Below are 270,201 nucleotides of genomic sequence, written 5' to 3'. Positions count from 1 at the left end.
AAGCGAAACCCAGCTCATCCCATGACAAAACGATGGCCGGCTCTGCTGCTGCTGACGGGATAAATTACTGGGTCTCAGAAAAAGGTCTGCCCCTTTCCCTGCTTTGGTTATAAAAGCATTCTCTGGGGAGGTATGGATGGCTCCTCATTTCTTTTGGCTCTGCTCAGGCCACAGCTGTAGCAACATTGTTTTGTGAGTGGAATGGTATTATTTTTTGTCATAACTTTCATATGCTAGGGCCTCTTCAGCTGATTTTTTTTTGGTGTTTTGTATATATATATATATATATATATATATATATGCATATGTATTCTCTCCTGCTCTGAGAAGCCTCTTCCCCATCTCCAGGCCTCTCCAGCAGCCCTCCTTTCGAGAGGTACATTTGTGCTGTGGGTCTCCTGCGCGTGACTTTGCAAATGCCTTATGCTTTCTTCCTGGGGCTGACAGCCCTTCCCACCACTGCCAAATGGCAGCAGAAAGAAGCAGGCTGTCAGCCCAGGTTGGAGGCTTTCTTTTCTGCTGTGATCCCCACAGGTCTTTTTTCTTATAAACATAACTAGTGTGAGGCCAAGGAAGAGATTGTGTTAAGTCTTTCAAATAAACTTTTTGGACTTTATGTGCTGCTTGGCTTCTGCCAAGAGCAGCTTTCCTCATCACAGCAGAGGACAGATGTCCCACTGGCCTTTTTGCCATGCTGCTTTACCGGGTCTGGTTTTTTTTTTTCTCCATGAGCACTGCTATCAACCCTCCTGTAACCATGCCAGCCTTGAGCCCAGGGCTGAACAAGGAGAGATTTATAGAACCATAGAACCATAGAATGGTTTGAGTTGGAGGGATCTTGAAGACCATTTTGTTCCAACCCCCTGCCATGGGCAGGGACACCTTCCACTAGACCAGGTTGGTCCAAGATCCATCCAGCCTGGCCTTGCACAGTGCCAGGGATGGGGCATCCACAACTCCTCTGGGCAACTTATTCCAGGGGCTCACCACCCACAACAATAAAGAATTTCTCCCTAATATCTGATCTAACACCTTTCAATTTATTAAACAGAGGGTAAGCTTTTGATTTTCTCAGCTGATGCCCTTGGTGCAAACCATAATGCATAGCCCAGAGCTGTAGAATGTGCTGCTGGACAAAGCCTTCCCCATCAGTAGCTGGGGTACCTGCCCTGCTTTTTGACACGAGAGGAGGGCAGGGCTGGGAGAGGCTTCGAGCAGCTGGGGCCAGGGTGCAGCTGCCACTAGATGTCAGCCATTCCTTGCTGCAAGGCAGAAGACCTTCGAATGCAAGAAAAATCCTTGAAAAACCAAATTTCTGCTTTTCCATGGCACTCTGCTTATCATCCTTTACCAAGTACTTGAGTGAGAGTGCCTCTGAGCTGCTTAGGAAGAAAACACTTCATCCATTAAAACATTTACTGTCAGGCTGTTTCTCTGCATAGTAATATTTTAAAATTTAATATTGTAGAAGCCAAAGCAGTCTGCTGAATGATTTGCATCTATTTTGCAGGATGGATGTTTTTCCCTTTCTTGGAGTAAGCTCAGGAAATGAAAGAACCAGACAGGAAACTAGCTAAATGCTGATGGAAATATAAGATGAAGATATTTTTATTGCCAGTGTATTGACAAGCCATGGGAAATTGTTTGGGGTTTTTGTTTTGTTTTGGCTATGTTTAATGCTTTAAACTTTTGGTTTTAAAATGGACAATATTTAGGTAAAGTATCCATTTTCTGAGCCCTCCAAGTGGATCTAATTAACAAGCACTTTCCCTTCTGGATGGAAACACAACATCAAAATCAAAGTTACAAATTACAGTAAGCTTGCCAGTGCAATATTTGTCTTTGGCATTTAACCTGTTTTCTCTGGTGTTATACCTAACATATGGCACACAGGGCGTCCCTGCTCCCCGAAAAAACCGGGAAAAGAAAACAACAGTTTCTCGGTGATGCCTTAGCTTGTGAGTCCTCATTTGCTGCTGCTCCCCTCTAAGCCACCTCTGTGCTCTCCCAGCCCTGTGGTGACTGTTTGGTAGGCTGTTCCCAGAGCATAAAACAAAACATCTGGTTGCTAACAACACAAAGCTGTTACAACAGCTGGAGTCTGCCAGGATGTGCAGGACCTCTTGTCAGAAATTATTTCCCAGCTGCAGGAAATAGTGATATGGGATCTATTGCACCAGCTCAGCATCAGCTGAGAGCTGGCTGACCTGCACCCATGCTCTCACCCATTCCTCTTGGTGCGGTGCAGCAGGATGGCACAGCCCTGCTCCAGCCGGGACCATGCTCTGTCTCATTTCTCTTGCAGCCAGCACTGGCTTTGCAAGCACTCAGAGCTGCTTTGCTCTCTACATAAGCTACGCCAGTGTCTGGCAGTCCAGTTAAGCCATCCTAGGTTGAGAAAGAAGCAAACTCCTGGCCTATATTACGAGCCAATTAGTCCAAGCGTGCTGAAAAGGGCACTATGGAGCCCTTATCAGCAACACAGCTGCTGCGGGGCTGTGTACTGGGGCATTTATCTGTAGGAGAGCAGTTCACATCTGGACTCAGTCATCCCAGCTAAAGAATTAGGGAGTCACCAACAGCCCCACTGAAGGCTTTGCTGTTTTACTTGAGGCTGGGGAAGCTGGAAGGGCTCAGGCAGTTGTTACATTGCTTTCTCCTGTTCCTACAACCTCGCAGGTAGACACACCTCTGGCCTGATGGGGAAGATGGTGCAAGAGGGCTTGGGAAGCAGCTCCTGAGGATGATGCCTGCATCATACCACAAGTAGTTGTACTGGCAAAGTGAAGGAGAAACTGAAATGTGGCACCATTGTGGGAATGAGTGGATGAGGATGCAGGAGGTGGGGTGGAAACCACCACTGAAGCCAGGGACTTGGTGATACCATGGTTTCACATTACTGGAGCTTAGGCTGCTCCTGATTGCTGGCGGCACAACACTGGCCTCCTTCTCTACCAACTCCCTAACATCTGCTTTCTTAAAAGACATCTTAAAAAAAAAAATAGACAAAGCCAACCAAGTAAAAAAACCCAAGCATAAATACCAAAACAACCACAAAAAGTCCTCATAAATGTTATTTTTTGTAAGCATTGCATACAATGCTCAAAAAGAATAACATTTATGATGCAATGCTCAAGAGGCAAATGCTCAAGAGGCAAACCTGAGTGGATTTGTCATCTCCGTGGCTTGGGGGGAACTTGCTCACCATTCAGAGCCACTGCAGCAATCCACTGTCACTTCATAGGTGATGCTCTGAGGGATCTGTGTGAAGGCAAGCACCCATGACAGAGAACTCGAGCAGCCAACGTCCTCTTGAACGCCACACCTGAGGTGTTCAGGTGGTTTGAACAACAGGGAGATCCTGCTCCTTCCCCCAGAAGCTCTTTGATGTTTGCTACAGTTAACAGTAGCTTTATTAAAGACTCATTAGGATAAGTTTGAGAGATCACATTAATCACCAGCCTGAGAACATTACAATGATGAGCTGCCAAAGGCATGAGCAAATCACTCATAATTACCAGTTTTAGATGCTGCTCTTCAAAACTTGATTAGCTACAGATACACAGGTGATAGTTGCTACTCTTTTTTATAGCACGCCCTCACTATTATCCACTCTAGTCTGATTTAGGTTCTTATTAGAATAACATTCTGCCAATTAAATAATCTCACACACAGATTGTTTCATGATGGAAACAATTAAGTGGGTTTAAGTAATTAATATTGCATACTGTTCTGTCAGTGTGAAAAGAAACTGGTGAGGGATGCACACAAAAGGCAACTCCTTGCTATCCCCATCCATCACAACTGTGGACAGAAATGACAAACAGGAAAGAAAAGTAGAGCATTAATAAGCCTAAATTTTTAGAAAAACATGTAGACATTCAATTTAATCTTTCCTCTGAAGGGTTGAAATCCCTGAAATCACCTATAGGAATGAACTCATTTCAAGCAGGTTGCTAAGATTAGGATTTTTCCCTTCCATACACTGAACAGACTGGTGGTAATGCTGCCCTCCTCCACCATACACTCTGGATCTGAGCTCTCCTGCTTCGGATGTAGGCATTCCATAACACCTGGAAGAAAAGGAGCCTTACAGGAGGTGCTGCCCTTCTCTGGAGCCACATCACAGCAATGCTAGAGCAGCAGCAGGCCGTGTTTCTGCCTTGCCTTCCAGTTGGGCTTTGGGGACATGCTTCCACAACACCAAAGCTCCAGCTGCAGCCCCAGTCAGTGCCCAGGACCTGCCGGCCGTCCTTGAAGGGGTTTCTGTCCACCCCATGAGCAGAAACATACTTTCACTATTGCCCAACCATGTCGTGTTCTCAGTTATTAGATCCAAACCATGCTGGATTAACCCATTCAAAGCATCCTCTCACCATAGCATGAGCATTTCAGTCCTTCTTCCTTCAGGGCAAAAAAGCACTTCCAACAATGCTGAAGCCTATTTAAGAAACAAACTCACCAAAAATGTGAAGGCTGCCAGGAATTCTTTCGTTATCCACAGAGGTTAAAGTTTTATTTTGATATAAAAATTAAATAGCAAAGTTGTTTCGGTTTTTTTACAGTGATAAATTAGAAATTTACAGTACATACATTGAAGTAGATATATTTTCTGTACACCCCAAAATAATCAGTGTCTATTTCCTTAAAATTCAGAGAAAGGAGCTAAGTTGTCTGTTCAATGTAAGAGCTAAGCTTGTACCTCTCTGGCAGACGCTTGTGAACGCTGCAGTGCCAAGAGCACAGGCTGAGGGGGGAGATGGGAGCAGGGGCTGTGCAGTGGAAGGAAACGCCTGCAACGTCTGTGCTTGTATAACCACAGCAACTGCACTTCCGAGACAGGATTAGTCACACCCCTTATGGCTTTAAGCTCCTAACAATGCTGAAATGAGAGAACTTGGGAGCTGCTGATACCCGCTCTGCTTGGCAAGTGCCAGGTTTTAGGCTGTCTGCTGCATCCTCCCACTTGCACAGCCCTGACATGGAGCCAGGTAAAGGCATGGGGGTGAATACATCAATGGAATGGTCTGATTGATGCAACCACTAATTTCACTTTGGGGCAGTACACCGTTCCCCTATCTGCTGGGGAAAGATGTGTCCTCAGGAACAGCAGCTGGTGCCTCCCCCCAGCCCACCTCTTTCCCACAGCATTTGAATCCCTCACATGCTTTAATGGAATATCCCTCCAGGTCACTCCTAGGCCCACACAGTGCCATCCTCATCCAGCTCACTGTGTCTCACATCACCAGGAGCATCCCTCTGTCAACAGTTCACAGTGTCACAGGCAGAGATGCAAGGATTTCATAAAAAGGCACTATTTAACATTCACTTCTGTGTACATAGCAAGGTTAAAAATGCCATTTATTGAATCAGTCTACTCAAACATGTGTCTTATTGTCCAGGAGAGTATCCAAAGCCTTTCAGACTGAAGCACACCTTGAGTGAACACGACACCTTGGCACGGCCAAAGAGTAGGTTACAAAAAAGGGTCATACTGCATCCTTGCTCCGTGGAAGCCAGCATCCAGCTGCTGACTTTACATTCCTCACTGTGCCAGCAGAAAGACTGCATGATGGAGAAGCTCCACCATCTGAAGATCTCACACTTGCAAAACTCATCATCCACAAAGGAATAACCAGATCCAAACACAACACTAACAGCGAGAGACTTTATGGAGAGGGTGAAAAGGCCCAGCTGGAATGTGGTGTTGGCCAAGACAGTGCTTGTGTGTCTTGAACAGAATGTGTCAAGTTGTCACTTGTTCTGCTGGAGAAGGGAGCCCAACCGCAAAGACTGCCATTAGGGTTTGTTTGGGGTCTGGATTTTGTTTGTAAAAGGAAAAAAAAGTTCTCCAGCACATGTTTCGACACTGACATTGAAACAATACATGCTTCTGGGATGGATTAGCGCTCACTTCCAGAGCTGGAGTGAACTGTGGTTTGGGAAGCACATGGGCACCTGTGTGGAAAGCAAGTACTTTAATAAAGCAGCATCTGTTCTCAGCTGCCCTGGAAGATCATGGGAGCTGGGGCACCAGGGGGATGCTTTGCAGCTGATCAGGTTCCACACAAACAAAGGAAGCAAAAGCTTGGGGCACATAGATAAAATCAAATGTGTTTCAAAGGGATAGAGCATCATAACAGTGTTCTCTAAGTGCTTCTAGGACATTTGTATTTGCATCACCTTTCTCACAAGCCCCTGACACTACATTCAGCTCCCCACAGGCCGATGCCTCCTCATATAAAATAATAAGAAATGTAATGGTTTCTTTCAAACATTATTCACCAAGAAGTTGGATTTCTTGTGTCCCTTTACAAAAACTGGAAAGGTCTTTGTTGCTCCTGAGGACTGAATGCCTGCTCACGTTCTGTGTGTAAATATACATTAAAAACTGTCTCCATAGCTGTCAGTGAGCAATTGAAGCATCGTTGTGAGGCAGTCAGCTGTACTGCAATGTCATGGGCTGAGAATGTTCTTTTAATTGCAACTGACACACATAATTATTCAACTGATCTGTGTGAACACGAGGTTGCCAAGGAATTTAACATTTTGCTTCTCCCCAGACTGGCGTCTACAGAGGAGATACCATCACACTGAATGAAATACATTAAGACTTAATTGCTTCATGCAATGAGTCTCCAGAGTCAAGTACATTTGCTTGGAGAAACATGGCATTGTCTGAATGTACCTTCAAGTAATTTTTCTCTTTTCTGAAGGAAGGATCACTATAGAATTAAGACTTTTTTTAAAGCTAATAAATGCAGCAGAATAAAGTGGTCTGCTAGAAATAGCAGGAGCACCTGAAGGTGCAGGAATGGAGGAAATGGATAACGATAATAGATGCAGAAGACCATACACAGTATCTCACCTTGAGCTGATTCCTCTACTTCTGAGAACAGCCTTGAGTAAAACTTTTAGATTTTATAAATACTGATAGAACCATAGAATAACTGAGGTGGTTCAAATAACGCGGAGGTTCAAATTCCCACAAGGCAGAATCAACTCTCCATTCAGACCAGGTTATAAATGGCAAAAAGAATGAGTCAAAATCATTATTAGGCTATTAGATGACTTAAAAGTCATCCTCACTAATACCTCACTAAATCTTACTCATCACGGGTAAGACCTGGAAAGCCCATTTACTATTTGTTTCAGGACATGATCCCTGACTGAATTGTGCAGTGTATTGGAACACCAGAATTCCTCAGGGCATAAAGACAGAATCCTCAGCAAGCACTTTGTTCTCAATGCTGAACTCACAAAGAAGACATCTGACTGAGGTCCTGCTCCATCTTCTGGTAACTTGGTAACTGGACCCTAATTAAGCCCAGAATTTGGCCCTGGACTGCCTGTCCTCCATCAGCTGTAAGGTGATGAAAGGAAAACATCATCTCACAGCTATGGGCTACAGCACCTCCATTTCTAAAGAGTTCAAGACTTAAAAAAGGAAGATAACATGTTTGGCTATTTCACAGCTTTTAAAGCCTCCCTGGGCTCTCCTATTTTGGGCAGCATGGTTTATGGCTATTGTATCTGCAGCATGATCCTTTTGCCGTTTATTCTTTAAGGCTTTTTTCTTTCCCTCCCATCCCCAGACAGGTTGTGCAACCATCCCCTACTCTATTCCCAACATTTACACAGCAATGTTTGCACATGATCAGTCCTTCACAGGAGAGCAGTCAGAGCAGTGGGATACTGTCCTTTTCTTATACCACAGTCTCGTTCCCTTTCCCGGGTTTCACCCAACCGTCCGCTCTCTTCTCCCGTTTCACTTTCCCTGAGTTCACCAGTCTGTTGGAGCACTTCTGCCACGTGTGCAGAGTTTTGGCTGACCAGATCCACATACCTGATGTAATACCCACCAGAAGGGACATGAAAATTTTGAGCATCTCCACTGCCATATTGGAATCATCTGCCGAATAGCGGAAAATGGCCCAGTTGGAGATTTCATAGAAATAACAGGCAATGACACATGTTGCTGGGACGGTGTACAACACTGAAAAGACCCCAATTTTGACCATCAGTCTTTCCAGTTTGTCAGTTTTAGTTCCATCTTTCTGGAGATTAGACCTGATTTTAAATAAGGCCACGAGTCCCGCTGCAATGAATAAAGTCCCGATGACCAGGTAGGTAAAAAGCGGAGCCACAACAAAGCCTGTCAGCGCATCCAGGTTCTGGTTCCCAACATAGCAGAGGCCGGTGAGCTCGTCTGCATCTACAAGTCTCATAATCAAAATGACAATGGTCTTCACTGCCGGGATGGCCCAGGCTGCGATGTGGAAGTAGGAGCTGTGCATCTCGATTGCTTCGTGGCCCCACTTGAGTCCCGCAGCCAGAAACCACGTCAGTGTCAGAATAACCCACCAGATGGAGCTAGCCATCCCGAAAAAGTACATCAGCAAGAAAATTATCGCACATCCTGTGTTCTTAAGACCTTCTTGGATAAGAACAGGTTCTGCTGCCTCTTCAAAATCACAGGATATCCTTTCCCGGCCCACAGTTAGCCTCACAATATAAGCAATGCTATAAATATTGTAGCACATGCTCAAAAATATGATTGGCCGCTCTGGGTAGGAAAATCTGGATGAATCAATCAGGAAGGTCAGGACTGTGAAGGCAGTCGAGATGAAGCAAAGACTGGCCCATATGGCCATCCAGATATCTGTGAATTCCTTGGCTGACCTGCTGTACAGACCAGCGTCGTAGCCGCACTTCAGGACGCAGCTCAAGCTTCTCTTCACCCAAATGTACTGATCTGAGTTAGATCCCATGCCGTGGCACTCTTCTCCAGGCTGCAAGGAGGTCTTGCTGTGAAGGGGAACCTCTTCGTCTCCTGGGCCCTCCATGCACATGTGGTTGTGATCATTCTGGGGTGGGAATTTGCTGCAGTTTAGGGCGTCTGGCCAGAAAAACCCAAATTCTTTTAAAACAGGTTCACATCTTCTTTTGACAGAGAGGCACATGCCTCCGCAGGGACCGATGGGGATGTTAATCTTCTCTGTGCACATCGGCACATAAACTGAACACAGGAAGAACTGGAAGAGAGAAACAGAAATCACAAGTGTGTTGAGGGAAAATGAAACAGGTTGCAATATAAAAAGTTTACTTTTTTTTCCTTTTTAGCAGTGATATTTGGTCCCTTGCCTTAAAAAAAAAGCCAGGAAGCAGCGTAAAACAAATAAACCAAGCACAATAAAAACAAAAGAGAGAAAAAACCCAACAATATTGTCTTTTTTCAGTTCAAATGTGATCCAATGCCAAAGTCTGAAAATTTTACTCCCTAGATTAGCTCCATGTAAACCTGGCCCATCAGCTCCAATGAAGCAAGAGGGATTTAGCCAGATTTAAACCTCGAGGGTACAATTTAAGAAAGCAGAAAACCAAATTAAAGGGGTTTAAACAAATACATATATTTGTTCTGACCGTTGCCTGGATATTTCAGCTAAGAAACAAATAGGAGGAAAAAAGCATTTATTGAAATACTATGGTTCACGATCCTGGCAGAAAAATGTTTTTTATTTTACAATAAGTTCACGTATGCATTTACGACAGCAATAAAATATTGTAGTTTTCTCGTCTTTTGAATAATAGTAATTCGGCGACGCGACACCGTGAGAGGAATTGCGTGCTGACACGGGAACTCTGCCCCGAGAAACAAGCTGGGTTTTGTTTGAGGAAATCCATGCCCGTGGGGAGGACAGGGATCCTGCCATTCGCCTGGGAAAGAAACTTTGGCGGTGGAGCTGCCGGCGGGGTCCCGAGCTGCCCCAGCTCCCCGCGGCCAGCCCCGCTCGTTCCGCACGGAGTCGGGCGCGGCACCTGGGGCACGGCCGGGACGGAGGGCAGCGGCCGGGAGAGCTCCGGGAGCCGCCGCAGCCTCCGCCAGCGGCCGGGAGGGGAGCACCGCGCTGCGGCGGGCGCTCCTCGCCGCGGGCAGCCGGGACACCGCCGGGACACCGCCGGGACACCGCACCTCCGCCCAACGTGAGCCGCGTTCCCTTCCCAGCCAGCCAGGAGCGACACAGCGAAGCGGCGCGACTTTCGGGCGGGGTTAGCACTGATCAGAGCAGGAGGGGATGAGATTGGGGTGCTGCGGGACAGCAGCCGGCCCGGGGACCGCGCGGCCCCGCCGTGTGTCGTCCCCACCTCGCCCACGCACCCAGGTCCCCGCGGAGCCCCGACGCACCTGGAGCTGGCTGGAGCAGCCGTACTGGATGAGCGGGGTGAAGGTGGTGAGCTGCAGCTCCGCGTCCGCCTGCAGCTCGTGCCCCACCAGGTTGGGCATCTTGGTGACATTGTAGCCCAGGTTCTGGCACATGGCGATGCGGATGGCGTCGCAGCGCCGCTCCTCCTCGTCGCCGAAGCCCCGCGCCCCGCCGAGCAGCCCGGCCAGCAGCACGGCCAGCAGCCGGGCGCGGCCGGCCGCCCCCCCGCCATGGCCCCCCGCCATGGCCCGCAGCGGCCCCGGCCCCGGCCGCGCCGTGCCGCACGGGCCGGCTCCAACGGGGCGGGCCGGGGGCGGCTCCGCTATTAAACAGCCGCGCCGAGAAACGGCCCAGGGGAGGGACGCGCCTCACGGCCCGGCCCTCACGGCGCCGCCGCCCCCGCCGCGGGAGCCCGCCCCGCGCAGCGCCCTCAGCGCCTCCGTGCAGAGCCGGACAGGGCAGGGCATGGTGCTACCTGCGCCTCAGCCCGGCACCCGGGAGTTCCCGTCCGCTCCCGGGGGAGCCCCGACCTCACCCCAAGCCCGAGGAGCACACTTCCACAGGCTCCATCTCACCGCTCCGCGGAGGGTCCCTTGTCCTTGGTGACCCACTACCTGCATTCCCCTCAGAAACCCCCGGGGATACCCGGCCGTGTCTCGTCTCCCCACAGCAGGTCCCCCCTCCTGTCCCGTGTGGCCAGTGCCCCTGGGAGGCATCGTCACTATCCCCTGAGTTCCCACCGTGAGTGTAGGTCCCAGGGGCTCCCCAAGTTCGGCTCTGTAGGGATAGGGGAGACTGAGCCCCGTGCAGATGTGCTTGGGCTCATCGTGCCGCAATCATCCCCTCATTTCTGGCCTTTTTCCAGCCCTAAGTGCTCAGCTCTTCCACTGTGTAGTTAAAGATATCCGGGGTGGCTTTCTAAGCTGCTGTTTTGTCTTCTCAATGGGTTAAACTGCACCACTAGGTCACATCTGGGCTGTAGCATTGTTTGTTTTTTCATTGGGGCCATGAAACCTGTAAGGCACTGCTAGGTACCTCCTGGCATTTGTATAAATCCCTGTAAAATAAGTAAGTGTGGATAAAACATTTGTGAATTTGGGAGGAAAGGGCTGGATGATTAAGCAGACCTTTAATATGTCAGCAGGAGTAGGGATTAAGAGTAGAGAAACAAGACTCACACTTAAATTCCCTTGATATTATTTACACCTGTAATAAAATCTAGTTGAGCTGGTTGTGCCTTTAGCAAAAATATGTCATCTATTAATGAATTCTTTGTAAAGCACTTTGAAAATATTTGTAAAGCCCTGGTTAAGCAACCTCCTCCCGTGTACACGCAGCAGGTGGCATGTGCATGTGCTCCTGAGGGTGTCTGTCACAGGCAGCCAGGCCTGAGAGCCCCTCGGGGCCTTTTCAGCTCCCCATCATTCCCCAGCTCCACTGGTCAACAAGACTGCGACTAATGGCACAAGCCACCCCTCAGCTATTGCTCCTTATCAAGAACAGCACTGTAAATCACAGCAAAACCCGAGCTATGAAGTGCTCTGTGCTTGCTCACTGCAGGTTTCCCCTCTGAGGCTCCGTCCCCAATGGGGTTTTTTTTACCTCAGAGAGGGGGGAAAGTGTGTGTGAGCTGTCCTGGGACACTGCAGGGACTGATGGGCATTAAAGTGCTTTCCTCTAGCAAGATGGTGCTTTAACTGAGGTTTTGTGAGCGTAGGTATTTACAGAGCTCTCATTGCTGTAACACTCTACATCTAGCTTGAATAAACAGTGTCTCTAAACTCACAAAATCCTTGTGAGGCAGACAAGTAATATTATCTTAACTTTTCAAACACAGAGGCAGACAGTGCTCCTGTCCCAAGGTCAGTCAAGGAGCCTGCAATGGAGTCAGCAACCCAACCATATCATACAAAGCCCATATTTACCTGCAGGCATTGGTGTCTGCACCCAGCAGTGCTCAGCTGCTAATCTGGGTGGGTGATAATGCTGTGAACGCACACGGTGTGCTGCACATGTCCACCAGGCTGTTCCGAGCGCTGCCAAGTTTACTTTCCCTAGCACACAAGCGCAGGGAATGGGTGATGGGTGCTCCCCATGCAGTCAAACACGTCAAAGTAAGAGGCAGGCTTCCATGGGAGAAGGTTTTGGTTGGAGGTTTTTTTTTTTTTTTTCAAAATTATATATGAAAGAAGGCTAGAGGGAGAATCATAGTGACCTCAAAAACTATGCCTCTTTGTCTGAGTATATGAAACCCCTTTTCATCTGCTATCTCCTGCTGCAGTTAGGTGCTGAAGCAGAGTTCACTCCTGCTAGAATAAGGCCTTTACCTAATTCCCATGAAATAAACCACCTACTGCATATTCAGAAATTATAAAGCAAAACCCTTGGCCCACGAACCTAGTCCTTGGACTAAGTAAAACTACGGTGGACACAAGTAACTTTGTAGAAGAAGAACTTCTCACCCCAAAAAAACCTCCTTCCACTATTGCCTCTTGTTTGAGAATTCAAAATAAATATTAGAAAGTGCTACACTGCTGTGCTTGCTTTGGAAAGTCTTTTAGATAATGGGAATTAGTTTTGAAAACAAGAGTGCTATGAGAAGCAGTGGCTAATCATATGAGAGGCTGGAGTTGGAAAAAATGGTAATTAACCTGCTTTGAACCTTATGCATATAACAGTGATTCAATGTCACCATGATAAGCATGTAGATATCATTATTTTTAAACAGATCAGAATAGGAAAACTTCTGGATAGAGCTAGTGGATTTATAGATTCTTGGATTACTGGGCAGTGTGAGACACTGGCTTGAATCTGGCACAGAAAAAGCTGGATTCCTTCCTCAGTTATTGATTGCCTGACTTGCAGCATATTTTTTTATAAATTTGATTTTGAGAGTTCTTTAGTTAAAGGATCAGCAGGCTCCCTTACAATTATTATTTTTTGTCACTGCCAATAATTACATTTGGTTTCTAGTCTGAGTTATCTCCAGCTTCCAGCCACTGACTTTTGTTCTACCTTTACTGGACAGGTTGAGAAGTCATTATTGAGACTAACTCTGTAGGTTATGTCGGGCTGTGATTAAGTTACCTTTTGTCCTTTTTTAGTAACTAAAATAGATTTAATTTCCTGAGTTTCTTATTGTAAGGTGTTTTTCCCAATTCTTTAATCATACTTTTGATTTTAAAGGAGCAACATTTTACCCTGCTGTTTAAATACCACTTTCAGCCCAAACCATCCTTTACAGTATAAATAGATATGTCTGAATTAGTAGTTGAAACACCCTTGGTCCCTTTAGAGTCAGCTAAAGTCAGGATAGACAGACACTTGCAGAAGGCAGCTTACATAATGGGAATGACATTATACAAAATCCTACTTATTATTGTCTTGGTTTTAGTACTTCCCCGCTACATTTGTATGTATATTTTTTTGCATATTTATTAAAGCCATGGGTGAATTTTTACACTATGAAAATAAATAATGCTTACCATGACCTCTGAGCCTTCCACTGATTTGTAGGGCATCAAGGAAGATTCATAACTCTTCCCTGAACATTTTAAATGCATCAATATTTGCCTGAACTCTAGTGGTAGAACATTCAGTTCTCAGCTCAGCTTTCCCACTGGAGGGATACTCATGTCAAAAGCTCAGTCCTACAAGATGACCTGGCTTACTCCTCCAAGGACATGATCTCTTCCCCTGCATTGCATGGAGAGCCAGGACCAAGGCCTTGCAGGCAGATTGGAGAAAGCTTGGGTGTCTGTTTGGTTTTCTAAAAAAAAAAAATGTGGATACCACATTAGGATGGGATTATTTTAACCAAACATAGATGTCAGCTTTTTAGTCAGATGAATTTCATTCTAGAAATGCCTCTCTCTCTCAGTTGACTGTAAAAGGAATGCAGCTCAGAGGTGAAAGCTCTCAAAGAGATATCTAGTGCTGCATGAGAACAGCCCCTGCCTCCCAGCCAGTCTCCTGGGAACTGATGACAGAGAATACTGATATTACCTTCCAGAAAGTTATTCTAAAGATCTTGTATACGTGTCAAATAAACATATAAGAATTTTAAAATGTATAGCTTCTAGAGCAGTTTTGGGATACTGAAATTTTAAGAATGACCTAATTACTATGAGTTATGTCTATGATATTATTAGTTATCTCTATGACATGAGATATCTATTTTTTCAATATACAACAAAGATGACTATTGAACCTGGCTGTTACCTGTTTTGTTTACTGACAATTCCACAACTTCTATCAAGTAACATAATTCTACCATTAATGATCTTTTAGTCTCAATTTACATAAAACAATATTGTCTTTGAACATCTGTCCATTTTTTTTTTGTTTTGCATATTTTATCACATACTTGTCATTCCTTTTGGATTTATATTCATTCAAATCAGTGTTTCCTTCATACTCTTTGACATTTATGCTTTTATTAAACTTAATTAGTTTTATAATGTTAAAATATTATTAAAGAATTAAAAGAAGAATTTCCATCTGAATTCCAGCTGCATTTTTTTAGTCAGGACCTTCTTTCTCAAAATCCATCTAAATCAATCACCTACTTTATTCAATGATGTCTTTGCAAGCACCTAGCAATAATTTTTAAATAGTTTCCTAACTGCCATTCACAAGCTCAAAATAAGTTTTCTCCCTTACTTCTGTACTTCATGAGGCTGACTCTTTTAAAGCAGGAAATACATATATTCCCCTCTTTGCACTTATCCATTATCATCATCATTTCAATTGTCCAGTAACAATTGATATTGTTACTGGTATCATCATGATACTTCCAGTGAACATGGCTCTATCAGAAAACATGGCTATCTGAGGAGAAACCCCAGTGCAGCCAGTTGAAGATGTATTTATGCATATGTGTATATATATAGATATGCAAATATATTTTCACATACAAATATCTGGGGATTTATATATAAAGCATTCATAGAAACATTACAGAAACATTAAAGGTGGAGAAGATCATTAAGTGCAAGCATTAACCCAGCACTGCCAAGCCAAAACCACCACTAAACCACGTCCTTAAGTGTCACATTTACATGTTTCTTGAACACTTCCAGGAATGGTGATTCCATCACTTCCTTGAGCAGCCTGTTCCAGTACTTGATCACCTCTTCTGTAAAGCAATTTTTCCTGATATCTAATCTAAACCTCCCCTGGTGCAACTTGAGGCCATTTGCTCTTGTTCTGTAGTTCACTGGGAGAAGAGACTGCCCCCCACGTGGCTTCAGGTAATTGTGGAGAGCAGATATAATGCAGGTGACACCGGTGCACAAGGCGGTGAACATGGGGGCACTCGTATTCAATGATGTGGAACCAGCCAACACTGATCTCAGTGGGGCAGGACTTGTCTCAGACTTTAAAATAAAATGTGTATTGTGTGCATATTTACCTGCCATAGCGCACTGCAGAATCCTTCTGGGCCTGACCCAGTGGGATTTGGCTCCTGATAGTCTCAGGACACTCTGTTTAAGTTTTTACCCTTGGTGTCTCCATGTGAGCCAGTTCTCTGTGCAGAGGGAGACCCAGACAATATCAGCAGTGTGTCTAGAGCACAAGTCTCCTGACAGGCTGGGAATCTCTGCTTTCATGCAGTTATGACTGTAAGTTCTTTAAAGCACTTTGGTGAAGCTAAGCTGTGACACAGATCCCATATCTAGATTCAGCTGTGTAATTCCTTGCATGCCAATTTGGGTCAATTGTTGCTCCATGACCCTTAAAAGTCAATATTTGGCTTGCACAGAGACCTCAGAATTTGGTTTTATAGCACTGTAAACAGGAAATTTCAGTGCTACTAAATATGCATAATTTTGAGAAATCCTTTGCCTTTAGATAGCATCAAAACATTCAACAATACAAGAAGATTTCTCAGATGATGGGTGGGGTTAGAAATCCAGGTGGCACAGAGGTATCACACACAATGTTCCATGGGAAACAGGAAAAAAAAAGCTGTCCATAAATCTCATAGGATGAAAGATGCCTGTATAAAGGCCACTTAGGTCACTTCATCTATGTGTTAGTATTCTTTTTTTCTTTTTTCCCACACAAGTATTTCTCTTTCTAACTTTAAGAATAACTTCAATTAAAAAAAAAATTAAACAGTTTTCCAAAAGCCTATTTCCTCATATAATTCAAACTGATATACTTCTCTAACCAGATTAGCAGAACAGGCAAGGAGCTGTGAGGCAAAGTCACTCTCAGGATCTAGTGAGGCAGAAACATTTTCACAATGAGTTTTTCATAGTTTATCCACATTTATAAAATTTTGTGCTAAAATACATAACCCACCCAAAAAACCCTGCCCTCTTCCCTTGCCTGATTTTGACAAACTTCTCAGGAAAGCTCTGCTGCAGAGATACAGCATGACCAGTTTCAAGGACATCTCTTCCCTTTAGGAAAATCAGTAGACTTTTTGCCATGGTGAAGGCAAAAATCAGCTTGAACTTTGGAATTAGTGTTTTTGTCTCTCAGAATGACTTTCAGTTTAAACTACTGCTCACCATTACTTCTATAATGCTCAGAAACTCACATTTTGGCTTGAAAATGTTGACGTTATCCATATTGACCTCAGTCCAAATGATTATTTTTTTTCTGGAAATTGATGAACAGTTTTCTTAGAAAATTTTCCAGAGATCTCTTTTTTAAAATGCTCAGATAAGTCCAAAACATCTTGGGTTTGTAGCTTCAGATTTGGCATGTGCAGGGTACAATCCTGAAGGAGGGATGCACTTTTTGTAGTGTTGGAAGAAATTTCATTTCACAATAGCAAAGTAGCCTGAAAACTTTGGAAATAATAGACTGATTGCTCATGTAGTGTGGTAGATTTAGCCGTGGTAGAAAATGACAGGCTGAGTTCTCCCTCCCTGAGAGGTCATGAGTCTTGCTTTATAAATAAGGCTTAGTTTCCTTTTTGCAGAGTCATCTTTCCCACTAAACCTTTCTGCATCCTGTTTTGCTTTAATTCTATGGCAGCATCAGAGGTTATTTCCTGTGTGTTTGCTGTCCATAAGCAACATTGTACTTGGCTTTTGGTGTCATTTTGCACATTCTGTGAAGCAAATTTCACTGGACCTGACTTAAGAAGGACCCTTTCTGCTTTAAGTGAGACTTTTAGATAACTTACTTCTCTTAACTCACCCAGGTTGCACTCAGCCCTGGTCTTCACATCCAGCTGTGACCAACATCACAAAAACATGCTTATGAACACAGGGGGACAGATTTTTTTAAAATCATCCTATAGTGCTTTCTCCTCAAATGTATTAACCAAAAAGTAAACAAAAAAATTTCAAATATTTAAATTAGTTTACTTATTACCAAATAAGTAAATATCAAGCTTTTGAGCATGGATATTAATGAATTAATCCATTATATTTTTTTGTCTTTGGAAATTATATCAGGCTGAGATATAAATCCCTCAAAATCAAAGCTGAGATGGTAGGTTTACTGTTATACTTCAGCTGGTTTGCACTGCTCCAGTGATACCATGACGAGCTGGTTTAATCAATCTGTTATTGCAGGCTGAAAGCTGTTCTGTGTCATTGGAGCAGCACAGAGCTGTCAGGCGTGTGATGAATCTGGCCACAAATCTTAAAAGGTACTATTTTTCCCCATTAAAAAGGCTATGTGAGCTGATATGCTGTGTTTAGTTACATAACAGCGAGTATTGACTTGCAGGGCACGGCTGGGGAAAAAACCCTTCTTTGTATTGTGTTAGGCAGGCAGTGGGGTCATTCTCCTGGGAAAGAAACTCGACATCTGCCAAGAGGTGAAGTTTGCTGAGTGCATGTTGCTTTTGAGGTGCCTGTGAATGCACAAAGGGGGAGCTGGACACAGGAGGGAAAGCTGTCCCGGTGAGGATACGGGCTGCTGGCAGCGCTCTCTGGAGCCCGTCACGCACCGGTAACGTTCCTGCAAGTTATACACACCACTGCCTCCAGGTCCTTATGGAATCATAGAGAACTTTAAAATAAGCAACCGTACTTGAGTCTTCCAGTTCTAGCTGGACTGCCCAGTTTACAGTGGCACCATTCTTCGCTTTGTGGGCCATTTAAAACACAGTTACTGAGTGCTAATTATTTCCACATTCCTGTCTCCGCTACAATTCTTTTATTTTTTTTCTAACTTTCAAAAAACTTTTAATTTATTTTGCTTTTTTTTCTCTTTAAATGATTACAGAATGCATTCAGCTTGAGAGCTGTGTAATTATTTCATTTAAGGAGATGAGTTTTTGTTAATATATTTATACACCCATCATGCACATAATTGCAAAAGATATCTACTTTATTCTACTTTCTCTTCCAGGACAGATTCTTCCCCTTTCTCACAGAGACAGACCTGCTCTTCCACTAACCATTTGTATGTGACATTCATAGGTTTTCTTTTTCTTTACCCATTCCTATGCCCTTAAAGCAGTGCTGCATTCACAAGAAGACAAACATATAAATGTCATACCAGACAGTGAGAAGGACTGGTTAGGCAAGTCTTTGGCAAACAGGTTTCCTAATTTCTATCCAAGCTGGCAAATTAATCATACGGATTACTGATACACAAACCAATGGACTTTCAAATTAGTCTGAGCATAAATAATGCCATCCTGTCTTGTGCAGAAGGCTTTGCTGCCATTCCACATTTGCCTTATGTTCCTTGCATGCATACAGGTGCTTACACGGAGTGCAACCTACCTTACACTTTGTGCCTATGTTCTCTTCTTCTGACTCCCTGGCAGGGCAGGGTAGGTTCAGATAGTAATTGTTAGAAAACTAACAAAATAAAATAAATAGTGCTGTGATGACAAGGAGGGGTGGTGTGACCACGAAAGGAAACAGATCAGCTTAGTTTGGCTTCAACCGTGACGGAACCGCACCCTTATTCTTTTATGCTGTGCTGATCATGGTGGTATTTTTGCACTGTACTGAGGTTTTGTTATCAATGGAACTAGTGCTGAATTTTATTTTTATTATTACTGGATCTGGAATTTGAGTATGTACTGATCTTTCATTCTTGGCCAGAGTAATTTCTATTTGGAGGCTGACAATTCATCTCTTTCCCCACAGACTCATACATTAACTTAGAAAATAATGAGAGTTTATGTGAATTCTGTTTTTCTCAGGCATTTTTATTCCTGGGAGAGACTTCCATGGGCCAAATTACCATGAAAACTATATTACCATGATATTTCAATTCCTTACAGCAAAAGTTCATATCTTTTAGTACTGTTGACACTGTACATACATCCTTGGGGAATTATGACAAATATAAAAAGAAAACTCCTAAAAATGTGTATAAAAAACACAAGAAAGCTGCCATCTAACCTAAATATTCTCCAAGTAAAACTAGAACAAATTATTTCTCAAATATGAAAGCTTTAGGCCACTACTGGGCATGGTGCTGTATTGAGAGGCAAGGTTATTATTCAATTTTTGACATAAAACCACTTCAGATATATGAAGAAGTTTGTTGCAAAGGACATCAACACACAAACAAACCCCTTTGCTCTAATCATATAGGGCAAAGCAGTGAAGAACCAGGTGCCAAATTTAGACAAAAGCCACTCTTGCAGTGCAGCTGGTTCCTGAGGCTGGGCTGGAGTGACCCCTCCATGTTTTAATCCTGGAGGAAAGGCTCGCAAAGGCTCTCTCTGCCACCATACCAAGATGACTGCAGTGGAAGGGAACCACTGCTGAGGCCAGTGACCCTCTCTGTCCTGCCCCAAACTTGCCTCTCCTTCCTGTGCACCTGCTCTAGGGATGTAATTTTAATACGTTTTGAGGGTGCTAGGTTTGTCTCCATTGAATACCATGTGGGCAAGACAGACAGAAGGTAATTGAGAGTCCAGTTCAGATCTAAGGTGGCTGCACTGGAGATGCTTCACTCTCCCTTGACTACCAAAGGAGCTCAGGATGTGTATCCAATTCCTTAGCTCTTTCAGGCAGCTGGGAGAAGGGAGGAGGAACTAACATAAGCTCAAATTAAATAGGGGAATGAGGATTAAGGAAGAATTTATACAAGAACTCTTGGGCAACAGTGCATGACTGTAGGATAAATATTCTTCAGCCTGACTAAAGGATCATTTTAACATCTTTATTATAAGACTCACACATAAAATGTTAAAACATGCCCCTCCAGGCTTTGAATGATGAAAGGATGAACTGGGTCCTAAGAACATGATTTCCGTAAGTAAATAGCCAGCATTTCCAGAGATCATTTGTTAAGTAGACACAAGGGAAAAGAAGATTTCAAAAATCCCTTTTTCAACTTTTTCCTTCTGGAAAGTTGTATTGGTAAGAGATGGATTTACTTTCTTCAGCTAAACCAAATTAGATGTAGAATGTTAAATGACATTTGTTTTGTGACAATGAGCTTCTTGTGAGCCTGTAAACTCATAGATCTCTTTTTTTGGATCATCAGTAATTATAACTCCTTCATACACTGGTAAAAGCTGTATACTCTTTTAAACTGGGCTATGCAGCTAACTTAAAATTTCACTCCATCATCTGAAAATATGCCTTTCTGTTCTATTTTTACATTTTTCTCCCTAAGCAGAGGTGGATGCAGTTCAGGGGGTGTGGGAGTGCCAGGAGGAGGTACGATTTCTTGCATGCATTATGATTTCCCATGTGAAGTTTGCTTCAATTCTTCTATGAGAGAACTTGCTTGAACTATATCATTTGGGTTAATCCTTTTTTTGGCACTGTGACAGAATTTGGACATTTGTGGACATCAGGTCATTAACCACCCTTACTACCTTCCTTTTAGGGGCAGCATGCTCTCCCAGCCAAGGCTGTATCGATTCCCTCCTGGGCTTTTGACTGAAGAGATCTGTATAAAACATTAACATTTCATTTCTTGTCCAAAAAAAGAGCCAAGTAAATTCTTCTATTTTCTATAAATAGGATAAAGAAGGAAGGTGCTTTTCTGGTGTGGGAGGGGAATGTAAAATGATGCCATGTCTGACCAGTTACCTCATCTCTATGCACAGGCATATGCACATGCACACTGAGCTCTAGCCAATGCTGTGAGCTTTCTGCTCTCTATCTTCAGAGTGCTAAAAACCACTATAAAAATATCAAGAGAAGACTTCCAAGAGTGACATATATCAGGCTGCAAAATCACTTCTCCCAGGGAGTAATGAAAGCCCTATCATTGATGTTATGAACAATAGTAATTATTAACACACATATGTGCACAAATCTGGACATTAAAGGTTCTGCAAGACATGCCTTCATGATGTCACTGCCACGCAGAAGCATGGATGGAGTTTTGGGCCTAGGGCCAGAGAGCAAACCTCTTCTTAGTAAAGAATTTACAGTCAAGTTCATCTCTTCTAGCCGGGTACACAGATACTATATAACCCCCACAGCATTTGCTTACAATAAGAAAAAACACTGGAAAATACTGTCTGGAAGACAATATAGGTAAGGCCAAAGAAATTACCTATTATTTTACAAGGTGATTTTTTTCAAAGACAAAAAGTTAGGTGTTCAATCTGCACTGAAATCGAATGAAACGTGAACATCTAACTCCACAGGGTTTTTGAAATACTGACCCCAAGGTGTTAGGTCTTTCTCCTGGCCATGCCAGGGTTAGCATGCTGCAAGTCTCTGCAGGAGATGTCTGTGAATGAGGTCAGAGCTCAACCACAAAACAGTGACAAAATCATCTGGTGCACACAGAGCTATTCTCAGTGATGAGTATTTAACTTCATTATTTCTGTGTTTATTGCATTTTTCCCCCTTGTGTTGTTTCTGCTTTATCTGCAGTTTTTATTTTGATTTGTATTTTATTATAATTTACTTCGCTAGTTCTCAGTCTATTTACAGAGAACAAAAGAATGTAAAACAGTAGAATAATAGTGTTTATTTTCACAAGTTTGGACTGATCAAATAACTCATAAGTCCCAAAGTGGAACCATGCTTGAGGTAGGTTAGGTCATCTCAAGTGTGGGGAAACAAACAGAAATATCCTATTCTTTGCTATTGTTTGTTGTATTTATGCCACTTGAGAATTTTAACAATACCACATATATAAAACATTTGTTCTTGCTTTCTGCATTATTCAGAGTTTTCTCAAGGCTCTTTGGTGTTTTTTTTTCCTGTGATGTTGCTACGCTTTAGTGACTTTCTCAACTATTTGAGCAGAAAAGTTAGAAATGGCTTCTAGGAACGAGCCAGAGGTGCTGAAAAGAAGGTTTTGTCCTTTGAATGCTTCTATGTTTAAAAAATGTTGAGAGTTTTAACTAGTTTGCTTCAACTTATTCCCTCGATTCTTGTTCATATGCACTGACAAACCTTGGTCTAGCAGAGAGAAACCAACCAACCAAGAGTCTGATGTTGCAGTCCCATCAAATCTGCAATTGTTTTTTACACTGCTTTGATTTTTGACAGGAGGTCCAAATGTGGATGTCTAAAGCTACATCTGCCCACCTAAACACAATACTTCAAAATCTCATAGTACTAATCAATAGTACTCTAACAGGAACATCATGGGTGTGCTGTTTCTTTGATTTGCAATTTAAAGCACTTTCAAGACAACTGGCAGCAAAGTTGGAAAATAAAGACAAAGGGAGCGGCTTGCCTCAAAGAGCCTCCTCTGAGCCACTCACTCTGCTCACAGCTTTGGATATCCACAGTCCTGCTGAAGGACAATGCAGTTCATTAACCCAGGATAACATAAAATCACTGCCTATTTAAAAATATAAACCTGAAAAATGAAGTAGTTCAGCAGCTGCTGCTTAGGCTGTTGAATTCTACTGCTGTGACATCCAAGTGCTGGCAGCATGAGTGATCGGAGTCCTGAGGCTATTTCAGCATGAGCATTTGACAACTACATAGCTGAAATTTACTGTTCATTATTCTTCTGGAAAAAAAAATCAGGCTTAAATGGAAAGTCTTTTCAAAAGTGCTGAGTTCTTAGAAGCTATCATTAATTTTCGAAGGAGCTGTTGGGTGCTCAATTGCTTTAGAATAATTACATTTCTGTCTGTGGCCTCAGCAGCCCAACTTGATGGACAGAGAGTTTTATTACAGAAGCTTTAACCACACTAGAAACTCCAAAAGAAAAAAAAAAGACACCTTCTGAGTATTTTCTTACGGTCATGACTGAAAAATGCTTGTGTTGGAAGAATAAATAAAATCTTAATAATGGCCTCAAAAAAGTTGGGAATGGCAAACAAAAGGTTTTGTTTGAGGATGTCATCATTCACTCCTGTCTCCTTTTTCTCTCCTATTTTCTGAAAGATCCTTGGCATTGACACTGCTGAAGAACAGCCCACCACTCACTGCTGCTCCTGCAGGCAAATGACAATGACTGGCTAGTATGTGTCCTACTTAGGGCCAGACCTCTCTGTAACATATTGATCTCAGATATCATTCAAAAGGCCCCCAAAAATGTGCCAGAGACTGGAATCAGCTATCAGGCGTCACAGAGAATAGAGGTGCAGAGCTCTACTTCAGTTCTTGGAGCTCTTTAGGAGTAGAGACCCATCTGATGTTGCCCCTGAGCTCCCGGTGGTGTGCAGCAGCCCGGAATCCCAGCTCCTCCCACCCTTCCCACTCATGCTCTTGGAAAGGTGATTATCACCTGCATGTTTGAAGGCTGCTGCCCCCACCTGGCAGGCAGAAATGAAGGACGTCGAAGCTATGTGGGACAGGTCTTTCCTGACTGCCCAATTTGGTGAAGAACAAGGTAAGAGGATGGGAGAGAAAGGGCATGAACTCCAGACACAGCACTCTGACTGTGGAGCACAGGCAGCCATACCTTTTGATAGCACCAGAAAAGATTTAGGTCTGTTTGGGTGGTGTAAAGCTGTGTTGTAGTGGTTCCAGTCAAACAAAGGTAGGGGACTAGACAAGGGAGTTTCAAGCACAGGAGCATGCTGAGGTACCAGGATGATGCAGGACTGATTTTTGCATTTTTTCCAGAGCTATAGAAAGCACTCTCCTGGAGAGCAGGAGAGCAGAGAAGCAGCAGCAGGGTCACAGTTTCTGTTTTGGGCTGCTCTTGGGATGATGTGTCCACGTGCACTGCCTCTCATTCCTTCTGTAGTGAAAGCAGTGGCTTAATTTAGCCTTTAATGACCAATTCTGTCACCTGATTTAGAAAGGAGAAATCACTGTCTCCAGGAACAGCAACACCATAGGCTAAATACAGTGGAAGTACAATTCAACTGATGCCAGTAGCATGAATATGGCTCAGTGTGTCATCTCTTGGTTTGGCCCACAGAGTCAGTGTGGTGAATGTTATGATTTTGTTTTCTTAGTTTAATCCTCAGTACCTCTGTAAGAAAGACTGCAACATTTAGATCTGGAAAAATAAAATCTGTATTTGTATAAACATGGGGATATTATTGTGTATATTAAAGTGTTCACAGGGTATTATCCCACAGTCCATCCCATATTTAGCTTGGACATTACTACATCTTGGAAAATGGGAAAACTTCCAGATAATTCCTTTACCTTGAAATATCAGCAAACATAAGGGTATTTTGAGCTTATCCCCTGCTAAAAAATGAACAAGTAGCATTCATGGTTGCAAGCCAGAAGAGAATCTCTCTTCAAGTAATGCAACATGGGTCAAGTTAAAAGCATAAATAGTTTCAGACACAAGGGTGAAAAGTAGTTCTTAAAGGGCCCTTTTTTTCTTGGAAGAAGGTAAATGCATTCAGTTAATGGCCATTCACTCCCATTCAATACTAGCCATTTCATGTATTAGTGATGTACGTTACAAGCTTGTGGCTTGTTTCTAAAGAAATATAATAATATAATATATTGTACCCACCATTTCTCCTGGATTTTGAGAAGAAATGGAGATTGGAGCAATATCTCCATGTTTCCATGCAGTTTACTGAGGGAAGTAGATATCTGCATGTACATATTGTCACCACTGACCTGAGGAGAAGAATGAATTTTATCCCTAGCTTTTTTAGCAGCAGAATACTTTTCAGTCTGGATTTCATAAACTTATGATGAGGGCATGAGACAATTGCACAGATGGCAGGAGAACAAGCTGAGGGATAATAACAATGAGAGTGAAAGAATGGGAAAAGCAGGAAAATAAGCGAGTGAAAAAAACCCCTACTGGTAGAAAGAGCAGTTCTTATCAGACAAGAGAAGTTTCTTCCAGAACTGAAATGCAAGCACTGAGAACAGCATGAGTAGCAGAGAAAAGTTGGATCCCTTGTCCCAAGGGAGAAAACAAACAGCAAAAAAATCCCAAAGCACACAAGCTGGAAAGCAACAAGAGGGAATGGAGAGGGCAAAGCATAACATTTCTTCCAAATTAAAATGTTTCCAGATTGTTCTGATATTTAAAAATATTTAGAAAGAAGATTTACCAGATCCCAATGCATTTGGAAGGCAGAGCCTTCTGAAATGTCATGTCCCCTGGTTGGCTTTCTCCATAATTTTATTTTTTTCTGCCTGATTTTGTTCTAATTAGTTAAATGCTCTGCCTTGGATTCCTGGCTAGGCCACTTTCTAACACTGATAACTGCTCAGTGTGAAGGCAAAAGAAAAATCTTCATACCTCCAGTTACTCCTTCACACCTCCAGTTACTCTCATGGGATGAGATATGTAATTTATTTGTAGATACCAGACCTAGCAGATGCTGACGATAGCAGCAGAGAATGTTCCAAACTGTGAGCCCCACTAAAACCTGGAAAGGAAGGGGTTACTTTCCTTCATTCAGCAATTGCTACCCAAGCCATCTGCCTCCCTAATATAATCAGTTATCATCTGCATGGGTAAACTAAAGGATTGCAGCTCTGTCCATCAGTTAAGGTACCTTCCTAAAGGGTGAGTCAGGCCAGGGACTTGTGCTGAAAGCTGCACTTTGTTAACAAGGGCAGCAGGAGCAGAGTCTTAGTGCAGTGAGATACTGCCACACCTCCCTTCTGTGACACAAGGCGTGGAGCCCAGGACATCATTGCTGTCCTAGTCTAATGAAGCTCAGATTTTTGTCAGCCTACACACATTGGTGTATTTGACTCTGCTACACCAACAAGGACCGGGGTCCAAGCTGAGCAATCTCAAATCCCCCACCATTCAGGTTGCTCAGCATTTAGCTCTCTCCCTGGCTTTGGTTTTGGTACTACTCTGAGTAGGTCTCTCCAAGGCACCTGTATATTACAAGGCAAGCTCTGAACCGTGCGTGCCACTTCACTTGGCTTTATGCCACAGGATTCACCACCAGGGTTTGTTTAAGCAACATTATGGACACACCCTGCTATTCCCAGTATAGCAAAAATGAGCATTCCTGAAAACCCTAGGTACTTATGGGGCAAAAGTAAAGGTCTTCAATGTTTTATTTTAATTCATGAGATTCCATCCTTTTCTGAGACTCTTTTGTTCCTATTCCAATCAAGGGTAGGTTTCCCAGGACAGAGTAGCCTGGGGTGGCATCCAGTGCCAATTGGGCCATCAGCAGTATTCCCATGTAGCTTCACCCCCAGGGCTTCTTCTCAGAGTATTGCAACCCCATGGAAAAGAGCCCAGAGCAAGGTCAGGACTGTGCTGCTTTCTTTGTCAGTGCATCATCAGAGTCTTCCTCAGCTGACCCAACAGGAGACGTGCAAAAGCCTGCAGTTCTGTGCAGGCAATTCTTCAGCCTAATCAGGGGCACTGCACAAATAAACAAAGTATCTTGCTGGATCTTTCTCTGCCAGTTTTGCTTAACTTGAGCTTGGCAAGTGGTCCCAAAATTAGGACTGTCTGCACAAATGTGTGTCAGAGGTGAAATAATCAACTTGTGCAATTACTATTGTATGTGCCATAGTTCTCTGCCTACAAACACAAGGCAGCAAGCAAAACTTAAGCCCAGAATATTATGAAAGCCAAAACATGCAAGCAAAGAGAGCCAGAATCCATAGTTAGGCAATAATTGCCTTTTCTGGCCACAAGCAGTGTTTCACAGAGTACTACAAAAACTGCAAGCAGGCTCTAGATCCAAGCCAAAGTCCAGGCAGCACTGCAGCAGGTTATATTGCCAAGGCTGCTTCCCTGCGAGGCTCAGCACACAGCAATGTTCAATCCCTGAGGCTGCCACACAGCCACAGCGGCAGGGGAGCTGTACCCCAGCACTAAAGCTGAATTTTCAAAAAAGTCATCTCTAGGGCCTTCTACTAGATTTTAAATACAAACTGTCATAGACAGAGTTCTACCTGAAGAGGGTTGGTTGGTCAGATACACTGACTGAAATAACATAGTTGAACTATTTAGGCCAAAGATCTCCTACTGCAGATTTTTTGTGAGTCTGCAAACAGTCTCTCAGTGCCCCCAAGTTCTGTGAACCATCCAACCTATCCATCTCTGGGCTGCTAAAATTTAAATGCAAGTATGTTCTTGCACCCACAGCAAGCTCCTTTGGAAGAGCAGTAAAAGAGTTTGCAAAATCAGTGGCAAATTGGTTCTATCTTTTTGTGAGTGGTACAGGATGGTCTCAAGTCTGGTCAGCGAGGTGAACTCTTCAACAATTCTGTTTGGAGCCAGGCTGTAAGAGGACGGAATTTTCCTGCTGTGGATCTGTTCTAAGTCTGCATTTCACTGCAGGTTACTTTGCTGTTCTTCCTATGGACTTCAGGATGTATGTTCCACCTAGGGAAACAATCTCTTCTTAATTCAACCTCAGCACAGGACATACAGAGTGTACTTGCTTCAGCAGGACAGAGTGTTTGTGAACTGTCAGTTAACAGAGACACAAATAAAATCCTCAGGTCCTGATACACACTGCCCCTTTAGTCCCTAAATTAGCAAAATTTCAAGCTGGATCCAGATGCTAGTTTTGCAATTGAGCTGTAACTGTGTCATCAGTCATTGCCACCATGGTTTTGTAAAAACTCCACCATGTCCAAAGGTGATTAGGGGATTGAGACATCATTTCTGTGAGGAAAGGCTGAGGGACCTGGGGCTCTTTCACCTGAGAAAACTGAGAGGGGATCTCACCAATGTCTGTCAGTCTCTGAAGGAAGGGTGTCAAGAGGATGGAGCCAGGCTCTTCTTGGTGATGCCAAGCAAGAGGACATGAGGCAATGGGCAGAAACTGATTCATAGGAAGTTCCACCTCAACATGAAGAAGAACTTCTTTACTGTGTAGGTCACCAAGCAATGGAAAAGGCTGCCCAGAGAGGTTGTGGAGTCTCCCTCACTTTTTATAAAGCTGCCTGTAAACAATCCTGAGTGATGTGCTTCAGGGGATGCTGCTTAAGGAGGGAGCTTGGACGAGATGATCTCCAGTGTCCCTTTAAACCTCAGTTAATCATCTCCCTGGCTGGTCATCCTGCTCACTGCTGTGGCACTGGGAGCCACTCCCTATGCTTGTCCACTGCGGGAGTGACAGGACACGGGGGACATGCGGGACGCTGTGTGTGTGTGAGAATGTGTGCATATTTTTACTTTTCTGGTATCACTGTGCTCAAAATTAAAGCAGTTTTTTTAGAAGACTTTGCACTTAATACACAGTTCTGCACATGGACTCACGCACAGGCCAATCTACTTCCCAGCAAGTTTACAAAACTCTCCAGGCAGCCTGCAAACACTCTAACCACAGCAGACAGACTCCTAAGCGTGTGAGGAGGCCACACCAATTGAGACAGGAAACAGCGTTTGACATTATCCAGGGCTCAGGAGGAGCGGGGTGACACGAAAACCAGAGAGAGCAGGGCTGCACGGGTGGAGCGGGCTGAAGGAGATGTCGCTGCCGTCACAGGCGGCGAGCAAATGCGACATGACCTTTAATTCTGAGCGCTCAGACTCCTCGCCCTGCACCGGAACCTCCTCTCGGCACCACGACGAGAACCAGCCCAGCCGTGCGAGCGGCTCTCGCCGCAGACATCCCAAAATCCGCACGGCTGCGATTCTGACCCCACCGAGTACAGAACCACAGCTTCGTGCAGGCACACAAGTGCCCGTACTGCCACGGGGGTGTGACAGGACACGGCACGCACACAGGACACACGAAGGGGACACATTCGGGACGGGCGCGGGACACACAGGCGGGACGCCCAAAGGGCAAGGGGGACACACACGAAGGACACACACGGAGGACACAAACACACACACACACACACACAGAGGGACAGAGACACATGGGACACACAAGAGGGACACACACGGGTGACACACACACAGGACACACACGGTGACACAAACACACACACACAGACACACGCGCGCGCACACATAGTGACATACACACACGGTGACACACACAGACACACACACACACGGTGACTGACACACACACAGACACACACACACACGGTGACTGACACACACACAGACACACACACACGGTGACACACACACACAGACACACACACACACGGTGACTGACACACACACAGACACACACACACGGTGACACACAGATACACACAAACACACACTCACACGGGACACACACGGTGACACACACGCACACACAGAGACACACACGACACACACGGTGACACACACACACACACAAACACACACACACACACACACACACACACCGGTGACACACGGTGACACACACGCACACACAGACACACACACGGTGACACACACACACTCGGGACACACAGACGCCCTCAGCGTCTCCTCGCGTCGCCGGCCCCCCCCGTCCCCCGCCCCGCGGCTCGCGCCACCCCCGGCCCCGGCCGCTGCCCGGATTGGCTGCGGGCCTCACGCGAGCGGCGCGCGCGCGGGGCGGGGGGCGTGGGAAGAGCGGCTGTGCCCGCGAGTAACCCCGGCGCGCGCAGCGCCCCGCGCGACCTCTTCCCCCGGCACCGGCGGTGACGCGGCGGCCGCGCGCGCCCCGCGCCCCCCTCCCGTCCCCTCCCCTCCGCGCGCGCGCTGCAAAGATGGCGGCGCTGAGCAAGTCCATCCCCCACAGCTGCTACGAGATCGGGCACACCTGGCACCCCAAGTGCTCCTGGGCCGTGCTGCACGTCACCCAGAGCGCCCTGGCAGAGTCCCTCCGCATCTACGGCACCCTCTACCTGGTGGGTGTGTGCGTGTGTGTGTGCGGCAGCCCGGCCTAAGGGGGGGCCTGGCCTCGGACGACAAGGGCAGGAGGGGTATCAGAGACTGGGGAGCCTGGCCTTGGTTTTGGGTGGATACCAGGGCGCAGTGGGGAGCCTGGCCTGGAGTGGAAGTGGGCTATAAAGGACGTGGTGGGAGCCTGGCCTGAGCGGAGGGGGAAGGGTATAGGGGTGTTTTTGGGGAGGGCACAAGCGGTGCCATGGCGAGGGGAGTGTGGCTTGGGGTGGGGGGGGGGAAGGACATAAGGCCTAGTGAGGAAGGGAAGCTCGTCTGGGGTGAGGGGAGAGGGTTATGGTCGGAGGCAAAGGGTAGGAGACACGTCAAGGGGCAGCCTGACCCTGGAGTGAAGGGAAAGAATGGCAAATAGTATGGTTTGGTGTGGAGTCTGGTGCTGGGGAGGAGAGGGATGGTGGTGGGGCCGTCTGGTGTAAGGAGGAGAAGGATTGTGTGGTGGGGAGAACCTGGTGTTTGAGGGGGGAAAGGCATGGCAGGGAGAATATGTTGAATCCTGGCCAAGTAGGGCAGAGACAAAACAGAGGGGTGGTGGCATCTGGAGGCATAACATACTGTGAGAGGATTGCTGCTGGTGGGTAGAGGGGCATGGCACATGCCTGAACGTTGTATTCTTGTCATCTTCCAATACCTGTGATACCTGAATGAAAAGCCTTAGTGTTTGCCTGGGAGGCTAGCATTGTGTCTCTGGCAGCAGCAAGTGTAATGCACGTGTCTTGGTGACACCTTCCTAATCAGTGCTTTAAGATCAAGGAGATTCCATTGCATAATGAAGCAAGACTAAAAAAATTTATGAGGGCTAAAGGAGTCTGAGTATTCAGAGAGTATCCTACAGGTGAGGTATCTTAGTGAGAGTGTGCAATTAGGCTTGGTTATATCACCTCAGCTGGCACATTTCCAGCAAATTAGGGTGTAGATAGAAGAGCTGGGATGTGTTTGCATCACCTGTGTAAACATACCCTGGAAGCCAGTGTTAGCTGGAGTTGCTGCAGGTGAGTGTGTCTGTCCCCACCTCTCTGCTTCTCCCGTACTGGTACCGGGCAATGAGCAGTGAGCTGCCCACCGAGCTGCCCCCAGGCTGGATGGACAGAAAGAAGCACAAGTCATTGAGTCTGCACCAGTGCTGGTGCAACAAAATTATTGAGCTATGTAATACAGAGAAGGAAAGGGGTGGGACTGCAGCATCCTGACATACTTTGGTTAAGCTCCCATTGAAGGGTTTATGAGTGAAAATTGTGATGACATCCATTTATATGATAAAACAGTAACTGCTAAAACTGGTAGCAGCGTGACCCTAAGGAGTTGTCGTTTCTGACAGTGAACATTTTCACTCTGAACTGCCACAGACAGGAGTGGCAGCTGTTGGTGGGAGCATACAGTGAGTTGTATCATTAAACTAATACAGAGAACATTCTCTCTTCTCCTCTTCCTTTAACCAGTGCTCTTTTCTTTGGATCTGTTTCCTATCTAGTTTGCTCTGTAGGAGCATAAATACTTGTACCAGCAGAGCATGGTTCTGAAGTGAGCCATGAGAGGTGTAGTGGTGATCTGTCAGGTCTGGTTGAGTATAAAGCAGCTTAAACAGTTCTGTAATTAAATCGAAAATCCCCAACAGCCAAACCTGGTCAAGAGATTTCCTGCTCATAGCTCTGTTATGGGTCACTCAGTTGTGCAGTCACGGGTTAGGGGGAAAGCTCCCACTTTTTATGTCTTTGAAAAGAAAAACAAACCTAAAAATGCAAAATGTTTTCCTGACCTGTTTTGCATTGTGACCCCATAAACAGTTACATTTTGTCACAAACCCAAAGTGAAGTGAGAACCTTCTCAACCAGTCTCCTGCTATATTGTAATACCTCTGCCTCACTTTTTGCACTGTCTTCTTTGCAGTTCAGTTTAGTTTCTCTTAGGTTTTTGTTGATACTGTTTAATTTGAGATGCCAGAGTAATCTAAAGCTGAATTGCTCTCAGATCCTGGCACTTGCCAGTCTCTGCTCCCAGACACATCACTGTACTTTTTCTTTGTGTGGTTCTGGACCTCGTCTCTCCATGAGCTAACCCACAAGAGGTTACTTACCCTGCTTTTAGCTGGGGTCATTTTCAGATGCAGTAATGAATTGAATAGGATTATTGAGCAGGATTTGATGAGCAGCAGAACCAGTGTAAGGTAAAGAGGAAAAGGGTGCAATGTGGGCTGCAGAGGAGGAAGCAGAAGCTTTGCAAGCTAAGTAGCCTGGCAGGGAAAGAACAGTCTTGAATTAAGACAGTCATCACAGAAGTCATTCTTTGCTGGAGTTACAGCTGTGCTTGAAAACCTTTTAATTGTAAATGAAATACCACAGGTGTACAGCAGAAATGTTCAGGTTCACATAAGAGGATGGACTTAAGTTATTTTGTATTCATAGTTCTGTCAGTGTATGTTCATAATGTTTCTGGTAGTACTTAGTCCTGGTCCCTTGTAGAGCTCAGCAACAAAAAATGCACTTCATTTTTCTATGTCAAGCCTGTAAAATGGCTTCTGATTGTTCCTCCTGTTGCTACAAGCTAATAACTAAGGAAAGGAGATGAAAGAGTTTCCTTTCCCAAAAGCTTGTGTAGAAATGAATGAGAATGAATAGATGAGAATAAATAACCAGAGATTGTTCCCTGAGAGAACATGGTTAGGGACAGTTACAATCCAGAGTCCAAACTCATAACAGCTTCACCCCGCATCTCTCAAAGGCTTTGTTTCTCTTTGGTCTGTGGGAGACTGATGGAGCTGAATTAAGTGCTGTTAGTAAGTGAAATATTGGCTGTCAGTAAGTGACTGTATAGAGTCTTTGCTTTTAAGTAGTGCTGTTCTCTTTGTTTAGTTGTTGTTTGTTTTTTTTCCTACTCTTTTTAGTAATTGTGCCCGAGTATTTTTTTAGTTAGGAAAAAATATAGCCTTGAGACACCATACTTGCACTGTCTTTATTTTTGCTCCAGTACAAATGGATTGCTTTAGTGAAAATGGGCTTCACATCTAAATTGAATTGTCTCTCCCCATATGAAGTGGCTGGCAGGAATGCCTGTTTTGTAATTAAAGCTGCCTGTGTTTGCACAAACTGAGTGTCTCCATATGCAAGTCTTATGAGGCTAACTAAAAAAAAAAAAAGTTGCTTAGCATCTGTACCTGCAGAAGAATCCCTAAACAGTCTTTCATAAACCTTGTAATTACACCTTTTGAGAACTATTTGCCTTGATATCTTGAGGCGTCAATGAAAAAGTCCTTCCTCTGAATTTGCTGTATTTTCTTTCATCTGTACTTTGTTTTTACATTAATGAAAGCTAAGCGAAATGGGAAAGTGTCATCTTGTATTTTCAAAGCTGGAGAAGTCAGATTTCTAGAAATTCACAGCAGTGAGGACAAAAAAATGATTTAACAGGGAAATTGCATGAAGCTGGGGAAAGGCTGGAATACTGACTTTGAGTTGTCTCAGCTTCCATTTCCCAAGATTCTGTTGATTTCACAAGGGTAAAGTGCTGTTCATCACATGCATTAGAACAAAGTCCTCTGTTCCTGTACGTTTTAGGCATTTGTTTGCTGATAGTGCACAGTAGATAAATGTGCTCAGTTATTTGTATGAAGTCTTTGTAGTGCATCAGAGATAAGCTCATCAGGTAACATTATTTTCACCTAATCTGAATAAGGTAAAAATTGTTGGTTTGCTACTTTGCAGTAGCAATTGTAGAACTCATTCTTCTAACCTTTTGCCTATGGGGTGGCAAGAGTCAGTCATGCCATTTACCTTTCCTTTCTCTTAGTCTGATTGTGTGTTCTCCACCTAATTTCAGACAGGCTCCCTCCCTCACTTTCCAACCTGACTTCTGTCCTGCCCTTTTCCCTTTCAAACGCAGGTAACCCTAACCCTTCCCTCCCCAGCTACTTCTCCTGCCCTTCCTTCCCAGCACCGCCCCCTTGCTCCCCTGCATCTGCTGCCCTTCCTTGCTGCTGCTAAAGGGCACAGCCTGAGCCTTGGCCCGAGCTGACTCTTGGCTTACCCTGGCTCTGACTGCAGACGCCTCTCCCGCACAGATCTGCTGGCATGGAGCAGAGGAGCAGCAGGCCTGGGGCACTGTGGCTGCCAGCGGGGCTGTCTCACATGTGTTCTGCACCGAGGGCTGCTTCAGCCAGCCCTTCACAACAGATGTAACCAGTCTGCTGCCCCAGTACAGATTTTAATGATCCTCAGCACTTGACCTATTTTATTGTTTTTTTTTCTTTCTTAATTTCTTCTCATGCTCATTTTCTTACTTTTGATTCTCATTTTGGTTTCACTTCTAGTACTTCTTAATACTTGTGCCGTATCTGCTTCTTCCTGTGCCTAGAATAATCTTCAGGTTTTTAGATGTCAATTGCTTCTTTCTCTTTCTGTATCAGAAGGGATTTTTTTTCTACTTAGGATTCCAGTGCTGTTGTCTTCCTGAGCCCTGTTTGACCCATCAGTAACTGTATTCTGTGTCTTCATCTCCATTCTTTATTCTGTAACCTCTCTAGGAATAGGATAGCATTGGATATCATACTGTCAGAGACACAAATGCTATCAGCAATTGTATAAAGTGCTTTTTCTTCCTCTGCAATGTCAGTGGGAGGGACATTGGTACGAGTACAGCATGGGCCAGGGAGCTGCAGTGCAGGCAGCGTGTGGCAGCTGGCAGGTCACTTCACAGGTAAATCCCTGTTTGGCTGGAGACAATAACTGCAAGAACAACTCTTACTGTGCTAATGAATTATTCTGAAAATGTTATAGGTGGGACAGAATCACCAGGCGCAGATCAAGCTGCAGTGTGAGTCTCACATCACTTTCCTGGCTGTGTGCACATTGCTGTGGGATTGGGCCAGAGGTTGTTCCCAAGGATGGATGGTGCGCATTGGCTGTGCTGCTGCATATTTGCTTTTCACACAGCTTCCCTTGGGAGAGCTGTTTGAACTGGTCCTGAGCAAAGGTGGGGAGCCAGCTAACACTAAAGGGGATCCTCTCTTATCTGCCAGCATAGATAGAGTAGTCATTTATCATCTTTGTGAGGGGTGCAGGAAGGCTGCACTGCCAGACTGTATTCTAAAATACTCTGGAATTGCTGGGTATATTAAAATGTGATTTCTCCTTGTTTGTGCTGCAAACCATTGTGTATTTAAAAGCAGGATGGGGAGACTAGGGAGGATGATAGTGTTACTGTGGAACGTGCTTCTGGATGCCAGCTTGGATCTCTGGGTTAGACTCTCAGTAATCTTTCTTCTGTCCAACCCAGTACCTAGAGATGCTGTGATGGTGGTATGTGATTGCCTTCTTTTGGATATCTGTTCATCTTAGTACTGTGCAGTGCCCTGTGTCTCTGCTATGTTATGAATGACATGTAGGTCACTGTCTTCTTGCCTTTGGATTCTTCTGGAAGGTGGGTTAAATATGACTAAAATTAGCCTAGATGTTACTAAAGTAAGAATCTGTGACTTTTTCATTCCAGGCTGTTCAGGTGGCTTTCAGACCACACTATAAAATTCTTTCATAAATTGAAAATAAACAAAAGGAATCTTTTGCTCAGATATCCTGAGAATTTTAAAAAATCATACAATGAATTCAGGTGAACTGAAACACTTATGCTCAAAGATGGAAGGGGTAACCAGGGACCTGCATCACGGTAATGTTGGAAATCAGGGAAAGCCTCAGCCTTGACTGACTGAGCAAAGATCTTGGTAGAGACACTACAAATACTCAGAACTAGCAGGGACTGTGTATCAAGGAATAAATCTGTTCTCTTAAGTTGGTACAGCTTTACAGTAGAGTGCAAGAATTTCAGGGTAGGGGGACAATCCTTGAAAATTATGCTGACTTAGACATTTTAAAGGGAATGAAATACAGTCTCCAACTCATTTCAGTAGAAGGAAAACAAATAGTAAAGATAAGTTGTCATGGAGTGAGAGTGATTTCAGGCTTGAAGGTAATTTAGATGTCATTAAAGAGTATGTGAGTACTGTTTTTAGTTGGTTGGGTGATATGGAAAATTTAAAAAAATCCAAATCAAAACAACTCAAACCACTGATGGTGATCCTCATATAGCATCTCACATGAAACAGGGCAACTCAGAGAGCAGGAGGCACATTGTTCTTCCTCAGAGTATTGCAGGAACTGAGTTATGAAATTAAACAATGTGGGAGCCAGGTTTTGTAATCTGTGAAATCAGGAAGGGATGAGCTAACTAAAGGAAAAACAAATCTGAGTGTTTCAGAGGACACATGAGAAAGAAGTTGCTTATTTGAACAAGTGTCTTTCAAAACCCAAGTGGTACCTGAGGGCATTTTGAGATTCAGTTACTCCAAAGCACTTAATAATAGTTTTTATAAAACAAAGGAGTAATGTTGTTGTAAAATTTGTAAAAAGTTGCAAATGGTTCTGAAAGAACATATAAATAATTGAATATGATTTTGAAGGAAATCTGACATGCATTTGTAGCTCTGCCCACCATTTGAGTAATCTGAAGTATCTTCTTAACTGTTTTAAATACTGGAGATTGCTTTTATCATGTGACTTACTTCATAATTTTTTCCTTGGGTTTTTAATGACTTGCAGCATATGGATTATATAAACCATGTGCATGGTTGTATTGGTAATCTTCAAATTTGCATTTTAAAGGTGCCTCAACATGTCAGATAGTTGTACTTATAAATGCTATTGACCTCTGCTTTCCTAAGGATTTGGCTGTCTGCATATTTCTATAGGGTTTTCAAAATTCTTTCTTTTTTTCTTTAATAAAAGTTTGTTATGGTGCGGTTGATTTCAGCTGGATGTAGTGAAGGAATGAGAGATGGTAGTGCTTGTTTCCATTTTCCATCAGTCAGTGTAGTATGTGTTGTCTGATTCCACCAAACTTTGATGGAGGGGTAGTCCTTGAAGTCATGCACTCTGTACAAGCTTAGGACATGGTTAGGGAGGGAGGTGGAGGAGGGAGAGACAGAAATGTTGTACACAGAATTGGCAGAAAGCCTGTGGTGGTTTTAGCCTGCTGTGTAACCTGTCCAGCTGTACATTGGTCAGCCAATTAATCGCATTAATTAAGTCAGACTATCGTCTCTGTGCAGTGCCTCTTGTGGAATGCATAGTTCAGGGACACAGGTGAGGATTAAGGATGCTGGAGGTGAAGCTGAGGTTATTGTGGTTGGATGATGAATGCTTGTAGGCGTTACATGACACATTGTGAAAATAATCAGGCTTGGCTGGTGCCTCAAATCATGCTTGGGTTTGTCTCATGTTCCTTTTCTGCTGGAACACCAATAGCCTAGCTCTAATCTTGCAGTAGACTGTGCAGCTGTGGTTTAGGGATGGTGTTGGAATTGTGTATATTCTTTCCATGGTTAGGACACAATAAATAAATTCTGGGCTTTTTTTAGGTCTGTGGGGCTTAGCATTTGCATATAAAGACTAAATTAAAAAAAGAAAAAGTACTTGAGTAATGATATTCCACAAACTGAGGTATCATGAAACTGGTGGACTGAATTCTTATAATTACATTTTTTATGTTGGAGAGTCAAAATGCATTTGTGTGAATTCTACAGTTAATGCTAGAAAATATTTTTCCTATCTGTTTCTTTATTAATACTGACCATTTTTTTTTTCAATGCATCTTTGTGGAGATTATTATTTTGCCAAGAAAGTACCCACTGGACATCCTGATGCCCTCTCCTTCCGTTCTTTCTGCTATTGGCATCCACTGCTAAGCCTTGACCAGTGCATTTATTGTAAGAATTTGGTTTTCATCACCAGCTGACTTGGGTGAAGTGTATCCCAGTGGGAGCCATGAACTGCTGCATTCTGACATCAGATTTCATAACCTTTCTGCACTTTAATAATACTTTTCTGAAATATGTGGCACTGATAGGGACAGCAAAATGGTATCCTGAAATATCTGGTATTTTTCCACGTAATCACATCACTGGCAGTAGAAGAGTAGAAAAACTCTATATAGACTGCTCCTGCCTGCTTTCAGCCCTACACAATATTTAGCTTCATTGGTGTCTATAAAGCAATTAGAAAATTTAAGCCTTTATAAACTTTTTTTTTTGTGTGTGTCCACGAAGCTCTATTGCTCTCACACATATTTCTCTTTCAATTAGTGTGAGCAATTTTCTTTGGAATGGTTTGTGTGTTATTGTTTCTGATTCTTTTCTGTTTTTCATTTGGGAGTAGCACAGTGAAGGGAAGGAGACCAGAAACTTATATTAATATCTAAAACTTCCTGGAGACATTACAGAAATAAATTTTTTAATTTGATTTGACATTAATTTGTAAGATACCAATCTTTCTGTGTTGCACTTCTTACACTTTGGTCTGAGGGAGCAAGACTTCATGCTTTGGTGTAAAGGCTGTGTTCTTAAAACAAAAAAATTGTTATTTTGTTCCAATGTTCATGTCCTTCCTACAGTATGCTAGAAATAGCTGAGTGGGTAGCAACTAGTTATCTGGCATTTAGGCTATGTTAAGACTTTGCTTCAGCAGGAAAATTATCTAGATTGCATCATTGCCTAATCCATTATGCTCAAAGCAGTCTTGATACTTGATTAAGTAATGTGTAAATGTGTTTTCAGAGGTCTGTTCATGCATGGATTTCTTCTTAAACCTTAGTTCAAGCTTCATTTTGGAAATAAGATTTCGGCAGAACTTTCCCATGGTTAGTTTTAGTGGAATCTTCAGCCCATCTCTGATTCTAAAATATCTACTTGCTATTCAGTGGACAGTGTTTGGGAAGAATATCTCCCTCTCACAACCAAGCCTTTGAGATGTGCTGGCAGTATGGATTTGACAGGATGTCTTTCTTCTCATCAGCACTAGCAACATTGACCAAAAACTCCATCCAGTTTTGAGACTCCTGGGGAGATCAGTGCAGCTAAAGATAATTGTTGTATTGCATTAGAGATCAATCTTGCAGATAATAACCCTAGTAGAATGAAAAATTGTGTCATGGTGCACGCAAAGTATACTTTCATGGAGTCATAAGAGCATGTAGCTGAAGGGACCTTGGGGGGCCCTGAGGTTGCTTGAGGACTTTTCTAGTTAAGTTTCAAGGTCTCCAGGGGTGGAGAGTCCACAATAATTTTCAGCAATCTCCTCCAAAATTCAGCCACCCTCAAATGAAAACTTTTTTTCTTTAGGTCTAACCAGAGTTTCCCATACTTGAGCTTGTCTGGTGCCTCTTGTCTAGCCCTGGGCGCCTCTGAGACAAGCCTGGTTTGCTACATCTTCCTGTTAGCTAATTGCAGAATTTCTGTAGACAAAAAAAAGTATGAAGGCCTTTAGTGTTTGAGTCACTAAATAAGTTATTCTTTATAATACCTGGGACATACATTAAACTGAGCAAAAAGAATGTTTATTCTTTAGATTGAGCCTGTTTTCTGCTATAGGTGGTTTTTTAGGTAATATACCAATTCTGTGAAATATGTCAGGAATGTGTTGTTCTCCCAGCAGATCATGAACATTTCTTGAAGACTTGCAGTTATTTAATTGAAGTAGAAAACCTTTAAAAATACATCACCACTTCACAGGCACTGTGTAAGACATGTGTTTGGATTACTTTAGTGATATTCTGACCATAATTATGTGATTGTCCAATTGTCTCAAAGATAGAACTCTGTAGATATATCAACATCTTAAAAGTTTTGATACCTGGCAGACAGTGTTTCTGACAATTATAGCCAATGTTAACAAGGTAATAAAATTCCTCCCATACTTCCCATTTCATATTGCTTGATGTATTTCCTGGTATAAATATTGTAACGGCTGGAACAAGTTCAAAGCAAATCTTTGTGGTATTGTCCATAAAGTTTAATAGGCTTTGTTTTACTACTGAAGTGGGTATGCCTCATTTTCTGTTTTTCTATTTCTTTACCATGTGCAAAAAGTGCCTAACTGAATTAAAGTCTGTCCTCCATTTTTTTTCTTCCCTTCTCTCTCAGGTTGCAGCTATTCTCAGGAAACGAAAGCTTGACTATTATTTATACAAACTGCTACCTGAGATCTTGCAGTCAACTTCCTTTCTGACAGCAAATGGGACCTTGTATATTGCTTGCTTTTGCATTCTAAGGTTGGTATACTATCCTAGAAATGAAATGTAATAAAGCTATTTTTGTGCAACTTCTCAATTTGTATAATAATTTTTGTCTTTTTCTAATTGACTTGTTTGTAGTGCTTTGAAATAAGAAAAGCTACAACAATCACCTTGATTTCTGATTTTACCATTTGAATATGAAACTTTGCTTTTTAAAAATTACTTTCTTCTCATTTTTATAATCTTCTAAATGAGTAAACAAGTAAAGGTATCCACTTTGCTTCTTTTTCTCTGTTTTACAGATTCAAAATACATTGTTGCAGGAAATTCAGATAATTTTTAGAGGGGAGTTAAAAAGGCCTAATCTGTCTTTTGTAGAAATAATTGATGTAATTTGATATTGGTTTCTATTTTCCTCATGCAGAGGCTGTAGTAACTTTTAATTATACTGAACTTTATCCAGTTATCCAAGTTTGTACTTTTCCTTATGATCATAAGTGAAGGAAATCCCAAGCCTCTGGGATTCTGTAAGATACAGACTTGCTCTGAAAAATGAGCATAAAAGGCATCTCTGTATTCTGTTTCCAGCATATATTTCAAGTAACTATCAGGATAGTTAATAATTAAAAGTTGCTTTTTATTAATATGATTATGCATTTATTGTAAGAGATGTTACACACAGACATGTAAATCCTACAGGAGCTATGAATGTTTGAAAGTTAACTCACAGCATACTCACCAGCCCCTTGAAAAGATAAACCCCTTATGCCATACTTCTAAGTCTGTTTAGAGGCCTCTCAACTTTCCCTCAAAGGTGGAGGAGAAGGCAGAGAAGAAGAGGAGCTGGCTGAGGAGCCATGGAATGCTTTTCGAGTAAATAATTCTCAAAGGTCAAAGTGAATCTATAAGTAATGAGCTCTAAAGAATATGATGTTTTCTAGCAGTCTAGGTTGTATTAATATCCATTCATCTTTATTCCTCTAAACTACAGAGTGCTGTTCCTTATTCTGCCATGTATTTGCCTGTCAATCTGCAGTGCTTCATTTCAATGCTGTAGTAAAATGTTACTCTGCTGCGATGGTTTTAAGTTGTATGGTTTTCAGCAGTTCCTCTTACAGAGGGTATTAGCCATCTAACAGATCCATGCCCGTGCCTGTGCTGGTCAGAGAGATTGGTGTCTTGCTCTGGCATGGCATCGCCTTCACCTATGTGGGCATAGCAGTTCAAGCTGTTCTGACCTCCAGAACAGCATGGCCAGATGCAGACTGGGTAGTGGAAGTGCTGCCTAGCCCACCTGCCCTCCAAGTCTCCTTGAAGCATTGTTTGGGTTGTCCTAGGTCAGAACCATGTAAAGGACAATTCCAATGATTGTCACATTGGAACCAACCACAGTAACCAACCAGCATCTTGGGAGGTGTACGTGCTTTTTCTCTTGCAAAGGGATGCCCCTGAGGAGCAAACAGCTGCAGCAGAATCCTTGCTGGCAGTCTCTGCACACTGCCCACCACCTGCAATTGCAGGACTTGCAACTAAAAAGTTGATGGCTAGTGTGCTGATTGAAACTGGTGAACTGAAATCACTAGTAGAGGCAAACAAGTATTTAAGGCAGCCATGCTAATGGTGCCTGTTGAAGTACATGAATGTCGCAGCTTTTCTGTCCAAAGTGAAATTCAGAGCCTCAGCAATTAAGTGATTAGGATATGTAAGAGCTATTAAATGGCATTTCAGAAAACAATGGATAACATGATTGTTATCCTTGTTATGTATCAGAGAAGAAATACTTTCCAAACTTGTATCCTTTCAAGAATGAGTGCATACCTGGTGATGATCTATGTGGTGCATTTTCCATGTATTCCCAGGTGCCTGTGACAAGAATGCTTGCTAGGACTCTTCAAGAAGAAAGGTTGTCTGTCTTCCAGGAATTAGTAAATGATTAGCAAGTAGTTAATATATGTGAAACAAAATAAGGCATAAATTATTGGTTTCCATTGTAGAATCAGTTGCCAATGAAGTTCCTGTTATGTCCTTTGTTTTGGAATACCTAAGGAATCTGGAAGAGGGGCTGAATACTAGTATGAGAGATTGCATGAGATTATTTAGGGTACAGAAATCTAAAACTGAGTCTCATCCATTTCAGAAAAATCTTGATTAAAATCACTTATAAAATTTGATAGAGAAAAGTGCAAAGTAAAAAAGCAGCTCTGTCCTTACTCAGGAACAGGCTTTAAACCAGCTGCTATTTATCAGGAAGGTGTTTGAAGATCATTATGGGTTGGTTCTTTGAACAAGTCACTTCAGCACTTGAATATGGTCAAGGAGCTGTGTGAGTGGTGTTTGGAGAAAAAATGAGACTGCACTGGGAAGCTGAATGAGTACATGACACCTTTACAAACTGAGCTCTGCATACCTTTTTAAGAGTTTCTTCTAAGATCATAATGTTGAAAAGTCATTCACTTGAAATGTACTTAATATCTTGTATTTAATATACTTGTCTTGCAGCTTGAGTCATATAAGCTTGCTTCTCTCGCCTGCTCTCTTGGGTGGTTGATGGAGGATGGAAATGTGAGACTTCAGTCCTTTATTTTTAACCAATTTGGTCTTTTTTAATGTTTATGTTTTCTTAATGTTTTGATTGAGGTTGTATTATTCTTTGAACTTATTGCTGTACTTCCTTCAGTAGCCCCTGAGAGCAAGAGTCATGGTATGTGATTATCTAGGCCAGAAACATTTGAAACCATCAAAGAAGTACCAGCACCTCTATTTCTGCTAACTGGCCTGAGTATTTCTGGAATTGATATGCAACCATGAAAAGGGATTGTTTGAGGCTGTGAAGATCTAGGTGCTCTCCATCTGCTTCTAGATAGTGATGAGAGATTGGATGTGATAGATTTGTACTATAGGATATATGCTGCAGTTTTTCTATCTGTTTTTGCGTGAAAGGTATATTCTAGCAGTAGCAGTAACTCAGAAGCAGCATTGTCCAGCAAACCCCATGCAGTGGATGGCTCTTGCCCTCCTGGAGTTCTAGACCAAAGCAATGGAGTAAGGGTTTATAGCTGGACATTTTAACTCATGTTAACTCATGTAGTTTCTTCCTTTCTGCTAGGAAAAACTACCAAAATTGAAATGGATGAAAATTCCCAAGGATGTAAACTTTAGGCAAGAATGCGGAATTAAAATTATTCCAGGCATTGTTTAATACTCTTAGAATTTCACAGGTGGGTAAAATGTCAAAAATACCTAAATCCAATGTCAGCAATAACTTAGGCAGTGGGTAGATGTTCTTGTTTTAGGAAGAGATTGCCAAGCTAACTTGACTGACTTTCTTTTAGCTCCTATTTTTTTTTGTGTGATGAATTAGGGTCTGTGTACAGGCTGCTCTGTTGGCAGAGCAGTGAGGGTGATGATCTCTGCGAAGGATGTGTGACAGTCCAGCTGGGGGTTGTAATCTCTTCCACTGGTGAGATCCAGCAGACTGCATCTGTCTGAGCTTCAGATGGAAGTGCTGGGTTCCTGTGTTGACAGGCATTGCATCTGTTAAATGAAAGGTGTGATTTTTAGGTTTATGGTTCAATTACATGTAAAACCTCCCAAAGACATGGTTCTGTTAGTCTATCAACTACAGTAATTAACTTTGTCCATATACAACTTGTAGATTGAGGAATTAGTGCATGACCTGAAAGAACTCCTCATTCTTACTCCAATTTCTATCCACAGAACATGTGAAAATAAACATGCAAGTAATAACAAAACCTAATTTCATTTACTTCGGGAGAAGTTTAAATGTTTCAGTTAGTGACTGTACATTTTTATTTCCACTGGACTTTTATTATGTAAAATGTGTTACTGTTGTTTCCAAAATCTTGTCAAACCAAACATGCAAGCATTTGTAAAAGGATTCTAAACCATGCCAAAGGAACAAATTACGGTTTCTTTCCCACAGAAAAGGCATTTGTTCTGTTATTTAACAGGTGTGTCTGGTAAGATGTGTTCATACTTATTAAGATGCTTAAAATGACTTCCTTGAAACTTCATACAGTAATTACTTTCTGAGAGAGTCCTAATAATGAACTTTAGCTCCTGCAGCATTTGGCATTGTCATCCTGAGAAATTATCCTTTTGCAGCCGTGGGAATGAGCAGTGTGTGTAATTGCCATTACATCACTTGCTGCTGATACACTGGCTCTCTTTTCACTTAGGAACGTAAGCTGGCATTGCTCGCTGGTAATGTTATTTTTGCAGAAGTATGAGATGAGGCTGCTCATGCCTTTGACGGCAAGACTGAAAGTGAGCTAATCAGATGGTGTTGATTAATTATCTTGGTTCTCTCTTCTGTCTTGTCAATGTGAAATTTTGCCTAAGAAGGTGTCCTCTTCTACTGTGTGTTTGCCATTTTGTTTATTTTGTTTGCTGTGTTTTTAGAAGGGTAGGCTCCATTGTAATGCTTTGTTTTCTCACTGGTAGTACTTGTCAGCTGAGCAGCATTGGTATAATGGAAGTATATTTATTATCATGGTACCAAATGTCACAACTCTGACTCGTTTGCCTATGATTGGCCTGAATAAGTTTGAAGTTGCAGGTCTCCTCAGCAGAACAAGCATGGTGGGTGACATTGTGTCAGGCCTGCAGTTTGGCTTTCTTCCTTTATAATGACCAATTTATAGAAAGATTTTCTTAGATATTGCCATTTGTGTAATGAATTTTTTTTTTTAAATTCTTATTGTTGAAGGAATTTTGGTAGTTCAAATTGTGTGAACTCCAAAAGAAATCCAGATCTATCTGCCAAAAATGAGAGCTTAGCCAGCTTAATAGGACTGGGAATTCACTGTTGCTTCCACTTGTAATGTAGAGACTGATTCCTTGGCTTACTGTAAATGTGTACTTTCCTGTTTTTAGCATCAGTGGATTGTCTGTTTAGAGTGTGGCATGTATTATAATTATTTGATTTGATTTCTGTCTCACCTGTCTGCATCACTTGTTCCACAAGGCAGATCTTCCTGAACATCCTACTTGTATTTGGACAAGTAGCAAAGAGATGAATGGCTATAAGGTCTTTTAGAAGATTTTTTTGTAATTAGTATCTGCAACTTTTCAAAAATATGTGTTGGAAGACACTGATTTCCTGGAAGAAAAGTAGCCACTTAAATGAAATGAATACATTAATGAAGTGTTTCAGGTATTTATGAAGCACTTTGGCAAATCTTCTGAGAATTCTCAAATTGTAAAAATTTAATTATTAGTATTTATTATTAAGTACAGATTAATGTAAGAGGACAAAGTTAATAAATCATTCATAATTTTGTAATACAGATGAAATACAGTGTGATGCATGAATATTCCATTTGCATGTAATATGTGTCTAAATTGCTTTTTCAGGAAGATACTTGGAAAATTCTACTTTTGGTCTCCTGGCTTTGGTGCAGCTTTACCTGCTTCTTACATGGCTATTCTCATTGAAAGGAAAAGCAGGTAGGATTTGCGTTTATGGATTTTCAGCTTAATATAGTAATACTTCTTGTTTTGGTCGTTTGATGATTTACATTTGACAGTTCAGTGGGCTTATTTCAGAGTGCTGGAAATACAGTTCATCTGAAATAGTGTCTTTTTTCAACCTAAAATTTAAATCTAGAAAGCTACAGTGAAAAAACACTTTATGAACATTCAGTTTCCTGTTTGTGGTTTGTTTTGTTTAATGTGCAATTGCATTGCTCAGAATTGCCTGATTAAAGCTTGGTTACTTAGGGCTCCCTAATGAAACTTTTGTTCTTGTTTGTTTTTTAAAATATAATTTGAGCAATGCTTGTAATTAGTCACAAAGAAGGAAAATGCTGATGACTCGAGTTAACAACTTGACATTGGTTAAGATGGAGGAATTACAGGACGTTGTGGAGAAAATTGTGGGTGAATTGAAATAATTCAGATTGGATGAAATGTAGTGGTACAGAAAGCAAACCCTTTCGCTTAAGGCAAGGTGCTGAAGTTCATCTGTCAGAGGTAAGTTCATGATGAAAACATTAAGAGGGGGAAGAAAACTCTAAGTAATCCAAGGATAGCCCAAAGCTGCCATTTGTGATGTGCCCAGGAAGGTGGCAGATGAAACCCTGTCTTGTAAGGTTTTATTGTTGGAAATTCAATTTATGTCAGTAGCTTGTATAAATAGTGTCAGTTACAATACTTTCTTAATTTACTGTGGAGTGAGATGCTTTAGGCATCTGGTTAGTAAGTTTAAGGAAGAGAAGGTAAAAGAAGGGTAAAGGATTACTCTTTTAAAAAAGATAGTGAAGGAGGTAGTACACGTGGTGTGAATGCATTTTAGATTGCTGTGGATGTCTGAAACTTCCTTAAGCGCTCATTTAAAAATAATGGCAAATATGTATCATTATGTTGTTGACTCACTGTCAGGCCTCGTTCCTGAACTTCAGCTGTGGAGTAAGCAAAGCCTATGCCAAGTTTTCTGTATGTCAAAGTTCTATCCTTTTAAAAAAATGCATTAGAGCCATTGTTTTTGAAGATTTAGGACATGTAAGAGTTTCTGGAAGTCTGGGAGCACTTCTAAATAATTTTGTTTAATGTAATTATAGAGAAAATAATCGTAATTAAGTTACCAAATAATCATAATCAAGTTACCAAATAAGTTAATTATCTTTTTCATGTCCTCTCTGACTGATTTTCATCTTGCAGTAATTACTGTTAAGAGATTGGATACATTTTAGTAGAACTTTATCTAGTTACTTAGACTCCAGCACTGCTGTTGGCATCAGAGTATCATTTTGGGGTGAGAGCAAATGTATTTTCTCCCTTTTATCAGAGGTTACACGGGCTTAACTTTTCTTACAGACTTGTTACAATGTGAGGCTTTTCTGTGCCTGACTTGTAATATTTCTAGGTAACATTAAAGAGGAAGAAATCAGGCTGGTTGTCAGTCTGTGACCTTGTATTTCAAAATATTTGTGAGTGGAGAGTTGAATCTGCTTATGAGGCCAAACCTGTACAAGGTTTTCAAATAATAGCAGAACAACTATGAGAAAGTTGCAAAGCTATGCTCTTTAAGAGTAACAGAAAGAGTAGGCAAGCAAATTTTATATTAAATGGGTTTTTCTAGACTTGTTTGTGGCAATGTATGGAAGCTGTGACATGTGAACAGGATTCTATTTAGTATCTGAAATTTGAAAGAAATAGAAGTTGAAATAGATGTATGTGGAAATGACAAAAGTGTATTGGTACAGCATGTGTGCAATGAATGATGCTAGAATATTTAATTTCTGTAGGGTTATTCCCCTTTCTGTCAGAATCCATGATGTGTGACCTAAGATATTTTGTCTAAAAATTCACATTGTGTTGGATCAGATAAAGGAAAGAAGGAAATCTTGGTATTGCAGTATAACACATATATGAAAATGTGGAGTCATTGTTCGTAACGAAAGGAATTGTTAAAGGACATCAAGAGGTATTTGAAAGTTAGGATTTTTTTTAAAATACAAAGTTGTTTGGTATGTTCTCAGATGGCAACTATGTATAATGTGCAAAATGCTGCTGCTGACAGTGAAATATGACTTTCTGATTTCACATCTGTTTGCCTGTTAGCTTCTGTTACAGGCAAAATCAAATTTTAATAGACTCACAGTCCCTTAGGAAACTGACGTTTCACATGGAGACTCAGGGGCATTTTCAGTTATCTGCTGAACAGCTTCGAACAAATTGTAGTGAAAAATCAGGGAAGTGGGAAAAAGTCCTGATTTGAGTTTATAAACCTATCTCTAGCCCTTCAAATCGCTACTAGCAGCTGGCAGCAACATTGAACTTAATCACTTAATCTCTTCCCAAGTGGATACCCTATTTTAAGTACCTCACTGGCATTTGCTTGTGCAGTGTCCTTGTCAGTCCTGAACTTGGGAACAGCAGGCTTATAAATCAGATTTTCTTCCAAGTGTTGCTGTTCATGTGTGCCAGCCTTGTAGTATGTAATTCAGATGGGAGAATGGGAAAAAGAGATTGATAGCTTGGCTAGGCACATTATAATCCTGAGGAGGAACATGGTTTCTAATGTGTGACAGAATTAGTTTGATTGTAGATTTTATCTATGTTATATCTAATTACAGATTTTCAGGACACTGGCAATGAGGGGGGGAGGTGACATTGCAATAGAAGCTTCAAACAGACCCAGGAAATGCTCTGCACTATATTCTGCTCCTGCAGGTCTATAAAGATATAAATGGCACATTAATATGTCCATGTGTGTTCTATGTGATGACCATAAAATGTAGTTGTCCTGTCTATGAAAACTAGTTTATCAGGATCTGTGGAAAGGGCCAAGGAATAAAAACACTTCTTAACTTTTTTTTGTATATGTATCCATAAATGTTCTGTGAGATTATTGAAAGAGAACTGGTCACATTATTATGATTAAGTAATGTTGTGATAAAAATTATTTCTTAGATAAGAGTTGGATTTGGATACATAAACATGGAGATTATGAATCTGCACATTGCAAGCACATATTCTATGCCTTTCGTCCTTTACTCCACTAGGAGGAACTCAGAATTTTCCACTTTTTCTAGTGCTCTCAAGCTTTGTGTATTGCCTTCTAGGGTTAGGAGGAAGCATTTTTACTGGCTCTAATTTGTTTTAATTGTCAATATTTTAGTAATTCTTTATGTTTATATTGTCATAATAGCTATGGATATATAATAATAAGCAAGCAAGCTTCTGATAGGTGCAGTTGCATGATTATACTTAAAAGAATATAATGTTCTTTGCAGATTCACCTGTTTTACATCTTCTATTAAAGAAAAGTCTGCAATTGTTTCATCATAGAATTCAGTTCTGTAGTATTAGACATTAAGGCTGTGTTAATGTTTCCTCAAAAATAGAGATGATTCAGTTCCTTTAATTTCATTGAGTTTACTTAGGAAATTATTGCATTCATTTTATTAACTTTTGTATGGAGTTGTTTAACCATACAATCCTTGTTGGCTCCTACAGGAGGTGTTTCCAACTGGTGATCTGAAGCAATTTTATTTATGATTTTTAAAAAAGAATATTTTGCTGATGTCTTTTGGCTTCTGTTTGTAATTCCAAGTTACAGTCTCCTGTCATTTCTTTCAACATCTATTAAATGATATCGCCAGGAATTGAACGTACAGGAAGGAGGAGATGCGTGGCTTGGAGTGAAAGACATGGCACTGCCTCGTTCTAGAAGTACTGAGACTGTTAGAAAGCAAGGAAGTAACTGAATATACTTGTTAAAATTGTTGTGAATCAAGCTGTTGAAATGTGATTTGAGACTTGGCTGAAGCCAGCCTGTTACTGGAAATCTAATTAGATCAGTTGTACCTTGCTGACTTCTAAAGAAGTACCAGAGCTTGGTGGAGAGCCTGTGCTTAAGTCCTCTGTGACTACTTTCTAGGAAAAAATGGTGTTCTCTAAGTGTTTTGTAAATGTGCTGACATTTCAAAACCATTTAAAGTTGTGTTTTGCTAGTAACTAAATGGCAAACTTCATTTTATTGGACCCTTGCTCAAGAAGTCATGTATTAATGAATTTCAAGAACTATAAAGCTTTAAGAGGGGACACAATTCCAGTTTTAATTAAATTAATAGTCTTGTTGCCTGGCTGTTTGGGATTTTTTTCTCCCTGCCTTTTGTAGCTAATTAAACTAGAGAAAGTTTAAATACAGCCACCTAAAGTTTCTGTGGCATGTGTGAAGGGACACTTGTGGGGCTGCCCCTGCTCCTCCCTTAGGCTGCGTCAGTGTTTACATACTGGCTGTTAACATTATAGCGGCGCCTGTCTCGTCGCTGCAGTTACGACTCTGTCACTGATGGTATTATAAAACTTGAGATTTAGGGCTTTTATAATTTGGTTGTAAAATCGTGCTCTGGGCAAGTATTTGTAATATGTTTTTAGTTGAAAACTTTGGGTGTTTTTCATAAAAAAAAATCAGTGTGCTGGACTCTTAGAAAAATATTTAAAGTACATGCATTTAAAAAGTAAAGCAGTGCAGCAGTGTGTGTTATAAAAGAGATCTGTATATAAACACATATATTTAGTATTCCTGGAAAGAAAGCATTACTATGTATTGCTTGGAAAAGTGACAGAAACATTTGTGTGAGAACAATGTGGAATTTTTATACTGTATGTTTGTTCTGATGAAACATTCAGTTCTGTTAAGAGTATTTGCTTGCCATAACTGCCATTAGTCTAAACACATTATAAAGGAGGAATATCACAGCATTGTAATCGTTAAAAGTATACACTGTAAAGAAATACATGAATTTTATAACTTTGTAACATTCAAATACAAATTTGTTGATGTATATTTTTTATAGTAGTATAGTATATTTAGACTTGAGGTGGTAATTTCCTTTCTCAAAAATGTTTTGTGGTTATTCAGTTTGGTATATTTTAGGGAAACAGATAAATCATCATTTTGGTGGGGTGAGTAATCAAAACAAGTGAACAAACTTTTAACACAGCAAGTGTTTTTGCAAGCTTTAGTTGTACTTGGTACAGGTAAGAAATTGAGAAAGCAAGCCATGTTGAGGAGTGATTTTTTCCATATTCTTTGTATTTAGTGAAAAAACTCTGGAGTTTGGATCACTGACATGACTATTTTGTGGTGTAATCTGATAAGGAGACCTAGCAGGGAAACAAATTTTTTGGAATTGTACTCCTCTACAGTGATTATTGGTGTGGAATATGGAGCCAGGCTGTAGAAGTTACTGGGAAAGGTTTCTGTTTCTAAACCAAAATATGTTAAATTTCCTTGTACTTCAGCAACTGCCTTGGTGAAAGCCAGTGTTTGAGGATTTATGTTTTTATAGTAACAATGCATAAATGTTTGAACATGTTTTGCTGCATGTTTGGAGGACTGCTACTGTGCTGTAGTTCTAGAACCATCTCATAAAATGTTTTGGATTGGAAGGGACCTAAAAGCTTGTCTAGTTCCAACACCCCTGCCATGGACAGGGACACTTCCACAAAAACAGATTGCTTGAAGTTATCAGAAGAAAGGAAAACTGATCATTCAAGGCTGGGAGTGCAGAAGTCAATCTGAAAGATGCTGTGATGGAGACAACATTGTGAATGGCAGGTAGCTCAGGATAGGCTGCTCTTGGGATATTTTTCATGGAAAAACCTGTGATACGCTAGTATTTTAATCTAGAAGAATTGGTGCTCTCTCTAAGGTACACATACCCCTGGCAGTCATAACTTTGTTGATATATTCAGAGAGTTTTCTGTTTGTCTTACTATTATTGAATCATGTATTAATTTTAGAAACAGTTTCTGGCATTTTTTAAACTGTTCAGTTAGATCAATACTAACAAAGCGAGTTTTTAAGAACCGTCTTTTCTAAGCGCAGGAGCAGGCAATTGCAGCATGTTGTAAGTCCAGCAAGTGGGCCAGAAGAGCAGTTTGGCTGAACATTGAACTCCTCGTGGAGCTCAAGAGTAAAGGGAAACTGTGTGATCTCTGGAAGTGAGATCAGGCATCATAGAAGGAGTACAGAGTTGTAGTTTGCATATGCAGGGAGAAGATTTGAAAGGCCAAAAACTCAATTAGAGCTGAACAGTTTCAGTACTGTATCTGACAACAGGGAAGGGCTTTTTAAAGTGCATTAATAGCAAGGAAAAGTCTAACAAAAACACATTGATACTTGTTGAAGGTGATTGCCTGACTAATAGAGATGTAGAAGGAGCAGAGACTGTTTTTTGCTTCCATCTTTGATAACATTGATAGGCTGCTCAGCTCTTTGATTTGGAGGATCATGTATATCAGTACAATCCATTTGCAGACACTGAAATTGTAAGGAACCAGCTGTATCAGCTGGATGTTCACAAGTCCATGGGGCCTGATGGGATTCATGCCAGAGTTCTAAAGGAGCTATTGGCTGTTGCAACAGGATCTCTCTCAGTGTTGCTCTATGTACAGGAAGGGTCTGAGGGAAGACCCAATAAGCTATAGATCTGTTGGTCTAACCTCAGTTTCTGGAAACATTCTGAAGATTATTCTGGGTAATATTGAAAGGCATGTAAAGGAACATCATGATCACCAGGCACAGTTAATGTGAGTTCACAAACTGCAAGTCCTGTTTAACGTATTTGATGTCCTTCTGTGACCAGGTCACCCATCTAGTGGATGAGGGAAAGGCTGTAATTTAAATTGTAGCCATATTGTGAGGCTGTCCTCTGTGGGTCATAGAAAGATGTTTTGTTACTGGCATGGTATAAACTGTCTGCTCCATTTGTAGAATAGTAAAATTTGCAGAGTAAAATTTGCTTCATTTATATGAACTGCGGAAACCACTTGGTTTTCTGTGTGAGAAAGATCTTCTCTCCTGTATGATGTCCTTAATTATTCCTACAGTAAGTCTGTTCTTCATTCCTGCCCTTTATTCTTTGTGATTCTGTGTAGGCACATAAGATATGTGTATAATCCTTATACCTCTGGGTAAAAGAAGTGGTTGCACTCATCACTTGGACTTTCCTAACTATCTGAATTGTGTGTTTCTATTTCATACTGGTCATTTCTTTCCCACCAGCTGCATGATGCACCATTCTGTGTCTCATTACTGTCTAGGTAATTGTCTTAAACTAGCTTTCATCCACTTGAGATAGCAAAAGTTTGGCAAGGCAAATTCTTTACTTGTGAGCAGAGTGAGAAGATTTATTGGGAATCAGTGACTACAGTTCCATACATGTGTAGTCAGTCAGTCCAGATTATAAACGATCCAGGACTTTACTGTTTCTGTATGAGTATTCTGCAACCAAGTTTAACATTTAGGCTGCAGCATTTGGATGCTGTAAAAATTTGGTTCAGCTTTCTTGTGTGGTAACTGAAGTCTTGCACAAGATGAAGAGCAGCAGAGCAGCTACAGCTTTATAGTTGACAATTCATTTTCAAGGATAACACAGGCAGACAGGGAAGAATACTGGAAGATCCCATGTGAAATATAGACCTGTGATTCTGGAGACACTACAGAATGCATTGCAGCATCTGGATGAGTCTGTAGAGACTGAGTTTATTTTCTCTCTGTGTTGTTAGAGTCCGGGCTGAGGTGGATCACGCAGGACTCTTTGGTTGCAATTGCTCAGTGGCCTCTACATCTCTTGAGTTTCAGAGGGATTTACCAGAATAGGTTCAGCACCAGCCATGTGGCTGCTTCATGAGTGTAAAGACATCTTGGGCAGCACCCATTAAGCTCTGGCTTACTCTGTCAGTGCACATGGGGCCAGCCTGGGTGAACAAAGGGCAGTGTGAAGGTCAAGCAGCAAGCTCTGATAGATCCCAGGTGGCTGTGCAGATGCCTTCCTGTGTTTCTGCATGGCTCCATGAGTAACTGAGACTTCATTATAGTTAAAGTTTGATTTTTAAAAATGATTTCAAGAACCGCTTTTGGCAAATCTGTTCCTGAAATGTTCACTTTGTAGGCTGAAAACTTAAATAAAAATGATTTAGTCATCTGCATAGCAGTATAATTTTGTATTCTTTGTTTTTCATCACTGACCATAAAAAACCACACCAAAATTTGTAAAACTTACAGTCCTGTTGAAATGCTGACAGATAAAATGTTAAAATTCAGACTGCTGCTGAATGTTGGACTATTCTGTGAGTCTGACTTAAATTCAAATGGCACAAACAGTGGATTAATTACTCTGTCCTGTCAGCTCAGCACTAGCATCCAGGACACACTCATTTGGACTTCCTTGGCTTAAGCAAACACTTAATACATCTTCTGTGTCTGAATGCTTGTGTGTAACATGGAGCTCCCAGAGGGGGAATAATAAATACTCTGCTAGTATAGAACAAACTTACTGCTGCTTAGGTGAGCTGGCTTGAGTGCTGACATTTACCTGGCAAGATAATATCCATGCCTAGCATGCCTCTAGTGCAGTGGTTGGAAGTCTTGGAGGGAAATTTTCGGTGCTGTGTTCCTCAGGTCTGCTTGTAGGCTATTGTTTTTAGATACTATAGATGAGAGCAGCTTAAGTATTTGTTTCCATGCAAACCACTCCTAAAAACCCTCTGTAAAAGAACTGACTTTCTGGACCCTCATTGTTCCCAAGGAACTAAGGTTGTTGTCAGCTCCTGCAGCAGGAAAAGTGTGAAGGTAAAGACTTAGAATGATAATGAATTGCTAATAGTAATCACACAAAGCTTTTCTGTGGCAAAGATTACAGCACTATTCTTAGGTCAAACATCTTACTTCCCCTTCCTGGCCTCCCCCCTCCACATCCTGGGACAGAAAATGGCATGTTTTTATTTCCTTTGTTAAGGAAATAAAATGCCATGTGTTGTAGTGTTTCTTGTAATCTAATGACCTCTATTCCAGATTGAATCTTTTTTGATAAAGTGAGTGTATGCCATTAAAACCTTCTCCTATAGACAGTCTGTCTAAGAAGCAGGACCAAACAGTGTCCATGGTATTAAAGGCAAGCCTGGTATTAAGCAGGTTTCATGAATTTGGGCCAGTATCTGTTATTGCAATCCAGACTGCTCCAGCTTTGGTGAAAGACTGAAACAATATGGACTGTCAGGTAGTACAGCATAATTTGGTCTACATGAAGGAATTTATATGGGCTCCATCTTGCTGCTTCAGTGATATGTTTTTCCTTTTAAGCTCTTCGGTGTCTGTTATTCATTCCTTCTGAGCAACGGACTGAGGAACTAGCAAAAATGTTCCAATATCAACTTTTGGCAGTTGGGATGCTTGAGCTTAATGCCAGAAAATAGTAGGTTCAAACTGGACTTGGCAATGGTTTATTTCTCTCTTTGGTGGGTGAAATACCTCATTAACGTCTGTCTGTAGTATCTGGCACAGTTCATCATCCACTATTGATGTCCTGCCAGACACTGGCTTCTCAGTCAATAGGGATGTGTTGAAATGACACTCAGTCACACTTTGTGTGGTTTGCTTGCCTTTCTAGAGAAGGTTCACATTGATTTCTGATGTTGCTATTCCTTGGGACCCCTTGTGGGACCCCCATTATGGACATAGGCACATTCTTAATAGGCACATTCTTCATCTGTCTTCTGAGTGATTAAATTAATAGTTCCTAACTGGATTTAAAGCCTGTTTTTAAAATTACTTAATAGGCTGCCATTAGAGGGTCTAAAGGGAGGGAAGAAAGCAAGTGTCACTGTATGTTGACAAGCCTAACTCCATACACTACTTCCCTTGGAAGTGCTAGTCTGCTGTTGCTGAATACAAGGGCATTTACAAGTTAGTCACACCATGTGAAAAGTTTCAATAGTTACTTGTTGGAGTTAGGTTGATTTGTCAAATGAAATAGCTTTTTTTTTTCTTTACAAATTGTTTCAGGTGCTTTGTAAACAGTATTATCCTATCAGAAATGTAACATTAAAACATTATGACTCTAAAGAGAAAATTAGTTCTAAACATGTAAACACTACAATAGCTATTAGTGTAACAGACTTGAAAAACAATATCAGGCTGCTGAAATCTTTTGAAATAGATGAAATAACAGATGATTTGAGTAGCTTATCAAAAAACTTGTGTTGTGGACTGGACTGTCTCAAACTGGGCACAGAATATATAAATTGGAAAGGGAAGGCCACCCATTCCAAGGGGCTTCTTTGGAAGTCTCTGGAGCTGCTTCTTGCTGAGCTGCTCTGAGCTTGTTTTGGGATATGCAGGTGGGGTGTGGTTGAAGGGCTCTTAACTTGAGAAGGGCTAGAGGGTAGAGGTTGAGAAGAATAGGTCAAATACTGGATAAATTTTAGCTGGTATTGGGACAGCCCCAAGTTGTCAACTGAAGGAGTGTCCTTATATGACAAATTTTTCCTCCTTCCTGCCTTCTCACTCTCAAAATACGCTGAATATATGTCCAAAGCCAATGAATACTGGACATATTTTCAACTCTGAATTTTTTCCATGCCCTGTCCTGCTCTTCCTAATTTTTATTAACTGTTCTGTCCATAGTGTCCTATTTTACTTGGGAGTGGTATTGACTGCCAACAGAATACATTAAACAATGGCCTGCTGCTGCTGAGAGTCTCCAAAGCAGTTTTGTTCAAAAGTGTTTGCTTTTGCGCCCTATGCTCATACCTTCCAGACAGAGTGGCCAAACAGCCCATGCCCAGAAAGAACTGAGTGTTTTCTTTGTGATTGACTGAGCTGATTAAAAACAGTTCAATGTTACTATCAACAGTCCAAAGAAATTGTTATTTGGGGCCTTAACACGAGGTAGACCTTCTGTACCAAGAATGTGAATAATTTAAAAAATCCCAAAATCCTTCGTTTCTTTTCTTGAGGTTTGATTAATTTGTTTTCCTTCTGTTATCTCCCAGTCAGTCATTCTATAATACTAATAAGCTTTTTGGAATGTTGTGAGGTTAAATCACACTTTAATTAAGAGGCTTTTTCCCCTCTGTAGGTCAGCGTTTGTTTTTGCTCTGTAGATACCATAGAGAAACTCAGAGAGAAGGAAGAGGGAGGGAATAGCGAAAGAAAATCTGTATAAAATAGAGCATAAAGGAGTTTAAAAAAATTGAACTATAGATGTTATCTTGTGTTGCACTTTCTGGAAACTCTGTAAGAATTATTGGTACTAATTTAACTGGAATGTATTGCTGTAGATATATTTTATTTTTGGCTTCTCTCCCATTCCAGTTTTCTCATACCCTTTCTTTGGCATATGTTCAAATCATAGAACATGTTGAGTTTATTTTATTTCCTTTTAAGAACAACGAATTCTGAGTATTTGCATAAAAGCATTTTGCTTAACATGTAATGTGCTCCAAGCAAGAATTACTGATTTACAGTTTTGAGCAATTTCAATTTCTTCAGCTTGAAAAGTTCCATTTCCTACTTCAAACAACCCAAAATATTGAAGGAAATTCCTTTAAAAAAAGTGGGTCATGACTTCTTTAACAGTATATTTTTGAGATGAAGTTCTGAACAATATTTTTGTGGTAAAGACTTACCTGCTGGTCTTTACTAGGCTAAAAAGTTACCATGTTCTTTTTTGAAAACTCACTGCTTAGGTCTGTTTTCACAAATTTCAGCATTATTTTGAAAGCTTGTCTGTTCCTGCTGATTTGAAGTGAACTTTTGCACCAGGACTTTGCTGCTGACCTCCAGCTGTCAGTAGGAAATTGGTGGGTGTGAGAGATTAACGATACCCTAAACATAATCTGTAGTGCTTGTGTTATTACAGGGATGCAATCACAACTCCACATCTATGCTGGGTTTGCTTGTGGTGTCAAGCTGCTGTAAAGCAGAGAAAACCCTACCTCTTACCTCTTCATTTGAACTTCTTTCATTTCAGGGAAACCTGTGATTTGTGTATTTGACTTAATTCTGCAGGTTATAAAGTGGTGTTTTACAGCGGGGGGGAAGGGATTGAAGCTGATGGGAGGAATTCTTGCTGTTCTTGCAGACCGTGAGTCCTGTCTGGGGAGCCATTACAAACTATTGTGTTAGCTTCTTAGTTTATGTTCAGAAATTAAAACCAAAGTTAACTCTTTTTGAATCTTTATTTTTCATTCTTTTTTCTTTTAAATTGAAAGAGGACAAATGTTCCCAAGTTTTGCCATTTATTTATTTATATATATATGTAATTATAATATATATATTTTTATATGATATATGCATATATATGTAAATATTTATCACTAAAAATTACTGCTTTGCAGTAAAAAGTGAGTACAGCAAAGGTTTTATGCTCTTTGCCTTTGTTTAATATTCCATTCCATATTTGCTTTTGAATCCAGAGATTCTTATAAAAGTAGTTTTGTTTGTGATTTCTTAGACTTGTAAAAATAATAAAAAAATAGTTAAAATACAGTGGTGTCAGAATATTCAGCAGCAGATTCAGTGAACAGTGACATACATGTAAAATTGAGACTTGATTTTCTAGGAAACGAATATGATGAATTTATGGAAAAAATGGTGAAAAAAGTAGAGTTTAGATTTTGTTGTATAGGCCACAAGGAGAGGTGAGTTTGACTCTAGTACCTGCTTCTTCTTGTGCCAGGTCTTCTTGGTTTGTCCACACGAAGAGTTTTTGGAAAAGCAGATATCAGGAGTTTAAAGTTTTGGTCTGGGGATGAGGTTAGAAAGCTTTATAGCAAAGCTAAAACTGCTCTTCTCTTAGCAGTGAGTTGGATATTTTTATTTTCTGGGTGTTTGCCCCACCAACTGTTTAAATTTATTGTGTATGTGGAGAAACATAATCCATCAATTAGATGTTTAATCAGAGAACCTGCTCTCTTAATTGCATGCATGAAGATTTTTAACATATTGCAATATCCATCCTCAGGCTTCTATCCCCCTGTGCTGCTGCTGCTGTGTGTTGGGCTGTGGGAGCTGCCCCAGGGATGGGGCCTGGGTGTACCTGCCCTGCTGTGCCCCTTGCCCTGGGGGGGGAATTTGGGGGCTCCCTCCTATAGCTCACACCTAGGGCTGCTCTCACTGAAGGAGGTGCCTGTTCAGTCAATTTGTGTTCGTTCTGTACACAGCGGTATTCATCTTGCTGTAGTTATTTCCTGTTATTTCTGACTTGCTAACTTATTTCCCCTTTAGTTTTGAGCAAGACAAAAAAAAAAGCAATCATAAGAACCACAATACTGGTAAAAAAGAACAGTTATAGTAGTTGAAATAAATTTCATTAATTGCAGTGAATGTTAGATTTCAGGATGTCCGCTCAGAAAGGTTTGTGGTTAAACTGAAACAAGGCAATAGAGAAAACAATTCTTTAAACTTCCTATCACCAAAACCAGTTTTTCATGAGGAAATTCTAGGAACAGGAGTGCTGCTATTAGACACAAAAGATGGGCTGGGCAAGGCAAAATGCATGAAAGAAAGAAATATTCAGGAGGAAGAATAAATATTGAGAAAAATTTAGCTTAAAAATGACAGGTCCTTCCTCTCTTCTGTGGCTTTTTAGAGAAAGAGAAGGTGTTTGCTTTCTGTTGGAAATTTTCTTTGAGGGGTTCTGTGGTTGCAATAATTAATTTATGGTGAAATTTCCATGAGTGTAAGTACTTTCTAAGGATTCATCCCACCTTCAGACAAGGTTGGTTGATTGGTTTTTTTTGTGTGTGCGGACGGTGCTGTTGTGTTTTGTTTGGTTTTTATTTTTTTGAACTTAGCAACAACTCTGTATTTAAGGGAAACCATAAATACATTGAAGGAAAACCATAAATGAGGGAGAACTGGCAATGAGTTTTGTAGGAAAAAGCAATCTTGGTTGTATTTAAAGATTGGTATTTTGTATGATTTACTAGTATATGAAGCAAAAGCTTATGCTGCTTGTGAAAATAGAGTTATATTTTGAGTTTTATTGCCCATCAAGCTGAGCAAGAAAACATTCTTCAGCAAAGTGTTCCACAAACAATGTGTTGGCATGCAGATTTGGACAGTTGCTGCTTCTATTGGCACAAATAGAATTTTTTACTCACATGTAAGGGAAGTTGCACTTTGGCCTCAATCAAATAAGTTTTCCAGAGTTTACAGCACTTACAAGAAGATTTAAATACCTTGTTCACCAGCAAATACAAAGTCTGAGAGCAGCACCCAATGATTTCTTTGACTTGAAAATACTTTTGGTTAAACAAAAGATAGGAGAACTTTAATCTGGTTTATATTTCCTATATTTTCATTTCAAGTCCTGAAGGTAAATTTTGAAAAACTGGGACAGTTTTAGCAAATAGCTCTAAGTATGATTAAAAACTTAATGAACAGCGTGGAAAAACTGAAGGAGTTCAGTTCTTGTTTAAGAAATGGTATTGAGGGGGACCTGGTTGGAGGGGGTAGTGTTAGAGGGGAGGTCAAGATGTAACTGTTTTCAGAGACCAGACTGATTCTTGTTTTAGGGTGCAAATTGTAAAGATAAGTACCCATAAAATAATGTATCAATGATTGTGGTGATTGGAAATACTTAAAAGACAAATTTGATCTTTTTAAGTAAATGGCTAATTCATCAAATAAGAGTTTGTGTTTTGTATTCATTAGGAAAACAGATTGTTTATCACTGTAATCTCTTCTGATTTTATAATCTGTGAAAAAAATTATTGATGATACTTTGAAGTTGCTTTCCACCTTTTTCTGTAGAATAATGGAGTTGATCAGGTAAGTCTTGGGAATTCAGCTAGTGCAGCTTCCTGCTTGGAGCAGGGCTGGCTTGCCTGGGGATTTGTGTGGTCAGCTGTGCAAACCTCTGAGTCCCTGTTCCAGTGCTCTCCTGTCTTCCTTGCATCAGGTGGGAGTGTGCAGCCCTGCTGCTGGTCCTCCATGCCTGCTGATCAGTGCCTGCTTGTACTGGGGACCATGACCAGGCACGGGGTCTGGTGCAGCGAGTGCCAAGTAAATGGGATTAATCATTTCCCTTGACCTCCTACCTAAACTTCTGGTAATACAGCCCAGTACACTGCTAGGTTTCCTTGTTATTTTTATCCTGTAGCTTTTTGGGGTTGTTAGCAGTTATTTTAGACTCTTTCCTCTGGGCAGTGCAATAACAAAAATATGTGGTTCTCTGTTGAGGTTTATAGGCCATAGTTTAAGAGCTATTGCTGTTATAATTTGGTCTGAATGTTCCCAAGTTGTCCAAAAAGCAAATTTTATCGAGTTAAACTTTTCTTTGAGGAAGGTATAAATGAACAAGAGAATTATCTTCTAGAAGCCTGTGGTCTTTTGTAATTTAACCATTAAATGTGGAATCTGCAAGATTGGAATTATTCAGCTGTAGATAATGTGACCTGTGTTGATAACTAAACTCTGAAATTTTGCCTACTCAGTTCTCTATCAAGCATGTTAGAAAATTCATTTAAAAGTGTGAATTGAGAAGAAAAAAGGAGGAAAATCAAAGTACTTTTCACCAAAGTGAAAAGTAGACTAAACACTACTTCTCTTGGAGAGTTGAATTTAAGAGCAAATAAAACATTACTTTCATGCAAACCTCCATTTTCAGGTGAAGGAGACCAGTATTGTTAACACTTTTTCAGCAAAGTATTTTTTGGTTCTTTAATTTAGTACAAGAAACTGGTAGGATGGACCTTGGTCTACTGCTCATGAATTTAGGGTTACCCCTAGCACATGTTTTTCCTTCCTGAGTTAAAGATCACAGATGTCATTAGAAACAGAGCTGAGTATAGGAGAGACTGTCAATTGGAGAGATGACTGGGAGTCAGTGGGAAGCCACAATGAAGATATTTATGGAACAGGCTTTGGAGAAAATGGCCTAAGACAGAACCCATGGAGGAAGAGCAGGCAGTAGGGATTTGTGTGTGTCTGGTCGGGCTTTCCCGTAGTGCCCTTGCCAGACTGACACTGTTGTAGCCACCTGCTGGAGTTGGTGTTGCCAGGATTAGCATTCAGCCCTGGTTCATGGACTTTAGCAGTGACATGTAAGCTGTTTATTTGGATCTTTAAACCTCCCCAAAGCATGTGGTTAGACATGGCTGACTAATTATTTTTATTGTTTAATATTTTCCTGCTCTCCTAATACCATTTCCCAATTGTATTCTCCCCCTATTTACCAGCTGCAGTTTTAGTACAGTCCTTGGGTTGTACCAGTGACCCTTTTACTTGGCCTACCTCCATCTTTCTGTCCTGTTTTCTGTCAGCTGTCATTGCTACAAAATAGTGCAACATTTTCTGAGCTTCCAACTGCTTTTTAATAGCAGAGTTCAGGTTTGGGTTAGGCTTGTTGGATCACATTTGCACAGGGCCAGGAAGAATGCCCTTTCCCCCTCCCCTTTCTTTCCCTCTTCCATGGAAACATGGGGCTATTTACTTTTAAAACAGACACAGAATTAATTTGGAGAAAGAAAACTCTTTCTGCTTGGAGTTGCCTGGGCCTCACAGCCAGGCTTGTTGCAGGCAATTGGAGATGACGTCATCCAGCAACTTGCTGTGTTTTCAGTTCCAGAAATGACTTCCTTGCACAAATTTATTGTCTGCGCATTTCGTCTCCTCCCAGCCACCTACTTCTCACATTGACCTTGCTGCAGCTGCACTGCAGCTTCTGAGTTCTTTCCTTCCTCTTCTCCAGCCCCTTTTCCTTTCTTTGTCTTTGTGGTTGGTGAGTTGTGTTTTACCCCCAAAAGGACTACAATAGAAACTAAAACTCATTTAGTTCTTAGTTTGTTAGTGTTTTAAAAAAGACTAAATAAATTTCAGTGGGAGGCTAAAAAGCCCTGCCTGCATGACAGAGAGATTGCAGGGGAGAATCCACTAAGTTAGTTATGTGCACATAACAATCATCATCCTGCTTCGTGCCCACCGTAGAATCCACAACTGTGAATATACAGAATGTACTCTGAAAGCTGTGTCTGTCACTCAGAGGCTGGTTGAGTCTTCTCACAGATGTGTTACTGCAGGTTGTTTTTGATGTTCTGGCATTTTTCAGAATAGTCAAAGTGGATTGAGTTACCAGGTTAGCTCTTACAGGTAGATTTATCTCTGGGTTTCTAAATGGCTGAGTGTTTGGATGTTTATCATAAATTTTTAATGCTATTACAGGGGTAAAGAGAAAATCTAAGAAATAGGAAATATCCAGTATATTTTCTTGAGAACAAATTAAAATAAGATTTACGGTACACAGAAGTGTGTATTATCTGACAGTTCGCTACTCAGGAGGGTTGGGGCACCAATATTGCTTTATCACTTGAGCTAGTGAACTGAAAGACTAGGTGAATGTTTGCAGACCAGCCTGAGAGTTGAATTTATCTATTGCATCAGGTGAATTTTTACCCCTTCCTGTTCAGATATGTCATACAGTATTTTGATGCTTTATTGCAAGTTATAGAGGCTATTTTGCTTAAATACTCATTGTATTCCCTACCTTTTGTCTTTTTTTTTTTTCTTGTATGCCTCATCTCCATCAAATCTTTATATTCAGGCTTTTTTTCCTTAGGCTTTCATGCTAGAATCTTGTTTCTAGTATCTGGTACAGGGAGGTACTGGGTAGAGAAGGTATACGGAGAGCAGATTTGTAATTCTGCTTTTTTTAAAAAAAAAAACTACCATGAAACAAACTGATTTTGCTAGTTAAAGTTTTGAACTTACTCCAAATTTGAATCTTCTCTGTGAGTAGAGAGCAATTTGTGGAAGTCAGTTGTGTTACTGCTTTCCGCAACTTCAGTGTGATGTGGGAGCAGTACAACTTTTAAGTGGAATGTACCTTCCCTGTAGCTTAGATGGCTGCTGTGAAAAACCTTGATCTGGATGTGGAGTTTGACAAAGCTATGGAGATATAAACATGGGGGTTAGGAAATACTGAGTAAACTTTTTGGATGAATCAAGCTTGGGAAGTGTGCAATACAGATTTATTTCCTGCTATCTGTGCTTTTGTTCACTTCTTCAACTGAACTGATAGCAAGATATGTTCTGTTAACACATATCTCTCTTAATCACTGTATGAATGCTTAGAAATTTAAAATGTCATGACAATGGAACATACAAGTCTGGGTTAAACCTTCAGTTATATATTACCTTCTGTAGTAGCAATATTATAAAAAAATAAAATCCTAAATGACATGAAGACAAATATTGAGTCAGGTTATGAACAATCCCACATACTACAAGGCTGGTGGTAAACTCAAGAAGATAAGAACACCAGTCCAGTAGCAATACTGAAACTGTGTATTCCAGACTTTGCCCACAGTTTCTAATGAAATCTTTGCAGAAGAGGAGGAATAATTCAAGGCAAAGCATACCTCCAATGGTAATGTCTTCCACTTTCTCAAGTGTGATGGTTGCTTGTGAGTGGTGTATAGGAAATATTTTTAATTTCATCTGGACCCTACAGTGCAGTCGGTTGCTGGAGTAGCTCACATCTATGTAGTCAAGTTCAATTTTCATCTTGTGCTGCAATAGAATCAACAAAAATGTGAGCTTGAGCCCACGTTTATACTTTTCCTAAAGAACAGTGTGAGCTGTATGCTGACACAGATTAAAACATAGGAGTGGAAAAAAAAGTAGATAAAGGTTAGAAGAGAAGATGGTGGTCACTGTTCCAGGGGACTGTTGGCACTGTGACTTTGAAGTGGCTTGAGCCAAGATTTGTGCATCAGTTTCAGTAGAAAACATTTCCTGATATTGTAGGCAGAAGGGCTAAGGTGCCTGGAGTTGCATAGCACCAATTACAAAACAGAAGTTAACACACAAGCATTTTGCTGCAAATTTACATTTTAACTTAGGCTTAGGTCATTGTTTGCATGCTTATGTTACTGGCTCATGTGTAGGCTTAAGTTGTGATAAGTGCTGTCTGTAATTCAAGGTGCCTTGCTCCTTCTGACAGCTTCAGGACTCATGAGGAGCAGCCAGTTGCTATATATAACTTGGTTCCTGTAATTCCTAACTGCTTTGGATACTGTGCTATCAAGATGCTATTTTTATGTTTGCACTTATTTTTCTATAAGGTGGCAATGATTAATCCTCCATCAATAACCTGTTTTTAAAATCCTCTTTTTTAATAAAATATTCTTAATGATTAAAGTGTTATTCTTCAGTCTAAAAAAGTATTTGTTTCATCCACTTATTTTATCTTTTCTGTTTATAGGAGAGGTCTTCTCACAATATACATGGCTAATCAAGTAAGTAGTCCTTTATTTAAATGAAGAATAAAAACATGTAAGATCCACAGGAAATGTCTTGTTTAAAGTTAGTAGATGCTGAGATTCATTGCATTTTTTAAATTGTTGCAGGATTTTTCTGTAAGAATTATGCATAATTAGATAAACTCCCTTAAAAGCAAATTGCAATCAGAGGTCTTTCAGAAGTAGCTGTAAAGCAGAGGCTGAAATGTGGTTCATTGTATTATGCTCAGTTTTGTGTATTGTAGCCCCAAGAAAATGGTAATTTTATATTTCTCTTCCATGATAGAATGGCATCTGGTACTTAAATGATCATTATTTTGCAGATGAGAAATCCAGCCACCATATACTTCAGTTTTGCCATTACTAATTTTGTAACTTGTGTCAGTTGTGCTTGCAAACATTTTTAACACATGATTGTATCAATTTAAATCTTGAGTCATATTTGTTTTACTCTCCAAATAAATAGCATTTATCTAAATGATGCTTTGTGCATTAACTTTTTCCAAATATAAAATGCTTCTGTTACTTGATCGTACTCCTTTAGGAAAGGTCTTACTTTGCCAGAGGAATTACGTGAAGTTTTTGTACAGTTTGAGTTGCATAAATAGTCACAGAAACACAGAAAAAAAAGAAAATGAGAATTGTGTTCAGACTACTGAGTTTGCTGTGGCCTCAGTAGAGCTGTGCATGAGTTGAACTCTGATGGTGATGGTAAGATTAATGACTAAAAGGGGTGAGACAAAGGCAATGTATCATAGTACAGATTAGGGTGATAAAATTAATAGGTTCTCTTCTGTCCTTGTACAAGGACATTGCCATTGTTGATGACTTGTAATTCTGAGTATTTTGTGGGGGCAGAGCTTTTTTAAGGAGCTGATATCATGACATGTGTAAGCAGGTAAATATCCTGGAAAGTTCCTTTTTGCATTTACCAAACCCTTTATATAGTTCTCTCTCAAATTCTGGTACTTAACAATTTCTTTTAGGCAGAAATTGTTTCTTGGGTTGTTCTGTATTCATAGATTCTGTCTTTACAGACAGACTAATGAGGGGAACTTACAGACTTCAGAAGAGAAAAAATTAATTTTGCTTTTCACTTTTATTATTATTGTTGAAGTACCATTGTAAATTTTATAGCTTCCTGATTTGTATGACTCATATTCTGTCCTTTAGGATTCCTTTTCTTTATGAAGTTTTTTAACTTAATTTAAAAAGGTGACAAATTCTCCTTTTGAAATTCATTTACTTAGCTGTTCAGAGTCCCAGCAGTGCATGGGAACAAGGTTTAACTCCTGCAATGAAATCTTAACTGTGGAAGTTTTCCTTGTATTCAGAAGGGCAGTGTGTAGAAACTCCTCATTCAGGGCGCAGAGGTTATAAGGATGGTGGTATTTAGTTGAACATACTATCACTCCTTTGAAATAGACTTTCCAAGAGAAGGGAGCAATAGGTGTGCTTAAATAGCAGCACCTCTGAGTATCCAGATTCTGAGGAAGCTGTCATTTTGTTCATGGCTCTAAGGATGAAGGACCACACAGGTCACCTGCAATTGGAGAGAGCTGTAAGGGAAAAGTCAAGCTATGGAGTTACATTTTATGGATACCATTTGGCATGGATATTCTCTTCAGCACAAGGACTTATTTTAGTCACAAATCTTTGGTGAAGCCAGAGCTGTCAGGGTTTGCTCTGTAAACTCGTGATCGTGTGGCACCTTGTTAGCAAGCCCTGTAATCACAGTAAATGTTTCCCTGTTTGTGTTGCTTATCTTTGGCCTAGAACTTTATATGCTTTTATAAGATTCTCTTATAAAGTCCTAAGCCTTTAAAAGATTTATGTCTGTTAGCTTTAGATTGCAGCATGTCCCATTTTGAAAGCTGTCACATTTTAATCATTAGTGATGGCAGATAGATTGTGAAATTAGCCTGCATTTCTTGCATTCTGTAAAACTCGTGTCAGGACCTGTTAAGATGTTAAGGGAACTAAATGTATACCTTTGTTTTGTTTCATGTTTTGCTATACTGGGTTTTGCAGCCTGAGCAATAATAACTAAAGCTTTTTTTTGTGATTCTTCATGTGTGCCTTTGCCCAGGTAGGCAGGAGGTAGCTGTAATTACTGTTGGTTATTATAAGTGATTATCATGACTGTTGCTGCACTGACTTTTTATAGCCAGATTAGGGCTTTTAAATCAGAAAATTTAAGTCCTGTTGTCCAGTTGGCAGTATGTGATAATTTGTCTTCGGAGATGAATTTACGTAGTGGAAAGGTGTGTTAAATCTTTATGCATGGTTGCTGTTTTTCATTTCAGTGAATTATATTCAGTAGAACATGAAAGGTAGTGGGGTCTTAGGACTCTTGTTCTAAATGTGACATTTTTATTGTTTTTTTTAATCTGGAGCTACTAGAAACTTGTGAATGGAAACATGTGAATGAGTGTCCTGGTTCATTTTAAATAAGTCAGTGATTGTAGATTTATGTGAATCTGAACTCCCTAGCTGCATTTCCTTGCTGCTTACATGTTAACATGACAGATTAAAAATAAGATGCTTCAGCTATATATGCTCTATGGAAAAATAGAATAAAAGTGTTTTTGTCAGACTAGCTTGCTGCTAAATTGAAGCTATATAAGAATGTACTGTAGGATTTGGATTTTCTTTTTTGGTTTTTTTTGTTTTTTTTTTTTTTTTTTGAGATAGGAATTAGAAATAACCATGGGACTGAAGCATTTGTAGCTTTAATTTTAATGTGCAGAATCTAAAATCAACTTCTTAACTTCTCACTGGAAGTCATTTGGAGTTTTTAGAACTAAATTAGTACACCTAAGTCCTAACATTGCTTAACATGTGCATTTGAGACCTAAAGTTTCTGTAATAGCCCAGAACAGAGTAGTGGCAATCAGTGCTGTGAACTCACAGAGCCATGGAGCTTTCAAATTCTATTTTGGATTGCATGTATTAAGATCCCAAAATTTCTAGGATCATAAGAGATGCATTGATAGTGAACATATAAGATGATCCTTCATGGATAATTTGAGATCAAAGGGAACCCCAAGATTCCAGCAAAAGGTGGAAAGTGAAATGTAATCTTTCAGTTATTTTTATCTGGAACAGTAGATGATATTAATGACTGTCCATGAAGACGACCTATAGCTCTTATGTTTCCAGACACTTGGGGCATACTTTGTTGTGAACAGCTCAACAGTTGAGTTATTGCTTTTACATTGAAGAAACTGTGTCTTTGGGTTAGGGTTTGGCTTTTCTGGTGTTGAAAACAAAACAAACAAAGACTGCCTTCAAAATGCAGGATAGCAAGAGACTAATCTGAACTAGGACTGACTTGATATCAAGCTTCTTTGAGAAACAAAACTTGAGAAAAATTGCTGTTGTCATTGATATGCTACACCAGAGAGGAGGCAGTTATCCTAGCATGTGCTGAGCTGCCTGCTATGTTTGAAATTCACACTGTGCATCACTACATCAAAGTCTTTTTTCTTTCTCTGCTAGGACTTCTGGTGTATGATGGGCTGCTTACAGAACTGGAAATGTTAATAAGAGGCTCTTGAGGGTCACGGATTAAATGATATAAAGCTTTAGCACAAGGTGAAGCAGCAGGATGCAAGAGACAGAGTGGTGCTGTTGAGGGCTGTTTCTGAACAGCGATGGGAGGAAGAAGTGTAGGGGCATGTCCCAGCCATAGAGAAAACATTAAAAACATTACTGAGTGGAAAGCTGTGAAGTGTAAAAGTAAGATAAGAAAGGAAGTAGAGAAGCACAATTTACAAGTAAAACCCAAAAATTTATTGAGGCAAGAGACATGGAGATGGACTGACATTATGGAAGTTGGTGTATGGAGGTGTTAGAGGTAAAACAAGTGGAAAAAATGAGAAAATGTAGAGTTTATTCTAGTTAAAGCAGAGAGCAGGTGATAAAAAAATGATGAGTTTGCCATGAAAGGATTGGATTAATTAATTAATTAATTAAGAAAATTTTAAGAAGAGACCAGAAAGAGAGAGACAGAGAGTGTCTCTGGTGTCCTGGAAATGGAAGAGAGAAATTGTCAGCAATTGCATCTAGACAGAGTTTATAGAGAAATCAGAGGATGCTGAATCTAATTTATTCCTGTGCTGATGTTGAGTCATCAGTGCATCTGCTATTTATGAAATACTGTGCTCAGATCGTCATACACAGAGGAAGAGATGCTATTTAGACAAGTATGGAATGAGTTGATCAGTAGCATTCCAGTGGGTAATGCTCTGCTTCTGTATATGATAAAGTAACACAGCTGAGCAGAGTTTTTTTCTGTTTTAAAGTAGTCCAAGCAGTTTCACAGCTGACTTGTTTTTCAATTGCATAAAATGGCTAAATCTGGGTTCATTTTGGCTGTATCATTGTTTATTCCAACTAGTCAAGTGTGAAGGTTGCATGTAAGTTGCGCTCTTAAAGCTTGAACTATTTGGTCTAGGAGTGTGCAAAAATGCTGGAACACTGACTCAAAAATAAATCCCTCAGGATGTAATGGAGAAATGAGTATCCATTGCTCTTCAGTCAGCTTTAATTCCAGATATTCCTATGGTTTTTTTACAGGGTGGAAGTAATAGTGATTCAAAATATCACAAAATTTTCATGCTGTGTAATACTTTAGAAAACCTCAACACTATTAGCCTAATTTTATCTATCTGGCACACACAGAGAGCCAAGTAGGTACCAAGCTTGACAGAGATATGGCACAATATAGGACATGGTTCAAATGTTTGAGGCCAAGAGCCCTCCAATGTAACTTTTCATATGCAATACATTTGTAATTGTTTCATGCCTTTTGAGAGTGATAGGTGGATGGATGAAAGAAAGAGGAATGAGCCTTGCTGTAGCAAGAGAATAAACAACAACAGCCACTTTTAATCTGTGATTTTGCTGATCCTGTAGTTTTAACTTTTTGCTAAAGGCAAACTGGTGGTATTGTAAAGGAAGGTACTTGCATGCAAGAAATGCTCTAACAACTGAGCATTCCAAAGTGATTTTTCTTACCAGCTTATCAAATGCTTTCTGCATTTGATATGCTTTTACAGAATTGCTGATGTATCTGAGTTGTTACAGATGTCTCAAGAAATACCTTGTGCCAGTTACAATTAAATGAGGGAGGATACTATGAATAATGTAGGTTGAAGGGTGTTTTTTGTTTTGTGGAGTTTTTACAGTAATGTGCAATCATTTGTCATTAATATAACTTGCAACTCAGAGAAATTATCACCCAGTGCTGCTACATGCTATAAAACATTGTGTACCAATTCAAAAATATCCTTTAAAATGAAGAAAAAAACATTGTCACTTCTTTGTTTATAATTCTGTGAAGTAACAGGTATTTCACACATCTTATTTGTTTCAGCAAAGCGTTATATTTGGCTACACAGTTTATTCATCATAGCACAGGCAAATGTTTTCTGTTTGAACTTACTGAACTGACATTTCATAAACAGGACTAGCTGCCACCTTTTCTTCTCCATTGGTAAGTTTCATCTTAGTCAAAACATGGAGGGAATCCAAAATGACAAAGGACAGGTGGATTTAAATTTTCCAAATGCACGTTTTAAATGTTTTGAACCTCTTAGTTGTAGTAAAATGAATTTGACCTGCTTTGTCTTTTTAGATAATTAAAATTTTGTTGTGTGCTTTCATGTAATCCTTAGTACTAACATTGTACAAGGTCTGCCAGGATGCAAGACTTCAGCTATTCTTTTAGCATCTTACCCAGACTGAAATTAATGTTTTTTAAAAATTTTTCTAACATTTCAGAAGTAATCTCTGTAACTGAAAGTGCATCAAGTAAATGCTTGAGACACTTGTCTTCCAGGATCGTTTTGTCACTGTTTTCTGTACCCCTCTTCTGGGGCGACAGTGGCTTTGATTAGCTCAGCAGCTGTCAGGAAACATGTATTTATTGTCTGATGATGTCCAGATTCCCTGTTCATTCCTTGTATTGTCACCTTTTAAGCTGATAGTGTGCTAGTTAAGGTAAAACCATTGCTTAGTTCCTTCTTTCATACAAAAAAGCCTTAAGTACTGAGCTACTTTTGTTTTGTTAGAATAGTAAGTGCTATTATAAGTTACTGTTGGAATAGCAGAAGTACTTTGATATTTGGTTTAGATTGGATACTAGGAAAAGTTTCTTCACCAAAAGGGTTGTCAAGCACTAGAACAGGCTGCCCAGGAACGTGGTGGAGTCACCAAGCCTGGAGGGATTTAAAAGGTGTGTAAATGGCACTTGGGGACATGCTTTACTGGGGGACTTGGCAATGCTGGGTTAATGGTCAGAGCTGATAATCTTAAGGCTCTTCGAAGCCTAAACAATTCTGTGATTCTGTGAAAATTGGAAAGCTCAGAGGGAAAGGTTTTCCTTTTTGGAAACTGTTAAACCGAAGCTCAGGATTTTAAAGCCATGTGTAGGGCAAAGCCCCCTTTTGGGACATTGTTCTCAAGCATGTCCTGATTCTTGTAGGGAAGCATCCACCACTGAGTCATTGCTGCCTGGGTGAGGGAAGAGCAAAAAGGACATAATTTAGTCCTGGCTGGAAAGAAGTGTGAAGTTCTCACTTGTGGCAGAATTTCTGCTTTTGCATGGACAAACTCTCTCAGATGATGTCTTGCCATTTGCTGTAGTTGGTAATTTTTGTAGTTCTGTCACAAGTTAAGCCTTTAATTTTAGTGCCAACAAGAAACCAGCTCTTGTCAGGTATCAATTTAGACATTGAAATCAACTCAGTAGTGTTTTCCCTGGGGCTATAGTTCTAATATAACACATTTCAAGTTTGAAGCTCAACAGAGTCCTGGATCCCTGCTTCTAATAGCAGCATTTTTACAACTGTTCTGGCCCACATTGTAGCATGGGATTTTGTCCCATGCTTCTTCTTCTGTCAGGTCATGTGATGTTCCTTGGGAAATCCTGCCTCCTGTTGTGGTATGGCTTTTTTCTCCTATTTTGTCATCTGGGTTTAGGAGGAGAGAATCTTCAGTGGCTTCTGCTTCATTACTGCCTGGATCTTAGTGGAAAAGTAAGGTAGAAAACAAAGAGCTCACATCTTTCCCATTTCATAGAAGGCACGCTCAGATGGAGCTCATGCAGTGTTTGTTTGTTAAACATGGCCTTCACCTTTGTGCTGCCTCATAGTTTAAAGCCAGGTGGGGTCAGCCCCGTGTTCTTAGAGTGGCACTTGGGATATGGCTGGTGTCACAGCATGGACAGTCACGCATCACGGATGCACTTGGTGACAGTGGCAGTAATCTGGCTTATGAAACCCAGGAACAAGAACCAAGATCAATGGATTTTTATCCTTTAAGGTCAAATCTTATAAAAGAAAGCTAATAATGTTAGTTTACACTCGAAGACAGTGTGCTGGAATGAGAAATAGGATTTGTTTTTTTCATGTCATTTCAGTAGGCAAACCGTAATGCTCTATAAATGGTAACAAAATATAGCCTTCTTGGACACTTGATGGCACTTACACTATGAAGTTCTCTTTCAGAAACATCTCAAAGGAAGAAAATAAAGCCTAATGAAGCAGGATTTACAGAGTCAAAGAGCTGCATAACTAGAATATACTGGTCACTCATTCCAGTCTCTTTTTCCTTTGACAGGTTAAATTGAGAGTTGAGAACAAACTTTTATTAATTTTAAGTTCTTACTTATTTGGTAATGGTTCTTATTTGCTGTATATCTAGCTATGTAGAGGCATGTGTCTGCAGGAACAAAAACTATCCAGCCAAGAAATGATTAAAACGATGCCAGTTTTGGATAAGAATCTAGAAAAGAAAGCTTGATTTTTCTTCCAGAAGACTTGCAACTGTTCTTTAACTTTGAGACAAAAGCAGAGAAGTATAACATTCTCTCAGCATCCTTGAGGTACAGAATAGTTCAAGAAGAATTGCCAGTTGTATACTGGGGTGGTAAAGGCAATATAGATGTAGTAGAAGCAAAAAGCCAAACTTTGAATTAAGATGGCAATAAAGTTAATATAGACTACTTGAAATGTACAGATTTCTGAGAAGTTTGGAGGAATATGGACATTATTCCCAAGAAATGGATGCTTTTTGTTTCTTGACATTAATGTTCAAATTTATTTCATAGGCACTTAAACAGAAGAAAAATTTTACCCTGTCATGGAATGATTGAGTTTATTGTGGTGAATATGCAGGGAAGTGTATTGTAAGATCAACATTTCCAAACTCCTTGCTTAGAAATTAAATGCAGATGTTTTCAAATAATCAAAGACTTGGACATGCTTTATTCTAGTCGACAAATACTCAAGACACTTTCCAAAAATTTTATTCTGGAATTCAGAATTAGATGCCATAAATGGGTAAGCTATATACTTTACACATATCATGTTCTGTGGGATATGCAGCTTGGCAACTGAAACAGGCACTATTGAAATAAATTGCTACTTTTAAATATAAACATTACATAGAATTCATATGAGAAGGGAAATAAGCTGAAGTCTTACTTTCCTTTGAATAGTGCATAATGTAGTCTAATTTGATTAACAGAATGCTTCACATAATTAAATTATGGGTAATCATGGCACTCAGTGAGGATTTCAATAGGTTGAAACTTAAGGTCATTGTCACTGCCCCCACCCTAAATCTAAAAAAGGCAGGTTTTAAAATTAGGAGTCATGTGAACTTAAACATTGCTGATGTCTTCACTTTTAAGTAATACTGTAATAAAGTTAGATCCTAGCAGCTGGCATTCTTGTGGATTGACATGGCTAATTGGCTTTGGCATCTTAGCCTCAGGAAACCTCATCCATCAATTCAGAGCAGGACTTTTGGCGAGAGTCAGAGAAAACATTCAATACTTTTTCTCTTGCTTTCTGTGCAAAGCTGCTTTGCATTTCGAGCTTTCCTGTGTGTCTCATTAGAAACTCAGTGTAATACTTATCATTATGCTCCTTTAACATGATCTTCTTTAAGGAATAGCTAACCATTTGACTTTCTAGAATTGGCAAAAATGTCAATATTACAATTTAGTTTCGAGACTTACCTCTCAGCCACAGCTGATTGCTTATGCAGAATTTCCTGTAAGAAATATACCAGCTAAAGAAAAGTAGTTGACTTTTACGGTTAACTCCTTGCTAGTCAGTGGTGGAATTGAAAATAATAGGCAGCTTCAGATTCTGAAGAGCTCCAGACACCCATCTGTAGTACGTGTAGCCTTTCTGATTATAAGAATTGCTGTGGGCAGTGATTTGATAGGGGAGAAAAATGGGCCAAGAGAGAATTTAACACTTCCCAACAGGGCAAATTCAAGTTTCAAGATGGTTGAGGATTTTCCTAGTGAGAGGGAAAGAGTTTTGAGAGGTTTTCTGGTAAAAGCTTGCGAAGGCAAGAATCTCCTGTTTTTTCTATTTCATGACAGTATTAGCAGTCTTCCCTTCTCTCAGATCTTCACGTTGTCAGGCAGCCCTCTTATCTTCCTCGAGCCTTTGAAAAACACAGGCATTATCCTCCTTTTTTCAGCTTCAGTCCCTGTTACCTGGCAGTTTCTGCTGCCCTCTCGTGCTTCTAAGTTTGTGAGGTTTGGGAAGAAGGACAAATGGCCCTGCTCTGCGGGAAGTGAGGTGAAGATGCAATCAGGGGACTGAAAAAGTTGGGACCTTAAGCAAAAGGAATGTTTTTTTTTATTCTGTATGTAGTGAGGTGTAGATACAAAACTTTTTTGGAAGGGAGGGATTTTTTCCATTTCCAGCGGTATTTCCCATTTGCATCTCCATCTGCTTCAGAGCAATGCTCAGGATGCAGGTGCAGCTGCAGGAGAGCATGGCCTGAGTGTTCAGTGAAGCAGGTGAAATCCAGATGCAGGTTTGTCACTCCTGTGCTACCACAAACCCTGGAGTCCTCTGCTAAAGCTTGAAAATAAAAATAGTCCATTGGAGTGAGGCATGGCAAGAGTGTGCTTGAGGCAGAAGATTATTAATGTCTCTATTTTGTCCAGTGGTGAGCTCAGGCATGAGGAGTAGAGGAAAAGTTCTTGAGCTGGGTTCTCTGCAAGCTGCTGATGGGGAACAGTTCTGGGGAGCAGTTGTAAGGACCTTGTGTCAGATACTAGATTGACCAAGAACAAACTAAACTTTGTTTGGCTCCCTCTTGTTGGAGCACGAAGGAAATGGGGTAAAGGTGGTTTTGTGTAGTCAAAGATACAGAAGTCAGTGGAGCAGCATAACTGCTAACAGAGTGCATTGGATGACTCTGTAAACATCCACTTAGTCTAATTTAGAAAAAAAATGTAATGTATGGAATTGTGGAATCTTTATTTTTTGGGGTTTTGGCAGTCCTACTTAAAATGGTTGAGTTATTGTGTTGATGGTAGTTGTTGACAAGCTGCTTCTTTAGGGCTTCTCGAATGGTTCAGGTATTACGAAAACTAGTCATGGAGTACAGATTTAATTTTGTAGAAGAAGAAATCCTCAATTCTATTTTCAAAATATGCAGAAGGAAGGTGTTTCTAAGAGGACAAAAGTTTGCAAAGTTTAAGTTTATTCTGCGGGTTTTTTATTTGATTTTTTTTAAACAGTGTTAATCTTACCATAGAGCTGGCCAGTGGAATGAGCAGACATTCTTTCTGATTAACTGCATATTACATTTAATTATTATTTTCTGTGCTCCATATGTTTCAGTTGAAATTAAATCCTTCATGTTTTAATTGCCTATATCCATTTATAGTATATTAGTGCCAGTTCTAGTCTGATACTGTTCCTGACATCATTTATAGGATGGTAATTAAACAGAGCAGCAGTTTCAGCCAGAAATCATTCTGCTCCTTTTGAAACGCTAAGCTGTCAAAATAAAAGTCAGTTGTGCATTTGCATTCCTTAAATAGACTTCCACAGAAAGTTTTGGAGCAAAACCAGTTTGGTCTAAAAGTTATAATCATTATAACCAAAAATTATAACTTTTTTCCCTTACAAAAATGAGTTGTTTTCAAAAATATTGCAGTTAGTTTCTCAGTTTTAATGGTTTCTGTCATGCACAACAAAAACTATACCTTTGCACATACAGTCTAAAATAATGTTCTCTTTTTCATTTCTACATGTTGAAATATTTTCTCTGTTGAAAAATATTTCTCATGCTATGTATAAAATGGTTTTAAAAGTCTTTTTCTGAAAGAGTAAATGTTTTTGATTATGTTTATAGTAGATAGAATGGATGTGCTGGTGTATGGCAAATGTTAACACGTGGCTGCTGAAGTTCTTTGCATGATGCTGGTACAGGATACGTAGATTTTTAAACAGTGCTGAGACTAAGTTTTTTAATTGTCTAAACAGTCAGTGGTTTGGCATTCAGGGGGAGGTGGTTCATTTGAAATCTTGTCTCTGTGATATGCTCCTTATGCCTCTAATAAGGTTAGAAAAGCGGAGGAGGACAGCTTCTAGCACAGCTTGTAAATGTCAGTCTGGATGGAAGACAGGTCAGCTTGAAAACTATAGTGGTGTTGGAAAATGAAAGGAAAAATCTATCCTTGAAGCTGAGCTCTAACGAAGAAACATTGGTAAAGAAAATGTAGAGTTTCTTAGTATAGCAGAAGGAAGTAATTCCAAAGTACCAATCTACATCTGTTGAACGTGAGGAAAGAATAAGATTTATTTTCTCTACATATAAATCTGACTGTTTTTTCTAAGGCAGACTTTTGTTTTGGTTTGAGTCCTGTTCATGTGTGAAACTTGCTTAGTGTCCTGTCTTTAAGACTGTTCTGTCTTTGGAAGACAAACTGACTTTTGTAGTATTTTTAAAGGAAAATCCAGCAATGAGTGCGACGTTAGAATCTTTTCTGAATCTGCTGCTCTCTCTTTTCTACCCTTTCCACACAATGGATCAGTAAATTAGACCATTATTGTAACTTCCATAGTCACTAGTTCATCAGTTACTGTATCTTACTCCAGTATTCTGCTGAATGGAGTGATTTCTGAGGAACTGCATCATTTGAGATTGATCTTGTGTGGTCACTTCCATGTGAGCTATTAATGTTTTTGTAATGTGAGCTGTGATTCTTTAAGGAGTTTCTTTCTGGTTCAGTAACTCCTCTCTCTCTGCTCAGATGCAATGGGGTGCCTCAATAGCTGCTCCTCTCCTCAGATCTCGAGAACTGCAGGAGATTTTTGCAGACTTGATTGAAATAAGTCTGGAAATGGAAATTCCCTGTTCAGTGTTTCTCGGGAGAAGAATGATCTGAAGTGGGAATCGGAAAGAGAGTCTCAATGCCATATACTTAAGAACATAAGTTTCTCAACTTTAATACCTGGCTTATGTTGACAGAACATTCAATAAACTGGCACATATGCCAGTGTTTCACATGTTTCTGAATTTTGTAAAGTATACCTACCATAGTTTGGGGTAGAAAACGTAGACATAGTTTTCAGTAAGTGTGTTAGATTTAAAATTCATAGAAAGTAACTTCTTAAAAGTGTCCTGAATTTGCTTAACACTCCTCCAAAATGAAACTTAATAATCCTCACATTTGAATACCTTGAAGCGTAAATGATTGTACTATTTTCCAATTGTAAATTTCTTAATCTTGAAAAGTTGTTTTTGTTTATGTAAAATCATCTGTGTCAGCAACCTTGAATAAAGTAACTGTTGGCTTCACTCTTACACAAATGTGCTGGTACAGTTTCTGAGACAAAATTCTATTTGGAACATTTAACTCAATAATTTGATGTGTTTTGCAGATCACTATGTTGAATAAAAGATCTTTAAATATCAGTCATATTACAAAAATTTTCAAAGAGTGGATTGTACAGTTGGATGGGAAATACACACTTATATGTGTAAGCTCATGCTTACACTAGCTACTTATAAATATTTCATAAGCAATTGTTTTTGTTTTGAATATTTGAAAATTTTGAATTCTTCAGATGCTTGTATAGGAATTATTTTGTTTAAGAAGTATAAAAACCTTCCCTGCTTCCTGGCACACACACATGGATCATGCATCCATGAAGGTACTGTCTTTGTCTCTCCATTTTTCTCTTTGTTTTTTATTAACCAGGAGGAACTTTACAAATTATGGTCCTTGTCCTATGTAAAAATATAAGGCTGGTTTTGGTCATAACAGTTCTTTTAACACACTGCAATTCTCTGCTGTTCAAGAAATGATTTTTTTGAATAACCCTTTTACTTTACATTTAAACCCTGATGTTAATCATGTCTCTTACTTATTCCTGGCCTAATTAAGACTGCTGGGAGCTGAACCATGTTCCTGAGCACATTAAGCTGTTCAAACCGGCCCCTTGAGTCCTGAGCCAGGGCTCTGGCACACAATATCAACCATTTTGTGTCGAAGTGGATACACTGAACTTGAATATCGGCGTTGTTTGCTAATGCTTGCAAATCACAGTAAGTCAGTGGCCTTAGGCAAAGCAAGATGTATTGGGAATTCACTGATATAAATAACTTTGCTGGTCTTTGCCATGGTCATAAATAATGAAGCTCTTGGATCCCTCCCTCCTCTCCCCAAAAGAAAGTCTGTATAGGTTTTCTACTGGGTTTCCTGATTTGTTGCTTGTTTGGCATTTACGAATCTGAGTGAACCAGAAGTTGAAGACGTTTCTGCTTTGACAAATTTTAGAGTAAGGCCTCTCATTGATTTGTTAGGAAAGCTTTGCTAATGAACAAAAATATGTAATTTTTCTCTCAGAATTCTGTCTTCTCTGCAAAGTAGCCTGCGTATTGTGCATGTAGAGACTCACAGAATGTGTGTCATCCTGGAAGGATTATATTTGGAACTTTACTGAATGGAGTTACTGCAATCTGTACTTTGAGCAGTAGTTCAAAGTGAAGTCACATTGATTTGTGTTAAATAGTACTCATTCATGTGAGTGGGGGTGGAAGGAAGCTGCACTCACAGGTCAGGGGTGTGGAAAACCTTAAACCTATGCAGTGAATTGAAAATAGAAAAGCTGGTATAAGCAGTGGTAGAAGACTCAGCTACAGGAATTTTACCACTAGGTTAAGAGGAAGGGCCAGCATAACAGTCTGTCGATGATCATTATTACCTTCAGCAAAAGTAGGTGATTGATTACTTGAGACTTACTGAAAGCATAGGATCAAACAAACTATTAGGCAATAAAATGAAAATTAGTTGGTGTTTTGCAATATCCTAAGAAACAAAACCTGTAGTTGGTATTCATGTTTGTATTTTTAACATATGTTTTCAGTTCATGGGTCATCTTGTATGCAAAATCAACAGATGAATGAACACATTACTATCAGCTGGAGCAGACCCACAAGGATCAGAGTCCAACCCTTCAGTGAATGGCCCATACAGAGATTGAACCCACAGCCCTGATGTTACTAAATTAGGGGTGTGTTCTGACCAGCTGAGTACATCTGGGTCTCATGCTATGGGCATTTCCAAATTAAGTCATAAGACCAAGCATATATTTTTTTGGCTATAGTACAGATGTGATTCTTCTCACTTTTTCAACCTGCCAAATCTTCTGCACAGACTTCAATGCACTGTACTGAAGTATTTGCAAATGTAATAATTCTCCTCTGGTCTGTGGTCACTTTTGTACTGTTGCTTACTATTATAGCAGTGTTCAAATAATTACTTTCGATTTGGACTTGTAATTTCAAATGCAGAGAATTAATTAATCTCTTACTTCACTGATTGCTTACATGTTGCTCAAATAAGAGAAGTCAGATAAAACATGATATCTCCCTAATTAGAGGTCCTTTTTTGTTAATGAAAGCAAGTTTGCAGAGTATATTTGCATTACCTATAAAAGTCATTAAACTTTTATGTTTACAGGTCTCTTGAACAGGTGATTTGGAGAAAAAATACTTGGCAGGTGTAGTAATAGTGTTAATACTGAATTTTGAGGGCACAAAGAAACGTGATCAGAAGCTCCTAGAATATTTTTAAATAATCACCCAATATGTGTTAGATTAATAAAATAATGAGAGGAAGTTCATCTCACTAAAACATGTTAACTCTGACAGTTTCTGTCACATTTTCTTTTCTCATGAAGCATTTTTAGCCTGGCTATTGAAAATAGATTGATGAATGTTTAGATCATGACACATGATCATCCTTGAGATCAATGTTCAAGTCCTAAATAGCAACTTAATTACTTACAACCAGATGCAACCTGGTGTAAATATATTCTGAGATGACAGACAATGCTGTAAGTGGTGAGGCTACAAGGAGTGAAGGTGGGCTGTTGTTCTGTTCAAATTGTCACTGAGCAAAGTTGGTAGTTGACTCCTTTTGGTGCTGGATTGGCAAGCAGTGGCATAGGTGACAGAAAAACAAAAACAAGCAGAACCAGATTCCTATAAACTTTCCAATGTATTATGTAATGGTTAAAGAAGAAAATGGATGCTAAGACTAAGGGAAAAGTACACTTTATGCTTGTCTCAAAAATGTGGGGCTTTTATTTAAAAGAACAGAATTTAGGAATTTTTAGTATGGATAGATTTTCTTTTTATAAAGCAATCTAGAGAGTTCAAAGACTCGTAAGATGTGTCATCAGGTGAAAACTGGAAAAATAGATTGGCCAGAAAAAGGAGAGTAATTAACCCCTTGGTAAGAGAATGCCAAGATTGCTTGGTTAAAGAATTGATAAAATATTCCTGTTGTGCAGGTAGAAAACAAATACAGAGAAATTGTGTATATTTTTATGATGTTTATATTTTTAGGATGAACTTAGAAGAAGGTGAACTTAGAACAGAATTTTTTATTTTTAAAATTTCTTAATATTGATAATTTTCAGGCATCCATGTTCACCAACTCCATTTTTAGTTCTTTAAATTCAGCCGCAGCATTTCAGATTGGCACTGCAAAAGTGGGGATCGTCCAAACAGGGCCAAACACTCGGTAATGGGGAAGAGCACCTATTGACATTGTCATAAGCGCTCTGGGAAAGAGGAAACTGAGAAGACAAGTTTTTGCTATTTATAGCTTGTCCAAGATTGTAAAAGTGAAAGCTGGTTCTAAAGCCTTGTAGCACTGTGCCAATGATGAAGTGGCAGTAATGCGGTGCATGTGGGGAGCAAACTCCTCTTTTATATGTATATGTATATTCCATATATGGAATATGATTCTTCACTCAGACAGGAAGTGAAAAATATGAGGAAAATGTCAGTTCCACATTTTGTAGCTATTAAACGCCCCCATTTCCCCTACTCCCTTCCATTTAATATTTTGGATGACTGGGAAAGGAGTAGAGGATAAAACTGAAAAATCATTATCATGCCACTATGTAAATCATGGGTGTGCTGACAGGTTTACTGCTGTCTGTAGTTCTGGTCCTCTTTAAAGTGTAATAGAAGTAGAGAAAGTACCTTGTGGAAAAATAAAGATGCAAAGGTGTTGAAGAACATGTGTAAGTGGAGGAGCTAAGTTCAGTAAACTTAGCCCTGGGGGAGAATGAGTAGGAGACAAGAAATGTAAAATAGTGTTTGTATGGAGAGGGGGAATGGTGATGAATTATTTACTTGTAATATGGGAATGAAGGGATGCCAAAGAAAACTGTTAGCAGTTCAAAACAAACTGATGCACACAGATGCGAAGCTACACGAGACAATTAGAAAGCCAAAAGCTTTCTTGTGGGCTGCAGGAGAAATTGTGGGAAAACTAATTCATTAGGGCAATCACATGTGGCAATCCTGTATGTTGTTTTGGCAGCTGTGCCCTGGAATTTCCTTCACTGTATGGCAGGGAAGGTATTTTTCAGGCACTTTTTGCTGGTGGTTTTTCAAACCAGGAATTGTGCTAGCTATGCTGTGGATCTCTTTGTGTACCTGTGCTGTGGGATCTAATGCAGATATTTCTCCTTTGGCCTGTGGAGTGGGAATTCAAAGGCTTTGTACACCTACATCTGGTGAGGCAAGTCTTGCACCTCCTCAGGCCAGTTCAGTTCCAACAGCAGGAAGGCATTTTGGCATCTGTGTAAAGCTGGGGAACGATTTCCACAGTTAGTGGGGTGACCTGCTGGACCTCTAGGAGTCCTATTCAGAGCTTCCTGAAGCACATCCCTCCCCTTCCCATTGCCTCTTGGTGTTTAGGCTCTTAACTGTGTATTTATTTTTCATTCTCCTAGCTGTCCATGGAATAATTTATTGAGCGTACATAAGCAGGATTTTCTTTCTAGGCCTAATTCTTAATTCTTCTTACCTTATGTAAAAAAATTCAGGCAAAACAGGTGCTAATGAAAATGCAGGGAAGGCTCATGGCGTTTTGCACTTCAGAGTGTTAGTGGTGGAATCCCTGGACAAACAGCGTGTGTTGTTAGCCCCTGGTTACTCAGACATGGTGTGTGCTTGGGTGGATGTATCTTACTAAATGCTCTGTTAGTGTATACAGATGGGGAGAGAGCTCTTTTCAGCTGAGCTTGTGTCCCTGACACATGTGGGAGTCTCTATTCCAATGGACGGACGGGGGGGAGCTTTTAGCTGCGTGGTTAGGAAGACTGCTGTAACACTGATTCCATAGTTTTGCTTGACCTTGTCAGATAATGCAGATCTCTTCCCCTTCCCTCCTCGCTACTTTAAAAGCACTTGCACTCTTTAATTGTCATAGAAAATATGGGCAGAAGCGATATTTTTCAAAAAGAAACACAAAAGAAATACTGGATGGTTTTAGAGAACTGTGTATATGAGTTCTGCCTGTAGCTGTTCATTCTCTGTTAGCTAGGAGAAACAAACTCCTAGAGGAGTGGTGAGGTATTTCTTTCTTCAAGCTGGAAGGATGGAAAGACATTGACTTTGTGACTCAAGAAGGAGGAGATAGCTTCTTTTACAGTCTTCTTTTGAGTCTTGGCAATTTCCTCAGGTTATTTTTCAGTGGGAAGATAAATATGCTGTATATAGGATCTTTGATGTAAATATCTGAATGTGTGGAACATTAAATAATCATAATAATGTGTATTTCCTAAATAATTTTAACAGGAAATGGAATCATTTGGCAATTAGGGCTGCTGTATCTTTTGAAGGGTTACATGCTAATTTTAGCTGAAGACTTTTAAGTAAAATAGATTACATTAACCTTTCCCTTAAGTAACAGTTATGTCGCAGAAAGACATATCTGATTCTTTGAGAATATTAGAAATTTCCTGGTTTTGATTGAGAATGGTCAAAATGTTAGGCTTTATAAAATTCTTTGTAGAAAAACTTAGAAATAAGGGAACTCTTGCGATTTTGATGGGCTTCAGCATCTTTTCCATATGGATTCAATTCACATTTTTATCGGAATGTGGAAGTCATTACTCTGACATCTGAAACTGAGGTAGCAATAAAAGAAATTATCACAAACAAGACAGCAGACACAAATGATTTTGTGTATATCACTGGGTGGCCCTTTTGAAACTTTCCCAAAGTTAATTGGTTCCAGATATTTGAGAATTAAAATTGTATTGTGACAAATTTATTTCTGGTCATATTTAACTTGAGTCTTCTTGGTAAGGAGGCTTGAACAAACAGAAGAGTTGTCAACCCACTCATGTCTGACTCCGGTTTTTGTTGTAGTAGCTTTAATCCCAGTGATTTGGTTTAATAAAGACCACTGAGAAAACAAACACTGGTGGTGACTGCACTGCTCTTGTAAATTATTTATCGTATCTCTAAGGTTTTACTGTGGCGTAAGTGCTGCTGTGTTAGCTTAAATTGTTCACAAATATGTCATGTTGGATTAAATGCCTGTGTAGAGTTTCTGTGTGCCTGGGAGCAATGCTTCCTGCTGTCTGGGGTGGGATTGGGGGTGTGTGTGTGCAGCTGGGGGCACACAGACCTGCCCTTACTCTTGTAGTGAGTGAGTGACCAGAGCAGGCTGAACACAAAACCTGGGGCTTCATGCTCTGCTTCCAGTAGAGCAGATGCTGCCTTACACAGGGCAGTCTGTCTGAGTGCTTTGTGGTTGTAGACATTCTGTGAGCTCCTGGGTATGTCAGTGGGGGATTGTTTTGCTGCTCACCTCAAGTTCCATGTGTTGGGAGCCCAGGGGCTTTGCCTGAGGGAAGCAGGAGCCCAGGATAGGGTGTGCAGCGCCTCAGATTGTTCTGCTTTTGATTTAGTATGATGTATTTTCTGCAGAAAATACATCATATTTTCAAATATTGGCAAATAGAAGACAAATGTGGCTAAGTGGCATCTTAAGTGTGTATTACATGTTGTCATATATATGTCATGTGTCTTCCTGTACTGTAGTGTGCTCTGCTGCTGTAGTTATTCAGAATATTGATTGAATATTCATATGCAGATATTGCATAACAGAAGCTTTATTTTTTTCCATTTTAAAGCTAAACTTGGGCATAAAAAGCATTACAAAACCAAAATTACCTTAATATTTACAGTTCCTGTCTTATCAATATGTACCTCAAATGTTTTTTTGTTCCTATAGGAAACAAACCTTTTTTCAAATTTCTTAAACTTCTATTACTGGACTGAAGTGTTAATCTTAAAAGACTTTTAACAGTTAGGGTTTGAAATTGCTAAAGCTGTTTCTGACAAGTAATGGGAGTCTTGCAGTAGTAAAGTCAAAAGTGGAAATTGCTAAGTTAATTAAGTTTCTCTTAATGAAAGGATCAAATTTGTAGCTCAGTATGCCAAGTTCTTGGAAGATAGCCTTTTTCTTCTCAGAGATTGTCAGCTATCAGCTGTGACACACTGGTAACAAGATACACATTCAAACTCCCACATTTTATATGTACATTTATGTGTATGTATATTCACACCTGGTGAAAGAGAAGAGAAAGCCTTTGTCCTTTTGTACGTTTTCCAGAATTAGCAGTAAGTAAAAACGTTAAAAGGAAATGTTTGATTTGTGTAGGCATGGGTTTAATTAATACAAGTCTATGTTCTGTAAGTGTTGTGTTAGTAAAATTTATGAAAGAGCACTAAACTGCATTAGGGTAATTTATGGCCCAAATAAATGTCAGTTGCTAAGGTAAACTAGTATAGAAACAGTGTAACTAGGATAAAAAAAAGTGAAAAACTAGAGTAAATTGCTAACATTGTAAGAACAGTGATACAATTCTTTCTTTATGTTCACCCAAGCAAGTATAAGTTCATTTACAATATATTTATTAACAGTCTCAAGCTAATAAAACAACTCTTACAGAGCAATTTTGGGCATTTTCCAGCTCTCTGTATTGTGCAGCAACAAGTTAGGCCAGTGCTTTTTTTTCATATTAAGGAAAAAAAGAAGGAATCTGTACTCCTGGCTCCTTTATAAGGTTGTTAAATGTGCCATTTGGCATTTCAGAGCACTGCTTTGCATTGTGCTCAATTAGTGCAGACGAGGCAATCGCAGCACCAGTTTCAGAAATGTGCCTAATTACTACAAACCACTGAGGGATCCATTCATTCTGCCTTTCTGGCTCTGTGGGTGCCAGCCACAGAGACTCCAGCAATTTCTGAAGCCTAATCCCAAGTCACTTCTCCATGTTTCTGTGGCACTTGCATTTTGGAAGCTGTAATGGGGTCTGGCTGTTTATGACCATGTGTTGCTCTGCAACTCTATCTGTAGTATATTCTGGAAATGAGACCTTGGTTTATAGGAAAGGATTGAGAATGGCCCTTTAGCCCTTTCTACATACACATGCATACATACTTCCCCCCTAAAAAAGGATGTGCCTTTTTATATTTTATTTTAAATTATTCTTCCACAGAGAGTCTTTAACAGAGTCTTTATTAGTTATGAAGGCTCAATTATATGGATCAATTTTTGGAATATGATTTCCTTGTAGCCTGTGCTAGTCATTATGATTTACTGGCTAGTTTGATGACAGCCCTCTTCCTGCTTGATGACAAACCTTTCACATTAGCCTTTTTTGGACACTTCTGTTTGGTAACTTATTTTTGAACAGCTACTGGGCATTTACATCCAGACTTAAGACAGATGAGTGTTGGCTAATTGCTTTGGTAAGACATGTGTTTGGAAAAACAAATCCACCCTCACTGCTTTAGTTGAAGCTGTTTTACTTGTAGGCTTTTCTAAAGTGGTAATTCATCCTTCTCTTTTTCTACTGAGTGAAGGAGTTGGCTGCTGTCGGAAAGTGTTTCTGTATAGATACTTGTGTGAGCATGAAGCGTGGAACAGAGATGTCTTGGAGGAGCATCTTACTGTTGACAGTTCATGCTGACAGTTTTTCTGGTGTTTTGATTATGCAAGTTCTTTAAGGGCCAATGAAGCCCATCCATTTTAGCATCAGGTTTTTTTTTCCCCTGTATATTCTGTCAGTGAAGAGGTGAGACCTTAAACATCTGATAGATGAGAGGGAAAAACTTGTAGTGAAGACCTGACCTGACATATGGTACTTAAACCTATCATGGTGCTAGCTACTCTGTTTGCAAAACAGAGGCATCCTTTTTTCAGCCATATTCTGAAAACCTTCTGAAGAGTGAGTCCAACTGAAAGCTTCTGATTTATGTTCTTGTTTGACATTTTTGCACTTATCAGGAATAATTTACTCATTTGATGGGGAGCACTGTGTGTTTTAGGCTCACTTGATTGTCTGCTGTGGTTTCTAAATTGTTTTCAGTGTTGCTATATTCCTTAGACAATTCCTTGTTCTGTAATGGTCTACTTGTTGTAATTTATGTACTTTTTCCTTAAGAAGTATGAGCTATTATTTGGCTGTGCTGATGTACAGAGTGGTTAAATAAACCTGTCTGTGCAATCCAGTGCAGTTTATGGAACAGACCCACTACATGTATTTGGTACCATTGAATCTTGCCAGGAATAACTGTACATTTTGTTCCCTGTCAAAGATCTTCTTTCTTGTTGTTTTGAACTTGGTTAAAGTGCTGTAAATCTTAAACTCTCTATAATTTTGTTGAGTTCATTGCATGTTTTAAATTAAGAGAACAGGTAAATGTAGTGTGAATAAACTGGTCTGGTGAAGAGATTCTGTTTGTCTGTCCCTGAGGGTGGAAGCAAGACTCTGAGCTATATTTGAATTGAACTTTAGGCCATCTCCTCATTACCTTCCCAATGGTGTGATACATCCTTACATCACTTGGACTTAGGCCCTGCTGCAATTTCTGATTTAGTAAATCTAGCAGTAGATGTACTAATAGTGTCTCCTGGGATCTGAATCAGTAGCCTTTAGCTGTGCAGTCACTGTCTTTTCCTTGGGAAACTTGCTCATTCCCAATAAGAGATTATAGATGTCTTGTAGATTAGCAGCTGATCAGTTTCATAACTAACTATTGGTGTGTCCAAAACTTCCATAAGGTACAGGTTCCTCCAGTGGCTTTTCTCTTACTGTCCTTACCTGCAGTCTCTAAGTACTTCACAATCTCTTAAAATTTATTCTCATGAGTGAACTCTGAGTGATAAATATAGTAACCATTTTTTGCAGGAGAAGTAGAATCATAGAATTATTTATTTGGATTGTGTTCAAAAACTATTCAGTAACTTGGTGTGATTCAGTGTTAGAAAACTTAGGCATTTGTCCTTGACTACTTCCAAATTTCTTTGGTTAAGTTTTTTATCACATTGGAATTGTAATTGTTCTGTATGTTCTCAAGGCAGTGTATGGAAATAACTAAGTGAATATTCTTTATGACTTTTGGGAGGTAAATGAAAAGTATTACTCCTCTTTTGGATGAGGAATTGGTAGTACCATCAGGAGCAGATTTTTAGGATCTCTTGTTTGAGAGTCTCCCACCCTCGGGAAAGAAGACCATGCTACTTGTTTACAAAGGAATCCTTTGTGTTTCAGTTGTCCTGCTTGATGTCAGATAAGAAAAACAAAAGCTAGAATCTGGCCCTCCTTTCTGCACTCTACTTGTTTTACCAGTAATCTTGTTGTGTTTCCTTGTGATTTGCCTCCCAAGTTTTAGAGAAAGAGGAGAGGGGTTTTACAGACCTGGCACTGATTGCCATGTAGCTTCATTTCCTTCTTTTACCACTGTCTATAGCAACCATTTGAATTTTGATGAGAGTCATATATCCCCTGAGATAACCCACACATGAAAATAGAAATCAAGTCCCATATTTCTTGAGTTAGAGTAGGCTACACTATTTTCCCGATACAAAACCATTATTGTTAGGTTGACAAAATTAGTTGGCAGCAATTACCAAATTATTATACACCAGGCAAGAATATTCCATCGTATTGAAGTCAATTCACTGCAATAATTTTGGTGCCTGCAGTGTTCTCGAGTAGTTCTGACTGAAAGCCTCTCTGGATCTAAGGTGTGTCAGGATATGGAGGTCGTAGCCAACTTCATTTCAGGTGGCTTGAGTCCGAGTCTGGCTCATGCCTTGATTTTTAAGGGCATTTTACTAGTTCAGCTTGCTAGAGGTGCTTTCTTCTGCTTTGACATTTGCTGCTTGTGCTCTGGTCATGTGGCTGGGCTGGATGCAGTAATTCATCCACTGCAGGGTCAGGGCAGCTGCCTTCCCTTTGTGGAAAACAGTCAAGAGCAAGAAGGAGAAGTATCCATCTGGGATGACAGAGAAACAGAAGGGAAGTGTTTTAGACTTATGGGTAAATCCTTCAGATTTGTAGGTTTAGAATTCTTTAGCTACAAAATTAGAGGTGGTGAGTTCTCATGCATTTTGTTCGAGCAGATTTGACAGATTTTACTACTTTTCGCTGTTGTACATGTGCGTAATGCAGCAGGGCTTGTGGAGTACAGCTGCACCATGGCTTCTGTCAACAGCCTGAATGTTGAAAGTAGACATGGCTCTTCTGATGGTGTATGTGAAGGAGAAGTGTGGCTTCCTCCTGAGATTAGTCTTGTGATAAAAGTTTCCTGCTTTTCTTAAAAAGAGAAAATAGCATGCATGCATGCTTTGCTATGGGCTTTGCACTGCTTGGCAGAGAGGAGTGATTCTTAGATGCTGGAGGGACTCTTTTCCTGTCAATTTTGAGGAAAAATGCTTGGGAATAAGAATTCTTGCTTATTTAGTTTGTCTGAAATGGCTTCACTTGCAAACTCTTGAGTGTTGTGCAGCCCATAAGTGAGGGTTTCTATTAGTTACTCATGGCCAAAATAAGAACAACTTTCTTGGGAACAGGAAGCATTTGACCAGTGTTTCCGCCAGTTCTCAAAATACTGTTCCAAGCAATTAGCTCTCCTAAAACTTTTAGCTCTCTTAAAAAGAAAAAAAGTTGATTAAAAAATGATTCAGAGCACTACGTTACTAATGGTAGTTAATTGATAGCACTAATTAACTAATGGTAATTAATTACCATTCCCTATATGGTATATGGCTTTTTGAATTTTCTTGCTGGTTATTTTATATTAAGTGATTTCAATCATAATCAGTTTGTGATTTAGTTAAGTGTTTTATAGATAAGAGCATATGATAAATCACAGTTTTTTATTAGGTCATCACCAGAACAGACATATTCTTCCTCAAAAGCCATTTAGCTTTTCTCTACCATCAGTTAAACTTTTTTATAAGCTGCCCCAAAAATGAAGTAGTGTTAACCTGTGTTTCTAATTAGTTCTGAAAGACTGTGTGACATATATGTGTTTAAACAACAAGTTTGGAAAGTGAGTTAAGTGTCCCATGCAAAGTCGATGTAATCTGTTGTACTGTTTACACCATGGTCATGATTAATCACTAATTTAAAAATGTTTTTTGGATTGTATTCATATTAGTTTAGCACGCAACACTGTGAGTAAATCACAATACATGGAAACAAACCAAATGAGACAAAGAAATTTCTGTTCCATTTGCAAATACAGGGAACTACTACTTAAAATTGCTACCAGTGGGAAATGTAAAAGGTGAGGTAATCCCCTAAAGAAAAAGGGCACTGGTTGTGAAACACATTAAATGTAAATCTTGTAAAACTTGTAGGGAATGTACTGAAGTACTGAATTGAACCCACTCAGAGTTCATGCTAACAAGAAATTCTGGTCAATGAAGGCAGATAAAGGAATTGTAACTGACTGTTTAAATTAGTCTGGAATTCCAGAACATGTGCTTGGATAATATGAAATAAAGCTGTGTAAATATGCAGCTCTCATTAATTTCCTGGTCATAGTGAATGTCTGTTACAAGATCTAAGGCTGGAATAGCTTGCTGGTGTTTAAATATCTGCCATTTTTCAGGGGTTAGAATGAAAAAGAGATATCAAGGACCTTTTGATTTTGCTCTCTGTTGTCCCAATAACACACTAAGGAGCTATAGGTGGACCATGAAAGCTCACCTCAGTCTTATTTAACTTGTGTGGGAGAAGAATTTGGATTCAGTTACTTAAAATAGCTTGGGAATGAATTCTACAGGAACATCCTGGTGCCTGTTGTGTTGTCACACACCCTGTCTTCTCTTCCGTTGTGTTTCTTTCACCAGTGCTTTTAAGATGAGGAGGGTGTGGTGCTACTAACTCACAGCAAAAAATCAAAATGGATGGACGGGCAAAGATGTAGAAATAAGTGTAGGATGATCAACAAGGCCAAGTGTAAGATGCTGTACTTGGGTTGGGGCAAGCCCAAGCTCAAATACAGGTTGAGCAGAGAATGGATTGAGAGCAACCCTGGAGAGAAGAACTTGGGGCTGTTGGTGGATGAGAAGCTCAACATGACCTGGCAATGTGCACTCACAGCCTCATCCTTGGCTACATCCAAAGCAGTGTGGGCAGCAGGGTGAGGGAGGGAATTGTGCCCTCTGCTTGGCTCTCATGAGACTCTACCTGGAGTGCTGTGTCCAGCTATGGGGTCCCCAACATAAAAAGGACTTGGACCTGTTTGAGCATGTCTACAAAGATGATGAGAGGGCTGGAGCACCTCTCTTATGAAGGCAGACTGGGAGAGTCGTGATTGTTCAGCCTGGAGAAGATTCCAGGGAGACTTCACTGCACCCTTTCGGTACTTGAAGCGGACTTAAGAAAAGGATGGGGACAAACATTTAGAAGTGTCTGTGGTGATGGGATGGAGGTCAATGGTTTTAAACTGAAAGAGGGCATGTTTAGATGATATGCAAGAAAGAAATTCTTTGCTGTGAGGGTGATGAGGCACTGGAACAGTTTGTCCCAAGATGTGGCTGCCCTATTCTATGGAAGTGTTTAAGACCAGGTTGAATGGGGCTTTGAGCAACCTGGTCCAGTGGAGGGAGTCCCTGCCCATGGCAAGGGAGTTGGACTAGATGGTCTTTAGAGGTCCTGCCCAACCCAAACCATTCAATAATTCTGTACAGTGTTGGAGTTCATTGCAGCTCGGGATTCAGGGCAGTGTTGCCCTGAATTATCCTGAAAACTTGATGACTACTTTCTGCATGTTGTTCCTTCAGCAGCCTTTGGCCAGGCAGCAGCAAAGTTCTCCATGGATCAGTTTCAAGTGGGATAGAAGGAGATGGTGCGTTATGAGTGCTCCTTCTCACTGTTTTGGAGCTGAAAATCTGAAGATTGTGCTGCCCCTAAATCCGGGGTGATCACTGACTGTACAAGCAAATGTGCTTGTATATTGCTGGTCTGGCCAGACTGGTGTATCGGCCACTGTCTTTTCTGCTCTGGCAGCATTACTAATCAAAACCAGGTTTGACAGTTGTCATGTGCTTTCTGCAGCCTGGCTTGCAGCTGTTTGCTGTCCTTCTGCTGTGTGATTGGAAAAAAGGAAAGTTTTATTTGGCTTCACTGATCATTTCTCAGATGCAGAAACCTCTGCTCTATGATGATGGTGGGGCAGGCTGCTTGGACCTCCTTTCTCTGGCATTTCTGTCAAGGCAGGGGAGATTAAATGGCCTATTTCTTCAGTTTCCCATGCTGGCTGCTGGCCTGGTTTGTGGGTAATTCAGTTCATGAGCATTATACTGCTGGATTTTTTTTTTTCCTGGCTTCCTGATACTTCGTTAATTGCAATGTTGAACTCTTTCAATCCTTTGTGCAGAGAAAACTAGAAAAAGGTGAAAGTCAGTTACAGGCTGGGACCAGGAATCCCAATGTAAATACCAAGCATTTTTTGTGAGGGGGCTGGGAGGAAGGAAAGGAAAAGAAACAGGTAGAAGAGAAGTCAGGAGAAAAAAAGCAATTATCATGATCTAGGCAAATGTTACAAACACCACAACTGCAAACTACTAGCTTCAGATTAAGATAAATACATACAAATGTTTTTTATTTCATCCTCTTAGCAGCACATATCATGTGATTATTTCCATGCTTGGTTCGTTTGTTGAGCGTGTGTTCTGCAGTTTTAAATTATAAAGCACTTGAGGGACAGGCTGAGGTTCCTGAGCAGGCTGCAGCAGGGAGGAAGATCAGGATAGTTTAGTTAGTTAGGTAGAGGGTAGAGATAAATTGGTTCATAAGGTAGTTTATTAACCCTGAAAGTGCACATTCAGGTCAGTGAGCAAATGGAATTTGTAAATGGAATAGAAGTTACACTGAACTGTGTTCAAATTTGAACCTATGTTTACGTGATAAATCTGCAAATGCTCTCAGGAACAAGCAAGACAAAAAAAGTTACTCTGCTGTTAGTCTTGTTAGTTTTAATACTGATTTATTTATGCTGTATTAGTGATGTGTTTTGCATGTCTCCCTCCAAACCTCTAGTTAGGGAAGCAGCACATGTTTATTATTTAGGAAAGAAGAACATTTCCAATAGTACTTATAAGATACATGGCCAGATGTGTGCTTTGTTTGCACAAGTGTTGAGTAAGTAACCAGAGGAGAGGGATATCAGGTATTATGAGATGCAAAGATGGGTGTTTGGTGCAACAAATTCTGAAAGCTGAATTTGGGAAACAAATTAGAAATTAGAGATGTTTTGGAAAATGGGTACAAGGCTTTCATAAACTCTGTAAAATATGCTTTATCATGAGGTTTAGTCTTTGGAGAGTTCCCAGTTAAGTTACTTCTATTGAAAGTAAGGGTAGGATATTATTTGATCTATTAATGGGTGACTGGAAAGAGCTTGTGTCTCACTGATGCCAAATATAGGCTGATCTGTGCATTGTACAAATAAGGTTCCAGTAGTTTAGTAACGAAGGCAGAGACATTCAGAGTCATTCAACAATTCAACAAAGTAAAAGATGGAGGCATATGGAGTTCACATCTGTACAATGGAGTTAATTGAACTTTTAATGGTTTTTCAGAGAGTGGGAATTTGCATACCTGTCTTTTTAAAAGCTTCAGTTCAGCTTCAGTATTGTATTTTAACATATTTATAAAATATTTTAAATCTCTAAAGTATGTAGAATGGCAATGCATTTTATTTTGGTACTGTGGTAATTTCATTAAAAGTTGTAACAATAATTAAGCTCCTCGGTTAAGTCTGTCATCTTAAGTAAGGTTTAAATGCAGACAGTTGCTTTACATTTGACTTTTTGTGGACAGAATTCAGGAAAAAAAATCAAAAACTTCTGTGTTTTCCTAGTAATTATTGCTTCTAAATCTCACCAGATCTTTTTTATCTAGCACTCCTCCTTGTTTTCAAAAGTTGTGTGATGGTTAGCTAATAAGGGCTTTAACAATAGTTCATGTATAATCAAGTTGAAAGATTGTTATTAATGATTTTGGATGGACTGTCAAAACCCTTTCTTCATGTAATTTGCTTTTCACAAAGAAGTAGAAATTTTACAGGCTAGAGCTGTCAGCTAGCTATTGTATCCAAGATCAGCAAACCTAATAGGAGAGAAAAAATGTCTTTTGTAGTATTCCATCCTTTTTTATTCTTATAAACAATTTGCATAATTTTAATTTTAATTCAAGTAGTGTTTTTTTTTCCTATTTTTTTTTTGGTTTTTTAATGTACATATAGAAGAAATGCCAAAATTTGTCTGATGATTAAAAAGTGTGCATTTCTAAATTCATTAACTTGTGTGATCAATCTCTTCACTGCTTGCATTTCCAGTTTTAGCTTCCGTAAAACAGTAACTATTCTGGTGAGGTATTATGTGAGACCATTTTATTTTTGAGCATACCTAGAAAATTCAAGACATCTGGAATCTAATGCGGTGTTTCTGTTTTTCGTACCATTTCTATCAATAATGCACAATTATCTTCCACTTTAGTTCTGGTTCATACAAGTGATTTCTCTGTTTTTTTTTTTAACCCATTTGCAATGAATTTGATCAGAAGCAACTGCTCTGTTGGAGTGGGAACAGTTGGTCATCTTTGTCAGGAGATGACCTTAGAGCCTGCACGGCGTTGCAGAGCGTAGCGTACCTCAGGCTGCCGTTTCACCTCAGTGTATTGTAACACACTGCGTGTTCTTTGTAATGAGCAGCAATTTTAGGATTCAGTAACAATCCTCTTGGCAACACATTTATTTCACACTGAGATCACTAAAACCATGTGTTGACAGTTTGCTTTCTTAGGAACCTCTGACTCCCATGGCTGAGTAGAAGGCTTATTCACAGTGAATTGAATGCAAATAAATCTCAAGTTTTTACAGCTTTCTAAAATATCCGGTTAAATTGTAATAGTCAGTGAAAAACAATTAAAAATTAGCTAAATTCATAGTCAGCAGTTTCTTTGAGGATAGTATAGTTTCTTAAATGGACAGTTATGCCTAGTTTGATTTGTGACAGAGCTATAATTTGCTTACTTTTAGCAGATTTAATACAGTGAAATAAACTTGCCATTTCAATATACTTTGCATCTTTTAACACATTACTTAAAAGTAAATCCTTTCAACTCAAATGTCTTTAATAGATTTAGTCAGTGTTAAAACAAGTTGTGTGCAAATACTTTGCAGCATGAATATTGACTATTATTATACTGGTAACTTCGGTAGATTTTGAAATTACATACCAAGGATATGTCAGGCAAGATGTGTTCAATAAACTGGATTTTTAGTCAAAGTAGATTTGGTGTCCTGTAGGGATCCTTTTACTCTCAGCAAGATATTATTATAAATAGAAAATACATGAAGTGTGCAAGAATATTGTTGTTTTTATATTGCTGTTGTGGTTCTTCATGCAGCTTTTTTTTCCTCTGTACTTTATGGAGCATTAAGTATGATGAAGTTTGTCTCTAACATTAAAAAAAAAATAATGTCCATGTATATTTTGACTTTCTCCACCCTTATGCTTATTCTTTCGTGTCCAACATGTGCAGCTCAAATGCCAGCAGGATGTTCTGTGTTTTTGAATTTCCTTGTGTCTTGGCTTGTCACAGCTAGAAACTGCAGGATAGCCTTCCACTTGGCTGGCACAAAGCATTTCCACCACTTAGAGAGAATTTGAGGAATTGGGCTGTGTTCCTTTGGAGAGCAGAAGGAATTTACAGATCATCTGTAAATTGCATTTTTTTTGTGGGCTTGTCACTTAAAATGTTGTTTTGAAATGCTGAAACATGTTGATCAGAGAGGTCGTGAGACCTCCAATCTCTGAGATGCTGAAAATGGGCTTAGACAAGCTGGTTCAAGGGAACTTGAGCAGGATCAGAGAGAATCATGGAGTTGTTAAGGTTGAAAAAAGCCTTTAAGGTCATAGAGTCCATCCATTGACCCAGCACTGCCAAGTCCACCACTAAACCATGTTCCCAAATGCTTTTAAATACCTCCAGGGATGGTGACTCAAATGCTTCCCATGGCGGCCTGTGTTCAAGTGCTTTACAACCCTTTCCAGGAAGAAACTTTTCCCAATATCCCATCTAAACCTCTTCCCCAGTGTAACTTGAGGCCATTTCTTCTTGTCCTGTCACTTGTTACCTGGGAGAAGAGACTGACCCTCACCTGGTTTCAACCATCTTTCAGGCAGTTGCAGAGAGGGATAAGGTCCTCTCTGAGCTTCTTTTCCCCAGACTAAACATCCCCAGCTCCTTCAGCTGCTCCTCATAAGACTTGTGTTCCAGACCCTTTCCCAGGGCTGCTACACTTCCTTGGACATGGTCCAGTATGATTGTTTGTTTCTGCATTTGCAGGGCAGAAGGGAAAAGATAGAAATTGAAGACAGTGTGGAAGCTTTAAAGAATCAGAAGTGTTACAGATAAATTTACATTTTAATACTGGCAAAATTTTGCTAACTGATTACTTTTATCATTAGTCTTTGTGACATTATAGCACTGTGAAGGTGCTAAAATATTCTGAATGGTTGCATCATGCTCTTCTACCTTGTAAGACATTGCTTTACTGAATCTCCACATGTTCATAGCTAGTTTGCTTTGTCAAAAGAATGCAGACCTGAACTATTTGCTGCTAGTGTCCACCTTCACCTTAAAGCTTACACCAACAGTAGGCTTGGGCTGATTACTGTTCTGAAATGAACTTCTTTAAGGCCCCTCTTGGATTTTGCACACTGAAACGCCCAATAGCGCTTTCTGCAGCCTTGTCATTGCCAGTCAAAGGCTACAGGTGGCCTCATCCCCACTGCGCAGTTTGTGTGGGAAGCTGTGTTTGTAGGGCTAATCTTCTTAGCCAAAGGTGGCCTACTGGAAGGCATCTGTGATGTTGCATTTGCTATTGCTGTGATTTTTCCTTGTTTCTGAATGGTTTTGAGATCTGGCATTAACAAGGTGAGTACAAGTGTACTAAGACAGATCTCTTACTAGTAGATGTAAACAGAAAGTCACATACACCAGTGGTTTTCAAAAAAACCAAAAGCAGCTTAGCTGTATTGACAGAATGCTCAGTTTGGTTGAAACATCCCTTAAAATATTGGTGAAAGAAGCCAATTTCATGAAATACAAAAGGCTGTGTGAGGTTCACTTCATCTCTCAGAGAAGAAAGGTTTGAGAAGCAGAATCACAGTGGAGCACTGCCCTGCATCCTTGTGGGTGTAAATGAAGTAATAGATTTTGCAACCCAATGTTCTGGAGTGTATACATTCATTTACAGGTATGTGTGGAATACATAAAGTAATTAAAATATCTTTTATTACGTTATTTTCTGCAGAAAATTATGTAGGAAGGAGTAAACCTCACTTAATCTGTCTCTTGGAAGACTGAGGAATTAATCTCAAGAGAGGTCTTTGATACCATATTTATTGAGACACAGCTGTCTTAAGGTAGCGTTAGTGGGAACCCAGCAAGTTGTGTGAGCATGGCAACACTGAGATGCTTTTTTACAAATCACTGTTTGGGAAGATGATCAGCTACTACAAACTGCTTTTATTTATAAACTTTCTAAATGTGGTTGTTGTTGTTGTTTTTTTTTTTTCCCCGAACAAACTGCTAACTACCCCTTAAAACAGATCCTTAAATGTCAGGGTATTTTTTTAATTAGAACCAGATATTGAAACCATGGTTTTTTGCAGTTGAAATTGAAACCACCTTCACTGTTTGCTATGGAAACAAGTTTTTAAAACAAATCTGTTCATGTGTATGCTGTTGTGCCAATCCATGAATTTATTTAACTTGCAGATTTTTTTCATGCTTTTTTCCAACCAGCTTGTACAAAGATAGGTGGTACAGAACCTATTATAGGTTCTATACCTATTAAGCCAGTAACCTATATCTGTATCAGAGGTATGTTTTAATTGTCTCACTGGATTAAGGAAAGGAGGGGCAATGAACACAGAAAGGTATTCAACCTAATTAAAGACAGGAGATTTCCCCAAATTTGTATTCCCTGCCATTTGCTCATTACAATGTTGTGTTTTATAATCTCACCATTACTGAGAGTTAAGAGGGACTTTTAGGAATAGCACTGCATCTTATTATTTTTTCATACTCATTGGTCAGTTTAAATGTATATAATTAAACAGCAATTTTGAAATTAAGTTTCATGAGTCATGAAATACCATATGGTTGTTTTTTCCACAGTACCCCACTTGTACTTTACAGCTTCTGGAGGACAATTGTCTGAGGCTGAGCATCTCTGACCTGCTCAAAGAGTTTTCTGGAACAGCTGGGATGTTGCCTGAGGGATCATGTACTGTTACCTAGGCTGAGACCAAAACGCTCAATATGTCTCACCTTCCCTAAACTGTGCAGGTTGTTCTAAAGGAATTACTGGAGCAATTCAATTGTAAAATAGGTGCTAGCAGAAAAAAAAAAATAGGTAGCAGAAAATATAAAAAATGTTATAACAAGTTGAAACAAACTGTCATAAGCTGTTTTTTAATGACTAATTTGTCCGTGTGTTTGTTGATGCAGGCCACAGAAACATTGTTCCGAATGGCAGTAGCAAGAGGAGCTATCACACCTTTAAGACATGGAGAAGTAAGGCTGAATATATCTATTTTTTTGTTTCTTATTTATGTGTGATGTAATGCTTTATTAATATAGTGTTTTATAAATTCCTGGAAGTCATACTGTCTTTAGGTAAGTGGAGAGAGCTGGACTACATATAACTTGTAGACCTACATTCCAGTATTGTTTTAATGGAGAACAGGAACATAAATACTGCCCAGTCAGAAATGAAGTATTTTTGAAAGAATGCTCTATGCTTCTCTTTGCTTCAATCATTACTTAGCCATATGATAGAAGTGACTCAAGAGAGCCTTTCAGCTGCTTTGCCAAGTGTTGGGTTCCAGTTTTTCACTGAATTTTCTCTCTTAAAGATGGTCAAAACTAGAGAAATTCACAGAAGGTCAATATTTGTTACTGGATAGCTGTGGAGGGGTTACTTCATCCTTTGTTCCTTTTGAGAAATAGTAACTTCATGTAATATACAAAGTGTTAACGCATCAATTATTCCAGAGAGGATAAATGTTTTTGAATTTTATGTTGGTCATACACACTTCTGTTTGTGGTGAACTTTTTTTTTCCTTCTTTGTACAGTTTTATATCTGGTAAACATGCTTTTGAACATTGATGATTGAATATCTCCAATATGAGTTGGTGCCATTTATACTTAAGTTGAATTTAATTTAAAAAATGAAATACTTCAGTCAGTCATGTCACTGGAAGTGAAGGATGGTCTGGGCATTGCCACAGCTGGATGCTAGAGTGTGTGGGGGTTTTCAGTGTAAGAAATCTCAGTGTCTTTTCATGGTAATATTGTTTTGATCAAATCCTACTAAGTTTGCAAAAAGTTCTTATCAGAGAGACAGTGTTCAGTCTGGAGTCTTGACCTACACTGACCCTGGAGTCCCAGCTGTGCTGTAAAATGTTCCTTATGCTGATGAGGTTGCCTTAGTCTCTTTTTTGTGACAAAATAATGTATCTCTGATTAGTGTCTGAAGATGTACCTGAGATATCATGTCCTGCCACTGTCTGGAGTTTTAGCTTTTCTGAATATATGGGTCCTCTCTGAATTTTGTGTATTGCTATTTTCTACAGAAGAATGTAATGCCATTTCCAGAAGTGCTAGTTACCTAATGTGTGCATCCTTTCCAAATGCCCTGATTAGGTTTGTTTTTTTTTCCAGTGAGGGGTTCTTAATTTTCTATGTTTTAAAGACCAGGTTGCCCAAAAGATTAATGTAGTTACCCAGTCAGTGATGTGAATTATAGAAAAAGAAAATTATTGGTTTTCTTAAAGAGTAACTAATTGTACTGTTTGCAATCCAAAATACTGGGACAACTACAGATGTAATGATGTCTGTTGTGAATAATATTAGTGATTTCTGAATCTGATACATCTTCTGTTGAGCCAGTTTAGCTCACTGATAAGGTAGAAAAAATGAAAATTTTTTCTTCAGGTATTCCTTCTCATTTTTTTATCCATAAAACCACCTCAAAGGCTAGAGAGAAGCAGAGGAGAAGCAGTAACATAAGTGGTAAGAAGATGTTACCATGGTTAGCAAGAAAAGAAGTGTAAGAAAGTCAGCTTCGTGTTGGTGTATGGTGTCCTGTGACTTTTTCTGAGGTATTCCTGGGGCCTCAGTGGCAATGCAGCTAAGACTAAGCTAGATAATTTATAGATAAAACATGTAATAATGGTCCAGAATTGACTTTTTGTGTAAGAAGGCAGTGGGAAAAACAAGAAAATACCTTTTTTCTCTCTTGTATTTTACTGGACTTTATGCAGCAGAAAATGTTTTCTCTCAAGAGAGATATTTTCATTGAATTCCATTGTAATTATAATTCACTTGGTCTGAAAATGAGAAATTACATTATTCAAATGAAGCTAATTTTTCCAGAAGAAACATGTAATTATCAAGTCATACTAAAATTTTTTTTGCTCTTCCAAGAAGTTGCTGGTTGTTTGCACACATTAGTAGAAAGGAAGCCAGAAAAAAAGTTGAACTAAAGTTGACTGTATTCCGTTTGAGAAGTGTGAATTTGGCAGTGAAAAACAAAACAGAGAAACTTTTTAAATGGAAATTTCAAAATACGGAGGCAGCAATCCAAATGTGCAAAAGTGCTGTTCAACTTTCACATGAGCACTTAAAAATGTAACACCATTTAAAATTTGAGAGAGGGTAAAACTGTTCACTGCTAGAAAGCAAAAGTCATACCTGTTTGTTTTAAATTAATAAAAAAATGGCATTATTCTTTCTGTACCACTGAACAGATTATTGTGCAAACGTTTCTTCTACAGGCAGCACAGTATGCGTTTAAAGCTGTGCATTATGATCCAGTTGTCATCACCAGGTGGATTTATAAGTTGGCAGTCCCTTTTATTTCTCCTTTCAATATTTCCTCATTCATTTGGCCGTATCAGGTCTTTTTGCATATAGAATTTTTATGTTTTTAATTTATTTTCCTTGAAGAAATTAAAAAATGAGGATGTATAGGTTTGGTCTTTCTACTTTTGCATGTGGTTTATAAAATCACTGTTAAGAGTTTGTATAATTATGCTGCCAAAACTAATTATCAAAATTGGGTGCATAGTGCCAAAAATTATTTAACTATGGAATATTAATCATAGAGGTTCCTGAAGAATCTTCTCAGCAGTTATTTTGCTCCTGGGTGGGTTTAAATGTAGTAGCATCTGTGGGAGGGAATCAAACCCAGAAGTAATTCATTCTCAGGATTTAGTATGTTATTGTCTGTGTTAATTAGATATTCCTATCAGTTATTTTGTTGGGGTGGTGCACGAGGCAGACCTCTATTCATTTCTATTACCACTTCTAGCTGATGTCTAAATGATCCAAAAATTGTGGGAGCAGATGTGATCACACCAAATCCCATGGCTGTGCTTCTCTCTGGGAATCTTAATGTGCATTTCATTAATGACACAAGGCTGAGAGCCGTGCGTTTGGGGAGCCCTGACCTGGCACCACCTAGAGAGCCTCTCCAGCTCTCTCTTCTGCTCTGGTCCTCATGCAAGAGGCTCAGGTCTGCTGCCATCAGTTCCTCTCAGTGTTCAGTCTCCTGCAGACAGGCCTGCTGTCTCTGTGGAGCTGGCTGATAGGGCAGCAGTGATGGGGTTGAGGAAACGAGCAGCAAATGAGTGACAAGAGGAATACAAGGAGGCTCCTGCTTCAGAGGTGACTTTTTCTGCTTTCCAGTGCTGCGTTCCTGAAGCCTCTACTGCTGTGTGCCGAGTCCCCAAGGGAAAGCTGTAAGGAGGAGTAAGGGTTGGCAGCAATGGGCTGTGAGGAGTTACTGAGTGCATGGCAGCAGGATGGAATACATTTGGCACAAGCTGAGATCAGTTTGGTGACTACACACAGAGAGAACTTCCAGAATTTTACTGGAAATGACCAATTTTATTCACGTTGTGCCAATGATACACCAGAACCAGTGTCATGTAGGCTGTGGATATCTTGTGGAGGTGCTGAACAGGAAGGAGAGATCTGGTGAGGACAATGAGCTCACAGGACATTGATGGTCTCAGGCCCTGTAGATGAGGGAAATGGATCCACACAGAGAAGGAGCAGGGGGATAAACTGAGAGGGTGGAAGGCTTAATGGAAAAAATGCATGAAATACATAGGCTAACAGCCAACAGGTCTAATGGTAGAGTTATGATTCCCAGAGAGCCAGAACTGATACCAGACATGCATGACCTTTGTGGCTGTTAGCATAAAAATGTAAGCTTTTCTAGCCTAAAATGGCTTACTGCTTTACAGTGCAATACATGCAACTGTTTGCATTGCTGTGGCAGTACATACCCGTGCTTGAAAGTGGACTTTGTTGGAAGAAGACAAGTTTTTGTTTAAAGCAGTTTTAAGCGATTTCACCATTCTGTGTGTTTTCTGTAAATTCAGTAATGTGAATTGCAAAGTTTTATGAATTTAGCCCAGATATGTGTAAAATGTAATTTCTGTGGATTTGTGTTCGTAGTTAATAACAGTGATGTGGTTGTGATACAACACTTAACTAAACATTGAACAAGTGGATCAGCAAGGGTCTTTAAAATGTGATTTCTTTAATATTTGTACAAATGAATCCATAACAGTGGGAACAGCAATATGAAGCACTCCTTCGTGCAGCACTGCTTTTTGTTCCACAGATGTACTGAAAGAACCTTGGACAGGAGGGTACATCGTTGAAGTGACATCACTGCCGGCTCAGGTTTTCCTTGCCCTCTTTCTTCACAGCCCACTGTGCCATAACAGAGTGCACTGTAGTCTCCTGGAAACTTGCCTGTGGATTATAGTCATATAGACATGAACCTTTTGTATTATTAACAGAGTCTGTGATGGCTTTTTTCATGAGGAGGAATGTCTTGATTTTGCCAATGGAGTGATTCAAAAGAGATATTAGGACACCTGTCATCGTATTTAGTTGTGTAATGTGAAGATGACATGGAACTAAGTATTCATTAAATTATAATCTCCTCCACATGAAGGATTGTTAGTCTCTTGAATTTTATCCTCTGGGGTTTTTCCTGTCCTGGTTAAGGGTTGTTGGCATACAGAAAACATGTGTGTTTTTTCAATTTAATAGATTGCAAAATGGTGTAAATTTAATTAAACTAAATTGTATTTCTGAATGTTGTGTAAGATCCAAAGTGCCAGTAGGTTTCAGTATTAATTTCTCATATAAAATTACCGCCTTATATTTGAAAGGTATTTGCAAAACTGAAATGAAGGGTTTGGTTGCAGGCAGGTCTGAGTGCCTGTTCATCTAAAGCCCCTTCTCTCTGTCCTAAGAAAATAATGTTTAATTTTTAGCTTTTTCAAAGGAAATGTGTTCAAAAAATTTCAAAATTAAAGTTATCCTATAAGAATGTTCTGAACCATCACTTAACAGCTCAAATTATTGGCATGCATAGTTATAGCTTTCTCATTAGTGAAATCTATTTCGGAAGTAGTATAGAGCCTGTCTTTTATAACTTCTTGTAAAGAAGAAGAAATGGATAAAATGTATCCACAAGAATAGAACTATTTTATAGTCCTTTGGCTTAAGGTTTTGGTTTGGGGCATGTGTGTCAGAAGTATTTTAAAATAGTACTGGGATCTGGAAAATTCTTCTGGCAGGTCACAATGGGTAGCAGTTCAAAGGTAATTTAATTGCCAAAGACTGGCATACCTTATCTATGTTATCTGGAAGTAAGTCAAAAGTAAATAATTCTTCTGATTAAATGCAGTGAAAACTAAAGCTTGATTGGAGAGAGAGAGAGAGAGAGGCTGAGAATGCAGTTGAACCCTGGGGAGGGAAACCAGCAGATTGCCTTTGAGGTGTTCCAGTGCACAGTGTTCCAGTGCTGTTTCTGCCATGTGTTCAGTTGTGTGAAGGTATTATGTGTCTAGCTTGCCCAGGGTTATCCATTTTAAGTGGTCTATGGGTTTTTAATTAATTTTTAGTCATGATGAGGAAGGAAAACCATAGTTGAATATGAAGAACTTTTTCTGCTCTTTTAAAATACCATTTGCCCAGAGATAATCTGTTACTTACTAAAAATCATCTCGAGCCTTGACAGAGTATTGATCTGCTCTAAGTAATTTTGAAGTCTTGTGATAGCATTAGTTTTTTAGGGAATATGAAAAATTAATGCACTGTAGGAATCATGGCTGGTGTAAATTTAAGGTAGAAATATCTGTAAATAAGAGAGTTGTTACATTTCAGTGGTTATATTTCAGAATATGGAGAGGTACCACTGAAGAAAGGCAACACACAAGTTTGAAAACTGTGACAACTTGAATTTCAAAACAGAAGTGAAATAATATCTATGTAACTCATGCTTTGTAGTTTTCTTTTAAGTGTATGGAAAATATAGTCTGTCTGTTTTTCATGGAGTGGAACAATAGAATTTAATTCTTCAAGCATTTAGCATATCATGCTGGGCATTATTATTATTGTAATTTTCTTTAGTTCAAACTCATGGTATGTATTTATCTTAGAATAGTCTTAAGTTCCCTTAATGAAGTGAAACACAAGGCTGAAAAGTAAATTAAAGTATGCCCAGAGGTATTTGCCAGGTGTGTTCACCAAGAAAGTATTGTCAGGGAGTAAAGTAAGAAGGGAATTAGGTATTTTAAAGAATTCTCTTTTTTTTTCCTTCCTTAGTACTTAGCCTGTGTATTTCAGATTTCTTACTGTCTTGCATCAGCAAAGCAGCTAGTGCATGGTAAAAGTAGACAATAAAAAAATTATGGCAACAAAGCTAAATGTAAGGAAATGTATTTAGCTCCCAATCTAGTTTTTTTTAGTCTTCTATGTCATGGCCTTGGAATGAAGCTGTCATTTTGCTTTATACTTAAAACCTGTCCCCAAAATTGCCCCCTGCAACTCCATTGTTCTGCAAGAGAAAAGAACATGTGCAGGGAGATTTTTACTCCTATACACGAGGAAAGGCAGAGTAGATGCTACGGGAGTTTGGTGCTTGAATAATGCTTCTTTCTCACTTTGGTGGTGTCCATACTGCTGTATGTTAATTCGTTCATAGAGTTGAAGAAATAGACAGCTGTAAGAAGATACTTAACCTGACAAAACTAAGAATTTGTTCACATTCCCTTAGTAACACTCAATGCTGAGTGTTACTAAAGCATACATGTAACTAATCCTTAGTTTTTGTGCAAATTGTTGGAAGAATTAGCCAGTGTCTGAATGTCCACCATTTTCAGTAACACTTTGCAGTGTGAATATATGCATGTCAACTAAATTACTGCTGTATGTATAGTCACAGAATATAGAATGGTTTGGGTTGGAAGGGACCTTGAGGAACATCTAATTCCATCTCCCCCCCATCATGGACAGGGATGCCTTTCACTGACCAGCTTGCTCAAAGCCCCATCCAGCCTGGCCTTGAACAGTTCCAGGGATGGGGCATCCACAGCTTCTCTGGGCAGCCTGTGCCAGTGCTCACCACCCTCACAGTAAAGAATTTCTTTCTAACATCTTATCCAAATGTTCTCTCAGTTTGAAGCCACTCCCCCTTATCCTATCACTACAGTGCCTGGTGAAGAAACCCCTCTTGGCTTCCCTATAGGCCCCCTTCAGATGCAGGATGGTTGCCATGAAGTCTCCATGCAACATTTGCTTCTCCAGCCACTTTGAAGGATGAGTGTCTTAATTTTAGTGTAAATGTTACTTACATTCAATGATTTTCAGCTAATTAAATATAACATTCCTTTTGTAAAACAGTGTTCTTATTCAATTCGAGTTATTTTATGCTTCTTGTCCATGTGTTATACTTAGTAAAGTATTGTTGAAACAAGAAATAATAGTCATATTTGGTAACTTTTAATTGTCCTGTGTGTTAACAGATTGAATAAATCAAAATGCAGTTAGAAATGTCTTTTTTTGGGTTTCTGAAAAAAAGATTAATGTGCTTATAGTCAGTGAGAAAGCTTTTTCCATTCCATACCCACCTAAACAATAGCGCTGTGATTCTGCATGCTACTCTGTGCTTAAAGACCTGAATTTTCAAACATTTTCCTGTAGGTATAAAACTAGAATAATCCTACTTTTATTAGGCATATGTGTGATTAATATTATATAAAAGATAAAATTTAAATACATTTCTCTTAAGCTGTAGAAAAATCAAATTACAATACCTAGGGTAAGCAGTTCCTGCTTATAAAGGCTAAGGGTTTTATTGTTCTTTACAAAATTTGAAGATGTGGGAAAATACTGTTGATAGGGAATTTGTCTGCTAGGATTGGGAACCCAAACCAGGGTGTAGTTTTTCAATAGTGTGACATTATTTGGTGGCAGGGGGAAGAGACTCTGGATCATTTCCATCACATGACAGGTTGTGATCCTTACTGGGTGAGCACAGCTGGCTTTTTTGGACTCTGTAGTATTGGTCCTACACTCTAGTGATCTGAAATGATTTCTAATTTAAAAATCTTAGGTGTTCTTCCTTCTTTTAAAAAACTTCTATGCATTTGCTCTGTGAGACCATCCCTGTTCCTAAATAACAGCATGAGAGCAGGAGAATCATCTAGCCTGAGATATTTAGATACCTTTATGGTTGTTAAGGAAGTTATTGTTATGGGCAAGATCAAATACTGTTGCTTGCTGTTCAGGAGTCGATACTCAAGAATCAGGAATAGTGGATATTAATGGAAATTAACACTGCTAGATTTTTGTAGTAATAGTCTGCACTGTTTCATTGTAATAACCTATTTTAATATTTTTACAATATTTAATCACTTAGGAAAGATTATATTGTCTTTCTTGACTGATATCTCAGTGCAAGGTGATTGTGATGGGTGAAAATCTGGTCTGCCAGCAGCAGGAATGATTGAGTGTATGAACTGCTGGAACAATTCTCCCACTCTGAATCATGAGACCAATCTGTTCCTGGCAGCTACAATTTTATGGAAACTAATTCTTGGTTGATGGAATCAGGTGAAAAATGTATGGTTCTGATTAGCAAAGAGTCTGTAGAGTTTCGTGGTCATGGAGAACGTTCCTCAGGCCATGTGCATGTGTTCAGATGTGTGTGACTATACATATTATTTATGTTACATATTTATCTTCCTATATTAAAAATTATGGGCAGTTTTGTTTTTTAAATATACTGTTTTAAAAATATTTGTATTATAATTGATAAAATTATAATTATTACATATATTTTTATTATGGTAGAGTCAATATTTAGTTTTATTGTTCTTAAGTTTCAGAAACTCAAGCTTTTAAACCCAACAATCCTCAAAATAATATTTAGTAGAACTAGGTAGCAAAAACTCAAATATGAACCTTTTTTGAAGTACAGTGTTTTCTCTAGGAAATATGTATTATACAAGTGACTGCTTGGATAAAATAATGACCTTTCATTTATAAGTATCCTGCAGAGCTGCAAAAAGTAAACTGGTATCTGCAGTCTGACTAATGGACTGCTCACCACATCACCACATGCAATTAAGCATAAGTGATTTTTCTGCTCAAGACAGCCTCAAGACTGATTTAGCAATGAAACTTAATTACTTCTAGCCCTTAGAGAAAATGGCTCAACAAGGTTGAGGTTGTTGGCAGGGCAGTGTGGGAAAGCTATTGCTGCAATTCCCTTCCCCACTTCTGATTTTCTGTTTGCAGTACTTAAAGCACAGTTAACCTTCAGTTAAGCAAATATTCCCACAAAACCAGTGCATTTTTATTTCTTTCTTTGTTACAAGGCTAAAGAAAAAGATAATGAAATATTGCAGTATTTTAAAAGCAAGGATTCTGATCAAATCCCACTGCTTCAGACTATGGGTGAAGTTATTCTCTGCTAATGGAAATGAAAACTTAAACATTAGTTCTCAAATGCTTAAGTGTTAGTTAACCATTCTAGCCAGAGAAATCTTAAGCTAAAAGATAAAGGTAAATGCATTTGTGCTTCTTGGCAATTCAATATGTTATAAGTAAATTGTTCCTTTATTTTGTACTTAGGTTACAGGACAAAATGCTGAAGGAAATGAACATTACCAAAAAAATGAATCATATTAATAAACTACTTTATACTCAAAATTACTTCATTTGAGTTTTTAGGAATGTGTTATTTTTCAAGGAAACAGGAACTTTAATTTTGTGACTCCAAGGAATACATCTGGAATAACAATTCAGAGGGACATATGGCATCAATTGCCTTATATTTTCCTATATGGGGGTTCTGATTGAAGTAAGAGGGAAAAGTGCTCATTAATTATGTGGGATTAAAAATGCAAATGCTATGCTGTTTTGGATTTATGTGCCCTATTAAAGAACTGTGAGTATGGAAAAGATGTGGAAACTGAGCAAGGAAAATTTACTTTTCTGGTAGTCAGCTGTGGCAATAACTTGCTTTATTTCTGTAGTGTATTTTTCACCTTAACTCCCTTGACTCCCTTACTCTTATCTCTTCATGTAGAGAAATTTCTCATTCACCTCTAATATTGTAATTTACAAAAATATGCAATATTGCAGTTGTAAATTGTTTGATAAATTTCCTCCTTAGTAATGCTCCAGGTCTTTTTCCTGTTAACAGCTATGGACATATTTATCAATGGAAATATTCATGGTAACAAAACAAACACATGCTAAAATATTTGCAGGAGTGTGCAGCATGAGACACTAATTCCCAAGGGCATGTTTAGCACATGCTCTAGTGCTTTACTCAGTGGGAAGTGAATTTAAGAGTGTGTATAGGTCCCCTTGATTTTAACAGTATTTAACCAAACAAGTGACTTAAGCTTTTTGCTAGGCAGGAAATAATAATTTAAGCATGTACTTGAAGGGTTCTTTTTTTTAAATTTTACTTTTTTTATCTTAGGTCAGAGCATTGAAAGAGTCATTGGAATCAGCACTATTTTAGCCTTATATTTAGAATCTCTGGAATAGTTACCAACCTTGGCTTATATTTATTATATTGTGTTATATATATATATATACCTTTTTTTTTTTTTTTAAATTTGAGCTTCTCAGGCTAACATTTTCTGAGGTAATGAGGATGGTGCTTCCCATCTGCACCATCGGTTTTCCTCCTTTCATGAAGGAGGAACAAGATCTTTCACAAAATCCATCACTTGACAAAGTAATGAGAGATGGACCAGAGACCTGAATTACAGTTGCACCTGCAATGTCTATCAGGAACTCCATGAACTCAGTAAAGGACACTTGCCTTGGACAGTTAACTACCTGAATAAACTTGGGAAGAGGCTGGGAAAAAGTAGAGTATTGACACCTCCTTGAGAGGCTTGGTGTAAGTAAGTGACTGACTGGGAGTCCTACAACACATGTGAAAAGTAAGCTTTTGGTCTCTTCATTATATAGCCAAAATGCCACTCCTTATTTTGCAATAGGTCATGCAATAGATGTACTTAATTCCTATAATAAACTAATTAATGAGTTACCTGCAGTGAAAGATGGTGGTCTCCTGCAGTTTTAGGTTCTGGTGGAGATGGATCCAGTAGCTTGGCAGCCTCTGTTCTTTTCAACCATCCAGTGATGTGAGGTGATGCTGGCTGCCCTGGAAACTTCATGCTAAAAATTTAGGACTAATAATATTGTTGGGATATAGGATAAATCATACTCTTTGTCTACCTCTTGAATTCTACTAAAGTTTGTAAGCTAAGTTTCACTCCTAATTAGAAGAAAATCTTTTGTTGCATTAACGGTAACAGCCTTGCTGCCTCTTTTTGTTCATGGCTGAAGTGTTTCTAGCAAAGGGAGAGATGCATTGTATTCTTTACAGAGCTCCTTTCTGGAGGGTGCTTTGACTGCCTTTCATGTTGAATTTTAAATCTCTGTTATTTGTTTGGAAGAAGAGTTCAACACTTATGTATAGTTTACTTCTCTGAATTTGCTCTGAGCTGTCATTTTGTGGTCTGTGCAGGATGGAACTGAACAGAGGCAGATGTGGAAATATTTCTTTTCAGTAAGATTATTTTGTACACAATGTACTCCTCTCTGTGGCGTTCAGTACAGCTCATCAGACTTCATGTAAATTTAGGACAAAAATGTAGACAAATAAATTTCCCTGTGTCATCTGCATGTCCTTGAACTCAGTTTCACTTTGGGATGACTGTGTGAAGAGACCATGAGTGGGTACAATTTTCCAGTCATAAGGAAAGTGCTTGGAATTCCTGACATTTGGAAGTGTTCACATATGTTTGATAAAATATGAGGTTTACTTAAAAAAAAAAAAAAAGAGCTTTTAAGTTGCTGGAACTCAGAACTTCTATGTAATCAGATCTGATCCTGGAGCTGTTTATCAGACTTAAAGAAAGTGCCCTTCACTTCACTTGAATGCTAGTGGTGATGTTTAAAGGAAAGATTGACTAATATATCTTTCCATGTTCTTGGCCACCAAACATCCTTAAGTTCATTCTCTTGTTTCATCTTGAATGACAGAGAGCCATTTAAAAATAACAGCTGGTGACCAATGTGGTCTGGTAGAGGTGGTGGGTATCAAGAAGTAATTCCTGTGTGAGATGTCTTATTTTCCAAAGCATGTTCTTCCAGCAGTGAACTGTACTTGTGAAACTGACTTAAATGAGTATTTTTTGCACTCCCAATATAAATTATTTCAGTTCCAGTGTATGCAGTTTCTACAAACAGCATTTGGCATCGAGATGCACAAAATATTTTTATTATTTTAATGTATCATTAATATGGGAAATACTGTTCTAGATAGTGGAACTTTGTGTACAAAGGACAGAAATAAAGGTATTTGATTCTGTTGACTAATAAATATTTTGATGTATATTAAAATATCAGTACATGATTTTAAAGCTATTAAAGTGCTGCTCAACAATGGACATGGTGACAAATAGCTGGCTATGAAAAGGTTCCTGCCTTGGTCCCTTATCTCAATGCATTTTTATGCCAAAAAATTGACAATTTGAGGTTACATTACTAATTCTGGAGTGAAAAGTGACACCTGTTTAGCATTTCAAATGCTGTACTTATGTCTGAAGCAAACAGACAGAATTTGGAAGTTCTCTCTTTGCATCTTCACGCTTCCCCATTTTTGTTTTCTCCAGTATTTAACGGTTGGTTTTTTGAAGGTGCTATCCAGACAGTCTTTTCTAATAGTAAGTAGAAAGAGCCTTTCTAGAGCAGATTTTCAGCTTTATCCCTGGAGTGAGAGCTGTGGCAGAAAAATGTGGTTAGAGGGTATCAGTGTTGCTGGAGTGGCACTGGGAGAACTGGGCCAGCCTGTTGAAGGGGGACCCTTTGGACTGGTGTCACCATCTGATCAGAAGACTGTGGGAAAGGTTGTCTGTGAGTTACAACATAATTTCTGTGCTGCCTGCTATTAAGATGTCTTCAGTCCCACAGCTCTGAATGTGAAAGGTTCCCTAAGAAGGGATTTTAGGAGAGCTAAACTTAGACAAAGCTGCTTTTATTGCTGAAATACCTCATTCAGTCATTTTCCCAGTATAGATGAGAGTTCAGATTTGTCTCCATTAATTCCCTCAGGGTATCTTAAAGAATTTTATGCAAGATCTCTAAAAAAGAAAGAATAGTGTTTCTGTTCTTATCTGACATTATATTAAACATTTGAAAATATACACATTAAACATTTGAGGATAGAGTAATGAACCAGAGTTGCTTCAATTTTTCTTTGACCCATTCCTGTATTGTGGGCAGATTATAGTATCAAAATACTGTAGTAAATCACTTAATAATTAAATTCTTTGTTGGTATCTCAGGAGTTTGAAATTCCTTCGGGTTTTCCCACCACCACCTTTGAAGATAAGGCCTGATTTGTCATGTGTTACATGATTCTAAAGTAGTTTCTGCTCAGGTGACCTAGCAAGCAGATAAAAGTGGTGCTGTACTTGGAGGAGAGAAAATACTTTCTAATTTAACCATTTTTTCTTTAATGTCTATAGATTTAGCAGAGTTCTACCCTTTCAGAATATACAAGCCTGTTTATCCAGTTGTGTAAGGCTGTCTTATAATGAATCAAAACCTTTCAGGTGTGAACATTTGTTCTTTAATTGGAAGCAAAAAGTCTTTGCTAAAGATTCAGTACTTATTATAGGTAAGACCTGAGAAACCTCCTAATTTAAATATCAAAGCTTTCCGATGAAAAACACATTTTCAAGAGAACCAGAAGTTAACAGAATTGAATTCTCAAATATTTCTTTTTTATTTTTGAGTTGTTGAATTTTTCTGTTGTTTAATTTTCTGTCTTAGATTTGTTTCTCCTCAAAAGCATAGAGACCTTGGGTTAGACTTATAAAGGCTTCTTACATTAAATCTGCTAGTGTTAAGCCCTCATTCAATTCTAATGTGATGTGTATGTGTTGTGAATTGAATTTTTTGTTTTACGAAGCTGAATGGTAATAAGGGTCTGTGATTTTCCTCCCAACAATATTTTTGTGTGTGCTTCTCCCTTATATGTAATGAGCACTGTATTGGTTAGTGTTTGAAGATGCATTTCATTGCCTCAGTAGTGAAGTAGGTGTTCTAGGAATAGTATGAAACACTGCCAGAAGTTCTGGATGCAATCTGAGAATTGCTTTGATGTTGTGATATTTGTACAGGGGTACCAAGCTTAGGAACCCTTGCAAGGCTCCATTTAGTTTCTTGGTTTTGCAGTTTAAAGTAAAACTCTTGAACACAAAGGCAGCAACAGAAACCCTCTAATATATTTTTTGGTTTTTAGTTTTTGTTGTTTTTTGTTGGGTTTTTTTTTTTTGTTTTACAAAAGGTAGCTTGTAATTAGGGTTGAAAAGGACTCTTAATGGTGTACTAATTTATTCCTCTTCCTTGTCCTGACAGGTTTAATTATTCCTAAGTATCAGTGAATAGACTGATGACTAGCCCAAAATTGACCAGTTCCATTGATGATTGGGCAGTGATAAAATTCTTTCTTCCATTTTGTTTCATCTTTTTTTGTGAGTTGTACTAGTGAATTATTCTTCCTCAGGTAACCTGTGTTTTACTTAATTGCAGATAAGCCAATAAGACATTTCCTTTACTTCTTATGAGTGTTTTTTTAATTTCCCAATCATCATCCTGGCTGCAGTTTAAAGGGTTTAAATCAGCTTTACTGGCTACAATATTTTCTCATAAAGTTAGATTAGAACTTTCTTTCCAACACATTTTTAAAAATTGAAGTAAAATTCCCTCCCTCGCATAATATTTTTTCTTTCCTGGGTTCCTGGCATTTTTTCTAAACTTAAAATAACTCAACATGCTGAACTTTTCCATATTGTCTCCATCAATGTCTCCACTGTTATTTCCTTGTTCCCCTTTGCTTCAGGAAACACATTTTTCATGTCACTCACTGGCAAGGGAGTAGCTGATTTATACAAAGACCAAACCGCCTACCAAAATAATCCTCTTTTATAATTTCCAAAAAAATTACAAATTTTTCTCCTTTTCTGCCTACCTGTCAACCTTTTTTAATGTAGTGTTATATTATGTTTTGTATAGTATAAGAGCTATCCTGTTGTTATCCCACTACTGAGTGATTCATCTCATCTGATAGGTGACTCCTGGTTGTGCTCTGCTTGGGTTGGTTATTTCTCAAGGAATGAGGAAAGATGCAGATGATCAATTTCACTTTTTCCAGTGGATGAATAGCATAATCCTACAACAGCATTTGATTTATGGCAAGTGATAAGGAGGTGGGGTGCAGAAAAGTGAGAAGGGCATAGTCCTAGCTAAAAGAATGCCAGGAAACCTACTTCTGTGTGAGTGGGTAGAGGAAGAAAACTTACATAATGGGAGAACAAAACAGATTACTATGTGAATCAGAATAATTGATGTATTTTACTGAGTCTTCATGAACTAGTCTCATGATCAACAGACTTTTGTCCAAGCTCTGTTATCCTTGTAACAGAAGCAACTGATTTGCACAAGACCAGAGCAGCATCAGTGAGTGCAGCAAATGCAGTAAGCTGTGCAAGAGGACAGCCTTGGGTGTCTTCTGAACTCACCTGGTGCTCCAGACTCCCACTTGAAACAGTCTATACTTGAAAGCTTTGCTATTACTACAGCTGAAATGGAACATTAGTGTTTGTTCTGAAAATAGCACTTTGCTCAAAGAGGTGATGCTCTGATATTCAGAAAAAAAATCCAGAAACCTGATAGAACATATGGGTGCACACCAAGAATGATGGGAGAAAACACCTCAAAGACACAAACTCATGAACTGAAATAATAAGCATGCTATATTCCCCTTGGCTGACATCTCAAATATCTTTGTTGTGGTAAAGACTAGGTGTTGTTCAGGCCCTGGTCACTGCAGAAATTGGATGCAGTCATCAGAAAAGTGGAGTAGAATCACAGAATAATTAAGGTTGGAAAAGACCCCTAAGATTAACTATAACCTAGCGCTGCCAGGTCCACCACTAAACTTATGTCCCAAGTGCCACTTTCACTCATCTTTTAAATCTTCCTAGGGGAGATGGCTCCACCATTTCTCTGAGCAGCCTCTTCCAAGGCTTGGCAAACCTTCACATGAATATCTTTTTTTCGTAATAGCTAAAACAAACCGCCCTTGGCTACAGCTTCAGGCTTTCCCCCCTTGTTCTATTGCTTGTTCTGTGGGAAAGGAGTCCAGCCCAGCTGGGAAGGAAGTTGTTTTTTAATCCTTCCTCCAGAAAGTTTTAAATCTGGAAAGGCTGCTGCTTTTACTTAATGCCTGTTCTCTGTGTGAATCCCTTTGTGCATCTATAGACAGTATCATTTCAAGAAAGATAATATACCCAATTTTATGCTTCAATTTTAAATACGTTGAGGGTTTTTTTCCAACCCAGTATTTCTTTTGTTCTAAATGGAGGCTGAAATTGAGAGTAAGTAGATAATCTAAAGTGTCAAAAACATTAATACCTTCAGTTATTATGTGATAGCATAATTTTGATTGCATGAATGAAGTACCTGAAAATTGTTACTTGGAAGATGTTGCTTAAAAAATACTAATGTGAGCACAGTAGTTAATTTTTTTTTACCAGAACTATTATATTTATTTTCTGACTTCCAACCAAATATCAATAGCATAAGTAATCTCTTAACTATTAATCTATTAAATATTGTCCACATTAACACTTTATCTAAATTGGTGTTGCATTTCTACAAGGGTTTTTTTTTCTGTAATTTGATAGCTGAAACTATTGGTTCCTGTTTTACACTGGTATGTACTTGCTTGAGTTTGTGTAACCTGATCTATTTGTCTGAATTTTGGCTGTTCTGGGGCATGTGCTGCCTGCTTGACTCCACTCTGCTTTTGTCTCCCTAGTTTTCACTTCTTTAATGATTCCCTGCAGTCTGTGAACATTAAGGTTCATGTGAGGTCAACCATACCTTGTAGATAGTGATAATAGTGCAAATAATGACAAATATGAGGGGGTTACATGGTATTTCCTGTATTTAATTTAGAGGCTAGGGATTTGTGAGCAGCTAGCAAGAATGTTGCATGAAGTTTGGTTTATCTTTAGGTTCAGATTTGAATCTCTGAGTATGCTCCTGTTCCCAACCCCCTTTTGTATTTTGCTTTAAAAAAAATCCTGTAAATTGAGCATGTTTAGGGATCTTCTGTCTCTGAGTTTGTCTTTTTTCATGTTTTGTATGTATTGTATTTCTTTACTTTTAGGGCTTTTGTAAAGCTGTTTCTATTTAACCACCGCCTGAACCAGGGTAGCATGAAAAGGAAACTGGCCCCGCTATGGAATAATTTTAGTCCCTGATGACAGTGAGAGTGCATGGAGGGAACACTAAATATTTTCTTGCAGGTTCCAAAAAGAAGAGATGGCTCTAGGCTACAAATGCCTTTTGCAAAGTAGGAAGTGATGTGTACATGTGAGTGATTTGAAAGCTCAAAAAATTTCTCTCTCTACCAGCTGATGCTAAAAAGTAGTTTAATATTACTGGTAACAGTGCCAGAAGAGCTAGCAAGGCAGGCAAGTTATTAAAAAAATATCGACAGCAACAACAAAACTCCCTTTTTTCAGCTTTTTAATAAGTCTGTTCTAAATTGTAAGATTATAGGCTTCTGCTTATACTCTGAATGAACAGCTGTTGGAATATAAGGAGCTGGTGGGATCTAAGGAGCTCTTGGTTTCCCCCAGAGAGCCCTTTTTCCATGCAGAGGTGATTGCAGGGGGCTGTGGTGCTGGGTACTGCTGGGCTGTTGATGTTGCTATTAAGAAAAAAAAAATAAAATTAAATCCTTTTGTTTCTGCCTTGGGTTCAGAGAAACTACTAAAATCTCTGAAATCCCTGGAAATTGTGATATAACAGTTTACTCAAAGATTTCAGGAGTATTTGTGAAAGCATTCCCTTAAATATGGAATAATGAAATTTGATGAGATAACCTTATATGTCATTTTCTTTTACCTCAGTTGTCTCTGTTATTAAATTAGCAGAAAGAAGGCTTTGTTTCAGGATACTTTCACTAAGGTATGTTGAAGTCTTCTTTTGGTTGATTGATTTGTTCTTATGTGCTTTATTGGGAAAAAAGGCACATCTAAATGTGATGGATACCCTGATATTATGGACTCTGTCATTTTTCAGAGTAGGATGTGCACTTAAGCTGTTTTACAGGAAAGTCTTTTGAGACTGTTGAGGAAACAGGCCAGAAACATAATTATGCCAAAGCTGCTGACTTTTAAAAAAGAATTTCCAGTGATAATAGGATTTAAACTAAATACAGTTTAATTTCAATTCCATTGCTGCAATTTGCAGGAAGGAAATTTTGAGTTTACATTTTTCTGGGTTTGAATTTTTTAACCCCTTGTGTTAACCATAGTTGTGGCACTTTGTTTAGCTCTTCTTTTCAGCATTAAAGACATAAAAATGATGAAGTTGTAGTTGGAAAGAGAAGATTCTAGTGTTGTTGTATTGCATTTGGATGTTCTTGTTGCTCAGTTATGCTTTTGAGTACAACTAAGCATTTTTTGGTGCAATAGGGAACTGGCCCCACAATTTGTTCTTAGTCCTGTTTTTCTGTAAAAACTTGTCTGGGAGTGGCTGAGAGATGAAAAGATGTTTTCAACTGGTCATCCCTGAACTCAAGGGTGTTTGGTTTGTTTGATTTACATTATAATCATCCATTGTCTTCGAAGTTTAAATAGTATTTTTTTGTTGTTTTGAATGCCATTTTATTTCATTAGCTGGGAGTTCATTTACTCACAACTTGGAATACTGTGTTTCTCAGTGATAACCTGGGAAACTTGAATGAGTTTATTGGAGCAAATATTTCATGACCACCTATGGGTACATTTCACCTTTTGCTGTACTGCTTTCAGAGTACTTGTTCTATAATCAAAAAGCCTTTAATTTTGGGATCTTAACCAAATCATCTGGTCTTCTGCACCATTTGTGGTGCATCTACAGGAGCAGAAGACAGAGAATTAAATTGTTTCCTGAAAGAGTGATGTGTGGAGCCCTGTAATCTTCACTAGCTGAAGCTCGCCCGTGTGCTTCAGAGCAATACTTAATAATGAGACAGTTCAGAAGGGCAGCAGGTGTGTTCTGGAGAGCAGGAGGGAATCACCTGAGCTCTTTGCTCTTGTATTTGAAGATATTCCTGTTGAGTCTTTTACACAGTTCATTGAACTGAGTGAACTCATGATGTACTTTCCTTCACTTTTTCTTTTATCACAAAAATCTTTCTAGAATTCTTGCACTTGTTCTTCATCCTTTTACTGTTAAGCAAATAAGACGCTTCTTTCAAATGTACTTGTGTTGTGGCTCCCTGGTGAAGCCAAGGAGGCTTGACATAGTGACATTTTGGACTAATTTGGGGCTAAGAATTATTTGAGTGTACTATTTGAGGGGAAAAAATAATCTCATAACACTTTGAAAATGTGATGTTTTTGAAGATTCAAATCTAAAGCACTAATTTTACAGGAAAAAATATAATTGATGTTGTATTTTGGAGGAGTAATCAACTGCATTAAATGCAGATATTTCATTAATAAAATTGTTTAAATAATATTCTCTTTTCTCCTGTAGGTAAAAATCATACGTATAATAAGCCTTTACATTTAAAAAAATAATTTAAATAAGTTACCTTGTTTTTCCATAAACAAAAATTCATTAATTTTTTTCAAGTTATTAATACAGTAAGACATTTTTCATATATAAGTTTTTCTCATGGGATAATTGTTTTGTGCTGCCCTGAAATTTGGAACTTGCATATTAGAAAAGAGTTGAACTCACACATGCTGCATTGTACTATGTGCTTTGCATAGACCTGGTACTTTTACTCAATGTTAGCTGTGTTTCTGCAGCAAAATCAAATGTGAAACAGTTAAAAAAAGCCACAGTTAGCAGCAGTTCAAACTTTGGTTTAGACATCTTGTTTGTGGTATTGTCTCTAACACTATTTTTAGCCATTAGTTAATGTATTTTATATTTGAAAAAGTGATGATACAGTGCTCCATGGCTCTGAGGTAGAGAATGGAAAAGATATGAGTGAGAGAAAGTGTTGCAAGAAAGATCAGACTTCTCCCTCAGCTTTAGCTGCTGAAAGGTTTTGTCCTTTCAGCTTGTAACTTACACTCAGGAGTGCTTGCTGAGTAGGGAGAGTCTAGATGAAGGACAGCTCAAAGTAAATCCATAGTCCCTTGGCAAACAGGAGACAATGTGTGTTCCCAGTCATGTAGTATTTGACATTAATTGCCTAAAATAATGAACAACTTGAAATTATTGCGTAGCTTCCTAAAATGTGCCCAGGAATTTGAAACAACTGGGCGTGGAGACACTGCAGCAGTGTCAAGAGCCCAGTAAATTTAGCTGTGTGTTCAGTTACAAATGCAGCTAATCTCCCTATTGTGGCCTTTTCAGATTCCCTGTAATTTTCAGGGCACAACACCATAGTCTTAGGCATGGGTCCTGTCTGCACCTACCTCAGTGGATTGCACAGCTGTTTTCTAGAACTGTATTTTCATTAATTTTCACAGTAATGATTAATACTGCTAAATGAAAATAATCTTTGCAGATGGATTGGTTTAGATCTTGATAACCAGCTCTTTGCTAATTACATGCTTTTCAAGGGTTTTTTAACTCCCTTTATGAAGCTGACTTCTTTCTTTGAGGTGTTTTGTGCCCAGTTGTGACACTATTTGAATGTGTCCTCATTTATATTTTATAAAAGTTAATAAAAATCACATTATTACCAACTACCACAGTACATTTGAAGTTGTCCAAGAGCAGACTCAGGAGATTTGGTATACCAGGTAACCCGCATTATCTGCCCTTTTGCTTTTCTTTTCTATCCCCTTTTCTTACTGGTCTGATACCACTGTGTGGATGCAGTTTGCCATTGGGAATTTTATCCACCATGGTGGATGCTGTGAAAGAGGTAATTTGTGGGTCTGGGACAGTCTTTGTGGTACCCTCCTTCTCCAGCCCCTAGCAGGAGAAGCTGTGTGCAGGCAGCCATCCTCCCTTCCCAGAGGACAGGAAAGGGTGAGAGGTGGTGTGGGTGCAGAGCAGAATATGGCAGGGGTGTAATAGAAATGAAATTGTGACCATTTTAGTTGTTTTGTTGTATACCAGTTATAAAATGTTGTATTCTGGTTTTGGATCAGAAACAGAGTAGTACCTCTAGGCATGAATTAACATTCACACCAACTTTTAAATATCTAAGAGAATATTTAAACAATGACCAAAGGGCATAATCTTATGTTAACCTTGTTTCAATTTGCTTATGTGGTTTTGATCTTATTTTTTTCTGTGTTGTGGTGGTAGAAACAATAGCAGAAGGAATAAAAATTAATCTGCCTTCTCAGTAGCATTCTCTGCTGGTGCCAAGACATTTTCCTGAACCTGTAGGTGTTGTGTGGAGAAGTGGGTGACAAATCTTCTACCACTAAAGTGATGATTGGTAAAACAAACAAGACAAAATTTAAACTGTTTGGAGAAAGAGAAGCATAATATAATCTATACTGTTGATCTTAAGGTGTAATGAAGTTCTGTAATGGAGGAAGAATGAGTGTTTGCTATTGGTGTGTGGGCCTTTGCTGTGTAATCTTTAAAATTAAGTATTTTAAGTAAAACTCCATTATTTTTCCACTGATTTCTGCATTAGTTTTCAGCTTCTATATCTAAGGTCTTAGACTATTATAGCTTGATAAGAAGATGGGGAAAGGCACTGTGAGTCAAGCTAGAACAGTTTATAATAGTGCTTCATGAGCTTCTGCACAGCACCTCCTCTTTCCACTCAGTCTCCATGTCGGAGGTGGTTGAAGGACCACCAGAGGGGCTCTTCAAAATGAGCTGTCTCTGAAGCACAGCCATCATCAGCAGCCTGAGCCCCTTCCCTGGCTTACTGCGGTGATGTGGATGCTGAGGGAGAAGGAACCTCCAGCAGTGGGATGGAGTAGACATTTGTGGCAAGAACTCAAGTCCTTCTTTTCACATGCCTCTAGGGTATCTGTACTTTCTCAGGAAAATTCACTGGAAGGTAATTCCATGGGCAGCATGAGCTCCTGCATTCAACAGATAACACAATCAGTGCTTTCACCCCCTTCCAGTCAGGTCTGATTCTCTTTCCTTACATGCTCACATAAATGTTACTTTTCAAGAGCCCTTGTTCCCCTGAAGAGCTGACTGTGTCTTATGATGACAGCCAGTGTCAGCTGTACATTGTGGAGGCTCCTATCAGGGGAAATGTGAGAGGCATTTTAGCTTATCAATTTAGCTGTTCCCCCTCCTCATGTTCTCAAGGGGGCTCTTACTTGCAAAGCAATGCATGCAGTTCAGAATGCTAGTGAAAACTCTGCCAAAATTGGGGAGAGATACAGGAATGTTAAATGACATACAAGGTATCAGGATTTATGCACAGGCATAAATAATTATCATCAATTTTAATATTTTTCCTCAGTTAGTAAACATAAAAATATTGCTGTATTTGTATATATAGAAATAGCATCTGTGTCTGCTAGTTATACAGCATTTTTAAGAAAAGAAATGCACAGTTTCTGAGCACATTCTTTAATGTGTATTTCTCCTGGCTGCTCCATTGGTTTCCTCAGCCTCTTCTTTGCATGGCCCACAGTCTCAACCAGCAGAACAGAGGGGGCAGCTCTGGGCGTGGGCATATGGGGCAGGAAGCTCTTGAGCCCAAAAGATAACTATTTGTCTGTTGTCAACTTACAATGAATCTGAGCATGCCAGATTTTTAGTAATTTTAAAATTTGTCCACCTAACTGACTTTAATTATCAAATGCATATGTAATAGTTAAATGCTTGCAATAGTGGGAAAACTCTGCTTTTATATCCGAATTATTAAAACAGGTAATTTATTTCTACCTCTTTCACCCTGTCCCTTTACTAGCTTTTAATGCATATCAGAAATTCATCACATTCTGCTACTTTTCAGAAATTTCACCAGTATGAGTCATTACTGGATCCAGTGGCTTTCATGGTGCTGCCTTGCAAAGTGTTGTTCTTATACTATGCATGCACGTGCTTCACAGCAACAAAATTATTTCAATACCTCTAAGCTTTTAAAAATTAATAACTTGCAGTTCCTTTTTGGATACTAAGGTAATATCAAACCTTGTAATTCTTCAGTGATTGTGAGCTCTGGAAGAAGAAGAGACAGATAAGCAGAAATTCTCATGGTGGAGATGAAATCTTGGATGATTGTAACATGAGCTAAGCAGTTATGTTCAGAAGCCTAATACAAGACATGTGCATGGACTACTAAGAAAATTTATTGGGTTTTTAGTATTTACTACATTTGTAAAGCTCTTGTAGGATAAGTAACCAGATTTAAATTTCAGCTTACATATGGATTTAATACTTAGAGATGTTAGTGTTTTTGTAGTTTTCATTTGTGGTGTTGTATTTCAAGTATATCACTAATTCTGCCTTTTCAATATAATTTGAACAATTCACAATTAAATCACGTTTATTTCTCAAAATTATAATGGAGGGAGGTTCAAATCGTGCTGGTTGAATTGACTATGTTGTTAGTATCAGGCTATGATTTGATCTGGGTGTGGTTTAAGCTGTCTGGCCCTGCCCCTATTCAGTCTTTGAGAGCAGAAAATAGTTGCTTTCAGGTGGATCACATCTAAGATTTGTTCTTCTGTGCATCTCTGTGCCAGAAGAAGACACGTGGAATAATCATCACAAATAGGTGCTGGAGGAGGAGTGATCACTACATAAGTTCATTTGCCTGAAAGTACTTTGTAGTTTCACCTCAAGCTGTGTGTGTGGCCCAGCAATGGGCAAACCTGCACAGAGCATGTGTAGCCATCATGAGGAACATGTCAGGTTGTAGAAGGATCATAGTGACCCAGTCCCAGATTTTTAAATGTGGATTTGAGGTGTAGATTTTTAAATTGAGCTCAGTACACTCCAGTGGTATAACACACAACTTTTGTTTGTGTTGGTGATAACACTACGGTGTCATTTGGCAACTTCTTTTTTGGTGCTTCAGTCTCTCAAGCCTTGTGCATTCTTGAAGGCAGTGGACTTTCCTGAGAAGCTTCCAGAAAGGATATTTGGTGGCTCTGTCAATGTATGTTGTAGCTCTGTTTGCTATGGCTAGTAGAATATGAAAAATGGGGGAAGAAACTTGACGAGTGTTTTTTTTAGAAAATAAATGAAGAATGCTGAAATGCTCAGTTATAGATATGCATGTGTATATATATATATATACACACACACACAGAATTTGTGAACTAGAAAATCAGAGGTTTAGCTTTTTTTTAATTCATTGCTGTTCTTCTGGGACTGGCAGGTGCTCCTGGTCTTGGCTCAGTTACTGTCTGCATTTGCCAATTGTAATCTTTTAATCGTGATCCAACAACAGTGCTTTAACAAGAATCTATATAATCTCTTGTTTAATAACACATACTCATGTTTCTTTTGATCTTATCAGCCCAGAGATTGCTTCAGACTTGCTGGCAGAAAAGAAATCAGGAACCTCTGACAGCTGAGTGTTGTAGGTGTAGTTGAACTGGCCCTGTGCCCAATAAGTATCTGACAAATTGTTTTCTGCATTTTTATAAAGCCTATCAATTTTAAAGCAGCAGTAATTTTGCTTCAAAAGTTATTTAATTTCAGCTAGGAAGATAATCATTAGGCAGATGACCATGGGTATTTTTGCTGTTACTTTTGAGAGCTCGTGCAGTTCTCCCCAGCTGTGCTGCATTTCAATTAGAGGTGGAGATAAGGTCTTACAAAGATTTCCATTTGACAGGATCAGCTAGTGGAAGAAGATAAAGGATTGCATCCTTTGAAATTACCAGGGTGATGTGGCTCCATTTCAGGATTTCCAATTGGCATATGTCTTTTGAGATTACTAGAAGTTTGAGCTTGGTGAAGGACAGCCACCATTTTCCTTAAGTACTTATGTTTTCATACAAAACCAAATAACCCTTTTTCATTGTAAAATATCTTTGTTTTAAAAACTTCATTAATGACATTTCTGTTCAGGAACTGTGTGACTTCTTTAATAAGCACTGGCAACTCTGAGAATGGAATAGCTCACTTTTGCTGGAAGTCAAGTGTTAGTTATGTGCCAGTTTATGAAGCTGCCTTAGGTCTTCTGTGAGCTGGTGGTAGCACTATGCAGTGTTGAACTGTAGCTCCAACACTCTGGATGCTTCTACCACTAATAGGACTGATCTGCCCATTTACCTCCTCCTGTCTTCATTCAATAGATTTTGAGTAGCTTCAGTGCTTTTCTTTTTAGTTACTAGGTCTGTGTTCCTTTATCACAGACTTCAGTCCTAGTCTTTATTCTGACTGTAGCAGAGCAGCCTCCAATCAGAGACCTTTTGTACCCCAGGAAATCTGACTATAATGGAAATGATTAAAGAAAGTGCACATAACCTCAGGACTGAGTAAGGTGCGGGAAAAGCCTGAATACACAAGACTCGAGTAGTTTTGATAGTTTTAGCAGTGTTATTTTTTCCTTTCTTTGGGCCAAGATTTTTATCTGGCTGTGAGGGAAGGTCATTTGTGAGCTACTTCTACTGGTGTTACTGGGTCTACTGCTGTGACCAGGGCAAGTGGTAACCACTTTGACCCAGAGCTTTTTGTTTTGTGCTCAGTGCTGGGTACTGCCAGATGTCACTTCCTTTTGCTGACTGTGTGATGGCTGAACTTTCTTGGAAAAAAATAAATACTGGCTTTGCCAGCCAACAGAGATCTGGAAAAAAGTACCTTTTCAGTTTTGTCAGCAAATTTCCTTTTATTTATTATTTTTTATTAAGGTTTATCATACTACAGTGAAGGATAATGTAATCAATTAAATTAAAGTACTCACATACCAAATATGCTAACCTGTCCTGGAGCACAAGGATTTTTCCTTGTAACCTACAGGCATCTCTTCATAGATGTTAAAATCTTTAGAGCATATCATTCTCATTAGCAACATGCAGGTTTTCTGCTGGTATCTGTTTCTTCAGCTGGAAAGTTTCAAAATCTGTATTTTGCCAAGTACATTGTGTTGGTCTTCTGTTGTAAATCAAAAAGTAATGGACTCTGCAAGGAAAATCCCAAGTGAGACTTCCTGCTCACTGGAATAGCAGTCTTTTTCACTTAATATTTAGAATTCTATTTCTGTAGCCTTTAGTATTTTTTCTTTTTTAAAAAATATTGTTATTTTAAAAACTAAAATAGGTACTGCACATTGTACTGAAGATATTACAAAAATTCTAGAATGTTAAAAAAGGCTTATTTTGAAAGTAGCTTAGATTTGGGGCACAGTGACAATTTTTCTTCTGCTTCTGCCTTATTTGTGCTATGATAAGGCAGTCTCTGGACTTTCCATGTAGGGCTGTGAATTTTATGTAGAAGAGTCTGAGTCTAATTTAGCCACATGTTTTGCTGTCCTTCTGTTGAGTAAATATTGGAGACACCCTGTCAAACATGTCCACAGCATTTCTTGGATATGTTTGCCTCTACTGATCTTAAGCAACTCTGATAAAGGAGATTCCACAATCTCACAGACATCTTGTTCTGGTGTATCACTACCCTGGAGAGCTCTTTCTGTTATTTAACCAATGCTTTATTTGCTGTAGACTTAACTCTGCCTTCCTCCTCTTGTACTTGATGAGACAGATTTATCAGTATGTGATAATTATATGAAAAGAGTTGTCATGATCATCACTAACTACTACTTTTATAGTTTCAGTAGTTTTCCAACAGTTGTACCCTACAGGCCTTTTATTCCCATCATGATCTTCTGGACTGTCTCGTTTTGTCTATGCTTTTCTTTAATAGTGGTCCTCAGGAGGTTCAACAAAGGGATGAATGATGGCTTTGGTGAGGAATGGTACCAGTATATCCTGGGAGCATTGGAAAGCAGCTTTTCAAAAAAGAATTGGGGGTCCTGGTGGGCACCAAGCTGGACATGAGCCAGCAAAGGCACTGCCAGAAGGCTGAACAAGGTGATCTTTCCCCCCAGCTCAGTGCTGCTGAGACATGTCTGTAGTGTTGTGTCCAGGGCTGGGTTTCCCAGACTGAGAAAGCTGTGCTGCTTTAGCCTGGAGTAGAAAGAGCTCTGAGGGAATCTTAATTATACATTCATAACCTTCTAATTTACACCTCTGCCACCTCTTCCATTTCTTCTCACAAAAGATGTCTGTATCCTCTCATGATGAAAACTTCTTCAACCCTTGAAAATAGGTGCAAATATTTTCTGAAATAAATTATACATATAGATTGTTAGATATACTATATAGAGTACTTGTTAGATTATTATCAAACTTACTGGGAAAAAAAAAGGTAAAAAAGGAATAAAAGAAAAAAGGGCAAGAAAATATTGTTTAGTGAAGTGGTTTTGGTATGCAAAGGCATACTTTTTTTTATTGTGTTGGTTGCTTTGGGGTTTTTGGTTTTTGTGTGCTTTTTGGGGGGGGGTTGTTTATTTTTTTGGGGTTTTTTTGTTTTGTCATCCCTCCACATCATCCAGAAAACTGGTTCTTTGCCATATCTCACTTATTTCCCAATACTGTTGCTCAGGCTGTCAAGCCGCCTTCTTCCTGTGTCTCCAGAATAACCTCCAGAGAATTGATGCTTGGTTGCCAGATCCAAATACATTTTGAACTTTATAGGAACAGGGCAGATCTTTTTGAGTAGAATTTGAGTTTAAAAACAAGTCTGCTTGTCTGCTTTTGTTGCTAGTTTGAAATGAAATATTCAATTACTCTCATGAAATATACCTTTGCCCTCATGATTTTGTATAAAAGAATTTCAGATGTTCACATTTTTGATGCAGATTAATAAAGTATGATAGTACTGATGAAGGAAAAAATTGGTAGTTTACACAACAGATGTTGTGTCTCGTGTAACCTAGTTTTAAGTCACAGACAGAGGAGCTTAGAAAAGAGAAATGGTGCTATTTGTAAGATTTTGTTTTCTCTGAAAGTTGTTGTAAAGATTTCCTATGCAAATTTTTCTCACACTTTCTGATCTGTTTTAACACGCAGCAGCCTCCTGTTCTATGTGTTTGTAACCTTCTAATTTACACCTCTGCCACCTCTTCCATTTCTTCTCACGTAAGATGTCTGTATCCGCTCACGATGAAAACTTCTTCAACCCTTGAAAATAGGTGCAAATATTTTCTGAAAGACTTACAATATTTCTGTAAGGATTTTGCCTCCTAAATGATAGTATGAATATGGGCCAGTATACCTAGAACAAAACAAAATTTTCTCACTTATGAGGTGTACGTGGGAAAGATGGATTGGATTAAGGCAGGTGTTCTTCAGCACTTGTGAGTCCCTGTGCAGGTGATAAGGAGGAGGTAACAGCGCTAAGCCCCAGCAGAGAGGGTGGCAGTGGGAAGTAGGACATTCCCCTCTCAGTGCTGGAGAGCTGCTCAGTTTGCTCAGTGACTCTTGTATGAGCACATTGATGATACAGAGCAAGATATGATTGTTCCAAGTGAGTCTAGCACTAAGCTAAACTACTAGAAAGGGTATTGTTAATTGGGAATAGAATTATCTACTCTCAAACTTGCTGGAAAGCAGTTCAGGACCAGCAGCTGTCAAAACAGATTTTTTAAAGACTGTGCCTTTTAAACTGGAACTAGCAATATGATATTTCTATTAATCACAAAAGCAAAGACTGGTAAAATATGATCTTTAAATTTCAGTTCTAATATTTTATTGTTAAATTATGTTGTTCTATAAATATTTTTTTCCTTGGACTTTTATTACAAATGCTTTTTAAGTGGTGCCATTTGCTGTGTCTGTTGTCCCACTACTCTGGTTTGAGTTTCAATTTTTTAAGCTTCTACAAAGTCCACTAGAAACTAGGCAATCCTTTTTGGTGGACTCAGACAAACTTTCATTCTGACCCCTCCAGCATATAAATGAAGTGTAGCTTTTATAGTAAAAGTTACAGAATCCTCATGATCCAGAACATGCCTGCAGTAGTAGTGTGTTATGTAATAACAGTCTTTCTTCTTCTTGTAGGTCCTTTTGTTCTGCATCACAGCTGCTTTGTTCATGTTCTTCTTCAGGTATGTTGCTGGTGTATCCATTTATTGTTCAAAATTGTTTTGAACAGTGTTTCTTAGAGCTGACTGCTTTTTGGTGCTCTTCTGTATATTCTTCACTCAAGATGAATTGACTAGAGTGCTTCAGTGGCACCACCCAGTGCTGTGATCATAACTGGGCTAAAAAGGGAAATGTTGATTCTTCTGGAAAATACACTGATTACTTAAGGAGTTTCATCTCCTAAGTAAGACCCTGGAGATGTAACACAGTGTGAAAACAACTGAAATCTGCTTTTCACGGCTCTTTTTAAGAGCTCAGGGCAAGAAGATCGCATTTTCTCTTTTGGCAAAAATAGAGGAGAACAGGAAAATCAAATTTTGTGGCCCTAAATAATGCCAAATGTTTGACTTGTGTGCGGGTGTAGCTACCTTCTTTCAATTTTAGAATAAACTTGTTTCATGTGTTTTCACAAGTTATGAATTATATCTATGTTTTAAAGCTTAGAATGGTGGGAGATGGATGAGACACTCATTTTAATGGCTTGTTTATCTCTCAGTTTGCAATATAGATGCATGTAATTTATTTTATTTCCCTTTAAATACCAGACCTCTCAAATTTTCTTCATTATATCTCAAATTGGAAAGTTGCTTTTTAATGTAACCTTTGACTACAACCCTTTGGCTTAGAATTTTCTGCGGCGTGCAGCCATCTATGGTTCTTGAAGCTGTATGATCCCCTGGTAATTGCAAAACTCTGGAAGCTGCAGCTTGTTTTTCATAATTCCATTACTTACGGATATTGGCCAAGAACAGTCTGTGGATAGAAGAGGGCTGTTAATTTAGGGGATTCAGAGAAGCATTCCTCCTTTCATCTATAACCTATTAAGAACTTTGCATTAGCAGTATTCTTGCTTTATTTTCTTCTACTCTGAGTTAAGCCATAACAACCTCAGAGAATTTGACTTGTAGTCTTGAGGTTGGACACCTGTCTGCATGCATTCTGGTCAAATGAACTCATAGCACTAAAATTCTGGTCAAAACTATAAATGTTGTATGATCTTGGAGGAAGCTAATTGTCTCCTACCTATGTCTTGGTAATGAAGTGGTGTTTTAGAGAGAGCCTGCAAGTTAAATCACAGAATCCTAGAATAGTTTGGTCTGAAAAGGAGCTTCAAGGTAATCTAGTTCCAACCCCCCTGCTATGAGCAGGGTCATTTTCCACTGCACCAGTGCTCAAAGCCCCATCCAGCCTGGCCTTGAAGACTTTCAGAGATGAGACAACCACAGCTTGTCAGGGAAACCATTCCGGTGACTCACCGCCACATGTTATGTCACAGTAAAGAATTTCTTCCTAATATCAAATCTAAGCTACCCTCTTTCAGTTTGAGGCCAATACCTCGTGCTGTCACTGCGTGCCCTTGTAAAAAGTCCCTCTCCAGCTTTCCTGTGGCCTCTCTAGAGGTGAGAACTGACACAGAGCCCAGATGTATTTGGTGAATTTTTCCTTGACCTGACACAAACACTGGCTATTGAATGGTCTCCAAACCACTTTCTCTTCTAAAATAATGACTCATGCCAAGGCTGATGGAATATCCTGTTGAGCAATCATCAACAACATTTAATTCCTTTTGTCTTTGTGTTTGAACAGGGGAATTAAAATAGAGCCTCAAGTTTAGTTTAATTATTGGGGAAAAAATCTATTTGTAAACACCAGTGAATGTACTAAGACAAATTTGTCAAAAATAATTAGCACAAACTAGTTTTTGAGGTGGTTTTTTTTCTTCCTTTCTCAGTATAATCAGTTTTGTGAGTCTTCTTTTGTGTGGAGACTTCTTCACATGCTTTCCTAAAGAAGCCAGGTTTAAAAGGGTCTGGGTGAAAATACCTCTGGATATGAACAGAGTCTTGTCAACTGCTCAGGGAGAAGAGACAGCAGAGAGGTCACTTAATCAGACCTGAGAGTTGCCCATTTGTTGGAGCTAGCTGTGATTGTGAGCTGGTTGCTGTCTGAATTGATAACTGAATTAACTATTGATGCCCTTCAGTAAGATTTTGGACAGGCCTTGGAAAAATCCTGTGTGCCTAGGGAAGACAATCTTCCTGTTTCTGTTGTCATCTAAAGCTGAAAGTGATTGGGAGAGTCATTAAATTAAATTTCCTATTTAATGGCTCAAAATCACTTCACCCTTTTTCTTAATCATAAATGGATCAAACTGATAAAATCACGTTCATACTTCTGGAATGAACACCTTATTCAAAGCCAGATCTGTTTGGCTTGTAGAATATATTCCTGTTGATTATAAAACACTATTAACTCCTAACAAGCATTCACTGACCTGAAAACCAGAAAAATATCCTTTGCATTTTACTTAACTTGTTCCCAGAGTGGCTTTGTCCCTTCCACCCAACTAAAATGTCAACAAAGGTACGGAGAGCAGTAGCACTCATGGTCACCAAGATCATATGAAATGTCTTTCATTATTAAAGATAAAATCCTAACACCTATAGGCTGTAATTTGAAGCTTAAAACTTTTCTAAAAAGAGATTTAATCTAAGTCTACCTCTATGCTATAAAAGTCTTACTGATGCTTGGGAGTCAAATGTTGCACAGAATAAAAGCAAAGTAGTCTTTTATTTTCTGAGTTCATATAAACTGCCTTATCTGAAGTTATCAGGTTCTCTGATCTTAAAAATTATTACTGTGCCTAATAGGTAGCCCTGGTTGGAGCTGCATTCCTAACAGCTCCAGATGTAACTAAATTTGGCTGTTTTTTTCTTCTCTGGGTAGTTTTGAGCTGAATAATTTTCCTTGCACAGCTTGTACTGTGATGCACGGTAGCTGCATTGGATTGAGCCACTGGTGCTGATTGGGAAAGCATGGAGAGCATAGGTGCTCCACAACATTCCCATGGACGTTGGTCATTTTCAAGTAACTGCATACCAGCATGACTTTAGGTGATCTTTGCTGAATCTAGGAAATTAAAAGTTATTTGATTTGGAAAGTTCAAAACTGTTTTCTATTTGGAAGAATTGAGGTATGTTCTATACATCACACAGCTTCCAGGGTAGCTTTCAGGTTGCCAGGTTAACAGACGCCTGTAAAGCTGAGTTTGTTTAATGTTGCTTCTGGAAGGCCAGTGGTTGATAGTCATCCTTTACAAGAGAAAAAAATGTTGCACTTAATTGCCACATGACCATACATCTCCCTTGAGGTGGGTGTCTTCCTATCTACTCCCTGCTGTAGCAGGAAATACTGCTGTAACAGATGCATGAGTCTTGGTCTGTGAAAGTATAGATGCTGTTCTTCTTGATTTATTTGATTATTTCCTTTTCTAGTATATTGATTGTCTTCAGTATCTTGCTATAATCTCTATTTTATATTGTTTTCTACACAAATCCTGTAATAATGGTCTGTTAATGAGGCAGATGTTTCATACTAGTTGAAAACATCACCAAGCAGCCTTGATATTTATTACTGGAGTTTTCCCCAAATTCTGTTGGACTGTTCAAACATTATTGCATCTGCTACAGGACAAGAAAAAGAAGGTGCTAAATCTCACAAGTAAAGAAGTGAGGTTACAGAGCTGAAATGGTAGAAGGAAAAACCAGGAATAATTACTTCAGAATAGATAAAGTGAGAGGAGAGTCAGAGTGAAAGGTAGGTTCAGAAGAGCAACATACAAAGGAAAACAGTAGGAAGAAGGTAGGAGAGAGTGGCCAAAGAGGGAAGAAAAAAGGTCATGTCAGGAGACAGGAAAAAATAGAAGAATATACTAGGAAAAAAGCAGCTGAAATGCAGATGATAGGCTTACAAGTAACAGAGTTATATTTACACTCAGAGGAAGCATATTTTAGTGCAGTACTTTTTTATTTCTTCTCTTCCATCCTCATCTTGTGGTACTTTTCTTCTAACTTGGACTTCTGTTTTTTCTCAAAATGCTTCTGCTCCACTCCACTGGAAGTGATGAAATTAAAATGCTCATTTTACTTACATAATTACTCATTTGTAGATAGCTGTAGCATACACAGTGTGGCAGAATCTGATACATATATATTTAATTCACACGGATAGGCAACCACAGCTGAAGGATTGTCCCCCTTCCCCCCATATTTGCCTAAGAATCTTACATGCAGAAGTGTATCTGGGGAAAGGAATGTTCTTATATCTGTTGGATATTATCTGTAGAAATTAATTTTTAGGTGATATTGAAGTCCTCGGGATCTGAATGTTCGCCACTTAACTCAAAAAGCCCAGTACTTAATGGTGTCATCTGGTGTGTTGTGAGTAGGATTTCTTCACAGTGTGCTGCTTTCCTAAAGAAACCCCAGGTATGCACAGTCTAGCCAACTCCAGTTCCTTTCAAGGCAAAGAGACAGCAGAGAGGCTACTTGATCAGTCCTCAGAGACTGTTCTTAAAGTGTCTTATAATAAAAGTACACTTTTCTTTAATTCTTCTAATAGTTTTTTAAATTGCAGTTTGCATGGAATTAAGTTTGTGGGTAGAAAGGTTTTGATTATACCATGGTTTCATGCCAGCTTATTTCAGTTTGAATAATTCATGGTACTGTCCAGAATACTCTTCTAGAGTAATTGGATAGAATGAAATTAAGAAGCAGGAGGGATCCTACCATGTGTAAAATAAATATTTGTAAAACACAGTGCAATTGTTTTTTTAGTAGCAGTTTCATTTTGAATAATGCACACGAGATTTTTTTTGGAAGGGTGATGCATGGCTGTGCATTTTTGTGCTTGGAGAAATCCACTTAATATAAAACTTGCAATCTCTGTACAATAAATGAACACCTACATAGAAATCCTATCCATATAAACTTAGAAAATCCAGCAATTTGGGTGAATATGTGTTGGCAGACTACAGTACTGGTTGCTATAGTAGTTAATCCTTAGACCATATACCACCAGTTTATAATATGCACATGTTAATTCATCTGCTCTGAACTTTAGAAAGCAAAGCCCCACCTATGAGCTGAAACCAGCTATTAAGGAAGGCTGAATGTTTCTGATGATTGATTGATCATGAGTTGAGGATGAAGGCTGCCTTCTCTAGAGATAAATGCTAAAGTGTTATGTTCTGAAACAGTAATTTCAGACAATCTGAAGTTACTGCTGTGATTTCACAGAGCAGGACAACATGTTTTTCATAACTCAGGATTTGCATAGCTCACAAGAGAAAGCTCTTGATCTCTTAATGCCATTTGTATATTATGTGCTGATTAAAAATGGTTATTGGAAAAAAAACCCTAAGAAATGCAGATGCAGTATCATATACTGCTACTAGAATACTGAAACTTTTGTAAAGACACGGAAAACCTTTGAGAAAGGTCCTTTTGTTTGCAGAGCCCTTTATGCTATCTCATTAAGGAAATTCTAGCCTCCCAAATTACAGCTATTTGCTCTTCTTTCTCTGTGAAACACATATCCTGTAATCTATTCAGTATTTTCGACATGATATTTCAAAGTGCCTTTATTTTCTTTTAAAAATGTGTGGTACCCGTGCTATATTGGTACCATATTAAACAAGTCTCTTGTTTAATCACCTAAACTCTTTTCTGTGCTGAAGCAACTGCTTGAAAGATATTTTTGCCTTATAATTCTACTTTCCTGCTGTAGAATCAGAAAGCTTAACAGTCGGAGTTGCTGTTACATGAATTTAATATGAAATCATCTTCCCCTTTCTTATAAAGATTATGTTGGAGCCTTTTCCATTTGCTGTACAGTTGCAGGAGTGCATTAAAAGCTCTCTGCTGTTGAATTATTATGTAATAAATCAGAAGAAAAAAACAGATGAGGATTTTTTTCCATGTTTATATGTTTTTTACTATCCTTATATAAACATCTCAAAGTTAGTGATTCAAAGCATTGTTTTGGTAAATGTCATGATACTTGATTTCTGAGGTATTTTGGATGACCTGGTGAGTAGATGAAAACATTTGGCCTCCTAAGAAATGCTATAAATACCAGTTTGCTTTATTTAGTGTGAGCAAAAGTAGAACATGGATTGCAGGAGGGGGTTGGGGATGCGAAGATAACCTTCTGGGTTAACATAGGCACTTCTGGAGAGGCTCACAAACCAACTAAAAATGCCCCCCAGAGACCTGCTGCTGGACTTGCACAGACTGGGTTCAAATATAAATATGGGTAAAAGGTGAGATAATCCATGTTCTGTTTATCTAGCAATAGAATAAAAAGTAAAAAAGGATTTTTACTCTTTTCATGAAACATATTCTTTGTTCTCTCATAGTCTTTTAGGAGACTTCTGCTGCATTTTAGTTTTTCTTTTGTTTCTTTTTTTGTCTCTTAAATCTTGCTATACGATGTAGTACTTTTGGATTTGGTTTGCAGGGGAATTTTGGGGATTGCTGAATTTTGTGGAGCTCTGATCCAAACTGCTGCATTCACAGGAGAGGGAGACTGATCTCCTCAGGCTAATGCTGGACATACACGTGTAGTTCAGAAATGATAAAGATGCATCTTAAGCATATTTTTATTACTGCAAGAATTTGAGATTTTTAGCTTTTCATACAAGTAAGAAGATATCTGGACCAAGAGATTTTACAAAAAAAAAAAAGTATATTTAGGGTAGAAAATTTCAGTGTCCAGCAGGATTAAGGGGGGCAGGACGTCTCTAGTTGGTTTTTGAGCCTCTCCTGACACTCTTCACCTTCATTGTTTGCAGTGGCTGCTGCTATACCACATCCATGAGCAAATCCCACTTTTGCAATTTTTGTGTTCTTGTACTTCCAAGTGAGAACCATTATTTTTCACCTATTTGTTTGGGAGGTACTGGAGGAACAAGACAAGAGTGGTATTCATAAAATTAGAAGAAATCCATTTTGATCCCCAACATAGCATTAAAGAGAGCCTTACAACAATTAGATCTTTAACATGTCTCTAGGGCCTCTTTCCAGGAGTCATCTTCAGCTTTAGGCACCTATCTGATTAAAGTTAGGAAATTGGAGGGAAAAATGGGCAAATTAAAGGTAGTTCCCATCTTGGGTAGGTTCAACTCATGTTGAGGAGCTCCCTCTCTCTAATTGATTATATAGAGGATTGTGCACTAAACTTACTTGCATAGCTCCAGGTGGAGTTCATCTTAGCTAACATTTTTCTTTAAGGTTACCTAGAGATCCTGTTAAAATTATTCTGAGGGATGGTAAGTGTTTGGAATTAATGAAATGTTGAGATACTATGATTTTAAGTTTTTTCTAGCCTATTCTGCATACATGGCCCATATCTCATCTTTCCATTTCTTGACTTTGAGATGAAAAAAAATTACCTTTTGTTCTGCTAATAAATGCAAAAAAGCCTGAAAAGGACAAGTTTATTAAAAGTATTTATTTAAGTATTAATTTTTATGGGTTATTGCCAAAGTTTTTGGATGGAAATTACAGGAAAAGGACAGCCTAGAACAAACTCTCCTCCTTGGGAAAAAATATGTCAAACACTTAAAAATATCCTTTAAAGTTCTAAACAGAATTTTTGCAATTTTTTGAGTAATATAAAGTTCAGAACTTCAGTAAACTCTGATCTCTTTAGATCCTTGTCAAGAGGAAAAAGTGAAAGTATTTATACCTTTTTTGTGTCCTAGAGATGCATCTTTAGAACTGGAAAGGTTTAAATTTGCTGTTATTTATTTCTGTCTTTCAAAATGTACATTCCAATTTGGTAACAGTATTTAAAGTACTGCTTTAAATTAGAGACTTGTCATGTAATGTTAATTTTATGAAGTTTTATTCTAATACCTTTTCTTGAGAAAGAATGTGTTAACACTATATTTAGTTTAGTAATTAGAATGTAGCATTTAATATTTATGTTTGCCTTCCAAATATATGTGTTTGTGATACTGAAATGTTGCTAAAACAGACTTAGTCTTAAGATACCAGGAGTTATTGGACTAATTTCCTGAAAATACCCTGAGAGAGAACTTCTGACATTTTGATGATGGTCGTTGATTGCGTGATGCCTGTTTTATTTACAGTTTCTCCCAAGGAAATGCACGCCACATCAGCCTTTAATCCTTGTGCTGGTTGTTTTATTCAGCTGTGGTGTGGCTGTCATGCCAAGGCAAGCAATGCCACCGTGTCTGTGCCTACCTCCAGAAGAGGTGCAGGATGCATGTCCATATGCACCATAGGAAACTAAACCAAACCTGAGAGTTCATACTACAGCATTTAGGTGTTCAAAGGGATAAGCATAAATATATTTACAATATTTCAAACACTCCATCTGGTAGCAAGATCAAAGCAGCTGTTACCTGGTGCTGAGGCATCTCTGCCTGCCGCGTCCGAGCCGGCAGCTCTGCAGTCTCCTGAAAAGCAGGTGAGAGTGTAGGAAAGGTGAGATAGAGTCACAGTGACAGTGGCACTATCAGCAGAGACAGATGATTGCTTTCCCAGAGTTGTGATCGACTGGGAGTAGTGGTGATGGGAGCCAAGGGGAGGGAAGGGACTGGGAGGAGGCTCCGTATGGGGCTATGTGCGGTGGGGAAACAAATGCTTCTCTTGAGTGCCTTTCAAAATATTTTTTTCTTTGGATCCTCTTGAGGGTGACTGATGGATAATACTGAGTTTCAGAACTGGCTGTTTCCTCTTGACCTACTCCTGTTATCAGATGCACTGCTTGACCAGAGAAGAAAAGAGAAATGTGAGGAGGAGACGTGGAACAGTATCCACAGAGAAGTAAGAAGCCAAGCAGGACAGAGCTTTGACCAGCCATGATCCAGCTGTAATTAAAGGAGTAGGAGAACATGGGTGGTTGCATTATTAAGGGTGTAGTGCAGCTTTTTGTCTTTGGCTTTACCAAAGCTCTTCAGATAAAGTACTTGTTTAAAAGCGTAGTGGGTCATAAAAATGACTAATTTGCAAGTCATCAGGTCATTTTTTTTCCTTTTTTTGTTTCTGCCTCTTGACCTCACAATTACATACTTTTGCAGTATCTTTCTACAACTTGGTTTTTATATACCTAAGCAGTACCTAAATGTTATCTGTATCAAATGATAGCCCAGAATAAAGGTGATCATTGTCCTTTTGGCTTTTTACAAAAGACAGATACTGCCTCCAATCCCTTGAGCCACCTTTCTTGTTATAGGAAGTTTGCCAGTCCCAGTACATACTATTTTTCACTTTGTCTTTCAAGTTTGAAAGCTAACTGTGGATTGAAATGAATAGGCAAGTATTTTATGGTTGTATTATACCCTTGTCTTCAAACTAGCTCTGTTCTTGAAGGCATGAGCTGTGGTTAGGTCAGGTCCAAATGAGAAGTATCAAATGTGTGGGCTGAACTTGGGTTAGTTTTCATTTTCCCTATGTTAAATCATGCTGCTCCTGATTCCTGCAGTCTGCAAAAAAGGCTGCAGAGTAGGCTTTTTTAGCTGCCAGTGAGGGAGGAAAATTATGTTCTGTTTAGTTCCTGTCTTTCCTATCTTTTTTGTGGTTGTTGTTTTTCATATTGAGATATGCTTGTACATCTGTTCAATGGTAATACGTGTCAAAAGTCAAGAAGATTCTTTAAAGAATCTTTAAAGCATGTGACGTCTCTTTTGTTGGGCTTCACTGCTTTTAAAAGAAACAAAAGCCCTTTTACCATAAATTCAGAAATCTTGCTTAATTGCTTCCTGTGGATTAAGTAGTACCAATGATTTTACAGCTATAGGCGAAGAAAGGAAGAATTTTGATAAAAGCATCATGGTTTCTATTGCCACATTGCAAGGTACACATGCCAATTTGTATGCTAGGAAGTAAGTGAAATAGGGATTTTAGTACTATGCATACACTTTTAAGAATTTACCTAGTTAGCCTACAAAGATATTTCTTTAGGAGTTAAAATGGAATACCAGTTATTACAAATAGTCCATTGCATTTGCTAAATCAGTAAGTTTACTCTTGTATAGAAAAATAGAAACTTTTGAATGTAATGTGAAGAGATTAAATTTATTTTACCATGTTTAGTCGCTTTTAGCCATATGGTACATAGGTTCCTGGAATGTATTTCAACTTCTTCTTTCCAACAGTAAATCCTGTCCTCATTTAAACAGATTGCTTTACATGTAGCTGGATCCAGTTGCACAGCCTCCTCAAGAGAGGAAATGCATTGCCTACAGACAAGCAGTACAAGAATTACGGCTGTACAATAGGGAGTATTTTTCCACCATTATCACTTTTCAGTGGAGATTCTTTTTCAGATATGTAACAGTGACTCAATGAACCAGGAAAGTGTTTACCTGCAAGGTGATCTGGTGGTAACAGGAGAAGCTTTTGAGGGCTAAAATTTCAGGCGTCTCTATCCAGAGCCATCCCCAGTGGAAGAAAAAGAGGGTCTCCTCCCCTTCTTTAGGTTTTGTCAGTCAATCACAAAGGGCTTTTGTACTGCTAGCATATTGATGTGTCTGGGCTTTGGCTGTTTATCATCTTCCTGTCATCCTTAAATGCAAAATAAAAGAAAGGAAATAGTTTCTGGTTCTCAGGCTTTGAGAATAAACTGCTTGTGGCTGCTGGGGACCTCGGCATCCCAGCTGCCCTGAAATGCCTTCTGTGGGGATGTGATCACTGGCACTATCTCACATCACCCCTCTAGCTCCCAGGCACTGGCCAGAACAAGGCTGATATTACAAGTCAGATGATGAAAAAGCAATTGAGGTTCACAGATTCGATTTCTGTCTTTGATCCTGGCATTAAAATACCCAGCTCTGTGAGTGGAAGTACAGTGCAGACAAGATTTCTGGTCGCTTTAATCCCACTGCTAAAAAGATCCATTCACAGGATGTAGGGATTCTCTTGTATTTTTGCAGGATTTCAAAACTGTTAAATGTATTTTATTTATGGTTTTGCCAGCACTACAAGCAACTACATTTTTTTTTCTTCCTTATTTAAAATTATTTTTCTGTATGCCTTTTCTTATGTCTGAACTGTATAGTAAAGATTTGGCAGCTAATTGACTTACCCTTTCATGTACATTTGAGGCACTTTGCATTTTACTTACGGAGTACTAAAGGAGAAGATTTAAGTACCCTGCCGAAGGTCAGAGACAAAATTTGTGTGCCTTCAAGCCTTAGAGTTCCAGTCCAGTTCTTAAATCACAAGACTATCTCTCCTGGATTCTTGTTACAGGACATAATTTAGCTTTGAAAAGTGGGGCATGGTACAGAATTGCTGCCAGAGAATTAGGTAGAAAGTAGTATATAAACAACTATACAGAACCATAGAAAGAGGCAAGAGACAAGGATATTATGCAGGATAGTGCTGAGTGCTTTGCACATGTCCAGGCAGGTGACATCACTCACTCTTAATTTGTCTGCCACCACTGTACCTTCATTGTGAAAGGCCCCCAGATTTCAGGCATGATTAGTGAAGCTGTGTTGGCTGTCAGCAATCACTGCCTTGTTTTTCATGTACCTTAGCATGGTTTCCTGGAGGATCTCCTCCATGATCTTGCCAGGCACTTAGGTGACACTGGCTGGCTTGTGTTCCCTGGGTCTTTGTTTTTTTCTTTTTTAAAAGTGACAATTTTGTTTCCCCTTTTCCAGTCACTGGGAATTTCACTGGCCTGTCACAAGTGCTCAGAAAGGATGGAAAGTGGCTTAGCTACTTCATCTGTCAGTTTCCTCGGGATCTGGATGCATGTCCTCAGGTTCTATGGATTTGTGCACCTTCAGGTTCCAAAGATGCTCTCGAGATTGATCTTTTCCTACACCAGATCTTCCATCTCCCAGTCCCTGGCTTTTCTTTGTGCAACTCAGGTGGTGTTACTGGAGCACTTGATGAAGACTAAGGCAAAAAGGTCACCGAGTACCTAATTTTTCTCCAAATCCCATGGAACCATGTCTCTCATTTCCTTCTAGAGAGGGCCTGCATTTCCCCTTGTTTTCTTTTTTATTGCCAGTACCTACAGAACCTTTTCTTGTTGCTCCTGGTGTCTCTGGCCAGATTTAATTCTCTCATGGTTTTTCTTTCCTGACCTCATCCCTGGCTGCTCAGGCAATTTCTCTGTTTTTCTTTAAGGCTACCTGTCCTTGCTGCCATCCTCTGTAGGCTTTTTGTTTGTTTGTTTGCCTAGGAGCACGTCGTTCATCCATGCAGGCCTCCAGGCATTTTTACTGAACTTCCTCTTTGGCGTGCATCACTCCTGAACATGAAGGATATGATCCTTCAGTATCAGCCAGATTTCTTGAGGCATCCAGGGCCTTATCCCATGGTATTATATCAAGCAGCTCCCTGAAGAGGCCAAAGTCTGCTCTCCTGAAGGGTGTTGAGCTTGCTGTGTGTCCTCCTTGCAGCCATAAGGATCTTGAACCCCACTGCTTCATGGTCACAGCATCCCAGGCTGCCCTTGAGCTTCTCATGCCCCACCAGCCCTGTCTTGGTGAGAGCAGTGCAGCATAGCTCCTGTCCTCATTGGCTCTTCATCACTTGGAGAAGGAAGTTATCATCAACACAGTCTGTACTCTTTTCTCCTCTTGTTTTCTTTGCCTTCCCAGCTCAGCTTAATTTCTTCTGCCCATTTGTTGTTTGTCAGTTCTTCCTGGTTTTGCTGCTGCTGCTCTCTTAAAAATAGTTACCAAGTTTTGCTGAGCTGAAAGTCTGTGTAGTTGCTTGTTTAAATTAGCAAAGAAAATTGGCTCCTGACATTAAAGAAAGAGAGATCCCTTTGAGCAGCAGTTAGGAAAAATTTAAGAACCATCTATGTATTAACAAAATCCACCTAGATATGACGGGAGAGTCATACCAAGAAATGAACTATAATTTTTAGAAGATGGATTTAGAGTTCAGAAATCCCTGCTTGTCATTTGAATGTTACCTGCGTCTATTTGATTGCTGCAATCCTTTGTGGCGAGACTGAGTGTTTGCAGACACCAGTGTGGTCATGAAATAGAAGTCCTGAACTGGTAACTCACACTCATCACATGTTTCTGATTTGACAGCAGACAGGGCAGAAAATCTCCGTTTCATGAAAAGCAGAAGGCAATTACATTACATTAGAGTCTACATGTTTTGGTATATATTTTAAAAATAAATAATCTTTCTGTTTGTGTAAGGGTTGCACGTGATCCAATATTTCACATGTAACTACTGTGCAAATTGAATATACATTTGTAGTCCAAAGACTGCAGCCCCAAATATGGCTTTTAGCATATGACATTTGTATTTCATTTTAGAAAAAGGCATATTTTTAACTACAGGCATTGGAAATACTTGAAATTCTGTTCCTGTGAGCTAATTGCTGACTAGAATAGGAAAATAATTGCTACTTTGTGGTCAGATGCTTGTGGTCTTTCTTTTGGCTTTTGGCCCTTAGATAAAATGTCAGAGAAAGCACAGTAATGGATAATGGCATCTATCGGTGTACCCTGGACATAATTTGAAGCCTGTCAAATGTCTGCTACTTTATAAACATTGATTTACATAGTTCTTCATTCTACCATCTGCTTATTTGGTTGGAAGAGTATAAATTATGTCATAGATGATTTTCACAGATGTACTTCAGTTCATAAAGTCTCGATTTCACAGAAAAAGAAACTGCTGCAAGAAAAACCAGTTTCTTCTGTGAATCTGAGACTTTATGGGCCATTTGAAATACTCTAAAGAATGAGACATTCTTTATTCTCTTTCATATGTTTGATACATTGACTAGAAACCATACTGAGGAAAGGTTTCTAGTCTTAATTTTTTTTCCTAAATAGACCTTGCCATGAACAAACCAGATCTGATTAATATAATAATACAATTTAATTCAGATTCTGACTCTACTCTTACATTAATACCAAACCATGGTTCTCATCATCAGGTGAAACTATAGCTCATTTTAATTAACTTGTGAAAAAACTTGGATTTCACTTATGGTGTAAATAAGATAATTAAGAAGTAAGTTAATCTTATATTAATAAGATAATATAAGTAGATAGTAAATGAGGAAAACCCTGAAAAAATTAAGTTAGAACAGTCATATTTGAGTATTTTCTGAAAGGAATAAGATTAGTGCATTTTAGATTAAAGTCTGTTTTTAAGTCTGTAAAATAGATGGGATACCTTAGGTGTTTTAAATAGTAATTTTCTAATATGCCAGAGGTTTCTTTTCTATAAATTTGAATGAAAACATATTTAATTTTTTTCAATGAGACATTACAGTAGTGTTTAGCCCAGGATCATGCAAATGTCAAAAATGCAGGCATGATTCCTCAAATAAACTCTTTGAAGACACTTAGTAGGAACAAGGAGGTGAATAACAGTGTGCACAGTTATTGATGAAGAATGAATTGTGTCAAGTCAATCTGGCTTCCCTCTGTGAAGATTAGAGGCTTCGTTGATTCAGAAGTAATAGAGGATATCATATATCTTCAGTAAATCTTTAGACAGACTCTCATGTGACAATCTCATAGGAAAGGCCAGAAAGTAGACTGTAGAAAAAAACTCTCCTGCTTAAAACTGGCTGAAAAACCCGAGTACTGAATTTACCATCAGAGTGGAGGGGATAATTGGTTCCATCCACAGATTTAATATGAAGCTCTAAGTAATCATCCTGATCATTATTAAAGTTGTTGAACAATGAGACCAAACCTGTCTTCCAAGATGTCTGGCTTTTTCCACAGATTTAATGAATATGTCATTCAGAGCAATTTGGCAAATTGGAAAATGCTCCCAAAATATACAGTGCAAATTGATGGAAGGTTCTGCACTTTAGAAAAAAGAATCAGCTATACAGATGGAGAATTTGGAACTTTTTTGCAGGTCTCAGCTCTTCATAGCAGTGTCTAGGAATTAGATGGCAACTTGATCATGAGTCAAAGTACTGAGATGTGGAAAACAGCAATTGTAATTGGATATATGTGGCTGGATGGACACAGCCAGAGAGCTATCATCAATGGCTCTGTGTCCAGGTGGAGGCTGGTGATGAGTGGTGTCCCTCAAGCTCTGTCTTGGAACACAGCTCTGTTAGTGGTCTTCATCAATGATATAGACAGTGAGACTGAGTGCACTTCCATCCCTGGAAGTGTTCCAGGCCAGGCTGGGTGGGACTTTGAACAACTTGGTGTAATTAAAGATGTCCCCTTCCCTGGCAGTGATGTTGGAGCTAGACAATCTTTAAAGTCCCTTCCAGGCCAAAACATTCTCTGATTCTGTAATGACATAAATAAGAGTACTACATACAAATCATGTGAAGTTACCACTGATCTCTCCTTAGTGTCAGTAATGTCAGCTGCAGTAACAAAATTCATCTATACATGGTCACATTGTGCAGAGCCAGAGCAGAATGGAAGTGATCAGACATTTATACACCATATTGTTTGAGAAACTTGAAATTACTTAAAATGTTTTGTTTACTCTGGAAAGATGTTAAGCTGTAATAGTCTTTCATGTGTGCAGTACTTCTGTAATGGGGAGAAGAATGAAGGACTCTCTTTTGGGCAAAAAGCAAAAAAAAATAGTCTAAAATTGCAGGGTCTACACATGGCTTAGAAATAATTATATTTGAGAAACTTTCTAATATTAATACTCACCAAATAGTGAGGGATGGTTTGATGACCAGAGTTGACATGAAGGGTAGAGCTGCAGTCCTTGTTTTTGATGGAGAAGCGACTGTTTGAAATTTCTTCTGTAATTTTATGTCATCATTCTGTATGACCTGTGGTCTAAGTTCAAGTGTGATTATGACCCTCTCAAGTGTGATTATGCACTCTCTGAGAGTGCATGTTGATTCTAAGCACAGGAGAACTCAAGTGGGCCGGCATTCATACATGGAGGCTAAATGGCTGGTGTTGAACTAACATGGAAATTTTGATATTTATGTTGGATTTTTAAAAAGCAGTGATTTCTGTTCCCTGCAGGCACTGTTCCTGCATAAGGCATGAAGCATCACTCCTAGAAGAGAATCTATTGGAAATACCTTGTTTTGTATCACCTAGGTACCAAGAACAGTAGATTGTATTTAGTGGTAGAATTTCTGAGGAAGGACTGCTGGCAAAATAAATATGTCACTGAAGCCACAAAGATCAGCTGTAGAGAGGAAGATGATGTGTTGAGGACACCTTTGATGTGCTGGAGCACCTTTGTGACTTCATGCAATGTAAACCTGTGGTAGCTGTCATAGGCTGGGTCTCTATACGTGCTTGTCTGCATTTCTTCCAGGAGCAAAGTCTCCTGGGGAAAGAAAGATAGATACGTGATTGTAGCTCAGGTCTTTATTTAGCAGCTGCACTAGAAGGATTTTGAAATCTCAAAATCTCATCATCTGAGCAGTGGAAATACCCAGGAACTTCAGGTTTTTTTCAATTATTCATTTCCTGGTTTAGAATATCTTTTCTCTCTTTGTTGCTTCATGAAGAATTAACTAAAGAGATAACTGCCTATAGCACTTGAGCAAAAACTGAAGTCATAAAATGGTTGAAACCAGAATGTATAAATAAATAGGAAAGCCTCTTTCTGGAATTCTGCTTCAAGTTTCATTCTTCTAATTTTGTAAAGATCAGTTGATAAAATAAGAAAGTGATTTGATTTGTCCCTGCCCTTTAGAAAGTTAAAAGTCAGACACAGCTAAAAGGTAGCACTATTAGGTTTTCAGCATGCGTCCAAAAGTGACTTAATGAAATTGGAATTTAACTTATCCTCTGTTGTCACTCTGTAATAAAGACTGACAGGTTACTGATAATTTCTTGCTGATGCACCTCTTCTCACAGGGACAAACAAAGGGTAAGCCTTGTGCTGAAAGCAAAGCTTTCAAATCGTTTGAGAGGTTTGGAGCTTTATTTGTGGCTTCTGATAAGAGTGTGAATGTTTTCACTGTACTGAGTGTGCTGTGAATAGGTGACAGAGCAGTGTCAGTTCGAGTTATATCAGCACGACCCACCCAAGCAGTTCTAGTCTAAAGAGTCACATTAAAATACAATGAAAATCATATTGATCAAAATGTAAAATCATTGACTGCTCCAGACCACTATCAAAATGGTTTGTTGGGTGTTATGAAGTGCTTGAGTGTGTTTTAAGAAGTGATGAATGTAAAGTGAAAGCGCAGGAATAAATTATTTGAGTTTCTTAACTGGTATCCATGCTTTTCTTTTTGGCAGTATATGAAACATACTTGCATTGTATGTTTGATAAGCTGAAGATGTGATCGTTTACCGTAGGTTCACTGTTAATCTGCAGTCAGTTGTCTTTGGGAAGCATAGAGTGACTTACCCAGGAGCTATTATTGTGATTTACCAAAGCAGTCCGGTGGTTCTTTGTTGCGCTCTCAGCCTCTCAGCGTGTCCTTATTTCAGACACATTCAATTCACAGACAACTACTATTAATTTTAAAAATACAAAAGACTAATTTTATGCATAATTTTGTGCATATCCCTCTTTTAAGTGCCCTTGCAATCAAGTAGCATAGCAGCAATTAATAGAATGTTGAACATGCCACCTGGTACTCAGGATTATAGATAACACTGTGACTGATATGCACATTTGTGCTCACATGTATTCGTTGACAAGCAGTTATCTAGGTTTCAATGAGACACATTAAAAATGCAGCATTTCTCAGGAGAGAGAAAATGAATATAAAGTCAATTTTCTTTTGAATATTCTTAGTCTCATTAAATAATGTACTCAAAGGTGGAAATGCCTGCACTTTCAGTTCCATTTAAATTCTAATCTTAAAGAAGTCCTCTGGCATTTGATCTGCACATGCATTTTAAGACTTTAATTTATATTACTGTATTAATTCAATATAAAATAAAAAATACTTTGGAAAACAAGCAAAGCTGTGATGGTATGTTTTAGGATCTAGGAACTATTTGGTTGATTGTCTTCTGCTAAATTAAATTTAAAATGTGCATTCCTGTTATTTGCCCTCTAATTGGTACCTCTCTATTCTTCCTTGTAAAGTAAAACTTCAGCTGAAACTATTTTTTGGACTTTGAGCAAAACTAGTTTGTATGTAAATACTATATATTGTGTATATGTGTATGTATATTCAGAAGCCCTCTATTAATTGAAATAACGTAAGATTCCATGTTAGGGGAAGATTTGGTGTTCTAAATTGTCAGAACACCAAGATGAGATTTGCAAATACTTAAGTTCAAGATCTTGTTTTTTCCAGTCTTTTCTTCTCTGTTCTATAGATTACACATAAAGAAATCATCTATTTAGAGGGGTTTTTCTTTTCAGGAAACTGGAAATGTTTAACCCTTAATTCTGTACAGGACATCCTAACCTATGCCCATTAGATCAGTCCCGGAGGTCTACTTTCCCCAAATGAGATGATCTGCTAGGCTTGTGATTTTTCTGTCATTTTATTTTATTTGCAAAAGCAGGGAATGAAGAAAAAACCCACACACCCTTTAGCATTTCAGAACGTGTCTCATAATGTAGAGATAAAATCAATTCAGGTCTGAAGGGCTTTATGGTGTGTGCAATGTAGGATAATTTCTCGCTTCCACAAGTGCTCCTTGGCATACTGTGTGCCCCCAGTCTGCTGGTAAACCTCAAGGTGCTATTTACACATAGCTCTTACTCTGGCACCAGGTAGAGTGAGCTTTTGGAGAATTTCTCTTTCAGTAGCCATCTGCTCTGTAATAGCCTTTTTTTTTGCTTCTTTCACTTAGCTGGAAATGATTACCTGGCATACTTGACATTCATCTCAAGAACCCAACACCTTCCCTGTTCTGCTCAACATCTCTTGTTCTGTGCTTTGCTCTTTTCATCTTATGTCAGGTCTAATTTGGTGCAGATATCTTGTTTTAGATATCTAGGTAGGTAGAAGGTAGATAACCTCATCTGCATTTTTATATTGAGAAGGTTTTTCAGAAATCTCCTCTGTACCTAAGAGTTTTGAAGTACCATTACTTTAAAATGTCCACTCAAATGTCCTTTTCAAGTTGCAATTTTCGTGTTATTTATTTCATGCTCTGTGAGAATTACAGCTTAAAAGATAAAGACAGGTGAAAGAAAAAGAAAGTTTAATAAGCTACATCTGCAGTTTAGTGCAATTGCATGAAAGTGCTTCAGAAGGTATTGCCACTTAAGGTTCATTTAGGGTTTTTAAAGAATTAATAGTAAATTCCTTTTTCTTTTTAAATATCAGATGTTGTAGTTCTACCATGACATTTCCTGATTTTTAAAAACTTTTCTGATGTTGAGTATGCTAGCAACTAAAAAAAAGTTGGGGGAAGAGAAATAATTATTTTAATTTTCTTTTTAGTTAAAGTATTCTTTGCTGTTAGTTTCGGAATAATAGATAAGCACTTTTTTATATTTATTGATTGAAAAATTATTGAAGTGGGATATTGTCTGAAATATTTTGCCTGGTGCTTTAAAAGTAGCACTTGGGAATTGGATATTTAATATAATCTCGGGTGGTTTCTGATGGGGAAATTTAGCAAAGAGGAAGAAGTTGCTTATTTTTCACAATTGAGTAAGTTGGTAGGTGATGGTGAATACGTTGGTGCTCCTCAGCTTGAGCAAGACTCAATAAAACAAAATGTTCATTGTTTTCTATGCATAATTGTGTAATGAATATTTCCTAAGTAACACCCTATAAAACCTCAGGCATTCTTGGATATATAGAGGAAAGAATTGTTTGCATTGTGTATAGTATTTCTGTAACTAGGTAATTGTCTCTCCTTTATACTAACTGCCAGAGTTGCTCAAGGTGGTACATTAGACATGAAATGGAGCTGTAAGGATCAAATTGAGCCTAATTTGAGAAAACCAAAGGGGGAGGTAGGGCTGCAAACTCAGTGTTTGCAGAGTCAGTGAGGTGGCAGGTGGGAAGCAGAGCTGCTCTGGTCTGATCCTCAGCCTTGTGGCACCCACCTGTGAAGAGGAGGTCAGGGACCCCTAAGCAGTCTGGAGCTCCTGGTGCTCCAAAGGCCTCACAAGTTACAGCTTTGGAAATCTGTCTGTAATGTTCATTAAGAAAATATGCCCCAAGTCCTGAGCCTGGAAAATGCTGAGAGTCTCCACCATATGGGAAGGACATGGGATGGGGGTTTTCTCTAGAGCAGAATAACAGGAAATTTCTTTAGATCATTATAACTTTATCCTTTTTTTTTGCATTTGTTTTAAAGAGTGATGTCAGTGGGCTCCTGGCTGTGCAAGGATAGAGAGTTATTCGAGCTCTCTGAGCACTGGCAATTTTAGTTACTTTCATTTGTGTATGACTGTCTGTCTGTGTCTGACCTGCATGAGCATGGTTGAGACAGAATTCAGGAGGAATGCTCAAGGACTAGCTGTCTCTCTTGCTACGTTTATTTTATTCAGTAATTAAATCAAGCTTTTCTGGGGTCAGGGATTTTATAAGAGTAACATTGTCTGATACAGTTAATCTGTGAACCATTTGTCTCACAAAATGTTTAAATTCAGGCCTAAATGTCTAAGAGATGATTATATTTTTTTCTCAAAAATTTGTATTTTTTTGCAAAATTAGTTTTTTAAAATGTGCAGACTTAGGCAGCAACAATGTAAGTGTACAACTTGAATACAATTCAGCATTTAAAACTGAGCACTGAGCAAGCTAAATGCATGTTCAAATGTTAAACAGATTCTTCCAAGGTTATGAGCATACATAGAAATCATTGTACTGGAACAGATCAATGATTCATCTAGTCCTGCTGAGAAGCACTGGTGAAGCATGCCAAAACATAAATCAAGGACTTGATCAGGATTTCAGGTCTGTCACACAATGCTTAACCCAGCTGGAGACCTGGCAGCTGAGTGCAAATCATGGGTGAATGATCTCCCCCACCTCCATCTTCCTGCCCCACAGGAGGTCTCATTCCTTCATTGAGTTAAGGTTTCGTGGTCTTCTGGGAGGCCACTGCTTGTGAGCCCTTGCTCTGTACTTGCAAGGTGGGACTGTGTGGCTTGGGGTGCCTGTTGGAGCCAGGTCTGCGCCACAGGCCTTCTGTACTGACCTGTCTTCCTTCCCCAGAGCCAAGGACAGAGCTCCTTGTTCTCCTATCTCTGCAGAGCCTTGTAAGATGGAAAAATGATATTTTGTGTAGCTGGGGGCAGGGGGACAGCGTACGGCGAACCACTGTTTTGTAAGGTCATTGTGTGTTTCAGTTCTGCTAACAAACAAGCATTTGCCCCATTCCTTGGAGGAAGATGCTCAAGTGGTGCCTTCTAAATGGCAGAGTGTGGCACTTACAGGGTGGAGTGTGTCTTGTGAAGGTGCAAACCAACCCCCACAGATTTGCTGTAGCCACAAGAAACAGGAACAGCCTTCCTATGAGCCCTGTCATGTGTAAACCAGTCTGGTAATGGTTGGGTGTATGGTTGGTCATGAACCTGGGATATGCATGTAGGATCTACAGTTGGATGTAGCATCTGTTCAGATGTGACAGGGCTGGTTCCTGAGTAGTCCATGGTGTGAAGGTTCTGAATCCTTCTTTGGGGAATGGAAGAGATGGAATTTCCCTTTCCATCTTGCAAGCAATCAGGAGAAAACATGATTAACTTTTTTAAAGCCTGTCTGCTGTAGGTTGAGGAAATAGAGAGGAAGCCATTTAGAAACCTTCCTGCAGGGCTAGGCTATCCTTTCAGGGCTGGGAAATTGCTCAGTATTGAGGAAGTGAGTGTTGGTGATGATCTGAGTGGAGGTCATGGATCCGCAGAGCATTCTGTTAGGCTCCACTGGAGTCCCTCATGAGCAGCACATGTCCTGCAGGGGTCTCTGGCAATGGCATGACTGGTGAATACCCAGCAGTGCTATTGCTGCATGTGTGGGGTTGGGATCTCAGAGCAGGCACTGTTCTGGTGCATTTAAATGTAAGTGTTTTGGGTTTCAAAGCTGCTTGAAAAGCATAGGGTGAAATTAACCTGTTAGTGAATGCCAGTGGATAGAGGCAGTGCAAGTAAATTTAAGTGCTGTTGACATACTTGTGGAAAATACCAGATTTTAGGTAAATTCCCCATCCTTGAACCAAATACTATTTTTTAAACTGTATGTCTATGACAGTGTTTTTTTAAATAAAATGTTTGCCTGGTGGTTGTCAGGCAGCATGGGATTTTAATGGTTTAATATGTATACTTACCACACAGTTAAGGGTGACATAATGTGGGTTTTGGTCTCAGAAAATTAAATACTGTATTTAGCAGATTTACTTTTGAAATACCAGTAATATAGAAGGATAAAATATTTTCTTAATGCTTACTAGGACTTCAAAATTGTTTCCTGTGTAAAAATTAGTTATAAGTGGAAACTATGAAATATAAAATAAAAATTAAAACCAGTGTATTTATAAAACACATAATTAGAGGTGTGGTATGACTTTACAAGATTGGATTGGATGGAATGTTAATTTTGGATTACACTTAGGAACTCATGTAATGTTAAATAAGCCTGAGGTGCTGTGAAGATGATTGAAGCACTACACAGATGTTCATATTATTAAAAATATGATTTTATAACCGAAAATGTCTTACAGAAGGTAATAGCTTGATATGTTGACTTCTTCAGCAATTTATGGCACAACTCAGTTTCATGGCTCTTTTCTTCCTTGTCAGATTTTTCCTGGCTTCAGCAGAGTTCTGGCTACACCTTGCACATAGCTAATTTTACAGAGGGAAAGCTGCCTTTTTTTTTACCCTTAGGGCATGATGGAAAAAAAAAAGAGTTTTGATCTGTTTATGAAACTGTATAAAACCAGCGCCTTCTGACTTTATATCTGCTCATCCAGTTGTAATAATAGTTTTACTGAAGTGATTTGCTGTTTTAAATGGAAGAGGCAGGTGGATGTCAGTGATACACACCCAGCAGTAGATGTGGAGGAACGGTATTGTTAGATACTACGCTGTGATTTTATTGCAAAAGTGGGTATAATTTATTGTTTGAGGAAAAGAAAGCAGCAAAATATTATTTTGAAGGTGAGCCAATTCATATATTCTTGGACATTGCACAGACCACCCAGATCTGAAGCCATGTTTTATGTCTTTTAAATCTAAATAGATTCAACTGAGCATTGAGCTGCCTGCTGAGGCCAGCAGAATCTGAGGAAAGGAAAATCCACCTTTTAATTTTCCTTTTTTTTTCACATCTTCCTTAGGGAAAGGCTTCACAGCAAATAAGTCTGATGAGTTTTTGGAATAAGGAATAAGAAGATTGGCTTACCAGAAGTGTGGTTCCTTGCTGAGAATTAAATTTGCTTACTCTAGGTAATGGGCGTGACCCTGCAGCACAGTCTCCTTCCAGCCATGTCTCTGTGTTGCCACAGTATGGGCACAGCATCTAACAAATTGTATCCTTGAGTACAGGTACCTCTACTAGGGCACAAGACCAAAAAAAAAATTATATGCGTATATTATATATGTGTATCATAAAGGAATTTGACAAAAGTCAGTGGAATACCATGCCTTTCTGGCATGCCCTGTTGAATGGTGGGGTGACCCACCAGATGTTCTCCAGTTTAAAAAGCACAATTTAAAAAAATATCAACAGGGAAAAAAAGGTTGGTTTCTCTGATATTGGGAACCTCATTTAGGAATGATAAAAATGTGAGTGCCCCAAATTGTATCTTTACTGTTTCATTCTGCTCTTATCTGCAAATGAAATATGGTCTTCATAATGTTTGCTTTTATGTTGTGATGGCTGCAGTCACTGACAGGCTCGTTCTCAGCTAACCTTGAGAAAAATACTTTATCCAAATGATACCAAAGAACCAGCATCCAACAGCAAATTTTCCATTATTACATTTTCTGAAATTTTATTGAGACCCATCTTGGAGAAATAAGTCAGGTTTTGCCAGTAAAGTGAACAATTCTTTTAACATACATATATGAATTTATTCTTACAGGCATCGATTTGCAAGCTGGTGCAATATTGCAGTTTTTCAGCTAACACTGGGATCTGAGGAGTAATTTATAATCTACATTATATTTATTTAAGCATCCACAGTTAGATTTTTGCATGAATGTATTATGGAGTGTGGGTTTTTTCTGTAAAGCACTTACAACTCACATAATCACAATTCACTAAAGCATTGATTAAGGCAATCTGTGGCAAACAAACTATGGCACTTTCTTGTGGTTCATATAATTGTGTGGTGTTTCCTTGAGTGTTTGCAAAAGAACTGTAGCTATGGTACATCTGTTTAGAAAAATGACTCAGGTAAATTTTAAAACTGCTCATTTAAGCAGATTTTAGGCAACAAATGGTGTGATTTTCAAAATTCCTTGTGGATTTAAATTTGAGCTGCCTTATGCTGGCAGAATGAGGCAATCTGAGGGCAAAAAGAGGTAAAAAAGTGATATATGAGAATCTCCATTTCAAAATATAATGGATTGAATTTAATATGTGACTTTTGAAATTCATATTGTGAACATATGTTAATAGAAACTTCCCACAAAAACAGATGATGAGATGTGAAAAAGATAAGAGTAGGGGAAAGTTTGTTTTTCTTAAGTGTATCTTTTTCAGGTTAGCCTTTTAACAGACATCATTTCTGTCAGGGGAGATAACTGTAAGATCTCATGTATTAGTAATGAAATCCTGTGTTTCACCTGGTTTTTAAAGGAGGAAGGATGTTACCCACAGCACTCCCTTGTATTTCTGCCAGTCTCTTTCCTAAGGAAGCTTTGAAACCTAGAGGCAATTTCAGTCATATTTGTAAAATCATAAAGGTTCCAAAGATACAAGCAGAAAATCTTGCTTTTTTCATGACAATAAGCAGACAAGACATGCGTGCTGGTGATCACATGCTCCTGGATGAACCTGGTCCTTTGTAGACCTCAGAGAAGCGTGTGAGGGTGTTGCACTCATGGAATACGCTTGCTCTGCACGTTTCCCGGAAAACAGGCTCTGTGAATTCATTTGCTCCTGGAAGAAATTGTTGCTTTAACTGTTCATGAAAAAAACAAAATTGATTTAGCCTAACTTTGCCACTGTCGTGTTGAAGATGAATGGGGATGATCAGAAAAACCCCGTCTAATCAATAATAAAGGGTATTTAAAAGTCTGGTATTTTTCTTGTCTCTAAAAGAGTAACTGTTTATGTGTACTCTTCTCAGTATAGATTATTTTTTAAAAACTATTAATAGCAAAAAATGGAAAACTACATTTTTGGAAAAAAAAGCCCTGGAAGGTAGAGAAGTTCATCAAGTTATGGTTTGATGTGCTGGCAAGTTAGATAAAGTAGCAATAAAAATGCTTACTGTGTGCAGATACTCAAAATCTGGGTTGTGTAAGACATGGCTTTGATGTATCAGAACAAAAAGTTGATGAATATTGTTTGCCAAGAAGCTCAACATGTTCTGGCAATGTGCCCTTACTGCGCAGAAAGCCAACCATCCAAAGCAGCGTGGGCACAGGGCAAGGCAGGGCATTCTGCCCCTCAGCTCTGCTCTGGTGACACCCCCCCTGCAGTGCTGTGTCCAGCTCTGGGGAACCAGCGCAGGAAAGATGTGAACCTGTTGGAGAGAATCCAGAGAGGAGTTATGGAGATGATCAGAGAGCTGGAGCACCTCTCCTGTGAAGACAGGCTGAGAGAGGTGGGGTTGTTCAGCTTGGAGAAGAAAAGGCTCCAGGGAGAGTTTATAGCACCTTCCAGGGACTTCTTACAAGGGCGTGTAATGATAGGACAAGGGGGAATGGCTTTACACTGAATGAGAATGGATCTAGTTAGATATAAGGAAGAAATTCTTTACTATGAGAGTGGTGAGGCACTGGCACTGGTTTCCCAGAGAAGCTGTTACTGCCACATCCCTGGAAATGTTCAAGGCCGGGTTGAATGGGGCTCTGAGCAACCTGGTTTAGTAGAAGGTGTCCCTGCCTATAATAGAGGAGTATAAACTAGATAAGATATAAGGTACCTTCAGATACAAATAGTTCTTTAATTCTATGATTGTTAATTTTTAGTTTAAATTAATTTGGGACACACTTTCCATATAACTTTTAAAGTTGTTACTGTTTGTAACCATGCAAATTCTGTATTGATGGAACAACAAGAAAAAAAACATGTACAAACCTCAAAAAACAGAGAGAGGTAAGAGAGTCTGAATCCTCCAGGAGGGCAAGATAAATCTGAGAAGATAAAAGATGTCTTTTCTCCATGGTCTCTCTCTCTGGCTTCAACATACAAAACACCAGCAGATTTGTACGTATGCCCCTCCTCTGTGGAAGTTTCTCCTGGCAAACCAGTAGGTTTATTGAAGAGGTGCAGCATTACTCTGTCTTTTTATTTGACACCACCACTACACAGCCTCTTGCATCTTCATGAGCCTTCCATGTGAGGAAAGGTGTTCTGCAGCCCCTGTTACCCATTTGCAAGGCATAAGAAGGTCTGGAACCGAATCTAGATCAAACTGTATCCATTTATCAAGCGAGAGCTAAAAATGTATGTCACCAAGTGCTCTGTGGAGCCTCTGTGACTTGAGCACATAAATATTCTGAAGCGTCAAGGCACATACTGCTTTGTCAAGGTTGTAGCTGCAGGGTTCATTAGTTGTCTGGACATCAGTGTGGCTTGCCTCTATCAAGAAGTATGGAATATTTGCACTGATAATAGGAATGCACAACATTTTGGAGGATAACCTTCCAGAGATTAACTTAATAATGTGATTCTGTACACATTATAAACAAACAGCAAAAAAACCTCTATGGAAACCTTTTCTGAAACACCGTTGAAAACACTAATGCTATTCTTGGTGCAGATTGCTTGTAATCAACTTTCCTTTGCTCCTTATCTATTAAACTTTCATGCACATGATTTCTTCTGGCCCATAGAGATGGATCATGAATCCAAAAATGAGAAAAGAATTAATGAAGTACTCTTACTGGGATTTGATATGAGTAAGACAGGCATTGATTACTTTGTCCTTTCAAACTGCCGGTTTTAGATACATCTGCATGTTTTGCAAGATGTGGCCCTTAAAGAGGACATGGCTCTAGGGAATTTAGACCTTACCATTACTGGTAGGATTAGCAATATGGCTAAAATGTTCTTTCTAATGGAGTCCAAAATTATATTCCAGACTGCAGTGTGACCCCCAAAACTCTCTTGGCTGCATTCCCCAGGTCAATTTTTCGCAAGCATGTTATGAAACACATTAATCTCTGAGTGCCATATAATGTTGTTTTGCAAGCGAACAATGCACGTATTTTTATGTATTTTGAAATATATTTATAAAAGTAGTTATACTTAAAATACAGAATAAATAAGTGAATATAAAAAAATAAAAACATCCTTAATCCCTAGGCTCCACCCTCTGCTCCATCACAGATAAATCAACAGTGTAAAATTGTTGTTTTTCTCTAGAGCAAAAGTTCACAGCTGTATTTAAAAGTATGCTGATGAAAAGTGATTCATAAGGTGAAGTAATCATTTTTATACAGTGCATTTGGCAGACTCCAGCCAAATTACACCATAAAAGAAATATTATATTTGACAGCAAACTGTTAGCAATCTGAAATTTGAGAATGAAAACTCTCTGAAGACTTACTTATGACTATGCTGCTCTCTGATGGTACCCTTTCTTACCTAATAGTGGTCAGTATGTGTTTTTCCCATCTTCATGAATTTAAGCTTTAGATAAATTTCTAACCTTCTTCTGTTGTGAATTAATTCATGTTTGTTTGGTTTAGACATAATTGGAGGCCATTACATCTAATTTGTCTGCTACAAATTGTTTATTACATAGAATTCTTACAAGCTAAATATAGAAATTATTAAACTTGTAAAGTTTTGGGCTACCTTACTGGTTTTTAAATTACATCCACTTTGTCTGTTGAATTTTTGTTTGAAAAGAGCATGTGTGATTCACCCAACTGCTATGTACATAATGCTAGATAACTTAAAACTGTAACAAATAATTACAGGGACTCAACAGAATGGGATAAACCTCTTTATTCCCTTTGACATGAATGACTTGGGAGCAAAAGGTTGCGACCTACAGGGTCAAGAATACTATGTGGAGTGTTTGAGGGTAGTAGATTTATCAGACAATCCTATTCAGTCTCTGCTTTTCCACTGAAGCTGTCCTGATGCTCTGCAATTAGTAGACACCCATTTACCAGGGATGTTAATGCTCCTTCTGGGCTTTGTTTGTTTTGCTGTTTGTATAGAGTACTGACTGGGGCTCCTGAGTGTGGAATTCACTTGCAAGTGATTTATTTTTTATCTCTAGGATGTGTTCCAGCTGTTTTGGTTTGGTTTGAGTTTTTTTTTTTTTTTCCCCTGGGAAATCATGGTTTCAGATAGCAGTCAGAGTAGCAAACTTGGAGAAGTTATAAGCAATTATCCTTAATAAATTTATCTTAGGCTGAGGGAATGTAGTTTTCTTTCTGTCATGGACTTTATTTCTATTTTTATTACCCTTCTCAAAAAAAAAATTTCCAATATGTTACTTTTTTATGAATTAAATTAAACATTTGTCAAGGATTTATAAGAACCTATTGAGTAAAGTTAGAAGTGAGGATGTCACTACATCTGTGTATTCTAGGAAACCCGTGGGATATTTTACAAAAGAATGTGCCCTTGCTTAAGCTTCTCATTCAGAAATTAAACCCCTATTGATACATGGAAACAGACTCCTATTCATATGTTCCATATGATTTGTAGCATCCTAATCCTTGCTATGAATCCTTTCCTTATTCTCAGCATCGTAGACTGAAACACATCAATTCAAAACATGGCTTCTTCACATTTTTTTTAAAATGTCATTTCTTGGGTGAATACAGTGCTAATCATCTCTTTTCACAAGTCCTGGAGGTTTCCTAAATCCTGTTGAAGAGTAGTTCATTTTCAGTTATTTCAAAACTCGTTTTCTGTGCATATAGTAAAATTTGAACTGTGAATCTGTACATTCATACAACTACCTAATTTCATAAACCTTCCATTTCTTTCACTTTAACTAGTGCTTATATCTTTTACCTTCAACTATCAGTATATTTTGGGTGAAACATATAAAATAATTATGTTGTTAAAAAATGTTTTATTTCTAGTAGCCAGTGGAAAATAATGAATTTAATTAGACTTTAGCAAGTAATGGGTAGAATGAAGGACCATGCAGCTACTATGTACTGCCTGGTTTACATGCTTGCTAATAACTTGACTTTAATGTACTTGTTTTGAACTGTGGTTGCCATATGAAAGTAAAACTTTTGCTGTAGTTTCTTGCTGGATTACAAGTAAAATTCTGAAACCATAATGATCTTTTCCGCAGCTGTCTAGTTTTTTTAACTTTATTGTAAACAATTAAGATGATATAAGTCCAAGAATTAACATCTGCCATGTGAAGTTAGGAACACTGTTCACATAACATTGATGAGTATATTAAAGTAGTAAAAAACCGCAAAGAATATGCCACTAGAACTTGGATTCCTCTCCACCTAATGACTGCAAATTAAAAATTAAGCAGCCTTGTCTAATCTGCTTTCATGGCTTTGCAGTGTCCAGAGCAGTCCATGAGTCAGCATCAGGTGCAGTTAGAAAAAAGACACGTTCTGGCTTGGGAAGAGATAGATGGAAGAATGTAATCCCCTGAGGAAAACAGTCCAAATGTCCTGGCTATTACTCTAAACTTTTTCACTGGAAAGCTGTCAGAGCTGAAGGAACATGGTGCAAATCTTTTGTCTGCTGATTTTCTTCCTTTCCTGTTAAAATGTGGAGTATTAGCAGGTCAAGCGGCCCAAAAATTTCCTTTGCGGTGTTACACTCTTTCTTTACTTTGCCATATTTAGTTTGGTGCTTCTCTTGGAATTAAGGAGACGTGTAATTGGCAATCCCTGTTTATTTATTCTTGCTAAACCTTTATGAAGAGAACACAGAAGCAAGACAGAAACATAAGATGTCTCCTGAAGCACTCTGTACAAGAAAACTCAAAGGAAAAGGAGAGAAGGATGGCCAGCTTAACTGGATGGGTACAGGCAGAGCCCATAGTTTCATACTGAGTCCTTGGTCTACCAGTCACACTTGACATTGTTTCTTACAAAATATTGACTTTGAAAGAGGTGCCTGGCGCAAACCAGTAGAACAGTTAATTCCAGTTGGCTGCACATTTTTGTATCAAGCACAGAAGTAGTGGCAGATGTGCTTTCTGGCCTTCCTGCAGCTGTCTCACAGTTGTGTTCCACAGCCAAGCCAGTTGTGTCGCTTCTCCAGATGTGGATTTTGTCAGTGTGGATTTATTTACCTGGCTGTGCCTCTTCTTTGGGCTGATGACTGACTAGCCCTGCTTTTCCTCGTGAAGTTAATCTCCAAAACTGACCTTTACTTTTGGATAGCAGACATAATGCAACACCTTCCATTCCCAGGCCTGCTGGGACTGCAGCCACGTGAAGGTTTGTTTGCAAAACCATTTTTATATGGCTTTATATTTTCAACAACAACACAGTGCATTGATCTTGCTGGCTAAATGTAAAATGAGGGCAAGATCAGTTTTATTCTAGGAGGACAAATGGTTACATTTGTGACTTGAACATTAAAAGTGAATGAAAATTCCTATATGAAATAGGCGAATTCAAAGTTAAAATCAGATTTTCTAGCTCTTGTTTACTATTTTTGAGGGTTTTTTCAGCTGAAGGAGCCGAGGGTTGATCATGGGCTGATCCCTTCTTATTTTTCATTCACTGCAGTGATACTTTGTTATCAAGGAAAAGAAACCTTCAGAACAGCTTGAGAGAATCTCCACTTTCCGTTCCCTCCTTAATAAAGTTATGCCATTGGTTTAAATTTTGGATGTGTGAGGTCATTTATGTTAAGTGTTGGCTCTATTTTTCAGTCTTTTAATGTAGAATAAAAATACTTGAATTCATGAGAGATTGTCTTGTTTTCTCCCCATTCATGTCAAATATCTGACTTTTATTTTTCTTTTAAGTCTTCGGTAATGGAGAGTCCATGACATCCTTAAGCAATCTATTCTTAGCCATTTTTTTGAATAAGAGTTTTACAGAGTCTGATTGAATATATCTTGATACAATTTTGGTCTATTCCTTCTTCTCTCATCCACAAACATGAGTGAAACAGATTATTTGCTTTACTTTGTAGCAAACTTTAGTAGCAAGGATTTATCACATACTGCTATATTTTTCTCCCCCTTGTATCCCTCTACCCTGTTCTCTTTTCTGATGCACAAGACAATTTATTTCAGCTGATAAAGCTTGATAAATAAAATAGAGCAAGACAATTCAGTGTTTTGCAAGTTGTAGCCTTTCTTTTACATTCCAAATCAGCTTTTGCTTTTTAATGCTTCACAGTTCTTATCCTGTATTTGTGTAGTTGATTGTTTCTCCATACATATAATGCACATGCAGTTGATGAATAACATCCTGGGGTTTTTACCTGAGCCAATGTCTTCCACTTCATAAAGTCATAGAATCACAAAATGGTTTGGGTTGAAAAGAGTCTTAAAGATAATCTAGTTCCTGCCTCCCTGCCATAGGCAGGGACACTTGCCACTAAATCAGGTTGCTCAGAGCCCCATCCAACTTGAACATTGAATACTTCCAAGGCTGAGGCATCCACAGCTTCTCTGGGCAACCTGTAATAGTGTCTCATCATGTGCACAGGAATTTTTTTTCCTAATATTTAATCTAAACCTGCTCTCAGTTTAAATTTACTACCTCATGTCCTAAGACTTTTCTAAGAAGTCCCACTCTGGTTCTCTTGTAACCCCTTTAGGTATTAGAAAGTGATATAAGGTCTCCCCAAAGTCTTCACCAGGCTGAACAACCTCAACACTCTCAGCCTGTTTTAGCAGCCCTTGTAGCCCTTTTCTGCTCAGTATTATCTGCAGATGTAATAGGCATGCACTTTTTTCTCTGTCACCACTTTTACTACTGAAATTGCTGAGTAGCAGACATCTAGAATTGGTGCTTGTGGAATACCACTTGGTCTGTCCTTCCAGTTTTTCAGCAAGCCATTGATAACTGTTCTCTCTCTACTCTTGTCTAACCACTTTTGTATTCATTCTAGCTATCTGCCATTAAATTATGTTTCTGTGTTTGTTATTGAAAAGAAAATGTCACATGCTTTAGGTCCAAAGCCTGAATTAAGTCAATAGCATATGACACATATCTCTTTGCATTCCTAGTCATGAGACCCCATGTTACAAGGATTTTTTTTGATAAGCGTGTATTCATTGTTAGTCATGTCCTCATGATTGTCTTCCAGGTGCTTACAGGGTCTGTTTATGTACAGCCTTCCTCCTTAGGAAGCCAGCTGAATTACAGTTTTTTCTAATTCCTCCTTTCCCAGACAGCACCTTAGTGTTTAGCACTGTCTTTTCTAAAAATAACCAAACATCCCACAGTTATGGACCTTTCTCACTATTGAGGTCACTTTGGTGGCTCACAATCAGTCTGTACCTGGCCTTCTCTAGGATTGTCAGGAAAATGCAGATTATGCTGCATACTTTGTAGCTGACAAAAGCAGATGTGGTATATTTACAAAGTGAAATAATTGCGGGAGGTTCTACTGATCTCCTAAACGATACCAACAGCATTTACTTCCCAGCAATTATTATTGGTTGATTATTTTTATAAATACCATGTTCTTGCTTAAATTAGTTAACTGCAGCAACTCTTCAGTGTAAAACAATTAATTTGATTTTTCTTCATATTTTGCAGGAAATCTTGTGTTTTATCTAGATGATTATATACATTCTTGGTATGGAGTTAATTTTTTCTTAAAAATTATTTTTTCAAAAAAAATTAAAATTAGAAGCAATTACAGATGTTCAGAAGCCACATTTATGTGATTATTAGAAGAAGAAAGAACATGCATTGTCCATCATAGAAATGACACGTCCTCCCTCTGACTGTGACCTGTAGGCTTGGGCTTTGTGTCAGCTCACTCCAGGTCCAATGACCAGTCTCTCAAGCTGTTTTTTTTGGATTTTTTTTAGTCATGCAACTTTCTATTCCAAATACTGCACCTGGATATTCAGCACTAAAAATACAATCTAATTGACCAGCACTGTAGTAATTTAAAATAAAACTGTTATGTTAGAGTAAAATGTGGTCTCTTGCTGAAGTATAAGCCAGCAGCCAGCAAGGGAGTTACTCAGGAGTGGATTTCTGTGGTTGCACTGAAATTTGGTTTTCAAAATAGTGTTTTCTTGAGGCTGTGCGCAAACACTTTATTCACTATGTGGTTCTTCCAGAACAGATTTTACATTTTAATTTCATTTCAAGACATCCAATGGTACTTACAAGCATCAGAGGCAAATACCACAGCACTCATCTCGGAGATATGGGTGTAAACTCTGGGACAGTGGGTAAATCTACAAGGGACAGTCATCATCACAAAGAAATAGAAGTTGAATTTCAAAAAACTTTGCAACATAGTGATTTAGTTTGTGTGTAACAACCAGCTGATGTTGTCCTAATGCTTATGGCTAAATACTTGTAATAATCTTGATGATTTTGGCAGCATTCTGCATTATATGGAATTAAAAATATTTCTGAATAATAGGGTAAAGATCTCAATTCAAGTTAATGTATTGAAAACAACTCACTGATCTTCACTCTTTATTCTAGCTCAGCAATGGCCTGAGCACATTCAGAATGATTGCTAATTTCTTTAAAATCATTTTATAGCTTTTCATTTCATTATAAATTTATCCTGATTATATATGTTATTGAATGTCAGAGATAGGATTAATAAATGTAAAAATATAAATGGATTTTCTTCTTTTAATCACATTTTCCCCAAATTGAAACAAAGCAAACAGCCAAACCTTTCCCTCAAATCCAATTTTGGGATCATTTGGGAAAATCAAGTGTTGTATCCATTTCTCTTGAATGCGTGAATTAATCAATCAATGAGAGAGGTTTAGCTTGCTGAAATTTTGAATCATTTGCAAAGAGCGTTAAGTATGTTTACAAAAAACAGTTCCAGCAAATTTAGCCTCTTATTTTTTCTTTTTCTTTTTTTCCATTTGCAAAGAGCCATAAGAAAAAAGCCAGAGGAAAATTTGGCAGTAGATAAGTTTAGCACAATTCTCCTTCTAAGATAGAATCACTGCAGGTGCCACTATTATTTAATAATGAGCAAAACCCGTTGTGGGTTTAGGATTATTTGTTTTGTAATCCTGTAACAGCGTGTCCCTTTAGTGACTGACTCATTGTTCTGACAACAATGAGATGGCATCAGAGCAGCCCTGGCTCCAGAGGTGGACGTGGCTTTGAACACGTGTTGAGGTACATTTCTCTGTGTCCTCATGCCTCTGGAGACAATTTGACTTCCCATCTTCATGTCTCCAGGGGTTTTTTCCATTTCCTATTTTTGTTCTGTGCCTGATTTGGAGAGAGTGTTTGGGTTTTGCTTTAACAGAAGGTTGCTGTATTTTGTTAAAACACTTGTAAGAAAAAGGTCAAAATTGAATAGTGGAAAAATTACGTCACTTTGCAAAATTCAACAAATCAATTGAATTAAGCAGATAAATCCTTAACTTCATTGTTCAGTCAGCTTTTTTAATTGCTTAGAGAGCTTTATTCAGCTCTGAAGTCCTCAGCACAGGAAAGACATGTACCTGTTGGTGCAGGTTCAGAGGAGGCCACAAAGATGATCAGAGGGCTGGGACACCTTTCCTGTGACAAGCTGAATTGGGGTTGTTCAGCCTGGAGAAGCGAGGGCTCCTGGGAGACCTTAGAGCACCTTCCAGTATCTAAAGGGGATTTATGAGAAAGGTGGGGACAGACTTTTTAATAGAACCTGTTGTGACAGGGCAAGAATTGATGGTTTTAAACTACAATGGTAGAGTTAGACTGGATATAAGGAAGAAATGTTTTATTATAAGGGTGGTGAGACACTGGCAGAAATTTCCCAGGGAGGTGGTAGATGTCCCATCGCTGAAAACATTCAAAGCCAGCCTGAATGGGGCTCTGAGGAACTTGATCCAGTGGAGGGTGTCCTTACCCTTGGCAGGGGTGTTGGACTAGAGGTACTTTAAAGGTACCTTCACCCCATACTGTTCTGTGGTTCTGTGTTGGCTTCTTCTATTAGCTGTGTGAGGCAGGGACTTTGATTAAGGATTTTGGGATGGAAACGTGGCCATCTGAATTATTCAGTTGTGGCTCCTGAGCCCACAGTGCAGCACTGTTGGTACAAAAAGATATGGACTATCTGCATCCAGCTAAAATAACAAAATTTTTTTGTCATTTACAAGATCTTTTAAGAGAAATTTGACCCACTGGAATTGCAGTTACTTGCACATTTCAGAAAGTGCTAACCTCTGAAGAAATGAGACTGTTGTAAGTAGTAGGATAATTAACATCACTAGAAATCTGATTTCAATTCGACAATAACACAGAAAACTTGATTAACAATCAGATGTGAAGTTGATTGATAGCAGCTTTGGTTTTCAACTCTGAATCCAGTATTGTAATTTAACTTCAATATAAACAGCTTTCTTTTTAATTGCAGAGTCACATTCTTCGCAGAATTGCAGTATTTTTGTTTTAAAATGTAATTCTCTGAATTTACATAAGAGCTTAATGGAACCATAGGTCACTGTTGACTACATGATTTGTCATTTCCACACACCTTTTCTTTCCAAGTATTGGAAATGATGCATTCAACTTGGGTCAAGAAAAAAATAATGTACGTCCTCCATGGTGCTTATCTTGTCCCTCTCCTTGAATGTTTTCCCTATTTACTGTTTCTTTGTTAATTTACTTTTTTATGAAATACGATTTTATATTCACTGCATGTAATTTTTGCAAAACCGTGGCCTTTTCAAAAGATCGTTTTATTCTTCAGGCACAACTAAAAGAAATGCCATGGATACATTTTTTAGTGTTTTAGTTAAACATGCAGAAGTTAGCTATCTGATTTGGAAGCACAAGTTATGAGACTTCTGACTGAATTTTGATCCTGGTTACATTTGCACCTTTAAAAGTTTGAAGTATAATTTTTATAAACTACAACTCCTCTGATTTCTGTTGTTTTTAATGGGATTTCTGACATGTTTTCCAAAAGCTGCATGTTTTCCATGGGGTAGGAGATTAGAGTTTTGGCTTATAATTGCACCTTATATTTTTTTTTCACAGTTCTGGCTTGAATAGGTAAGAGCTGTGTGTAAAAATAGAAAGAAAATATATATTTAATCTGTAAAAGCAGAAATTCAGACAAGAGATAATCTGGGTATGAATATTTCTTTCCCATAAATTTACTTCTGGATTTCCTCAGTGCAATTTTTCTTAAGAAAGAGAAATGAGCTTTCGAGAATAACATTTGAAGGACAGCTGGGAGGAAATGTGTAAGAGCATCTCAGTTTGTAGGAAGAAAGGGCAAAAGAGAAGATAGAAAAGGAAGAAGAGAAATAGATACAGAAGGCATCTCAGAAAAATGGCACCTGTTGCTGTTGACTTTTAACACTGGGGAGAGGATGAGGAATGAAGTATTTGACATCATGGAGTCCAGCTGAAAAACAGAAGGAGGGAGATACAGTAACCTCTCTAAGCAACTTATAACAGAAAATGGATTATCCTCTAGAGATCAGCATAGGTCATAAAATACCATAGATAGCCTTTAATTCCTAAAAGCAAGGGATTTAATAGCAAGAGGTATAGCTGGCATGTTCAGACACAGTCACATTTCATCAGGATGATCTTCACTTCTCCATAAAGAAGACACCTTAACATGGAAACGTGGTCCCCCGACCAGTCCTCACAGGCAGAGGTGCTGCAGTAAAATGCGAACACATGTCCTGTGCTTGAAGTATTTCCTTCCCACCTGGCCATAATGAGAGCTCTGCATGTAGGAGTTTCTAATTTACTCTTACCCTAAAGGATACCGTAAGCACTGTGGGGATGTTGTTAAACATGGCATGTTGTTACTACTGTGAGCTGCTTTCTGCTTACCAGTTCCATGGGTGACAAGTGATGTTCCTTCAGAAGGTTTCTTGTACACTGTATATTTAGAGGAAGTCTTGAGAAGAGCTATGACAAGACATACTAATAAAAAAACCCAAAACAGACATACTAATAAAAACCCCCAAAATATAATTGCTGGCATCCAGGCTTGCAGTTCAGTGTGGGAATTTCTTCCCACAGGATGGATGGAGAGTACAGTTAACTCATGTACAGCACCTCTATACATATACAAACATAATTACAGTTAGTTCATGTCTTGTTGGAAGTATAGTTTGTATCAAGCCTTGGCTCTATTCCACTTTTGCTGTTTTCTTTATGAAAAAATAAATGTGTGTGGCCTTAAGTTAAATTTATCTTATAAATATGCACGATTAAAATCAACCCTATTTGCTCATGTGCCAGAATAGTCCCAGCAGGGGAATTTTGAGAATCCAAATTTATTGCTTTGGCTCCTTGATTCTTCTGCTCCTTTGGCTCCAACCAAACACAAGCTCTGGCCAAACAAAAGCTGGAATGGAGTAGAGCATTTCTGCTGTGTGATCAGGTCCATGGTGCCAGCAGGGACAGCTGGCAAAGTCACTGCCCCTCTTGGCTTTGTACCAGGGACAGTCCCCATCTGATGGGAGAATGTAACCAAATTATGCACCATTTAAATTACTGTTTGCTAGGCAGGAAACAGTGTTTCCCTCCTGCAGAATGGGATTTGGTCCCTGGGACATTCAGGGTGGTGGGAAACATAAGAGCAGTAGAATGTTTTGGTTTAGAAGGAACCTTAATGATTGTCATGGGCCAGGACACCTTCCTCTAGATGGGGTTGCTCAAAGACCCATCCAAGCTGGCCTTGAACGCTGCCAGGGATGGGGCATCCACAGTTTTTCTGGGCAACCTGTGCCTCATCACCCTCAGAGTGAAGAGTTTCTTCCTAATACCTAATCTAAACCTGCCCCCTCAGTTTAAAGCCTGTGCTCCTTGTCCTATCACTAGATGCCCTCGCAGAAGGGTGGATGAGCTACAGCGAGTCCCTCTGATGCTATACAACTCTGCAAGTTCAATAGTACCCTAAAAAAATCCCTTACAATTCACTATTTAGATTTTTCCCCTCTCAGGGTGTCTGCAGTGCTGGGCACATGTGATGTATTGTGCTGGGCTCATTTGAAGCTTGAGTAGTTCGTGGGGGTCAGCAGCAGAGTGCAGGCTTTTTCACCCCTTGAGCAATGAAGCATTGAGTAAAAGTTATTATAACCAATTAGTGGTGGCATTATTATTACCAATTAGTGGCTGCATGAAGCAAATCATTACTCTAAGTTCAGTTATTAGCAGCCAGGTGTTTGTGAAACGTGCCATGTGCAGCCAGTGTTGTACCTCAGCAGTCACTGTTGAGGCCAGTCACTGAATTTGTGATGTCTCTGCAAGGGGGTTGTCACAATCTCCCCCCAACACTCCCCCCCCCAAAAAAAGTGTGCTTGAAGTCCGTGTGTAGGGCTTTTTTGGTTGCTGCCAGTGTTGTGTACCTAGTCAGTGAATAAAAAAAGTAATTGCAATCTCTAGACCAGCATTCTGAAACCTTAAATATAGTGAATTCATCATCCATGATGTAAAACAAAAAATTAGAATTACAGCTTTGTTGTTGGTTGCCTCTTCGTTCGTAAGAGCAAAATGGCCATGCCAGAGAAGGGGAGTTACAGTACAAATTACTCTTGACTGCAAGTATTGTTTCTCTTGGACTCCTGTTTATAAAACTCTTAATAAACAATTTTCCCACACACCCATTAGTTTTGCAGAATGGTTTTACAGGAGACAGTTTAGACAGCAAGCAACACTAATTATATTTTATTTAAAAGCTTAATTGCACTTTTTACTTTTTAAAAATTAAATAGGAAGTTAAGGAGGAAAAAATTCTAATTGTGTCTTTAGTGTCACTTCCTTACTGAACTACATATTTAACTTTGATGTATTTTTCAGGGATATTCATAGCTGTAAATTCAAATAAACAAAACAACAAGAAAAAAATAAGAAAAGTAAGCATAGCTAATAAATTCCAATACACTAAATACTTTCTGAATAGAATTGACTTTTTTGTGTAATTAGAATAGGCATTAGAAATATTTTTTGTTTCTTGGAGGAAGAAATTAGGGGGTTGGAGTGCTGTTTTCTCTTTTGGTTGTTCAGATGTCTTCTGATTTACAATATTAATGAAGAAAGGATTTGACATTTTCTTTGAGGTTAGTTTAAAGGAAATGAGTTGTAGGATAGCATCCATCAGGGTGCTTCAAGCACAGCTGGGCAGGGACATCTGGTGGTGCAGTAAAGGAATCATTGAACACTTGCAACTGAAAGTGAGTTACATTGGAATAATCAAGGAGAAAACATAATTATGGCCATACTATGATTACTTTTCTGTTCTGATATTATTCTAGAAACACTTATGTGCTTGTTTAGATTGCAGTTTGTGTGTGGTTTTAATTTACTGAAAAAGTAGAAACTAAAGCCCTATTCATGAGCTGGCAGCTTGCAGGCATAATGTGTTGGACACCCTTCACTCAAAGGGCATTTAACTTACAGTCAGCTGCAGGTTTAAAATCGAACTTAGGAAACTGGACTGTGGTACTGTGGATAAAGTGAGGTAGATATTAAACCTGTGCATTCGGACTCTGGACTTCTGCCAGTGATTCACTGTGTTCTCTGGGCTAAGCTGATTTTTTCAGTCCATCATTTAGTTTTCAACCCATTTTGGAGTCCATCATTCTGTAAGAGTGCTGTAATAGTGTTTCAGCTTCTGAATTGTATGTATGTTTAAAGAATCACAATTAAAATTACTACATGTCTTTGGTTTCAAAGTTCTATGTTAGTTGAAGATACAATGAGCGATTTTATTTTTATGTATTTACCTTGAACCCCTCTATATCATAAATATGTGACCAGTATTTTAACTGCAGTCATCTTAAAAGACAAACTCTTTGCAATGATTTTTTTGGTGCTGTTTGTAACTGTGTTCATGCTGACAAACCAAGTCCTTGGAAACATATGTATTGAAGGTTGTAACCTTGGAAAGAATTTGGAAAGGAGTGTTTAGTGCTGTGATGTCTTACCAGCTCTGCACCAGGCACTCCCCTGCCAGGACAAAGCAAGACTTTCTTCATTTGTGAACATCTTTGATTTGATGTTTTTCCTGCTGTTTGTGTGTATCCAACCATTGGTAGTACATGTTGGCCCATGCATGGAATCTTTTGGGAGATGGTGTCACCTGCTCTTGAAGGGTGTGTGGGCACTTCCAGGGACAATGTGGTCTCTGCAGGTGGAAGGCAAAGGGTTGTCATCAGCTGCTTCTGTTCACAAAGCTTTTGTAACTGCTCTCCTGCCTTCCCTTAGAGTAGGTATGCTCTTGAAATGGTGGTGCTGCTAAGTTACTAGTTTGTGCTTTGTGTACTGTGTCAGGAATGCATTTTTACCATCATGTATTCCCCATACAATTGTACAAAAAGAAAAGGAGAGAAAACACAGATATCTCCTCTCTCCTATGCTATCAACATGGTTTTTGAGGAGAAATCAGTAGCAGCTGCAAGCTACAGCTCCTTTCATTGTATCCTGGACAGAAAAAAAAGTCAATAACCCAAATCTTCCACAGCCAAATATGGGCTTCTTGCTGTGGTCGTTCTTCAAAAAAGGAACCCTGTAGTTGGTAAGAACAGATATATATTATATTTATATACATACTATCAAGCTCAGAATCACAGCAACCACTGACTGTATAATTAAAAAACTGGGACTTTCAGATTAAGAGTCTTCTTAAAGTAAGAAGCTGCAGAGATCAGCACTTTGCAAAGTACAGCAGTTTATCTCAAAGTCAGAGAAATTCCCTGCAGCTTTTCACAAGAAGGGTGGGCGTTTTCGTTGAGACCCAACCCTCCTTTCTCTCCTTGCAGTAAAACATTTGTTTTGTTAAACTCATCATGACTACTTTTCCATAAAGCAACAGTTCTTTGTCTTCTTGCATTGTTGCCCTAGTAGTTCTGTTACCATCCTTTAAAAATTTCTCCACTCTTGGTTTGGATAAAAAAGAGAAGCACTGGCATTTGATGCTGTGTCCTTTGTTTCAGAGATGTCCCAAGGCTGTGGTGACAACTGGGAATCAAGGATAACCACAGAGTTGTTGCAAACGTGCTGCTTTTTGTTAATGAAAAGCTGGTGTTCCTCCACAGCCCTTCTATGCCATATGTAATCTGTAACACTTTATATTGCCAGTAGCCCATTATAGAGAAATCTTTTGGTTTTGTCTTTCAGGTGCAAAGATGGCTTGAAAGGATTTACATACTCTGCACTAAAGTAAGTGAAGTTTCTGTGACTATGTAAGACAAGATTTTGAGGAATGATGCACAGTGGCAGCTGCATTGTAAGAAAAGATTATTCCTATGCTGCTCTAAAATTTGTCCAACTTTTGGGTATACAGCATATTTTGAAGAAGGTATAATCATAAAATCGTTTGGATTAGAAAAGACTTCTAAGATCATCCAGTCCAACCTGTAACCCAACACTGCCAGGTCCACCACTAAACCATGTCCCCAGATGCCACATCCACATGTCTTTTAAATACCTCCAGGGACAGTGGCTCCATCACTTCCTTGGCAGCCTGTTCCAATGCTGGACAATCGTTTCAGTGAAGAAATTTTTCTAATATCCAATCTAAACCTCCTCTGGTGTAGCTTGAGACAGTTTCCTCTTTGTGTGCTAGCAAGAGAGAAATCCTTTCATACTTGTGACTGTTATTAAAGGAAACTCAGGCATATGATTGCATGTTTTGGAAGGAGCACTTATCTTCTGTCTTTCTAAATCTGGAATTCATGATAACCCATATTTTCCTGGAAGCAAATGGCTGCTGTGTTTTTACCTGGATATTATTTGTTGCATTACATAATGACAAAGTTTTTACATCTTCTTTACCCTTGGCTAGACTGGTAAGACTGCCAAGGTACAGTGTAACTTGGATTCTAGTGCATGGTTTTAGGAAACATTTTGCCATTGTGTCCTCCCTTGCCATTGATACGCAGTAATTCTACATCTAAGATGAGCCAATATATTGACAATATCAGCTTCAGGGTGAAGAAAAGAAGGCTGAAGATGAGGCCAAGTGAAACAAAGTTGGTGATTTAAGTGGGAGCAAAAACATTTTGAAGATTCTACAAAATTGATATTTTATAAAAATATTGTAGTAATTATCAACCTTTATGTAACCCCATTTTGCTGGAGAGAATTGAGATATTTCAAGTGCTTTTTTATATTCCTACTTAGTGCTCTTCCTTTGTCTGAGAGGTGGACTTCCCTGTTAATGTTTTTGGTTTTAATTTTAAAAAATTCCCAGCATCAATTGTGTCTTCTAGATGAAGCATGTCTTTAAATATATGGATTGATCTTCTCAATGAAAGAAGTATGAGATTTGGCAGCTGTATAAGATGGGTTTTTACAGACGTGGGAGTAACAGGGAGAATCTGGTCTAAGACTGAGAGGCTTATACAGGACTTCATGTATTTCTTTGAGTTATGTAAATGCTTTGGTCTGTTTTGCTTTTTTCTTTCAGGTTCATTGTAGGGAAAGAAGAAATCCCCACCCATTCTTTTTCACCTGAAGCAGCATTTTCAAAAACAGATAGAAAAATCAAGCATAGTGAAAAAGTATCACAGTCAATGAACATACTGGCACTAACAAAAAAGCTCATGGACAAAGTGTGAGTAAAAAAACCCAAAAGAAAAAAAAAATTGAATCATTGTTATATAGAGCACTTTAATGTCTGTTATGTTGTATTTGACAATATTTTGTAATGCTTCTGCTTTACATTTCAGCGTTTTTCTATTTCATTTTTACTAGGTAGTTAATAGTGGCAGATGATGAACTCTGGTGAAAGCAAAACTTGAAGAACTGTATGACCTTGCAACATGCAGTTGTCTAACAAGGGGGAACAAATTCAGCCCATGATGAGTGCAGGATGGTGTTGCTTTTTCTGCAGTTTTCAGCAAAATCAGTTCATGGCATAGTTCTGGTGGAACGAGTGGTACTATGAAGGAGGAAAATTACACAGCAGCAGATCTTACTTATGTCACCATAAGTGACTGTAACATAGTCTTTTGGGGGACCTACATCCCTGTTTTGCATAAAGGAGAACTACCTAAAAGAGAATTGGTGGCACGTGGGCTGCCTCTGCTGTCTGGAGATAGGAAATTGCAAAGCAAAGAGTCTAAAACTGTTTTACACGAGGTGGGATCTAGACATGTGAAGTTAGGCAAGGTGGGTGTCCCCCTATCTACAGGATCCAATTCATTGGCTTTTATGAGCTTAAAGAAGGGAGAGCAGTGAGCTTTTCAGTCTGATATGTTGAGACTGAGCATATGACTTACTTCTGCTGACTGATTCCTCTGCTTCAGGCACACTGGATACCACAGGGAGTCATTCATTTACAGGGAAGATGGAGTAAAAAATGGGTTGGGGATATATTCACATAACACCTATGAATCTTCACTTCTGCTGACCTCTTCCAGAGCAGTTTTATGACCAAATCTCTGCCTGCTCTCACACAGGAGGGCGTCTCCACGTGCATTGTGTACTCAAAGTATTGGCTTATTTTACTTGCTCAGATGATGAACAAACATGAATTGATCCCCATCACATGGTGACTTCCTATGATTTGCTGTGGGTTTTAGTTGAAAAAGATGAGGGAAGTCATCAGTGGTTTTTCAGGCATGACTGTATTAGACAGCAAAAGTCCTACAAGGAAAAGACACCTCCAGCCATAATCAAATGCTTTTACCTGAATTGCTTATGCCTGTTATGTCTTAAATACCCATGACTCAGTTTGCTAGAGATAGTTCATTGCTCTTCTGTTATTGGTTAATACAAGGATTGAAGATGGAGAAGAACAGTGTTTTAGGGTTTTGAAACTCCCAACTCAGATATTCAGCAAACTTTCAATATGCAGTTTTTATGCTCCCACTGGTTTCTCTTCCATATGGTTCTTTTCAATATAATTGAGTCTAAATGCCTGTAACCTGAGCACATTCTCATTACAATTTTGCTACATAAACTGACCTCACTGATGATTTATGGCCATTAGACTTTATAGTACACGATTCAAAACTTCCAAGATATTTTACATAGTATATAAGTTGTGTAATTTATTTTACATTAAATCTTAAATACTTGGATGTAGCAAAATATAATGTTCAGACCCAGTATGAATTACTTATTTTAATTCTACATAATGCAGGGCTAGAAACTGTACAATCCACACATCCCACCAACCCAAGCCAGTCTGTTTTAAAGACTCAAGGTCAAATTCTCAGTCCAAAGGAAGAGCTACATAAAAATCTACACTGCAGAAGAAATAGCCCAAAAGTGAGAGGCTTGTAATTGAGAGAAGTCTCACAGGGTGTGCATTAGTATGATCTGTATTGCCTTTCAGTGACCCTTACAGTGGTGTGAAAGATGAAAGGGCACAGGCAACAGATGCTTGCTCAAATATCCTTCCAGAACCATGGAGCGGAGACAAACCAGGAGAGGTCACATCACTTCTCCTTGTTGACCATGGCAGAAAATTTGTTCTTTAATTTAGCATTTTATGTGTAGCATGGCAAGAGGTTGGATCCAAATAAGTGTGCAGACACATTTTCTTGGTGTACAACTAAAGTATTGTTAGTTTTTATTGTCCTTTTATGGCATCATAAAAGTTCACAGTGCCCTTCAGTGGATAATGGGGAGAATGAGTGCTGGGCAAATAGCACTTTATGTATTTTTAGGCAAGAAAAATTTATGAAGTCTCCTGTTGCTGAAAACAGCTACGAGTTAATACGTGTTTCATTATGCTTTTTGCAGGTGCAAACATGGCCCAAGGCATAGATGCTGTAAACACTATGGAGATAATTGCATCTCATACTGTATTAAAGTAAGTGCAGAAAATGTTGGATTGACAAACTCTGGCAAAGAAGGGGTAAAAGTCAGGAAAAGCATATGCTTAGGAAGTGAGCAATGAGCCTGTTACTCATTCTTTTCTATTGAAAATGTGACAAGCCAGAAAACAGATTTTCTCAATTTAGGACGGGGCGGTGGTGGGGTTAAAGTTCTCTGGTCTTTCAGATTAGCTGTAGTGAATGAGTAACATAAAATGTGTGGGAAAAAACAGCCTAGCAAGCAAGGAACTTGTTTAACTATGTGATGCACTTCACGGCTGAGCCCACTTGTGAGTCCCCCTAAATAAAGCACCTGGAATGTGCTGCTGTGGCAGGCAGCCCCGGTCCCCGTGCAGCTGCACGGCTCTGGAATGTCGCTGCTGGGCACTGGGTGCACCCCTCCAGTCGTTTATTTTAAGGGCTTGGGGTAATGAGAGATTGGTCACAGTTGCTATGCCCAGGAAGGGCTGTTTATCTCTGGTGGTATAATTCATCCTCCATTATTAATGTGATCAGGGCATTTTTTTCAGAGAATTGCTGTGCAGAAATTTGTATTAGCTGGCATTGGGTTGGCGCAGGTGGTACCACCTGCTATGCCTGTTTTGGGAGTTGGTAAGGCTCCAGAAGTTCCCAATCCCTTAACAGTTGACCTGGTTTTATATATGGAGCAGCAAAAATGTGTTTGAGTATCTTCAGATGCTTTTAATGCATATTACTTTCAAAAATAACTTTTTAAAATGTTAAACGAATCCAAGGATGGGGAGGAAGGTGGATGTTCAGGAATACACATCCTTTTCACTTATTGATTGAGCATAATTTTGTTTTGTTTTAAATATCCTTAAATAGAATGAGGGAAGGAAAAAGGCTAACTGATAATAAAGCTGAGTAAAGACTTGACCTGACAAAAGTAAATTTTAAAAATAAATTTTTATAAAGATGTTCTCTCTTTAGAGAAGACAGTTGAGCATTTGAAATTTATTTCATTCTTGGACCTGTCTTCTTTAGTATTTTGGTGTAAATTATTCTTGACTACAATAACCTAGTGAGGAAAATATAGCTCAAGTGGCAGTCGGGTCCTCTAAATTTCCTGACTGTTCTGTGACTTTTTATTTAAATGAAAACATGAGTGAAAAAAAAAAAGTGTTTATATTTTTAAAGATCCAAAATTCTCAAAGTTCAGTTCTGTGACTGTTCCTGGAGTTGATCAGTAACAACTGTCAGCTGACATGATTTGAGCATGTTTTTACAATTCCTTTTCTGCAATGGAGCTGTCAAACCTGATAACGATGTGATGAGCTGCTTATTGCCAAAACTTCCCCTCAGTTTTCCCTTACCCTTGAACAAGTTTTCTTCTCATAAATACATCTGTGCTTTAACTGCCATTTGCATGCTCTTCTTCTCCTGCTTCACATTTAAATGCACATTAGCTCATTGACAGCATCATGTTGTAACATTCAGTAGTGCCATACCACCTGAGTTCATTGACTTCCCTTCAAACTTTAAATACTTGAAATGCTTTGTTCTTGTAAGTGTCTGAAAAGAGCGGTGACAGAAGCAGTGGAACAATATTTTTCCTCTTTAGGATTTTGCTTGTTTACAGTGAGGAGCCATTACAGTGAGGAGCCACAGTAGAAGTCCAGTTATCTGTTTCTTCTGCTGGTGCTGCAGACAGGACCAGATAACTCCAAATTTACTGGTGACTAGGGTGACCTCAAAGAATGATGTTGTAGCATCATACAATGGTTTGAGTTGGAAGGGACCTTAAAGCATTCCAGCTCCCCTGCTATGGGTAAGGTCACCTTCCACTATACCAGGTTACTCAAAGCCTCATCCAACCTGACCTTGAGCAGTTCCAGGAATGGGGTATCCATGACTTCTCTGAGATTATTTTCTATGATAGTAGTCCCAAAGTTCTGTATCTTGAAGGAATCTGGGCTACTATGTACCCAGAATAAACATTGAATATCTTAATTAATTGATTTTAACTATCTTAACTAATTCCTCATATATTGCAACAGGTTGAATGAAGTTATGGTATGTTTCTGAACTCTGTTTATATGCACATATGCTTTTCTGAATTTGAGTTGTAGCAAGTATCTTGAATGTATTAAGAAATTTGTTTCTCAAAAGCAGAAAGGTTTATTAAATTCTGGAGATATGTCATTACACTGTGCTACCACTTCTGGCTGATCTGAGCTCCAACTGAAAATCTCTGTGGAGAAATGGCTCTTAGCAGAGTTTTCTTTGCTCACTTGTGTTCATTACAGTGCCCTGCATATGCTCTGCTGTGTACTACGTCCATTCTTATTGGATGTCTTTTTATGGAAGATAAAGGTTACAATACTGTACATGGATTATAAGATATAATGCTTCCTGTGACTGTGAAAAAGCACCTGTAGGTGTGATATGATTTCAGCTGTTTGTAGTAATGAGCTAAATAGAGAGATTTTGCACAATACTGGTATTTCATGGGCATCAACACTAAACCTCAGTCCTGTGGTGTGGCACTTCTGATTTGGTAACTAATAAGAATAAAATCAGTGATGTGTTTGAGCATTTAACTAGTTGTAATTTAAATGTTTCTTCACCCCACTGAAGTCACCTTTGCTTGGTAAAAACATCAAACACACCATTCTGTTGTTTCTTGTTTTGGGCTTTGTTCCTCACAAAGGTTTAGGACATTTTCTTATTTTTTTTTATTAATGGCATGAAGGAATGGAATTTTTTCTATCAAAAAAATGCTGTTGTATTGTTGGATGACTTACTTTCTTCCACTTGGTTCTCATAAGCCACTTCTTGAGTAGCAGGAAGAGTAATTGCTTCAGGAAGAGTTTATTACTGGATGTTTAACCACAATAAATTTTTATGATCTTTATGATGCATTATAAAGTTCTTTAGGAGGAAAAAATGGTTTTAGTTTCTGAGTTTGAAAGGTTGCTCAGTCAAACCCCTGCCAGATTTCCTTGTCACTGGAATTGTGTCCCTGTAATTGAATAAGGTGCTTGCCTTATTTGCAGGTGAGTGCAGAAATAGTTTTCACATAAAGAATCTTCCAGACAAAAACTGGGTAAAATTTATTCAGAATTATTTAATAAGGTTCACCTTAGGGTAAGAATAATGGTAGGAAGCATTGGAGGAAGTTAGAAGAAACTGGGGAGAATAATTTGGAAAAAAAATTGAGTGTGGTTTTGTGTCATGTTAAAAAAGAAAACAGGTCCTTATCCAAGGTGGAATAGTAAGTAAATTCTTTGGAATCCATTTTATCCCTTCTCAGTAGCTCTGCACATGAAGTCCCTTCCAGCTTCTCCCTTTCCCTTGCTGCAGGCATCCCACAACCTCATGTTTAGCTGAGGAAAGGTCTGTGAGCATGTGCCAAGCCACCAGGGTTAACTTCTAATTCTCACACTTTCTGAAATTTAGTTTTGGTGGACTTTTTCCTCTTTACTGTTTTCTTGAGACATTTGAGTACAGAAGTGTTCATTTTTTTCCACTGCATTGCTTTCCTCTATAAACCTCTATAAACCCATTTGTGGTTAAAAGCTGGTCAGTAAGCTAGAAATGAAGACATCAGGATTATTTCAAAGGACAGAATTTTGGAGTATAATAGAAGGCTTTTTCTTGAGACCTTTCAAAAATTCACAGAAATTAAAGAAGAGTCAATTGTCTGTGATTTTACTGCATTTACTATTTTACAGGGTAACTGGGAAAAAGAAAACTCTTGAGTTAGAAGGTGGGAGTAGAAAACATTTATATGTCTTACATATTACCTTCAGAGTGGGTTTTAAACTATTTGCTGTCAAAAATAAAACCTTCTGTAGAAGCTTTGGCTTTTTCTTTTCCAGAATTTGTGGTTTCTTACCACAAGATCTCTATTTCTTTTCTCTAGGGCTTCATTAGGATGTTTAGCATTGGTTACCTGATCCAGTGTTGCCTTCGGATTCCTTCCACCTTCCGGCATCTGCTTACACAGCCATCACGGCTACTTTCCCTCTTCTACAACAAGGAAAATTTCCAGCTTGGAGCTTTTCTGGGATCTTTTGTCAGTATATACAAAGTAAGTTTATAGCATACAGAAATGACAAATGCTCTGGGTTTTATTTCACTTTTCAGAATATCACAAAGAGCTAAAAAGTCAAGCTGCTTAATGGTACTGGTGCTGTTTTCGACAGCATGTTACTGACAAATTTTATACTATTGCAATAATCAAATTGTAAATAGAAAGCTGTTCTTCCATTCTTTTTTCTGTAATTTCTAAATAGACCTGATGGATTTTGCAACTTGTTTTCAAGATCAGGAGATAGAGAGTACTTCAGAGAAAGTGAATTCATATTTCAGAGGGATTTGCTGCTACACAAAAGCATTTTCATGCAGGCACAAGTAGTGACTGCAGTAGTGTCTGTGTTGCCAGAGAGAAGCCTTGTGCAGATTTTGTTGGTTCACATACCTGGAATTCTTACTTGACACTGAATAGCAGGAGACTGCAGAACATAGAGCATGTAGCTGAGAAGATATTGCACTTACTGCTTGGAAGTGTATCCTTTCTACCCCATTATAAGATGACAGATTGTGAACTGATATGCATTCATACAGCATTGTTGGAATTAATCCAATTATGTTTATTTATGCCAAAAGAGAATGTGGCAAAGCACCTGCCATAATGCAGAATAGCACTTCAGCACAGTGCAGTGCTGAAGTGTCTTTTGCACTTTTGTATTCTTAATCACATGGCATTTTCCAACTGCCACTTTATTTGTTCTGCAAATTCAAGATCATGCTGTATTATTTCAGGGTAAATGTTATTTACCTAAAAAAAAAAAAAAGGAGGTCTTAAATGTAAGTAAAACAGCACTTCACTTGATTAGTAATTAAATTGAGACAACAATTTGTAGGTTACAGAGTCTAAATTTTTTCATAGCAAAGTGCAAATGAGCTGTTCAGAGTTTACTTGAAAATTAATTTTTTTCTTAAACTTTAAGAAAAAAGCCTTTAGAGAAGAAAAAAAATTAAATTGCAAAAGCTAAAATTATTTTGATGTGTTTAAAAGCTTCAATTGAGAGGTGCAATTTGGCCCACTGGATACTCATAAAATGAAGGTGACATATTCTGACCTTTATTTACTATTTTTTAAGTATGTACTCAGCACTGGTGAGGCCACACCTTGTGTCCTGTGCTCAGTTTTGGGTCCCTCAGTGCAAGAAGGACATTGAGGGGCTGGAGCGTGTCCAGAGAAGGGCAGTGGAGCTGGGGAAGGGTTTGGAGCACAAGCCTGGTGAGGAGTGGCTGAGGGAGCTGGGGGTTCAGCCTGGAGAAAAGGAGGCTCAGGGGTGACCTTATCACTCCCCACAACTGCCTGGAAGGAGGCTGCAGCCAGGTGTAGGTCAGTCTCTTCTCCCAAGCAGCAAGGGACAGGACAAGAGGAAATGGCCTCGAGTTGCCCACAGGAGGTTTAGATTTGATAGTAGGAAATCTTCCTTCACTTAAAGAGTTGTCAGGCACTGCAACAGGATGTCCAGGGAAGTGGTGAAGTTGCCATCTCTGGAAGTGTTCAAAAGGTGTGTGGATTTGGCACTTGGGGATGTGGATTAGTGGTGGACTTGGTGGACACTAGGTTGGAATTGATCTTAAATGCCCTTTCCAGGCTAAATGATTCACCAATTCTATGATCTACTATATGTTATTGTTTGCATTTCATAACTTACACAAATTTGGGTTGCATTTTATTTTTCTTTCAGTCTAAATAGGCAAGTAGGGCAGAAAAAATTCTAGTTTTCTAATTTTCTAAAAATTTCAACTCAAAAAAATTGGACCATGGCAAAAAAAATTTAAATGCTTGGTGTGTTTTGGATCCAAGGGACATGCAGTTCTACTTTTTTAGATTAACGTGTTTTCCTAGTTCTGGAATTTATTGGATGCATGAAAAAAATCTCTGAAGGTTTTGTATGTAGTTGAAAAAAACCTTTATCATGGAAAAGAGTCTAGCAGGTACAGCAAATGAGGATGATATGAATTCATGATTAGCTTTGATATTAGATTGGAATTCAAATTAGATTAATCTAATTTGACTAATTAGATTAATTAGATTAATTTAATCTAACTCCAGTTTTGAAAGAAATGGCAGCAGTAAATTGTAAATTTAAGACACTAAATGTTATGGGTACTATATCCAACTCTCTGGACTTTAGTATCACCAGTGCTTTTAAAAAGCTTGTTCTTCAGTTTTGTTGATTTCTTGTGTATTTGTTGATGTAATTTAGTGTTTCTTGATGTGGTAAAGATTACCTAATCAGACCTAACATGTCTCAATAATGAAAGTTTCTACAGCTCTTAAGAAATTACAATGGGATTTTACATTTCCCTTACAAGACTGAAAAAATGGGAAAGTTTGCCTACTCACTTATCAATTAAATTGCCTTTTATTCTAACAACCATACCAAGAACAAGAATAATACATTATCCCTGGAAGTGTTCAAGGCCAGGCTGGATGGGGCTCTGAGCAACCTGGTGTAGTGGAAGGTGTCCCAGCCCATGGCAGGGGAGATGGAACGAGGTGATCTTTAAGGTCTCTTCCAACCCAAACTATTTTATGATTCTGTGATTATGGGTATTATCACACTACATTCTTAATTCATCCTGTGTGCTACATTACTAGCTTATAAGGAATACCTGCAGTCTGTGTGTTATAAGAAATAAGTAGGGCTAAGCTTGCATTCTGTTCACCTGCAGGGTACAAGTTGCTTCCTGCGCTGGGTCCGAAACCTTGATGATGAGCTTCATGCACTCGTAGCTGGTGAGTCCATGGAAAGTTTGTGCTGTATGTGTTGGGACTCTGCAAGTGTTCCTCTTGTCTGTCCTCCCATTCCATTTTCAGACTTCTGTGATGAAAATAGGACTTTGTTCCTATTCCTGTGTACATCAAGGTTGTGTCAAAGTGACAGTGATGTTTCAAGTAGTGTCAAGGAAAGAGTTGCAATTAAAATTTTAAGGCAAATTCAGTCAAATGTGGAGTTTATGGTCAGCTCCAAAGACAGTGTATTACGCTGTGCATAAATATAAACTTGTCCTTTAATTTGGAGCTGTAGACATGTGAGATGAAAGTACTCACTCTTCCATATTCCACAGAATGTACATTGAGCTCCACAGGGTCCAAAGAAAGATGCTTTTACCATGAAATTTGTGTGGTGGTGAGGCTCTTCCCTCATGTGCATCTGTCACATGTTAGAACCACAGAGATCTCTCATCCCACAAAAACCGGAGAAATTTGACAGTGTGCTCCTGAGTACAGATTTGTTTCAGCTTTCTGAGACTTTCTCTTTTTAGTGCTACAAACCATATTTGGGCAGCAAAAAAAATCACTAAACTGTGCTGTCTGTAGCAGCAGAAGTAAATAGTCCTGTGCAGTGTTTGTTGAACTGACACACAACAGTGACCTTAACAACTCAAACCACAACCTTAACAATGCTTTTCTAATTGTTACAGGGTGTCTAGCAGGAATTTCTATGATGTTTTACAAAAGTACAACTATCTCTATGTATCTGGTGTCTAAATTAGTAGAGGTAAGTTATTATCCTCCTAAAGGAGGTCTTCATTTCATCTGTTTTTCAAGGCAGAAGAAAAGAAAGTGAACGTCAGAGGTTTTATCAGGCAATTCCAGTGAAATACAAAGTTGTATGCTGATGGTGTTTCACTACATGTGTGCCAGAGGCAATGTTGCCATGTGGTCTCATGTCTTTCTTACTTTCTTTTCTTTGACTAATTTTAAATGTCCTTTATCCACTGGTCTTCATGTATATTCTCCACCAATTTTTTTATTCTTCTGACAACCCTTTGCTTTGTAGTTTTTGCAGATTTTTAAAATAAGAAAGTTCCAAGAATGTCTATTCTGCCAGAAACATAAATCAGACCTAGTCTTTAATTGCAGATTTATTGCCAAAAGCTGCAGCTTAACTTCCTGCCTTTGTTCCCTTACTTTGGCATTCAACAGTCTAAGATAACTCAGAATAGCTTAGGTTTTGGTCTATAGCTGAAGTTGTTTGTCACTGTACTACAGCTGATTGAATTCCCAGCTTTGGAATGAACTTTGTTCTAATTACTATTCTTCAGGCTTGAATTATTTCTCTGAACTTGCTAAAATTAGGAACTCAGGAAAAAAAATTAGTTACAGAGTCTGGGTATGTTGGTTATACTTTTCTAACCAGCATTTGATTTCTTACTGTGATTTTTCCAGAAAATTGAGACTAAGTCATGGTCAGTTCCCCAACAGTACCAGTGGAATGAGTTGATAAGGTTCTTTCACTATGCATCATACCTGAATCACATATTTCTCCTGCAGAAGTTGAAGGCCTTGTTCTCTAGTGATAATTATCCAGGTCCATTACCAGAGCAGAATTAATTTTAGAGAACATAAAAAGAAGAAACTTTTTTTTTTGTTACACATAAAATGAAATATAAAAAGGGAAGATACTCTCTGTTCCACCTCCTGGTTATTCCAGACCAAGCTCTGAAGGCAGTTGGTCATATAAAGGCAAATCTGAGTTCTCCATAATGACTTTTAGAACTCCAGTTGTAAAAAACCAGTATTATCTTGTATTGCTGATGCTTTTCTATGGACTTTGAGACATCTTGCCTATGGTGAAATAAGAAAAGCGCTGTGTGTTCTTTCTTTTTTTTTTTTTTTTACTACTTTTATCATCTTATGCAAGCCAAGGGTAACTGACCAAAGAGGCGTGTGCTGCTTTGCAAGGTCAGGCTGTGCTCAGGAAAATAAACTGTACATGTTTTCTCAGAAAGTAAAGTATGTGATTTCAAGCTGTTTAAGAACAGTGAATATTCACTTTGTTGGAATAGTTATTGCATTGTTCTTTTGCTTTTTTAAAATGAAGAATTTAACAGAGCAAACTTTCCCCTTTTTATCTTTAGGTTCTGTAAAACCCAAGCTGTTGCTAGTCCTGTTCTGTGCAGTAATAGCTTCTTAGTAGATTGATCCTGTGCAACATCTGTAGTCTGTTTTAATCAACATCACATTTGTGGGCATATAAAAAAAGATAAAGTTGATGTGGGTTTTTTTTAAAGGTAAAAGAAAAAAGTAAAAAGATACTTTGATTTTGTTGCATTCAACATTTTTTTTTATTTTTATAGACTATATACTTCAAAGGCATTGAAGCTGGGAAGGTTCCCTATTTTCCTCATGCAGACAGCATCATCTATGCCATTTCTACATCGATATGCTTTCAGGCAGTAAGTATGTTCTCTAACACATGAAATTCTTTACATCAAATGTTGAATGAAAAGAGGAGCACAAGGAGATAGTTCTGTAGAAAAGATGGTGAGATGTAGTGATTCACAGCATCGTGCTCCTGCATCCTGATTTTGAGTGTCACTGGGGGAAGGTCAGTCCTAGGACTCAGTTTCTCCTTTGCTTACAGCTGAATACATTATACAAAACATTGAATTATTTGGAAAGAATCTTAAAATGCACTCACCCAGAAGATGAACATTAATGTACGAACTTCCATGAGCATGTGAAAGGACAGTTTTTCAAGTAGGCAAACAGTATAATACAATATTTTATGTTTTTTTAAATCAACTGAAAGTTTCCACTCATTTAAATTAATATTGCCTAAAATAGTAAAAACCCTGAAGTGTTCCATTTGACACAAGCAGTAGTACCATTTTTTCTACTTCTCAAGTTAGCTACATGCCTTTAACCTCAGTCCTTTTATTGTCTGCATCAGCTAGAAAATAAACTTTTCAGTGCTACTCAAATAGCTCTACTATTCTACTACATCTCACCGTTTCTAGACCTTCTGCTGAAACATCCCTGCATGAACTACATATTCTCTGGACCTCCATAACTATATTTTTTGTGCCCCCCAATAAAGAGAATATAAAATGACCCTAAAGCAATCTTCTGCAGTCTTGTGCTTAACAGGATGTTTGAGAGACACTCCTCCTCCTCATTCTTCCCATGTACTCAGGAATAGCTCTAAGTCTAGTATCAAAGTGAATTGATATTTTGGTGCTTGGGATGTGCCTGAAGGTCTCCAAAATACTCCTGACAGGGACAACTGTGCGAGGCTAACAGACAAAAAGTTCATATGAGAAAAGAAGGGTTTTTTGGTTACATAATAACTAATTGGAATACTGATCTAAGACTAGAAACAAATTGCTAGGTTTAGCAGGAAGAGGGAAGGAGAAATTAGAGAAAGGATCTACGCTGAGATGTTTGTTATTCTCTATATTTCTAAGTGACCCAGAAAAGTAATGGAATAGAGAGAAGACATGGATTTTGAATGTATGACATTATTTAAGATAATGTAGCATGAAATATAAATATGACTACAAGAAATGGTGGATCACAAAATGCAGAATGGATAGAGGAATAAGTAGGAGGTAAATTTGGCATCCACCAGTCCAGGAGTAATGATTGTTTACTCATCTGCAATGAGATGTAAGTTAATTGTCACCAATGGTAAAATACTGTATTCTGGGAATATTTGTCTGTGCTGGTGGTGATCATACAAACATTGAATTCAGCACAGAGCAGTAAAAATGAGTTCCATAACAATCCTTTTGCTGATTTTGGCTACCTAATGCAGCAGATGAAACTTTTGCCTGACACTGTCAGCTGGCTCTGATAGAATCCTCTCCTTGCAGGCTGTCATGGAAGTTCAGAACCTGAGACCTTCATACTGGAAATTTCTTTTACGACTAACAAGGGGCAGGTATGTACTCAGGGTTGTGTTCTGGCTTGTCTAAACCTGTCATTTATCACACTCAGCTTTCTGTGTCATTCACTGCCAGCAGCAGAGTGCTAATAGTACATGAGGGCTGATTTCCTGTGGATTTACTTTGCTTTTCAAATGGTTTCCAGTACCCTTGAAGTTCTTTGCTGCTGAAGTGACATTGCTGGGTTTAGGGTAATGACAGGAGCAGACTGCTCTAGTGAAGACTATCTAGCAGATGAGTATTTTACTTGAAGCCTTTTTAGCCCACCCTATGGAGGGTGGGATGCTTTCAAGTTCTATTGGAACATGAAGAATCCAGTAAATGACTGTTGAAGAAATCAGTATGTACAGTGATTAACAGCATGGTATTACTATGGGTTTAAAAGCATTACTGGAAATGTCAGAATATCTCCTAAGAATACTTGAAAGTTTCAGTACTTTTTTATAGCTGTTTCAGTTGGGAAAGGGTTTTTTTTTCTTGCAAAGCTAATGAAAAATTTTCACTGATCATAATCATGAATATACACTGTAATATAGTGGATGTTTTTCCTCTTTGCTGCAGGAATCTAAAAAACTTTCTTTTAAAAAGAGATCTTGCTGTAACTGACTTAGAAAAATACAGTTTAGTGAATTGTACACTGTTATACTGGTGCAGTGTGTGGCAGGAACAAGGCATCCAAATCTTGATCAGTTTATGAATGGGGTTATAAAAAGTACTGTTTTTCGTGACAACGAGCTCTCCAGGCTGTAAAATTAGAAGTGAAATCAGAGGCCAGTCCCTGGAGCATGTTGAACCTACACTCCCCGCGGCACAGTACACACGAGGTGATTGAATACATTGCAAGATTTAGTGGGAAGCTTTCCTTGGGATGCCTGGAGGCAGTCCTTAGGCAACATCTGAGGCCATACAAACATGATACAGGGAATGATGTCAGTACAGATGTCCAATTTTGTCTGCATTTTTTCATTTTGTACTAATCCTAAGCTTGCCTTAATTGAAGGAGAGGAAGGAGTACAAATTCTATTCTGCTCATTTATTTTATCTGAAGCAAGTCCCTCTAATAGTAATTTTGACACTCTCTCCATAAAGGCAGTTTCTTTTGATATTTCATACGCTTTCCATTCTATAGTTGTGAAGAACAACAAAATGGAAGTAGGTTGTAACACCCAGAAAATTGGCATCCAGACTTGGACAGGCAGGGCCACAGTTTGCTCTGGAATGAGAGAGAACAGCAGTATATTTTGGTTTGACCTTTTTTTTATGGAATTGAAAGTAAAAGGGGACCCTTCCTCTTTTTCATAAGTTGCATTTTTGAAGTACACGAACACAAACATTATTAGCCACATTTTTCAAACGCAATTTTTAAAAAAATCGTTATTGCCTGAGGTGAAAAACTTTCAATATCTGAACAGTGCAAGTTGAAGCCTATATGTCACAGATTTTGGTAAACTTTCATGACATGAAATAATTTTATTTTTTCATAAGTAAGTGAGTCATGCATTCATACTTTCTTGTCTTTTCTTTTTCAGGTTTGCTCTCATGAATAGGAAAGTTTTAGATGTGTTTGGTACTGAAGCATCTAAGAACTTCAAGGATTTCACACCTAAACTTGACCCAAGATACACAGTTGTGCCACCAGAGCTACCACTGGAGCTGTCTTGAACACGACAGTGTGGCTCGACATTGAATGTGATCAGCATTTTGTCCTGAAAAGTTAATTAACTTGACAGTCGTATATATGGAGGAGGACTAGGGCTCCACTTCAGTATTACTTCAATGAGAAAAGCATTTTACCAATCAGAAATACTGAAGCTTTGCAGGGAGGTGTGGCTTAGTGATTAAGCCCCTTCCATAAGCAGAAAACATTTCTGGATTGCTATAGTTGGTTGACAGTATGGTAGAATCCTGAATGAATTAAACAAATGAGTAATATATTTAGAGAAGTAAAACATTAATATGCTTCATAATTTCAAAAATTCCATAGTTCATACCAGTATAATATTTCTTGGTAAAACTAAAAGTAATTCTTAATTTAGAAATGAAGACAATTGGCATAGTTTAGGTCCAGAATTTTACGTGATCTTAAAAAGATTGCAGTCTGGTGAAATGCCTCCCTGGTTTTTCAAACTGCACCACTGATTTGTCTCTAAAGAGCCACCATCCCCTCGTTAGTTAAAATTAGATTATTTTTTCACAGCTGTGGTTGCAAAATAAGGCATTCCTTAGGAAAAGAAAACGCATATTGATTCAGAAATCACATTCCAGGGCTGTAAATTCCTCTGATGACACAGATAACAGGCAAGGAAAACAAGAAGGCAGTTCTGGTGGCTGCTGTGCGCTGAGGAGCGGCGGGTGTGGTGGTCAGCATCTGCCAAGTGGAAAAGGACACAGCTGGCAGAGGAAGGAATGAAACATTCCAGCCTCTGAGATGGTGTTGGAAACAGCAGACAGTTACAAAAATAAAAAAGCCAAGAACAAAACAAAACAAAGCAAAATACCCACCCACCTCCCCCCTCCCCAGATAAAATATACTGGAGCAAAATGTTTGTTTTTGAAAGGGTTTGACATTGTCACCTTAGATAGCATTGGGTTGTTTGTTGGGCTGCAGCACCAGCCAGTGTTTCAAGCATTTCTTTGGAAGAGAACTGACCCCTGAGGTTAGGCTGTTGCAGAGAACAGTTTTGACAATCAGATTAATAGTCTTTTTTTCCTTGTTATTGGTGAAGAGTGGTTTTACACCAGGCTATCAGACTCACGACTGGCACAGTTACATTAAATTTTATATGGTACTCAATGCAAATAACTACCTACACAAAATCCATCTCATTTTTGGTGAACATATTTCTGCAGATTTGTGTTGCAAAGTGAACCTTGACATGCTAATTGCATTTTTTTTCCTTTGCTTTTTTGAGCTTTTTTAATTATAACCCATTCTGGTGGTGCTGAATGGTGTTCATTACCCTAGAAGTTAATGAGAAGATGAACTATATTCACATTCAACTGAAAAAAACTGAAAAGAAGCGAGATGAGCCAGGGAAATTGCAGTAGGTTTGCATGTATTTTAAAAACAAACAAAAAAAAGAAGAAATCAGTGTTTTATTGGAAGTCTTTATCAGATAATATGAACTGGACTAATAAGTAGACTCTTTGTCTTGTAACACTGTAATCTTACCCCAGCCATAACCATATTTTAATTCCAATTAGCTGAATTTCTTACTATCGAATATACTATAAAATATAAATTTTTATCAAATTTATTGTCATGATAATTTTACAAATTTGTGCACAAAATCTGCTTCTTCAGCTACACTAACAGTGATGTTTCGTCACTGTTACAAAAGGTGCTTCATCCTTTTAAACAGTGGTTTTCCAATTTAGCGTGACTAAAGTTCTACAAGCTAGTTTGTATCCAGTATTTTATTGCTTGGAATTATATTAGAATTCCTCAAAAGGAAATAAAAGTTAATTGAACAAGAACTTTAAAAGGATTGTAAGAGATTTGTAGTGTTTTTCCACTGGAATATGGTCTGAAGTATTGGACCTTGTAAAGTCTGAGAAGTTATATATTTTAGGTGGTATATTAGAACTCACACAATATATTATGAATACTTTCTAGTGTAACAATATACCATTCTCAAACGTAAAGATATTTTATAGATGGGTTAAGTTTCTCCACTGGAATGACAATTGTGATTGTTTCTCTATTTGAGGGGTTTTTTTGGGAAAAAAAATCCAGGAACTACATCTCAGCAGCTAAATAACAGTTTTGTCTATGTTTCTTGCTTCCAAAATTCACAGTTGTTTCAAGTTATTTTCATGTAATATAAAGAGAAATTAAAAATTTTTAAATTATTTTTATTCAAATTGAATATATGTAAGAGAAAAAAAAATAAAGTCCTAATGTTCTTCCCAATAATAAACAGTTGCTGCTTTAAAAAGTGACTTTTTTGGCCATGTTGTTAATAAGCTCTGTAGAGTTGTAAGTGAAATGAAGTCATAGGATCATACAATGGTTTGGGTTGGAAGGAAAGGCCATCTAGTTCCAAAGCTCCCTGCCCATGGGCAGGGACACCTTCCACTAGACCAGGTTGCTCAGAGCCCATCCAACCTGGCCTTGCATGTTTCCAGGGATGGGGCGTCCACCATCTCTCTGGGCAACCTGTGCCAGTGCCTCACCACCCTCCTTGTAAAAAGCTTCTTTCTATATCTAATCCAGTGGACTCTCCTTCAGTTTGCAGGCATTAGCCCTGGAAGTGATTCCTGGTGGTGAAGGAACGCTAGGAATGTGACCGTGCATTTAAATTTGTTGCAAAATAAAGTCTTAATGCAATGTCAGTGAAGAGTGTCTTGGTTTTGAAAGACAGGAGTCTGCTAAGGAAGGCAGGAGCCTCGCCTGAAATGGAGAATGTAAACCCTCCCCACCCCTCCAAATTGCTTTTAAATTAAGGGACTCTCAGGCAAAAAATATTGGAACAAGTAATAACAGTACTTTAATAGGGAAGAAAAAATAAAAGGATGAAATAAACAATGACTGCATTGATTATTTCACTACTTCACTAGTACACTAGAACAACACTGATGGAGTCAGAACCCAACCTGACGTCCTGTGGGTCAGGGTGTTGGTGGCAGTCCAATTGGAAATGTGGCTGCAGTCCTCCTGAAGTGTCAGGGGAGGTTCTGTTGGAGCAGGGAGGTCCTGTAGAGAAGGATGTATTCTTCCTCTGAAGATCCAGTAGAAGAAGAGGCAGCTGCTGTTCTTCTGGGGAATCCAGTGGAGAAAGCCGTGCTGGTGTCTCAAAACCTCTGGATTATATCTGGGTAGCAATGCTTTGCTCCTCCCCCTGGGCAGAGCATCTCACAATGGGATGTTATAGTTCTCATCAGTCATGCACTGACATTCAATAGCCTGTTATCAACACATGTCCCCTCCAGAGGAAGGAGTGATTGTGGTCACTCAAAGAGACAGATAAGGCATACTGCCAACTTGACAAAAGATAATCTGCCATGCAGATGGTAATGGAATGCATCTTGCATTGCAAGCTGGAACAAAGAGGTAACACCAGGGCTGTTCAGCTGGCAACTTTAGCTCTGCACTTCCATGAGTAATGAGGTGAGTTGATGTTGCTGTTTCTTTTTCAAACAGAGCAAACCGCCTGTTGTGATGTGTGGGCAGGGAAGAGCCACACAGCCTGAGCTCTGCTGGCCGCCTGGCTGGATGGTCGGGCCACATGTGGCTGAAAGGCCAGCCCTTTCTGCCTCCTGATGTTCATCATCACAGGATGGTGACTCTCTGATGATGCCAAACTTCCTGCAAAAGTTTATTTTGCAGAGAGGAATACAGGGGTTGGTGGGAAGCGGTGGGTCAACCTGAAATGTCACAGTTCAGCAGTAGAGGTTTGGGTGTCCTTAGGGAGTCTGCTCAGGGCAACAGCGCTTGGCTCCCTACAGGCATCTCAGGAGGCTGCTTCCTCACCCATGGCTCCCAGAAACAAGCATGGCCTATGGCTTAGTTTTTCATCCCTCCCTCACCTCTGCTCATCCCAGTGTTGGGTCATTCCCCTTCGTGAGTTTCCCTTCTTTTTTTCCAAGCCACTGTGCTTTTGCCTATGTTTGAGGACATGAGAAAGTTTTTTTCCAGATTCCTGGTGACATCCCAGGTAGAAGAGTCTGCTGTGGTCTGAGCCCAGCCTTATGCTCAGATTCAGAACAGCTTGTGTGCAGCTTCAATTGCCAACTCTGTCAGAGGAAAATATTTTTGGACAAGTGGTCCTTGAGTGTGTGTGCACTGACACAAGGCACTAATTTTCTTTAGCAAGAAAATCAGTGAGGATTGTATGAGGTTTTATGATTCTGAGGATTTTTTTTACACAACTGCATTTAACTTGGGGGAAGAGGCAGGGCCCAGGCTTTCTGTGTCTGGACTCAATGGTTTTAGAGGTCTATCGACTTATGTGATTCTACACTAGTGTTATGAGCCCTTACTCTGGTGCAAAAGCACAGGACTAGGGGGATGTAGCAAAATGCAGTTCCAGTCAGTGAAGTCATTTTGGTGGCTGTAGTTTTGTGCCTAAATATTTGTCCAGAGGTCTCCATTTCCAGATGGGTTTTTCTCTCAATTTCCAGGGGGAGGGTGCCTCACAAGTCATGTCCTTCGACAAAACCAATACATTTTCTCTCGTACCTTTGAGAATGCAACAGAAAAATATGACAGTTTTCCTTGACCTACACAGTTTGCTTGGGTTTTCTTACTATTTAGTAGTAGATCCTGGATGTTTTATTTATTCTGTAGATACCTTTACAGTAAGATTTTAAGGCAATAATTTTTCCCCCATAAGAAGCCTAAAACTGCCATTGAGGATATACTGGCAAAATCACCCAGTGCTCTTCCTTGTCTTTAGCCACACTGGAATGGGATCTCTTCACTCAGGACACAGCACTCACCCTTTGCAGCAGATGGATTATGTCCTTCCATCTCCATCAAACAGGACACTTGCTTTACCAACATGCTCCTTTGAATATGGCAAGCAGAAATGTGAACCAGAGCCCACTTTAATCCCAAGGAGCATTTTTTTTTCCCTGGCACAGGCCAGGGAGATTTCTACTCACTAATTAAAATGGAGAACAGTCAGAAGAATTCTAAACATTAATGCCAAAATTTTGTGCAGAGTAGAGGAGTCTGTTGGAAATCCAGGTGAATGAATAATCTCCTCATGCTGGTGGAATCCAATGGATGATTTTTCCCTTCAGCTGCCACAATGGAGGGATAAAAGATGCTGCTGTGGCTGTTGGAGCAGGAGCTGATGAGACTGTTCCCAGGCCTGCTTGAAGTTTACAGGAGACCTGATCACATAGTCAGGGACAGAGGCAAGGCTTTTTTTCTGTATTTTTCTAGTATTTTAGAGTGAAAGCCTATTTTCCCATAACAGACAGTAAAAACTTGCAAGAAAGGGCAAACTGGGCTGGGATGAACAGATCTGATGTGAGAGTCCCACCTTAAAGTGCTGCTGATTGCACTGCGTTGATACAAACATAAGAAACCTAGTTCTAAAGAACCCAGAAATGTTGGTTTGCTCTTTGTCTATTGGCTGCAAAACAAATGAAAAATGAAAGAAATTTTCCCCCTCACCATGATAAGTAACTCAACTGGGAAACTCCTTTCCCTTGACCATTTACATTAGTTGAAAAAGTGACCAAAATGTCAGCTCTAACTATACCCAAAGGCTTAAAAAAGACATTGCCTCATGTGGCGCAGTCCTTAACCCATTTCCATCACTGCCACATGGGTTTGAGACAGTATTATCTGTGCATTATGTTCACCTACAGGAGCTGTGGGTAGTGTGCAGTGTGGAACAGTCACTTGGAGAAAAGTCATCTTTGAAGGCACGTGGCCTTGATTTCCCAGCTCATGTACCAGGGATGATGAAGAAATCCAGTTGGTTTATATAACAGTACAGCTTAATCCTCTGCAAGGTCACAGGGACAGCAGGGAGGTGTCCTGGAAATCAGCAGGTGTCCTGTTCAGCCAGGTGCTCTGTCCCACAACTGTCAGTGGAGCACAAACTGCCGTGGATCCAAAAACACAACGGTGTTGCTCATTCAGAGGATGTCAGGAAATGAAAAAGCTGGTGTGTGGCCTGATAGTTCTACTTCATGCTTGCAGGCTTACAAGGATCAAAGACATCACCTGTCATATGGGTTTTTCCGTATGGAACCAGTTTCATCTGCCCAGGCACAGCCTGCTGGAAGCCAGGCAGGAAACCAGCGGCCACAAGAACAAACTGGGGATTGTTAAGCCCAAGGCCACTCATCACCACAGGCTTCCTCTGATTCCTTGGAGCCTGTTTCTCAGGTCCCTGCTGGAGTCAGCCAGGATGGGGCAGATTAGAGCAGTCCCAGCAAAGGGGGCTGAGCCAGACTGGCTGCTGCCACCAGAGCTGTGCCCAGCGGCTCCCCACCATGTGCAACACGCAGAACAAAGCTGCTCTGATGGAAAACCTCCCCTTTGATGGTGTCCTTCACATGCTGGCCTGCCTGGGAACTCAGCTCTGTGCAGTCTCCGATGGTCAGCTGTTTGTGAGCATGACTTCAGCTTCATGTGTCTCTGGGAAAGAGGGAGCCTGGATACAGCCTTCACAGTGCTCCTGTGGGAAGCTGAATGCTGAAGTCTTGCTCACCTCAGCTGGAGTTTCTGCTCACCTGTCTGTCCCCCTTCAGCTGCATGGTCCTCATTCAACCCCATGGTTACCTGCAGCTGTTGAAGATTATCTGCATCCCAGCTCCAGGCCTTGTAAACTCCAAGACGATCCAACAGGGAGAGTTCAGCCTTTTTGCTCAGCTGGGAACAGCAGCAGTGGGGCTGCCCTTAGCTGAGGATGTGTTTGGCTTTAATGCTGGCTTTGATCTGTACACAGACAAGGATGCTGGGCAGGAATTATTGCTTGCTCCAGCAATCATAATACCACTCAGCATGGGATTAATTTTTGATTCCATGAGTTAGTTTTAAATTATTTTGCTGTAATAAGTTGGAGTGGGAGGAGAATATTCTCACAAAGATGAGACTGAGTCCAAATAAAACAGTGTGTGTAGCAATGCAAAGTGTTTTCCCTGGGAATCTGGAGGGGCTGAGGCCATGTTTTCAGACGTTAGCTCAGAACCTTGGAACAAATCTTCCTTTGAGCTCTCATTCTTAAGAGTTTTCTGTTTGATAAGGAAAGAGTGGCCTTTTGCTTGCTGTGTTGAGCAGTGTTGCCCAGGACTTGACAATAAAAGCACTTTATGCTGCCATGTACAAGCAAGATCTTTCTCCCCTCCTGTATGCTCCCTCCTGCAGTAGTTGAGAGCATGGATTAGATTCCTAAGTGACTTAGGAGTATCAATCTCCATTTTTGGAGGTTCAGCTTCAAATCATGATTCTCAAAATCCACCTGAGGTTAAGTTTAACTTGACAGTAGTGTGCTCCTTTCAGTTGTGAAAACCTCCAAGGACCTTCTGTGCTGCCACTTCCGCATGGATTTTGTGAGCTGTGATAATGCTGAGAAGCCTTCTGCCTCCCACAGGACCACAAGGGTGCAAGGGTCCCTTTGCCAAGGCCAGTCCCCTAGGGCAACAACTGACCAGAGGGAATGAGGTCTGGCTCATGTAAACTCCTGGATATGACCCAAGACATGCTGGCTGTGTCCTGGTTGGTCCTGGCCAACAAATGTCAATTTGTTGAGCTTACAAACAAATTAGCTCTGAGAGCTCACCTTTTGTGTCCTAGCAACATCCCCTGGCACCCTTCAGTCTAGAGGTATGGATGCAGCATATATGCATGGCTGGAAAGCTGCCCCTTGGAAAGGGCCCTAGGGGGTGTTGGTCAGCAGTGGTTGAACGTGAGCCAGCAGTGCCCAGGTGGCCAAGAAGGCCAGAGGCACCCTGGCCTGGATCAGCACTGGTGTGGCAGCAGGAGCAGGGCAGGGATTGTCCCCTGTACTGGGCACTGGTGAGGCCTCACCTCCAATCCTGTGCTCAGTTCTGGGTCACTCACTGCAAGAAGGACATTGAGGGGCTGGAGCGTGTCCAGAGAAGGGAAATGGAGCTGGGGAAGGGTCTGGGGCACAAAACTGGTGAGGAGTGGCTGAGAAAGGTGGGAGTGTTTTCCTGGAGGAAGAGAGGCTCAGGAGGACCTTCTCACATTCCATAATTGCCTGAAAGGAGGCTGTAGCCAGGGGGGACTCAGTCTCTTCTCACAGACAAAAAGCAATGGAACAAGAAGAAAAGGCCTCAAGCTGTATAAAGGGAGGTTTGGATTGGATATGAGGAAAAATTTCTTCGCAGAAAGGGTGCCAAGCATTGGAACAGGCTGCGGAAGAAAGTGGTGGAATGAATCACTGTCCCTGGAAGTGTTCAGAAAGCATGTTGGTGTGTTGCTTAGGGACATGGTTTAGTGGTGGACCTGGCAGTGCTGGGTTAACTGTAGGACTCAGTGATCCTGGTGGTCTTTTCCAACCTTAATCATGACATGATTCTTTGAGGAGGGACAGGGCTTCCCACACCTCCAGCACTGCCAGGGGACTGCTGCTGCACAGAGCAGAGCAGAAAGAGGAGAGGCATGGCAGCCTTTGCTGGAGGATTGACAAAGATTTAGTTGTGATTTAGACTTGTCAAGGCAAAGCTCTGTGCCTTTGTTTTCGCAGGAAGTTTCTGATTCCCAGTTGTCGCTTACTGCTGTTAAAAGGGAGGAAAGTGACTCATGGAGTTTCCTATTGGCCTGAGGAGATATGCAAGGAAATTACTTACTAGGGACTGCCCAGACAGCCTGGCAGCAAGGGAGAAATCAGTCAAAAAGGTCTCAGATTCATTATCGTGGCTGCAAATTAATTGCCTGAGCCAGTAATGCACATAAACACATTTCTCCTGTGGGCAGTCACTGTGGGAGGGAGCGGTGCTGCTTTGCCAAGGGCTGGGGTCACACAGGGTGATGTGCATTTTACAGCTTTAACCTCCAAAATTTACTGCATGGACAAAGCAGGAGAGGAAACCAGAGATGGCTGTGCCTGTTTCCTCTTGCTCTCCCCTTTGTCCTTCCCTGGAAATCACCATGAATTCACTGGGAAATGCACAGACGTGTGTGGCCAACAGCCCATGCTGTCTGTGGTCCCTGCTACCCCAGGCTCCAGGGCAGAGCAGCCAGCACGTCCCAGGCAGGCCCATCCCCATGGGCTGCTGAGGTGGGTGCCTGGGAGCAGGAGGGGCATCTCCATCCTTCCTCCTTGGCCAGAAAAACCTTCCCAGGGGTGATATCCTAGAGCACAGAAGGAGCATTTTCATGTCCCAGGGAGAAAACCTTGCTGAGAGGACGCACTCTGCTCTCATCAACATCCTTTTACTGCTTCTTTAAACAAAATACCTTTTTTTGCCTTTGAAGTCAAGAAATGAAGGAGGAAAACAAGTAACTACCATGTGAGGAGAAGCAGCCCCTCATGAGATATACAAAATTTCTGAAAAGCTATGTGAATCTGTGCCAAACTCCACAGGGAAGACAGGACACTTTGTGCCAACAAAACCATGAGGCCATAAAAATTGTGTGGGGAGGAGAGGAGAGGAGAGGAGAGGAGAGGAGAGGAGAGGAGAGGAGAGGAGAGGAGAGGAGAGGAGAGGAGAGGAGAGGAGAGGAGAGGAGAGGAGAGGAGAGGAGAGGAGAGGAGAGGAGAGGAGAGGAGAGGAGAGGAGAGGAGAGGAGAGGAGAGGAGAGGAGAGGAGAGGAGAGGAGAGGAGAGGAGAGGAGAGGAGAGGAGAGGAGAGGAGAGGAGAGGAGAGGAGAGTCCAACAGCATGTTGTTTGTAGGCATTTGGCATTTCTAAGTTCCTTCTTGTGCAGGGGCACATGAAGCAGATGAAATGCTGCTCCTCAGGTTTAATTTTAATTTGTCCAATAAGCTCTGACACTGTGAACGAAAAAGTGGATTGGTTTTATGGGGTAGGCAGTGAGTGTGGAACCAAGCAGCTCTGCTTCTGTAGGAGAGATGGGGACATCAGCACATGAATATGGCACCTTTTGAGCAGACCAGGGGACCTCAGCAGACTGGTAGGCAGGTTCCTACTCTCTTGCCATTCCTGTGCCTGAGAAATTGCCCCTTTCAGAGGAAATCACTTGTCTCTCATCTGGATCCTATGGGAGAAGTTTCCCATCAAACCTGCAACATGCAACATGCTGTACTGTGCCATGGGGCTTGTCCTCTGCTCTCATCTCCTTTTAGGTGTTTTAAAGAGCTGAGGAAAGCACTGTTGCTTCTTACAGACACAGCTGCTTGTACTCTCCAGCCACACAGCCCTTGCCTACGTGACTGTCATGAGCACTCAGATCCAGCCCTGGTTCCTTCCTGAGCTTCCCCCGTGGAAGATGAGGAGTCCTCACTGTGCTGAGATGCCAAGGCGAGAAATACCTCCCTATCAATAAACATGTTTCCAAACCTCAGCACCCAGGAATCCCTCACATCCCTAAGTGCCCTGGTGCCATGAGATGGCTTAGGCTGATATAAAAATACACCCACAAGAACACACACGTGCAGATGAACACAGCATAGGGTACAAAAAGCTTGGCACTTTGCTGAGTTTTGTTTCATGTGGTTTAATTTGATGCTACAGTGAGAATAGATATTTGATTTTTTTTTTTAATCAAAGGAGAATTGAAAATAGACACTTTAATAGAGATGAAGTGTGTATGTATTGCTCTCCTATAAATGATATATAAAATCTCTGTTGCTGAGGATTAATGCCAATCTTTTCCTGGTAATGGTACTTTTATTACAAATGAACCATAGAAAATAAAACTATTGAGCTTAATTATATGTAAAAAATATATGGTGGTCAAAGGAATTTCTTCCATCAATACCTGGTTAGTTACTTGTCCCTCCTCTGTAAACAGATTTTTTGCATGAAATCAGGTCCTATTGAAGTATTTGAATTCCCTGGGGGCAAACTTTAATCTTCTGATTTTGGGGTTGTCTCTAGATGAACAAAGAAGTCTGAAATAGGGTTTGCTCTGGATGCAGCTTTGCCTGATGCAGCGGCAGAAGTCTTCACTCCAGTGGGAGCTGGAGTCCATCAAGTGCATGGGCTGCACCAGGAGCCCACAAGTCACTTCAGAAATCTTCACTCTTGCTCTGTGATGACCATAAAGACCTCATGATTTGCAGCTGTTGATAACACACCAGCAAACAGAGCTCTCATTGGATGCCTGTGCTCATTTTCAGGTGACTTGCCTGGCTGCAGTTTGTCAGTGAATGCTGTCAGGGGCAGGACAGAGGCTCTCCCCAGATGGTTTCCCACCAGAACTCACTGAGGTGCAGGTGGGTGACGGTAGATTTGATCTTGGGGCATTTTTCAGTGCAGTGAGTGCCACATTCTGTCTCCCTGAACCCCGAGATGGATGTGAGCCACCATGACCTGGGTTGATAAGCCCTGGGTTGCCCATGGCAGGGATGCACTGATCCAAAAGTGTAGTGTCATCCCTGGAGGAGGGAGAGGAGTTTCTTGTTTCTGCAGGATGCATCCCTGAGCTGGAGTTCATATAAGAGCAAAAGTACCCAAGAAATGTTTCTGAGGCCTGTGTCTGCTATGCTGCACTTCATGTGTGGGGTTTTGTACAAGATGAGCTTCTCTTACTTCACCATAACAGAGTGCTAAGGCAAACCCAAGCCCTGACACAGGGAGTCCTCATCACAGAGTGTAACCATGGACTCTCACCCCCATGCTGAGCCTGAGCTGCCCAGAGCTGCCTCTCCTGCATTCTGAATAATCTGGGCCCTCTGAGAGACACAGCTGGGGTCTGGTCCATCCCTGCAGGGATGCAGCTGGCCCAAAGTGCCTCAGCTTGCTGAGCAGGGCACACAGCCTGAAGGGGACACAGCAGTGATAGTGACCCAGAGGGCAGAGGATCTTTTGCAGCTTTTTCCAGAACATCAATAGTTACACCCATCCTGAAGAACTGTCTGCACCCTCCAAGAACATACCTGGAGCTGAGGTGGGAGAAGTCAATGGAGAGACTCTTTTGCAATTTGTGCTGCCTACAGCTCCTTCAAAATTAGGCAGCTGATGAACAAAAAGAATTCACAGAGTTGAACTTTTATTAAGAAAAAAACAACATGCAAGATCCAAGGTGTCCCACCCCAAACCTCTGGAAGGTTTATTTATGGGTTCCTACAAATCCAAGGGCAACCTTTTATCACACTGATGGAGCAAGCAGTGCTGATTCCTCCCAGCATAAAGATCAGGCTGCCCAAGAAGGTCTCAAGTCAAGAACCAATCAATGAAATACCATGAACCATTATGCACAGCTGGAAATGCTTGTAAGATTCTTTACGATATCACAGAATCATTGAATTAGTTAGGTTCAAAAAGACTTCTAAGATCATCAAATACAACCATCAATCCAGCATCACCAAGCTCACCACCAAACCATATCCACAAGTGCCATATCCTCATAATTTTGAACATTTCCAGGAGTGGTAACTCCTCCACTTTTTGAGTCAGCCTGTTACAATGTGTGACCACATTTTCAGTGGATATATTTTTCCTATTATCCAATCTAAGCCTCCTCTTAGCTTGAGGCCTTTTCTTCTCCTTTTCTTCTTGTCCTATCATTTTGTCACTTGGGAGAAGACACCAACCCCACCTGGGTGCATCCTCTTTTGAGGTAGCTGAAGAAAGTGAGAAGGTCTCCCTGAGCCTCCTTTTCTCCAGGTTAAGACCCCCAACTCCCTCAGCCACTCCTCATCAGACTTGTGCTCCAGCTCCATTGCCCTTCTCTGGACATGCTCCAGCCCCTCAGTGTTTTTCGTTGCAGTGAGGGGCCCAGAACTGAGCACAGGATCGGAGGTGACACCTCACCAATCTGAGTACAGGGGACGGTCACTGCCCTGCTCCTGCTGGCCACACCAGTGCTGATCCAGGCCAGGATGCCATTGGCCTTCTTTGCCACCTGGGCACACTCTGGATCATGTTCATGTGACTGTAGTAAAGGAGGAAGGAAAAAAGAAAGAAATAACTGGCAGAAATGAAATAGAAATAGAGCTCTTTGCTCTCTGTCTTTGGAGAGCAAGGCCAGACAGGCCAGATGTGAGCAAGCCTGTTGCTGACAGAGAGGGAAGAAAGAGATGTTCAGCAGCTCTAACACTGTGACAAGCCAAACCCCGCAGAGAAACATTTTTTAAAATCACTGAATATAAAGTCAATACAGCCTGGAAAGAATTGGAAAGATATTATTTCTTGGTTCCCATAGGAATGTTAGCTGGGATCTCTGTGCCAGTTGCTGTCAGTAGCATCTATTCTGAGAAGACCCTGAGTGCCAGGTTTCAGCCCAGGCTGGGAGCATGTGGGGGAAGAGCAGCTGAGCTGAGCTGTCTATTTTAGCCTGTTCCAGGCATCCTTGCCCTCCTCCTTAGGATTTGGGTGAACTAGGGGAAACCCAAGTTACACCCTGCAGCATCTGAGAAATGCTGTGCTCTGTCAGAAAGCAGAGCACCTTCCACTTGCAGAACCATGTTTTCCTTTGTGGGTGTTGCTGTTTGATGCATTGATTTTGTTTTGAAGAGTTTGACACATTTCTCTCTGTAAAGGTTTATGCAATAACTGTTCTTGCACTGTAGCAGGTGAGAGAGCCATGGATGACAGCTGAGAACATCCTCTCAGATCACTGGGACAGCAGCCCTCTGAGTCACAGGACCATGGGAAGCTGCACAAGCCTTCCTTTCATTATTTTTGCTGAAAACATTTTTTTAAAAAGACATGATTTTGCACCTTTTTTCTCTCTTGTCACAGAAGTGGCAAAGTTTGGAAATGAAAAAGTTTTTGGGTAATTACCTTTTTTTTTTTTAAAAAAAAAATCAGGTTAAATGAGATATTTATTACAGGTACTTGTGCAAGCAGCAACACCAAACACCTTCCCACGGAACATCTTCACACCTCCCCATGGAGACGTGGGAAGGCAGCGATGCAGGCCTGCCACAGTGGATGTGAAACACTCACAGGGCATGTTGGCTTAGACTGCAGCCTGCACTGTGCTGCTGGTTGGTGCTGGGGTGGGCACCGGGCTCCCCCAGGGCTGTGGGGGGCACAAAGGCCTTTGAGCAGGCTGCTGGGGCTCCTGGCTGGCATGGAAAGGCAGCTGCTGGAAGAGCAGCCACAGGAGCAGGCATAGCTCCTCCTCTGTTTACTGAGGTCAGTGTGGTGCCCAGATCAACTCTCCAGAGTATCCTGGCTTAAGCAGGCAGCAGACAAATTCATTCAGGTTAGCAACATGTGGGCCTCTTTCTGTGCTTTCGGCCTGGTGAGCAGTCAGGTGGGTTTTCCCCTCAGCCAGGGCTGTCTGTGAGTTCTGCAACATGTGTGGAGGTCTTAAGCCACCATTAGTCATGAGGGCACAGTCCTTGTCTCAGGGGAGATGGGGATTTTGAGGGGATTTTGTACACATGTCTGGAAGGCAGCATTAGGGAATAATTGTTGCATCCAGCGTGCTATTTCTGGAAACCTTCCCTCCTCAGCAGTCATGTTCCTTGATCTTCCTTGATTTAGTGATCCAAAACTCCCATTTCCTTCTTTATTTGGACTTGTACACAGTGTTTTATTTCCATTTCTGCTTTCAGTCTATTCTATGACATTGGGCAAAGCTGTTCAATGTCTGTCTGTTGTTTCCTCTTTCACTCTGTGTCCATCATGTCCTGTCTGGGACTGTTTTGAATGTAAAAAAAGAACATTTTAACTGTAAACATGTGGATTTTGGATCAAGATGATCTTTCAATCTGCAGTGTACAACTGAAGAAGGAGCTACTGTCAGGGCATCACAGAGTGATGTATTTCTGAAGGGACTGTGGGAGGCTGTCTGGCCCCGCTCCTTGCCCTGATCTGGTCATTGGATGACCACGAGATTTTCCCAGTGACAATAAATGCTCTGCTCTGTTTCTAGTTAGACTTTTCCATGTTTTACCCTCCTTTACTTTATGCAGGTTGAAATAGATATATTTGAAATTGTGAGAAGAATGGTAGTGCAAGTAACAGTGTGGTCAAGGCCAAATATTGTTAATGAGGGTTGACCTGTTCTTAATATGGCCTAGACAGAATTCATCTACTTTTCTCTGCTTGGTCAGCTGCAGAATTCATCCTTGGCCTGTGAGAGATGAGTTCTCAGGTTTTCTGATCATTGCCAGCCCACTGCTGATTGGTGCACTGAAATTACATCAGCCAGAGGCAGAAGAGCAAGATCTCTTCTTCTGTTGGTAGAGGATTACCAGAAAGAGCTCAAAGGTAAGTACTGCATAATTAACATCCACATGGGAAAAAGCCCCAAAGGCTGCCCAATTCCCTCCCCACACACCACCATTCCAATCCTATAACAGCTGAACTTGTGGACTTTCAGTACTTGAAGGGGACCTAAAAGATAGATAACTTCCTAGCAGGGCCTGTTGTGGCAGGAGAAAGTGTAAAGGCTTTAAACTGAAGGAGAGATGATTTAGAACACTTAAAATAGCTATTTTTTTTTTCTTTTTTACAATGAGAGTCATGAAACACTGGAAGATGTTGACCAGAGAAGTTGTGGACACCCTGTCCCTGCAGGTGTTCAAGGTCAGGTTAGATAGAGTTTTGAGCAACCTGGTCTTTTTGAAGATGTGCCTGATCACAGCAGAGGGAACTGGACTAGATGATTTTAAAAGGTCTTTTCTCATCCAAACTGTTCTATGATTCTATGAATGTATAGCTAAGATAACCAACAGTGATGCAGTCTAATGGATCTGTGGTTCCTTTTGTCATCACAGGACATTGGTGCTTCTGGACACAACTCTCAGCAGGTAAAAATCATACATTTTTTACTTGAATACTCTCTGTCTGAGCACAGGAAACTACTTGATGCTGGTTATCTTGACATGAAGGCTTAGAAAACTGCAGCCCTGGATTTACCTCCAGTTTTCAGTAGATCAGAGCTACTGAAATCAGTCAGATTCTCACCTCATTTCTATGCAATTCGCACCCATAAATACTGACTTTAGAAGCGTTTCAGTGGGGCAGTGCCTGGTGCAAGAGCACGATTTAGATTAGTGAAGTTACACAGCTGTACTGATAAGGGTGAGGGAGAGAACAGCCCCTTTTCCAAAGAAGAAAACCCCAAACTGCAGAAATCAATAAATCCTCAGGGGAAAAAAATAACCACCTGGTTTGAGACCAAGTTTCTCTAAGATGCTAGCTTGCCCTTGTCACTAATGTTTAAACCATGTGATTTAAATTTTTAAATCATAAACATTTAGACTAAGACCATAAAATTTTGAGTAGGTATATAGCAAACAGTGTAACATTGAAGACACATCATTCTCTGAGTAAATAAGAAAGTATTTATAAGTTTGTGCTTACAAATATACACGCATTTTGAGAATGTAATTCTTCTTGTATTTGTAATATTGCTTCATCATGAGGAAACTGGAAAACTTTGCTCAGCTTCACAGAGCTGTAATACTTTAATATAAACAAGCCATTCAGACCAGACAGCTACTTTAACTTCAGCCTGAGTCCTGTTTGCTTCAAGCTTTGAGTTCCATTAGTGCTCTTTCAAGTTAAGCACAGGCTTAACAGCTTTACTAGATCAATGCCCAGGGCAGCTGGTGAGAATCCCAGCTATCGGTGAGACTCCAGTGCAAAGACAACTTCTTTGGTCTTCCTGATGCCCCTGAAGCTGTTTTGCTCAGCTACAGGTGTGCACTCCTTTAAGAGCACGTTTTGGTGGGATGTTTGTAGCCTTGGGGGAGTCTCCAGTGCTAATGAATGTCTCTGTCACCCTCTGCCTGCTTGCACTGCATCCCATGCCCCCACTCTCAAGGCCTCTGCTATCATATCAGCCTTGCTTTCCCCATACAATGTATCATTATCCCGGGGTCATAAATGTTTCATTTAGTGCAGAATAAGTATTGTCTATATCAAAAAAATACGGTTTTATCACGTTATTTTAACAAAGAAAACAAACGAGGCAATAATGGCCGTGGTCTCTAGAAAAACTGCTGTTAGAGCTGAGCGAGCTAAAGCAAAACTTTAGGCAAGCCAAGACACGTTTGAACAAAGCCTGGCAAGTCCTGAGGCCTCACAGAGAAAGAATGAAGCCTGTCGTCTTTTAAGGTAATGGCAATCCTGAATTTAATGGGATACAGGGCAACAGTGAAATAAAAGCATTAAACTGGCTTGGTGCCCCAGTTGAGTATTGAGAAACAGCATTAACAACCTTTTGCTAGCCTGGTGATTCCTCTTTCTGGACACCCTGTTTTAGCACATGAAGCACTATATCCACTATTTGCTTAAAAAGAGACAGCATAGATGCTCTGCTTTATACGCATGTAAGAAGCCCATTATCTCCTGAGAGAACCCCAATTCCCTGAATGCTATGTACCTTAGATAAGACACAGTTTTAGCTCTTGACTTTAATTATCCTTTCTTTCCAAGTCTGTTCCAAAATATTAAGTACATAGGCCCAAACAATGAGCTGGTTGACATCAAGATCTTTTATCCCCTCTTTCACAATATAATGGTTTGGGGGTCAATATTCTTCTTTCCTGTGCAGAACCTTGGAATTGTGCAGTGGAACTCTGGCTCTCTTTAGAGAATCACAGAATGGTTAGGGTTGGAAGGGATGTCTGGAGGTTCTCTCATCCAGCCCCTCTATTCACACAGGGCTACCTTGAGCCAGATGTCCAGAGGGCTTTGGAATATCCCAGAGGATCGAGGCCACAAACACTCTAGGCAATCAGTGCTCCCTCACATGAACAAAGTGTCTCCTGATGTTCAGGCAGTATTTCTTGTGGTTTTGTGTGTGTCCCATACTACAGCAGGACTGTTCAGGTGCTTCAGAGAGCCAGAACCCTGAGTTTCTGGAGGTGGTTTGGAAGATTTCTCCACAACTGAGCCTTGCAGGCACTTCCTTGACACATGCTGGAGATCTTAAGCCTCATTTTGCTGACTTTGTGGTCCCTTCCATGACATCACTCCTCATGCCCTTTGGTGATTCTGTCAATCTCTCCTTCACAAGACTGCCAGTTACTCTACCCTTCATTTTCCTGAATTTAAAGCCCACCTTGTGAGATCAGCTGTCATGATGAAAATGACTTCTCTCTGCTTAGGAAGCATCTTCCAAGCAGATGCTACTCTGCAGACAGCGTCCTATGGCTGCAGAACCCAAACCCTTGTCCCTCACACAGGGAAAGAGCTGGATCCTACACTTGGGATGGGGCAACCCTTGGTGTGTGTGCAGGGAGATGAGTGGTTGAAAGCAGTGCCAAAAAAGGGACCTGGGGGTCCTGGGCAAGGTGAGCAAGAGTCAGCACTACCCTGGCAGCCAGGAGAGCCAAACTTGTCCTAGGGGGCACCTGGCATAGCATGGCCAGCTAGGCAAGGGAGGGGATTGCCTCACCTGGAATATTGTGTGCAGGACCAGGCCTTTTACTTGTAGTCACATCTGTTCCCCCTTCATCTTTGGTGGTGGTGAATCCATTTTGCAGTGCTAAGCCCTTAGGTGAGGCAGAAGTATTCACCCTGATGCCAGAATTCACTGGTTTCCACTTTTCCCCTTCTCCAGAAATTTTGTTTACTTTACTAGTGGGAGGTAGACACTGCCTGCTTCTCTACTGAAGAATAGCAGAGACAGTCAGCAGAGAGAAAGACAAACTCTGGGGCTGTAATTCATCTGCCTCATCTTATACATTGATTTAAGGGTAAATGACATAGTCCCTCAAAGTGCCTACAAAACTGGTCTAGATACAGGAGTGTTATAAATTTTTTTTTTTTTTTTGTGGTGTGTGACATTAGGGCTTATAAAATAGCTGCAAATTAGGAATAGTAAGAGTTAAGTCACATTCCAGTATGCACTGTAAAGAACAAAACAGGAAAAAATTGAGATAAAGAATGAAGTCTGGCCAAGTAATCTGACTGCTGGTTTTCAGTATTTGAAAAGCATTTTAGTGACAATGTGCTAGCAAACCCTGATTTTTAAAAAATGCTGGGAGATCTCTGGTCTAAAAAGTGTTGGTGAATACGACACTAGGTGGCATTGTATAAATACATATAAAATCTTGCACTTTTTCTGTTTCAAAGGCGCTATAAGCTATGAAACTCATCTAAATGTGTGGGATTTGTTCACTAATTTTTGTTCTCTGGTCATTGTAGTCTGATATTTAGCATTACTGGAATGCATGGAGTCTAGTGATAAGCTAAGTTTTATGGTTTTATCTGCTACTGAAAATCTACAGCTCACAGTTGGTCTTTTATTTACATATGGTATTTATTCCTGAACCACAGTGTCTTCTGGAATATAAACTAGGATAAATTCAAGCCTCATGGCTACTTATCTTTTGTGAGCAAATTAAAGTATGACTGGTTTAGTTCCAAGGTGGTCAATGAGTTTCTGTGGATCTCCACTCACCATTCCTCTTCTGAAATAAATTTTGCCTACTTGTTTTTATGAACACTTGTGAGGCAGGCTGTCCCTCTGAAGGATCACATCAGGACTGTGTGAACATCCCCCCTTTGTGAAAAAAGGATTGAAATACTGATAATGCCAAGCAAGAGGATGTTGACAGGTCACACAAGTAACAGGGGGAAAGGAACCTGCTTTGTAAATGGTGGGAGATTTTTGGGTATCTGCAGTGTGATGTTGCTCAGTAGGAACATGTCCACCTTGGTAAAACTGGGGTGTGCAGAAAGATGCAATTCTTTAAAGGCATCAGGTGAAACTTTTCATGGAATTAGCAAAATTTCACATCTGTTCTGAACTTGGACTAGTGCTTAATAAAGGGTACAGGGCAGGAAAACAAATCCTCTTCATTTCTCAGCCCTTGTGGGCAGATTCAGGACCTGGGGAACTTCATCAGCTTGACTGCTACAGGAAAAATGGGGCTCAAATGAACCCATGCAAAACTGACTGGAGTCAACACACTGGAGTCCTCAACAACCTGGTCAAAAACTAGGAAAGTTCTCATGCCTCTTCTGGGAAATCATTATGAATGGATACCTCCGTGAAGTGCTGGCACTCCAACAGTGCAGCCCAACAAACAGAAGGAATTAGAGTTCTCTGTGCAATACCAGGGCCACAACTTCTTTAGGATCATGGTGAGATATTTCACACAACTGGAGAGCTCTAAAGGCTGGCTAGAGGCTCCAAATGAAGGAGGTGAGGAGAGGGAGCTGCCCTGTATGAGAGAGAACATTGGAAACATGTGAAGCTCTGCCTCGGTGTGAGGGATAAGCCATAAACTGAGACCTTGTGGGTCAGGATTGGAAGTTGGTGTTGTTGTTGCAGATTTCTGCTACAGACCACCTGCTGAAGTAAAACTAGTTGAGATCTTCCTCAGACAGCTGAAAGAAGGCTCACATTCACAGGATCTTCATTGGGAACTTTAAGTACCTTGATGTCTCCTGGAGGGACAATCAGCAGATAAATGTGTTGTAAGGGTCCTAAGTAGACACCAGTGCCCAACAGTATGTAGCACAGGGAAAAAAAGGGAAAAGCAGAAATATACTTTACCTTGATTATCTGGGACAGCTCTTATTTTTACAGTAATGAGAAAGGTCAGCAGCAAACCTTGATGATGAGCAAAACTGGATGGTTGCCTTGGGTGGTCATGCTCTCTCAGTTAAGATTTTGCATTTCTTTCACCCAGTGTCACTCCTGTCACCCAGATGAGTGTCACTTCAGATGAGCTAGAAGTTGGATTTGAGAACTGCAGGTTGCTCAGCCTCACCTTGAGAAAGCAATACTCCTGAAAACCATTTCCAAACATATTAAGTTCAAGAAGGTGATTGGGAGCAGTCAGCACAGGCTAAAGAAAGGGGAGTCTTACCTGACCAAACCAAGAGCATTCTAGAAAGAAATGATGAGTTCGGTGAATTAGGAGAGATCATATGGCTTTTGACACTGTTCTGTAGCATCCTTATAGGCAAACTGATGAAGTATAGGGCAGATAAATACACAGGGATGTGGACTGAAAACTGAATGAACTGCAGGGATAAAACCATTGTGACACCAGAATGAGGACCATGGAGATAAAAATGTAGCTGTACTTGGCCCCTAGCAACCTGCTCCTGATGACCCTTGCTTTGTGCAGGGACTTGGACTGAACAATCTCCAAGACATCCCTTCCTATCTCAAATATTCTGTGATTTTGTGAGCAGCACCTTCTCTGCTGGCCTCACTTAGGGTTGAGCCTGTAGCTCAAGCCTCCAGTTTCATAAGCATCTGTAAGGTTTTGGACAGGACAGAGTGCTCCATGCCCTGGAGGAGTGCCTCCAAACTGTTGTCCTGTTACTCAGGGAGACAAGTAGCAGATGTGTGCAGCCTCGGGAAAAGGAGAAGTCTCATTTTGGTTATGGTCAGAGCTGTGTTTATAGCTATAGGCTGGCATGTAAATACTTGGAAATGCTGGAGTGTGTAAGAGTCAAAAAATGGCTTTATGCATTTAATACACTTCTGATACTCAGGCTGAAATTTCTTGTACTGCAGTGATTTCACACAAGAAATATTTTAAGGTTTTGTGGCTAAGAAAATGATATGAAGGATAACTGAACTGCCATGCCATGTTAGTAGTACTGCTGCTAAACTGGGAAATTTATTTATCTTTACACACTTAAAGCAGCAGTCTTCCTGGGACTCACCCCACTGCAGATCCATGCAACCTAAACATGGGATTGTGGCTAGAAATTTGCAATATGTTAGAAGAAAACCATTCTTGCTTACTCTGAGGGACCTACAGAAGCAGACCAAGCTATCTTGATGGTCCTGCTCACATGGGAGGAGGCTCACATGGGCAATGCAAAGCCAAAAGTGATCGAGAAATTTTTAGGGAATAGGACTGGTTGAAAAAGGGCTATTTTTCTCATGGTCAATTTTGTTATTTTTCAAATACATGCTCCAAAATTAAAAAAAAAAAATTAAAAAAAGAAATGGTCATCTGTATCAGTCTTGTAACTCACAGTTGTGTGAGATTGTTTATTTTAGTTAAGTTTTAAACAAAGCAAACTCTTTAAAGCAATTCAATGGTTTTAGAGAAGTGGCTCTGATAGGCAGTGATTTACAGTACGTTTTTCACAAGATGAAAATAAAGAAACTAAAATATTAAAAAAAATCTAGTTAAGCTGGACCCTGTAGAACAGTCTAATTACTTTTACTGTTTTACTTTAAAAGCCTAATTCAGTCATGCTCTCTGGAGGAAAATTGAATGCTGCAAGGACTAACAGACATTAGCAATTGAACTGGCCAAGGAAAAGCTTCCTGTGTTTGCCTGTCCTCTCCTGATGCCTTTTTGACCAATACAGCCTGTTTGGTTGTGCTAATGGGTTATTGTTCCCATTTCATAGGAGACGGTAGGGATATGAGAGAGTGTTGAGATCATGGGCAATAGAAGCCATAAAAGTATATTAGCACAAAGACCAATTATTTCAATCTTTCATGGCCAGAGAGAATGGTGCAACATCTGTTCTTTACAACTGTGGAAAGTGTTTGCTCAACCTGCAGTCAGTGGTTGCTGCACTGACACTGACACTGACAAGGACCGACGTCACTCGGTTTCAGACATATGGAAGGTGGCTGCTCGGTCGAATGCTAATCTGCCTTGCAGAGCTGAGCCAAAAATTCACAATAACTCATTTATATGGCAAATTTGGATTCCTTTTTGCCTGTGGGATATACTTTCTGTCTCTTTTGAGGGCCTAAAGCTGCTGTCTTTAGCTGCAATAACCGATTCCTTTCTTAGAAAAGGATACAGAACTTCCTGGGACTGTTTTGAGCAAATATCTACATATTGCCTGCTCATCAAGCAAAATAATAATTCATGGATGTTCATGAATGTATATTTCCTTTTCCTTGGTTTACTTTAAAATAGGGATGTTACACGGTAACCAGTTTAGTACTTTTTTTAAAAAAATTCAGAATTCATAGCTGAAATAGCTTGTCAGTAATGCTTTAAGAGGTTGCTTTTTCCATTGCAATCATCACATTGCTGCAAGGGCACTGAAACAGCTTTTCTGGCCCTTGGTATGACTGAAGAGCAGAGAAGTAAAGGTGCAGGGCAGAAGCCTCCCAAATCACAATTGGGACTTGAGGAACAGGGCCCTTGTATGAACCTGCAGACCTACCAATCTTTCCCCCACTTCTTCCTAGCATTAATCATTTATTCTATCTCTGCTCCCCAGGAAACATTTTACCTCCTGAACAGAGTCAAATACTGAAGCTGTAACTGCTGCAAGGGGTAGAAACTCTGGCAAGAAAAGTGAGGGTGCTTGACTAAATTATTAAACTGTTCATTTGAAATTAACTTCTTTTGGCACAGAGAAGACAAATTTACCAGCCTTGTTTTCAGGATTGATTATGGAATTTTCCACAAAATTTCTAAAAAGGGGATCTGGGCCTTTTGAGTAATCCTCATGGCCCCAGATCTCTCAGTGATATGGTTCCTCCTAGCTTTAATATGCAAGAAAAGATACTTCCCATTAAGTTCATCAGGTAAAACCAAATGCTAATGATCTGGGGGATATTTTCATTGTGACACTTTGAGTTTTGAATCAAATCATCAACTGTCAGTAGTGCCAGCATTTGTATGTGTGTGACTGGATAAAGAGTAGTAACATTTCAGTCACTGAAGGTACCATTCTTCAAATCAACCATCAAGTCCTCTTTAACATGAGGTGAAAACATGTTTGATACTTTTACAAGACCAAATAGAGCCTTCTCAGGACCCCCTGTGGGTTGTATGACATGCAAGTGCCCTCCGAAATTTGTGTGCAGTGCTGAGCTCCCTGCAGCAGTCCTGGCCATGTGGTGCATTGCAGCAGGTTCATGCTCTGCTTGGGTTCTGCCAGCACATTTATCCTGATTTCTGGGTGATATTAGTCCTCCCAGCAGGATGGCACTGACACAGCTTTCTCTCTCCCAAATCTGCGCGTTAGATCCCAAAAAATAATTTCTGATGTTGTAAGCCCTCTGCTCATAGCTAGTTCTGCTTCTGAATTTATTTTTCAAGTGCTGGAGTGGAGTGGAATACAAGAGAGTGTCTCAAAGCATTCAGCTGTAGCTCAAGGGCTGTCAAACCTTGTGTAGCAGCAGCTTTGACAGCACTGTCACACTGTCCTGACTTTGACATGCGCTTCCTACGTGGGATCTTCTCTGGGTGATTTGATCAGTGAAGAACACTTGTGGCTATAGAGGAGATCCTCTTCTGCACAGTCTCCATGTCACAAGTGCCACCTGTGTTACCACATCTTAAAACTGCCTCTTCTCCTGGATTTCTTCTAGGTCCACTCAAAATCCCCCGAATCCCATGCCTTCCTTTTCTTGGGAGGAATGGGAGAAGAAGAATGTTGGCATTCTGGGTTGTCCAATACAGTAACAGAGAAATGATCTGTGCCCCTAGTTGGGCAGAATTTGGCCCAAATCTTGAAAAAAGTGCAATATCACCTCCCTTGGCCAATGCTGTGGGTAGAGTTTCCCTGTTTTCTTCTGCAGTCCATCAGGCTGATTTGGCCACAGCTCATCTGGTGTAGAAGTGCTCAGCCCACCAACCTGATGACCAGCCCTCCTCACCTCCCCCTGAGTTCTGATGATGTAGTTTTTCCAAGATTCAGGCTGCCAAAACGTCCTCTTGAAAGATCTGAACAAGCAAAATGTGCTAAAACGTTTTAGATACAAACCTGGATATGAGCACAGTTTTTTGCTAGGGGTTATAGAAGGATAATAACTGGCATCAAATGTGGTGGGAGGCAAAGGTGGGGGCAAGAGGCCAGGGACATGCAGGGACTGTAATCTCTTAAGCCATGGCAGCACAGCATGTCTGGCTGTGCCATTGCATCCTGCAGGAGTTTAATTCTGAGCCCTAGATCCAGACAATGTTTGAAGGGTGGAAAGGGTGGATGCCTGCTGCAACTGACCTGACCATCTTTTCTCTATTAGTGTGCTGGTTTTTGATTGATTCATCACTGTTTTGTGCTTTTAGATAATTAATTTTTCTTGGCATTTGAATGCCCTTTTATTCCAGCCCCTCAGTTAATGTTCAGCTTCCCACAGACACATTAGTAGCGTGCTCTAATAGCAGGTAAGTGGTGTGGTAAATACCCTGGGGTCTCGTTGCCATTCATAAAGTTACTGTTTGAGAAATATGGTTCCAAATGTGCTGGTGAATGAAAATAATTAGTCATAGCCCATTATGAACAACTGCTCTGCTGTGCCCTCTGTGTGCACCCCACAACACCTGTGTGAGTGCTACCCACTGGTGCGAGTCCTTTTTCACCCACCTCTGGCTTCAGCTGGTGGTCTCTCACCAAACCCTTTTCTCTGGCTTGGTTCTTGCCTCATTTATGGCCATTGCTGCACTGCTGGCTTGGTGATCCGTCATCTCACCACAGAGGCATTCACACTGCTTTACTGAAGGGAGCTGTTCCTGCCAGGAGCCACCTTCCCTTGGTGTTCCTGAGCACTGAACCCTCTCTGGTGGAGTTTTTATCTTTTATCTTGTAGCAGACTCCAGAGAAAACACTATGGATAGAATATGACCCAGAGAGATGTTCCTCTCTCTTTATTTACAGACCTGTTGTGCTGACCTTTGAGGTTATCAAACTCTTGTGTAGGACCTCAGACCTCAGAGAAGCCTTTTTGGGGGAAAAAATAAATATGGGAATGTTTTAACTTTCCCATCAAATAGTTGTGTGGGGAGCATGTAACATAAATGTCATTTCCACAGCTGTTGCTGCCCTGGAAGATCATGGTAGTTCTCTCAGTCATTATTAATTTCTTGAGCATTTAATCAGCCCTGTGCATAGAGGCCTATGAACACTCCACTACTCTGCATCTGTGGAATTTGCAGTGCAACAGCCTGGGCTCTTAAATAGCTGTGGCTATATGGAAAGCAAATCAAGTCATGGCTCAGCATGCATTGTTATTACAGTAAACAGAAAGGACCTATTAAAGCACCTATTTCTTCTGCCTTTTTTTTTTTTTCAGGTTTAATCCCTTCCCTGTCTCATTGCTTGTGAGTGCGTGAGGCATTTTGCGTCACTTGGAGTGTCCTTCCTCTGGGGCTTCTTTTGGGCAACTCCTTTGATCTTTGCACCTGGAGGCTAACCTACACTTCTTCCTTGAAAAGAAAGAAAAATGCTGGCCATAGGGCTGGGTTATGCCAGCTCTGAGAAAGTGCCCTCCCACTCGGGTCTCTACATATTCTCAGTAAATGCTGATTTGTCTCCTTGACACTGGTACCTTTATCAGATGGTCTGCAATCAAGGGATCTCAAGGTCTGGTATCTCATCTGAACCAAGCAGATCCTTCCTCTGGCAGCATTGTGAGGTCTGGAGGCATCCATGTGGCCTTTGGCGGGTCCCCTTTGGGTAGGAGCTGTTTTCACCACCTTGCCTGTCACTCAGAGAGAGAAATGGGTGAGCTCAAGGCTCATGCAGTGCTGAGATCCTCCCCTCAAACCTCTATGTAGTTACATCATTCAACTTGAATGCAGTGTAGTTTCTTGATTTCTAGGTCAACTTGCTGAATCTCTTACTATTCCCCTATTCCTGCTATTTTTAACTAAAAAACACTATCCCCCTGTTGCCTCATTTTCTCTATTTGCAATTACAGTTTGAAGGAGTACAATAAAAACTTTAAAATAGCTTTTATAATACTGTAACTGTCAGAGGATACTATGCAATATTTTTTAAGGCTTAAGGAATAAACACAATTGTGTGTAGGATTAATTTGATAGTAGAAAAAATAGCTTAGTATCTTCCAAATAATGATACTGAGATTGGCTTTAAAAAATTATTTGTATTTGTGAATACTGGAAAAACTGCTTTGTGTAGTTGAAAACATTTAAAAATCCTGACAGTTTTGTGGATTTCTGCATGAATAATTAATCCAGAAAGTAACCCCCAGAAAAGTGTTCATAGCCTAGTCTCCTTTAGCTTATGGTACTTCCATTGCCACTCTGCCAACTGAGTGGAGACAATACTCAATGATTCTGTAGTTACTGACATGCAAAAAACAATGAATAATCACATTGGCCATTTGGAAAGAGTCTGGGATTTTACTGCACAAGTGCTCAAACAAGATACTGACAAAAACCTTCTAAACAAAGAGTCAATCTTCACTTAAAAAAAAAAAAACAAGGAAAAAAAGAAAAAAAGAGATGAATTGGTGGAAAATACAGTAGAACCACTTTTGCAATGGATATTAGTGTACAACTAATTTGACTGTTTCTATTTCTAAAACAGATACAGCTGTGAAAAATCTTTAAGAAGAAGCCCATAAACATGCAGCTTTCATTCATTTAATTTTATTTCATTTCACTTTAACCCTGAATGGGGAATGGTTCTTCCTATTGCCAAACCTGTGTATAATTTATATTTTTGTGTGGAAACCACGTAAAGCTGAGTGGAGGCTTCATCCAGTTGTAACACAAAACCAGGAGAGTTTTGTGGTTTTGGATGGGGCTTTATTTTGTCATTTGATTTTAATACAAGTGAAAACAACTGTCTTGGCTGGGAGATGGGATCTCAATTGTTTTCTTCCAAGTAAAAAATATGTGTTCTAGGAAGCTGCTGTATGTTGACTCTCTGTTGGTGAGCCTTAGCCTCACCTACAGATCCATAAGCAACCTGCCCTTGCCCTCTCCAGGTAGAAACTCCTCCCTCCCTCCCTTCAGTGTATCACTGAGTTATTATGTAAGGTTTTTTCTTTTTTCCATTTTCTTGGACTGGACCAATTTCATAATTATTTAATGCTGTTTTCCTCTTCAGAGAATGGAAACCAAGTGGTTCGTCACCTTTCTTTGCAGTCAGATTTGCTTTCAGATGTCTGTGTTTTGGATTGAAACCACTGAAGAAAACCCTGTTTCTCAGGGAGATTTAATTGCAGGAATTCATGTTAAGTTATGTTAATATTACCTTTGGCAGAAACACTGTTCCCTTTTGATAAATACAGTCTAAAATGACAGAAGGAGTTGGAAGAACCAACACAGTTATTATTCTGTTTCTGTCAGGCTGCTTTGTGTGAAGGGAGATTTCACAGATAAGAAGTCCCTTGATGATCTGCCGTGGTGTCTGGCAAGGTACAGTTTAAGATGAGTTTTAACTAATAATGGAGAACAATTGATTATTACTGTAACTCACTCTTCTGTGGCTTCAGGCAGTTGATGGTTGCTTAAAAATTTTCCCCTAAAAATTCAAGATCCAAATGACATTCTGATTTATATATATATACACACATATATAGACACATATATATTTACATATATCTATATATGTGTATATATATGTCTTTGTGTGTGAAATATATATCCCAAGGTATTTTTAGTGTCCCTGCTAGTTACTTAGATTCTTTGAACTCACTCACTAAAGGAATTTATTCCAGTGTCACACTAGTAGCAGCAAGTCAGTAGAGATGGTCACTGCTAAAAATTCTCCTTCTCTGCCCTTGCAGCATGGACAGAATTAATCTTTCAGACCCAGCTGATTGGATGGATGAGTGAAGAAGCCTCTTGATATTCTGTGCCCATGCGAAAACTTTTGATGCAAACAGATATGGACTCCTTGCTGCCTGTGTTCTTCCCTGTCTGTTTACAATCAGGGCAAAGCTGAGTAAGACCTCAATTCTTCAGGAACTTGGCAGACTTTATAAACAAGATGAAAAATGATATTCGAAGGGAGCTGGGATTTCACTGCTGCTGGCCTGAACAGAATAGATGGCTGCTGAGTGCTTTTTGGTATTCTCAGGACAATTAGAATAAACCAGCTGGATTTTAGGAGCAGCAGGCAGAGTATCAGTTTAGCAGATAATTTAGGAGTGCTTATTGCTTGTCCTGACCTTTGTGAAGATTTTAGATATTTAAACCTAAAAATTTCTTGTGCAAAACTGGCCTTGCCCTGTAAAATTTGGCATTGAATCTACTATGATTGACAAGGCACATGTATGTGTTAGAAGATGGGAGCCCAGAGGCATAAACACCAGAGTTTTCCAAGATCCTGTGGATGTTTTCTTTTGTTTCAGTCCAACTGTTTTCACTTACCTTCCTGGAGCTGAGCAGAAAATATCTCTAACATTACAAAAATAATGTACATAGGTTTTCTCAGGGGAAAATAGTAGCTGTTCTGATAAAGTAAGGTCTGTGCACTCTTAATTCAATTTTAAATGAAAATATTAAGACCATTTTTATACTGGCTGCCCTTCAGCATGCACTTAGCTTGAATTCTGCTTACAGACATTGCTGAAATCTGGCTTGTGACCTGCACTAAGCAAGTTTCATTACAAGAGATTTGGACAATGCTCAGACAAAACTAGATGCACATTTAGCTAAAAATAAGGAAGAAATGGAAATGTAAAAAACCTGTCCCAAACAAATGTAATTGCTGTGTTTTGAAATGTCCTTTTTTAGCTCAAAAAATTATTTCAGGCAGAGCAATGAATGATGAATAAATTCTTAAATTAGCTGGGTCTGGGCTGGGCTGCATCGTCTGCGAAGTCTTGCAGTGTCCACACGTGGCACAGGGTATTTATCCTCACAGTCATCAGCATTTGTCTCCCTTGCTCTGTCAGATTTGCTGTATGTCATTCTGGGGGCAGCCAGAGGACATGTGGAGACCAGAGCAATAATTCCTTGAGGGCTCAGTGTCTGCCAAATGTTGAGCACGCTTTTCCCACGTAAATTGCAAAAGGCAGTTCCTGTATGGGACTCTAGGAATATTGGTGTTATCAACAGTGCATTATTCCCCAGGCATCTATGCCTCATCTCAGTGAGGGCTTGGCTGCCTCTCAACATCATTGCAGGTTCTGATGGTATCCTTAAGGACATTCTTAATCCTGTGCTCTTTCCAGCTTGCCAAAAACTGTTATCTTCTGTCAAAACCTTGTTCTTCACCCCATGCGTCTTCAAACCCAAAATACAGAATCATAGAATGTTTTGGAAAGGACCTCATAGATAATTTAGTTCCAATCCCTGCCCATGGGCAGGGACACCTTCCACTAGACCATGTTGCTCCAAGCCCCATCCAGATTGGCCCTGAGCACTTCCAGAGACAGGGCATCCACAATTTCTCTACGCAACCAGCTCCAGTGTCTTAGCATCTTTGCAGATAAGAATTTATTCCTAATCCAATATTAAGTACCCTCTTTCTGTGTGAAACCATTATCCCTGGTTCTCTCATTTTATGTCCTTGCAAAAAGAGCATCTCTAACTTATTTGTAGACCTCTTTAGGTTCTGGAAGGCTGCTAGAAGGTCTTCCTGGAGCCTTCTCTTCTCCAGGCTGATATCTGACATCTTGACACAATGCATGGGCTTGCCAAAAGAGGGGTGTCTGTTTCTTCCTCCAGCCTAGTCCTCCACACCATGGTGGTCTACCTCAGGCTCTCCTGCAAACCTCTTTCTAGATTATGAACTTTCCAGACAGAGCTGCATCTGAAGTTTGATGTTGCAGCTGCTTGTCACTGTCACCATCCTGGAGGTGTTGCTTCTGTGCCCCTGCCTCCTCAGTGCCCGTCTGTGTGTTGCTGACCAGAGAACTGAAATGCACAACTCCAGCAGGGGCAGTCATTTGGGTAATGGCAGCTTTTTCTTTATAAATTCACAGTCTCTACTTCAGGCCATTGTTGCTCAAGAAACTCAAGGCATGAATGCCTCCCTCTAAGGGCTAAGAATCACAAGTAAGTTTGAGGTAACCTCTTTACCGTGGCCCTTGTTCCTCCCTCTCCATGTGCAACTGCTTTTTCAACCTTCCACTAGAACTTTTACCATGATCCCAATTAATTATACTTGGCTCCATTACTTAATTCTTCCTCGTGCATGCAAAGCATTATGTGAAAAAAAGGCTCCTTCTGAGGCTTTCTGTTGTCCCTTGTGGCTTCCTGCAGATCTCTGGGATAGAATTTATATGATCCAATCCCTGTCAGCTTTTCTTAGCTTGCAATGTCCAGCTGCGTGCTGTGGGATAACACTTCATCCTTTGATTGTTTACCTTACTCCCTCTCCACCCACCTCCACAGGAAATCTCATCAGAGTGTTTGCCACAGGAGTGTCAGTCTTGGAATGAGAAAAGCCAGACAACACTTTTTTCTTCTTAAGCCAGGCCTTCAGTAATATGAAGCTTTTCCATCTACAGTAATAATTTATACAGAAACACAATAATTTCCTTCTTACCTGGTGATTATTTTCATGGTCAAAATTTTGCCTTTGTTTTATTTATAGTGGTGTTCTAGCTATTATTATTATTATTGTTATTATTATTTCATGTTAATTCCAAAATGCTCTTTTATTTATTATCGATTAATGATGGCACATCTTGGAGATTTCTTTTTCAACATATATTTTATTGTTTTTATTTCGTGGAGATAGTTTTATATTCTCCTAACTCTCAAAGATTTGCAGTTTAATAGCATGTACATATGTCTGCAAGAAAATGAGTAAGTGTGGCTCCGTGGCTTACTGCTGAGAAACAGAGTTACTTTACTTCCCTGAAATAAATTAGTTCATTTTGTTTTATATTTCCAACATGCTTGGGAGATATAAGTGACTGCCTAACAGAGATCGCCTCCAAGTTGTTCAGCAGTAAAGTTGCTGCAGCTCAGGCTCTGGCATCTGTTTATCCATATGAGATTTCTCAATATACTTTCTTGATTTGTTTAATAGAGTATGGATGTGTCTTACATAGCTAAATTACCCAGAGAGAAATACAGTGGTGGCTTGCTGGTAGCTCTGCAGAGGTACAGTTAATAAGTGGCTGCACTACAGTGTGCAATTTTGAAGTTGAATATGCACGTAACTGTGTTGCTGGATCCAAGTCTGTTCTGGGGAACATTTTGCCCTAATTATAAAACCTATTCCTTTTAAAAGGGGTGCACACAACCTGTAAGGACAGTATAATTGCTTTTCCAGGGCATATTGTTCGGCTCTGGGCTGGAGTGGCTAATGGGAAAGTGGAGCAATTCAGATGAGTGGGATTGCTTCCAAAGCAGGACTGTTTACATATGGCATGCATATATACACATATACACACACACATATAAATTGAAAGAGGGTAGGTTTAGATGGGACCCTAGAAAGAAATTATTTACTGATGAGGCACTGGAACAAGTTGCCCAGAGAAGCTGTGGATGCCCCATCCGTGGAAATGTCCAAGGCTGGGCTTGAACAGGGCTTTGAGCACCCTGTTCTAGTGGAAGGTGTCCCTGCCCATGGCAGGGGGGATGGAACTAGATGATTTTTAAGATCTCTTCCAAGTCAACCATTCTATGATTCTGTGTTTCTTCAATTCCATACATTTCTGTTTAAATAATCAAGCTTCAGTGGTTACCTCTGCATGTCTGGAATGAGGTGTGCTAGAATTATACATTATTCCTCTCTGTTTCAAGAATAAGTGCATCTTCAGACAGGCTATTTTTCTGTTGCCAAAACACACAGTGAATGACATGATGCATGGGTATGACTTCTGAATAATATGGCATTATTAATGAATTTGTTCTCTGAACATAGTCATGGTGCTCAGAGATAACCTGACAAAACACAGGCGCAGTACACTCCATAATGAGGCTGGACTATTACAGGGCCAGCTGAGCAGCAAATTCAAGGCCTACATGCTGCCTTGGGGCTAAGGGTTAAAAGCTTTGTTTGGTTTGCTGAGCAGTGAGGCTGCCACCTCAGTGCCATAGCAGGAGGAAATGAGTAAAGACTTTGCCTGTACTTACTAAGTAAATGAGTTATCCAGGGATCAGGTTCCTTACTCAATGTATGTTACATGCTCCTAACAGATGCCAGATACTGAAATTCCCCATGCACAGTGATTTGTATGCTGTAGGAAAGTGTTTAATTCTTTGCTCCCTTAATAATGATGGCAGGGAAAATACTTTTGTAAGTATCCCTCCCAAATCCGTTGTAGGGACCTTAAATGTAACAGATTATATGAAGGTACACCTTTAAATCTTATGAACATCTTATACACCCTTAAATCTTCTTCTGCCTCATGGCCTTCCATACGTGGAAATTTTGAGGACTCCTCAGCTCCCGGCCTCTGGATGTTTTCTGGCTCAGCTGCCGCACCTGAATTGTTTTTGGGAAGCACATTCTGTGGGACTGTAGCCACAGGACATTACCTGAGGACATGGATGGGACCTGGGTAAGATGTTCAGGTGGAGGGGAGGACCTAAAAGAAGAATGGACATACAGGTTCTTCACCACCACTCTGAAGCTGTAGGTAACAACCCTGTCAGGACAGGCTCTTACTGCAATGCCCCAAACACATACTGGAGTCAAGAACAGCAAAATAGGGTGAAACCAAAGCACTTAATTAATTTTGATCTCAAATTCTATATTCTAGCTGTTCTTAGACTTTTCCCATAGAGAATTCCAGTTCTGTACCAAAATGAATTGTTGATCTGAAGTTTTATTCCACATGGCCTGCATATTGTGTTGGAAAGATTCGGTCTTGGTTAAAAGCTGATTAGGACACAATTGAAAAAAGAAGTCACATTTTCCTGTTATTTGTAAAGCTCTTGTCTAACATTTTGGTGTGAGGTCTGTGGTTTTTTAGTCTAGAGCACCCAAGTGTGAAAACTTATTTGTCTCCTAGGTGATTATGGCTAGCTTGGATGAACACATAAATCAAACTACTTTTAAAATACTTTTATTTTCTTTAAAAAGCAAGATGCATAGGACTATAGTGAACTTAAAAATTCCAGGGGTGATGGAGTATTTGAACACAGCAGTGCCCAATGCATTGACAGCAAGCACCAGGGAGACATGAGGCCAGGTAAATTACACCTGGACATAAGAAGTCTTCACCATAAGGTTGCTGAAGCTTTGCAGCAGCACCCCAGTGAACTTATGGGGATGTTTTTAGAAAATTTCCAAACCTGACTGGGGCAATATGATCCCACTTGGGTGCTGCATTTCCATTGAGTGTTGGGGAATAGAGCAGATCTGCAGATCCCTTTCAACCAACTCTGTTTACCATTCCACCCTCTAAGTGGAATGCTGAACATAGATCCATGCAACCTGAATAATTATTTATTTATATTATTATTGCAGATAGTCTCCAGAGAGGCCTTCCCACCTCAGCTGGCCTGTGAATCTGTGAAATTACATGAAAGCTGAGGAAAATACTCCAGGGCGAATGGATTGCACTCAGTTCAATCAGTTTGAAAAGAAAGGCTGAAGGGTGGCTTTGTTACAGTGGCCAAGTGCCTCTGTGGAAAGAGACAACAAGCACTGAAAGAGCTCTTCAGGAGGAAAAGAATATAAGCATCAGGAATGAAAGCAAGATAATTCAAGTGACAAAACATAAAATCAGTGTTTCAGTGATGGCAGATTAACCAGCACTTGATATGTCTTTCACTGTCCTCCCAGGAAGCCTGGTTTAGCCAAACATGAACAACCTTTTTGTTAAATACAAGTTATTCATTCCAAGTGCAGATATAACCAGGTAAACTTAATAGAGCAGGACTCACAGGAGGCTTGCTTGGATGATGTAATGGTAATTATTGAAGGATATGTGTTTGATAGCTGAAGAGAATAAAATGAAATACAGGAAAAAGGTTTAGTTCAGGCTGTTGCAGATTTGTGGGGTCTATTAAAGCTTCAACAACAAATTTTGTTCCTCCTGGGTGTTCTTAATGGTTGCCAAACTGCCTGTTGACATTATATCTCTTTTCATTGAGGTCTGATTTACAAGCAAATTGAGGTATATTTGAAGTAATGAAAATAAGAGTGTTTCAGCATCTGCTTGTGGGTGGGTACTGGAGCATAACCCTGTGATGCAAAGGACAGGATTCCCAGTGCTGGGAATAGCACCAGTGTTTTGCAACTGATAGGGTCTTTCCTTGTATAATCAAAAATCTGTTCCACACCTGGAAAAAATTCTCATGAGGCTGTACACCATTCCCAAGAGGGTATAATACATTTTATCAGGAAAAAAAGCTTTATGGATGGAATATATCTGTCAACATAAATATTAACATGGTGTTGCTTGGCTTCACGTGAGCACATTATTGTGAGACACTGAAGATATTATCCGAAATCTTGAGATCTCCTGAGACCACAGTGGAACCAATGAAGGTCAGTGGGACTGAACAAAGTTGTTCAGTCCCACTGACAGAATAAGTCAGACTCCTTTACAGACAGACTATGTCCTCTTTCCTGGCACAATAGGAATAAAAGATAAGCGCGATTTTTTTTAAGTAGGGCTCCTTGACCTTTCATTTGAACACTGACAGAGGATAGGGAAATAAGAAAATTCCTACCACACTGCTTTCTCTCTGAGGTAGGAGGATGCTCATGACAAAAGAAGTATTGAAGCCATTGTCCTTGCACCCCATGGGACAGAGTGAAACCACCATCACCACTCCAGAAGTCCTGGTTGTTTCCCAAACCCAGGGGTGGTGGTGACACTTTCCCTCCCATACACAAATGAGCCAGTTCCTGAATTCCTTCAACTCATCCTGCTGCATTGAGTACAGCACCCCAGGGGTGGAGACATGCTCCAGAGCACACTTCAGCCAGCCTGACTGACTTTTCTGTGAGAGCAATGAAGAGGAGGAGGGAAGCCCCCCTGGTGTCAGGGTACAAGTGTCTGCCAGATGTTAGCGGTTTCAGAGGGTCACTGAATGAAGCCAGTGCTCTTCCCTAGAAATTATCACCTGGCTCAGCAATCGCTCCTCATAGCCAGCTGTAGTAGCCAAGGGTCCCTGTTTGCTCAGCTAGTCCTAAAACAGCAGGAGTCCTTCCTTTTCTCTTAATGATTTTCCCATCTCTACCAATTCAGTATTTTGGAAGATTAGTATGGAGAAACTGCCTCTGGTTCCTCTGTCTTTGTGTCTATATCTCTTTAAGGCTATTTCAGGGCTGTGGAAGTGACAATCTAGAAAATGAAAACTGGGCTGAACACAAAAATGTCCTAACTTCTCAATTTCATTAAATTCAGGTATTGTATTAGAGAAGGCAATTAATTCTGTGCCTTTTCAGTATAACTGAAGTTTTTAGAGTGAAATTTTATAGCCTGAAAAATAATGTCACCTTATCCAGCTCTTCTACATGAAACTTCTCTAGTTGAAATTATCTCTGGGGCTAAACCATCTAACAGACATGCTTTTGCTAAAATAACATTTGAATCCTTAGGGCTTTCCTTTTTGCAGAATTTTTATGTAAATTCATGAGAGTAAGTAGAGATGACTTCAACTAAGGTTCAGGACCTCTACAAGCAGATCTCAGAGTGCAAGTTGAGGCAAGTTCAAGCAGAGGCTCTGACTTCTTACAAAGGGTGGAGCAACTTGCTCCTGCTGCTCTCATGAAGTTCAGCGATGTGCCCTGCCCAGCCACGCTTCAAACAGATGCTTAGCAAACTTTTGTTCTGGCTCAGATGAATGCTATCAAGTTATGAATACTGGGAGGAATAGTAAAGATCTTTTAAAAGAGGAAACAAACAAAAAAAAAGCTCCAAGGTCCTGGAAAACTGTAGCAATGTATAATTAAAGGGAAATTTGGCCGGTGAATGGCTGTTAGTTGCAGAGAAAGAATAACTTTTGCATTGTAGAATAAAACACAATTCAAGGACCAAGTGCGTTTTTCATTTGGCTGGTATAATCTTGCCATCATCCAATATCCACATCTGTTGATCAGGGGAGTCCTACTCACAGAAAGGCTGAAGAACTGACAGCAGTGCATGTTTCATCAAATTAAATAAAGGAAAAGGACCCTGTACTGATGGATGACTTTTCATTCAATTCTTTGCCCTCAGTCCTCTGATAATGCTCAACTCTGTGAAATAAAACTGAAGGAAAACCAATGGTTAAATGTGCCACTGTGGAGCTTCATAACTCTAATATATCAGGGAACAACAAAGGAAGCCAATTGTCATTGCAAGATGTTTTGAAAAGGCATGGATTCACACAGGGCCTCATAACACAATATAATAACATTTAGCTAAATGGAGTCAGTCTTGCAGGTTACTGCAAAATGAAGAAGATCAAGCCCATAAACCAAGGATGCCCAATATAAAATAGAGAATTAATATAAATTTTAGGATGTCATTAGGAATTAGATTGAACATTAACTAGCAAAATATGGCTCACTTACAAATCTACTACTGTTTAATGTGCCTGATAGCAAGTTATGATTCTGATATTATCACAGATGAAATTCAGTTTAGTATCACATTTTGTTCTAAAGTGGGAAGACCAGAAATGTAGTTAAAATGTATCTAATCCTGAGATTTTTTAAAATGGCATCTGCAATATAAATTTGTGCAGAATTAAGTCTTTAGTCCAAGTTAAGAATTATTTTATATTTTCTGTTAAAAATCATTACTGAGATTAACTGTGAAAAACCCCATAAGTGACCCCAAAAAAACTTCCTTCCCCCCCCAAAATCTTTAACCCAAAACCCAGTGTTCTTTATCTTCTAATACTCCTTGGAATATATTTGTTGAGCCTGGCTTCTCATTTTAATAGACACAAGAGAAGGACAAAGGCCATTGCTAAACATTTATTAAAATGCCCTTCACGTTTCAGGTGAGAACTGACCAAGTGTTTTGCATTAAACATCTTCCTCCTTCACATATCTTGTGCAAACCCTGTTCTTTCACTGTGCCCACAAGGGTCTCTTACATATGCTGAATAGAGTTTGACTCTCCCTCACAGCAACTTAAAATCAGTGAGACTGCTTGAAGAGAAGGGTACTACTCTGTGTGAATAGGAATACAAGAAGGAGGACATTAAAGCAGAGACAGTAGGAAAATGATGTTGTTTATATTATATAGGTATATATTTGTGTATTTCCTTTGCTGATCCTTTCACAGATTACATGAATCCTGATGCTTAGCTACAGAATTGAAAGCTGAATGTGACATCCATACTCTCCATTATTCTAAACACAACTAAAGGTAGTTGTTGTTGGAAAATATAAATGGCTATGGTGCTATACAGAGTCTGAGCAAGTAAACATAGAACAAATAGGAAGCTCAATTCACATGCAAGTCCATAGCACATGGTTCACCCACATGGTTACTTGTGGGTTTTGCATGTTTTCAGCTGCCCCAGAATGCACACTGCTGAACAGTCTGAATATTTTCTGCAGTGATTTTCCATTCAGTGTTTGGTTTGTGAACCTTTTCTGGCATCATGAAAGCCCTGGTTCCTCTGAAGGCTAAACATTTTGTTTGATTCTTTTAATTTCTTTGCAGTCATGTTAATTTTGAAGTTTTCAAGCTTATATAGGAAAATTTATCTTGGGTCTGTGATGATTTGCTCTTGCTCTCTATAAATACTTGAAAGGAAGAGGTATCAAGATGGAGGGAGGTCTCTTATCCCAAATAACAAAAAATAGACAAGAAAAAATGGTTTCAAGTTGTGCCAGAGGAGGTTTAGATTGGACATTCAGAAAAATTTCTTCCCTGCAAGGACTGCCAAGCACTGGAATAGGCTCTCCAAGGAAAGTGGTGGAGTTACCATCCCTGAAGGTGTTTAAAGGATGTGCAGGTAGGTGCTTATAGACATGGTTTAATGCTGGACCTGACAGTGCTGGATTAAAGGTAGGACTTGATCTTAGAGATCTTTTCCAACCTAAACCATTTTATGATACTATCTTTCTATTTGAAAAACTCATTTAATCAGCCTTGCATGATACTGAAAATCATACAAGCACACCACTTCTAGATATTTCAGATTATCCAAAGCTGGCAGGAAGAATTGATTTTATAACATTTTTGCTTCTTTTCATGACTTCATTGTTCCCTCAATAATGAGAATGCAATGTTTCAATTTTGTATTTCCATGCAAAAACCTAAGCAACCTTAGTGAATGAATATCTGTTCTGAATGCACAGCAGCTAAGTTTGCCTTCAAATTAGGTCATAGCTTAGAAGAAGAGTTTCCTTCATTACCATGCTTAGAAAATTGAAGGGAATTGGTCTCTTCTACTTCAGCTCCATTATCCAGGAGCTGACTAAAATGTCCTCTTTTTCAGAAGTGTTGAGCTCTTTCAGAGTCCAGTGTTGAAGGGAGACAGGTGCTCAACAAGAGCTAAAACCTCATGTGCTAAAGAGACTAAATATTGATTTTGAAACTGTAAGCAGGAAGGTTTAGACATTTCAAAGTAATAATACTAGACAGATTTTTTTTATGCATTAATGGTCTTTCTGAAAGTGGTTTTACCCTTTGGAATGGGGAATGGCATCTTTGAGGATTAAATGTGTTGCATAAGCAGGTTTAATTGGACTATATACTGTCACTTAGTTCTCCAGGGTTTTGCTCACCCAGGAGCAGTGGGATCTGCTGTTACAGAACTGTCCCAAAATGCATTATTATACTCTCTGACCCTCCAAAATGGAGGTTGCATATGAAGTGCCTGTGACTGTCCCTGGCCCATTTTAGCTCTCAAACTCTTCCAGAGAGTCTTTTGGAGAGGGCCAAAGCCATCTGACATGGCCCAAACAGCACTAGAATAATTTAATAGTGCAAATTTACAGTGCAGACAATTAATTTCCACTGCTTTGCCTTCCATGCAACTAACTTACAAATATAGACACAGCTGTAGTGTCCAGACATGCCATCACTGACTTCATTGGTGCAATTTGTGCCATAATTGCAGGCAAGCCTCCGAAAAATGTTTTTGTGTTGTGGGATATGGAGTCCACACCACAGGGTGCTTTACAGCTGAGGAACTGAGATATGGGAGAAATAAAGCATGGACTCCTACACACAACTATTTTAAGCTTTTTTCAGATTGCCTCTGTATTAGATAAAGCTATAGAAGAGTCCAGGGGAGAGTTTATACATACCAAGATAGAGATATTTGCAGAGGGAGACTGAAGTCCACTCAGGCTGTGGCTGGGTTGCACTGTGAATTTTTTCATTAATGAGATGGGACAGAACTCCTGGCTTAGTTGCTACAGGCACATCACTGCTGTGGAAGACACCAGCTAGGCTGGAATAACTTGCAAAAAGTTATATGCTAAGTCAGTGTCAAGCCTGGCACAAAAAGAAGTTTTTTCAGCCTAGGCAAGATAAAGTTGGTCATATGATGTTGAGATAGATACAAAGGATCACACAAAGGATGCTAAGACAGACTTAAATATTTAAAGTTTCATTCACGGAGTCTGTAGCTGATGGCACACACCCACTCTAAAGTTACTGTTGGGAAAAATACAAAGGAGAGAAAGAAAGAGAACAGGGAAAACAGAAGCTTTCACTCGTGGATGGCCAAAAAGAGGTGCAGCAAAATCTCCTTTAAAGGTATCTTCTGGTGATTCTCTCCAGTTGATGCTAATGATAATGATTTTCCTCCATGTTTTTCCATAGTGACCATATGCCTTTCATCATGACCTATTCAAATTCCCTTCTGGATATTCCTGCTTAAAACAACTTACTCTGAATGAGCCCAAGTGTTTCACAGTGAGCTGGGGTATATAAGTCCAACTGGAGATTCAAGTTTCTGTTTGCCACTATGTTATGCTAATTTATGCTTTTCCTTTAATGTAAACTTCAAGTTATAAAAGAAAGAGTGGGGAAGAGCAAGGGAAAGGAAGGAGTCATTCTTACTCCAGTGACAGTTTCTTCCCATGAGGAATCAGAGATAAGAATACTGTCAAGGTTTGCAAGTGCAATGCCATACGAATAACAGCACAAAAACAACAGCAGGAGAAAGCTTAAAAATAATGAAGCAGCTTTGGTGAAAGGTTACAGACCTGCAAGCAGAAGAAGACAGGCTACAGTACTGCAGAGAAAAGGACCTGAGCAATACAAGGTGAAGCCATTCTGCAACAGCTTGGTGTCTGCTCTTCTCTCTCCACTTCAGCTGTGTTCTCACATGCTGCAGCACCTCTGCAAGAAACAGGTAGGAGCAGCAAAGATTTTTCTGTGGGTTCCGGTGATCATAGCCATAGGCACAATAGTCCCATGTGCATCAGCAAGGAATAATTGTCTTCTGTTATTAAATAGAAATTCTTAGACTGCTTTATTACATTTAATCCATCTGTCTTTACACATCTCTCTTCCTCTAAATTTATTAGAAGTTATACATTTCTTATGTTTGCAATCACACAAAATCACAGAATCAATTTCTTTAAGAGAAGGTTTGCAACCACAGGTTTATTCTCAGGCCAGCTGTGCCACATTTAAAAGTCTGTTCCTGATAAATCTGTGATTGCCTCCACATTCACTTATTTTACACCATCTGAGGATGTAGCCCTCTGGCTACAAGCACTAGCTAACTGCTGTTCCAAGCCATAAAATCCATTACAATATTAACTTGGCATGTGTTCTGTACCATAACAATTTTCTGGGACAGTAAACTTTTTGAGGATAGTAAACTCACAATATTTCCCTGGTTGCACTTATATATTTCAGTCTGCTGCCAAGTGCTGCAGATCTTCCTGAGTCTGGCAAAGTTCCACATTTTAAAAAAATTGTTGTTGGTGTGTATCATTTCTTTACTTACAATCCACTTGGAGATATTTATTATTATTGGTCAAAGATGTCAAATTCAATAGAAAGAAAATCCCAAATAGACCTTGAGAGTGCCTCTTCTTGCATTTTCAAATGTGAGATCCAGCTGGTACTGTGACCACTACAGAAAGCTCAGTGTAAGCCTAGAGGCAGGAAACTGTGAGGAGAGCAAAGCAGCAGTGAAATGATGGCACTTGTCACTCACACAACAGAGTCCCAGAAGGTCTAAGCATGGTGGATTTTGGAGGAATTTAGCCTGAGCAGGTTTGGGGGGGCTATGAGAAGCTCCTGTCAGTGAAAGGTGATGTGGGAGACCATGGAAGGGCATTTGACTGTGTACATAACAAATGGCTGCTGAAAGCTGATACCTTCTGCAGAGTGAGATGGCTTTGCTTGCATTTTGTATGAGATGTTGTTCTTTGAAAATACAGGTAAAGGGGCAGGCCTGGGGCAGGTTCAGCAATTTTTTGAATGACAGCTAGTGAAAGAAGCTGTCAGCTCTTATAGGAAACCTGTGCTGAGGTGGGGACTGATAGATACTGCTGGTCCCATCAAATACTGAAGGCTGGTAGCAGTTGACAGAAGCCTCTAATTCCTCCAAATTGAGCTGGACTTGGTCATAATGACAGATAGACTAATTAGTCCCCAACACCAAGAATGTGTTTGTCAGGCCCCTGGAATTGATGGCAATTGTTGTACAGGATGAAAAGTAACAGGTGTGGAAAAGTGTGTGTGTATAGACACCCATCCATGCAGAAATTGTTTGTGACACGTGACAAATATATACAACACAAATGTATTAGAGCATGAAGTATGCAGAAAGGAGAGGTGGTAAATTTGGCTGAGTGCCCCACTGGCTGTTGTTGGACAGGGTTTTGCTGCTTTGCTTGTGGCTGTTCTGCCTGAACCAAGGAAATGTGAGTGATTGCTTGGGTGCCAAACTGAGTTCATTGCAAAACAGAGCAATAATAATTTCTGGAGAAGGCAAAATCTGAAGAAAAGTCATTAAATTACTATGGGTTATAAAATCTCCTCTTATATTCAGTTGTTATTCTCTGATGATGACCAAAGTGGGAGAGCATAATCGGAGGTGTGTGGAGTAAAACTTGCAGTTCTAACTTCTTGGAATCTTCAGTATTGTAAAAACATCTTCTCTCTCTCTCTCTTTATTTCTCTTTTCTTAAAACATCAGTGAACTTCCAAAATTCTCATGAAGGGATTCTCATGGTGTTCTATATCCTGTGATGCAGAGTCAGAGAAGGCACAGATGCAGCTCCTGTTTCATGATTCTATAAAAGATGGGTAGAAAGAGACGATGTCTACAGCAGGCATTGTCCTGGTTGTAGGCAGGTACTTGGGGAAAATATGAGGATGAAGTTCTTAGGGCAAGTGAGTCAACAACGAGCTCCATCAGAATTCAGTTTTCAATTCTCCAGCATCTAAATATTTCATGTTGTACATAAAAGAATGGTGACTTCAGAAACAGTTGAAATTTGTTTTCTTCTCAAAGAGGTCTTCTGCATAGATTTTCTGACATTTTCTTTGGTTCCTTGTTGAGCAAGGGGACTTTAATTATTAATTCTCTTATCCTTGCTCAGGATTACAAGAAGTAACAGCTTGTTGCCATTTTCCTGCCTCCAGTCCACCTGAGACACTTGGGCTCTGAATATAAGATCAGCCTTGATTAGATTTCTACAGATATGTGTATTGAGGCAAGCTATATCTCATTCTGCACTCGGGTTCTGCATCTCAATTTTGAGAATATTTATTATTAATATCATTGCTGCTTATCATCTCTTCTGATATTAAGACTGTAAAGCCAGGTAGTATTTGACTTTGAAAAGTATATTCAAAGTTGTACCACCAATTCAAAAGTTCTATTTCCCATAAAAAATAAACTTAGTATGCAGCAGAATAAATGAACTGGACTCACCTGTTGACAGATTTTTTTTTTTGTCATCTGATACCCAGAGTATTGTAGACTCTTGCAGAAAGAATTCGCTCCCAAAATTATTTTGTGAACACTTGAAAAACATACTTTGTGCTTACACATTTCATATTATATCCATTTGCAAATCATGTTAAGAACAGAATATGAACAAATTGTGAATACAATACTCTGAAAAGAAGTTGCTCAGGGAAAAAAAGTGGGTAACAAATGACTACCAGAAAATGTTACTCTGAGATCCAGAACCTGAATTCCAATTTTGATTATTGAGAAATTGCATTAAAATTAATAATGTGACTTCAAGATTAATAACCACGAGAACAGCTAAGCATAAATGAGTTTCATTTCACTGCTGTTTTTTTGGTTTTTTTTTACTGTTTTTTGTGGGGAGGAGGGGTGGGACTTGGAAGGTTTTTTCCAAAATGAAATCATTATCTACTTAAAGCTGGAACTGCCTCTAGGAAGTCTTAGAAAAGTCTTCCTAGAAAGAAAAGAGTACAACCTTTTCTTTCTATGAAGACTGGATGTGGCTAACCTTGTGTGAAGCCAGTCAGCACATACTGATTTAAACCACTGAGGGATCCGATTTTCTGCAGCCCCCCATTAGATAATTGGTTACTATTTCTCACCTTCCATGTCAGTGCCTTCCATGGGAAAATGCCAGGTAGCTCCCTGCAGTCCAGATTTGGGCAGAGCAGAGCCCATGGCAGTAGCCAGGGCGCAGGAAGCATTGAGCTGCTGTGGGTCAGCTTGTTGCACCAGTCTAACTCTTAACTGTGATAGAAATAATCAGTCAGGGACTTCAATTTTGGACCATGAGATGAGTCTTACTCAGGGTCAGATTTCTCACTGTGGGAAACCTGTAGCTAGTAGGTGGTCAGAAAAAAAAAAAAAACAAAGACAGCTTCCTACACATTAAGTTGGTTTTGGTGCCCCAGTACATCTTAGGGAATTCCATGGATCCCCACCCTGCTCAGTTCCAGGACACTATTTTGTAGTTAGGCATCAAGTTTTGATTCAGGTATGTCCCTGTTTGCTCCTGATGTACTGGGCCCCAGGGCCTGAAAAGGAGGGTGTTTCCTACTGTGCTGACATTTTAAATTCCATCTTAAGACACAATTTGAGCTCTGGCTGCTGCATATCAAGTAACAGCTATATTTACTATGCAGGAAATATCTTCATAAGCAGTGAAAATCCTCTCTCATTACAATGTTTTAATGCTTGGCTTGTTCTGACCCCTATACCCTGAGGCTAAGGAAAGGTACTTTCTGATGCCTGTCAGAAGTAGCTGTCCTATGAGAAAGGTGGATGCTTTCTGCTCAGGATTTTAATTGGGGGGCCAAGCATGTCTTCACAAGGACAAGTCATTCATGCCCTTGGGGCAGCCCTGATAAGTGTAATGCATTTTCTCACAAGTGGAAGCTAAGTAGGCATTTTCATATATATTATCTACCAGTGTAATAATAGATGCCTGTATTTATGTATCAGAGCTGAGTGGTGACGATAAAAAAATTGCTTAGTGTTCAATGTGTCAAAATATTAAATAAGACTCAGATATCCTGAGCCCCAAAAGGCTGCAATAAATTTTCCCAGCTTTCCACTAGTTCCCCTTCTAGCTGTCACACTCTCCTCCGTTCTGATTAATAGAATCAACCTTCTAAAGTTAAAGATAAGAAATACTTTTAAATGGTGAAGTAGAGCATCTGTAGTGAATGCATATTCTATTCAGTCCAGAGGAAGCAAGTGCTGTAAGAGACTTTAGAATGGCTTTCAACAGGAGATTTAAGCATGTAAACAGACTTCGTGAAAGTCTGTTTACCCCAAAAAGAAAGAGATTTTACCCCATTTCATCTTTCTTTTCCCTTTCTGATTGATATGCACTCATACTTTGTTCAAAACCTATGTCTATTGCCTTTTACACTAATTTTGCACAGCTAACAGCTTTCACAGATATTAGGGATGGTAAAGAGGTGTTTTGCATTGTATGGTTTTCCATTATTCCTCAGTGATCTTTGATCACATAGTGAATATGGTCCAAAATAAGTTCTTTCACTCACTTTAGCACAACAAGAAGGCAGATTCCCTGCGGTCATGGAAGAGTTGTTCACAGAAGGCTAAATTCTGTTGGCAAATCTTCAGGTGTCAGCTAGGTCTCTAAAACAATTAACCACAGCTAGCAGTTGCTGCTCTTTCCATCTTGGACAAGAGGTCTTGTTCCATAAGCCTGTCTGCACAGGCTAATGGTAGACTCAGTTCAGACCGTGTCCTTATGTTGCCCTCTGCACCTTTGCCATGGAGTTTATAGGAAAATCCCTTGTACCTGTGGTCTCAATCAGCCATAACATGTATTGCCATTAGTTAAATGCACGATCTATGTGAATCATATCAACATCCCCAGATGCTTCTGGCAACAAGGAACATGAAGGTCTTTAGGCAGTGATCATTAACTCACAACAGTTTGTGAGTTTAGGTATTGTCAAAAGTGAGGCTTACTGCTTGTGAGGAACCTGACATTACTTTGTTAATTTTTTTCAGACAAACTTCAGGAAATCTCCATCTCTCTTAGTGTTATGTGCTAGAGAGTAGACATGAGTACAGTTTAAGTTCCAGAGTTTTAATCCTTAGGTAGATATCCAGGTTTGGAAGAACTTGTTTATCAGAATACAGAGAAGGAGTATATGATGATCTCAGATACGCACTTCTACTTTGCAAATACAACAAGTCAGGGGAGTTTCAACTTCTTTACTTCCAGACATGCTCACAATAAAAAAACACTTTAATAATAGAGGAAATACTAGTTTGGAAGAAAGACTTGCCTATTAAAAAGTCATGAAAAGGAGGAGGACTCAGGGCTGCTTTCATGGGTTGATTAAAGTGTTCATAATGTCGGCCCACAGGGACACACTAGGGAACACTCAGGGAGCATTGGCATCTGCTTTTTCTCCAACTGAATGTTCTTTCAAACCAATCAAAAGGAAAGGTCCTAGTGGTAGAAAGAGCAGAATCACTAAGCAAAAGAATAATGCTGTTGTTAGTCAGAAAAGCTGTCAGAATACTCATGCCTGGGCTCTTGCTCTTAATATTTAAATACCTGAGAGTTTGCTTGTGCTGTACCTTGTCAAGCTTTAAGTAAACAAAATCTTTAACAGTCAGGGAAGTTTAGGATATTCTGTAGCTGCAGCCACTAGGGACATACCACAGACATGGGAAATCCCACACAACAGTGACTACTGCCAGGCTGGACTCCAGGATGAGGATGGCAGTAAGGCATTGTAAGAATACAAGCCAGGGCTTGATGTCAGAAAAATCAGTGCTGTTTTTAAATTGATGGCTGTGGGAAAGATGAGTGATCCCAGTCTAGGCAGTCAGAACAACACGGAAAACAGGAGGGAACCGTGGGTCCAGGCCAAAGCCAGGTGCTCAGTCTTGAAGTGTAAACCTTGGATATTGGGTGGTCGCTCTGAAATGAGGACTCAGGACCCCAACATCAGTGTTCAGAGGAAGCATTCATGGCCATGTGGATAGAAGATGGCTACCAGGGTGAGACACATGCCAAATACCATGCTGAGCAGCAGAAAGCCCTCAGCTCACACAGCACAGCTCATATGGCTCTCCTGGCTGGCCTAAGAGCTGGAGTGAGGCCCTGGCTCCTGTTGCAGAACTCAGTTTCCCAGGGCCTGACAGTGGCACTGCTGAATTGCAACACAAAAAACTCTCATCAAATTTGCAAAGATCATTCATGAAAATGTATATGACCACTGATGACTGAAAACCAGACCCTTTATTTGTGTTTTCAGGTGCCTTGTGAGCACGGCGCTCAGCCATGCCTTAGGAGGGGGCGAATCTGTCTGAAGCTTATCAAAATTATATCCCTGTAACAGCATTCATTATAAATGTAAGTTCTTTTATTACATCATTTAAAGTGATCCCTGTGGATCCCACAACAAAGCAATGTGTCCTTCATGATGGAATTAGACCAGCCACAAACATCTTGTTGGACAAGAGTAGTATGACAGGGCTGAATGGTTTGGTACTTGTAAATAATTTGTTCCAAATCCTTGGAAAAAACCAGAAATAATAATATATTTCAGGCATTTTTTTTCCTTTGGGAATATACTAGAACAGATTATGAAGTCTTGGAATGAATTCATTCTTAGAGCATGTGATCCTTTGAACATTGATCTCACTGCTCCAAATGAAGATTAATGCTTTGTGAACGAGTTAGCAAAAGACAAAAGTTGTGGAATTATTCCTTTTTTTCTTATGCTAAGCTCAATTCCTATCAGCAATGGGCTGACTTCAAGAATGGAAAGCGTGGTCTGAAGCAATGGCATTGCAGTAGACTGGGAAAAACTTGGTGGCTAATCTGCCAGAATAATGATTTGTAATATGAGGAGATAGGGAGAATTTTCTTTTTAAGACCTAAGTGACCTAAATTTCCAACTCCTTTCCTTTATGGTCCCATGATCTGGCAGGGTGGGTACAATATTGCTTACAATCACATATGCCAGCTATGCACATTGTTTAATTGGCCTGAACCAATTTGCTAATTTTTAGGATGGTTTGAAAAACTAACACTGATATTTATGGAAACATGAATAAGTCTATCAATTTGTCTCCTTGGAAGAAGAATCCCTTAATCCCTACCTCTCTAATCCTTATTCAAATAGCATTTCCACTGTTTTTGATATAACCTGCCTTCAATGTAAAGTCTTAGGAGAGACTGACTGGAAATTAAATCCAGCAACTTGGCCATCTGGAAGCAAATTGGGGAAAATCTATTATGCTTGTTTTTCTGAGGAAACATGGCAATTGTTTTACAAAATTTGAATAGAAACATGGAATCTACCTTGAAATAAATTCACTGGATTTGCCTGGCTTACAGTAAATATTAAATTATGGCTTGATTTTTTCATGTGACATTACAAGTGGCTAGTTTTATAGGACTTATGTTGAAAATTGATAAATATCCTCAGTGCCAGGTAAAGGTAAAGGTGTTGATGTAAAAGATAGTTAGTGCCAAAAGGCATGGAGCTCCTGCTTGTTGATGTTTTAAAGTCACATTTTTTTCAAGCTTGTACCATTACCAAGAATTGCTCTTGGAGAGACACGCCTGAGTTATCTCCTGTCTTATCTCTTTCTTTTCCACAACCATCTTATTTAACCATGGCTTATGTTTTGAAGCCATATCCCTCAAGCATAGCTAAAGGACAAACTGTCTGAAGAGCCATATAAATAATAAATCCTACTTTTAAATGTCAACTCTAAACAAACATCTTAAAGACCATTTTGTTTGTTTTTAAATTATATGGAATAATAGAATTTTGTAGAAAACCAGCCTCTATGACATTTCTTTATATTTCATATTAACATCAAACAAGCAGATTTCCAGGAGTGAAGCTGAACTTTCTATTCTCCCACTTGGTTTCTTCTGGGTATTCAAAACAGCTGTTGCTTCTCCTGAAAACCAGTGGCCTCTCTGAGTCTTAAAAATTCTCCCCTCTCTACAACACTCCCACTTTTTATGCTAAATGAGTTATTGGATTTTAAACTTAATAATCAAAATTGTTACTTCTATTTCAGTTTTCTGAAATGATTTTCTTAATTTCTCTTTTTTCTTGAGCCTCTTGCTTCACGTTGCCTCCTGCATTATACAATCCACTGACTGATTTATGAATGTTTCTCTCCAGAGCAAAAACCTAATTTGCCTTTTTTATGCACAAAATTTTTATACCCTGGTGTTAGATTTGAAAATTCTCTCATCCATACTGATCTAATAAGTATTTCTGCCTTGTGGAAGCTAAGGATGCTTGCAGTAAATTCTGTTCTGACAAGGGCATCCCCTGGAGGGTCCATAAAATTCCAATGGTTGCATTCCCTTTTTATTTAAAGAAAGGCAAAAAAGTTGGCAATAAAACCAGGAAAGAGGAGCATCTATACATCATGTGAGGGCTTATCTTGATGAAACCCAAACTCATGACACCCCACCCACAGCTTGAATGTTTGTACAGCATCTTTTTCACATTTACCACATTCTTTTCTGTTAGTTTTATTTGTTTGTCTTCCTTATCAATATTATTTTTCCTTTTCTCACGAGATCATCTTGGGAAAAGCCCATGAGTCCACTCCCATGTGTCTTTGGTCCCTGCTTGCCTTCTGCCCATGAGGCTCATTCCTACCCAGGCAGCATCCCTGCTTCTGGTGCAGCCTTTTGAGAATTGGATTCCCTCTGGTAGGAGCAGACACACTGTTGGAACCAGATGCATCTGAGGATTCCTGTTTATTTGTTGTAGAGAATCATGAATGCCATCTCCTGCCAGCTGAATATCCCCCAGACTGAAGAAGGACTGCTTGGAGAAGAGTGGTGAACCCTTGTTTTCCTCTGGAACAGGATACATCTGTGGTTTTAATCTCTCCAGTGGTTCCCTCAGGGATGAGAAGGGGAGGGACAGGACCATCCTCTGCACACTCCTATCCCCTGGGTGGCTGATGACTGGAGAACAGATGATTTTTATCTTGAGTTGGTTTATTTTCATCTTGAGTAACTTCACTGAATATAGTAGCAGAGCATCAGAGTTATTCTGCTGGCAGGTTGTGCATGTTAGTTGAGGTGTCAAAATGCTGAGAGCAGCTTTCCAGGACAAGAGAAGCCATGGGCTGGTAGAGAGGACAGACTGAAGGGAGCCACAGAGGATAGACTGAAGGGAACCAAAGCCCTTTGCTTGGGGCTGAGATTCAGGTCTTAGGGAGGTTGCCTTTCACTCCTCCACTTATGCAAGGAGAAGAAGCTGGCCCTTTTTTCTTTCTCTTTAGCACTACTTATTTGATTTCAATTGTCTAATGAGGCCTTCTCAAGTGTGTGGTTCCTGGTGACTGGTACCATCCTTGGAGACAGGTTGCTAATGGAGGCAGATCCTTGTGCCACATAAACCCATGTGGGTTTCCTGCTTTCAGCAGAAGTACAGTGGCCAAGTACATAAAATCACTGGGAAATGCGAGTCAGTTACCATGAACTCCCTGCAAATTGCCTTTCCTATCTCAAAGTGATTATAAGTTTGAGGACTGGATTAGAGAGTGTAAGAGTGCTTTTGCTCTACTAACTCCCTTAGGGAACAAAAGAATTGAAATGGGTAATGAAGTATTCAGTGAGTTTGCTGTTTGCTCCCTCCTGCCAGTTAATTTCACTGAGAGCCAGCATGTATGCTAAGCTTCCCTGATGTCTTTTTCACTATTTTGTGGGGCTGCATGTCTGGGACAGAGGGGGACAGGCTCTTTAACCTGGTCTGTTGTTGAGGAATTTGTGGTATTTCAGGTCTGTACCTGTATCTGGGACACAGAAGGATATAAAGGTCCATGTTATATAACAGTTAGAGTCATCCATTTCTTTTTTATCATATCTAAAATTATCTTTTTTTTTTCTCAGATGTTAGCATGTATTCTTGTCTCTGTGACTCACTTGGTCTACTCAGATCAAGATAATGAGATAAAAGAAATATGTGTCATTTTGTTCACAATTATGCAATGACTCCAGTCACTGCAAAACACACCTCGATTGTCAGAAGGTTCTTGAGGAATTATAGAATTGAGGTGTGAAAAAAAAAAGTGAAAACAAGCCATCATCGTGTTAAAGACTTCTGTGGCTGAGCAGAAACACGTGCATTTTTTCTGCTTTGGGTAACTAAAAATCATTGCTTTTACTGACAACATAGTGCTCACCATCTTTATTAGCTAACCTATGAAGAACTGAGTATGCAGGGGAATTCTTTTATGGTTTGTACTTGACTGGGAGCTGTCAGAGCCTTTTCTTTCTGCCTTCCACTCACTCCTGTCAAGTGGGAATAAGTTTTAAGAGCTGAACTGGCTCTTTTGCTCCAGAGTGCCACTGCTCTGGGACACAGAGCTTTGGGCACTGCTGCACTGGGCAGTGACTTGACAAAGCAAAGCAGCAGCAGGTTTGCACAGGGAGCTGAAGCCTTCCCAGAGCTGAGAAGGAGAAAGGTGTTTGATGTGACTGATAGGTGAGAATTTTCATTTGAGTATAGGGGGACTCCATTTCTGTCTTTTCCTGAGGAGATTTTAATGCTCAGCTCTGTGGTCAGTGCTGTGTGACTGCACTAATCAAGCACTGGATTGGGAACATTTGGTAGCTGTCTGTCCCTTCAGTCTCTGTAAAGGCTTTCCCTAAGGTCCTTGGGACAATCTGGCTTCTTGAACAGACATGCAAATAATTTGTTGTGATTCTATACACAACTCCAGAAATTGCTGCTGGTCTGTAGCAGACACAAAACCACTGTCTGCTCTAGTTCCTTTATCAGTAGAACGGCTTATATGGCTTGCAAAAATCAAATTGTAAAATGTAATAAAATTTGTCAATTAAATGAAAATCCAGTTTTGGTGATGGATGTACTTGATGACTGATTAGGGCCTCCCTCTACCTCCAGCATTTTGTCACAGGCTTCAAAATGTAGTTACATCTCTTATCTGTTGTAAACTTAGAAAGCTATATGTGCTTAGCAATCCTGTGAATTGCTACTGAACTTCAAGCACCTAAATGCAGTATTTGAGTCAGAAGGCTGATCTCCCCAGGCTCCTCACAAAGTCAGCAGAGAGAGAAAATATCCTCCAACAGGCAGTTTGTGTGTGCAAGGCATGTTCCTTCTGCAAATTGTCCTCTGGAGGAATTTCTTCCCTTATGCTGTTTAGTGGGGTCCTGTGGCTGCCAGCCACCACAGCAGAAAGCTTTGAGGGCATTGTGGAGGCAGGCTGGGAACAAACCTTTGTCAAAGGGCACCTTTGGGGATTCGTCAGGGCTGAAGAGCTCCCCTTCTTTTCTCAGGGAATTAGGCAGATGGGGAGCTCAGAATTGCAGCACACCAAAGAAATGTTCTGGACTTTGAGAAAACATGCTCTCTGCAGAAATTCCCGTGCAAACCATTCCATCAACCAGTTTCTGGGCTGGTTAGTGAAATTTTAAAGCTCAGTTGGTTATAGCTTGGTGCTAATATCACCAAGATTGTGGGTCCAGTCCCCATATGGACCATTCATTCAAGAGTTGGACCTGAAGATACCTGTGGGTCCCTTCCAACTCAGAGTGTTCTGTGGCATTCTGTGATATTTATTTGTAGCACCAGTGTGAGTGCAAGTGGAAGAGCACAGGCACAGCTGCTCATTGTCCAGGGAATGTAAACCACATGTCCATAACAGATTGATCTTGCTCCTTTCCTCCCAAAAATATACATCTTCCCTTAGGTGTCTGGGCCAAGAGGGGAACTTTTGGAGGGGTGATTGTGTCATGCCTGAGGGAGATGCTGAGCCTGAACAAGTTTCAGAGGATGCGAAATGAGTGGGGAAGGGGTGATAGGGGGGAGCTGATCTAGACACAACCAAAACCCAGCCAAAAATGGAGAGTAAGAAACCAGGATACAAATATGATCAGAAAATTTCTTAATACCAATGGGGACTGATTAGAGTTTGCTACCAGATTCACTTAAATGGCTGCAACCAAGTGTAGGAGGAGACCACCCACCTGTAGGATACAGACAGTGGGGGAAAAAAGTGGTATAAAATCTTTGACTTCTTTTCCTCATGTACTAAAATTTTATTTTTCTTTTTACTTTTCATTTTGAAAAACTATTTTTCTCAGTTTTACTACTTTTTTTTTTTTTTGTTTTAATAGAAGACCTTTGGGCATTGTGGAATTACATGCAATGAGAAAAAGCTTCAGTTACTCAAAGTTCCATCTGACATGGCTTATTGCTTGCAAAGTGTGGAAACCAGTTGGGGAGGGAGTGAATATCAGAGATGTGTTCATCCAGGCACCACACTGCTTCATAAAAGATTCATCTGCTGAGTACAATATCTCTAAAAAAATTGTTAGTGCTTTACAATATTCCTGACTCTTCGAAATTTGATTATATTTTGACATTGGGATGACTTTAATTTGCAAGTTTTCATTCTCTATTCTAACTCCAGCCTGTTTGAACAGGTGGTCAGTACCTGCAAATGAAAACTGGAGCTAACACAAGTATGAGTGTCACCTCCTATCTGCACTTCATAGTGAAAATTTTTTTTTCAAGTCTCAGGTGAAAAATAAGATTCTCATAAATAGGAATTGAAAGAAGTAGGACAAAGAGCAAAAAGAAACAAATGTGATACAGATTTATTCACTGGTTTATACCTAAATTATTCTTATGCTCATAGGTGTGCCAGAAGGGAATTTTTAATTCGGATGTGTTCATGACTCGTTTAGAAACAGGATTTGAAATGCAGAATAAAGAAATTCACCTTCCCCACCCCCCCACCCCCAATCCCCTAGAAAAAGGGAAATGATATGTTTAAAAGGTTTTCTATTTTTTCATCTCAAATGGTAAAGTAGTAGGTGCTGAGTGAGTTGATACAGGCAGACACCTGGGACAACCACAAACTTGTGTCTAGAGCATGGAGTAAATTTATTTCCAATACCATGTGAAACAGAGGACCCCCAAGGCAACACATGGACAGGAGTACTCAAGTGGAGACAAGGGCACCATTAAACCTGGTCCATGACTGACCTGATGCTCACACAGCTTATCAAGAGTCACTCAAGTGATTTACAGTCCTCCTTGTCAGTCTTCCACTTCTAATCCATTCCTGCCAACACTTACATTTTACAGCTAGAGAACTGAGATGTAGAGAGCTCATCTCCATTAAAATCATAAGTATTTAATGGGGCAGAGTCAGCTCTGGAGCAATTTGCCTCTGAGTTTGCAGGAATATGGAACAGAGCTGACTCCTTAGATTGAGTCAGTAAAAAATCCAGATAAAAGACTGGTAGGCAGTGGTTTAGTCACTAGTATGGTTTTTGGCATAGCTCCAGCCCACGAGAATGTGAGGGATCATCTGGGCTTGTGACTGTCCTGCAGAAAGAAGCATGGACATAGCCAGCATGTTTTGGAGTACAAGAGTTTTTCTATGTGCATCAAGGTGAGCCCTTTGCTTTTAGTCCTAAATTATGGAGAGCCTTTGAGTGCTTAGGTATTCTCTTTTTATTCAGCTCAGGAGGTGATAGGCCTTATTTGAAATTCTTGAGTGGGACAGGCACGTGCAAAAAGAAATTGAGAAAATATCTCATTAATACTTTTCCATTTTCTGTGTCATGATGCATCACTTACCAAGGTTTTAGTCATGTTTTCCTTTTACTGACTTCTCTGTTTTTTCTTGTGTGTTTTTTGCCATTGGTGTAGCTGTTCTGTGAGTGACCCCAGTTTGCCCCACAAGTGTGAATGGCTGAAATGGGCTCAATAATCCCACAGATCGGCAAAGAGACAGAAAGTGAAATATCATAAAACTAACAAATTGCTATAGGAACTACAAAAAACAAAGACAGGAAAAAAAGAAGATTAACACTAATAATAAGCAGTATGTGCCCCCTCTATCATTATCAAATATGTAATGATTTTGTACCCTTTCACACAGGTACAGCTGGAGCATGAAGTCAGTGGAAATGCAGTGCCTGAAATCTTGCTAAAATTCAGTAGTAAATCTGTCATAGAGCTGTTGGAAGTACATGGCATCTGGACTGTCACACAAGAAAAGGTGTATGGTGAGCAGGGTAAGAATAGGAGACCTGGGCTCTTGAGGTAATGAAATAGTTACAAACCAAAAATGGGAACCTAGGAGCTGGAAGAAATAGTGGAAAGGAAAAAAATTATAAATCTCCCTGTAACAGAATGACCGTAGCATGAATAAAAATAAATTGTGAAAAAGGTAAATGTGAGTTTGGGGTATGTGAACAGAGGGATTTCAGGTAGAAAGTGTGTAAGGTCCTGAGCAGCTTGCATGGAGGATACAGTTACAAGGGTTACCATCAAGAAGAAAGAGCTTTGAAGCCAAAAGTCTTACAGAGAGCAACTCTGAGTTCCACAGAAAGGAAGGGGGCATTCATGTCCCCTCACACAACAGATTTTAACTTAATCACTTGAGCATAACCAGGACTAAGAGAAGATATATTTCTCTCAACAAGTACTGCATGAGTAAAAGCATGTCCTAGTGAGCTTAGATGTTTCTGTTAAAGGCCAATCTTGGCACAAGAACAAATGGGTATAACCTAATTTTCCATGAATTTGGTTTTTTGTTTAGTTAGAACAAGGTTTAAGGTTTTACAACTTTCTTGTAGTAAAGAGAATAAGATACTCTGTTGAGGACAGAGTTTGTTTAATTCATGCAAGTTCTGTGGCTACATGTGAAAGATTATACCCTGTGGCTGCCTGTGATATGCCAGGGATAGATGATCCAGGAGAACCACTTTAGTATTTCACTGAACATTTATAAAGCTGTATTGTGCACACTATTACAAGAGACTCCACTCTGCTGCCCTTCTCTGCTGAACGCAGTGGAATATGTTAATGGAGCAATTTGGTACTCTGAATCCTACTTTAAACTCTCTTTTCCTGGCAAGGTACTGTACCACTAAGGCACTGATAAGAAGGTAAACATAATTTGAGGCTCTAAATCCCTATTTTGCAGAGGTGCCTAGGCTCAGTTTTGAAAATGTGTGTCCAGCTGATGGTTTGTGTTTCTGTGATGTTTTCTCTCAGGCACCAGGGCATCCCAATGCTGCTGGGGATGAAGTCAGAGCCTTTCCTTCCAATGCAGTGTTCAGGGTACCTAATCTGGCTAACTCTAAAACTGAACACCTGACTTCTGAGTTCAGTACTTGACTTCTAAATATGGCATTGTGGAATCTCCAATCACCCGTGGATCCTTATTTCACATCTACATTTTTCTTGTAGAAGTCCATTCACTGTGCTTTTTTGGGGAACAAAATGCTGCCCTGTGAGAATAAGAAACCTACTCGAATAGGAAGGTTTGTGTTTCAATAACAAGAAATCTAATTCTGGCCTTTGAAGTACAATTCACTTTGACAGGAATGCAGATTTATACGTGAGTTAATGTGAAAATGTTAGAAACTTGGTGAATTACCCCAAGTGATATCCACATTTTATGGAGAAGTTATGGCTTGTTAGGTTAAATGCCTGTGATGGACCATTGTGCCTGTGGCAGGGAGAGGTTTTCAGCCTATGCATCTCTAATCTCAGCTATAAGGTATAAGGTGATGCTGAGCCACAGGCTTCTTAAGTGGATGATACATATCCATTGAGAAGATGGCCCTTGGCAACTCCTTTTCTCAGTTTAGCTTCCAAACCACTTACAGGGTTTTTCTTGTAAACACTTTCCCTTCTAAATAATGGATTCTGGGAGAGTGATTGATTGTTCTGGCAAAGTTATGTTCATTGATTGCTAGGAAATGACTTTTCCACTCAGTTTCTGCTAAAACAACAAAATAATAGCTGTAGTCACAGCATTTTACAGCAGTTTTGTGGATGGTTTACACAGATCTTAATACCTGCCTATCCCTATCTACTTCACCCTCTCTGCTGAATTTGCTGCTGGGTTGGTAAGGGCATGAAAAAGATTGGTTAGAAGAGAGAAGATGACAGCCATTTTTTAAAATATTGCTTGTTGTACCTGTTTTTTCTCCTGTTGCGCTGGTTAATAACAATTTTGTCAGCACATTTAGTGAGAGTGTCCTGGCTTTGGCCAGAACTGGGTTAGATTGTTACAGTAACTGGGAAGGGGACAGGGCCAGACCCTGCTGTTATTTGATAACTTCTCATCACTTGCCAGGGTTGTGAGTAAAGATGTCTTCTCTGGAGAAATCATGGGAGGCTGGGGTGTGAAGGAGATTGTTTTATTTCTATGTAAATAGTTTCTTTGTCTTATATATTTTGTTATTAGTATTGCAGCAGTTACTGCTCCTTTTCTTATCTCGTTGCTGTTTCCAACAAATTGTTCTTATCTCAACTGTATGTGCCACTGTTGTAGTGTGTTGTTAAGTTTCTTGTGTTATTCCCCCAATTTATGTATTGTTCTCCCCTATTATGTGTAAAATGGTTTTGTTCCCCCACTATTTCTTGCCACTGCTACCCTGTCAGATAAGTTTCTATGGTAACCTCGCTATTCATAGTTGCCGATGTGTAATTGCTCCTCCCCTGGTTTCCCTTATAAGTGAAAGTTGTCTCCTCCCTGGGCCCAGTCAATCACCCCCTTCTCCTCCCAGGTTTCGAGAACCTTCTCCTCTCTGGAGGTGTTGGTTGGCTGGGGTCCCAGGACACCTCCCTTACCTTTTGATTATTGGTCTCCATGGAGTGTCAGTTCTGTGAAGTTCATCCCCTCACCTTTCCCGATTGGTTCCGTCTGTACCCACCCCCCCTCCTTTATAATCCTGTTTCATCCCCTATTGAGAAACTTTTCCCGGTTGGTTTCCCCGCGTTTGGATCCTGCAACACCTTCAATAAACCGACGTTTAACCCCTGGTGAAATGGTCAGCTCCGTTCCTCCCCAATACCAGCGGTGTAAGCCAGTCCGCAGCCAGCGCAGCCCGAGGTCATCAGACGCCGAAGGGTGCTGGCCAGGAATTGCAGAGGGGCGTCGGCCTTTCGTCCTCAGCTAGCCGGACTCCAAACTTCGGGCCACCTACGCCCCCCCCTGCATGCCACCAAATCTCAACCCCATCCCTGGAGTGGGAAAGGAGAAGGGAGTGAGCAAGTGACATCTGCTGGTGAGAATCTGGGCAGGGGCACTGAGCTGGGGAGTGCTATTCCTCAACCATGACAGAGCTTTAAAAAAAAGACAATACTCTGCATTAGTATTGACAGTAAATTCCACAAAGCTGAAAAGGGCGTAATAAAATGCAATAAGAAATATGATGCTTTTAAAAAATGTCTCTGTGTTTTAGTATTAGTTTCAGTATGCTTCTGCTTTAAGATAACTCCAATATTAATCTACCAGAGTCTCTAAATTTTTAATATGACATCTGTGGTACATAGTAGGTTAAATACCAACATCAGAGCATGACTTGCTGTAACCTTTTTTAGGGTGACCTGAGCCACTCTGACATTCATATAAAAGCTATACACTATGTCTTTGGGAAAGGCTATCCTTTGATTCTTGCAAAAAACAAGTATTTCAAGAACTGCTTTTGAACAGACTCTCTAGAAGAGAAGGTAGGAAAGCCAAGACAGAGTTTCATGGACCACCTTACTTGTGATGTCGTAATGACATCACAACTGTCTTGGTCTTTTATACCCTACAGGATGATGATGGCTACTTCCATAAAGCAGTAGTGAAAATGTGATGTGGCTGTCATGGCATGGCAGACCTCTCACTGCAGGCTTTTCTTGTCTATAACTGTTCATGGAGTGTCATCAGAACAGGGGCATCCTGGAGAAAAAACCTCATGTGCATAATTGTGTGTATCTTGCATGTGTCTAGGGACTTTCTGAGAGAAGGTTATGGTCCCCATGATTAGGGCCAGAAAGTTGCTCTGAAAAACACTGACCCATCTGGCTCTCAATGTGTAGTAGGGTCTGATTTGGGCTGTTAGGTCTTTGGGTAAAATGCTTCAGAGGGTAAAATGGAAAGTAAACTGAAATAATTTATTTTCCATTTTACCCTCTGAAGCATAATTTTTTTGTTACATTGAAGAGTCAATGTCTTATTCCCAAATACCTAAGAAAAAGAAAGTATGGGATGGGAAATTATTCCTGGACTAGAAAATTCAGATCTCCATGATCTTTGGGACCTGTATCATAGATAGACATCCCACAGAGCACATAGAGCATCTGTTTCAGTAAATTGAAGAGGAAGAAAGATGAGGACCAGTAATCCTCCCTCAATGACATTTATGTAAAACAAATAAATAGTCTTCAAGATGACCTAGATCCTGTGCTTTAGAAGAAATCCTAGAAAAACAAACTGCCAGACTTATTCAAGTAAAATTTCAGTCCTGACAGATCTGATAGAGCGTTTGACCTTGGGACGAGATCTGATGAGACACAATCCCTTGTTCCTAGCTGTGATCCATTTCAGCATAACTAATTATACTACTACTTCTGTTGCTTCAGAGGAAGGCAACACCTCTCTTCCATTCCTGAAAATATTCTGTGCATTGAGACAAAAATAAATCCATTATGTAAATATGGCAAACCCAGATGCAATCAGTAGACAATAACAAAACTTTTTCCATCCCCTTTGGAAGTTCCAGCAATTTGAAAATACAAACTTTCCCAGCCTCTGATTAAGGGATCTCTTTGGTATTTTTATCACTAGGTTAACCAGGGCGAGGTCCTGAATCACTGTCTTTAAGATTGTTCTCAGACTTCTGTGATTCTTGAAGACCAGCTTCCCAAATGATCCAGGTACTTCCCTCTCACGACCTTCCTGTGTGATTTATAACTTGCTTACTTTCAGTTTAGCTTCAAATTTTGGATTTTTGGTTGTGTATCAAAAACCAATCTGTGCAGGGCCCTGAAAAAATATCTTTCATAAAAGCTGAAGGTCATTCTTTACATGCAGACACTGTTTTAAAAGGAACGTTACTATGAATGTAATGTTTTTGTTTAAAAATCTTGCTCTTTTGTTACTAGTAATCCTTTCCAGTGAAAATAAAAAAGGGATCTCTAGGGTTTTCTGGTTTTATTAGTCTTCATGTTTTGGAAGTGCTCTGGATACAGTTGATTTCCCATATTCCTATGCAGTCCATTAAGTTCTGTAAATGCTTCAGCGCATTCCTAACTTCACCCATGGGAAGTGGCTACATGGCGGTAAAGGAACAATTCACATAAACAGAATGCTGTGCAGGATTTTAAGGGGTTGTTTTCCAAGGCACACATTGCAACGGACTAGGGAATATTCAAAATAAAGAAGTGCAATTACGTATCACAAAGACAATCATAACTGAGACGTCATTTTTGAGGGAAAATTGCAAAGGTGTTAAAGTGTCCCATCTTTCAGTAGTCTATTTGCTTTTTGATTTTTATCTATTCTTTGACTTGTTCAGATTTCCATGGCTATCCTGTAGCTGCAGCTAAAGCAAGATTGTGACCAAGACACAGAAGCCAGTCAGCAGGACAAAGCTGTCTTGGATATCCTAAGGGAAGGTGATTGAATCTGAGCTGCATGCTGGAAGATCTGCCTGGTCATGGTACCCCCGTATCCATGCCTTGCTTTTCCCTGTGAGATTGTTAGTTGACCTAGATGAAAACCATGCTGCGGACCTGCTAATTCAGCATGCCCAGACCTGCATGTGATATTTAGGCCTGTAATATAGATATAATTTGTGAATCTCTATCTTTACTTCAGCAGACATACCTCCTCCTGTCTTGTTATACTAATCAGCAACTAGATTTTAAATTCTTAGCCTGCTAATTGAAAATGACTAGGATTTGTTCTGAGAGAAACATTCTTGAATCTATGACAAGGCATTGCTGCCAAGGGTAAAAAAGTGATTACAAATATATACTTGTTTCTTAGCAACCATTGAGAGCTCCCCTTTCTAATTAATCCTGTACCGTTCCTTGAAAGCCTTATTAGTTCACAGTACTGAAAGGTCAATTAATCTCAGTTAAAAATTGATGGTATGAATAATTTTTTGTGAAATTCTGGCTGTGCCAGTGTTTAATCTTGAAGCAAGGAAGCAAGCTGTTTTGTTTTATCACTTATTTTTATAAAGAGCCTGAAAATACTCAAACACAGGACGTGCATGTGTTGTTCATCTGTGAGCAAGAGAGACAAGTTTTCCTTCACTCAGTACCTCAGTTCCCAGTAGCATGAAGGGGAAATAATGAAGGAATGATGAAGGAAATGAAGGAATGATAAAATAATGAAGGAAATAATGAAATAATGAAGGACTTCCTCTCATTTTACCTGCACCAACCAACTCCAAGTTCAGAAGCAAGAGGGAGCACAGGGCTCTCCAAATCGTCCCAGCTTAGAGTAGTGTGAAGACATTTCATTGTCATTATGAAATGACTTTCCTCTGTATAGACAGACTGCCCAAGACAAAGCCAAAGCCGTGGAAATTGGGTCAGTGGCTGCTGCATATCTATAAAGATGTGACTGAAGGGCAGCAGTCCTATCAGTGTTGTGACACATTTATGTTGCTATCATAAGACACCATCTCTAGGATAACAGCAGTTGATGTTGGTAGATAGTTCTAAGTGTCCTGCTTCTGTGTTAACATGAAAAAGTCCAGTTTGGAGAGGAGTAGAGGTTGTGAAGAAATGTTGGGTAGATGTTGATTGTTCAAAAATCTGTGTTTTATACCTGACATAATTTTGGATTGGGTGCTGCTCAGACATGAGATGAATATTGTGTGAGGCTGCAGAACGGGACTGCACTTTCTTCCTGTTGCTTTCAGTCAGAGTCAGATCCTGAATTGTTTGAAAAAAAATCTCATTTCCCTGCAAAAAGTTACTGTGGTCTGAGTTATGACGGTGTGCAATCTTCAACAGTGCCTGGTGTAGTGTTGTGGTACTTCTTCCATCAGATGTACCAGCTCCATCAGATGTTTTCTCTTCTTGGGAGTAAGGATAGGTGTAAACCCCTACTCCAGAGTGCACTCCATGGTGCAGTAGTTCTTTTGGGGATGGCTGTTGTAGAACATTTGATAGAATCACAGAATAGTTGATGTGGTACCTCTTCAGATTGTCTACTCCAAACCCTCTGCTCAAAGCAGGGTCATATAGAGCTGTGTCTTGGCAGGTTCAGAGTATCTCCAAGGATGGAGGCTCTCTGGGCAGCTTTCACCACGGCTTGCCCATTCTGACAGAATAAAATCTGGCTCATGGCCCACCCTCAGCAGCAGTCCATGCATTCCCCTGATCCCCACATCAAAAAGCCTTTTCCTAGGCACCAAAAAAAAAGTCAATAGAATAATCAAACTCTGAGATAATGGCTGAAGTTCTTGCTGTGTTCTCAGGGCTGCTCAAGGCACAGGACACACAGCTGGGCTACACTGGCTGAGCTAAACTCAACTGAGCTAAATATGCACATTGCCAACACATCAATGTACTCTCAGCAGCACAGAGCTGTTCTGTGCCCCTGAAAACAAATGCTAGAAGACAAAGACAATTGGTTTGTTGTAGCTAGGAGGCTGATTGGTAGTGAAATAGATACATAGGAGAAAAATGCCTATTTTCAGTAAAATATGGGAATGTGTATATATATAATATTTTGTTTGTTTATATATGACTATTTATAGAAGAAAAACCTGTTTATTCCTGAAGTTGTGTAAGACTCTGTTTATCTGCCATTACTTGGGTGACCTGGAGGAGTTCTGCTTGTATTAAGGTGGAAATATTAGATCCACAGCTAGTAAAATCAATGAGGGTGACAAATGTGGTAAATTATTGTCAGCTATGGGAAAATGAAAATGAGAATGTCAGTGACTGTCAGGCTCAGGGAGCAACGTGACAAACTACTCCACTCAAACATTGCAGATAAACTGATTTTCATGTCTGGTAAAGAGAAGCAAAACAAATACTGTAGAAATATTTAAATTTCAGGGAACTTACTGTGTGATATTTTATCTAAATCTTCCTGAAGTCTCATGGAATTGAAACCTAAATTGTGCTAATAAGATCCTGAAGAGCTGATGATTTTTTTCATTAGGGATAGATATCTTCTTTTTTTACTCAGCTTGAATAACAGCAATTTATGCTCTAGGAGAAACAGGATGTTTAAACTCAATTTCCGCAGTATCCTATCATTATATATATTTATATCAGTTTATCCATAAAATCTCTACACTCATGAGTATTCTTAATGTTTGATTACAATCTTGACATATCTTTACCTTTTTATTGCTGTTGCTAAATAAACCTTCAGAATATCTAAAATTAAGCACAAGATATCAAGACTTCTTAGTCCTGCAGAAGTATAAAGATAGGAAAAAATATCCCAAATCCAGATATCTGAAACTCTAAATCTGTAACACTGCAAAGACACTGGAGCAGAAGGAAATCCAGAGTATTTTGACATCATGGTGGCTATCAAGGGCAAGAATATACTATTAATGGAATTGATGGATTATGCATACAGTATTCTACAATCTCTGTTGTGATCAGTTCTTTTATTTTTTTCTTCACACATTTTCCATAATGAACAATAATTTGGAACTTAACAGTATTGAACTCCTACAGCCAGCAGAGCAGTGGGAAGAATAAAATAAGCTATATAATATATAGCTGAGTCCCGGGAAGTCTGTGGAGGACTGAGACTCAAAGAAACCAAGCAAACCCCAAAAGGAACTGTGTATTAAAACCAGCAGTGAAAAGGAATATAAATGCACCTCTTGGTCTCACTTAGATGAATTACTTTTTCATTGTGAGGGGATATGGTACTGTGTGTATCCCAATGTACAGCCAGAATGATATTAAGAAAGCCCAAGCCCCTTTTTCTCTGTGGTGTTATATGAACACTCTCAAAAAGTTATGCTCCCTTCTGGGTATCTCTTTTCTTTCTCCCTCTATCATAGTCAAGTTCAGGGAGAATAACTGAGCTAGTGATTTAATTAGGCAAAAATCCTGGTTTAAGTTACTTGCAACTGAAGGTGTTAATCCTACACTAACAAAAATAAATATGATTTAACTTCATCTGTGCATTGGAGGAGTCCATGCAATATAATATACAAACCCTGTGAAACAGCAGAAATTAACCTGCACCTCACAATGCCAGAATGGCCTGTTCTGCCATAGCCACAAGAAATGCTGTAAGCAGCCAAAATGGAGAGTCAGCTGTTAGGATTTAGTAAGGAAAGAGCAGAATGAGCATCTATGGATGTTGTTATGTCTCTACTTGGGCCATGGTGAGTTGAAATTTTAGCAATTCTATTTCCTCCACCTTAAAAGGCTGTAGCAGAACTGAAAAATGCTTGGGAAAACATTACAGGTGTTTAAAGTTAAAAATTTTCTTCCATATTTTGAACAGATAAATACACAGGAGCTCTTTAAACACATAGATAAGAGCGGGAATTGATGGAGGTCTGTATAATCATCAATGACATTGAAAAGAATTTAATTACCACCACATCTAGAACAAAATTGTCTTTTATAAACTTATCCTGAGTTATAGCTGTGAGTATACATGCAGAACTCATACTGTTTCAGTCCAGAGTGATGGCTACAGTTTCTGATGGTCCTCAAAGCTCACTATGTGGGAAGCCAGAACTGAAGTGGACTGTGTTTCCTGTTATTTCTCATCCATCCTTGAAGTTTTATGTATTTCTGCCCCAAGCCCAAAACAAAAAGGGAGATATTCTCATCTTGATATTTGGTTTTGTGATCAGATCTTGTAGGGGTTTTACTTATTGTACAGTAATTCCAGTTCTATCAGATTCCCTTCCTGCCCACTGTACATCCTTAGTTCTTCTCTTGCAGATTTTAGTACTTGCACATGTTTTTTTGTGCATCCCATTATTGAAGCCATATCTCAAGTCACTATTGTTTTTCTGCAGTTATGGCTATTGTTTAAATTTTAACTTGCCTTACAATACACTGTTATGTGATAATATGCTTTGTTGAGGATGGTGATGGTATTTTAGTGTGCTTAGGTATGGCTTTAAGGCAAGCAAGCATTAACTATACCTGTGTGCATCTGTCCTATGGCTGCAAGAGACCTCTGCTTCAGCTCAGATTAACTGCAATAGCAAATTCATAACCAACAAAAGCATGCAATTTTTCTTAAAAATTTTGAACCTTCTTGCTATGAGATTAGAGCTAAAACTGTGTAATTAAAAAGAGCAGACTAATAGATAGACCAGAAATTTATCAGAGAGTATTGAATATAGAGACATGACTTCTGGGATTTATTGTGAGAAATAGGTACCTTAAAATACATGACACATCTGCCTGGAGTTGAAAGATATGCCACAGCACCTGTGGAAGAGTGGTGACCTCCTGAAGAAGCAGCTGGTTGCCAAGAACACACATAGGGATCTGAAGTAGCAGCAGGTACTCATATTTAGGAACCTGAATGCCATCCCAGTGTGTCTCAAAAAAATCTCAGAAATTGTTGGAGGCCATGTACCTGTCAGAGCATCAGAGAGATGAACCTTCAGTCTAATTCAGGCCTACCATTTTTGTGTAATGTCAACCTTGACAGGGAAGGAGCAAGCAAGATCTTTGGGGAATGGGCTGAGGTTAGTCTGAAGTGACATTAGCATTACAGCTGTGTGTAGTCTCAGTTCAGGAAAAATCAGTAGTAGGGAAAATGTGGAGAAGAAGATGGCTGAGAGAAAGGTATATGTGATTAGAAACTGAAATCTGTTTTGACTGATATTGACTTATTTATTTTTGACTTATTATTTTTGACTGTCAGGTTGCAGACCCAGGGGATGCACTGTACATCAGAAATGGGAAGGTTGAGACAGTCAGTCACAGCTCAGCCTATGGTCCTGGGCAGCAGGATGGCTGAGCTGACACAACATGTCCCTTGTCACTGCATCTCAAAAGAAGGAACTGTATAGTGTAGAGGGTGCTAGGCTTGTGGAGAGGGAACAGTCCAGGTAATGAAGAAATGGGCCCTGGATGGATCTTACACCAGTTTAAATGCAGTCTATTCACCTTCAAACCACACCAGTAAATGGAACCAGGGACTTTTCCATTTTGCCTATATACCTGGTGTTTGACTGTTTACAGGAAACGAATTAGGCATGAGCATGAAAACTTCTCTTGGTAGAAGTGATGCCCAGGCAAACAATGGCTTTGCCATTCCCTTTGTTCCTCATCTGGCTTCTGTTGATGTCAGTGGTATTACCACAGTGACCACTGGAGGGACTAGGATTGTAATTTAATTGCTATAATCCAAAATAATATTGAAGTATTATCACATAAATTATACTGTAATTGGAAAACCTGTTCTTAAAATTAGATTCTTGTCTGTGTGAGAACAAAGCAGATAAAATAGGATGCTGATACACTTGTGGAGGTCTTATGCCCACACAATTAGCAATGATACGTATCTTAAGCTCTGTGGTGAAGAGAACTAATGGCAAATCCTTATCCCACCTCAAGGAAAACAGTGTTTCAGAAAATAGAAGTTGGACTCTATGATCTTGCAGGTCTTTCCCAAATTTAACAGATCTATGATTCTATGAGAAATGTTTCCAAGAAGTATTTGTTTTCAAATAAATTTACACCACCCTTCAAGGCAAATTAGCGCAAACTTGTCTTTGAAGTACAGAGCTCCCACTCTGTACTTGCTTTGCCTACAAGCTTTGAGGTGAGTTGGCTGGAAAAGGAAATAAGTACTTGTGAAACTTCAGAGAGGGAGACAGAAAAAGAATGAAAATCTGTGTATGACCTGACTTGTTCACTGACCTCTCTGGAGTCAGCAGATTAAAACATCTCTTTGTCTGACCTGGCAGTGATATTCAACATTCACAATATGCCTTGAGGTCCAAACCAACTTTGCCTTGTCACTCCAAATGCTTAATTCTGATTCAAATTGCTGTTACTCAGATTTTTAATACACCCTGATCAGTGAGGCAGCCAAGAGATTTCATACAATGGGGTGGTGGGACAGTTGGACAAGTGTCTGTAGAAGATAACACTTCTAGCTGCTCCACATGTCTGGTGGTGGAGGCTATCACACCAAAGACTGTGTGATTCATAATTTAACTTCTCTAATATCTCAGTGCCACAAAAGAAAGTTGTCTCTTGACCTTTAATGAAACCAGTCAGTAACCTAAATCATACAGTTAACCAGGAGGCACAAAGCTGTCTATTCCACTTGATTAGAATATGAAAACAAGTTTTATTTACAAAGCAATACATCTCAACGCTTTTAGAGCTATTTTTTTAAGAGAAATTCAGGCAAATTTCAGCTCCCTCTTTGAGATGCATGAAATCATGCAAATCTAATTAGCTATTCACATCCTGAATCAGCTGATTTTAGTATGACTGAATATTAGGAGAAAAAATAGACTGAAATTATAGCAATGAAGACATAATTTAATGAAGATGAGAATCAGATTCTTTGTTCATTGTAGTCATATATGAGTTTCTTACTTTGGAGACAGAGTAATCTCCAGATGCTAAGCATAAAATTGTGACATAATGAAATTACTCATACTTCATCTCTATCTAGTCAATAGCTTTTTCCACAGGCTCCCAGGAATTAGAGATGGAAAAGAATATTTTTGCCAAACTGTCCACTCAGCAATGTGAGCTTCTCTCTTGTGGACTATTAATGGCTTCTTTATCTATTGCACTATGTTATTTCTTCTAATTTCACAGACCTTGATGCATGAGAAATGAGAAGGTGATCTTCTCTGATCTATTCACCTATGTTATGCTGTGGTCTGACTTGGGGCTATTAGGACAAACATGTTTAATGGTCTAATTGGGAAATCTCCACCTGATATGGCCCAACATACGAATTTTGCAATTTATTACAAACCACGTCATCCTGTTTCTCTCATTACATCATTTGTTAGTGATTTATTCCTACAGACAACTATATGCAAAATGATGTCATCAAATGCATGTATCTCCCTATCTCAGTATGGGAGGTGGCCTAAGCAGATTGCATCCTGGTACTGCAACTCCTCATGACCGTCTCAAGGAGCTGTGCCCATTCCATTTTACAGCCTCAATGGGTTGAGATAGAATAAAAATATGTTTGGAACAGAAATTTTTGCAGAATACTTTTCCCACTGAGTAAAAGAATGTAGACAGTTTCCATGGCAGCATTTAGATTTTAAGACAGGTCTCTATAATCCCAGTGAAAAGGATATAGACTTTTCTATATCTACTGGAAGCTGAGAGCTCATCTGATCTTCAACATGGTAAGCGCTTCTTTCAAAGACCAGAGTTTTCTACTCTAAAATAAATTTTAAAACTGTTTTCTGTCTCCTGCTATGCTATTTTTCTTAAATGCCAGATGTTGAAAGATTCCTTTAGCGGTGGCTAATTTCATTCAAATGACTGCAAATGAGAAAATCAGGAGGGTTTGGGGAGGCTAGGAATGTGTTTCCAAGGAAAAGTAGTCCTTTCTTTAAAAAAATGAGCATTTTTGAGTGCAATAGCAAAAGGGAAGGAAAAGCTGCTGAAATGAAGGGTTTCAGACTGAAGAGAAAGGGTTTTTTTTTATCCTTCCTGAAAGCAAGGAGCAAAAGCATCATTGACATAACAGAAACACTTCTCCTCTGACAGCAGCTACAGGCTTTTGCTACAAGTTTCACCTTGGGTCAAGCCAGTGCTGATTGAACTTGCACCACAAAACAAGTGGATGCTGTCACATGGTCCTGTTAAGGGAGAATCCAGCTGGTGCCATACAGCAAGAGCTGGTGTTCATCTGGAGAATAAGGAATAGCTCAACAGCTGCAGTGACCTGGGATTGGGCTGAGTGTGGAAGAAAGGAAATTGAAGAACCAGGAGAAGGGACTTTTCAGGTTATGTGCTGTTGTATCAGTGAAGCTGGAGGCCAAGGGGCTCCCGTGTCCTGGCTGGGGCAGAACTTTGCAAGGCAAGAGGTCTGGAGTGCAGGTGTAGAGAGCAGCCTTCCTGAGGAGGAGCTGTGGGCAGGTAACTGGCTTCCTCTGCCCTTCCTTGTGCACACAGATGGGGATGTTAGGAAGGCTGAAGCTGTTACCAAATGGTTTTAGGTTGCTAATTTCTACTAAATTTTTTTCTTTTTATTTTCCTTTTAAAGTCTCGTGTTTAGGTCATTCTTACTCTCCCTGGTTTTGAAAATTACTTGCCCAATATAATCTTCTTCATCTATGTAAATCCTGATGTACTGTGTGGTTTTGAAGGGAACTGGTTTACTCCCTGACCTGAGTTCTGACCTCATTTACACTGATCAGGTGTACCTGTTACCATTCTAAGAATACATGCAGAAATATGGAATTTACATGAAAAATTTTGCATACAGAAATTAATGTTTTCCATCCATATTGGTTCATACTCTGTTTCCAAAAGCATTACCTGGTCCAAGGTAGGCTTCAGTAAAAATATAGTGTGTCTGAACCATAAAACCCAAATTCTTTTCTATTTTGTTTAAAGGGAGGAGTAAAGTCCTCATGGAAAAAAACTATGAGAGAGACTAACAATTTGTTAGACAGATTCACATAGGTGACTTTGAATCTTAAACTTTTACTGCATTTAAAATTTAGGATTAGAAAGATAAACTCCTTTTTATAGCCTTCCAGAGTCTGTCATTTTACTCTGACTTCTAGGTGTAAATAATCTCTGACAGAAGCATCAAATTAGCTTCAACATGAAATGCAAAATCTGTAAGGTTTTTTTAAATCCTGTTATTACAAACCAAAAAGGTGCAAACTGACTTTATTAAAAGGTTAAAGAAAATGGAAGTAAATTTGTATAAGTATTTGGCTTTAGGAATAAACATGGTGTGATTTTTCTCAGCTGCCTTGTTTATCACACAAATATAACTGGATTAATCCACAGACTTTATAGCCTAGGAAAGATTTCACTTGCCAAACTGTATCCTATGTGTTTTTATGAATATTTTAAACAAAAGTTCTCAAGACATATCATGACACCCCCAAAGTGAATCTGTTACTATTAAACCATTATTGCACGTCATTCAGTTCTCCATGACTTGCTTTTTAAATCAGCAGAGCAATAAAACAACTTTATCGCAGTTATTTGCCAAACTTATTGATGGTGGTGTCTCAACAGGGATTCTACAGTGTCTTTTAGTTTTCATTATGTGGGTAAGGGAGCAGTAAAATTGCATCTGGAAACTATTTAATTTCATATTTAAACAGAGGGACATAGGAAATGGAGGAGACACAGCAGTAAAGGAAGAAACCCAGAAGTAGTAAAGAGGAAAACCAGGAATCACTGCAACTACGCATATTTTGCCTTTCAAATGTGCTTTTATGTAAAACAGCAAAAATTTTGGAAATTTTGGAATGTGTTAAATTTTGTAAAAATTGGTGAATTGATTCCTTCTGGATGTCCCCAAAAGTCATTGTAAAAATGAATAGAAGGGGCAAAAGCTTCTTCTCTTCACAGGAGAATGGACTTTTCCAGCCAATTTTAAAGCCTAGGCAGATCCTTATCCAAAATTCACACAAAAATCAGACTGGAAAGTTAGCAACATGCACAACTTCTTCTCCTCATGTAATGAACTGGGGTGAAAAGCCAGAAGACCGAAAGTTGTGTCTGAATCAGCTGAGGCCAGATGGGAGAAGTCTCCTCATTGCTATGCTTCAGTGCAGGAATAGTTGAGTATCATTGCCTTTGAAAACAGACTGGAGAGGAAGACAACAGGCTTATCTTTGCTTCTACTTTTTTATATTTTCCCTTGAAGAAAATGCTCTTAGGAAATCTCAAGCAGCTTTCAAACTATGTGGCTGTCAGGGACAACATGTACTAACATGGATTTGTACTCACACACTTGACCAGAGAGGAAATCTGCAATAAGCATGCAATTTTGCAGGTGTAAGTTTTGTGTGGTTCACCCATTGCAGGAATCTTTTCAGCTGGTTCATGACTAAGGATGATTAAAAAGACACACCCAGTGTTTTAGCCATGTAGCTGAAATTAGATCTGCAACTAAAAGGATGTCAAATGTCAAATATGAAAGGGAAGACGTGAATTGAGAAGATAACATTGAGAAAGTTGTTCAAAGGAATTGAATCACATGTTTTAATTTTGTTAGCAATAAGGGCACTCTGTGTATTGCTGAATGGAGGTTAAAACTGTGTGTCTTTTCTTCTGTGCTTCATATGGGTTATGAGGGTTACAGGAAATACTACCGGCCAAGAGCTGGAACAAACTATGATGAGACAATGAAAGGAAAAGCTCCTCGTATTCCAGTGAAATAGCTGTGCAACATAGATGACTTGGGAGCTCTGTTTCTTATTCATATCTGCTATAGTTACATCCTGTACTTCACAAGTCTTTCAGGGGGAAGAATTACAAAATCAAATGCCGCCCCCCCCCCCTTTTTTTTTTTTTCATTTAGACAAAGACTGTAACATGAAATTCCCAATCAGTTTTTTGGAGATCAGCATAGGCTAGGTGGATTCTCAAAGACTGAAAGCAGATGTAAACACAAAATTAATCAAAATAAATTAAACACTGCAGCAGTCATGGAAACCTGGAAAGTGTTTTGTCACTACATTTTTCCAAAAGCAAGTATTTACAAAAAGACTCCTTGGCAACAGCAAGACAATACTGAAATGTAGGGACAGCTTTTAGAGGCATCAACTATATACATGACATCTAATATGTCATATTAAGGATGTAATTTATCCAGAGAAGAGTCCTCTTTTCCCTTTGCATTTTCCTACAGCATTTTTGTTCCAATGCAAAGAGAAGGCAGGTGATGTGTTCCTTTCCAAAAAGGGGACGTGAATGGAGATGGAGTCTACTGAGAGACTACATATACTTGGCCAATCATTTCAATGGACAAGGAAGAAATTTGCTCTACAAAAATAACCAGCAAAACTAATATAATGACAAAAAAGGGAGAGAATTGTGGCCTTAGGTCAGAATGAACTGTGACAGGGTAATTCTAGAGAAATCCTTGTGTTCTTTCTGCCTGATCTCCTCTGTCTCGACTCCTTGTCCTGAATATTTTTTAGTTCAGCTGGTGATGTTGTGTACTTGTTGAGCTCAAACAGCTGAAAGCAGATCTGCAGCAATGTAGAACCATAGAATCATGTTTGGGTTGGATGGGACCTTCAAGGACCACATAGTTCAACTTCCCTGACAGGAGCAGAGATATCTTCAACTATTCAAGACCCAGTCCAACTTGACCTTGAATGTTTTCAGGGATGGGATATCCAGCATTCTCTGGATAATGCGTAGTGGCCTCATTATAAAAGACCTCTTCCTCATATCTAATCTAAATTGACCCTCTTTTAGTTTAAAACAATTACTCCATCCTATAGGTGTCAGAAACCACATGTGAGTCTCTAAGGAGTAGGAGCAAAAGTCTATTAGGACTTCAAAGCATCACTAAAGAAGGGTCGAAGGGAAATAATCTTTCCTTAGTGCTCTAAGAAGAGCTCTGAGTCTGGCTGTGCTGGGACCATGCAGCTGTAAGAGCTTCCACCCATGTGCTGCCGGAAGTGTGTTACACTCACAGAAGTTGGTTTTGGATAGATTTGGTTTGTTTTGCAGATGTTGGCTGGGCCATGTACAGAGGTGTTAGAGTCAGAAACTCTCTTACAGCTTGCAGAGAGTGAATTGTGGTTCCTACCTGTATCTTGCTGAATCCTAGGTCTGAACTTCCTGTGTTCAGGTCCTTTTACCATCATAGGATGTCCTGAATCATGCATTATTGACCTGGCTTTCTGCTCTACAGCTGAAGAACTCTTCCCCATGTTAGCAAAGGTATTTCTCTGACCCCTTTTCTTGTCGATCCATGCATGTTAACTCTCCCGTGTCAGAACCTGGGGAACAAGAAAACTCACGCCAATATCGTCCTAGTGAATCTGCATCTACGTGTGAGCTGGCTGCAGGATTTAGAGCAGCTTTTCTACATTTCTGAGTTGTTTCTATTTCACGGGGTGTAATTAGTATCACAGTCCAGTGTCTGTAACAACTTGACTTCATGAGACTGCATGCTCATTAATGCAATTGCCATACTGGGAGATATTCTACACAACCCATTTCATACTGATGGGTTTCTTTAGATCTCATTTGGTATTAAACACCATTACTTTCTCTCCTCAACAGCTTTTCTCAGTCTTTAAATTCCCTGATGCCCCAAATGTGTTAGCTATACTCAGCACTTTAGTGCTGATCTGGAGATGCAAACACCACTGGAAAAATTGGTTTGTGGTGACATGGGTAATTATACTAACCAGCTGGAACAATTTTTAAAATAATTGTGCTATTCTGATGTTTAGTTATTCATGTTCCTGATTTTACAGGTGCTCTGAGAAGAATTTGCCATCAGTTTTTGTTTCTGTGTGTGCCATGGGATGAGTTCCAGGTAGTTTTAACAAGAGTATAGTATTGTCAGGCTATTTAGGACCATGCATAAAATTACCAAACAACCCGTGAGAAATTAATTGAACTTAAAAATATAAAAGTTTTTTGCAGCAAGCATTACATTTTCAAGCAAAATCTTCTGAGGTGTCCCTCAGACATGTCAGGTTTGGGTCAGACATCTTCATGATGTGGTCAGAGGTCTCACTCTTAAGATCTTTTCAATCACTCGTGTGCATGTTTGGAAATAGCTTGGGAAAATTTAAACTGCTAGGAAACTGCATTGCTGACTACCTATGTCTCCCATCTTTAGCTAGTCTAAGTGGACTCTGTGGTTGTTAGATTGTAAGTAGACTAAAAAGATGTAATTCTAACAGAATTTTTGCTTTGATATTCAAGCAATCAATTTTTCTACTTGGGAATCAAATTACATATAAAAACAAAAACAGAATTTTAAAAAAAGGGTTTTGAATTGAAAACATCACATTTTTTCATCTAAAAATGAAGAAAATTAATTTTCATTTTTAATGGGTTTTTTACACCTGAAATCACTTATCAATTGTGAACAAAAGTTCATTCTCCTTGGAAAGATTATTCCTAAAGAAATAAACTATCCCTGTGTTTTTCTTTCAGTGATCATACACTCAGTTATGAGGATGAGATGGGGAACCAGTCTCTGTTCTTTGTTTAATCAGCCTCACCACCATCCTACACTGTCATTGGGCCTCTGAGACATTACAATGACCCAAGGACTGCTGATAGAATATTTGAATTGTTTGTCTCATTTGAGGACAAAGCTGGGCATCAGGATAAAGCATCCTAAATATATGAGGGTGCAATGTATGTCATGTATATCCATCAGAGGGTGGTGAGGCACCCGCCCACATTGCCCAGAGAAGCTGTGGATGCCTCATCCCTGGCTGGGCAGGCTGGATGGGGCTCTGAGCAACCTGCTCTGGTGAAGGATATCCCCACCCTAGGCAGGGGTGTTGGAATGAGATAATCTTTAAGGTCCCTTCTGACCCAAACCATTCTAGGCTTCTATGATTCTAAAATTCTATGATTCTATGATCTTCTCCTGGAAAATAAGGTGACCAATCTGTCATGCCTGTCCCTGACATTAAGGGCTGGCAAGCATTGCCATCAGTGCCTGTGCTATCTGCAGACTGACTTTCTTCTATTCATGATCTTTTGTAAATGCAAATCTTGTCCAATTTTCCTGATTTGGGACTGAATTATTAAAATGTGTTAACTGGGAGAGTGGCATTCAGTAAATGACTCGATGATGCAGATGATGAGCTTTTGGGTATAAACTTTACAGAATATGCATGCTAATGTTTATGAAACATTCAGGATCTGAGGGCATTTCCTCTACTATCTAGAAGATATGTAAATCCTTCATACACTTGTGAATGCATTTTCTTATTTCTTTTACTTTTTTCCTTGAAATCTGTTCTGCATTCTGTGTGCTGAACTTAAAACATCAAATACATTTTGAAAGTGAAAATATTTGTTTCAGTTAACAGAAATCATTCACATAAGTTGTTTTTTCCTGTTAAAAGTGGGCTGCTATTTCCTGTTAAAAGTGGAATACCTTTTGTAATTTGAAGGTTGTATTAGATTTTTAATTATATGTTGCTGTATAATACTACTTAAATAGAACTTGAAAAATAATTCTTGTGTAAAGAATAATTGAAGTCAATGCATGGTTTCCATTTAATTAGACATTTTCTGCTTTAATAGTTTAATTCCCTGCTTAAATTTCATTTCCATAATCAAGCCATGCTCAGACTGTTGACATACCATTACTTCATCAAATATTCACCACAATCTTTGCTTTCCAAAATTCCCATTACTCTAAAATTAATTGAGAATATTTGACTAATGCTGAAAGACAATGAAGTTGACAAAGTCATTGAGTAAAGTTCAACTGTTGAAACAGCCCTGGTACTGTGAGTTTTACAAACAGTGACAGAAAATGTTAAATATACAGTAAGTACAGTGAAAAATATGTATTATTGTTTGCCCTGTAAATGCTTCATTTCTCTCTTTGTTACTCAAACACATTTTGTGAAAGGTCTTTCCATTAAAGTTCTTATCAAATGTGTAAGCCAAACATTACTGGAAGTTTGAATACACCAGTGAAGCTAAAGGTTTTTAACCAAAATGTTTATGAAGTCTCTCCCCAGATTATTTTCCAATTTTATTAATTGGAAATTGATAAAATTGGAAAATAATCTGGGAAATTAATGAATGAATTAATTCTGGACAATGGAGCAATTCGAGGCAGGAATAAGGAATTTCCCTCAAGTATCTTTCCAGTCTACTGTTGCATGCAGTTTAACTATGCTGACAGCTGTCTCTTTCTGGATACTTGTGTTGTAACTGGAAATGTAGGCAGGGATAAGATATAGGGAATATTGCTCACCACCCCTAAATTATCATGAAGGGACATGGAAATATGCATTTACTTAGGCAGATGGGCTTTCTGCAAAATTGCCCTAGACTGTAGCCAGATGTGTGTAAATGTGGAGAAGGGGATGGCACTCCCCCCTCAAAAATGCTCTAAGGTCACCAGAGGAGAAAGGAACATGGAAATTACAGTTTTATCAGAATTAGGAACCATCTGCACCCTGGATTATGGTCTTCATCTCCTAGTTCCTTGAGCAGACACTTGGCTGTTTCAGAAATCTCTTTTATTGTTTTGATGTTTGTGTTACAGACTAACAGTGCCCATGTTTTTGCCTTCAAAAATGCCCATGAAGCTCTTTTAACACAAATAATAGCAAAGAGACCAACTCAAATCTGTAAGAAAATGAAAGTGTTGAGTTTACTAATATGTTGAGGCACTTAAAGGTTGCTGTTTTACTGTCACTGGAGTTTTTCACTACAGTAATCTTCTAGTCTTGCAGTCAGAATCAATTTTGTTTCATATTAGGATAATAGAGGGAGAAAAGGTACTCTTTGGGGTAGAGATGTGTTTTGGAGAAACTGTAAAAAGTATTACTGTCTGAAATATAAACCATCCATCTTGTGAACTTTTCTGGTAGCCTTTAAGGAAAAGGTGACAGCATATTTAGCCCAAAAATTCTAATTTCCCATCCGTTTCTTTCTATTTTATTTTAAATTTTGCTTCCAGTCTTCATAATAATCTACTCCCTGTCCTTTCATCCTACAAAAGAAAATTCTTTGACATGAGGTTTTGTCACTCTATCTTTTTGTCTTTCCTTCACAGGCTTTGCTAAAATCATAACGTGCTGAGGAAGGATTCTCAGCAAGTAAGTAGTCAGTACCAACACACCCTATATATATATACCTATATATATATATGCATATATATTAGTATGTATATACACACATTTACTAAGTAGAAGCATTTTTATTTAAATAAATTACATACATTCAAAATGAAATAGGAAAATATACCATAGAGCTCAAGATTTTCCAGAACTATGAAGCATTAAGTATTGAACACAAGTTTTATCTCAAAGTTCTTTAATATTTTTAGACACAGACCACACCTTAGGTCTCAGCTGTACAGCACCAAACATTGTCAGGGCTTTGTGATACTTATTTCTGGAAAAATCCTTAGACAACTGATTGCATTGGAAGCTGTCTCTGCTTCTACACAGCAAGGGACCTCTCTAAGGATGGGGTTTGTCAGGTACTTATTTTTCCTGTGATGTAACATTTGCAAAATATTCCTTGGGATAGTGCTGCCTTTGAGTGAGTGACACTGTCACATTCCCACTGACAAATTTATAGAGAGACATGAATGATAAGGAACAAAGTATTTCTCTTAAGCTTGAAAATAGATAAAATGAACTGTTAGATTCGTGGGAAGGTTATATAACCTTCCTTTACAAATTCTATATTAAGCCATGTTTTTTCCCTCTATATGGAAATACCTCACACAAACCAAATATGTGGTGAAACACCCACAATATTCTGAATTATTTTATCATCCTAACTATCTGACAGAAGTGAAATGATTTCTTTCAGAGGCAAAGGAGCACTCTGGGCTCCCAGAGAGGACCTGGTGTGCCAGCTCCAGAGGAGACTGCAGCTGCTCCCCTGCTAACACCTACTGACAGCCACGTATCCAGTGGGATGTGAAGTTCCATGCCATCTACACTAATAACAGGCCAAATGTTTGTCTGTAGAATTCCTTTGGGTACTGTGGAATTTCACTCTTGCTGCTTTCTGAGTGTTTTGAGAAGACAAGACTAATGATGCTTCACACAATGTGAAGCAGTGGGCAGCCAGGAGAGAGTTAATGCATTTCTGTGTGATAAAGGGCTGTATTTCTCCTTCAGCAGCTGCTCAAAGAGAATACAATTTCTTTTGCACTGGCAGAAGTCCTAGGCATCACTGCACAATTGCAGCTTCCTGATGCACCTTGGAATTTGAAGATCTCTGGTTCTTGTAGTTCATAGACAGGTTGAAGTAGAGGTACTAGGGTGCAGCAATAAGAACAGAAAATAAGTGGAGAACAATAACCTTGGTGAGATGTTTGGAGGAGCAATCTACAAAGCTAGGAGATTGGCTGTTGCATACTTTCCAAATTTTGGCATTGCACTTGTCTACGACTTTCCTCTGCAGAGCTAGTGTAAAAACAGCTTGCACAGCTGTCATTCAACAAGCTGAACTTTGACTCTGCCTCAACAGAAAGCCCTTCACCATGTTGTTTGGACCTTAACCTTTTCCGTAGTTGGAAGAATACCTGGCTGATTCTTCACTACAAAATTTGTTTGTAGGCTAATTGCTGCAATAATCTGTTTTAAGAAGTAAGATTTTAAAACTCTCTATGCCAATAATTGACTTTTAATTTATATTAGTTACTGATGACATCTAAACAGTTTTAATATACATTCCAGATCAGGAATCTAGGCGGAATCTGTTTAATGCTTCAACTCACACAGGCATGATGAGAAGAAACGGGTATATTTATTCCAATCCTACTGTTACCTAGTGAAAAATACATTTCACTTTACTGAGCCCCAAGATGTTGGAGATTATGTTGCTATTGAGAATATTTCCCTACTCTGAAAGCAGATGTACAACTCTCCTTAGCGACAGTTTGTAGAAAGGGGTAATTGGACACCATTCCTTCATTTTGCCTTAAAAGTGAAATGGGCATTGCAAAATGTGCACCTCAGGGTTACCTCAGAACCACCTGACTGCTCACAGAATACTTGCATGGCTTGGGTTTGAGGGAACCTTTCAAGATCATCCAGTCCAACCCCTCTGCAATGGGCATCTTCAAGTTGACCATCAGTGCTTTTTCATAAATGTCACTTTTTCTTCATACCTGTCCACCCTACATAAACCAAACATTTGTGTTTGCAGTTCAGTGCTCTCAGAACTGTCTTCCTCCTGCTTCCTTTATTTCTTGCTTGCTTCTAAACCAAATAGCAGAAACTATTTAGAAAAAAGGAATAACATGTATTTGATAATTTTTTGATATAACGGAGAAACAATGATTTCCACAGGGCTGGTGTTAATATCATTTGATGCAGAAATGCTGGAACTGAGTCAGAGTTAATAGCAGCACAGTGACAGCCAGAGTGACTTGATAAATGACAGCTTCTCTGATTATCTGTTCTCAGAGGAACTCTCTCTGAAACAAAGGTGTTCCTTCTAACTTCCTCCCATCGTGGGTGTGGAGGAAATAAACTGTGTAACTTTATATACTTTATACTACAGCTTCCCCCTCCATCTCTCTCTCCACTTGCTTTGCTCCATCCTTCCACATTGCTAAATTATTTCAGCCCAAACCTCTCTTGCATGGCTGCCAGAGGCAGCTGCTCACTCAATTGAAGGAGAAATTTTGAGATTAAAATAATTCCTGTGTTCCTGTGGCAGTGACTTGGAAGTGATGTGGTGCTGCCTTTTCTGACCTTCCCATGATGGATTCATTAGTCTTCCTGGAGGTTCCAGAAGAGTGGCAGCATACTTGTCCTTTTTGGCTGTCCCCAGACAGTGTTTCTGAGCACAGTGCAGTCATATCTTTGATAGAAGATATGACTGGAATTTCAACAGCTTATTGCTGTTTCAGATTATTTAGTCTAAAAAAAAGACAGAGGTTACCTCAGCCTATATTTAAATTGTGTATGAAAAGCATCTGGAAGAACATATATGCTCTTCCTTAACCAATTGAGATGTGACCTTCAGCCATGGGAGGAACCACAATGTGCTTTGTGTTGTGCAGAGGTCCTCTGGCAGATGTGCAAGGCTGTCAAGGATTTAATTTAGAAGTGAAAGTGTAAGGCTCTGCAAGGAAGGATGAGCTCTTCAGAGCTCCCTGCATGGAGAAGCATCATTGAATATTTGCAACATCTACACTGCTACTGAAAGGAAGATAAGAATCAGGAATAAATAGGAGGTGATGTGAATGTTTACAGGTCCAGGGTTTGAGTTTTCCCCATTATACCCATTTGTCCAACAATATGGGTATCACTTGTGAGAGCCAGTCCACACCCAGAGGCCAACAGAGTGATTAGGGAAGAAACACATGAAAAGCAGAGCTAACAAACTGAGTGAAGAGGGTGACTGGAAACAGCCTCATAATGGCACAGGCTTGATTCACTCTGCCTTTCCTTCTGGATGTGTTTGATGAACAAATCTAACAAACAGAGATAACAGAAAGAGAATCTGCAGAGAAGTTCCAAATGGAGGCTGAAAGGATGCTAGGACAGAGGCAGCAATGGTGTTTATGTATCAGCTACCTCATTGGTCTCATGAAGGGAAGCTTCAGAGGCAAAGCTGGGGGAGCAAATCTGAAGATTGTGCTCACTACAGAGCTGATTTTTTGTGTTTGGGTGTGGGTTTTTATAAACTATTTTTGCTTTGACCTTTAGGGGAATTTTCCCCCTATTTTCTTTCAAAATGATGAAAGAGGAGAAGCCGTTCTGTTCTCCTGGATGTCCTCCCTTAGCCAGTGCAGTTTCCCAAGGGTTCTTGGCCTAGGGAAATGCCAAGTAGCTAAGTAAGGGCAGCTGGGAGAACCAGGGATGGGATGTTAAACTTCAGATTCTATTCCTGAATAAATCTGCAGCCATTAAGACAACCTCATGTAGGGATTTAAGGTCCTTGCCTTTCCTCTTCTAAGACTGTTCTATTAACTGAGGTGGTGAGAGGAAGGCAACACAGAAATGTTCAAGACATTTTGTTTTCTCTTCTACACACAACCATGACAATTAATTACTGATAACAGTATTGGAGCCAATGTGGAATCTATTTGTCTCATAATTTTGCTATTCATTCCAGTCTCTCCATATGGAGGTCTGTCTATTTCATTTTGCAATCTACATTGGGATAAATAATCTCTAAGAGTGCCCATTTTCCTTTATCAGCCATAACAGAGCTCTAGGGACTGGTTCAGCAGGATGGAGATATCAACATGAGTCTCAGATTAATCCTTTTTCTCAAACATTGATTAATCTTTAAGCCTATAGTCCAAAAAATTTGGACTATATACTGATGAAACCCAACCTTTTTTTCACAATCTCTAGCTTGCCTGACAGTTTGTTAGAATGCTCAACCCATGGGTACTTCCAGACTTCCTCTGAACCAACAAATGTGAACTGAGACCCTCAGATTGTGTGTTAAAAAGCAAATGTTTCATTTGATTTCATCTTTAAAGAAAACATACCTTGTCATCAGATGTGACATGTTCTTTGAAGTTATCACTTCAGCAATATTAATCTATCAATCTTTTTAAATGAGGCATACATTTTAAAGAGAAGGATAACTCATTAAATTAAAAGCTACAGCTGGGGGAAATGGACTGGCTTCTGACAAGTAGGTTTGTTCTTTTTTCCCATTCATTATAAAAAACTCTCTGTGCAAACATAGATGCTTCTATATCCACCACAACTAGTACCAGTCTTCTTTGTAATGTCTTTTCAATTAATTCTATCCTAATTCTTTCTAATTAAAATTATTTTTAATTAGGAAATTAGGAATTAGGAAACTTTATTCTAGTTAGTGTTTATTTCTGAGATAAATCTCTGGGAGGACTGGAATTATCTATGCCCATATGGCCAGAAAACAGTTGTTTGTGGTGTTTTTTTAAATTGATTGACTATGCAGCTTTTCAAACCCACAGAATTCTTGATATAGCAAGTCAAGCTGCCATAAAGTATTAGTCTATACTATTGTAGTCCTACTGATGCAATTTATCATATGCTTAGTTTTAAACTGAGAGGCAAGACTCTTTTTAACAGTTATCCTGGAATTAGAAAAGTAATTTTACTTTGGTTACAGTATACACATTAAAATTTTTGTCTTTAAAATGTTAATAGTATAATTACATTTGTACAACCTTTCTGCCTTATTTCCCTGAATCGATAAAATTGATCTGACCTGTACAAGGTACAGAGTTGAGACAGAGCAACATCAAAGAATGTAATTAATTTCATTTCCAAGGTTGGTTTTCTTAATACTATCATTAAGACATGTTATTAAATTTTAACTTAACCAAATCTTTATTATATTCACCGTGTAGGGTTTTATATGTTCTCTTTGATAGTAATAAACGAAAGTACTAGTTAAGCCAGTATACTGATCTTTGAAATAAAATCATATGCATGTCCAAGTATATATATGTGTAATGCAAATGCAGGTACAATTTTCAAATATTTAGGTAGTGGAACATCTTGACAAGACCTGATGGATTTGCTATTCCTTTTTAAAGGAGGTTATTCGACTTAAGCACTGTCTTTTTCAGTATGCTTTTATGGTTCATCCTAATGGAAATAATAACACTGAATAGCTGGATAGCAATTCACATATTCAAAGCACTGTGCAAATATTAAGTAATACAGTTACACAACATCTAAATAACTATAATACTGGCTGTCAAGGCAGTGAAGAAGCAGACAAATGCAAAAGACTGCAGGCAGCTCTGGAATGGATTCTGCAGTGAGGAGGGAGGGAGCAAGATCCCTCCCAGTGGAGCGGGGCTCAGCATGCTGTATGCTCCAGGTTTGCATTGTTCTGTTTCAGCCACCTGCAATGCTGTGTTTAAAGTGTTAATTAGAAGGTAGCAGATGCTGGTCCTTTTCCAGTTCTGCCTTGGAAGTGTTTCTCTGCTGTGCATCAAAATACAATGATGCCAATTCCACATTTTCAGTGACTGGTTTTCTATTGAGCATCTGGGCGTAATTCTGGGTACTGACATTTTGAAAAGTTTTTTTTTCTCTAGTCGTTCTCATTTTCTCATCCTGTTGTAGGGATTTTTTAAAACAAGCTGCTGACAAGAAGGCAGAAAAACTCCCTGTTTCGGTGTCTCAGGTGGCAGCACTCTGTCACTGTCAACTTTATGTTTTATCTTGTCTATGTCAAGAATACACTGACAAATTTATTGGAGTGCTTGAAGGATACAATTGGAGACATTTCATTCTTTTCAGCCTTTTGTTAATTTCCTGGTTTAGAAATCAGTGCTGCTGAGGTCTGTTAAACAGTAGCAGATTTTGCAAAACCCTCTGTTCCTTAAGGACCCCAGCTCTAGGCACATTGCCTAGAGTGACAAATGTACTTCTTTTGTTCATTATACCCTGAATGGATAAGAAAATAATCTATTTTCTTCCAACCACGACTGTACCTGACTCCTCTTTGCCATGTTGGTTATATTATACTTCAATAACAAAGCAAATTGGAGGTCAGCTTAAAAAGCACTGAACTCTATTTAAGTTTAATTCTAAGCTTAGAAGAATGGGTCCAGACTTTTGGTCTTCAAGGGGAAGGGTAAACTTTTATTTCCAGTGTTAATTTCCATACTTAAAAATACAACTTCCTCTTGTCTTTATGAGCCATCTCTCATTGTAAATGCTCAAAAGTGGTGTATGATTATGGTTGTGCACACAGTTTATGAATAGACCACTCCACGCACGTTTGAAATAAAGCAGCAGTTGCTGGGAGATGTGCAAGTGTTAGCTGTGAATAGAGTTCTGCAGAACAATTCAGAGCCTGTAAACTCATAGTCCTTTGCTTGTGGAAAGTAACATATCTTTAAAGATGGCATTCACAATTGTTCTGGTTTTTACCATTTATTTAAAAACAGGCACCTGAGAACAGGCCAGCACTCCTAGTGCATTGTGATATTGTTTTTCTAACTGGTAAATATCTACTAGCAAAAGTTGTTAACAATGGGTTGGTTTATATTACTTCTCCCTGCAAGGTTTTTCTTCTCACTGCAGAACTGAAGAGTTTATATTTCGAATGCAGTGTTAAATTATATTTATGTGTGCAATTGTAGGAGAGCAACAGGAAAGACGGAAAATTGAACTTAAACTTTCTTCCTGAATATTGATTTCCGAAGTCTTGAGAGTAATTCTGTCAGACTCTAGTGATCTGTGATGTTTTGTGAAACATTTTTGTGAAGCCGATCGTCAAATTTTTTTTAACCCTTGATGATTTTACTCTGTTTCCAGAACCTCAACTCCTGCCTTGATGCCTTGCAGCGCTGTCACCACCGTTTGTGTCTCCAAAGTCACATCTGTGCCCTCACTCAGTGTGCCTCTTCTGAAACCGGTAATGATGAAGCGTTTCTGGGTTTGTTGTTAAAAACCAGCAGATGTCGCAATTTCCCCAAAAAGAGCGGATTTCTCTCCAGTCTCTTGAAACTGCAGCAACTTCTTAGGTATTTTTGTGCAGTATTCCACACTGCAATAATTCTGTGTGAGGTAAATTATTGTTGAGCAACATGCTTCAACCATCAGCTCTTTTATGTACTCTCACTTTAAAGCTGAATGTATTGATATGAAAATATCCCAATTTTACTCACTGAATATAAGTGAGACATTGCTGTGATGCTGAACACCCTAGGACTGTGTCACTGTCTCAAGTTGCTTATTGTAGAAAGGCATTTTATGAGTTTATTTGCCACAGAATCCATTCAGTCACATTTGATGCCTGAACTCTCTTTTGTTGCTGCTCAAATGTCTGTCCAAAATAGCTACATGGATTATGAGATGCTGCACTAAGGGAGTTAAGTAAATATTTTTTAATTAAAGTATAACTGATGGACTATGCCTGCTAGTTAAATAAACTAAAATTTGTATTATCTAACTTTAGCTACTTAAAAATTCGACAGTTTGTCTGAAGAAGCTCTACTGCGTCCTTCTGCAGTTGAGGTGGAAAAGCAAATGTGTATGAGGGCCATGTAATCTCTTCCTAAGACTAGTGCTGGAAACATGTTCTATGGAGATACCTGTATCTCTCTATCAAGTGTAGAAGGAACATAAACTCCTATTTCAACCTTGATGATTATTTTGAGGATGGTTAGAATTAGGTGTTGTTAATAGGAGCACTGAGAGAAGACTATTCTGCTTTACTTTTTTGGTTGCAGCCTGGTTTTAAAAACAATCAATCAGACTGTGGTGTTCTTGATCCCTATCAGCATCAGCTAAAGAGACAATATTCAGCCTATTGCAGCTATACAAGCACTTGTGGCTCTGTTGGAACAGTACCTAAGCTCCTGCTTAGGCAAAGAACTCATCCAAATTGAATCCTTATCCATATGCATTCCTAGACTTGCACTGAAGAAAATAAAAAAACAAAAAACCAAAAACCAGTGGAGATAAAATTTAGCATAAAAATAGTAAAGTTTTGATTTTTCAGTTTTTGAGATTAGTTTTACCAGGAAGAGAGTGAGATGCATTTAACATTAGCAGTCTGAGATTCAGACATGTAGACTGAGCTGGCTGTCTCAGCTGTCCCTGTAATCCATACAGAATAAGTGAGGGCTGAACAGGAGTCTGTGCTTGCATGGAAAAAACTGTCATCTCCTTCTCTTACCTGAAAAGACAATTTACAAAAGTATCTTGCCTGCTAATATGAGGTAGGATGAATCCTATAAAATAAACAATAGGAAAAGAGAAAAGAACTAGTTAAAGAAATGTATGTGTTAAAATAAGCATATGCATATGCAATATTTTTATATTCAGAAAGAACTTGTCAGTTTGAGATTTTAGGGGAAAGTGCAGATAAAAAGTCAAAATAATAATGAAGATGCATCTTCTACAATAGACTGGAATAAAGAAAGGCTTCCAGCCTGTGGGATGCCAGATAATAAGGAGTGAAGAGCAGACATAGGCTGGGATGTCTTGTTCCATATGACAGGCTCGTGTTTCTTGCCATTTACATTTCAGGCAGCAATAAAAGCAGGGGGGGAGAGGGCAACTATGTGCCCACTAAAAAACTTCTGGAATGTTTTCCAATCAATACCCAAAATACAGATAACTGACTTGAAAAACAAAAACCCAAAAAAACCCAGTAAAAAAAACCAGAGCAAAAGAATTTCAGTAATTAGGAGAATTTCTTGTGAAATGTGTAAGGGAATCAGTCTCACCTCAGATGAGAAGAGGCTCCGTGCACTGCATGGATGTATCAAAATGTGCAGTATTCCACAGAGCTCCTACTGGCATTCAAAACTCCCCACGACTGACCTGCTGGAGAGGAAATTGTCACTGCAAGGGAAAAAGGGGTCAAGTGGACAGACAAGACATGGACAAGTGACACTACCTGACCCACACCTTTCTGCATAGCTGCCACCTTGCACTCTACACAGCAGCAGCACGGGGTATGTGGAAACAGCCAGCTGCAGCTTCCCTTCCTGAAACTGGCCCTGGAATCAAGGCTAAGTGTACTGAGCTTGATGTCAAAATATTGCTTGATGGCAAATATTGGGATAAAACCAGGCTTTTGTTATTGCTAAATGAAACTAAATAAAAGAATTTTATCTGTGTGAACCTCACCCAAGAGACTTAGGATCTAGAGTTAGTTACAGAGAGAGACAGAATAAATGGGGAAGCTTCATAGTGACTTTGATAATGCAGGAAGATTGACCTAGTTCAAAGTCAAAGGCAAGAAGTTAATTTTTTTTTATCACTCTGACCATAGGGAATCATGCTGCTTAAAACATCTCAGTACTCAAAGTTAAGGAAAAGAAGTGATACCTGCCAAAAGTAATGTTTTCGGCATGTCTGCAGACTTTGGGGTGCCTGAGCACCTCCTTTCCCCTTAGCTGAGGCTGACACTTCTAATCCCTCCCTTTGTCATTGTCAGTAAATTTCGTGTCATGGTCACATCCCTTCTATTTATGCAGCCTCCCCTCCCCTCCTTTTTTGCATTCCTTATTCTCATTTTAATGACAGGAATTTCAAAGCAGATTGCCTGGGCCTGAAAGCTTAGTCACATCAGCTGACCCCTAAAGGAC

At 39.5% G+C, this 270,201-nt stretch overlaps 2 protein-coding genes across 2 annotated transcripts; one reads left to right on the top strand and one right to left on the bottom strand.

The window, feature by feature from the left end:
- Positions 1-5,343: 5,343 nt before the first annotated feature.
- On the bottom strand, positions 5,344-10,471 carry FZD4 (frizzled class receptor 4). Its single transcript, XM_064719325.1, has 2 exons — positions 10,187-10,471; positions 5,344-9,035 (listed from the first exon to the last, which is right to left on the bottom strand). Exons 1-2 carry the CDS (start codon positions 10,448-10,450, stop codon positions 7,707-7,709), a joined length of 1,593 nt encoding a protein of 530 aa, XP_064575395.1. The 5' UTR covers positions 10,451-10,471; the 3' UTR covers positions 5,344-7,706.
- A 19,467-nt stretch (positions 10,472-29,938) lies between these two features.
- TMEM135 (transmembrane protein 135) lies at positions 29,939-186,218 on the top strand. The gene is made up of 15 exons (XM_064719310.1): positions 29,939-30,205; positions 40,219-40,346; positions 45,687-45,779; positions 64,838-64,871; positions 97,859-97,924; positions 126,797-126,843; positions 167,902-167,943; positions 169,193-169,339; positions 171,478-171,547; positions 175,438-175,605; positions 178,275-178,338; positions 179,028-179,104; positions 180,687-180,785; positions 182,205-182,272; positions 183,806-186,218. Exons 1-15 carry the CDS (start codon positions 30,065-30,067, stop codon positions 183,936-183,938), a joined length of 1,377 nt encoding a protein of 458 aa, XP_064575380.1. The 5' UTR covers positions 29,939-30,064; the 3' UTR covers positions 183,939-186,218.
- The last annotated feature ends 83,983 nt before the right edge of the window (positions 186,219-270,201 follow it).

This window comes from Zonotrichia leucophrys, chromosome 1, assembly GCF_028769735.1.
Source record: "Zonotrichia leucophrys gambelii isolate GWCS_2022_RI chromosome 1, RI_Zleu_2.0, whole genome shotgun sequence".
In the NCBI taxonomy this organism is placed as follows: Eukaryota; Metazoa; Chordata; class Aves; order Passeriformes; family Passerellidae; genus Zonotrichia; species Zonotrichia leucophrys.
This window is presented reverse-complemented; position numbering and strand designations above follow the sequence as displayed.

Excerpts from the sequence above, each read along its gene's own strand:
- TMEM135 (XM_064719310.1), top strand. The coding sequence starts at position 30,065 with ATGGCGGCGCTGAGCAAGTCCATCCCCCACAGCTGCTACGAGATCGGG. Across the intron at positions 169,340-171,477 it reads AAAAAGCTCATGGACAAAGT|GTGCAAACATGGCCCAAGGC; the intron begins GTGAGTAAAAAA and ends TGCTTTTTGCAG. Across the intron at positions 180,786-182,204 it reads CATCGATATGCTTTCAGGCA|GCTGTCATGGAAGTTCAGAA; the intron begins GTAAGTATGTTC and ends CTCTCCTTGCAG.
- FZD4 (XM_064719325.1), bottom strand. The coding sequence starts at position 10,450 with ATGGCGGGGGGCCATGGCGGGGGGGCGGCCGGCCGCGCCCGGCTGCTG. Across the intron at positions 9,036-10,186 it reads GCTGCTCCAGCCAGCTCCAG|TTCTTCCTGTGTTCAGTTTA; the intron begins GTGCGTCGGGGC and ends TCTCTCTTCCAG.